The 201,930-nt window shown below is 44.9% G+C and overlaps 2 protein-coding genes and 1 long non-coding RNA gene across 9 annotated transcripts; 1 reads left to right on the forward strand and 2 right to left on the reverse strand.

Annotated features, from left to right (window-relative positions):
• Window positions 1–5,626: 5,626 nt before the first annotated feature.
• ccdc74 (coiled-coil domain containing 74) lies at window positions 5,627–63,619 on the reverse strand. Of its 3 annotated transcripts, none has more exons than XM_080208795.1 (9): window positions 63,585–63,619; window positions 54,358–55,152; window positions 21,459–21,497; window positions 16,309–16,383; window positions 10,835–10,976; window positions 9,883–10,090; window positions 8,820–8,920; window positions 8,198–8,254; window positions 5,627–5,943 (listed from the first exon to the last, which is right to left on the reverse strand). In XM_080208795.1, exons 2-9 carry the CDS (start codon window positions 54,692–54,694, stop codon window positions 5,808–5,810), a joined length of 1,095 nt encoding a protein of 364 aa, XP_080064921.1. In that variant the 5' UTR covers window positions 54,695–55,152; window positions 63,585–63,619; the 3' UTR covers window positions 5,627–5,807. The 3 variants fall into 3 exon arrangements, with proteins under 3 accessions (XP_080064921.1, XP_080064919.1, XP_080064920.1); XM_080208793.1 differs by having other exon boundaries at window positions 16,309–16,386; XM_080208794.1 differs by lacking the exon at window positions 63,585–63,619 and adding an exon at window positions 60,215–60,296 and having other exon boundaries at window positions 16,309–16,386.
• A 157-nt stretch (window positions 63,620–63,776) lies between these two features.
• Window positions 63,777–67,237, forward strand: LOC145356184 (uncharacterized). 2 transcript variants are annotated; one of them, XR_013889073.1, is made up of 3 exons: window positions 63,777–63,843; window positions 66,805–66,919; window positions 67,032–67,237. It is a non-coding gene; the product is annotated as an uncharacterized LOC145356184 (long non-coding RNA). The 2 variants fall into 2 exon arrangements; XR_013889072.1 differs by lacking the exon at window positions 63,777–63,843 and adding an exon at window positions 65,332–65,832.
• Window positions 67,238–75,539: 8,302 nt separating this feature from the next.
• Window positions 75,540–192,709, reverse strand: med15 (mediator complex subunit 15). 4 transcript variants are annotated; one of them, XM_080208597.1, is made up of 18 exons: window positions 192,576–192,709; window positions 188,796–188,883; window positions 186,310–186,361; window positions 178,625–178,645; window positions 158,937–159,074; window positions 150,524–150,693; window positions 148,942–149,157; window positions 144,605–144,934; window positions 135,655–135,762; window positions 116,949–117,064; window positions 103,861–103,988; window positions 98,021–98,155; window positions 86,813–86,876; window positions 85,743–85,809; window positions 84,535–84,695; window positions 79,393–79,559; window positions 78,512–78,610; window positions 75,540–76,057 (listed from the first exon to the last, which is right to left on the reverse strand). In XM_080208597.1, the coding sequence occupies exons 1-18, from the start codon at window positions 192,641–192,643 to the stop codon at window positions 75,921–75,923; spliced, it is 2,265 nt and encodes a 754-aa protein (XP_080064723.1). In that variant the 5' UTR covers window positions 192,644–192,709; the 3' UTR covers window positions 75,540–75,920. The 4 variants fall into 4 exon arrangements, with proteins under 4 accessions (XP_080064723.1, XP_080064720.1, XP_080064724.1 ...); XM_080208594.1 differs by having other exon boundaries at window positions 158,880–159,074; XM_080208598.1 differs by lacking the exon at window positions 135,655–135,762 and having other exon boundaries at window positions 158,880–159,074.
• Window positions 192,710–201,930: the final 9,221 nt, after the last annotated feature.

Raw genomic sequence — 201,930 nt, forward strand, 5'->3', positions numbered from 1 at the left:
GCTGGGGCTTGAAAATTGTAGCTATGAGGAGAGATTGGATAGGCAGGGGTTGTTTTCCTTAGAACAGAGGAAGCTGAGGGGTGACCTAATTAATGTACAAAACTAGGAGGGGCTTTCATAGTAAAGACCTGTTCTCCCCCCTCCCCCCCACAACACGGGTCAATTACCAGAAGACATTAAGGCGATTGGTAGAAGGATCAGAAGGGACATGAGAAAAAACCTCCTCACCGAGAGGGTGGTGGGTGTTTGGATTTCACTGCCTAAGTTGGTGGTTGCATTTGAAATGCTCAATTCATTTAGAAAGTACCTGGATCTGCATCTGAAATGCTGTAGCCTGGGAACCAGGTGCTGGAAAGTGGGATTAAAATGAACAGCTTGCTTCTTTTTTCTCTTGACTGGTGCAAATACAGTGGGCTGAATGGCCTCTTTCTGCACAGTAACTTTTCTATAAACTGTGATCCCCAGTAGCATGGAACGAGCAATTGGGCTCATGGTCTCTGAGGCAACAGCAGCAGCAATGGAGCAAGCTCAGATGGGATAGCCCTAGCTTCAGCACTGAACATCTCCATGTGGTACACAAATATTTTCTTGCTTTAGTCCTAATGAAGTGAGCTCTGAGGCCTGATGAATGCCCCCAACAGAGTAAGGAACAGCACAGGAAACAGGCCCTTTGGCCCTACACAGCCGTGCTGCCCAATTTAACACCAAGTGCCTTATTCAAGTCTTTCGCTGATTGTCGATTTTTGTCTATCTCTAGCGGACTCTGCTATAAAGGGGGTGGAAATTTAGGGAATTATATATGCGCCAGATGAAGGGAGATCCAATTCAGGGACAATTTATTGACACCGGTCAGCCTAAAAAGCACGTTTTTGGGGTGTGGGAGGAAACCGGAGCACCCGGAGAAAACCCACGCGAGCATGGGGAGAATGTGCAAACTCCCACAGACATTGAACCAAACCGGAGATCCGACCCAGGTCCCTGTAACCTCACAGCAAACAGTGATAGTCACTGAGCTGTCGTGTTGCCCATCAATTGGTCCAGATTATATGTACACTAACGACGTGAAGCACTAGGCAACTCTCGAAGAAACATCCAAGAGCAGCCCTCGCACGACCCACCGCGTGTATGCCCCTTGTTGGACAACAAGGTGGACCGAATCCCTTGTGGATGTAAAAAGGAGACATCAATAAACATAAATAGACATACAACAGGCTATACAGACAGTAATGGAAGATCCCCAATAGCTCCAACGTAAGTGACAAGGTGAGTTTTAAAATTTGTTGGACAACTGATAGGAATCTATTAATTCCCAGGAACATCCTGAAGCTCTTGGACCTTCAACTACAACATTCTTTTGTATCCCTCCATTTCCAGTTTGCTCATGTGACTATCCAGGTCAGTCTTAAACAACCTTAGTGTGTCTGCCTCCACCACCCTAGTTGGCGATGCATTGCAGGCCCCCACCACCCTCTATGTAAAAAAAGAAGTCCCTCTGATATCAAAGTTAAACCTCGCCTCCTCTCACCTTGAACCCGTGACCCCTCGTGATCATCGCCTCCAACCTGGGAAAAAGCTTCCCACTGTTCACCCTATCTATACCCTTCATAATCTTATACAGCTCTATTAGGTCTCCCCCCATTCTCCGGCTTTCCAGGGAGAACAACCCCAGTTTGCCCAATGTCTCCTCATAGCTAAGACCCTCCATACCAGGCAACATCCTGGTAAACCTCCGCTGCACTCTCTAAGGCCTCCACATCCTTCCGGTAGTGCGGCGACCAGAACTGGACGCAGTTCTCCAAATGTGGTCTAACCAACGTTCTATACAGCTGCAACATCAGCTCCGTCCTGTAAAGGCAAGCATACCATATGCCTTCGTCACCACCTTCTCCACCTGTGCTGCCACCTTCAAGGACTTGTGTACTTGCACACCTAGGCCCCTCTGTGTTTCTATACCCTTGATAGTCCTACCATTTATTGTATAACTCCCCCCTACATTAGTTCTTCCAAAATGGATCATCTCGCATTTGCCTGGATTAAATTCCATCTGCCATTTCTCCGCCTGAATACTGGTAGGTGTCAGATTATTTTTCTACAAGCGTTGCTCTTTTGAATATCACACAGTGATTTGTATACCAGTATCCCAGCTGTTCACAACATCTGCAAGTAATTAAACGCTGCAGCAGGCCAACTTGCCCTTCTCTCAAGCAGCTATTTGATCACTGAAAAACAGCAGCTACTTCACAATATGGATTAAACATGGGAAAGATGATATTTTGAGAGGGGAATCACAGCCTATTGGACAATTATTCATCATCTACTTGGTTTTTAACCAATTCTAAAATTGAAATTGAGTGCAAAACAGCCTAAATTGCAGTACTGGATGCTCCAGTGAATTTAAAGGGATTTGGCCAATCCCTGAAGTTACCTGGGAGTTCTGGAATATATTGCTGAATTATGGGTCAGAGCGCTTTCAATCTTTCGCAATTTCCTATGTTGCCATTTTAAATATCTCCTGTCTCATCTCGAATGGTCTGGGGTACCAGTGGAATTTGGACAACTCTCAGAATGTCCCACAATCTTCATCAATCAGTATAAACTGCACAAATGGTCAGAATTATCCTTCTTGTCATCTTCAGGGGAGACTGTCAGTCCCCTATCAGTGAGCAGAGGGAACTGAAATCCTGAATGCTAGCACTGCCCACACCAACTTTTCACCACAGCTTTCCTTACAGCATAAAGTCAGCTGCCTGATGTCAGGATGTATTTGTGGGGTGTGTATAGAAACTTCACATTGCAAACTGTGGCCCTTTCTGTCTACTGTACAACTGAGATTTCAGCAAAGGTGCAGAAATGTCCACATTCTGTACCCATCAACAACTCTCTCCACCCCTTCCTCGGCGGCACGGTAGCACAGTGATTAGCACTGCTACTTTACAGCTCTAGGGTCCTGGGTTCGATTCCTGGCTTGGGTCACTGTCTGTGTGGAGTTTGCACATTCTCCTCGTGTCTGCGTGGGTTTCCTCCGGGTGCTCCGGTTTCCTCCCACAGTCCAAAGATGTGCGGGTTAGGTTGATTGGCCATGCTAAGAAATTGCCCCTTAGTGTCCAGGGATTAGTGGGTATAATATGTAAGGATATGGGGTAGGGCCTGGGTGGGATTGTGTTTGGTGCAGACTCGATGGGCTGAAGGGCCTCTTTCTGCACTGTAGGATTCTATGGTTCCTCGTTCTAATTTTTATTCTGGGTTTGAATTAAAATGGGGTCATGGTGGGAAAACCTTTGGGAAGCATTGCTCCAATACCTTTGTAGTAAACATTAAATGTGAAGTTTCATTATAATTAGTTGATAACTTGGTGAAGCAACACCTAGAAGACCATAAGAATTAGGAACAGGAGTAGGCCATTCAGCCCCTCGAGCCTGCTCCTATATTCAGCAGGAGCATGGTTCATCTGACAGTCCTCATGCCCACTTTCCTGCTCTTTCCCTGTGATCTTTGATTCCCTTACTGATCAAAAATCTATCTCGGCCTTAAATATGCACAAGTATACAGCTGGAGTATAGTGTAAGTTTTGATCTTGTACAAGGAAAGACATAATTGTGCATGCTACCCAGGTTCATGAATCTGGTTCCTGATATAAGGCAACCTTATAGACTTGCCCATATTTTCTGGAGTTTAAAAGAATGAGAGGTGATCTCAATCAAACAAATAAGATTCTTAAGGAGCTTGATGGAGTAAATGCTGAGAAAATGTTTCCTTTGGTTGTGGAAATTAAAACAGAGTCACAGTCACAGAATAAGGGGTCAGCCGTTTAGAAGTTTCTTCACTTTAAAGGGTTGTGAATCTTTAGCAGAGAGCTGTGGCTGCTCAGTCGCTGAGTGTGTTCAAGGTAACAATTTATAGATTTTTGGATACTAGAGGAATTGAGGGAGGTGTAATTGAGGTAGATGATTAACCAAGTGAATAGAATAGTGGAGCAGGTTTGAAGGGAGGCCAGTCTTATCTCTCCCCCTCCTCCCACTTCTGAGATCCTTCTGTGCCTCTGTCCTGCAAATGAGCTCTGTAATCACCCCAACATACCCTTGATCAACTCTTTATAGAACATGTATCTGTAATCACTGCATCCTGATATAATAGGTTATATCCAACTGTAATCATCACCCAACATCATGGATACATAATGAAATGTGCCAGGCACTGCCTGAAATCTCACCTTCTCTATGATTCTGTAGAGTTTAGCTATTCAATCTGAGCACATCTGATCCATAATCAAATTCTACATCCCTTAATCCATTTGTTTAATAAATTTTATCAATTTCAGATTTTGAAATAGTAATTGATTATAGCTTCTCGAGTTCCAAACTTCTAGCATTTGTGTATGTCTTTTAATTTCACCTAAATCTCATTCTAATTCTTAAACTAAACTCGTAGACCCATCAAAGTACCTCCTATCAGTTCCCCTAAATACGTCCCCTATAGCTTCAGGCAATTCACCTTTAACCTCCTAAATTCCAGGCACTATAACCCTACATTGTGTAATCTTTCCTTGAATATTGCAGTCCAGCTATTCTGGAAAATTGACCTTGCGTTCCTTCCAAGTCTAATATATTTGTCCCAGGTTATATTGCTCACTGTATATTTCCCTCTGATCATCTATTATTTTACCTATTAACACAATGTGGATTATGTTGGTCACATCCCATTGAAGGCAGTGTGACCAAAAGCAAGAATCTGAGCAACTATTTCACACTTCTCCCTTTCAATCATTGTTCAGTTTGAGCAGGCGATGATAGTGTTCACAGCATTAGGCTGTTAACCAAATCTGGCTCATTGATTACTAACTATAATGTGCCACACCTTCCTTTGTTACACAAATGCTAGAAAATTTCCCATTAAAACTACCCTCCCTGACTACACAATTCTCTAATCTCTGCATTTATACAATCTACCACTTCACAGTTGTGCTGCAATTTTACTCCATTTCTACTTCTCAATTATAATAAAGTCTTCACTGTCTGCTTACTTTTTGTGTCCTCTCTGATTGAACTGATTTCATTCACAATTACTAAGGCTCCTGTTTTCCCTATTCTGCCTGTCCAGCTCTAGCACCTGCTAATGTAGTTCCCTGCAGCCATGTCTCCAAAATCACCCATTGAATGGAGTCCATTGTGTAATGGAGGGCCTTGTACCCGTTCAGCCACTGAACAGAGCCTGTGGTTCCCGGCCCCACCTCAGCCTCTTACTGCAGCTGAAGCAGCTGTTAACTGAGTGACAGTCATCCTTCACAGAGCAAGCAATGAAGAAAGAACGTTCTTCCCTTTAAAAGGGAATCTGGCTCGAGTAGTATGTAATCCAGAATGAACGCCCATCACCACTGGAATACAGCATGATCTAACAGCTCTCCCTCTGAGAGCCAACACTAGGTTCAACTGTCCAGCTCTATCCAGGCTGGTTTCAGATGGATTTGTGTTCACACAGGCCAAGGCTCTGAGCTGCCTGATAGGTCAGAGCCCTGATATTTTGGGGCCCTGAGCTGCCCGATAGCCCAGTGCTCCTCGATGGCTGCCACTATCTTGCACCTGCTAACAGGAGAGTAACTGCATACCACCAGAACCCCTTCTCGCCCATTCATATTCATGCAGAAGATGGTAAGTGGGGATAGTTTAAGGAATATTTTAATGCATAGTAAAGCAGGTTCCCCTGTAGAAAAATGCACAATCAGTCCATTCACACCAAAGTCCAGAGTGCATGTGCTTCAGATTATTAAGTGCAGATATAAATCTAGTGACCATAGTGCTTCTGTGAGAGTGCTACAGCAGAACTTTCCGATAGCGGTTCTTCTGCACAGCCTGCAGCCTCCTCTGTCGCTCTGTGGCTCGATTCCCCACTGTCTGCTTCAGCGCAGGGAGAATGACTCTGTCGGCTGTGGGCAGCATCGTTTCAGGCCTATGGAATGAGAGCACAAGTCTGAGGATAGGTTAAAAAAAACACTTGCACTCAGGACTAATCATAGCATCTGTGATCCCCCAGCAAACTAAATTTTGTTGTCTAAGTACAGGTGCTCAGGTAGGATTCACAACACAGAAATGGGTCACTGGCAACTTCCTACCTTGTCTTTCTGAGGGTAGTGAGTTGTCTGTGACTTCAGCAGGCAGGCTGCTTGGTACATGAGTACGATTAGCACCTATATTTCAGACACACCACACTTCAGGTTGTGGTTTATTATCCAAATGATTTGAGTTAACAAAGCAGATTAACTGGATATTTCACATCCGCTTCCTCCTCAAACCTAGATCAAGGTGATGGACGTATGCTTCCTCTCAGGCTCACAATCAGAGGCCAACAGCTAAAACAGTATCTGGGTGGATCTGAAAACTGGCGGAATAAGTAAAAAGAAAACAAGCGTGACAAAAGGGAAGTGATTGTTCAGAGCTCCTGGAGGTGAGAGAGGAAGAGTTCAGGACTGCAGAGTGTGTCAGGGATCAGAGTTAATGAAAGATAAAATATCCTTAGCACAAGGAAGGGAGATTGTTAAGTTTTTATGTACAAGTTTTCATAAGTCTAGATTATTTCAAAGAACAACACAGCACAGGAAAAGGCCCTTCGGCCCAACGAGCCCACGCTGCCATTTTAACGTTGTGAGTTCCCTCTTCTACCTATGACCTTTGTCCACGCCTATTGGACTCCACAATAAAGGAATTATAACCCGAATAAAGGAATTATATACGAATGGGCGAGAATTTCTGTTTAACCTGTATAATGAAGAGGATTGACAGGGCTTCTCAGTTCTGTGAGAGCACATCCTGGAACACGTGGGAACTCCAAGAAGCATCTTCAGCTGGAGAAGCGTAACCTCAGGATTTCAAAGCTTCAACAGCAGCAGGCATTACTGAAGTGACAGCTACTTTGAAAGGTGTGTAGCAGGAGAGGAAATAGGTGAGTGCCAGGCAGTCATGGAGGACAAAACAGGTAATGCCCTTAGTGCATCTCACTCTCCAATCAGTATTCAGTTCTAAATAGCACAATGTGATTGTTACCCTGGACAGTGCAGCCAGAACAAAGTCCACTGCACTACTGCTGGTTCAGCTATACGCCAGGAGGAAGACTGATAAAGCAACAGTGGATGGCCATAAAACAATAGATAAGGGTCATGGGTGGAGGGGTGGACTGGTGGTGTTAAAATGGCAGCGCTGGCTCGTTGGGCCAAAGGGCCTGTTTCCCAGGCTGTTTTGTTCTTTGTTCTTTGAAGAGGATTCGGTAGTCTGGGGAATAGGTGTTCCTGCAAATGTAATCTAAGGTGTTATGTTGCCTGCCTGGTGTCCAGGATCAAGGATATCACTGAGCACTGCACAGCACTCTGAGGGGGATGGTGAACAGCCAGCAGTCATGGTACATATCAGCACCAACAGCAGAGGAAGAAAGACCAGCTATACACATGTATGCAGCACAATTAAACCTCTTTACGTGGGCAGATAGAATTCCTGCAGTTAGTAATGTTTGCTCTGTGAGATGTGGACTGTGATGGCAGCATGAGTCCCCCATCCCAGGAAAGGGATTTCACCAACATGTGGACAGTTTTTCTTTTTAATTTGATTATTTTCCCCGTACCCTACTCCAGCTCCTGCCGCTGCCCAGCCCACGACGGGAACATGGGGAGCAGCCCATTGGATGCTCACAGTCCAACTCTCAGCTTGAAATCAGTTTGTGGAAATGATGTGACAGCACCACGGCAGCAGAATGATGACAAGCGGGCAGCTCTAAAAGCAATCGTGTGCTGAAATACTCTCAGGAGCAACAGAATAGACACCAAACACAAGCTGGGCATCAGGGGTGGGAGCTCTGTATGAGTTGCGAGAGCAGGATCACTGTACATGGGAGGCAAGGCTTCACATTCCAATACACAAGGGCAGACACCTATTCATTCCCCAGATTATCAAACTCCTTTCTTGTTGATGCATTCCAGATCAGTAACACAGCCTCCAGTCTATGTTTAATCAGGCTGCAGTCAAGGTATATGTCCTCTGTTACAGACTCTGCACTCAATTCCCTGTTTATGTTAAATCTGCCTTGTCTGAGTTGGTAATGACTTTGCTCAGTATTACATGTGAAATAGGAAATCTGTTCTCTATCTCCAGTGCTATTTTAGTGTTTTCACTGTTTGCCAGTAAACACGTGAAAGATGCAGGTTCAGTAAACTTACAGTTTTTTAGCTGGTTCTTTCAAAGGCACTTTAGGCAGTTGCACAACATCCCGTTCTCTGGGAGGAAAAACAAAGTTAAACATTGAGACAATCCCTCGCCTTGAACTGTTTCACTTTCTTCATTATTTTGATAATATTCCACCCTGAACAGCTCTTATTGGGGACAAATGATCTCAATTATTTTCTTTTTGCCCAACACATCACATTCCCATTGTGTGACCTCCCACTAGATGATTTCTGGAGAAAGGTCTCATTAGGCTGCAGGGAAATGTGTTCTGGAGACTTTCACAGAACTCTCATTGAAACTTAGACCCAACCTGATTATAAAAAGCTATTTAGGAATTGGTTACAGTCTGTATCCAATCACAAATTGGCAATGATTTGAGACTTTATGATAACTTTCCGAATAAGAAGTTACACGACAATATGAAAAACAGGCCTGTAGTAAAGACAATGTGAGGATTTGAAAATGACGTGGCGTAGTCCAGGAATAGTCCATAGTCCAGGAATCAATTCTCATTTGCTCTGTTTGATCCCAAGGGAGAATCCCTCTATTCCTATTCCAGTTACAAAACAGAATTGTACTTTCCACAAGTCTGTAATAAACATTGCTTCCACTCACTGGCTCAGATCAGCTAGGTAAGCCTTGGCGAGGAGGTAGGCATCTGGGGTCCATTTGTTGGAGTACAGCAGATCTTTCAAACTTGTCTTCAAGCGTAGGAGCTAAGAGAGAGCATTGAATGTGGATGATTATATAAACAGTGGGGTAATCAATACAGGAAGAGAGTCTGAGGCTAACACGTGTTTATTCATTCCCTGTCCCTGGGAGCCTGCTATACTCCTGCCTTTCAGTATAGATCATTTGTGAAGCAGCCAGAAGAGGATTAGGTTGGATGATGCTAATGTAACTAGTTCAGTGAGACTACCCTGCTGCATAAACTGAAATGTAACTTTATACAAATATAATAGTCATTGTTGTACAGAATTTGACAATCACTGAAAGGAGAGACATGCTGCTGAAGTTTTTCATCTCACACTCATCAGAGCAAACAAAAGAGTACCAAATGTCAAACAAATACAACTTATACTTTTTAAATTGTGATTGTTTGAAATTTGGTATTTTTGCATTTGTCCTAATGGATAAGAGAGGAAAAGCTTCAGCAACATGTCCCTCTTTTCAACAAATAATCAAAGTCCTGTTCGCCTAGTTGGTAAAACAAGCCTGTACTATGTTTCTATAGGGGCTAAAGGGATCAAGGGGGAAGGGGCAGGGGGTCAGGATATTGAATTTGATGATCAGTCATGATCAAAATGAATGGTGGAGAAGGATCGAATGGCCTACTCCTGCTTTTAGTTTCTGTGTTACTAGACAGTCCCAGACTCAATCCCCATCTAATGAGTTATCTGTAGATGCAGATACCTTCTGTGAAACAGCACAGTTTGTAATTACTGTTCATTTATCTGCTCCACTGGTTTACAGCCTGAGCCTCAGTGTAATAGTGAACAGCTGAAAATGAGGAAAATGTGGTACAATGTGATGTACTCCAGTTAGCTGCAGTTACTGAGGTAGAAGATAGAGGTGTACTGAGTCATAACAACACGAGGTCCTTTAACAGGACTGTACAGTAATGCTGAACCCAAGGAGAATATCAAGATTGAAAGCTCATAAATGGTGACATTCTTACCTCCTGAGACTGTAGGCTGCTGGTGTTGTGCAAATGTCGGACGATGATTGCACATTCCTGCAATGTCGGAGCCCGAGGTGACCCAGAAGGATCGATCTGGATCAAAAGTGGAGTGAGCGATGTAATGAACATCTGTGCTTGATCTAATTCTGGTTGAAGAGTCAGCACAGGTAATGCAGGTTGCTGGGAGCCTTCAGTCCCACTGCTCCTATAACAGATAAATCACTGTTGATGTAAAGAACAATTTTCCTTGGAGAAACACGACCATTTCAGATTTTACCGCCAGCTATTGGGAAATGTGAATTTCTAGGAGTTGGCAAGTGTTATTAGGACTAATCAGCATTGGGACACAAGTCCAAATCTCATCCAAACAGCCAGGTTTTTAATGAAGTGATAGAGTTCTTCTCCATCCTGTTCTTGGCTGCACAGCACAAAAATAACCTTAATCTAACATTCACTGGCAATCTTACTCGATCAGTTACAGGATGCCAAGTGTGGGAAATTGGGGCAAATGTTCCACATTGATGTAGTAGAGTGTGATTAATTGAAGCACAGTGAACATAGAAGAAGAAGCAGGAAGAGGCCATTCAGCCCTTTGAACTCAATAGCCTAACCCTGCTTTCTCCACGTAACCTTTGATCCCATTCACCCCAAGTGCTATATCCAGCCGCCTCTTGAATATTTTCAATGTTTTGGCATCAACTACTTCCTGTGGTTTAACTCAGCTGCGATTACAGCTGCAGCTGCACAAACCTCGGTAGTTATATCGTGGAGGCTTTGCGAATGTCTGGTTCTCAGTACGAAGTTTGATATGTAAAAGGCTGGGAATATTCCCTGAATGTTGCTCACTCTGAACTTAAATGTAACTAACTACAGGGGTTGACTGTGGGATTGGAGAGCCAGCCAGTTGCAGAGCAGGGAAACCTCTTACACTTCATGTGCGACACTGTACCTCCTGTTAGCTGTCTCTGTGGAGAGCTTCCTTCGAGCAGAGCTATGCTTCTGTGGTTCTTTCAGTGCTGTCCTCTGCTCCTTGACCCGGTCTTCCTGCTGGACAGCTCGACGCTGGTTACCTTTCTGAGGATGCTTTCTGCCTACAAAAAGAATACATTGAGATCAGTTACAGTCCAAACCAATTTGTTTATCATAAATTAATTGTAGCAAATGATCATCACACAACACTGAATAAAACACCATACAAAAATAGGACCGACAATTACAAGTAGCTTAATAGTTCAAGCTACAAAGCACTGGTTTCCTGTTCAAAGGACTTGACATGCTTTGCTGTAAGGATATGTTTACACTGCAGTCAGGGTCAGAGAATCAGCTAAGTGTCCTGTCACATTTTGCCAGTTCAACCATTTTCCCACAAAGTATTTAGGCGTGGAGCCAGAGGAAATAGGCAAAGTATTAAATGAATACTTTGCGTTAGTACTCAAGAGAAGAACTTGGTGGATGATGAGTCTGGGAAAGGATGTGTAGATAGTTTGAGTCATGTTGAGATCAAAAAGGAGGTATTAAGGTTCTTGAGAAACATTAAGGTAGACAAGTTCCCAGGGTCGGATGGGATATACCCCAGAATACAGAGGGAGGCAAGGGAGGAAATTGCTGGGGCCTTGAGAGAAATCTTTGTATCCTCACTGGCTACAGGGGAGGTCTCAGAGGATTGGAGAATAGCCAATGTTGTTCCTTTGTTTAAGAAGGGTAGCAAGAATAATCCAGGTAATTACAGATCGGTGAGCCTTACATCAGTGGTAGGGAAATTATTGGAGAGGATTCTTCGAGACAGGATTTATTCCACTTGGAAATAAGTGGACGTATTAGTGAGAGGCAACAAGGTTTTGTGAAGAGGAGATCATGTCTCACAAACTTGATCGAGTTTTTCAAGGAAGTGACGAAGATGATTGAGGATAGGGCAATGGATGTTGTCTACATGGACTTCAGTAATGCCTTTGACAAGGTCTCTTATGGCAGACTGGTGCAGAAGGTGAAGTCACATGGGATCAGAAGTGAGCTGACAAGGTGGATACAGAACTGGCTCGGTCAAAGAAGTCAGAGGGTAGCAGTGGAAGGGTGCATTTCTGAATGGAGAGCTGTGACAAGTGGCGTTCCTCAGGGATCAGTGCTGGGACCTTTGTTGTTTGTAATATATATAAATGATTTGGATGAAAATGTAACTGGATTGATTAGTAAGTTTGAACAAAAGAACAAAAACAGCCTGGGAAACAGGCCCTTCGGCCCAATGAGCCCACGCCGCCATTTTAACATTACCAGTCCCCCCTCCACCCATGACCCTTATCTATGCTTATGGCATTCCACATTGAGGGAAAACTAATTTAGGGACGATTTATTACCTCCAATCAGCCTAATAGCACATCTTTGGGGTGTGGGAGGAAACCGGAGCACCCGGAGAAAACCCACGCAAGCACGGGGAGAATGCGCAAACTCCCACAGACACCGGCCCAAATCCATGTATCTGCACAGCAAACAGTGATAGTCACTGAGCTGTCGTGTTGCCCAGCATCTGGTCCAGTTTAAGCGTACACTAACAACATGAAGCACTAGGCTATTCTCGAACATCCAAGAGCAGCCCTAGTACGACCCATCGCGTGTATGCCCCTCGTTGGACAACAAGGCGGACCGACTTAAAACCTGTGAATTAAAAGAGAAAAACATTAGTATCATTCCACATCCTTATACATTACCAGGGACGTGCTAATGTTTCCCAATGCTAATGAACCTTATTTAAAACAATCTCCTATATCCTCCCATCTCCAACCCACTCATGTGCCTAAGTATCTCTTAAACAACCCCAGCGTGCCTGCTCCACCACCTTACTTGGCAGAGCATTCCATACCCCCACTACCCTCTGCATGAAAAACCTTCCTCTAACATCCGAGTTATACCTCATCCCCCCCTCACCCTAAGCCTGTGGCCCCTCGTAATTATTGTATCCAACCTAGGAAAAAGCTTACCACTGTTCACTTTATCTATACTCTTCATAATGTTATACACCTCTATTAGATCTCCCCTCATTCTCTGCCTTTCTAAGGAGAACAGCCCCAATTTGCCCAATCTTTCCTCATAGCTCAGTCCTTCCATACCAGGCAACATCCTGGTAAACCTCCTCTGCACTCTCTCCAGAGTCTCCACGTCCTTCCGGTAGTAAGGCGAACAGAACTGGACGCAGTACTCCAAATGCGGGCAAACCAACGTTCTGTACAACTGCAACATTAGATGCCAGCTTTTATATTCTATACCCCTCCCTATAAAGCATACCATAAGCCTTCTTCGTCACCTTCTCCACCTGTACTGCCACCTTCAAGGACTTGTGCATCTGCACCCCCAGATCCCACTGCGTTTCTATACTCTTTATAGGCTTACCCTTTATTGTGTAACTCCCCTCTACATTATTCCAGCCAAAATGCATCACCTCGCATTTATCTGGACTAAATTCCATCTGCCATTTCTCTGCCCAGTATACCAGCCTATCTATATCCCGCTGTATTGCCTGACACTGCTTCTCACTATCAGCAAGTCCAGCCATCTTCGTATCATCTGCAAACTTGCTGATCACACCACTTACTCCCTCTTCCAAGTCATTTATGTAAATTACAAATAACAAAGGTCCCAGTACTGAGCCCTGCGGCACACCACTAGTGACAGACCTCCAGCTAGAAAAGGACCCTTCCACTACTACTCTCTGTCTCCTATTTCCAAGCCAGTTCTCAACCCATCTAGACACCTGTCTTTGTATCCCATGAGCCTTAACCTTTTCCACCAACCTACCATGAGGGACTTTGTCAAACGCCTTACTGAAATCCATGTAGACGACATTCATGGCTCGTCCTTCGTCGACCGTTTTTGTCAGCTCCTCAAAAAATTCTACCAGATTCGTAAGGCACGATCTCCCCTTTACAAATCCATGCTGCCCATCACTAATCAAATTGCCACACTCTAAATGCTTACACATTCTATCCCTAAGAATCCTTTACAACAACTTCCCTACCACTGACGTCAAACTCACCGGCCTATAATTACCCGGGTTATCCCTACTACCCTTTTTAAACAACGGTACCATGTTTGCTATCCTCCAGTCCTCTGGGACCTCACCTGTGTCCAAAGAAGAGACAAAGATTTGCGTCAGAGGCCCAGCAATTTCATCCCTCGTCTCCCTAAGCAGCCTAGGATAAATGCCATCAGGGAAGGGCCTGTTCCTGTGCTGTAATTTTCTTTGCTCTTTGTTCTTTGAACAAGTTACCTTTAAAAATTAGAGTATATTCCTAACTGATTTTAAAACTACATTGAATGCAAAGTGACTATCGATTAAAATACTAACAAGCTAGGTTTTGATTTTGTTCCCCCAAAGATTACAAATGATAAATAATTTAATAGCCTGACTCAGCTGTGAATAGACACCTCACATCCAAATGGTGGGCAGTTTGGGCACTCAGCAAGGAGATAACTGGAATAGGCCTTGCTTCCGGGTTGTGAAAGAACCACAAGATGAAAAGACAGACAAGTTTATTCAGTTAGATAAGTAAGGCAAATCTGGTCCAGGAGAGGTTGGGGGCATGATCAGAGACAGGAAAGCAGTGAAAGGTTGTATGTTTAAAGTCATGTTAAAAAATTCATTAATGTGGGGAATTGTAGCATGTTTGTTGTTTTGTATTATTACACAAATATGAACTGTCTGGAATTCAGTGAGTTTGAACAGGAGATTATCCGCATTATCACTCCCTGCAAAATAAAGCATCTTAATGATTTGTACTTGATCAGTCTTACCACACTTTTTCTCTATTTTTGAAAAGGTTAGAGTGACTGCAAAAAAGGCATGACTATTTCATTCAAATCTTCAAGAAGTACTTTTCTTACACCCTGGGTTACATAATCATATAATTAGATATTGGACTGTATAGGCACACCTCCAGGCAGACCACTTATGGGGGCCATCTGAGGGAATGATTAAAACTGGGTTTGAAACTTGCAATACCCATTTTCACAGTAGAATGTACAGCCAAGACCTTCAGCTTAAGTATATTTATTAGTGTCACAAGTAGCGTTACTAACACTGCAATGAAGTTACAGTAAAAATCCCCTAGTCACCACACTCTGGCACCTGTTTGGGTACACCGACGGAGAATTTAGCATGGTCAATTCACCTAACCCGCACTTCTTTTAGACTCTGGAAGGAAACCGGGGCACCCGGAGGAAACCTACATAGACTTGGGGAGAACATGCAGACTACGCACATATAGTGACCCCAGCCAGGAATTGAACTCAGGTCCCTGGCACAGTGCTAACCACAGTGCCACCATACTGCCCATATTTCAATGAACCATAAAAAATAATTAATTAAAACTTCATAGATAATATGTTTTAATAATAGATAGCATGTTTTAACAAAGCTTAAAACAAAAATGACAACCTGAACCTTCAGGTAACTTCAACAAAGGATTTTTATATTTCCGCAACCCTTTCTGATTTCCTGTGATTACAGATACTTTGGCATGCAGCAATGCCAAACAATATACTGTGTGAATGGCCAGCACTGAAGTTTGTTGCCAGTTTTTAATGTATTATAGGGGTATTATCAATCCTTGAATAGGTTTGTAGCCTTATTATTCACTCTACCTTTACACTGTTTTCAGTTGAAGACTTGCATTTATATAGCATCTTTCATGACCTCAGGGTGTCCCAAAGTACTATACAGCCAATGAAGTATTATTGAAGTGTACTCACTACAGGCATTACTTCCTTCAGTGTAATTAGACAATGACCATGTTATTGCAGATTTTTGAATTATCGCACCGGATTAGTTCATAACTATGCAAATTTCTGCTGAACATCTCAATAACACAGCTTCCCAGACCAATACCACCAATAATTTAGGGAGTCAGATGGTGACTATAACTTGGTGTTGAAGGGCAATATCAGAACTGATCCAGGGAAATTGTACATGATGGTGAGAAATTCAATTCACACACAAACAAACTAGGAAATAAGAAGCTAGAATGAAAATGGAATCTTTCACCAAAGTGTAAAACTCCACAATATATTGCTTTTATACTTTTCTGCTTAACTGCTAAATATTAAGGCAGTTGTAATGGACCCTCAAGGACACAGGACACATTAAAGAGCTACAATTGGTAACTGAATGATTCCACAACCTCATAACCACATCAGAGTAAAAAGACAGCACATGAGGTAGGTGCAGGACTAGACCGTACTACCAGCTGAGCCACTCCGCCATTTAGTAGGATTTTTTGCTGATCTTTGGCTTCAATGCTACTTTGTGCTCTGACTGTGGAATATGCTGTAGAGATGTAGCCTTTACTACACATTGAAACTGGCCAAACAGATCAAAGGATGAGAATTAATAACCTGTAAAACAAGATGAATGTGCTAATCTTATTGCATATTTACCTGTAGAATGATCTCTGCAACTCAACTGGGCAGTATCTGTGAATGAACCAGTTGGACTAACACACGATAAACTCCCTGCTGAAACACAAGACAAAGCAGGAACTCATCCAGTCTGTTAGGTTTGTGATGGATCTTTACTTAAAGCAATCCAAGAATAATTTGATTTCTCTGCTGTTTCTACATTTCCTTTAAAAGGTGCAATAGATTCTACATCAAAGCCTTTCTTTTCACAGTAACTTCACTGCAGTGTGAATGTAAGCCAGCTTCTGACTAATAAATGAACCAACCCCCTGGGGAATATCATATTCAGTATCTATCCCCTGGGGAATCTCACATCCAAAACCGACCCCCCTGGGGAATCTCACATCCAACACCGACCCCCCTGGGGAATCTCGTATCCAGCATCTAACCCACCTGGGGAATCTCGTATCCAGCACCTACCCCCCTGGGGAATCTCGTATCCAGCACCTACCCCCTGGGGAATCTCACATCCACCACCTACCACCCCTGGGGAATCTCACATCCAGCACCTACCCACCTTGGGGAATCTCGTATCCAGCACCTACCCCCCCTGGGAAATCTCATATCCAGCACCTACCCCCCTGGGGAATATCGTATCCAGCACCTACCCCCCCTGGGGAATCTCGTATCCAGCACCTACCCCCCGGGGAATCTCATATCCAGCACCTACCCCCTGGGGAATCTCATATCCAGCACCTACCCCCTGGGGAATATCGTATCCAGCACCTACCCCCTGGGGAATCTCATATCCAGCACCTACCCCCTGGGGAATCTCATATCCAGCACCTACCCCCCTGGGGAATATCGTATCCAGCACCTACCCCCTGGGGAATCTCGTATCCAGCACCTACCCCCCTGGGGAATATCGTATCCAGCACCTACCCCCTGGGAAATCTCACATCCAGCACCAACCCCCTGGGGAATATCATATACAGCACCTACCCCCCTGGGGAATATCATATCCAGCACCTAACCCCCTGGGGAATCTCGTATCCAGCACCTACCCCCTGGGGAATATCATATCCAGCACCTACCCCTTGGGGGATCTCATATCCAGCACCTACCCCCCTGGGGAATCTCATATCCAGCACCTACCCCCCTGGGGAATCTCATATCCAGCACTTACCCCCTGGGGAATCTCATATCCAGCACTTACTCCCTGGGGTGTATAATATGCTGCACTTTACCCCTTGAACAAAGAACAGCACAGGAACGGGCCCTCCAGCCCTTCAAAACTGCACCGATCATGTGTTCCTAACTAGAGCATCCATTTGTATCACTCTATTCCCAGTCTGTTCATGTGGCTATCTGGATAAGTCTAAAATGATCCTAGCGTGTCTGCCTCAACCACCTTGCTTGATAGTGCATTCCAGGCCCCCACCACCCTCTGTGTAAAATACGTCCCCCGCATATCTGTATTGCCCCCCTTACGGTGAACTTGTGACCCCTTGTGTTTGTCATTTCTGACCTGGGAAAAAGCTTCCAACTGTTCACCCTATCTATGCCCTTCATAATTTTATAAACTTCTATCAGGTCGCCCCTCAACCTCCGTCTTTCCAGGGAGAACAACCCTAATTTACTCAATCTCACCTCATAGCTAATACCCTCCATACCAGGCAACATCCTGGTAAACCTTTTTTGCACTCTCTCCAAAGCCTCCAATCCCTTCTGGTAGTGTGGTGACCAGAACTGGGCGCAGTATTCCAAATGTGGACTAACCGACATTCTCTGCTCTCCTGTTACCTTGTTTATCCCCCTCACTATTTGAATCTGGGTGTTACATTGGGTTTACTGTCCCATGCCACAGCATTGAATACATTTAGGTGTAGTCTCTGACACATTTCACCAGCCTAGAGTGTGACTATCAGGGTCAATGTCTTACCTACCTTGAACTCTGCTAATCATTTTAGAACCAATTTCGTTATCATTTACTCTGTCACAGAGGATAAATCAAGAAATAATGAAGCTTTGTAGGAAAAGCACAGAACTAATTGTGGGAGAGATTTTAATCTTCACTTCGAGCAGACAAATCAAATTGGGAAAAGTAGTCCTGTGGATGAGTTCACTGAGTGTATTCAATAAAGTTTATTAAAAACTATATATTCTGAAACCAAACAGAAAACAGGCTAATTTATACCTGATGATGTGGAATGAGACGGGATTAATTTATAATCAAATAGTAAAGCTTTCTCTAGGTAACTGTTATCATAGTATGATAAAATTTCACATTCAGTTTGAGGATGAGGAATTGGGTCTGATACTAGTGTAGTAAACATAAATAAAGGCATTTACAAGGGTATGATGACTGAGTTGGCTAAAGAGGAATGGGAAAATGGGTTAAAAAGTAAGACAATTAAGAGGAGCAATGGCAAACATTGAAGCAGATATTTCATAACATTGAAAAAGGTACATTCTATCGGGAAAGAAATACTTCATAAGAAGGATGAACTGCCCCTGACTAACTAATTTAAGGATGGCACTAAATTGAAAGAAAAGTTGTACAATGCTGCAAATATTAGTGGTAACCCAAAGGATTGGGAAAATTTGGAAAGAAGCAAAGACTGATTAAAATCAAAGTATGGAAAAATCAGAATATGAGAGAAAACGAGCAAAAAAAATAGAAAAACAGACAATAAAAGCTTGTACAAGTACACAAAAAAAAGAGTTGCAAAAGTAAGTAATGTTCCCATGCCGGGTGAGACTAGGAAACTAATAATGGGAAACAAGGAAATGGCAGAGACTTTGAACAAGTGTTTTGTAACTGTCTTCAAAGTAATAGAGATAAAAAAAATCTCAAGCATATTAGAAAATCAAGAGAAAAAAAGGTTGGAGGAACTCAAAGCAATCTCTATCACTGAAGAAAATGCAACAGGAAAGCTAATGAGACTAAAGGCTGACAAGTCCCCAGACCCAATGGCTGGTACCAAAAGTAGTGGATGCATTGGCTGTAATGTTCCAAAATTCCAAAGATTCTGGAAAGGTCCCATTGGACTGGAAAACTGCAAATGCAACACCTCATTTCAGGAAAAAAAGACAACAGGAAGCAGGAAACTATAGGCCAATTAATCTGACATCGGTCATTGGGAAAATACTAGAATCTATTACAGAGGGTGGTAATAGAACATTTAGAAACTCATAATAAAATCAGGCAGAGTCAACATGGTTTAGTGAAAGGAAAATTGTGTTTCAAGAATGTGTTGGAATTCTTCGTGGATATAACAAGCAGGGTAGATAAAGGGGAACCAGTAGATAGTGTACTTGAATTTGCATGTAATAATATGCCATGAAAGCAGTTGTTGACCAAGAGCCCATGGTGTTAAAGAGTGATCCATCAGCATGGATAGAAGCTTGGTTAGCTAACAGGTAACAGAAAGCCAGGATTGGTCCAAGTCAGCATGGGTTCACTAAAGGGCAATCGTACTTGACAAATCTTCTGCAATTTTTTGAGGATGTGTCCAGTGGAGTGGACACAGATGAACCAGTGGATGTTGTGCATCTGAACTTTCAAAAGGCTTTGGACAAGATAAGAACATAAGAAATAGGAGCAGGAGTAGGCCATCTAGCCCTTTGAGCCTGCCCCGCCATTCAATAAGATCATGGCTGATCTGAAGTGGATCAGTTCCACTTTCCCGCTTTCTCCCCATAACCCTTAATTCCCTTGTCTGTCAAAAACCTATCTACCCGTGACTTTAATATATTTAGCGAGGTAGCCTCCACCACTTCAACGGACAGAGAATTCCAGAGATTCACCACCCTTTGATTGAAGAAGTTCCTCCTCAACTCCGATCTAAACTGCGCCCCCCCCTTATCTTGAGGCTATCTTGAAGATCCCACTTGAGAGATTAGTGAGCAAAATTAAGTTCATGGTTTTGGGTACAATGTAATGATGTGGATAGAGAACTGGTTGGCAGACAGGAAGCAGAGAGGTGTCCTTTTCAGAATGGCAGGGAGTGATGTGTAGGGTACCGCAGGGTTCAGTGCTGGGACCCTAGCTGTTCACAATATACATTAATTATTTGGACAAAGGAATAGAATGCAGTATCTCCAAATCTGCAGATGACACCAAGCTGGGTGGCAGTGTGTGCTGTGAGGAGGATGCTAAGAGATTGCAGGGTGACTTGGGCAGGCTGGTTGAGTGGGCAAATACACGGCAAATGCAATATAATGTGGGTAAATGTGAGGTTATCCACTTTGGTGGCAAAAACAGGAAGGAAGATTATTATCAGAATGGTAGCAGTTCAGGAAAAGGGGAAGTGTAATATGACCTGACCTCCTTCTACACTGAGGGGATTCTATGAAAATAAGGGACCTTCCATTAAAAAACGAGATGAGCAGGAAGTTCTTCTCTGAAGGTCATCAGTCTTTGAAATTCTATTCTACAGACAGTAATTGATGCTGGATCATTAAATATATTCAAGGTTGATTTACACAGAGTTCTGCTTGACGAGGGAGTCGAGAGTTCTGGCAGACAGGCAGGAAAGTGGAGTTACAGCCACAATCATGGCAGCCATACTCTTATTGACTAGTGCAGTAGGCTTGAGGGACTGAATGGCCTGTGCCTGCTCCTAATTTCTTAAGATCTCATGATCTACTCTTACATCCACACCCATTGCTTACAGTACAATTAATGCTCTCTCTTCACCAATCATTTCCTAACAAGGATGTAAAATAGTTATTAAATATTCCTAACACTTTCAGTCTCTACAATCCTACTTTCTCTGTTATCCCAGAGCGGTCCTACCCTCTCTTATTCTCTTCAGGATTCCACCACTGAGTAATTTTCCCCTAAGCTGAAAAGGCCAAATTTCTCCAGTCCTTTCTTGTAAATCCCAATGTTGTTGATCAGCTCTATGGTTCTTCTCTTCATTCCCATCAGCGCTGAAATATCTCCCTCAGGTCTCAATAACCTGAACTGGATACACTTTTCTAGATGAGACCTGACTGAAGCCCATAGAGTTAAATTATGACTTCTTTACTTTTTGAAACTACTAGTTTAACCATATGGTTCAACACCCTATTTGCTTTGCTGTTAGGTATGTGTTAGGTATGTAAATGATTGTTCTGTTAAAAGTCCTGGAAAAGACACAATTAACTAAACGAGAAATAAAAAAATCGATGAACCACTTTACCTTGAGGGATCTGATTCATTATCATCTTAAAGTGGAGATCTGTTGAAAATAAAACCAACTTGTTAGATGGAGAAATAAACTATTTGAGAAGAGGAACACAGTTCATTACAAAAGGGTGAAGCCTTTCTAGAAAGTCACTGAGCATTCTACAATATACCTGAATCCCGGTTACAGCAATATCACTCAGATTTCAATAAAGACCTTGCATTGAAATAGCATTTTTCATAGTACAAGGATGTCTCAAAATGCTTCACAGCAAATCAAGTACTTTTGATTAGTAGTCAATGTTATCATGCAGGAAAACAGCAGTCAATTTTCACACAGCAAGATCCCAAAAACAGCAAATAATAAATGATTAGATAGTCTCTCAAATGATTGAGGGATAAATATTGGCCAAGACACCAGAAAAACTCCCCATGTTCTTCCTTGAAATAGTGCCACACAATCTTGAGATTGTTCCAAAACAGAGCATCTCACCAAGACAGTTTTCGTCTAGATTCCATTCTCAAATTTCTGGCATGAACCCAAATCCTGCCCTTCCTGCTGGCGGGATCAGCCGGCCCTGCCAATAGTGCACTTTCGCTGCAGGTTTCCCAGCGGCACGGGGTGGATTCAATGAGAAATCCCACTGACAGCAACAGGATCAGAAGGTCTCACCGCTGGTCAATAGTGGATCACCTCCCACCTCCAAGAAATATGCCACAAGGAGAGGCCAGAGAATCCCACCCAGAGTCTTATTACTTAAAAGGGAGAAAGCTACAAACTGAGCCAAGCACATTACAAGTGTGTGTGAAATTTCCATGTTGCATACACTTCATTTGAGAACCCTTCAAAGGTTCAATTCGATAACCCATCTTTCTGAACTTGGGTTGCACCTGGAAAGATAGCCTTGGGCTGCACCATCATCATAGATGCCATCTACCCTGGGTCACATGTTTCTGCCCTGGGTCTTCATGTGACTGAACAGATAATTCTCAACCCACAGATCTTTGGGCAGGTGGAGCAGGATATTCCAAGAAATTGGGCTCCAGAGTGCAGGATTTGCCTTTTTCTTTCCTTCTTTTTGTCTCATTGCTGAGATATTGTGACTCAAAGCATGGTACAGCTCAATGCTCAAGTTGTCGCCATTTTGAATGATTGGCAGCAAGCTCCTTCCAGTCACTAACGTTAATGCTGCTGCACTTCAAGAGCTACAGAGTGTCTTTGAAGTGTTTTCGTTATCCTCCCTTGGAACTTTGGCCATTTGGGAGTTGGGAAAACAAGACCTGGCAGGTAGAGGAGACGCTTTTTGGCAATCTACACCCAGTGTCCAGCCTATTAAAGTTGACATCGTAGGCATTTTGCCAGAATGTTTATGGAGTTGGCTTCAAAAAGGACACTACCTACCATCTGTCTGACACTTCCATTGAATCCGGAGGATGTGGTGAAGGCAGTACAGATGAAATTTCTCTACTGCTCGTGTTTGTTGTTGATCCACAGTCCAGATCTGACTGCAGTAAAGGAGTGTGGCAACAACATCTTTGTTAATTGCAGAGGTTTTTGTTATCAGACACTCACTGCTGTAGTTTGTAGAAGACTGAGCTACTGCAGGATCTCCTAGTCAGTGGTGGCCTTTCAGAAAAGGGTGGCTGTGAGGATATAGGAAATATGTCTCCTTCAATATATACGGGAGATGGAATGTTTGGCTGATGGGTCTGAGTTGGTGAGTTTTGCTTTGGAAACATTCAAAAACAGGCCAAGTTTTTGCATGCAGGATTGAAGAAACCAAGAGTGGCTTGTAAATCTTGTGCAGACACAAACTGTAGACCATGCATGTCCATGGTGGTCAGTTTAGTTTTGGCACGGAGGCGACTGAAGAGTTTTCCACCTGGACAATAATGAATACTAACTTCAGAGGTGAATAGCACTGTCAGATAGATTGTAAGTAGTATGGGGCCTAGCAAACAGCCCTGTCCGACCCAGGTCAGGATTCTGAAGAATGACGTTGAGCTGCACAAGACTAGGACAAAGCATTGATAGTTACAGGGGTGTTGCTGGATGTGGGAATAGTTTACAGGAATGATTAAGATCATTGAATCATACCACACAACACAGTAAGACTAAGAAATGATGGCACATTGGCACCAATAAGCTAAATTACTCTCGTGACAATGATACAAGTGTAATCATATCTTACCAAACTTAAGAAAATATTGCAAGACTAGATACCTGATCTGTGCTCAAGTAAATCATCAAACTGAAATATTGAGTGGGACTTTAAAGCCTCACGCATCCCGAAATCGTAAAATCCCACTCAGGGTCAAAGAACCTTTCTATGGTCCGCCCCTCGCCCACACCGATTCCCATGGCAATTGGGTAGAATTCTAACTGTTAACTCCGTCTCTCTCCACAGGTGTTGCCTGACATACTAAGTATTTCCAGAACTTTCTGCTTTTCTTACAGGTTTTGAGTATTTTGTTTTCTGTATTAAGGAAATGTGTGTTCACTGGCTATTGGAACAGCACACAAAGGGAAGGTAGATAAGCAAGTAGCTCACATCTCTATAACGCAAAACTGAAGAAGTATCTGGGAGAACAACATTATCAAGTGCAACTGCCAGGATTCTATAGATGGAGAAAGAACGACTACAACAATGATTTAACAATAATAATGTTGATAATGGCTTCAAAATGTCTATTCTGGCTGGGAGTTAAGCATGCTGTAATTTTTGGTCACTTGTAATTAAAACCAGATGCAGGTTGTTGAGTTGCTGTGAGCCATGGCCAAGGTGAATTGTGACTTGAAGATTTGTGTTGACCAAATATGGGAAGTTGTTTACTTTGATTAGACCTGATGGCACTAAAGTTTATGGATTTTAGAGGCTATCTGAACCAAGTATAATAGCATCATTTACAAGTAATTTCATCGGGTCAAGTATCGGTTTCCAGTTATACCATTGTCTAGACGCCAGATAATCTTCTGAAAGCGTGCGATAAAAGACACATAGGCAGCCTTTATCTTTAGTGACAACTCTAAAGATTAATCATCACAAGAATTGCGCCCTGCTTCAGAGAGACCATGGAGACTGATTCTACATCAGGAACAGACTTGACTACTTCATTCTAACCGGGTAATATTTGCTTTCAGTTAAAGAGCTAATGTTCAGTTAAGAGTTAAAGTTCAGTTAAAGTGTAATTAACGAGTTGAAGTGTTGAGTTAGTACTGAAAGCGTTAAATAAAGATTGTTAAGAGAATTTGAGTTGTCTCCTATTTTTATTTGACACATTACACAGGAATGCTTGGAGGGTGTTTGATTTAGTAACTGAATAATATTGGTGTCCAAGTAGACTTTCGATAACGAGCTGCTGCTACTCTGAAATCAAACCTTTTATTTGCCAGGTGATTAAAAATAATCCAGGCGTTTAATTTAGTGTGACGAAACAACTGCAGATTTAGTCAGGGAGAAGGGTGAACTCTATTGTCAGCCATGAAACAGGTCTAATTCCCAACTCTTGCAGTAGCTCCCGATGCAAACTGACTCAGAGAGACTGACTGGGAAATCAGCAGTAGCAGTAGCAGTACCCCATCAGTCACTTCTTGTGCTTCTGGGACTAAGCCTAGAGAAACGGGAGAACCCCAAAATTGGGAACAGATACCAAGAAAGTATCTGAATAAGAAATGGCCCAACTGGGCAGCACTCTGCAGCAAATTGTTACTGGTCTGGGATCCACAGGTCAGAGATGTTGTAATGAGAGAAACAGAGATCAAGGAAAATGTGTTTTGAAATTGAGTAAAGCTATTGCGATTGCTGGTTTGTTAGAAGAGTTGCAGAGTGAGAAATCAGAAAAAATGAAGTTAAAAGATGAGTTAAAAACATGAGAGTGGTTGAGAAGTTAAGAAAATGAGCAGTTACATGGAAAAGTGATAGAGCAGAAGCAAAGGAATCTGATAGATATATTATATATGGGTCAGTTTAAAATTCAACATGAGAAAGCATATCAAATTAGTGAAGAGAAGCAAAGCTCTGATCACTCCAAGCGATAAAATCTCAGCTGTCAATGCTGAGGTCTGTATTTGGGACAGATGAATCTGAGGAAGATGGTGATTTTGGAGTGGTTTGTAGGTTATATCTAGAAGAGAATGGTGTTAATGGAGAACCCCACCTCCCTAATCCCTTAATACCCTTAGAATTTGCTCCTGTTCTGATGAATCCTGTTAGTCGCAAGGAAGGCATGGAATTACCAGGAGATACTGTTGGTTGGGAAGGAATGAATACCTTAAAGGACCCCAACTCCGTATGTAGTCCCAAATGCAGACTTAACCACTCCTCCCCACTGACAGATTGTCTTGTATTATTAGAAAATGTAATGCCCACGAATCCCATTGAAACAGACCATAAGGGGCAAGGAGCAGAAACTCAAACCTGGCACTTTACCAGGAAAAATTTATAAATTAATTGACAAGATACAAAACCTTCTTACGGATTCATTTCTGTGCAGTAAGCATGGTGGGAAGCCCAGCTCAATTACAAATCAGAAAACACATGTTTGGAAAAAGCTAACTAACAGCCTAGGGAAGATTTTTGAATTGTTTCGTTCTGAGAGCACATTTAAAACACCAGGCTGATTTGAGGGAAGCTGATGCTGAGCTGATAATTTCAGTTGTTTTTGTGTTATAGTGTGTTTGTGTGGTCTGGTTGCTTGTTAAATGTACGTGGTTGCTGAACTAGATTGAGAAGAAGGATTGTTAAAGCCATTGCTTTGCTCTGGTGAGGGTAGTGATTATGGGTAATAAATACAGTGCTTTGAAATTAAAGTGTAAAGGGGCTGACAGAGTGTTAAACTAAAGTTTAAAATTTCTTGAGAATTTATCTTTTCTTTGAGTTTGATTACAGTTTTGAAGAAAGAAGAATGAAGATTGCTGTCTTAATCTATTTTTTATAATTTTCTTTGAATGTTTTACTTTCATTCCAGCTTAAGGCATTAAGACTGAATGAAAGTAAAATGCTGTGAAGTTGATTGCTTGGAAGTTTCCATGACTGAATGTGTGTTTCATGTGTGGATGTTCTTTGTTATGTTGCTTGCTTTAATGTTTTCCACAAATTGCGACAGGACAATATTGGTTTGATAGAGTTGAAAATCGGATGGGAGTTGTGAGTTGGATTAAAAGTGTAAACTGAAACAGAGGCTGGCTAGGGTGAACGTTGGTCCTTTAGAGGATGAGAAAGGGGAGCTAGTGGTAGGGGATGGGGATATGGCTAAGGTCTTGAATAACTTTTTTGTTTCTGTCTTCACGGAGGAGGACGTGAATAATTTGCCGGGTGTTAGCGATGGAAAGGTGGTAGGAATGGAGGGTCTTAATGACATTACTGTTACTAGAGAGGTGGTGCTCGACAGACTGGAGGGGCTGATTGTGGACAAGTCCCCAGGACCGGATGGAATGCATCCGAGGGTTCTGAAAGAAATGGCGGAGGTGATAGTGGATTTTCCAGACGTCGCTGGATTCCGGGGAAGTGCCGGAAGATTGGAAAACGGCTAATGTTACGCCGTTGTTTAAGAAGGGTGCCAGGCAAAAGGCGGGGAATTATAGGCCGGTTAGTTTAACGTCTGTGGTAGGTAAAATGTTAGAATCCGTCATTAAGCAGGAAATTGCGAGGCATCTTGAAGGGAATTGCTTGATAGGGCGGACGCAACACGGTTTCATTAAAGGGAAGTCGTGTCTGACAAATTTACTGGAGTTCTATGAGGATGTGTCTAGGGCAGTGGATAGAGGAGAGCCGGTGGATGTGGTCTTTCTGGATTTTCAGAAGGCGTTTGACAAGGTACCTCACAAGAGGTTATTGCAGAAGGTCAGGGGACATGGAGTTGGGGGTAGGGTGTTAGCGTGGATAGAGGATTGGTTGTCAAATAGGAGGCAGAGAGTGGGGGTCAATGGGTGCTATTCGGATTGGCGGTTGGTGACTAGTGGGGTGCCCCAGGGGTCGGTGCTGGGGCCTCAGCTATTTACCATTTACATAGATGATCTGGAGGAGGGAACCGAGTGCAGGGTGTCGAAATTTGCTGATGACACCAAGATTGGGGGAAAGGCAAATTGTGCGGAGGGTGTGGAGAGTCTGCAGAAGGATCTAGATAGGCTGGGCGAATGGGCCAGGAAATGGCAAATGGAATTTAATGTTGGCAAGTGTGAGGTGGTCCACTTTGGTAGGAAGAATGGTAGGAAGGACTATTACTTACGTGGCGAAAAACTGCAGCAGGCGACGGTGCAGAGGGACCTCGGGGTCCTTGTGCATGAGTCGCAAAAACCCAGCTTGCAGGTGCAGCAGGTGGTCAGGAAGGCGAATGGGATGCTGGCCTTCATAGCGAGGGGGATTGAATATAAAAGTAGGGAGGTCTTGCTGCAGCTGTATAGGGCATTGGTGAGGCCGCAGCTGGAGTACTGTGTGCAGTTTTGGGCGCCGCACCTGCGCAAGGATATTTTGGCCCTGGAGGGAGTGCAGAGGAGGTTTACTAGGCTGATACCGGAGTTGAGGGGATTGAGCTATGAGGAGAGGCTGAATAAACTAGGCTTGTACTCGTTAGAGTTTAGAAGAATGAGGGGAGATCTCATTGAGACGTATAAGATGATGAATGGGATGGATAGGATAGAGGTGGAGAGACTCTTCCCGCTCAAAAAAGACAGTAGGACTAGGGGGCACAGCCTCAAGATAAAGGGGAGGCGGTTTAGAACGGAGTTGAGGAGGAACTTCTTCACTCAAAGGGTGGTGAATCTCTGGAATTCTCTGCCTGTTGAAGTGGTGGAGGCTGCCTCGCTAAATATTTTTAAGAAGCGGGTTGATGGGTTCTTGATAAGAGAGGGGATTAAGGGTTATGGGGAGAGGGCGGGAAAGTGGAACTGAGCCACAACAGATCAGCCATGATCTTATTGAATGGCGGGGCAGGCTCGAAGGGCTAGATGGCCGACTCCTGCTCCTATTTCTTATGTTCTTATGTTCTTATGTTCTTAAATTTTTGAAATCCTTTAATGAGTATTTTTGACTTATTATTGTCACATATACGAATTTACAGTAAAAAGTTTTGTTTCTAGTGCGCTATACAGAGAAAGCATACTGTTCATAGGGAGTAAATGAGAGAGTGCAGAATTTAGTGTTACAGTCATAGCTAGGGTGAAGAGAAAGATCAACTTAATGTGAGGTAGGTCCATTCAAAAGTCTGACAGCAACAGGGAAGAAGCTGTTCTCAGAAGTGATCTCAGACTTCTGTATCTTTCTCCCGATGGAAGAGAATATATTGAGGATGCATGGGGTCCTTGATTATACTGGCTGCTTTTCCGAGGCAGCGGGAAGTATAGACAGAGGCTGGACTTTGTTCATGATCCTTTGTAGTTTCTTGCAGTCTTGGACAGAGCAAGAGCCATAACAAGCTCTGATACTATCAGAAAGTTGGTGCAACTGTAAAAGTCGATGAGGATCATAGCAGACATGCCAAATTTCCTTAGCCTCTTAAAAAAGAAATGTTGATGGGCATTCTTAACTATAGTGTCAGCATGGGGGGGACCAGGGCAGGTTGTTGGTGATCCAGACACCTAGAAACTTGAAGCTCTCAAGCATTTCCATTGTTGATGTAGACAGGTGTGTGTCCTCTACTATGCTTCCGAAAGTCGATGACTAGCTCCTTTGTTTTACTGATAGTGTAATCAATGGCCCCAATTGTTCTCAAGAGATACAGAATATATATTGATGGGAAGTTACTTTGAACACAATTTTGGAAAGTAAATTGAAATTTTAAAATCAAAGTACATAAATTGGGATTTGAAATAACCAAATTGAATTTTGAATAAAGTCAAATTGTGAAAGAAACGTTTGGCAGGAAATCATGTGCTTGCTTCCCTTTGTCTAGTTTGAAGGGGTGGTGATACCATTAGATTGGAATGTATTTCACCTCTCGTGTTTTAACTGGTGGAGGTTTCACCATTTTCTGTTTGATTCATTATTTACCTAATCTGGCAATTGAGAATCTGTATACACTGGAGATTATGCGCCACGACAAAAAACCGCACCGACCTCCTCAGAAGACAAACACGGGACACGGCGGACAGAGTACCCTTCGTCGTCCAGTACTTCCCCGGAGCGGAGAGGCTACAACATCTTCTCCACAGCCTTCAACATGTCATCAAGGAAAATGAACATCTCACCAAGGCCATCCCCACACCCCCATTTCTTGCCTTCAAACAACTGCACAACCTCAAGCAGACCATTATATGCAGCAAACTACCCAGCCTTCAGGAGAACGGTGACCACAACCCCACACAACCCTGCCATAGCAATCTCTGCAAGATGTGCCGGATCATTGATACGGATGCCATCATCTCACGTGAGAACACCATTTACCAGGTACATGGTACATACTCTTGTGGCTCGGCCAACATTGTCTACCTGATACGCTGCAGGAAAGGATGTCCCGAGGCTTGGTACATTGGGGAGACCATGCAGACACTATGACAACGGATGAATGAACACCGCTCGACAATCACCAGGCAGGAGTCTTCTCTTCTTGTCAGGGAATACTTCAGCAGTCATGGGCATTCGGCCTCTGATCTTCAGGTAAGCATTCTCCAAGGCAGCCTTCGCGACACACGACAACGCAGAATCACTGAGCAGAGACTGATAGCCAAGTTTCACACACGAGGATGGCCTCAGCCACGATCTTTGATTCATGTCACACTATCTGTAACCCCCCACAACTTGCCAGGGCTTGCAAAATCTCACTAACTGTCCTGGCTGGAAACAATACACATCTCTAACCTGTGCTTAACCCTCTCTCCATTCACATTGTCTGTATCTTTAAGACTTGATTACCTGTAAAGACTCGCATTTTATCTTGTAAATTGAGTTTGTGTCTATACATGCCCTGTTTGTGAACACAAACAGGGCGGAGCGGGGTTTGAAATGCGTATACTTTAATGCGAGGAGTATTCGCAATAAAGTGGATGAACTTGCAGCGTGGATCAGTACCTGGGACTTTGATGTTGTGGCCATTTCAGAGACATGGATAGAGCAGGGGCAGGAATGGATGTTGCAGGTCCCGGGGTACAAATGCTTTAGTCGGAGTAGAGAAGGAGGTAGAAGCGGGGGTGGGGTAGCATTATTGGTCAAGGATTGTATCACGGTGTCAGAGAGGAAGTTTGATGAGGACTTGTCTGTTGAGGTAGTATGGGCGGAGATTAGAAATAGGAGAGGAGAGGTCACCCTGTTGGGAGCCTTTTATAGACCTCCAAAAAGTTCTAGAGAGGTTGAGGAAAGGATTGCGGAGACGATCCTGGTTAGGAGTGAAAGTAATAGGGTAATTGTCATGGGAGACTTTAACTTTACTAATATTGATTGGAATTGCTATAGCTCTAGCTCGTTAGAGGGGTCAGTTTTTGTTCAAAGTGTGCAGGAAGGCTTTTTGACTCAGTATGTAGATAGGCCAACTAGAGGTGAGGCTATATTGGATTTGGTGCTGGGTAATGAGCCAGACCAGGTGCTAGACTTGGAAGTTGGTGTGCATTTCGGTGATAGTGACCACAATTCGGTTACGTTCACCTTAGTGATGGAAAGGGATAGGCGTGAACCTCGGGTCAGTAGTTTTAGCTGGGGGAAGGGTAATTATGAGGCTATTAGGAGAGAATTAGGAAGCATAGGTTGGACTAGGAGATTACAGGGACTGGGAACGTCCGAAATGTGGAGTTTTTTCAAGGAGCAGCTATTGTGGGTCTGTGATAGGTATGTCCCTGTCAGGCAAGGAGGATTTGGTAGGGCTAGGGAACCGTGGTGTACTAAAAAAGTTGATTCGTTGGTTAGGAAGAAAAAGGAGGCTTATGTTCGGATGAGGCTTGAGGGCTCAGGTAGTGCATTAGAAAGCTTTAGATTGGCTAGGAGGGAGTTGAAGAGGGAGTTAAGAAGGGCTAAAAGAGGACATGAGATGACTTTGGCTGATAGGATTAAGGAGAATCCTAAGGCGTTCTATAGGTATGTCAAGAACAGAAGGTTGGTTAGGGCAAGATTAGGGCCAGTTACAGACAGTAGAGGGAAGTTGTGTGTAGAACCGGGAGAGATTGGAGAGGCATTGAACCAATATTTCTCTTCGGTGTTCACGCAGGGGGACATGAATGTAGCTGAGGTGGACACTGGGGTGCAGGGGTGTAAAATAGAAAGTATTGCAGTTGATACCGGGGATGTGCTGGATATTCTAGAGGGCTTGAAAATAGATAAGTCCCCTGGTCCGGACGGGATTTACCCTAGGATTCTCTGGGAGGCTAGAGAGGTGATTGCAGAGCCTCTGGCTCTGATCTTCAGGTCATCGTTGGTCTCTGGTATAGTACCGGAAGATTGGAGGACGGCGAATGTTGTCCCATTGTTTAAGAAGGGGAACAGAGACTTCCCTGGGAATTATAGACCGGTGAGTCTTACTTCTGTTGTGGGCAAGGTTTTAGAAAGAATTATTAGGGATAGGATTTATAGTTATTTGGAGAGTAATGAATTGATTAGAGACAGTCAGCATGGTTTTGTAGCAGGTAGGTCGTGCCTTACTAACCTTATTGAGTTCTTTGAGAATGTGACCAAAGAGGTGGATAGGGGTAAGGCAGTTGACGTGGTATATATGGATTTTAGTAAGGCGTTTGATAAGGTTCACCATGGTAGGCTTCTGCAGAAAATGCAGATGTATGGGATTGGGGGTAATCTAGGTACTTGGATCAGGAATTGGCTAGCAGATAGGAGACAGAGGGTGGTGGTTGATGGTGAATATTCGTCATGGAGTTCGGTTACGAGTGGTGTGCCTCAGGGATCTGTTTTGGGGCCACTGCTGTTTGTAATTTTTATTAATGATCTGGATGAGGGTATAGTTGGGTGGATTAGTAAGTTTGCTGATGACACCAAAGTCGGAGGTGTGGTAGATTGTGAGGAAGGGTGTCATAGTTTGCAGGGAGACTTAGACAGGTTGCAGAGCTGGGCCGCGAGGTGGCGGATGGAGTTTAATGCAGAGAAGTGTGAGGTAATTCATTTCGGTAGGAGTAACAGATGTGTTGAGTATAGGGCTAATGGGAGGACTTTGAATAGTGTGGATGAGCAGAGGGATCTAGGTGTATGTGTACATAGATCCCTGAAAGTTGGGAATCAAGTAGATAAGGTTGTTAAGAAGGCATACGGTGTCTTGGCGTTTATTGGTAGGGGGACTGAATTTAGGAGTCGCAGCGTCATGTTGCAACTGTACACAACTCTGGTGCAGCCGCACTTGGAGTACTGTGTGCAGTTCTGGTCCCCACACTACAGGAAGGACGTGGAGGCTTTGGAGAGGGTGCAGAGGAGGTTTACCAGGATGTTGCCTGGTATGGAGGGGAGGTCCTATGAGGAGAGACTGAGGGATTTGGGGTTGTTTTCGCTGGAAAGAAGGAGGCTAAGAGGGGATCTTATTGAAACATATAAGATGATTAGAGGTTTAGATAGGGTGGATAGTGATAGCCTTTTTCCTCGGATGGAGAAAGCTAGCACGAGGGGGCATGGCTTTAAATTAAGGGGGGGTAGTTATAGGACGGATGTCAGGGGTAGGTTCTTTACCCAGAGGGTGGTGAGGGATTGGAATGCCCTGCCTGCTGCGGTTGTAAATGCGCCTAGTTTGGGGGCGTTTAAGAGATCTGTGGATAGGTTTATGGACGAAAAGGGATTGGTTTAGATTAGTGGGTCAGTGTTTTTTTTTAAAAAAACTGGTCGGCGCAACATCGTGGGCCGAAGGGCCTGTTCTGCGCTGTAGTGTTCTATGTTCTACAACTCCTACTCACCTGATGAAGGGACAGTGCTCTGAAAGCTAGTGATATCAAATAAAGCTGTTGGACTTTAACCTGGTGTTGTGAGAATTCTTACTGGATTTAAAAGGTCGCCAGAGGAGGGAGTTAATTAATGACTTGGAACTGCTTATAGTGCAGGAGTGTCCATGGTTAACACTCTTGATTTGGCAAATTTGGACATTAAACTTCGAATGTTAACCTGGCAGATGAAGCAAGTAATGGCTGAAGTAAATAACAATAATCAGGATGCAGCATCAGGATCTTTGTTTCTACAACATGCTAATGAATATATGTTGAGTATATTAGAAGGGCATACTAAAACAATCAAATTATTAAATACAAGGCAACTGATGATGGGAAACAACAGAAAGGAACTTTATGTCATGTTCACGGTAACTGGACTTTACAGCATCTTAGAGAGAATGTAGAACTTCTTCACTCAAAGGGTGGTGAATCTCTGGAATTCTCTGCCCGTTGAAGTGGTGGAGGCTGCCTCGCTAAATATTTTTAAGAAGCGGGTTGATGGGTTTTTGATAAGAGAAGGGATTAAGGGTTATGGGGAGAGGGCGGGAAAGTGGAACTGAGCCACGACAGATCAGCCATGATCTTATTGAATGGCGGGGCAGGCTCGAAGGGCTAGATGGCCTACTCCTGCTCCTATTTCTTATGTTCTTATGTTCTTATTAGAACAGGCTAATCAGGGGAAAGTTCCTTCTTGGATTCATAATATACAGTTAGATTACTTAAGTCATGAACAAAGACATCCTCATGTGTCCTGATGTTAGTTTTGACAATTAGCCAAGGTTTGGTTTGAGAATAATTGTGGTGGAATATTACATAAGGCTTTGGCATTCATGGTAGGGATTCCAATGGGTGCAGTGGCATGGAAGGTATCAAAGATTCAGAACATTGGTATCATTATGGATGGTATGTGAATAGGATATGATGATGTTCTACTATATGTTGTAGAGAGAGGGAGAAATTTTGTGGGTACTAGTTTAAGAAGGTGCTAACAATCAGAAAGGATAATTGTTTGTCCATATCCCATATATTCAAATAAACAACGTAGGTTTTGTAGGTTTAAAGTTGATAAATTGTACTATGGAAGTTAGGCGTCTAAATACAGACATCACTTACAGAGAAAAGAGTGAACACTGCATTACTTCCTCATTAGACCATTGTCAATTTTGATTTATAATATTACCCACACTATTTCTTGTGTTACTCTACATATAGCAGCGAGAGTAGGCTATATCGAATACATCAAAGGCAGCAATCACTATTAAATGTAACAGATAAACTACAAGACAAGACACTTTTTAGGTGAATATTTTGAACAATATAATACTATCAACCTACCACCTGAAAATTCGGAATATATTAAAACACATTTAGCGACTGCCTATCAAATTTTCATTCAAGTGAAACAAGCTGCTCAAACTATTGATCAGGATGTTATGAATTAAGGAACGAGGTTGGTGGACTGATTTCTGGTTCCAACACGTGCAGCCCTTTCTCTCTAGCAACAACTCTAGTGATTGACCATCGCAAGAAGAAATATGCCCTGAAGAACATCTTCAGAGAGATCATGAGGACAGATTCAATATCGGGAGCGGACTTCACACATTCTAACCAGGGTAGTGTTTGTTTTCAGTTAAGAATTAAAGTTCAGTAAAAGAGTTAGGGTTGCAACTGTTTTGAGTTTGAGTTGTACCTAAAGTGTTAAATAAAGGAAGATTGTTAAGAGAATTTGAGTCGACTTCTATCCTTATTTGTCACATTGAATTGGAATGCTTGGAAGGTGTTTAAATTAGTAGATAAATAATAGGTCTATGTGTCTACATGAATTAATGTATCTTTAATTAAGAAAGAAGTTGGTCAGTGGGATTAGCTGCTGTGGGGCATAAAGAGTCAGGAATGGGAAAAAACTATTTAAGGCGCATGCTCTGTTCTCTTAATGACTTAATGGATGGGCTTGTGTTGACAGCGACAAGGTTTCAGACTGAGATACAGTCAGGCAGGCTGATTAATCTAACCTCAGCTAGGCTAACAGAGGCCCTGGGCTAGGAAAGAAAGAAAATCAGCCTTTATTCTCACTCCCAATCACTACCCAACCCTTCTCCTGAAAACTGTACATGGATAGGGCGAGGTCAGTTCAGCTGCAGCTGTGATGATGCCACAATGGAACAAACAGAAAGTGTGAAAAATGTCCACTTTGGTAAGGGACCTTAAGCTGAGAGCTGTGACACTAACTCAGTGTGCAGGAGGAATTGGAGAAAAGTATTTTCTCAGGTACTGATCCAATGAGTGGAATTGGCATGCGAGAGTATCAGCGCTCTGAAGCCTTCCTTTACCTTGGTTCAATATGGGTTTAGCTTATTTTAAAAAAAAACTGACCACAATTTATTTGTTTTTGGCTTTGTATTATTGACAACGTGTACTTTGCAGGACAAACACATTTAACTGTAGGTTCTTTAGAAAACCAGCAAGCATCCATGATAAACTCCTGCTGACAAAGAGAAAATGAACCGTGGAAAGCTCCAGAAAACAGGCCTCTTGTTGGACAACTATGAGAGAAATATGGCTCTAGTTAGGTCAACCACCAAATAGATTCTGCTCACTTGCTCATTGTAGGCAGTGAATAATTAAAGTTCCTCAAACAAGCTTCTGGATTGAAAAGTTTATACATTAGGCTTGGACATTTGGACACCGAGGTGGCTGCACATTGGAGGAGGTCCCCACTACAGTGGGAATTTAACTAACTAATCCCATACACACTGCAATGGTAAGGTTCCCTCAATTTGCCCAGCTAGATCACTCTACATTCAGCACTTGTCCCCAAGTTCTTCCTCTACACTGAAGCTGGTTCTTCAACATTTCATTGACGACAAAACCTTTGAGGCTCTGTCTGACAACTGCCAGGAAGCACCAGCTGGAGGCTACGTACGGGAGTGATTGCTCATACCTTCAGAGTACAGAGCCTGCAAACTGTTGGGTGCAGACAGTTTCTACTTGAAGTGCTAGAACAATGGGCAGCTTTTACATGGTGAGGGTCCTGAGTAATAGTTCAGTCTGTCTGGTAAAATGTGCAGCCTCCCATAATACTATATACTTAGTGGATCTATTTGAGTACTGTGTAATTGCATGCATGATACAGATCTTTCCACTACCTCAGGGTGAAGCCACCATTCAGTGGAGAATGGTTTGTGAACCTACTGTACTCAGGAGGGTGGTGGCAATGCTCTCACACATCTTATGCTGTAATGTGCTGCACACAATACTGCTCAGGATTGGTATCTGCCATGTGAGGGCTCATTGTTCATTGACCAACGAGTGACTGTCATCTTGGGAGTGGACACTTTGATTTGGCTCAAAGATGACACACCTAACAATGGCAGGACTGGAACCTATCCAATTCTCCACTTGGTAATCAGACAGCTGAAATAGGCTGGAGCATTCCAGTCCTCAGGACAACTGATCATCCAGAATTGGGGAGAGCAAATGTAAATTAGGTGGCTGATTTGATGAAAACCTCCATTCAATATCAAGCTGAACTTCCAGTCACCTATCATTTAACATCTCCACTGTTCTCCAGTGCGAACCTCTTTGACCTTCACTTCCTGCTGCATTCCAATAAAGTTCAACGTAAGCTTGAGGAACACCACCTCATCTTTCGATTAGGCACTTTATACCCTTCCACACTTCCATTTTGGTTTTCCCCATGGATGACAACTGTTCATGTTTCTGCCTTTCACATATTTTCTGCTCACAGCTTTTGTTTCATTGCTTTTTCTTTTGATCTTGTACCTTCAACTCTTATCATTTAATCTCTCCAGCTCTCCAACATATCATAGAACTTACTTCCTGTTTCTTTCTACACTCTCTCCTTTACTTGTTTAAAACCTATTACATCTATTTTTTTCCCAGTTCTGATGAGATTACTGACCTGAAACATTAACTCCGTTTCTCTCTCCACAGATGCTGCCTGAACTGCTGAACATTTCATGCAGTTTGTGTTGTTATTTCAGATGGTGAAGTGAGTGTGACTGCCCTTGATACCAAGAGGCAGCATTTCATCCAGTGGCATCAAGGAGCCCTAGTAAAATGGCAGTCAATGGAAATCAGAGGGGAAACTCTCAGTTGGTTGGAGTCATATCTGGCACAAAGAAAGACCAATCATTTCAGCGCCAGGACATCACTGCAGGAATTCCTCAGGGTAGTATCCTAGGCCCAATTATCTTCAGCTTCTTCATCAACAATTTTCCTTCCATCAGAAAGTCAGAGAGGGGATATTCAGTATCATTTGCTAACTCTCGGATTCTGAAGCCATTCAAGTCCAAGTGCAACAAGACCTTCAGACTTGGACTGATAAGTGGCAAATATCATTTGTGCCACACAAGTGCCAGGCAACAACCATCTCCAACTAGACAGAATCTAATCACATCCCCTTAACATTCCATGACGTTACTAATCACTGAATCCCTCGCTGTCAGCATCCTGGTGATTACTGTTGACCATAAACTGAACTGGCCATATAAATACTGTGGCTACGAGAGCGGCTAGAATCCTATAGCATTCTTCTGAACTCCAGTGAATGTAACCCTAACCAACTCAATCCTCCTCATACATCAGTCCCATCAAGTTTCGCTGCACTCCCTTTACAGCAAGAACAATCTTCCTCAGATAAGGAGGCCAAAACTGCACACAACTCACCGAAGCTCCGCATAATTGCAGCAAGAAGTTCCTGCTCCTGTTCTTGTATCCTCTTACTATGAAGGCCAACAGCTAGTTGTCTTCTTTACTGCCTGCTGCACATGCATGCTTACCTTCAGTGACTGGTGCACAAAGATACCCAGTCTCATTGCACATTCCTTGCTCCTAAATTATAGCCATTCAGATAATAATCTGTCTTCCTGCTACCAAAGTGATAATCTCACATTTACCCACGTAATACTGCATCTGCTCACTCACTCAGCTTGTCCGAATCACACTGAAGTATCTCTGCATCCGCCTCAAGGCTCACTCTCCCACCCAGTTTTGTGGCATTTGCTAATTTGGAGATAATACATTTAATTCCCTCATCTAAAATATTGATACATATTCTGAATAGCTGAGGTCCTAGCACCGATTCCTGCAGTATCCCACTGGTTACTGCCTGCCCAATGGAAAAAGACTCATTGTTTCCTATCTGTTGTGGAAGGGAGTTCTGAGTTAGCCAGCAGAACCACAGGCAGATGTTTAGTTTTTAGTAATAACTGGGAAGGAAAGAGTTAAGATGATTTTCACCGAGCAAGATAATGTTAACAGTTTGCTCATATGTGGATGCGATAATTATTAAAAGTATTTACATTTTCATATTAAATAATGTATTTTAATATATCAAGTATATTTCTAACATATTTGTTCATCTCAGTCAAAATGCGAGCACTGCAGAGATGGTGGTAAAAGTTCAAGAGTTTAATAGCTAAATCCATTAGTCAGCAGAAGATACAATATAGTTTTGAGTCCCAGGACAGTTATTGAAACATTAAGTATTTAAAAATCATAAGGTGTCTATTGTCCAAGACATAGAAAGTGTCATTTCTTGGGCTCAGAAAGGACACTATCAGATAGTTTTGGCAGTATGCCTATGGGAATGGTATTTGGGTAGAGGCATCCTTAATTACGTAGCAACATGGGAATAAGTCTTGCCAGAGGGAAGAGATCCGGTTTTTGAAAGGACAAATGGAATATAATTATATCAAGCAGGTACTCTGTCATGTTTTGGGCTGACATATTAATATGAAATGAAATTGAATTTAAGCTAAGTGGAAGGTGTATGCTAGATAGCAATAGGTATAATTATAATGAATTTTGGCTCAGTGCCCAAGATCCTTGGAGAGGTCTTATAGCACTGACCCAGAGCTATTCAATCATCTGAAGGCCTCCCATGACCGTAGATGTTTTGTTTGTCTTATATGATTTTTCATGTTTTTAATTAAAGTTTGGTTACGTTTGAGCTGAGATTTTTTTCTTTGCGAGTTTAATTCTTAAGTTTTTAAGAGAATCAGGTCACCATTAAAGAATCCCCACTACATTACCAACTAGTTTTCTATCCATCTCAATGCACTACCCTCAATCGCATATGCTTTAATTTTATTATGTGGGATTTTGTTGAAAGCCTTCTGAAAGTCCAAATAAACTATATCCACTGGTCCCCCTCACTAACTCCATTAGTTACATCCTTGAAGAATTCCAGTAGTCAAGTATGATTCCCCCTTCATAAATTCATGCTGAGTCTGTCTGATTCTACCATTGCATTCCAAATGCTCTGCTATAAAATCTTTGATGGTGGACTCTAGAATTTTCCCCGCTACCAAGATCAGGCTTACTGGTTTATAATGCCCCATTTTCTTTCTACCTCCCTTTTTAACTAGTAGGGTTACATTAGCTGCCCTCTAATCTGTAGGAACTGTTCCAGAGTTTATGGATCCTCTTGGGGAGAGTGATCATTGTATGGTGGAGTTTCTGGTGCAAATGGAGGAGGAGAAAGTGGGTTCCCGGACACGTGTCCTTTGTTTGAACAGAGGGGAGTACGGTAGGATGAGAGAAGAATTGGCGAATGTGGACTGGGGGAGCGCATTGGAAGGTAGGTCTGCTGAGGAGCAGTGGAGGATCTTTAAGGAGATCTTTCTTGGTGCTCAGCGGAAATTTATTCCGATGGTCAAAAAGGACTGTAGGAGGAGAGGTAATAAGCCGTGGATAACGAAGGAGGTGAAGGAAAGTGTTAAATTAAAAGCGGAGGCGTTTAGAGTAGCTAAGAGTAGTGGGCGAGAAGAGGATTGGGAGAGGTTTAAATGTCAACAAAGATTGACAAAGAAGTTGATAAAGGAGGGTAGGAGAAACTATGAAGCTGGGCTAGCGCTTAATATAAAAAAGGATAGCAAGAGTTTTTATAAATATATAAAAAGGAAGAGGCTGGCTAGGGTGAACGTTGGTCCCTTAGAGGGTGAGAAGGGGGACTTAGTGGTAGGGGATGGGGATATGGCGGAGGTCTTGAATAACTTTTTTGTTTCGGTCTTCACGGAGGAGGACATGAATAATTTGCCGGATGTTAGAGATGGAAAGGTGGTAGGACTGGAGGGTCTCGATGACATTACTGTTACTAGAGAGGCGGTGCTCGACAGACTGGAGGGGCTGATTGTGGACAAGTCCCCAGGACCGGATGGAATGCATCCGAGGGTCCTGAAAGAAATGGCGGAGGTGATAGTGGACGCCTTGGTGGTTATTTTCCAGACGTCGCTGGATTCCGGGGAAGTGCCGAAGATTGGAAAACGGCTAATGTTACGCCATTGTTTAAGAAGGGTGCCAGGCAAAAAGCAGGGAATTGTAGGCCTGTTAGTTTAACGTCTGTTGTAGGTAAAATGTTAGAATCCGTCATCAAGAAGGAAATAGTGAGGCATCTTGAGGGGAACTGCTTGATAGAGCAGACGCAGCACGGTTTCATTAAAGGGAAGTCGTGTCTGACAAATTTACTGGAGTTCTACGAGGATGTGTCTAGGGCGGTGGATAGAGGAGAGCCAGTGGATGTGGTCTTTCTGGATTTTCAGAAGGCGTTTGACAAGGTACCTCACAAGAGGTTATTACAGAAGGTCAGGGGGCATGGAGTTGGGGGTAGGGTGTTAGCGTGGATAGAGGACTGGTTGTCAAACAGGAGGCAGAGAGTGGGGGTCAATGGGTGCTATTCGGATTGGTGGATGGTGACTAGTGGAGTGCCCCAGGGGTCGGTGCTGGGGCCTCAGCTATTTACCATTTATATAGATGATCTGGAGAAGGGAACCGAGTGTAGGGTGTCGAAATTTGCTGATGACACCAAAATTGGTGGAAAGGCAAGTTGTGGGAGGGTGGGGAGAGTCTACAGAAGGATCTAGATAGGCTGGGCGAATGGGCCAGGAAATGGCAAATGGAATTTAATGTTGGCAAGTGTGAGGTGGTCCACTTTGGTAGGAATAATGGTAGGAAGGATTATTACTTACGTGGAGAAAAACTGCAGCAGGCGACGGTGCAGAGGGACCTCGGGGTCCTTGTGCATGAGTCGCAAAAACCCAGCTTGCAGGTGCAGCAGGTGGTCAGGAAGGCGAATGGGATGCTGGCCTTCATCGCGAGGGGGTTGAATATAAAAGTAGGGAGGTCTTGCTGCGGCTGTATAGGGCATTGGTGAGGCCGCAGCTGGAGTACTGTGTGCAGTTTTGGGCGCCGTACTTACGCAAGGATATTTTGGCCTTGGAGGGAGTGCAGAGGTTTACTAGGCTGATGCCAGAGTTGAGGGGGTTGAGCTATGAGGAGAGGCTGAATAGATTAGGCTTGTACTCGTTAGAGTTTAGAAGAATGAGGGGAGATCTCATTGAGACGTATAAGATGATGAATGGGATGGATAGGATAGAGGTGGAGAGACTCTTCCCACTCAGAAAGGATAGTAGGACTAGGGGGCATAGCCTCAAGATAAAGGGGGGGCGGTTTAGAACAGAGTTGAGGAAGAACTTCTTCACTCAAACGGTGGTGAATCTCTGGAATTCTCTGCCCGTTGAAGTGGTGGAGGCTGCCTCGCTAAATATTTTTAAGACGCGGGTTGATGGGTTTTTGATGAGAGAGGGGATTAAGGGTTATGGGGAGAGGGCGGGAATGTGGAACTGAGCCACGACAGATCAGCCATGATCTTATTGAATGGCAGGGCAGGCTCGAAGGGCTAGTTGGCCCACTCCTGCTCCTATTTCTTATGTTCTTATGAATCTTGGAAGATGACCACCAATACATCGACTATTTCTTGGGCCACTTCCTTAAGTACTCTGAATTAGATTATTAGGCCCTGGGGATTTATTGGCCTTCAATCCTATTAGTTTCCCCAACATCATTCCTCTATTAATATTGGTGGCCTTCAGTTCCTCCCCGTCGCCAAACCCCATCATTTCTGATGCATTATTTGTGTCATCCTTTGTGAAGGCAGAACCAATGCATTTCCCCTATTTTAAATTATATTCCTCTGTTTCTGACTGAAAGGTCTACATTTGTTGTCACCAATCTTATTCTCTTTACACACCTGTAGAAACGTCTACAGTCAGTTTTTAATGTGCTCCACTAGCTTACTCTGTACTCTATTTTCTCCTTATTAATCAAATCCTTGATCCGCCTTTGCTGAATTCTAAACTGCTCCCAATCCTGGGGTCTGCTGTTTTTTTCTGGCCAATGTGTATGTCTCTTTCTTGGATCTAATACTATCTCTAATTTCCCTTGTAACCCATGGTTTAGCCGTCTTTCCAATTTTACTTTTGCATCAGATCAAAATAAAAAATTGTTGCAATTCACTCATGTGTTCCTTGAATATCTGCCATTGCCTATCCACTCTCATCCCTTTAAGTAACATTCCCCAATCCATCATAGCCAACTCACACCTCATACCATCACAGTTTCCTTTATTAAGATTCAGGACCTTAGACTCAGAATCAACATGTCACTCTCCATCTTTGATAAAGAATTCTATTATATTATGGTCACTCATTTCCAAGGGGTCTTGTACAATAAGACTGCCAGTTATTCCTTTCTCATTACACAATGCCCAGTCTAGGATGGCCTGTTCTCTGGCTGGTTCCTCAACATATTATCCAGAAATCCAGATCTCCATATACACTCCAGGAATTCCTTCTCTACAGTATTGTGACTACCTTGATTTGCCCAATCTATATGCAGATAATTACAAATACTTCTTTATCACAAGCTTCTCCAATTTCTTGTTTAATGCCATTCCCAACATCACCATGACAGTTTGGGGATCTATATCCAACCCTCACTAATGTTTCTCACCCCTTGGTATTTCTCAGCTTTATCCATACCCTTCCTAAATACAGAATACCCCTGGATGTTCAAATACCATCCCTAGTCATCCTGTAGCCATGTCTCCATAATCCCAACTACATCAAACCTGTTTATATATATTTGCACGATTAATTCATTCAATTTGTGAATGCTCCGCACATTAAGACACAAAGCCTGAAGGCTTGTCTTTTTGTTTCCTTGGACAGAGAGTACACAGGGTTCACACTGCACTTGAGGCCTTCTGAGACCAGCTGATTACAGTTAATAAGAACTCAGAGCTGGGATTGGTTAAGGAACAGGATGCCAAGAGTAAACGGGGAATTTTTCAGTCGGTAGGCCATGACCAGTGGAGTGCCACAAGGGTCAGTGTTGGGGCCTCAGTTATTTACAATTCATATTAATGACTTAGACAAACAGAGTGATGTATCCTAGATTACTGACGATGCAAAGCTGGATGGGAATGCAAGTTGTGAGGAAACACAAAGAGACTCTAAAGAGAGAGAGAGAGAGAGAGACAGGTGTAGAAACATTTAAGTTTGATAATTAGTTTGTAGTTTAGTTATGGGTATTAGTCAAATTATCAAAGTATGTTAACATACTGTAATTTTATGCTGAATTCTGGAACACCAGCTCATAACATGACTTGGTCTGTAATTAGTTTTTTAACTCTGTAGTGCTTTTAACAATCATCACTCAGGAATGTGTGATTTGAATGATTTTTTTCTTATATTTAACACACCAATCACTTCCAAGCATTGATTTCAATCAGACTTTGTGTAATTTCTGTAACTTTAAGTTTTGTAAAGCTATTCTGTATTTTAACTGACTTATGAAAAGCACTGACAGATATAACAAAAACACATTTTGGCAAAGCAATTCTCCACAAAAGCACTGATAAGCACCTGTTTCAATGAAGTTACCTATCAATCAATTAAGACGCTTGGACTGATGAATTGGTGTTCCCAGATGTCACGTTGTCTCATCTCAAATAAAGGGGACAACTAAATCATCCTAAGGAGACTTTAAACACTGATTATGGCCACGCACTTATATTTTATACACTGTATAACTTTTAAGAACTGCCTAATTAGGAATATTTTGTATTTTTACTTTGCAATCTTCTTTATTCAGTTTTAAGGTTATGAGCAATTTATCTCTACCCCTTTTTTTAAAAGTAAAGTAACTTTCCAAATACCAAAAGTGACAGAGAGAAAAACATCAGCCAGCAAATGGTCTCTAAAAAGAGTCACCGCTAGGGGTCTGATTTAACACCAATTAATTAAGGCTGAAACAATAAGGTCAAGGTATCATTCATGAGAGTGACAGCACAATTTCCCCCGATCCTAAAAAAATAGGCAAAGAAGATATATAAAATACATCCTTTTATCTTAGCAAGGAATAACAGAAACAAACTTTACTGAGGATGTTAATCCTACGAATAATTGACTTTGTAAGAAAAGTCAGAGGATACTGGGAAGTGACATCAGTTGATGAGCCATCACTCTTGGGAGCCAATCACAGATTGATCACATGCTCCTTGGGAGCCAATTAGGAAATAGCCATGCCTCATTTGGGCCGATCAGAATGCAGTAATATCATTGATCATGCTGTGATTTGGAAAGAGTTAATAAGCAGTAGCTTTCACTGACCAAAGCACACATCAAATTTGAAACTGAGGTTTGTAGAATCTGCTGTCTGTGGGTGAGCAGAAGTAACAAAGAGAACAGAGACTGAGTGCCTGCACCCAAGACTGAATCAGGAAGCAAGAACTGCAGTGTTTTTGGAAAGTCACTGCCCTGTTTTGATAAATATTAATTTACAGCTTATGAAAATTTCCTGAGTTACTTCACCAACTCCTGTTGGTGTCTCAAATGAACAAAACTGAATTTAAGTTCAAATAATACCTGGAATTTAACTTAGGTGAGTAGTCAACAAGGTGGCAGATGAAGTATAAATTAGGGATGTGTAAGGTTACTCATTTTGGTAGTGAAATTAGCAAAGCATTCTTACAAGTTTTGTGTTTTTTAAAAAACAAAATGTTGATTTTTTTTTTAGAGACACTTGGGTGTGCTCATAGAAGGAACACAAAGTTAGCATGCAATTGGAAAAACAAATGGCATGTTGGCTTTTACTGCAAGGTCAGTGGTGTACAAGAACACAAGTCTTTCTATAATCGTATAAGGTTTTGTTGAGATCACACCTGGAATACTCTGCAGCTTTGGTCTCCGGTAGCGAGGACACATACTTCCACTGGAAGTAAAAGGGCAAAGGTTTGGCTGTTCCTGTGATTTCAGAGTTATCCTATGCTGAGTAAACTGGGCCTGAAGTTTAGAAGAAATGAGTAGTGACCTAATTGAAGGGGACTGATGGGTAGATACTGAGATGTGTTTCTGCTGATTGGGGAATCTAGAACATGGGTGCACGCTCTCATGAGAAGGGGTCAATCATTTAGGGCCTAGTTGAGAAATTTCTTCAGTGTGCTGAAAATCTTTGGAATCCACTAGCCCAGTGGCTTGTGGGTGCTCCATTGAATGCATTTAAGGCTCAGAAAGACAGGTTTTTAGTTTCTCAGGAAGCTGAGGGATATAGGCAGTGAGGGGAAAGTGGGAGTTGAAGCAGAAAATCAACCCTGATCATACTGAATGGTGAAGTAGCCTTGAAGGGCTATAGGGCCTTGCCTATTTCTTTGTGTGTGGTAGAGGCAGCCTCAATCAAGGCTTTCAAGAGGGGAAAAATGTACAGGGTTAGGAAATCAGCGGGGGACTGTCACTAGGTGCATTGGTCTGTCACAGAGTCAGAACAGATGATGGGCTGAATAGTCTTCTGTGCTTAACCACTTCATGATTCTAAGAAGTTGGGAGTGTATTGGAATACTCTCCAATTGCCTGGATGAATACAACTTCCAAAACATCAGGCAGCTGGCAACAATCCAAGACTAGTTACATGGGTATGATGGGTATAGAGGGATATGGGCTAAATGTGGGCGTTTGTGATTAGAATATAGAACACTACAGCACAAACAGGCCCTTCGGCCCTCTAGTTGCGCCAATCACTTCTATACCTACTAAGCCATAGACCTATCTATAACCCCCAATCCCATTAGATCCCATATACTCATCCAGAAGTCTTTTAAAAGACCCCAGCAAGTTCGCCGCCTCCATCACCAACGATGGCAGCCGATTCCATTCACTCACCACCCTCTGAGTGAAAAACTTTCCCCTAACATCTCCTCTGTACTTGCTCCCCAGCACCTTAAATCTGTGTCCTCTCGTAGTGACCATTTCAGCTCTGGGAAATAGCCTCTGAGAATCCACCCTATCTATTCCTCTCAACATCTTATAAACCTCTATCAGGTCGCCTCTCAACCTTCGTCTCTCCAGGGAGAAGAGTCCCAACTCCCTCAACCTATCTTCATAAGGCATGCCTCCCAATCCAGGCAACATCCTTGTAAATCTCCTCTGCACCCTCTCAATAGCTTCCACATCCTTCCTATAGTGAAGCGACCAGAACTGCACACAGTACTCCAAGTGGGGTTCTAAAAAAAAATAAAGGCGGTATGGACAAGTTGGGCCAAAGTGCCTGTTTCCATGCTGTAAACCTCTATGACACTAAGCAGCCTGTTTGATTGGCACCCCATTCAACACCTTAAATATTCACCTTCTACCCCACCAGTGCTCAATGGCAGCAGTGCGTACTATTGATAAACATACTGCATCAACTCACCAAGTTTCTTTTAACAGTACATTCCTAACCTAAGCTCTACCAACTAGAAAAATAAGAGCAAGAAGTAAAGTGGTGGAAGGGGCCATTAACACTGCTATCAAACGCATTTACTCAACAATAACCTTTCTGATTTACTTATTATTGTCACATGTATTAGTATACAGACAAAGCATACCGTTCATAGAGAAGGAAAGGAGAGAGTGCAGAATGTAGTGTTACAGTCATAGCTAGGGTGTAGAGAAAGATCTACTTCATGTGAGGTGATTCTATTCAAAAGTCTGATGGCTGCAGGGAAGAAGCTGTTCTTGACTCGGATGGTATGTGACCTCAGACTTTTATACCTTTATCCCAATGGGAGGAGGTGGAAGAGAGAAAATGTCCAGGGTGCATGGGGTCCTGAATTATGCTTTCCTGAGGTAGCCTGAAGTGTAGACAGAGTCAGTGGATAGGAGACTGGTTTGAGTGATGGACTGGGCTTTGTTCATGACCCTTTGTAGTTTCTTGCAGTCTGAGCACTGCTCACTGACAGTCAGTGTAGGTTCCATCAGGGTCACTCAGCTCCTGACCTCATTACAGCTTTGGTTCAAACATAGAAAAAAGAACTGAATGCCAGAGGTCAAGGTGAGTGGCTGCCCTTGACATCAAGACAGCATCGGACCGAGTGTGGTATCAAGGAGACCTAGTAACTGGAGTCAATGGGAATCGGGGAAAACACTCTGCTAGATGGGGTCATACCTACTACAAAGGAAGATGATTGTGAGATCAATAATCTCAGTTCCAGGACATCACTACAGGTGTTCCTCAGGGGTGGCGACATCCTCGTGGTATTATCACAAGACTACCAATCCATAAACTCAGCTAATGTTTTGGGGACCCGTGTTCGAATCCTACTAGGTGGAATTTGAATTCAATTTTAAAAAAAAACCTGGAATCTACTGATGACCGTGAAACCATTGTTGATGGTTGGAAAAACCCATCTGGTTCACTAATGTCCTTTAGGGAAGGAAAACTGCCATCCTTACCTGATCTGGCCTATGTGTAACTCCAGAGCCACATATAAACTGAACTGGACGAGCCATATAAATACTGTGGCTATAAGAGCAGACCAGGGGCTATGTGTCCTGTGGCAAGTAACTCACCACCTGACTCCCCAGAGCCCATCTATGGTGTATAAGGCACAGGTCAGAAGAGTAATTAAATACTTTCCACTTGTCTGGATGAATGCAGCTCTAACAACACTCAAAAAAAGCTCAATCTCATCCAGGCCAAAGCAGCAGCTTGATTACTACCCTCACACAAACATTCAACCTCTCCACCATCGACATCATTACAGTCATATGTATCATTTGCAAGATGCCCTCACCAAGGTTCCCCAGGCAGCACCTTTCAAACCCATCACCACTACTATCTAGAAGGGTGAGAGCACCAGAAACCTGGGAACACCACCATCTGGAAGTTCCAAGCTACTCACCATCCTGACTTGGAAATATATTGCCATTCCTTCACTGTCACTGGATCAAATTCCTGAAACTTCCTTCCTAACAGCACTGTGGGTGTACCTGCACCACACAGGCTACAGTGGTTCAAGAAGGCAGGTCACCACTACTTTCTCAAAGGCAATTAGGGATGGAGCAATAAATGCTCGTCTAGCCAGCGACGCCCACATGCCGTCAATGAACTTTTAAAAAGAGTAGGTCCATGTGAATATCATCATGGGTTCTTCACCAAGTAACATACTATCCCAGATTGACAAATATCACCGTTCCTTCAGATGACTAGATTAAATTCTCGGAATTCCCTACCTAACAGCTTTGCGGGAACCCTCTCCTCAAATGGACACTGGCAGTTCAAGAGAATTAAAGCTAGCTCCCAATCACTGAAGAAAATAGATTGCAGATATTGGAGAATAACATCAAATTTATGGAGTATCTTCACCATTGTTATAACTATTGTTGTTTATGTTGAGGGGTAAAAATGTTGAATAAGGTGAATATTGGGTGGCCTACTCTTGATTTGGTTTAGTATGATTGTGTGTTTAAAAACCACACTTGAACCTTTGAACCAGTAGGGAGGCTTTTAGAAGCAAGAAGGACTTGACACTGGGGGGGAATACAGTGGCACAGTGGTTAGCACTGCTGCCTCACAGTGCCAGGGACCTGGGATGGCCCAGTGGTTAGCACTGCTGCCTCACAGTGCCAGGGACCTGGGGTGGCACAGTGGTTAGCACTGCTGCCTCACAGTGCCAGGGCCTGGGTTCGATTCCCAGCTTAGGTCACTGTGTGGCATTCTCCCCATGTCTGCATGGGTTTCCTCCAGCTGCTCTGGTTTTCTCCCACCTTCGGTTAGGTGCTGGTTAGGTGCATTGGCCATGCAAAATCCTCCCACAGTGTACCCAAACAGGTGCCAGAGTGTGGCACGAGGGGATTTTCATAGTAACTTTGCAGGGGTTAACTTGAGCCTATGACTACTTGTGACTAATAAATTTGACAAGGTGCCGCTGCATAAGATAAAGGTGTACGGTGTTACGGGTAATGTATTAGCATAGATAGAGGATTGCTTAACTAACAGAAAGCAAAGAGTGGGGGTAAATGGATGTTTTTCTGGTTGGCGATCAGTGACTAGTAGTGTGCCTCAGGGATCAGTGTTGGGACCGCAGTTGTTTACAATTTACATAGATGATTTGGAGTTGGGGACCAAGGGTAGTGTGTCAAAATTCGCAGATGACACTAAGATGAGTGGTAGAGCAAAGTGTGCAGAGGATGCTGAAAGTCTGCAAAGGGATATAGATAGTCTAAGTGAGTGGGCGAGGATCTAGCAGATGGAGTACAATGTTGGTAAATGTGAATTCATCCATTTTGGTAGGAATAACAGCAAAATGGACTATTGTTTAAATTATAAAAAATTACAGCATGCTGCTGTGCAGAGGGACCTGGGTGTCCTTGTGCAGGAATCACAAGGAGTTGGTTTGTGGGTGCAGCAGGTAATTAAGAAGGCAAATGGAATTTTGTCCTTCATTGCTCAAGGGATGGAGTTTAAAAACAGTGAGGTTATGTTGCAGCTGCATAAGGTGCTGGTGAGGCCACACCTGGAGTTACTGTGTACAGTTTTGGTCTCCTTACTTGAGAAAGGATATACTGGCACTGGAGGGGGTGCCAAGGAGATTCACTCGGTTGATTCTGGAGTTGAGAGGGTTGGCTTATGAGGAGAGACTGAGTAGACTGGGGCTATACTCATTGGGATTCAGAAGAATGAGGGGAGATCTTATAGAAACACTTAAGATTATGAAGGGAATAGATAAGATAGAAGCAGGGAAGTTGTTTCCATGGCGGGTGAAACTAGAACTAGGGGGCATGGCCTCAAAATAAGGGGGAGCAGATTTAGAACATAGAACATAGAACACTACAGCACAAACAGGCCCTTCGGCCCACGAGTTGCGCCGATCACATCAACACCTACCAACCTACAGACCTATCTATAACCCCCAATCTCATTAAACCCCATATACTCATCCAGAAGTCTTTTAAAAGACCCCAGCGAGTTCGCCTCCACCACCACTGACAGCAGCCGATTCCATTCACTCACCACCCTCTGAGTGAAAAACTTACCCCTAACATCACTTCTGTACTTGCCTCCCTGCACCTTAAATCTGTGTCCTCTCGTAGCAACCATTTCAACCCGGGGAAATAGCCTCTGAGAGTCCACCCTATCTATTCCTCTCAACATTTTAGGACTGAGTTGAGGAGGAACTTGTTCACACAAAGAGTTGCGAATCTGTGGAATTGCCTGCCCAGTGAAGCAGCCACCCCAGGTCCCTGGCACTGTGAGGCAGCAGTGCTAACCACTGTGCCACTGTATTCCCCCCCAGTGTCAAGTCCTTCTTGCTTCTAAAAGCCTCCCTACTGGTTCAAAGGTTCAAGTGTGGTTTTTAAACACAATCATACTAAACCAAATCAAGAGTAGGCCACCCAATATTCACCTTATTCAACATTTTTACCCCTCAACATAAACAACAATAGTTATAACAATGGTGAAGATACTCCATAAATTTGATGTTATTCTCCAATATCTGCAATCTATTTTCTTCAGTGATTGGGAGCTAGCTTTAATTCTCTTGAACTGCCAGTGTCCATTTGAGGAGAGGGTTCCCGCAAAGCTGTTAGGTAGGGAATTCCGAGAATTTAATCTAGTCATCTGAAGGAACGGTGATATTTGTCAATCTGGGATAGTATGTTACTTGGTGAAGAACCCATGATGATATTCACATGGACCTACTCTTTTTAAAAGTTCATTGACGGCATGTGGGCGTCGCTGGCTAGACGAGCATTTATTGCTCCATCCCTAATTGCCTTTGAGAAAGTAGTGGTGACCTGCCTTCTTGAACCACTGTAGCCTGTGTGGTGCAGGTACACCCACAGTGCTGTTAGGAAGGAAGTTTCAGGAATTTGATCCAGTGACAGTGAAGGAATGGCAATATATTTCCAAGTCAGGATGGTGAGTAGCTTGGAACTTCCAGATGGTGGTGTTCCCAGGTTTCTGGTGCTCTCACCCTTCTAGATAGTAGTGGTGATGGGTTTGAAAGGTGCTGCCTAGCTCATTGAATGTTTTTAAGGCAAGGATAGATAAATTTTTGAACACTAATGGAATTAAGGGTTATGGTGAGCCGGCAGGTAAGTGGAGCTGAGTCCACGAAAAGATCAGCAATGATCTTATTGAATGGCAGAGCAGGCTTGAGGGGCCAGCTGGCCTACTCCTGCTCCTAGTTCTTATGTAAACTTAACTTAAAATTGCAGGGCATAGTGCCATGTTCCAAAAGGAAAACTGGTGGATTTTCTATATGAGTGTAAAAGAAGTTGCCTGGAGGCTGCAGACATCCAGTCTGTTGTGTTTAATTAGATAATTCAGGTTATGTATGTTTACAGAAGAAAAGAGGGAATTCCAGAGATTTATTTGGATAAAACCACATAGTTCTATAAAGAGAAACCCAGCTACAGAATAAATAATGAGTGTATATGTGTGTCTAGTGGATTGTGGCATGTGACCGACCAGCAATGACACCTATACTTGGACCAGGAGGCCGTACTGGTAGGGATATACCATTGATCTGTGAAGCCAAACTCAGACAAAAACTGCCTCTCAGGAATGAGTATATTTTAAAAACCTATCAGAATGAAAGGTACAGTAACAATTCTTTTTAGTGTTTCAATTTAACCTTGGAGGCCTGTTGCTTAATTCCTCCATGACTTGCGTTCTTTAAATGATTATACTGTTTAGATCCAGATCCTAGTAAGTAACCAGCTTAGACAGTATTCTCATGTTTGAAATAACACCATACAGACAGCAGTATTTCCCCACTATCTGCTCAAGGGCAATAAATGCAACCTTTATCACTCATCCAATGTTAAACTGGCCAGTATTTACTGTCTTATTTCACATGTAAGAATGATTACTTGGGGGCGACGTAAATGGACAGTACTCTAGAGGGGAAAAGTTATGCTTGATGAATCTATTGAAATTCTTTAAGGATGTAACTAGTAAAGTTGACCAAGGAGAACCAGTGGATGTGGTTTACGTAGACTTTCAGAAAGCTTTTAACAAGGTCTCACAGGAATTATTGATTGTTTTTGATTGTAGATGTTAGATTCATCAGAGAGGTTCTGCTGCTCTATGTCAGAGTTGCGTAACCCTTTGAATTCCTGCTAGCCGCTGGTTTAAATAAAGTGATGCCTTTATACAGAGATACCTGCTTCACAGGTCTTGTATTGTCTAAACTTTGGGCAGTACTGGTCACCTCGGGTACCCCATAACACAGATGGTACAAAGTTGGGTAAGAGGGTGACCTGTGAGGAGGATGCAGAAATGCTTCAGCGTGATTTGGATAGGCTATGTATGTGGGCACGTGTGTGGCAGAGGCAGTATAATGTGGATAAATGTGAGGTTATCCACTTTGGTAGCAAAAATAGGAAGACAAATTATTACTTGAATGGGTTTAAATTGAGAGGGGTGAATACTCAAAAGAGATCTTTTGAGTCCTCGTGCATCAGTCATTGAAAGTAAGCATGCAGGTACAGCAGGTAGTAAAGAAGGCAGAATGTATGCTAGCCTTTATCGGGATAGGAATGTTTTGCTGCAATTGTATAGAGTGTTGGTGAGGCCAAATCTAGAGTATTGTGTGCAGTTATGAGGAAGGATGTCCTTACTAAAGGAGGAGTACAGGTTTACCAGGCTGATTCCTGGGATGGCAGGTGTGTCATATGAGGAGACACTAAATCAGTTAGCATTATATTCACTGGAGTTTAGAAGAGTGAGAGGGGATCCCATAGAAACTTGCAAAGTTCCAGATCAGAAACAATGATCCCAATGATGTGGGAGTCCAGAACTGGGGATTATAGTTTGAGGATAAGGGGTAAACATTTTTGAACTGAGGTAAGAAGAAATTTCTTCACCCAGAGGATGGTGAATGTGTGGAATTCAATACCATAGAATGTAGTTGAGGGCAAAACATTGTCTGATTTCAAGAAGAAATTAGAATTAGCTCTAAGGACTAAAGGGACCAAAGAGATGGGAGGGAAGGGAGGAACAGGATATTGAATTCCATGATCAAAACGAATGGTTGACTCCTGCTTCTAGTTTCTATGTTTAAGTTTGCCAAGAAGGATTTCCATCTAAGAGTCAGTTAAAAAGCTGAATCTGAACTACATCCAAATAATAGCAACTGTGGTTTAGTTGGCAGAACTTTACCTGAATTGGAAAGTGTTAGTTTAAATTCTATTCTTCAAAAACTTGAGTACATAATCCAGGCTGACACTTCTGTGCATTACTGAGTGCTGCACTGTCAGCCAATGAGACATTAAACTGAGGAATCCAAGGCCTCATCTACTTGGAAGAGCGAAGGCGTTATCTCCGGCATTCTAGCTTTGCCCTTCAACCTACATCACTCTAAAATGGAAACACTGCTATTTGTGGGATCTTACTGTGTTGCACATTGGCTGCTGACTTTCCAACTACACTTCAAAATAGGAAAGTATGTCTCTGGCTGTAAAATGCTCTGGGTACTATTGGGGTGGTTTAAAGAGCAAAGAGGAACAGGCCCTTCGGCCCTCCAAGCCTGCACCGACCATGTTGCCCCCTACCCTTCTGGGGACCATATCCCTCTATTCCCATCTCGTTCATGTACTTGTCAAGACACCCCTTAAAAGTCACCACCCTATCTGCTTCCACTACCGCCCCCGGCAACGAGTTCCAGGCACCCACCACTTTGTGTAAAATAAAATCTGCCTTGTACATCTCTTTTAAACCTTGCCCCTCACACCTTAAACCTATGCCCCCTACTAACTGACTCTTCCACCCTGGGAAAAAGCTTCTGACTATCCAGTCTGTCCATGCCTCTCATAATCTTGTAGACATGTCTCCTCCATGTCTCTGATAATCTTGCATTTCTTGTAAAAATGCCAATGTAAACAGGAACCCTTTTCCGAAACTTCAACTTCAGTTTATCTTGCTCCCTCCCTCCCACACCACACAGACAGACCTTGGTTCGCTCGCTTAAGCAGTTCAATTTCCTCGTGAAGTTTGCCCAGAGTTTCCGAGTGCTGCTCCTGGAGGAACTGAAGATTCTTTTCCAAGGTGATCACCCTCAAGTTAGGGTCCAGTTCTCGCTGCTCGTACAGGGGACTGAGCTGGTGGGGGGCTTCACTTTTGGATGTCTTGGCGCTAGGAGACAGAGGGAGGTGCTTGACATTATTGTCCTGGAAGAAGGAGCGAGGGTAGCGGCTTCTTTCGAGGGTCCCAACGCGGGACCACTGGGGCAGGTTTCGTAGAGGAGGTAGACTGGCGCTGGACATGTCCCCAGGGGAAAGTGCTTCCATAGAGTCAGAGCTGTGTGGCAGTGGTGCAGGCTTTACCAAGTTTCAAATAAAAATAAATCCCTCAGGTCATTAAACAATAATAGAACACACAGTTAGTTTCAGCTTGGATTTTATCCAAACTGCTCTGTTCAGTTTAAAGGCTGGGTGTTTAGTTCAATCTATACAGATTCCTGTACGTGATACACTCAGTGTCTTATTTTACCCTCCTAGTGAATGTCCACTGTCTTCCTCAGAGAAGGTGCAGCTTTGCAAAGTTTCCTGAATTCCCAATGACTCAGACCTGACTTCAGTGCAATGTCCTCCTCCTGTCTAATTCCACAACTGCATCTGGTCTCTCTGCTGTTGGCAGAAACACTCAGGACTGTTCTCAATGTTCCTGCTCCCGGTGTCATCGCTTTGCTGCATTTTCTGCTTCGATTTGTCGAGTCGCAACACTTGGGGTGTATCCAATCAGATCACTGCAGGAGAAGTAGAGATTAATGAATAATAAATGAATGGGCCATTTGCTGCTGATGTTCTTTCTAAAACTCCTATCCGAACTCACAGGGAGGCAAACACTGTGCCAAAGCGTTTGCTGAGCTTCTAACCCAGGGGCTGAAAGGTTATTGAACTGCCAGAGAAGCAATGGAAACAGCACCTTATTGCATGCAACACGAGATCCACTGACAAAACTTGTCCACACGCTGCGGGGAGGAGATATTAGGAGGGGAAAATCAAGGAGCAAGAGATGGATTTTAAAATCCTTAAAAAGGGGGAGATGATCTGGGAAGGAGGTACTCCAGATGTCAGGGCTGAAGGAAAGGTGGATTGCTACAGGGGAGGCATTGGACCAGTTTAAAAAAAACAGCTAGATGCTGTGGTAGACGCTTTAAATATATTACAGCCCCCCACCCCATATGGAAATCAAATAGTTATAACCCATTGAAGTTTATGAAAGGCCAGTATGTAGAGGATATTATATACCACACAGAGGAGATAGTAGAAAGAAGCAGATAGGTCGCAGGGCCATGAGCAGGAAGATGGGATTAGAAAGGACAGCTGGACGTCTTTGAGTCGAATGGCTCTTTTATTTACTCTATCATTTTCTATAGTTCTATGATGTATATGCTGAAAGGGTATGTCCATACTCTATATAAATGCGGTTGACTATTGGTAAGTGTAAATTAAGGGATTGGCAGTAGGGTCTTTGTGGTTGATAAATTGTGGGGTTCACAGCTCCACTGAGATCAGACTAAATATCTTGGAATACTGACGATGTGGGTCAGTGTGGTGGTTGGGGAGGGGGGTGTAGGGATGTGGGTCAGTGTGATAGTTGGGGTGGGGGTGGGGGCATGTGGGTCAGTGTGGTGGTTGTGGGGGGGGATGTGGGTCAGTGTGGTGGTTGTGGGGGGGGATGTGGGTCAGTGTGGTGGTTGTGGGGGGGATGTGGGTCAGTGTGGTGGTTGTGGGGGGGGATGTGGGTCAGTGTGGTGGTTGTGGGGGGGGATGTGGGTCAGTGTGATGGTTGTGGGGCTGGGGATGTGGGTCAGTGTGATGGTTGTGGGGATGTGGGTCAGTGTGGTGGTTGTGGGGATGGGGATGTGGGTCAGTGTGATGGTTGTGGGGATGTGGGTCAGTGTGGTGGTTGTGGGGATGGGGATGTGGGTCAGTGTGATGGTTGTGGGAGGGGATGTGGGTCAGTGTGATGGTTGTGGGGATGGGGATGTGGGTCAGTGTGATGGTTGTGGGAGGGGATGTGGGTCAGTGTGATGGTTGTGGGGGTGGGGATGTGGGTCAGTGTGATGGTTGTGGGGATGGGGATGTGGGTCAGTGTGGTGGTTGTGGGGATGGGGATGTGGGTCAGTGTGATGGTTGTGGGAGGGGATGTGGGTCAGTGTGGTGGTTGTGGGGGTGGGGATGTGGGTCAGTGTGGTGGTTGTGGGGATGGGGATGTGGGTCAGTGTGGTGGTTGTGGGGATGGGGATGTGGGTCAGTGTGGTGGTTGTGGGGATGGGGATGTGGGTCAGTGTGATGGTTGTGGGGATGGGGATGTGGGTCAGTGTGATGGTTGTGGGGATGGGGATGTGGGTCAGTGTGATGGTTGTGGGGATGGGGATGTGGGTCAGTGTGATGGTTGTGGGAATGGGGATGTGGGTCAGTGTGATGGTTGGGGTGGGGGGGATGTGGGTCAGTGTGATGGTTGGGGTGGGGGGGATGTGGGTCAGTGTGATGGTTGGGGTGGGGGGGATGTGGGTCAGTGTGATGGTTGTGGGAATGGGGATGTGGGTCAGTGTGATGGTTGTGGGAATGGGGATGTGGGTCAGTGTGATGGTTGAGGTGGGGGGGATGTGGGTCAGTGTGATGGTTGGGGTGGGGGGGATGTGGGTCAGTGTGACGGTTGGAGTGGGGGGGATGTGGGTCAGTGTGACGGTTGGGGTGGGGGGGATGTGGGTCAGTGTGACGGTTGGGGTGGGGGGGATGTGGGTCAGTGTGATGGTTGTGGGGATGGGGATGTGGGTCAGTGTGATGGTTGTGGGGATGGGGATGTGGGTCAGTGTGATGGTTGTGGGAATGGGGATGTGGGTCAGTGTGATGGTTGGGGTGGGGGGGATGTGGGTCAGTGTGATGGTTGGGGTGGGGGGGATGTGGGTCAGTGTGATGGTTGTGGGAATGGGGATGTGGGTCAGTGTGATGGTTGTGGGGATGGGGATGTGGGTCAGTGTGATGGTTGAGGTGGGGGGGATGTGGGTCAGTGTGATGGTTGGGGTGGGGGGGATGTGGGTCAGTGTGACGGTTGGGGTGGGGGGGATGTGGGTCAGTGTGACGGTTGGGGTGGGGGGGATGTGGGTCAGTGTGACGGTTGGGGTGGGGGGGATGTGGGTCAGTGTGACGGTTGGGGTGGGGGGGGATGTGGGTCAGTGTGACGGTTCGGGTGGGGGGGATGTGGGTCAGTGTGACGGTTGGGGTGGGGGGGATGTGGGTCAGTGTGACGGTTGGGGTGGGGGGGATGTGGGTCAGTGTGGTGGTTGGGGGGGCGCAGGTTGATGTGGGTCAGTGTGATGGTTGGGGTGGGGGGGGATGTGGGTCAGTGTGATGGTTGGGGTGGGGGGGATGTGGGTCAGTGTGATGGTTGGGGTGGGGGGGGATGTGGGTCAGTGTGATGGTTGGGGTGGGGGGGATGTGGGTCAGTGTGATGGTTGGGGTGGGGGGGATGTGGGTCAGTGTGGTGGTTGGGGTGGGGGGGATGTGGGTCAGTGTGATGGTTGGGGTGGGGGGGATGTGGGTCAGTGTGATGGTTGGGGTGGGGGGGATGTGGGTCAGTGTGATGGTTGGGGTGGGGGGGATGTGGGTCAGTGTGGTGGTTGGGGTGGGGGGGATGTGGGTCAGTGTGGTGGTTGGGGTGGGGGGGATGTGGGTCAGTGTGATGGTTGGGGTGGGGGGATGTGGGTCAGTGTGACGGGTTGAGGTGGGGGGGGATGTGGGTCAGTGTGACGGTTGGGGTGGGGGGGATGTGGGTCAGTGTGACGGTTGGGGTGGGGGGGATGTGGGTCAGTGTGACGGTTGGGGTGGGGGGGATGTGGGTCAGTGTGACGGTTGGGGTGGGGGGGATGTGGGTCAGTGTGACGGTTGGGGTGGGGGGGATGTGGGTCAGTGTGACGGTTGGGGTGGGGGGGATGTGGGTCAGTGTGACGGTTGGGGTGGGGGGGGATGTGGGTCAGTGTGACGGTTGGGGTGGGGGGGGATGTGGGTCAGTGTGACGGTTGGGGTGGGGGGGATGTGGGTCAGTGTGACGGTTGGGGTGGGGGGGATGTGGGTCAGTGTGATGGTTGGGGTGGGGGGGGATGTGGGTCAGTGTGATGGTTGGGGTGGGGGGGGATGTGGGTCAGTGTGGTGGTTGGGGGGGCGCAGGTTGATGTGGGTCAGTGTGGTGGTTGGGGGGGCGCAGGTTGATGTGGGTCAGTGTGGTGGTTTGGGGGGGGTGATGTGGGTCAGTGTGGTGGTTTGGGGGGGGGGGGTGATGTGGGTCAGTGTGGTGGTTTGGGGGGATGTGGGTCAGTGTGGTGGTTTGGGGGGGGGGGATGTGGGTCAGTGTGATGGTTGGGGTGGGGGGGGATGTGGGTCAGTGTGATGGTTGGGGTGGGGGGATGTGGGTCAGTGTGATGGTTGTGGGGGGGGATGTGGGTCAGTGTGATGGTTGGGGTGGGGGGGGGATGTGGGTCAGTGTGGTGGTTGGGGGGGCGCAGGTTGATGTGGGTCAGTGTGGTGGTTTGGGGGGGGGTGATGTGGGTCAGTGTGGTGGTTTGGGGGGATGTGGGTCAGTGTGATGGTTGGGAGGGGGGAGATGTGTTGTGGCTTCCTTGGGTAGTTGGTGAATGGTGCTGAAGGGGGTCAAAGACAGAGGGAGTGATGTTGACCATCACAGGGTCCAATGGAATCAGCAAACCGCTCCCCCTCCCCCCATTCCCCAAACCCCCTGCACCCCTTCCCCAGGACCAGTGGGAGGAGGTTTGGGCTGGCAGATTGGGGAGGGGGTGGGGTGCCAGTCTGAGGGTCATAGAACATAGAACACTACAGCACAAACAGGCCCTTCGGCCCACACGTTGCGCCAATCACATCCATACCTACCAAGCCATAGAACTATCTGTAACTTCCAGTGCCTTCAGATCCCACATACTCATCCAGTTAAAAGACCCCAGTGAGTTCGCCTCCACCACCACCGATGGCAGCCAATTCCATTCACTCACCACCCTCTGAGTGAAACACTTACCCCTAACATCTCCTCTGTACCTGCTCCCCAGCACCTTAAACCTGTGTCCTCTCGGAGCGACCATTTCAGCCCTGGGAAATAGCCTCCGAGAATCCACCCTATCTATTCCTCTCAACATTCTATAAATCTCTATCAGGTCGCCTCTCAACCTTCGTCTCTCCAGGGAGAAGAGACCTAGCTCCCTCAACCTATCTTCATAAGGCATGCTTTCCAATCCAGGCAACATCCTTGTAAATCTCCTCTGCACCCTCTCAATAGCTTCCACATCCTTCCTGTAGTGAGGCGACCAGAACTGCACACAGTACTCCAAGTGGGGTCTGACAAGGGTCTGATAAAGTTGCAGCATTACCTCCCGACTCCTAAACTCAATCCCTTGATTAATGAAGGCCAGTACACCTTCTTGACCACATCCTCCACCTGCGAGGCCGATTTGAGAGTCCTATGGACCCGGACCCCAAGATCCTTCTGCTCCTCAACACTGCTAAGACTCCTACCCTTGATATTGTACTCCTGTATCCTGGTGGTCCTGCCAAAATGGACCACTACACATTTATCTGCGTTGAAGTCCATCTGCCACTTCTCCGCCCAGTCTTGCATCCTATCTATGTCTCGCTGCAACTTCTGACATCCCTCCAGTCCACAACACCACCAACCTTCGTATCGTCGGTGAACTTCCCAACCCATCCCTCCACTTCCTCATCCAGGTAATTTATGAAAATGACAAACAGCAAGGGTCCTGCTACAGATCCCTGGGCACTCCACTGGTGACCAACCTCCATGCAGAAAAAGACCCATCCACAACCACTCTCTGCCTTCTGCAGGCAAGCCAGTTCTGGATCCACAAGGGTCCTGGTTGAGGAGGGCCCGACCCGGGGAGTTCCAGCATTGGGAGGGTCCCGGGTATTGGCTCTGAGTTTGGGGGGGGGGGGGGGTGTCGTTTGGGATCCCAGTGTGTGGGGTTGGGGTTGGGTTTTGGGGGGGTGGGGGCTATGGGGTTGGGTTTGGGCCCTGGTGCTGTGGGGATCCCGGGTCTGTGGGGTTGAGTTTGGGAGGGGGAGCTGTGGGGTTGAGTTTGGGGGGGGAGCTGTGGGGTTGAGTTTGGGGGGGGAGCTGTGGGGTTGAGTTTGGGGGGGGAGCTGTGGGGTTGAGTTTGGGGGGGGAGCTGTGGGGTTGAGTTTGGGGGGGAGCTGTGGGGTTGAGTTTGGGGGGGGAGCTGTGGGGTTGAGTTTGGGGGGGGAGCTGTGGGGTTGGGTTGGAGGGGGGGAGCTGTGGGGTTGGGGTTGGGTTTGGGCCCCGGGGCTGAGGGGTTGGGTTTGGGCCCCGGGGCTGAGGGGTTGGGTTTGGGGGGGGTGGTTCTGTGGGGTTGGGTTGGGTTGTTGGGGGGGGGGGGGGGAGGCTGGGGGGTTGGGGTTGGGCCCTGGGGCTGAGGGGCTGGGGGCTGGGTTTGTGGGGGGGGGGGGGTTCTGTGGGGTTGGGTGGGGTTGGGTTGTTGGGTTTGGGAGGGGGCTGGGGGGTTGGGTTTGGGCCCTGGGGCTGAGGGGGTCCCTGGTGTGGTGGGTTTGGGGGGCTCTGGGCCCCAGGGCTGTGGGGTTGGGTTGGGTTTGGGAGGGAGGTCTGTGGGGTTGGGGTTGGGCCGCGGGTCTGTGGGGATGGGTTTGGGGGGGGGGGGGGGGGACTGTGGGGATGGGTTTGGGGGGGGGGGGGACTGTGGGGATGGGTTTGGGGGGGGGGGACTGTGGGGATGGGTTTGGGGGGGGGGACTGTGGGGATGGGTTTGGGGGGAGGCTGTGGGGATGTGTTGGGTTTGGGGGGGAGGTCTGTGGGGTTGGGGTTGGGCCGCGGGTCTGTAGGGATGGGTTTGTGGGGGGGGGTCTGTGGGGATGTGTTGGGTTTGGGGGGGGGGGCTGTGGGGTTGGGTTTGGGGGGTGCTGTGGGGATGGGTTTGGGGGGGGGCTGTGGGGATGTGTTGGGTTTGGGGGGGGCTGTGGGGATGTGTTGGGTTTGGGGGGGGCTGTGGGGATGTGTTGGGTTTGGGGGGGGCTGTGGGGATGGGTTTGGGGGGGGCTGTGGGGATGGGTTTGGGGGGGGGGCTGTGGGGATGGGTTTGGGGGGGGGGCTGTGGGGATGGGTTTGGGGGGGGGGCTGTGGGGATGGGTTGGGGGGGGGGCTGTGGGGATGGGTTTGGGGGGGGGCTGTGGGGATGGGTTTGGGGGGGGGCTGTGGGGATGGGTTTGGGGGGGGGCTGTGGGGATGGGTTTGGGGGGGGGCTGTGGGGATGGGTTGGGTTTGGGGGGGGGCTGTGGGGATGTGTTTGGGTTTGGGGGGGGGCTGTGGGGATGTGTTGGGTTTGGGGGGGGCTGTGGGGATGTGTTTGGGGGGGGGGCTGTGGGGATGTGTTTGGGGGGGGGGCTGTGGGGATGTGTTTGGGGGGGGGGGATGTGTTGGGTTTGGGGGGGGGCTGTGGGAATGGGTTTGGGGGGGGGGCTGTGGGGATGGGTTTGGGGGGGGCTGTGGGGATGTGTTGGGTTTGGGGGGCTGTGGGGATGGTTTGGGTTTGGGGGGCTGTGGGGATGGGTTGGGTTTGGGGCGGGGCCTGTGGGAATGGGTTTGGGGGGGCCTGTGGGAATGGGTTGGGTTTGGGGGGGGGCTGTGGGGATGTGTTGGGTTTGGGGGGGGGGCTGTGGGGATGTGTTGGGTTTGGGGGGGGCTGTGGGGATGTGTTTGGGGGGGGGGCTGTGGGGATGTGTTTGGGGGGGGGGCTGTGGGGATGTGTTTGGGGGGGGGGCTGTGGGGATGTGTTTGGGGGGGGGGATGTGTTGGGTTTGGGGGGGGGCTGTGGGAATGGGTTTGGGGGGGGGGCTGTGGGGATGGGTTTGGGGGGGGCTGTGGGGATGTGTTGGGTTTGGGGGGGCTGTGGGGATGGGTTGGGTTTGGGGGGGCTGTGGGGATGGGTTGGGTTTGGGGCGGGGCCTGTGGGAATGGGTTTGGGGGGGCCTGTGGGAATGGGTTGGGTTTGGGGGGGGGCTGTGGGGATGTGTTGGGTTTGGGGGGGCTGTGGGGATGGGTTGGGTTTGGGGGGGGGCTGTGGGGATGGGTTTGGGGGGGGGCTGTGGGGATGTGTTGGGTTTGGGGGGGGGCTGTGGGGATGTGTTGGGTTTGGGGGGGGGCTGTGGGGATGTGTTTGGGGGGGGGGCTGTGGGGATGTGTTTGGGGGGGGGCTGTGGGGATGTGTTGGGTTTGGGGGGGGCTGTGGGGATGGGTTTGGGGGGGCTGTGGGGATGGGTTGGGTTTGGGGGGGCTGTGGGGATGGGTTGGGTTTGGGGGGCTGTGGGGATGGGTTGGGTTTGGGGGGGGGCTGTGGGAATGGGTTGGGGGGGGGCTGTGGGGATGTGTTGGGTTTGGGGGGGGCTGTGGGGATGTGTTGGGTTTGGGGGGGGCTGTGGGGATGTGTTGGGTTTGGGGGGGGCTGTGGGGATGTGTTGGGTTTGGGGGGGGCTGTGGGGATGGGTTTGGGGGGGGGCTGTGGGGATGGGTTTGGGGGGGGGCTGTGGGGATGGGTTTGGGGGGGGCGCTGTGGGGATGGGTTGGGTTTGGGGGGGAGGCTGTGGGGATGTGTTGGGTTTGGGGGGGGTTGTGGGGATGTGTTTGGGGGGGGGGCTGTGGGGATGTGTTTGGGGGGGGGGCTGTGGGGATGTGTTGGGTTTGGGGGGGGGGGCTGTGGGGATGTGTTTGGGGGGGGGCTGTGGGGATGGGTTGGGTTGGGGGGGGGGCTGTGGGGATGTGTTTGGGGGGGGGCTGTGGGGATGTGTTGGGTTTGGGGGGGGGCTGTGGGGATGGGTTTGGGGGGGGGCTGTGGGGATGTGTTGGGTTTGGGGGGGGGGCTGTGGGGATGTGTTTGGGGGGGGGGCTGTGGGGATGTGTTTGGGGGGGGGGCTGTGGGGATGGGTTGGGTTTGGGGGGGGGGCTGTGGGGATGGGTTGGGTTTGGGGGGGGCTGTGGGGATGGGTTTGGGGGGGGGCTGTGGGGATGGGTTTGGTTTGGGGGGGGGCTGTGGGGATGGGTTGGGTTTGGGGGGGGCTGTGGGGATGGGTTTTGTGTGGGGGGGTCCTGTTTGGGATCCCGGGCCCGGGCTGAGATACTCACCGAGCGGGCGCTGGAAGGCAGGCGGCCGGGCGGCGCTGGTCGACCTGTTTCCAAGGCGACGGCTGTTCCCTAGTAACCGACCCGCGTTACCCCGGGCAACAAGAACCTCCCACTTCCGGAGCAACAAACCGGCCGCGCGGGGGGAGGGTCCGGGATCGCGTGCCCACCCCCGGGGGGGGGAACAATCGGACATGGCGGCCCGGCCCCCAGTCACAGACCGCGGAGCGAGAGCGAGGGAGGGTCGGAGGTCATAGGGGAGGTCAATGTGAGGGGGGGACACTGGGGTGTTAGTGGGGGACACAGGTGGGAGGGAGGACACTGGGGTCTGAGGGGGGGGGTCATTAGGTTGGAGGGTCAGTGGGAGGGGGGGTCATTAGGTTGGAGGGTCAGTGGGAGGGGGGGTCATTAGGTTGGAGGGTCAGTGGGAGGGGGGGTCATTAGGTTGGAGGGTCAGTGGGAGGGGGGACACTGGGGTGTGAGGGGGACACTAGGTTGGGGGGGGCACTGGGGTGTTAGTGGGGGACACAGGTGGGAGGGAGGACACTGGGGTCTGGGGGGGGTCATTAGGTTGGAGGGTCAGTGGGAGGGGGGACACTGGGGTGTGAGGGGGACACTGGGGTGTGAGTGGGGGACACAGGTGGGAGGGAGGACACTGGGTTGAGGGGTCTGGGGGTCACTCAGAGGAAGTGGGGCATGTTCATACCAAGGATAGACTCAGCAGCAGATATCTGAGCCATTGCTCTATTCATCAGCTTTAGTGTCACTGGTTCTCCATTCAGCTGCGTACAGACTGTCCCACACACTACTGGTGGGAAAAAGAGAGATTGATGTTTGTCAGGCTGTCAATAGGAGGAAAAAGTAGGCATTTGAAGTTCTCCAGGAATACATCCAACCTGACCTTGACACCCTAAAACCAGCCTTTATGATTCAGGTTCTAAAGTTAGGGCAGGTTGAGAATCTAAAAAAGATTTAAAGGGGAAGGCAATGATTTTGAAGTCAATGCTTTGTATGGTGGGTTGGCACTGGAAGTCAGCAAGGATTGTTATTATAGGCGAGTAAGACTTTGTGTTGGACTGGCTGCATTTTGAAGGAGGCTATAGCTCAGATGCTGGCAACTATAGCAAAGAAACGGAGGTCCTACAGTCATATTTTTATGACTTAGGAAGGAAGTTAGAGTAGGATCTCAAAGGTTGGAATCTCTGGATTAATCCCAGTGCTGCCTGCTAGAAGATGGGGAGAATCAGTGTGTGACTTGAGGCAAAGTGTAGGAAGGAGGACCTCCAATTCTTGGGGCATTAAGACCCCATTTCTGAAACAGGAAGCACCTATTTCATAGCAATGGGTTGCACCACAATAGGACTGGGACCAATGCTCTCACACGGAGGTTCACTAGTGTGTTTGAACTAAATTGGCAGGATGATGGACACAGGCACTTGAAAGTAGAAAAGAGGAATCAGGCGCAAGAAGTAAGAGTGTTGTATAGTGGAAAAGGATAGTTCTGTTTAGATAGGAGTGAAAATGACAAATACAAAGGCAGGTTTAAGGTATTTATGTAAATTCAGCAAGCATGTTGAATAAGGTTGGTAGGATATAAGCATAAATATCCATGTGGGAATTTGATGTTATGGCAGTAACAAAAAAAGACTGAAAAATGATGTGAACTGGACTTGGTATTCAGAAAGACAGAGAAGGCAAAAAAAGGAGTTTGAGCGAATGTATTGATCAGGGAAGATATTGTAGTGTTGGAAAGAGAGAATGGCTTTGGGAAAGCAAAGACAAGTTGTTTGATTAGTGTTGGGAAGCATGTATTGTATGCTCAGGCTACTGGTGGTATTCTATTCTGATTAGAGAGCTAGAGGAGCAAATCTACAGGGGAATCACAGATGTGAAATAATTGGGAGATTTTAATTACCAAAATATCAATTATAATGGGGAGGAATTTCTGAATTTGCTGATTTGGTATGATCTCCGGCCCAATTAGGAAGAAGGCATTTGGATCTGGTGCTGGCTGGGCCGAGGTGGATCAATGGAACAAGCGTCTTTGGGGCAACAGTTAGCTAAGAGCAATCATATGGTTTGGATTAGCAATGGAAAACAAGGAATAAAATTGGAAGATGGCTAACCTCTATGGAATGAAGGAGATCGAGCCTGAGTAAAATGAAACCAAAGATTGACAGGAAAAACCGGATGATCTTTAAGAAGCAGATGTTTCAGATACAGACTGACTATTTTCCAACAGAGGTAAAAGGTAAGGGAATCACAGCTGGTGGTGGGTGTCTGGAACTCGTTGCTGGGGGAGGTAGTGGAAGCAGATACAATAGTGACTTTTAAGGGGTTGTCTTGACAAATACATGAATAGGATGGGAAATAGTCCCCAGCAAGATAGGGGGTTTTAGTTCAGACGAGCAGTATGGTCGGTGCAGACTTGGAGGGCCGAAGAGCCTGTTCTTGTGAACTAATCTTTTTTGTTCTTTGAATATGATGAAACAAAAAAAATAGGGTGTATGATTCACGTCAGCTGAATTCTAAGAACAAGGCCAAGTTAGAGAGGAAAATTAAATTGGCAAAGAGAGAGTATAGAACATAAAAAACCCAAGAATGTCCTACTGGCATGTTAGTAAGATGGTGGGTGGGGGCCTACTAGGGACAAAGAGGATGATGTATGTTTTAAGGTGCAGGGCAAGGCTAGAACTCTGCATGGGTATTTTGTATCAATGTTTATTATGGAGATAAATCTGGTAAAATATCAGTGGAAGTGGATGTCTAGAATGGTTAAGTCACCTTGTCCAGATGGCTTGCATTGCTGGTTGGGAACAGATGATGGAAGGGCTCCATTTGATTTGATTTATTATTGTCACATTTATTTATAGTAAAAAGTATTGTTTCTTGCATGCTATACAGATACAACATACCAATCATAGAGAAAGAAACAAGAGTGCAAAGTGTAGTGTTATAGTCATAGCTAGGGTGTAGAGGAAGATTAACTCAGTGCAAGGCAAGTCCATTCAAAAATCTGACAGCAGCAGGGAAGAAGCTGTACTTAAGTTGATTGGTTCGTGCACTCAGACTTTTGTATCTTTCTCCCGATGAAAGAGAGAATGTCTGGGGTGCGTGGGGTTCTTAATTATGCTGGTCGCTTTGCCAAGGCAGTGGGAAATGCAGACGGAGTCAATGGATGGGAGTTTGTGATGGATTGGATAATTCCCATTTTTCTTTCTAGGATACAAGTAAGATACCAGAGAATTGGAGAATGGCAAATATGACACCGTTTTTCCAGCAAGGCTGTGAAGACATTCCTACTAACCACAGACCAGTCAGTTTAAGATCAGAGCGGGGTAAGGTTTTAAAAATAAGTGTCATATCAAGAAGACATGAAGGATATTTTTTTCTATATATATAATCACCCTGGCTACTTTATTTATTTATATATATTTTTTTTGAACAAAGTCTTTACACTGACGGAAGCCATTACTGGTTACAACTCACAAAAGGAATGTTGAGCCTTCAGAAAACTACAGCAAGCAAAAGCGGTGTTAAAATGTCTCCTGTAGCTGCAAAAATCAAATTGAGAAAATGTATAAAGACTTCTTTACACTTGAGGCAAAGCCCAGGCCAACGGAGACGCTCCATCTGTGAAGTCAAAGGACCTTGAAATCTCTAATAAACTTATTAATGAATGAAATATTAGTCATTATTAGTCACAAGTATTTTACCAAAAATCTACATCCTTTGTCGAAACCAAAGGGGGGAAAAAAGTGAGGGGGGGAAAAAAGTGAGGTGGAAAATGCTACGGTGCAGAGGGACCTGGGGGTCCTTGTGCACGAGTCGCAAAAACCCAGTTTGCAGGTGCAGCAGATGATCAAGAAGGCAAATGGAATATTGGCCTTTATAGCGAGGGGGATAGAATATAAAAGTAGGGAGGTCTTGCTGCAACTGTACAGGGTACTGGTGAGGCCGCAGCTGGAGTACTGTGTGCAGTTTTGGTCATCGCACTTGCGCAAGGATATATTGGCCTTGGAGGGAGTGCAGAGGAGGTTCACTAGGCTGATACCGGAGATGAGGGGGTTGGATTATGAAGAGAGACTAAATAGACTAGGTCTGTACTCATTGGAGTTTAGAAGGATGAGGGGGGATCTTATGGAGACGTATAAGATAATGAAGGGGATGGATAGGGTAGAGGTGGAGAGATTCTTCCTGCTTAGAAAGGACAACAGGACTAGAGGGCACAACCTCAAGATAAGGGCGGGGAGTGGGGGGCAGTTTAGATCAGAGTTGAGGAGGAACTTCTTCACTCAAGGGGTGGTGAATCTCTGGAATTCTCTGCCCATTGTAGTGGTGGAGGCTACCTCGCTAAATATATTTAAGTCACGGGTAGATAGGTTTTTGTCAGACAAGGGAATTAAGGGTTATGGAGAGAAAGCAGGAAAGTGGAACTTATCCACTTCAGATCAGCCATGATCTTATTGAATGGCGGGGCAGGCTTGAAGGGCTAGATGGCTTACTCCTGCTCCTATTATGTTCTTGGGCAAAGAAGTGAGGGGGTTATGTCGCATGACCACCCCCCCTCCCCCAAACTAGAACCTGTAATATTGCTCTGTGAAGCGCAAGGAGGCAGTCAGTCATCTTCCATCAACCAATGGCAGAACCAGAGCTCTGTCCGGGTTTACACTGCCTGGCCCTCATCTCCACTGTTCCTCATGCCAGTACCAGTGGCCAAAACAAGACTAATTCATTTCCACATCTCTCCCATTGTGGAAGTCAGTGTCACTGAAAAAGTAGATTATTCCACATCAGCTTCAGCCTGCTAACTTCTGTGAAGGAATGCACTGTCCAACTTTTGATTCTGGACTCACGCGAAACAATAATTCTTGTTCTGTCAGTGATCTTTACTCTTTCCTTTGTGTGCAAAATAAACTAACCCTTGTGTTTGCTTGGCACTATTAATGGAAGATTGGATCACTCCAAATCTGAAGAGTAGGGAAAATATTAGAAATTAAAATCAAAAACATCTTTTTGCTTACAGATGCGTGGCATGGGGAGAAATCGGGGCTGTTTTAAATTAAATCCCCTCCTCTACATTACAAGAGTCAGGGGAAAAAAAATCAAGAATTTGAAGAAGTTTGAGCTATCAACACGGATTTGTGAAACATACATAAAGTAAAAGCAGGAGTAGGGATTTGGCCTTTTGAGCCTGCTCTGCCATTAATCATCATGACTGATCATCTATCCTGATCCCACCTTCCCCCATGTCCTTTTAGCCCCAAGAGCTGTTTCTAATTCCTTCTTGAAGTCAGACAACATTTTGGCCTTAATTACATTCTGTGCTTGTGAGTTTCACAGATTCATCACTCTTTGGGTGAAGAAATTTCTCCTCACCTCATTCCTAAAAGGTTTACCCCTTATCCTCAAACAATTAGTGCTGCACTCCCCTCACCATCGGAAACATTTTTCTGATTTACCTGGTCTAACCCTGTTAGAATTTTATGAGATCCTTTCTCACTCTTCGAACCTTCAATGAATACAATCCTAACTGTCTTAGGTCTCTCAGACCTGCCATACCAGAAATAAGCCTGTAAACCTTTGCTACACTCCTTCTATAGCAAGGACATCCTTCCTCAGATAAGGACCACAACTGCACAGACTACTCCAAGTGCAGCTTCACCAATGATCTGTATAATTGCAGTAAAACATCCCCCTATTCCCATACTTAAATCCTCTCGCTATAAAGGCCAACATACCATTTGCTTTCTTTATTGTCTATATTTACACCCATTCAAGTAATAATCCGCCTTCTGAACCTGACATTTATCCACATTACACTGCATCTGCCACACATACACCCACCCATTCACCCTGTCCAAATCACACTGAAGCATCTCTGCATCCTCCTCACAGCTCATCCTTCCACCCAACTTTGTATCATCTGCAAATTTAGTTCCCTCATCCAAATCATTTATATAGGTTTAAACTTGGGGTCTTAGCACAGTTTCCTTTGGTGTCACTAGTCACTGCCCGCCAATGAGAAAAAGACCCATTTATTCCAACACTTCCTGACTGTAAACCAGCTTTCTATCCATCTCAAGACACTACCTGCAACCCCATGCATTTTAACTTTACATAGTAGTCTGTTTTGAGAGACCTTGTCGAAAGTCTTCTGGAAGTCTAAATAAATCTCATCCACCAGTTCTCCCTACTCAACTCTCCTATTTACGTCCTCAAAGAATTCCAGTAGATTTGTCAAGCATGATTCCCTTTTGTAAATCTATGCTGACTTTGATTATAGTACTGCCTTCCAAATGCTGTGCTGTGAACTCCTCGATAATGGGCTCTAGCAACATCCCCAGTACTGACTTTAGGCTCACTGCTCAATAATTCCATTTGCTCTCTGATTCCCGTTTTCAATAGTGGGACATATATTTTGGGATACTAAGGGGCAATTTAGCATAGCCAATTCACCTAACCCAGAGTGTGGAAAGGAACCAGAGTACCCTGGAGGAAACCCAAACAGACACGGGGAGAAGGGACAAACTCCCAATGCTGGTAATTGAATCTGGATCAGTGGCACTGAAGCAGCAGTGCCGCCCCAGCTAAATTTTGGAACTATACAAAGTCTGGCTGCAAACAGCATTATGTGTGTAGAACCATCTTGAATATCTGGAGAGAAACTCCATCTCAACAGGGAGAGAACAAGAGAGGTTTCAACAAACAGTTGTAATAAATCAGGCTATCAAGAGCCACCACCTGTAGTGCAAATATGAGCCCTCATTCACTCCTAAGACCTATTCCGTTTGCTGAATCCATCTACAAACCGCCAACTCCAACTCTTCAACTGCAGAAGTCCTCTCAGCTGCTAAACCAAATCTCAAGTTCAAATGCCTTTGCTTCAATTCAAATAATGGACCTCTAACAATATTTTGCAAACATGAGACTTCAAATTAATACCCAAGTATTTTTTTTATTTTTTAATCAACTTTTAATCGTTGTATCTGTATTTTAGTTAATAACTTTAAATATTTTGTGTAATAAGCTAACCTTCACCTTGTTTATGCCAAAAGTGGTTATTTTTAAATTGAACCATTCATAAACTAAATGGGGGCTACAGTCACACAAATTCTTAGCTCAGGAGACACTTTAAGGAAATGTCTTTTCATAGAACTCCTACAAGTGCAGGAGGCCATTTGGCCCATCAAGCCTGCACTAACAACAATCCCACCCAGGCCCTATCCCCATAACCCTACGTATTTACCCTGCTAATCCCTGACATTAAGGGGCAATTTAGCAAATCCAATCCATCTGATATGCACATCTTTGGACTGTGGAACGAAGGAAACAGGAGCACCCGGAAGAAACCCATGCAGAGTGAGAATGTGTAAACACCACACAGTTACCTGAGGCCGGAATTGAACTTGTGTTCCTGGAGCTGAGAAGCAGCATTGCTAACCACCGTGCCACGCTTTCATATGGTCATGTGACATGTCCTATGCTCCCCAGTTTAACTTATATTCATTACATGTCAGTTTTTCATTTCTTTATCATCCCTTCCTCCAGTTTACTAATTTAAAGCCTTCACCAACTCTATTACCCATTCTACTAGGACACGGGTCCCAATCTGGTTCAGGTGGCGCCAGTCTGTTCAATGCAGCTCCTTCCTGGCCCAGCACTGTTCCTGTTTTCCATGAAAAGGACCCCTCTTTCTCACACCCGTGCCTTTGAAACACGTGTTAGCTCATTTGATCTTTTCCAATTTCCACATGCCTCAGACAATAATCCAGAGACTATTTTGCTCAAGGTGCTGCTTTTTTAGTTCTGAACTCCTGATGTTGCTACAGCTGGATCCAAAGTTTCCTCCACTTTGCAGGCTTGAGAACAAACCATGACAACTAGACTTATTCCCTCCGTTTTCAAATTACTTTCCAGCTGCTTTAAAATATCCAGGTAGGAGAGACACCCTTAGCACTCTCATTCTTAAGTACAGAGGAGGCCTTCTTTCCCCCTTAATTATAGAATCCTGCAACATTTCTATTCTGCTCTTCCCCATCTCTTGGGCAACCTTCTAGTCCTTGGTCTGCATTGTGATTATCCTCCCTATTGTAAGGACATTGTTGGACAGGACCAACGTCTGCGGAGTCTCCTTCACAACCTCCCCAGGAATCCCTGCAATTGTCCTTTTTCTGAACCTGTCCTTTCCTCTTGGATGTGACAGTGTTTTGGATTAAATTATCCACATCACTCCCCATTGAGATATTCTTGCGTGAGAAGTGCTTTGTAAGTGGAAGTTCTTCCCATGAGGAGTTCCAAGGCCTTCTCTCAAGTGCTCATTCTTCACTTGGCGTGACACAATGACTGTTCTATCTATACCAATCTGGAGTGCCTCAGTTAAACCCTGCTGTTTTCAACCAACGGGCAGGAGTGAAAATGCTGGCTGCTCGGATATTTAAGTTTATTTATTCATTAGTCACAAGTTCTCCTCCACCCTGAAAGCCTTGGATGAACCTGTATCTGAGGTCACCATAGCAGATGTCAGGGCAGCTTTTCTTGAACTTCAAACCAAGGAAAGCGACTGGCCCAGATGGGGTACCAGGACGAGCACTCAGATCCTGCGTGGATCAGCTGGTGGGGGTATTCACAGACATCTTCAACCTCTCTTTACAATAATCTGAGGTCCCTGTCAGCTTCAAGAAGTCGATCATCATCCAAGTACTTTAGAAAAACCAGGAAGTGTGCCTTAATGACTTTCGTCCGGTGTCTCTGACATCCATCATTATGAAGTGCTTTGAAAGGTTAGTCATGGCACGAATCAGTTCCAGCCTCCTGGACCGCCTGAATCCACTACAGTTCATCTACCACCGCAACAGGTCCACAGCAGATGCCAACTCCCTGGCCCTGCACTCAACTGTAGAACACCTAGCTAACAAAGACACCTATGTCAGACTCCTATTTATTGACATCATTATTCCTACAAAATTAATCTCCAAACTCCGTGGCCTGGGGCTCAGCTCCTCCCTCTGCAACTGGATCCTGAACTTGCTGACCCACAGACCACAATCAGTAAGGATAGGCAACAATCCACAATCCTCCACAATCACCCTCAACACCAGTGCCCCACAAGGCTGTGTTCTCAGCCCCCTACTATACTCCTTATGACACCTATGACTGTGCGGCCAAATTCCCCTCCAACTCAATTTTCAAGTTTGCTGACGACACCATTGTAGTGGGTTGGATCTCAAACAATGATGAGACAGAGTACAGGAATGAGATAGAGAATCTGGTGAACTGGTGCAGCAACAATTATCTCTCCCTCAATGTCAACAAAACAAAGATGGTCATCGGCTTCAGGAAGCGTATGGAGAACTTGCCCCTGTCTACATCAACGGTGATGACATAGGAGGGTCGAGACCTTCAAACTTATAGGTGTCCAGATCACCAACAATCTGTCCTGGTTCCCCCCATGCCGACACTATAGTTAAGAAAGCCCGCCAACATTTCTACTTTCTCAGAAGACTAAGGAGATAGGGTAAGTTTTTCACTCAGAGGGTGCTGGGTGAGTGGAATCGGCTGCCGTCGGTGGTGGTGGAGGCAAATTCGTTAGGGTCGTTTAAGAGACTTCTGGATGAGTACATGGGACTTAATAGGATTGAGGGTTATAGGTAAGCCTAGTAGGTAGCGATGTGATCAGCGCAACTTGGGGGCCGAAGGGCCTGTTTGTGCTGTAGTCTTTCTATGATTCTATGAAATTCGGCATGTCAGCTACGGCTCTCACCAACTTTTACAGATGCACCACAGAAAGCATTCTTTCCAGTTGTATCACAGCTTGGTATGGCCTCGTGCTCTGCCTAAGACCACAAGAAACTACAAAAGATCATGAATGTCACCCAATCCATCACGCAAACCAGCCTCCCATCCATTGACTCTTTCTATACTTCCTGCTGCCTCGGCAAAGCAACCAGCATAATTAAGGACCCGGACATTCTCTCTCCCACCTTCTTCCGTCAGGAAAAAGATACAAAAGTCTGAGGTCACATACAACCGACACAAGAACAGTTTCTTCCTGCTGCAATTAGACTTTTGAATGGATCTACCCTGCATTAAGTTGATCTTTTTTACATCCTAGCAATGTAACACTAATTCTGCACTCTGTTTCCTTCTCTATGAATGATACGCTTTGTCTGCATTGTGCCCAAGAAACAATACTTTTCACTGTATTCTAATACGTGACAATAATAAATCAAATCAAATCAAGTAGGCTTGCATTAACACTGCAATGAAGTTACTGTGAAAATCCCCTAGTCACCACACTCCAGCGGCTGTTTGGATACACTGAGGGAGAATTTAGCATGGCCACTGCACGTCTTTCGGACTGTGGGAGGAAACCACAGCACCCAGAAGCAACCCTTGCAGATACTGGGAGAATGTGCAGACTCTGCACAGTCACAGAATGAAATTTGGGTCTCTGGTGCTGTGAGGCCACAGTGCTAACCAGTGTGCCACAATGGGTTTACAACTCTGCTGTCAGTGTTCAGATCCATCAAATGAACTGACACAAGGAGAGATTCTTTTTCCTCTATAGGACATTAAAACACAAATCTCAGAGTACAAAGAACAAAGAACAAAGAACAACACAGCACGGGAAACAGGCCCTTCGGCCCAACGAGCCCGCGCCGCCGTCCTACTATCTCAGTGACCTATTCATGATTTTAGTCTACGTCTAACGTGCGAGGATCAGGGAGGTCCAATTTAGGGACAATTTTAGTACCCAATCAATCAGCCTAAAAGCACATCTTTGGGGGATGTGGGAGGAAACCGGAGCACCCGGAGGAAACCCACGCAACCACGGGGAGAACGTGCAAACTCCCACAGACACAGGCCCAAATCCATGTGTCCGCACAGCAACAGAGATAGTCTCTGAGCTGTCATGTTGCCCTCGAGATGGTCCAGTTTAAGCACACTAACGACATGAAGCAATAGGCAACTCCCGAAGCAACATCCAAGAGCAGCCCACTACAACCTGCCGCCTGCATGCCCCTTGCTGGACTTAAATGCCTGTGGAGACAAAAAAATTCATTATTAAACAGGCAAAGACTAACATTCCTGAGGCAAAATGTATTCCCAAGCCTACAATGTTCAGTAAGGCCTACTATATCCCCCTATATGTAGCCCGCTCATATGGCTGTCTAAGTGACTCTTAAACAACCCTAGCGTGCCTGCTTCCACCACCTTACTCGGCAGTGCATTCCACACCCCCACTACCCTTTGCGTGAAAAACTGCCCTCTAATATTTGTCTTATACCTAGCCCCCCTCACCCTAAGCCCGTGACCCCTCGTTCTATCCATTTCTAGTAGCGGAAAAAGCTTACCACCATTTACTCTATCTATCCCCTTCATAATCTTATAAACCTCTATTAGATCCCCCCTCAGCCGACGTCTCTCAAGGGAAAACAGCCCAAGTTCATCCAATCTTTCCTCGTAAGACAGCCCTTCCATACCAGGCAACATCCTGGTAAATCTCCTCTGCACTCTCTCCAGGATCTCTACATCCTTCCGGTAGTACGGCGACCAGAACTGGACACAGTACTCCAAGTGAGGCCTAACCAACGTTCTATACAACTCAAACACAGTACCTCAAACACTTCAGATAAATTACTATCGGACGCAGTGACTATAACACTACTGGCACTTTGAATTTGCAGATTCCCACAAAAACAATAAGGTGACAAGTGATTGAGTCAATTGTTTTTAGTGAAGTTTGTTCAGGGCATGGCCAGGGGAGACCAGAATTCTTCTTCAAATATCGTGTCAGTAGCAGTTTAACATCTCATCCAATAGCGTACTTCTGATGCGAGTGCCAGCCTCCATTATGGGTACAGCTTGAAGCTACAAGCCCTCACTCAGGGAGAGGGAGGTGAGCAGTCAAACCAGGCTGGCCCCTGCTACATACACTTCTATAGCATCAAGCTCTGTGTAAATAAAGGGGCGATTAACCGATCTTTGGAAAAAAATTTACTCCAGTGCCAATTTCACTGATACATTATTAAAAACACACATGCCCAGGTAACATACAGGATATTAAGAGTCATCCTCATTGGGCTATGAGCAAACACAGTATCTGAAATAGAAACAAGGACTGTAAATAAAGTACTGAATTCTTGATACATATCTTTATATCCAAAAAATGCAAGGGAAAGGTCCCATATTGTTTAAAGTGATCAGGAAGAGAGCTAACTGGTGCAAGTCCTTCTTGATTTTTCCACACATTTAGCTTCTCAGTGAATCCATTAGAAGGCTCCTTGGTAACGTATTGATTCCAGGTTGGAATGGATACACTCCTTCCTGAAAGGATTATGCTGCAGACAGACAGGCCTGCTTCACGCTCTGTGCCCACGTGTTCAGGAGCGCAGTGACTGAGTGCTTGTCTGGTAGTTGCAGAAGTCTAGACGTCATCGCACGGTGAACCATCTGCAGGAAGGGGTTGGCTTCTGCAAGTGAATGGAAAGAAAATGGGCCCAGTGTTAGTCTGGTGTCACAACACACACTGTAAAACGCTCAGCATTATCATCCACTAAAACATCAACCATCTGCTGACTCCAGCAATTAGAGGTTGCATTTTCTGTAAAAAACCCATTTGATCCTTAATGAGATAATGTCACTGCAGCTAAGTACAGGATGGCCATGAATCTCATGCTGTAAATAGGTAGAGTCCTGGATATCATTGTGTAGGGTTATGATCAGATAGCTTGCTTCCGATTACTCCAGTCTACTGAAATTTAAACTATGTTAATAACTTAACAATAACCTAATTACATCAATTTCCACTGGGCTAATGAAATACAATTAATTGTATTAATAAAATGGGGGCACTCCTGTAGTGTAGGCAAGGAGTGTCCATCTACATATCAGTTGATGGACCAATCTGCTTTTAGTGATGTTCACTGAGGAATAAATATTGATCAGAACAACATAACACCCCACCCACTCTTTTTCTAATTTTTAATTCTATCCATAAAGTCTCCATAGTTGGCATATCTCATTATATGCTGTCTTATAATTAGTGATTTTATCTTTAATCATTGTGAGATTATGGCCACAGCCTTTGCAACTTTCACTCTTACTTACCCTTCAATAAACCAAGCCCTGCTCTACCAAGGTTTTACATTCCTCCTCCTGATCCACTTTTATCCTGTCCATTACTGCCGCTGTCTCATCTTTTTACTGCTACAGTGCAGCAGCACCTTCTCGAGTGAATGTTGGAACACATACGAGAGACAAGCTAGACCGAGATAATGATATCAGCTACTTAGGATCATTGGTTAGGTGCACTGATTCGAACAAGGGCCAGATTGTGGCGACTAGCGGAATTTCACAGTAACTTCATTGCAGTGAACTTCATAACAGTAACTGCATAAACCGTGCTTGTGACTAATAAGTAAACTTGATGTAACAACTGCTAAAGTAAAGTTTTAAAGTAAAGTTTATTTATTAGTCACAAGTAGACTTACATTTACACTGCAATGAAGTCACTGTAAATCCCCTAGTCACCACAATCCGGCACCTGTTCAGGTACACTGAGGGAGAATTTATTTACCTAACTAGCACATCTTTGGACTGTGGAGGGGGGGGGACTGGAATAGGATGGGAACAGAGGGATATGGTCCCCGGAAGGGTAGAGGGTTTTAGTTAAGTCAGGCAGCATGATCAGTTCAGGCTTGAAGGGCCTTGTAATTTTCTGTGTTCTTTTGTTCACATGAAGGTAACCCATGCAGACATGGGGAGAATGTGCAAACTCCACGCAGACAGTGACCCAAGCCGGGAATACACCACCATTATGCCTATATGAGTACAGGAGCAGGGATGTCTTGCTGCAATTAGACAGGGCCTTGTGAGACCATACTTGGAATATTGCATACAGTTTTGGTCTCCTTATCTGAGGAAGGATGTTCTTGCTATGGAGGGAGTGCAGTGATGGTTTACGAGACTGATTCCTGGAATGGTGGGACTGACATATGAGGAGATATTGAGTTGATTAGGATTATATTCACTAAACTTCAGAAGAATGAGGGGGGATCTTGTAAAAACCTGTAAAACTCTAACAGGTCTACACAGGGTGGATGAAGGAAAGATGTTGCTGATGTTGGGGGAGTCCAGAACCAGCGATCAAAGTTTAAGGACATGGGGTAAACATTATAGGACTGAGATGAGATGAAATTAAATTCCTTCATCCAGAAAGTGCTAAGCCTGTAGAATTCACTACCACAGAAATGTTTTCAAGAAGGAGTTAGATATAGTTCTTGAGGCTAAAGGGATTACAGGAAACTGGCCAGGGGAGTCGGGGGGAATAGGCTATTGAGTTGGATGATCAGCCATGATCATAATGAATGGTGGAGCAGGCTCAAAGAGCTCAAAGACCCATTCCTGCTCATATTTTGTTTCTATGTTTCCCTCTAACTTAACTCGTTTTGGTTCCTAAGCAGCTCCAAACTTCATTTGACGATTCTTTTCCTCTTTATATATTCATAATGGACTTTATGTCAGTTGCTATTCTAATTCTTATTCCCATTTTTAGATCTCCACTGTATTGTATAAGTTCATCTTGGTTCTCTCCTGTTCTATTGGACATCACTATTACATGCTAAACATATACTCATTGTGTTCAATTGTAAACACGTAGTGATTCAAAAAGAGGAGCAATCAGACAGACTGAAACTATGGCATTGGGGTTTAGGAGATGCTTGCTTGTAATGTGTAAATCTGTAAATACATGCTGAAAAGAGTGAGTAAAGTTTGACATCAGTTCTAGCCTTCACCAACTGGCTTTCTGGAGTAAACACACCAGGAGTGCTGCCTGCAGGGAGATGTCATCTGTTTCTCTAGACAGTTACATACTGTAATACAACACACGCAGAAACAGATCAACCATCCCCTCCCTCTCTTACCATACTGCTGGGAGTCATCTGTCCATTGAGGACTCTGGTCTGGGTAATCAGCTGGAACGCTCAGCTGCAGTGGGGGGACGCTGGGGAGACTTTTATCATCTGACAGAAAAGAGTAGATCAATATTAGTTCAAGGAATCTGCAGTAAACTATTCTGAATTGAAGGATTCAAGTTGCAACATTGTCAGACCAACATATGAGTTAGGAGCAGGTCCCTTGAGCCTGTTCCACCATTCAGTAAGATTATGGCTGATCTGATTGTAACTCAACCCCACATTCCTGCCTGCCCCCTATAACTTTTCAGGCTTTAATTAATTAAAAATCTACCTAGGTCTGCCTTAAAAATATTTAAAAATATGTTTCCACTCCCCTTTGAGGAACAAAGTTCCAGGAATACTCGACTCACAGAGAAAGAAATTCTTCTGATCTCTGACTTAACTGAGCAACCCCTTATTTTTAAACAGTGACCCTTAGTTCTAGATTCTCCCACAAGAGGAAATAACCTCTCCACATCCACCCTGTCAATACCCCTCAGGATCTTAAAGACTTTGATCAAGTCGCCTCTTATTCTTCTCAACTCTAGAGTAATAAGCCAATCTTGCATCTCCCCCCTCCACTCTTTCCTCATAAAACCACCTGCCCATTTCTGGTTTTAGTCCAGTAAACTTTCTCTGATCTGTTTTTAATGCACTTACATCTTTCCTTAAATAAAGAGACCAATACTTTACACATCACATCGCACCCTCCCATCCACAAGAACATGCATTAAATCTAATCTCCCAAAAGGCAAAGCAGTTTAATAATTTCGTACAACATGAAATCGATTATATTCGAATAAAACTGCACACTGATCAGAACAGAGGCAGCATCTGTCTCTACTCACCTAATTTGCATATAAGATGAACTGTTCCATTATTACTGCAGTGGGAAGGGTCCAAATTCACCAGGAATTTAGGATTTAATCGTGCAACTTCTCCCTGTAAAACATTGGGAATAGTCTGCCTGTCATCCTCATCGTGCTTGCGTTTCCGCGGGGATATCAGAGGGGCTCTGTTGGGAAGAGATGATCAATGTTTAGTTGAGTTGGATGGTGAACCAAGTGCTGCTAAGTTTTGAGAACCTTAGCTTTATTGTCCTGTTTATTCCCCATTCTTGATCACATACTACCTCTCACTGAGTTGTCTCAGCGGTGTCCTCAAAACGCCTGATCATCATTTCAGACCAATCCTCTCATTTATTTGTGGCCTGTGGCAAACTTGCTGTTCTGCCCTCCTCTCTGAGCTTGTGGTACTGAATACAAACAGTATTATTCCCTCTCCAACAGCGGAAGGCGAGGGATGGCCGTAAGCCGGAAGGGCTATTCCAGATTCAGTTTCAGTCAGGTGCTCCGGTTTCCTCCCACAGTCCAAAAATGTGCGGGTTAGGTTGATTGGCCATGCTTAAATTGCCCCTCAGTATCCTGAGATGTATAGGTTAGAGGGATTAATGGGTAAATATGTAGAAATATGGGGGTAGGGCCTGGGTGGGATTGTGGTCGGTGTAGACTCGATGGGCCGAATGGCCTCTTTCTGTACGGTAGGGATCTTAAGTCTAAGTCAGGAACTCACCCATTCCTTCTATAAATCCCGCCTTAGTTACTGCTCCCTCTGGTAGTTTATTCCACGTTCCTAATGTCCATTTTGTTACCCCTCAACTTTAATGTTAAAAATAGTGATGCAACAAGTCCCAACAAGCTGCAGGTGACTGGATAATTCCCCCATTAATCATGCCCGGAACCACACTGCTGTGACTGGCAATGCACAGAATCTGCATTAGGTAATGATCCCCCTTTTACTGCATTTTGTGGACAATTACTCCTGCTTTACTCAGGATACTTTGGGGTAATTTTGGCCATGGGTTCATCATTCTAAATAAGAAGCACAAGTTCCAACCCCACCTCCAAATCATTGGCTGCTTTAATATTTACTCAGTCATTTTAAACAGCCCACCAGCCCCTGTATCCTGTCCCCAACAGTGAAACATTGTTAGCTCAACTGTCTCTGAAAATTTCCAGAGATTTCTATCAAGATCCTCTTCTCTGGACAGTCAAGGTCCCAGTGTGCACAATCTTTCTGTATAACTCACTGGCTTCTGTGCCTCGTCCACTGGCTTTCCTTGCTTAATATAGTGTTCCAGATAGTCTCACCAAAACCAGGTGTAACTTCATCAATTCTCTGTCATATCTCATTCCCCTAATGCTTCATCCTAATACTTCACTTGCTTTCCTGACTACACAGAAAGAATGAGTCCTCCACTTGAACCTCTGAATTTCTTTCCTGCTGTTACCTCCTGGTTGTTGATTTTATTGTCTAGATCACTAGGTCACATATCTGCCTAGTGACCGTGGTGAGTCAGATCTCTCCAGCTTACCCCGCGTTGATCATCATAGCACAGTGCTGTTACCTGCAAATTCACACAACATTCTGTACTAAAGGATAATAAAGGCTTCTTTGGAACTTCTCTAATGATTACTTCCTCCCTGATGCCTCATATGCACCATTATTCTTTCATGTCTACTATTCACTGACACACCAGTCCATATGGATTCACTGCAAGTATCTCATATGTCTGTTTTGTGGAAAGTAAGTACATTAAGAAGTCTTACAACACCAGGTTAAAGTCCAACAGGTTTATTCAGTAGCAAATGCCACTAGCTTTCAGAATGCTGCTCCTTCGTCAGGGCTCCAAAAGCTAGTGGCGTTTGCTACCAAATAAACCTGTTGGACTTTAACCTGGTGTTGTGAGATTCTTACTGTGCTTACCCCAGTCCAATGCCGGCATCTCCACATTGTGGGAAGTTACTCAGGCCTTTTTGATATCACGTATGCAACATCCATACATTAATCCTGATTTACATTGTACATAGTTTTATACACCAGAGCTAAAACAGCTTGTTGGTAACACTGTTGGAAAGTGCAAACAGGTCATACATACATCCATCCATACTGGTGAGGTATCTACTGAGGGATGTGAGGGAATGACTGATCAATGCAGCTGAGCTCTCTTGAATCACTGAAAGTGAGCCTATTTGTACGCTTGGAGGAAAAATGGCAGATAACTTGCTCTAAACTTCATCACCCAAGATCAGCATGTCATTTTTGTGTGTCATATGCTGCTAGACCAATAGATGGCCATGTTGCATCACTTCTGACTCTCAATTCTGACTGGAATATAGAAGGTAATACAATCTTGCCCACTGACAAACATCACACTGTACCAACATGTGAAACCAAACGTGCACTAGTTATAATCCTTACACAAATCTCTTCATGTTTCTAAAACTACAACAACCTGTTTATGAAGATCTGCTCTGTGAAATCTTAATAATTCAATCGAAACCATGTATTAGCTTCAATTAGTAAGAAGGGTCACAACACCATGTTTAGGTCCAACCAGTTTATTTGATAGTAATCCCACAAGCTTTCAGAAACAGTGTTCCTTCGTCAAATGTATGGAAATAAACTGGTTGGACTTAAACCTGGTGTTGTGAGACTTCTTACTGCGTTTACCCCAGTCCAACGCCGGCATCTCTACATCTTAGCTTTAATTACTCATAATACTTACCCATAACACACAGATATCACAGATTTCTGTATTGTTGTTACTTTTCCTCTTATGGATTTAGGGATTTGGGGTTGTTTTTGCTAGAAAGAAGGCGGCTAAGAGGGGATCTTATTGAAACATATAAGATGATTAGAGGTTTAGATAGGGCGGATAGTGATAGCCTTTTTCCTCGGATGGAGAAAGCTAGCACGAGGGGGCATGGCTTTAAATTAAGGGGGGGTAGTTATAGGACGGATGTCAGGGGTAGGTTCTTTACCCAGAGGGTGGTGAGGGATTGGAATGCCCTGCCTGCTGCAGTTGTAAATGCGCCTAGTTTGGGGGCGTTTAAGAGATCCGTGGATAGGTTTATGGATGAAAAGGGATTGGTTTAGGTTAGAGGGTCATTGTTTTTTAACTGGTCGGTGCAACATCGTGGGCCGAAGGGCCTGTTCTGCGCTGTAATGTTCTATGTTCTATTCTATATGTTCTATGCTGTGCACTTCTGACCAACCCTCATCTCATCAACTTCTCAAAGAACTACACTGGAGTGGTCAGAAAGGACAAGTCCCTTCAGGGTCTCATACTGTCCCCCTCTAACCATCTCATCATTCCAAAACACTCTCCCTCGTCAAAATCTACAACTCCTCCCCCCCTCCCCCTCCCCCCCGTTCAATAAGACTCATAGGTGCACATGACTTGCCCCTTGCGTGTTTCTAATCAGTAGCCTCGTATATAATTACGAACCAGTGAGACACTGGGCCGGAGGGGGGGTGCAGGCAGGCAGGCAGTGTGGCACGGAGGGGGCAGTGAGGTGTTGGGCAGCAGGGAGAAGGGGGCAGTGGGGTGCTGAGTGGGGGATTGGGAGGGGGGCAGTAAGATGCTGGATGGGGGAGCGGGGGGAGGTTGTGTAAAAGATCTTAGCTCTTGGCCTTGTCTTATCATCAATTACTGCCACTAGCACCAGCGCTTGAGAGGAGATCCATCAAAACCCTGACTTTTAGCATCCTTCATTTCGCTAATGCACCTTTCCTCCTGACACTGAAGGCTTCTAGTATTCCTTATCCTCTTTTCTGAATTTGGGCATCTCATGTTCCTCCATCGGCAGGTATTCATTTACGAATTCTATCGCCTGCCCTCACACATCACTTCCTGATTTCTACTGGACAATGGCCTCACAAGCACTTGCCCATATCTCTTGCTCCTGCTGTTAATACTTGGTTATATTTTATTTTTATGCTGTATTTCTTTCAGACGGCCCCCCACCCTTGGCTCACCACTTCCTGACACTCCTGATTTGTGCCAGTGCATTTCAAAATGTTTCTCCCCTTTCTCTGTTGGGTTGACTGTTTGACACAGAATGTACAGTAGACAATCAGCCAAACTGGTCTAGGTCAGTGTTTATGCTCCACAAAAGCCTCCTCCCACACTACTCCATCACACTTCAACAATATGATTCTATTCTTTTCTCCTTCATGTGTTGATCATCGAGCTTTCTCTGCGAGTTATCTCAACTCTACATTGCTGTTCCTGAGTAAAGAATTCTCTTCTGAATTTCTGAATAGAATTATTAGTAAGTGGCATTAGCTTTGCACATGCCACAAGTGGAAACATTTTTTCCATGTCTAACCATCCTTTCACTATAAAGGATCGTAAACAAAGCCCAGTCCATCACCAAACCAGCCTCCCATCCGCTGACTCCATCTACACTCCCCGCTGCCTCGGAAAAGTAGCCAGCATACTCAAGGACCCCACGCACCCCGGACATTCTCTCTTCCACCTTCCTCCGTCGGGAAAAAGATACAAAAGTCTGAGGACACGTATCAACCGACTCAAGAACAGCTTCTTCCCTGCTGCCAGAGTGTTGAATGGACCTACCTCATTAAGTTGATCGTTCTCTACACCCTAGCTATGACTGTAACACTACATTCTGCACTCTCTCTTTTCCTTCTCTATGAATGGTATGCTTTGTCTGTATGGTGCTCAAGAAACAATACTTTTCACTGTATACTAAGACATGACAATAATAAATCAAATCAAACCAAACCAAACAATCTTAAAGATCTTTGCTAGGTTCCCTTACCTTGTGTTTCTACATGATCAGCCCTCACTTTGAAGATGACAAAATGTACAGAAATTCAATTTTGTTTGTGCCTTTAATGGGGCACATTATCTCAAGGAGCTTCACAAAGACTGAGCAGCTGCAGGTGAGATCACTGAAGGCTTCATCACCGGGTGGACTTGTACGGGGGAGGGGTTGCACACACTGTACCAGCACTGGGATTGAAAAAGTGAGACTAGGACAATATAAAAACAAGCTCTTCCTAAATTAACCCCAAGACATTAATTGGAAGACAGCTCATCATTGAAGCACATGTTGAAATGGTGCCAAAGCAAAGACTGGAAACCGGACTCTGGGCAGAAGGGATGAGATTATGGTACGTACGTGATCGGTGGTCCGTGGATGGCAGTCATGGCAGGCCCAAAGGTTCGCTGTAGGGAATGGTTGAAGACTGGGGAGCGGATGTTAGCCAGGACAGCATCGAGGAGGGGCTGGCACAGGTATTGCTGCTTTGTGATGGACATCGGTGGAGGTGGAGGAGTGGGCTAGGGGCAGATCAGAAACTTTATTAATTACCATTTGAGTACTGACAGAGACAGAAAGGAATGAGTAAACTCAGCACTCAAAACAGAACTTTATGTCTGAAGGAGAGATAGGTCCCAATTTTAACAGAGTCAGTAGTGTTTAATGTGAAAATTCAGTAAAGATTCAAATTGCCATGCACACACTGGTGAACAAACTTGCTTTTAAAGTGAGATGTTATGCTAGGATATTCCACAAACATTACTGCTCCCAAGTCCTAAATTCCTACAATAAGCATACTGGGAACTCCTGAACCAGTTGCCCAAGAAATGGGACTGGCCAGAACTATAAACTAGCCCAGAAGTTTCAGAGGGACTCTTAATAATTTTACATCACTTCTTTCCCAAAAGGTACATGTAGCACAGATTTGATTTCTGTGCAACCGTTAATGTCTATTGATAATTCAGTAAATTGTGACAATATTTAGCTAGTTAAAACTTTGGAGGGGTTAGAGTAGGACAAAGTGAGAGGATGTCTCCAGTGCTGTATTTATACCTGACCAATACCAACAATCCTCTTAATTCAAACTTCACCTCCATTCACCCAATCAGGTGATGCAGCACTGAACCATAAAGACTCAACTCCTGGTCTCTGCTGGGCGAGCTGGAACAGGAAAAGTGTTTCAACCTTTCAACCTTCAAGAGTGGTTAGGAAAAAGGAGTTAAATACTCTAACTACATTTCTCTCCTAATTGCTGTCCAATGATTGCTGGTAGAATCTACGAACGGTGGAACAGGCTCGAGGGGCTGAATGACCTCTTCCTGTGAAGGTAGAACATAATAATCAGGCAGGGACATCCACCACAGTCAGGGTTACCAGGTCCCAGTGACTAGATCAACACATAATAAAAAGGTACTTGACAAGGTACAAGAGCATCTGCCTTGGAATGCTCTTCCATTTCAAGAGCATGAAATCTGCACTCCATTTAAATCATAGAGTCTGCAGAAGGGGAGAAGACTGGTTCAAAAAAATGTACTGAAGCTCTCTGATTCCTACATCGAATAACTCACCACAGCCATGTCATTTTTCAGCTTTTCCAAAGCTATTTCACATTTTTGGAGAGTTGCCAAAGAACATCTGTTAAAATAAACCACACGAGTCCTTTAACATCAGCAAGAGAAGAATCAATTCTTTAATATAGAAACAAAAAAAATTCAGTGCACTACATTCATGTTCGGCTTCAAAGAAATTATCCAGTTGAATGCCACCTTTCAGCAATTGCTCTGGAGCCCTGCAGGTTACAACATCTCAAGATCACGTCCAAGTATTTTTAAATGAGATGAGGACTTCTGTTTCTATCACCCTTCCAGGCACTGACTTGCAAATCCTACTAACTAGGTAAAAGATTTAGTCCTCAACTCCCATCTAATCCTTCCACTAAATAATATATCCCTAGTTATTGACCTCTCTGTTAATAGGGCCTTCCTATTCACTCTATCCATGCCTCTCAATTTTATACACCTCAGCATTCTCTGTTCCAAAGGTAACATCTCTAGCCTGTCCATTAGCTAAAATTCTCTATTCCAAGCACAATGCTTCTAAATCTCCTCTGTATCCTGTCCAGTGCAGTGTTGTCGAATACATTAGTCACTCACCGCATATCCAATCTTGAAGAATTTATTTTAATAAACTGAAGCACACTGTCAGGGACAGAATTTTTCAGTGAACAGATTGCCAGCACTCAGAGTGTATACAACAGTTCAATTGCAAGATTGTTCTGAAGCTGTTCACCTGGCTCTGGCAAAGAGTTTATCGATCTTGATTGCTGATGGATTAAAATTTCAACCTATTTTCAAAAGATTGTACATTTGTTTTATTCACCTTGCAGAGATCACGTGGCGAATATGATGACTGATCGCTAGAAGTTCAGCAAGCATTGAAATCATATTGGACAACACTGATCTAACTGAAAGATAGGAACAGGCTGGAAGGACGGGATGCGCCTGCTCATGTCTTTTTAAATTGATAAGATTGTAGCCTTGCCTGTAATTAGCTACCATGACCCAAGGAACAGAGAGATATTGGAGGCAGTCCCATTATAAAACATAATCTTTGTATATCAGTAGAATACATGTCATACCGCTTATTTGGATCAGTGAGGATGTCTAGGAGACTCTTCATCTTACTTAGATCTTTCTTTCTGTCTGTAATAGAGAGTAGTTAGTCTGTAAGATCATTTTACTCCATAATCATATTGCAATGGCACAAGCATTTACACAAATGGCAACTGTGTAACATGAAGTTAGAAGCTTAATTCAATCGTTGAATACATTGCGAGACTGAACAGACTTGCTTGCAGTAATGCAGTGATGGGTCAGTGACAATTCTTCCCAAGACCAGTTGTCTTACAGACTTGGTAAGCTCCACGTTCCATTACCAAGTCAAAGCAAGTCAGATACTCTCAGCCAGGGTAGTAGCTGAGTACAAATAGGTTCTTAATCCCACCACCACTCCTCCATGTCAGCAACCTAGTCTGTAGCTTTGCTATTCCCTTCTCACGGTAAAAAAACCACTAAACTTCCTTGTTTGTTGGTCTTTACTGCCACTCACTATCCACACTCCCCTGTGAAACACACAGGGCTTATTCTATGTTAAAAAGGCACTTTGTGATTGTAAATAATTATTGTTACTCTGTGACATTGAGTGAGCAGAGTGACAGGAAAAACTCGAAGGAGGCAGCAGACAGGCATCTCTCCCAATCCTCAGAGTAGTTCAGGTATGCCTTGCTTGAGGTACTGCACTGACAGCAAAGTGGAGAAGGGAATGGACAGTGACACTCTGCTGTCAACTTGCAGGAAGACGACAATCCACTTGTGCACAGGATGAACCAGAGTCAGCCTCAGTGCAGCTGTTTCGGTTTTTTTCAAATGAGATTTGGGTGTTGCTGACTGGCCAGCATTTATTGCCTATCCTTAGTTGGCCAAGGCCAGTTGGGAGCCAACCACATTACTGTGGATCTGGAGTCACATGTAGGCCAGACCGGGTAAGGACTACAGATTTCCTTCCCTAAAGAACCTGGTGTGTTCTGGGAGAAGTCAGCCCAGTAACATCTACCAAGAAGTGGGAAGTGAAAGAACACCTCCAGAGATAAACAGGAGTTAGAGCATCTGGTAGAAGTAGCTGAGGAACTTCACTGGTGCATTCTGGGAGAAGTCAGCTCAGCAATATTTACCAAGAAGTGGGAAGTGGAAGATCTGGTATCAAGGAGTGGTAAGCCCAAAATACTACATCAGTATTTCCCTCCCTCCCTGCTCCTCTAACCAAAAAAAGGCCAAACAAAAACAAAGAAAGGTAAAAGTGAAGGTAAGATTTTTATAAATTTTCTTAAATAATTTAACTGGTGCTAGAAATATCAGTCAGTGGGGTAAAGTGCTGCACTTGTGAGATGTGGGAGAACTGTGATGCCTCCAGCGTCTCCGGACAACTACATCTGCAGGAAGTGCACCCAATTGCAGCTCCCTACAGAATGCATGGATAGGTTGGAGCAGCAGTTGGATGCACTTAGGACCATGAAGGTGGCAGAAAGCGTCATAGACAGGAGCTTTAGAGACGTGGTCAAACCCAAGGTGCAGGCAGATAAATAGGTGACTGATAGAAGGGGCAGGTAGTTAGTGCAGGAATCCTTTGTGGTCGTCCCTCTCTCTAACAAGTATACCGTTTTGGACACTGTTGGGGGCCTATCAGGGGATAACAGCAGCCAGAGCAGTGGCACCACAGGCTGGCTCTGTTGTTAAGTGGAGAGGAATCTAAAGCACCAGATCAATAGTTATAGGTGACTCTATAGTTAGGGGTGCAGATGGGTGTTTCTGTGGACATGAAAGAGACTCCAGGATGGTATGTTGTCTCCCCGGTGCCAGGATCCAGGATGTCTCTGATCAGGCAGAAAGCACTCTTTAGGGAGAGAGTGAGCAGCCAGAGGTCATAGTACATATTGGTACTAATGACATAGGTAGGAAGAGTGATGAGATGCTGCAATAACAGTTTATGAGTTAGATAGAAAGTTATAAAGCAGGACCTCTAGGGTTGTAATCTCAGGATTATTCCCTCTGCCTTGTGAAGCTAGAAATAGAAAGATAATGCAGTTCAACACATGGCTAAACAGCTGGATCAGGAGGGAGGGTTTCAGATATCTGGACCATTGCGATCTCTTCCGGTGCAGGTGGGACTTGTACAAGGAGGACAGGTTGCATCTAAATTGGGAGGGCATAAATATTCTGGCCAGGAGGTTTGCTAGTGTCACATGGGAAGATTTAAACTAGTTTGGCAGAGAGTGGGAACCAAAGCAAAGGTGAATTAACTGAAGGGGAACCAGAGAGTAGGGCTAGTAAGACTCAGAACGAGAGGCGGAGTGTGATTGCTAATCAAAGAGACTCTGGTGGACTGAAGTGTATCTGTTTCAATGCGTGAAATGTAACAGGTAAGGCAGATGAACTTAAGCAAGCTTGGATTATTATTTGGAACTATGGTGTTGTTACTATTACAGAGACTTGATTAAGGGAAGGCCAGGATTGACAGCTTAATGTTCCAGGATACAGATGTTTCAAGTGGGACAGAGGGAATGTGAACGGGGTGGAGGAGTTGCAATATTTACCAAGAAGTGGGAAGTGAAAGATCTGGTGTCAAGGAGTGGTAAGCCCAAAATACTACATCAGTATTTCCCTCCCTCCCTGCTCCTCTAACCAAAAAAAAGGCCAAACAAAAACAAAGAAAGGTAAAAGTGAAGGTAAGATTTTTATAAATTTTCTTGAATAATTTAACTGGTGCTAGAAATATCAGTCAGTGGGGTTAAGGAAAATATCACAGCTGTACTGCGAAAGGACATCTCGGAGGGTTCATACAGAGAGGCAATATGGGTAGAGCTCAGGAACAGGAAGGGTGTAGTCACAATATTGGGAGTTTATTATAGGCCGCCCAACAGCCAGTGGGAGGTGGAGGAACAGATATGTAGGCAGATTTTGGCAAGGTGTAAAAGTAACAGGGTTGTTGTGGTGGGAGATTTTAACTGTCCCTATATTGACTGGGACTCACATAGTGCTAGGGGTGTGGATGGGGCAATGTTTGTAAGGAGTATCCAGGAGGGCTTCTTGAAACAATATGTAGATAGTCCAACTAGGAAAGGGGCCATACTGGACCTGGTATTGGGGAATGAGCCTGGCCAGGTGGTCGATGTTTCAGTAGGGGAGCAAGTTCGGGAACAGTGACCACTATTCTGTAAGCTTTAAGGTACTGATGGATAAAGATAAGTGTAGTTCTCAAGTGAAGGTGCTAAATTGGGAGAAGGCTAATTAAATATTAGGCAAGAACTGAACAATGTAGATTGGGGACAGATGTTTGAGGGCAAATCAATATCTGGCATGTGGGAGGCTTTTAGGTCGATAGGGATTCAGGACCAGCACATTCCTGTAAGGATGAAAGATAAGTATGGCAAGTTTTGGGAACCTTGGATAACGAGAGGTATTGTGAACCTAGTCAAAGAGAAAAAGGAAGCATTTGTCAAGGCTAGGAGGCTGGGAACACACGAAGCAAGTGTGGAATACAAGGAAAGTAGAAAGAAATTTAAGCAAGGAGTAAGGAGGGGTAAAAGGGAATCATGAAAAGTCACTGGCCAGCAGGATTAAAGAAAATCCCAAGGCCTTTTATACATATATAAAGAGCAAGAGGGTAGCGAGGTTGGGCCCACTCAAGGACAGGGGAGGAAATCTATGCGTGGAGCCAGAGGAAATGGGCAAGGTATTAAATGAGTACTTTGTGTCAGTATTTAATTCACCAAAGAGAAGGATTTGGTGGATGATGAATCTGGGAAAGGGTCTGTAGGTAGTTTGAGAAATGTTGAGATCAAAAAGGTGGTAGTAGTGGAGTTCTTGAGAAACATTAAGGTAGACAAGTCCCCAGGACCTGATGGGATATAGCCCAGAATACTGAGAAAAGAAAGAGGGGAAATTGCTGGGTCCTTGAGAGAAATCTTTGTATCCTCACTGGCCACAGGGGAGATCCCAAAGGATTGGAGAATAGCCAGTGTCATTCCTTGGTTTAAGAGCAAGAGTAATCCAGGTAATTACAGGCCAGTGAGCTTACATCAGTGGTAGGGAAATTATTGGAGAGGATTCTTCGAGACAGGATTTACTCCCAGTTGGAAATAAGTGGACGTATTAATGAGAGACAACATGGTTTTGTGAAGGGGAGCAGTGTTTCACTAACTTGATTAAGTTTTTCAAGGAAGAGATGAAGATGATGAATGAGGGTAGAGCAGTGGATGTTGTCTACATGGACTTCAGTAACCCTTTGACAAGGTCCCTCCTGGTAGACTGGTGTAGAAGGTGAAGTTGCATGGGATTAGAGGTGAGCTGCCAAGGTGCATACAGAACTGGCTCGATCATAGAAGACAGAGGGTAGCAGTGGAAGGGTGTGTTTCTGAATGGAGGGCTGTGACAAGTGGTGTTCCTCAGGGATCAGTGCTGGGACCACTGCTGTTTGTAATATATAGAAATGATTTGGAGGAAAATGTAACTGGTTTGATTAGTAGATTTGCGGACACACAAAGGTTTGTGGATTTGTGGATTGCAATAGGACCATCAGAGGATACAGCAAGGTATAGATCTGTTGGAGACTTGGGCAGAGAGATGGCAGATAAGTTTAATCTGGACAAATGTGAGATAATGCATTTTGGAAGGTCTAATACAGATAAGAAATATACAATAAGACTTTTGATAGGCAGAGGGATCTGGGTGTACAGGTACAAAGATCACTGAAACTGGCAATGCAGGTGGAGAAGGTAGTCAAGAAGGTATACGGCATGCTTACTTTCTTCAGCTGTGACAGTGAGTTTACAAATTGGCAAGTCATGTTCCAGCTTTACAGAACCTTAATTAGGCTGCACTTGGAATATAGTGTTCAATTCTGATTTCCACACTACCAGGAGGATGTGAAGGCTTTGGAGAGGGTACAGAAAATATTTACCAGGATGTTGACTGGTATGGAGGGCATTAGTTGTAACGAGAGGTTGGAAAAACTTGGTTTGTTCTCACTGGAACAATGGAGGTTGCGGGGAACTTGACAGAAGTCTACAAGATTATGAGGGGCATGACAGAGTGGATAGTCAGAACCTTTTTCCCAGGGTGGAAGAGTCAATTACTAGAGGAGATAGGTTTAAAGTGTGAGGGGCAAGTTTAAAGGAGATACATGAGGCAAGTTTTTTTGTACAGAGGGTGGTGGGTGCTTGGAACTCAGTGCTGGGGGAAGTAGTGGAAGAGCGTCTTGACAAAAACATGAATAGGATGGGAATGGAGGGATATGGTCTCCGAGAGGGTAGGTGGTTTTAGTTCAGTCAGATAGTATGGTTAGTGCAGGCTTGGAGGGCTGAAAGGCCTCTGGCTGTGCTGTAATTTTTTTTGTTGTTTGAGTATTAGTGAACCAGATGGGTTCTTCCAACAATCGACAATGGTTTCATGGTCATCAGTAGATTCTTAATTCAGATTCTTTTTTACTGAATTCAAATTCCGCCCTCTGCCATAGTGGGATTTGAACCTGGGTCCCAAGAACATTAGCTGAGTTTGTGGATTAATAACCTAGTGATAATACCACTTGGCCATCGCCTCCCCTTAACCTCTCCTCTTGTATAAGGGAATGGAAATATTGAAGATGGCTCCCTGTTTGAGGTGAGGGCATGGGAATGACTCCAGCCCTACACCAATGTGGTTAGAACATAGAAACCCTACAGTGCAGAAAGAGGCCCTTCGGCCCATCAAGTCTGGACCGACCACAATCCTACCCAGGCCCTACCCCTACACATTTACCCGCTAATCCCTCTAACCTACGCATCTCAGGACACCAAGGGGCAATTTTAGCATGGCCAATCAACCTAACCCGCACATCTTTGGACTGTGGGAGGAAACCCACGCAGACACGAGGAGAATGTGCAAACTCCACACAGACAGTAACCGAGCCAGGAATCGAACCCAGGTCCCTGGAGCTGGGAAGCAGCAGTGCTAACCACTGTGCCACCCATAAACTGTGAACTGCTCTCAGAAGTTGCCTAGCAAGCAATTTAATAATAGTTACCAGCAGGTCAAGAAAGCAGCCCTCTTCAGGCAACTAAGTATAGGCAGTAAGTTCTGGCTCTGCCACTGATGCTCATAACTAGAAAATAAATTTTAAATAAACTGCCCAATCTCCTCTAAACATGGGCTCCACAAGAGGAGGCAGTGACTGGACTAGTAATTCAGAGACCCAGGATAAGATCTGGGTTCAAATCCCACCACAATCAGATGGTGAAGTTTGAATTAAATAAAAAATCTAGAAGGGGACCATTGTTGATTGTAATAAAAACCTATCAGGTTCATTAATGTCCTTTCAGGAAGGAAATCTGCCATCCTTGTCTGACCTGGCCTACATGTGACTCCAAATCCACAGCAATGTGATTGACTCTCAAATGCCCTTTGAAATGTGGGCAGTTAGGGAGGGACAACAAGTGCTGGTCCAGCCAGCAGTGCCCACATCCCTTACATGAATTAAAATATAGGTGTGTTTGACAGCAGTATCCTAGATGGTCGTGGAGGTGGTGTTGCTCCTTGTCTTTACTGATTGTGGTCCGTGAGTTAGGAAGTTCAGGATCCATTCACGGAGGGAGGTGCCAGAGCCCAAGCCATGGAGTTTGGAGATGAGTTTCGTGGGAATAATAGCGTTAAAGGCTGAGCTGTAGTCAATAAGTAGGAGTCTGACATAGGTGTCCTTGTTATCTAGGTGTTGAGTGCAGGGCCAGGGAAATGGTGTCTGCTGTGGACCCGTTGCAGCAATAGGCACACTGTAGTGGATCATATTCCATACCATGGAATATGCTGAAATGAATGAGATTCTGACTCCTATTATGGCACGACTAGGAATGAGATTACACTGAGAGCTACATTCTGTCAAAGGAAACGGAGGTTCCACATGAGGCTATAGGAGATTACATTCTCGAATTAAACTCTCTCACTACTGTGGTCACGGCACTAACTCAGAGCTCAAATTTAGAGACACTTTCGTAGGAGGCTGAAAGAACAATAAAATTCTGACTCTGCTTTTAAAAGCTGCCATGGAAGGAGACCTGTGATGAAGCCAGGGCCATGGAAATGGCAGAAAACTATAGTAGCATGCAAGGGCGTTCTTTTCCTGAATTGGCAGGAAGACTTAAGAGTGTACAAAATGGTCTTTGAATAAGGAGCACCAAATGATGAAATTAGCCATCAGTATGATGTTAAATATTGTATGTCAGCAGATAATGCAAATGCTGTCAACTTTCAAGATTTCCCATAAATACTGATTCACTTTTAGCCACTGAGTTGCCTGTTAATTACTTTATATACATAGATGACATGCCCAATGTCTGCCAGAATTAATAAAGAAACTCACAAAGATGTAGTGCTTAGTAAAGAGCTCAATCGTGTCATGAATGGTTGGCCTAAAGAGTGTGATGATGAGAAATTGAGGATTTTAATTGAGTGTCAATCAGGGCTTTCTCATTTAGGGTTTAAGAGCCATTATTCTGCCCAAGATTAGAGAGAGTCTGTATGAAAGGAATAGCAAGAAGCTATTTCTGAGATATTGAAGTGTTGGTGAAATTTGTGTCTCAGAATGAGAAACAATGTTCTTTTCATTCCATGCATAAACACAAGAAACCATGGGAACAAGTACATACTGATTCCTTAGAAGTCGAAGGGATACAGTACTCTGTTTTAGTTCGATACCTACAGCAAGTAGATAAATGCTGAGTCTATGATCAAAACCACATGTGCCAAAACTATTGAAAGTTTGAGAAGTTGGTTTGTAATTTATGGGGTGCCAGAGAGGTTGGTGTCAGGGTTCACAGTTTACATCAGAATAGTTTGTAATATTTTTCATTAAGAATGGAATCAGAGTTTAATATCAATATATCACCCAGCATCGAATGGTGCAGTGAAAAGATTGCAAAGAGGTCTTTGCAGACGTATTTCCTAGGCAGTAATTTTCATGTTTCCCCTCTTCACAGGCTAGTGAATGTTCTGTTCTCTTACAGAATCAGCTCACACTCTACAATAGGTTGCTCACTGTACAACTTTAATGTTTAAACGTGTTCCTATGACAAAGTTGAGCTTATTAAACCTGATCACCATAGAAAAGTCAGAGAAAAGCTTGGCAAGATTAGTTATGATAGTTCACTAGGCATGAAACTAAAAGAATTCAATATGGTCAGAAGACCACCAAGGTGATAAGGAGAAGTATGTGATTGGAATTCTTGTAAAAAGGTTAGGTACATTCAAATATTTAGCGAAGACTGGAGAAAAACTCGAGTGGGCCATTTGTTTGAAAGACTAAACCAGCTCTGATGAAGGTCATCCAGACATGAAACGTCAGCACTATTCCCTCTCCACAGATGCTATCAGTCCTGCTGGGATTTCCCAGCATTTTCTATTTCAGATTCCAGCATCCGCAGTAATTTGCTTTCAGTATGATAAACCTCCTTTAGTTCAACTTTCTCCTACAGTCTGAAGCGGAAGTCAGAAAGCAAAGTGGAAGTCATAAAGAGTCAAGCTAATGGAAATGGAAGAAGATACCCAGACAGGAAGAGAAAGAAGCCAGATAGGTTAATCTGAAGTGTGCAGGAAGGATGGAGGAGGAAGTTAAGGATATTAAGTGCTAAGAATTACACTGAAAATCAATTTAAGATTGTTAGTCTGGCTGGCAGTGTGGCGCATGCTGGAAGCAGACACAAGGAATATTTCCACAGATGGCACCTTTCCCTAAAGGTAAGCTAGGTAAGCTTAGGGATAATCATTTCCTGGTTCATTCCCCAGAGCAATGCCTTAGCCAGAGTCAATCTGCCCGATTTGAATTTGAACAAAACTGTTCCATGCTGCATTCCCCGTGATAACACCCTCAACATCGGAGTCCACTTGCCAATCAGTGCATTCTACTCACGCAGCATAAACTGTTGTTCCCCCTTAAGGGTGGAAAATTATTGTGAGCTATCCTGATGAGTTCAAGATGAAATGCTTTGATAGGATGTCTCTTTTTTTCAGAAATACTCAAGGAGGAAATTCTTTTCATTCCTTCTTGTCAAATTATCCTTTGTTGGTAGTGAGGAATTTTAGCATTGCTAAAAAAAGAGACATTTTCATCTTGCATTCAAGACAATCAGAAGGACATCAATGTCAGGGAAACAACAATTTTATTCTGTATGAAAAGAGAATGCAGATTGGTTGGCAAATGGACTCTGATTGGTGGAGATCTTACCACGGAAAATGCACTAGTTGATGACTAACAGTTAACTGCTAAACACTGTTTGAAATTGAAATCAAAATCAGACTCTGATTGCCAACCAATCAGCACTCTCTTGTGCAGAATGAATTTGTTTTCCCTTGTATCCTTGCAATTATCCTGATGAGTACATGACAAAACCCTTCAACAAAATGTCTCTTTTTTCAGCAATACTGATTAATTAATCTAATTAAATATATATTGGTCAAGGCATTGCCCTGAGGAATTGACCAGTGAATTCTGTCATTTATTTTGTTTAGTTGAAACAGGCGCAATGTGTATACATGTTTTATGCGGTATATTGTGCAACACATGAAGGGGCCTAAAGCTGCCACCTTTGGCCCTGAAAAGTGCCAAGTCTACCTCAGATTACCTTAGAGGTGTAAAGTATCTCAGACATTTTAGAAACAGACAAAGCTACCTATTTCACACAGCTTCCATGCATTAACACCACTAACAGGGTTCTACCATCAAGCTAAAAAGACTTATGCCTATTAAAGAAATGAGTAATGTAGTATATGAATTTCAGCATCAGTGATGCTAGATATGTAGAAGTTTCAGAGACCAGTGGATCATATCCTATCATGTCCCTTCTGTTGTTCACAACAGGCAAGGTATAACAGCTTGGTATGGCACCTGCTCGGCCCTAGAAACTACAGAAGATCGTGAACGTAGCCCAATACATCACGCAAAGCAGCCTCCCATCCAATAACTCTATCTACACTTCCTGCTACCTCGGAAAATCAGCCAGGATAATTAAGGACCTCCCACACCCCAGACATACCCTCTTCCAACTTCTTCCGTCGGGAAAAAGATACAAAAGTCTGAGGACACGTACTGACTCAAGAACAATTTCTTCCCTGCTGCCATCAGACTTTTGAATGGACCTACCTCGCATTAAGTTGATCTTTCTCTACACCCTAGCTATGACTGTAACACTACATTCTGCACCATCTCCTTTCCTTCTCTATGTGTGCTTTGTCTGTATAGTGTGCAAAAATACTTTTCACCGTACACTAACACATGACAATAATAAATCAAGTCAAATCAAAATCAGAGTCAAGCTGTCTGATTTAAATTTCAAACAAGGCTAAACAGTTAACGGTCAATCACCATCAACTGGTGCATTCTCCAAGACACCACTTCCACCAATCAGAGTCCATTTGCTAGCCAATCAGCACTCTCTTCTCATACAGAATAAATTTGTTTTCCCTTGCACTGTGTTCTTGCAATTGTCCTGATGAGTATATGACAAAATGCTTCAACAAAATATCTCTTTTTTCAGGCATACTTCTAATCAAATGATACTTTAAAAAAAGTTTCCTGAATGCCAGTACGTACGTATTGGCATTCGGAAAACATTTCCATATAAATTACTCTGGGAATTTTGGTCAAATATATCTTTTAGTTGCAATTAAAATAAAAACAAAATACCACCCAATCCTTTAATTAATCTGTTTATGGGATGTGGGGGTCGCTGGTTCGGCTGTCCCTAATTACCCTTGAACTGGGGACATTTAAGAGTCAATCATATTGCTGTAGTCACTTGTAGGCCAGGCCAGGTAAGGATGACCGATTTCCTTCCTTAAAGGAAATTAGTGAACCTGATGAGTTTTTATGACAATCAACAATGATTTCATGGTCATCATTAGAGATTTAATTCCAGATTTTTATTCAATTCAGATGTCAGCATCTGCTGAGGTGGATTTGAACCCAGGTCCCCAGCATTTACCTTGGATCTCTGGATGATTAACGATACCACTGCACCATCACCTATCCTGACCTGTTAGGTATTGTTGATTTATGGAAGGTTTAGTCATGTATTCTGGGAAATTATGTGCATTTTAAATTTTAATGTATGTACTGTTTTTTTAAAATGGGGAGTGAGTGCAGTGTATTGTAATCACTGAATATTTTGTCACATTGCCATCTCCGCAGGGAAGAGTCCACATGAGTCTTCTTTCTGTGCAATACACAAAAAAAAACATGAGGTCCACTTTCAGGTATTAGAACTCACCTTCATTTTTGTCTATTTTGTTGATCATCCGCCTCAAAGGGTCGATGTACTTTGACAGCTGCTTCAGTTTGTCTAGGTATTGCTGTTCCTCAGTTTGCGTCCGACCAGCTGGGCTTGGGACGGAGCCTGGGTTCACTGCAACACCAAAGAAAGATAATCAATTTATGATTAGGCCTTTATGAATCAGTATAGGAAGCCACAACAACATTTATCCCCAGTCACAGCATCACAGGTGCCGGCTCCGGCACAGAGACGGCGCCGGCTCCGGCACAGAGACAGCGTGCACTGACACCGGCTCTGGCACAGAGACAGCGTGCACTGACACCGGCTCTGGCACAGAGACAACGCGCACTGACGCCGGCTCTGGCACAGAGACAGCGCGCACTGACGCCAGCTCTGGCACAGAGACAGCGCGCACTGACGCCAGCTCTGGCACAGAGACAGCGTGCACTGACACCGGCTCTGGCACAGAGACAACGCGCACTGACGCCGGCTCTGGCACAGAGACAGCGCGCACTGACGCCAGCTCTGGCACAGAGACAGCGCGCACTGACACCGGCTCTGGCACAGAGACAGCGCGCACTGACGCCGGCTCTGGCACAGAGACAACGCGCACTGACGCCGGCTCTGGCACAGAGACAGCGCGCACTGACGCCGGCTCCGGCACAGAGACAGCGTGCACTGACGCCGGCTCTGGTACAGACTCAGTGTGCACTGGTGGCAGCTACAACAGTTTTACAGAAAATGAAACTGGAACACATACTCCAACAAGTAAGAATACCATCTGCCTGAGAGCCTATCCTTATTCCCAACAAGCTATGCTGCATTATAATTTCTCCCATATTTGTACTGTTCTTTTCAGCAAATATACTGAGAAAGGAATTCTTTTAATCTGAAAAGGGTAAACTTTTAGCATTCTGGAAACCTAAGATGATCAGCAACATTACATGAAGCAGAGGCTGGTATCAAACGAGTTGAAACCGGTAAGGTCAGTTCACCAAAGTAAAAGTCATATTTAACGTCAGCCTCAGTTCAGCTCATAAAAGCCTCACCTGTATCAAAGGGTGCAAGTCCCAGTTCAGGACTGGAATACGTATTCTCAATGCCATACGAGGATACCACTATGGACTGAATAAGCCAATCAACTAAAGCCCTACTTGCTTTTTAAGATGGATAAAAAAAATCTGCAGTGCCATTTCAGAGAACCTCTCCCTGTATTAGACAGCTGTTTTCTCCAACCAAAAATGATTATCTGGCTATTTGTTCCTTTGGGCTTTGTTGGACATACCTGTGCACAAATTAACTGTTATGCTTCCATACTTTCCAGCACTGACTACACCACAATAAATATTTATTGACAGGCAAGTGAATTCACACTGGGATACAGTTCCTGAAGGTGCTGACTCTCACTGGGATACAGTTCCTGAAGGTGCTGACTCTCGCTGGGATACAGTTCCTGAAGGTGCTGACTCTCACTGGGATACAGTTCCTGAAGGTGCTGACTCTCGCTGGGATACAGTTCCTGAAGGTGCTGACTCTCACTGGGATACAGTTCCTGAAGGTGCTGACTCTCACTGGGATACAGTTCCTGAAGGTGCTGACTCTCACTGGGATACAGTTCCTGAAGGTGCTGACTCTCACTGGGACACAGTTCCTGAAGGTGCTGACTCTCACTGGGATACAGTTCCTGAAGGTGCTGACTCTCACTGGGATACAGTTCCTGAAGGTGCTGACTCTCACTGGAATACAGTTCCTGAAGGTGCTGTCTCTCACTGGGATACAGTTCCTGAAGGTGCTGACTCTCACTGGGATACAGTTCCTGAAGGTGCTGACTCTCACTGGGATACAGTTCCTGAAGGTGCTGACTCTCACTGCAATACAGTTCCTGAAGGTGCTGACTCTCACTGGGATACAGTTCCTGAAGGTGCTGACTCTCACTGCAATACAGTTCCTGAAGGTGCTGACTCTCACTGGGATACAGTTCCTGAAGGTGCTGACTCTCACTAGGATACAGTTCCTGAAGGTGCTGACTCTCACTGGGATACAGTTCCTGAAGGTGCTGACTCTCACTGGGATACAGTTCCTGAAGGCGCTGACTCTCACTGGGATACAGTTCCTGAAGGTGCTGACTCTCACTGGAATACAGTTCCTGAAGGTGCTGTCTCTCACTGGGATACAGTTCCTGAAGGTGCTGACTCTCACTGGGATACAGTTCCTGAAGGTGCTGACTCTCACTGGGATACAGTTCCTGAAGGTGCTGACTCTCACTGGGATACAGTTCCTGAAGGTGCTGACTCTCACTGGGACACTGTTCCTGAAGGTGCTGACTCTCACTGGGATCCAGTTCCTGAAGGTGCTGTCTCTCACTGAGATACAGTTCCAGAGGAAGGTGCTGACTCTCACTGGGATACAGTTCCTGAAGGTGCTGACTCTCACTGGGATACAGTTCCTGAAGGTGCTGACTCTCACTAGGATACAGTTCCTGAAGGTGCTGACTCTCACTGGGGAACAGTTCCTGAAGGTGCTGACTCTCACTGGGATACAGTTCCTGAAGGTGCTGACTCTCACTGGGACACTGTTCCTGAAGGTGCTGACTCTCACTGGGATCCAGTTCCTGAAGGTGCTGTCTCTCACTGAGATACAGTTCCAGAGGAAGGTGCTGACTCTCACTGGGATACAGTTCCTGAAGGTGCTGACTCTCACTGGGATACAGTTCCTGAAGGTGCTGACTCTTACTAGGATACAGTTCCTGAAGGTGCTGACTCTCACTGAAGGACAGTTCCTGAAGGTGCTGACTCTCACTAGGATACAGTTCCTGAAGGTGCTGACTCTCACTGCAATACAGTTCCTGAAGGTGCTGACTCTCACTGGAGGACAGTTCCTGAAGGTGCTGACTCTCACTGAAGGACAGTTCCTGAAGGTGCTGACTCTCACTGAAGGACAGTTCCTGAAGGTGCTGACTCTCACTGGAGGACAGTTCCTGAAGGTGCTGACTCTCACTGGGGAACAGGTCATGGACACACACATTACTTGTGTCAAGGATGTGTTGAACCTCAGCTACACAAATAATAATAGCCCTATATGTAATTCAGCTCTATTTTCCCTTTCACCCTCCTGATCTGAGGAAAAGTGCTGTAGCCAATACCTAGCTTTTTAATGAGGTTCATTTCACAGCCAAATCGATGTACCTCAAATTAATGTTTGTACTAGCTTATCCAGATAATGATCACCATTCATGACTCAGAGGGCTTGTTGGTGAGTGCTCAGGGCTGTGGTGATGCTGCAGTGCATCAAGTTCCTGGGTTAGATTCTCTCAGCTTGACAGCAGTCAAGCTGCAACAGCTTTGCAGTGATTAGTTCTCAGCCTGTGGAGATTCCTTTACAGTTCACAAGGCTAACCCATATTAGTTAATTCCGTCATTAATACAACTCTGAAAGTGAACTCTACATTCAAGGTTTTAAAACTGGATCCAAGGGGACACAGCGGAATAAGCAGAATTTGGGGCTTAATCAATGTTGCACAATATTAGTGTGCAATGCAGCTGTGAATAAAATAACTTCACAAGCCTCTGCTAGATATTGACATTTTTATATCACAGAGCTCTCTGCTAATGCCTGTCTAATCAGGAAACACAATCTATTGGCTTCACTAGATAATGATTGTGGATACATCAGTGAGAGTCATATCAGGGTTGATAATTCTCACTGAGTACATAGAGCACATTGCTAGTTGTCACTTAGGGTAAATTTAATACAACAATTTACAAAAGGGTCCACATGAGGCAGCAAGAGTAGAAACAAGATAAAGATCCAGCCATTGCAGCCCCAAGACAAAACCATATCCTGAGGAGAACAGGTAGGTGGCTAAGCAAGATTTAATTTCACAACACTTTCAGAACGGCTTCTACATCCAGGCCAACATTCTGCCATTCATAAACACAGTAAGAAACAGACCAGCTGTTTAACGGAGCTTGCTGTGTATCAACTAGCTTCTGCGTTTCCCTGCAATGCTCTACCAAAGGGTCATTGGCTAGCTGTGAAACACTTCAGGACTCCCCATGGTCATTCAAATGCACATCCTTTTGTTTCATCCTTCCCTGTTTTTGGAACATTGGAACAGAGAGGCTATTTAGCCCATCACCCTGTTTCAATTAGGTCATGCTTGATCTCTGTCTCATCTCTGGCAGCTTTCATTTTTTCTGATAAAAGTTCACAGATCTGAAACCGTAGCTATGTTTCACTCCATACAGACAGTGCCAGGCTGGCTCAGTATTTCCAGTTTTGTTTTATTTACTTCTGCCTTGGTTGTATGTCTCTTCTCTTCCTCACCCAATAAATAGCCATCAATCTCAGCAGTGAAATTTTCAATTGAATGAGTCACACCAGCTTGTGGAAATATCCCAAAGAAACTCATAAGGGAAGGGGTTTGGGGAAGCTGGAGGGAGGGGTGTGGCTGGAAGGGGGGCTGGGGGAGAGGTGGAAAGAGGTGGGGAGAGGTGGAAAGAGGTGGGGAGAGGTGGAAAGAGGTGGGGAGAGGTGGAAAGAGGTGGGGAGAGGTGGAAAGAGGTGGGGAGAGGTGGAAAGAGGTGGGGAGAGGTGGGGAGAGGTGGAAAGAGGTGGGGAGAGGTGGAAAGAGGTGGGGAGAGGTGGAAAGAGGTGGGGAGAGGTGGAAAGAGGTGGGGAGAGGTGGAAAGAGGTGGGGAGAGGTGGAAAGAGGTGGGGAGAGGTGGAAAGAGGTGGGGAGAGGTGGAAAGAGGTGGGGAGAGGTGGAAAGAGGTGGGGAGAGGTGGAAAGAGGTGGGGAGAGGTGGAAAGAGGTGGGGAGAGGTGGAAAGAGGTGGGGAGAGGTGGAAAGAGGTGGGGAGAGGTGGAAAGAGGTCGGGAGAGGTGGAAAGAGGTCGGGAGAGGTGGAAAGAGGTCGGGAGAGGTGGAAAGAGGTCGGGAGAGGTGGAAAGAGGTCGGGAGAGGTGGAAAGAGGTCGGGAGAGGTGGAAAGAGGTCGGGAGAGGTGGAAAGAGGTCGGGAGAGGTGGAAAGAGGTCGGGAGAGGTGGAAAGAGGTCGGGAGAGGTGGAAAGAGGTCGGGAGAGGTGGAAAGAGGTCGGGAGAGGTGGAAAGAGGTGGAAAGAGGTGGAAAGAGGTGGAAAGAGGTGGGGAGGGGAGGGGATGTAGTGGTCACAGCTCCTGATAACCTTCGGAAGTTCAGCATCAGGCCAATAGGCTCCGTCAGTGACCCCTATGGATAAATACATCACTCTGTGCAGCACACAACATGGACTTTAACCTGGTGTTGTGAGACTTCTTACAGCATACAACATACATAAAGAGTCAGGACTGATCCTGGGTGCTAAGTTGGTTGATGTCAGTCTGGACATTAGTGAACTGGGAACAGCACCCTTGGACTGACAAGGGAAGGAGAGGAATCCCCAGTCGTTGTCTTGCTGCTGTGACATAAAATACATGTTGGCCTGTTCTGATGCGATGCTGACTGCTGAGGAAAGAGCAGGGCCACCCGTTCAGAGTGGCCTGGCATCAACACAGCCGATGGTGGGCTGTGTCGACCTTCGCTACTCAATGTTTCAGTGGCACAAAAGCATTAGAAGTGACACATGGTTGATGCCCATTATCTCCACTGTTTCAAAGCAGTGGGAAAAATACAACAGAAGGCAAAGTTTGGAGGTGTGTGTCGCCAACACCTGAGCCCTGTCATTCAACATCAAACCCAGTCCAAGAGGTATCAATCTTCCCATTGTTAACGGGTAGAGGGCTCAAGACAGTTAGAACATTACCGAGTACTATTACTTATCTCTTCACCACTTGACTGGAGACATGCAAACACCATACCTGGAGTGTTGAGGGGGCCTGGAGAAGGGACGCTGAAATTCTGGGGTGTCCGTGCTGCAGCCGGGCTCTGTGTTGTCTGTGCTGATGGACTTGGCAGGAAGGCACTTGGCGATGGAGCTGGACCAGAACTGTAATAGATCAATCAGATTGTGATTTGGTTTTTGATAGTCAGTGGATGCACCCTAGACTATCTCACCCGTCGGCAGATCTTATACTTGGTGAAGAATTTCAAGGGAAATAAGTAAGAATGGTCAATCTGTGTTTCGTAACAATGAACCAACACAACAACCGTCTCTGCAGCATTATACATCTTAAACTTTCTGACAAGTAGTTAAAATGAGCTGGACCACCTGCTGCTGCATTCAGGATAATCCCTCACAGTGGGTGAGGAGCAGTCAAGCAAGAGAGTTTAAAGAGGTGGATTGAGGCAGTCTGATTCTAAACCCACTATATAAAGCTGTCCAGTAATAGGTACTCTCAGCCTGCCTGACATGGTGAACACGGAATAATTACAAATAATAACAGACCAAGTTAGAAACATAGAAAAACTGCAGCACAAAAGAGGACCTTCGGCCCACAAGTTGAGCCAAACATGTCCCTACCTACTAGGCTTACCTGTAACCCTCTAAGTTCCATGTACTTATCCAAAAGTCTCTTAAAAGATCCTATCGAATCCGCCTCCACCATCACTGCCGGCAGCCGATTCCACGCACCTCTGAGTGAAAAACTTACCCTGACATCTCCCCTGTACTTACTCCCCAACACCCTAAACCTGTGTCCTCTTGCCCTATTGTGTGCTTGACAGCAACTCCTGTCCTACCTCGGAAAATATGGTAGGAGACACTCAATGGACTGAATGGTCTTCTGTGTCATAATCCCTTTCTGATTTTGGCACTTTTCACATGCCAAGGAGTGAATTATGCTAAGCAGGGTGGAATCAGGACAATCTCCCTTTCAGTTACGTGTATTTCCATGTTAATGAGTGAATTACACCTGCTCTCATGAAATATCAGACACATTCTGGCTACAAGGCCCCAGGCTTCCTCACAAGAAAAATCCTAATGGGATAATGGAATACAGTGTTAAGAACCTCTTTTCATATAGGAGGAAGCTGATTCCAGAGGACAGCCTTATGAGACTAAGGCTTAAGCTGCCAGAACACAAAACCCGTATAAACTCTGGTGTTGTGTTCATAAAGAGAAGGATTGATCCACAGATCTTTACAATTACCATATTACATAGGACCAAATCTGAACATCTCAACTGCCAAAAAATTGCAAGAAAGGAGGAACAGTGGCAAACACCTGTCAGTCTCTATTTGAATAGGGCCTAACCTTTACCTGGTAGCACCTATAAAGAGGTTATCTTCAATCTAAGGCCTCAGGGGTGTCTAAACAGTTAGAATGGTGAGGGATTCATCAGTGTGACCTCAGTGAGAGAGTCTCAATTCATCACCAATTGCTCAATAACAAATCACCACATTGGACCTCACATCAGTGAGCTTCCGCTTTTAAACACTGACCCTTTCTGTTCCTGAGTGTCTGCAACCATCAGAAGAGGATAGAGTAGTGTTTTTCAATGAACATCAGAGAATGAAAGCCATAAAAGCTGTCCAATTGCTGTCAAACCACACAGTCTGTAATCATGCTCTTCAGGAAAGGGAGCTTGCTCTATGTCAGCCCCAGAATGATTCCAGCTTCACACTATGCCCCTAAGACAACCAAGGATGGTCCATCAATTCTGAAATCAATGTCATCGACATGCCGAGCACGAATGAAAAATAAATCAATCATTTTGAGAGAGATTCTCATGATTAGGTTTTTAAAAGCCTGGAGAAATAGAACATTTGTTCTTCGCCTTTCAGTGCTGCTGTGTGTGTGTGTGTGTGTGTGTGTGTGTGTGTGTGTGTGTGTGTGTGTGTGTGTCTGGGACATAGTATAGGAGGTGAGAGAAGTTTGGATTTGAGAGCCACAGTGCACTTCCTAGGTAAGAGTTCTATTCAGAACTTGACTTTACCTCATGCTCAAAGCAGCAATGCAGTGCATCAGCTCTGGAGGCAGGCTAAACCCAAAAAAAACACTAACACATGACAGCTGATCCAATTACAGCTGATATTTATATGAAAAACTAAATGAAACAATGTTTTCCAAGCTTTCATCCATTTTGCTTTGAATAATTCATCCACGTGGAGTACTAAAGGGTTTCAGTTTCACTAAAATTTGAAATTATAGGACAGTGTCGTTTTATGACATTCCAGACTTTCTCCTTTTCTACACTGTCTTTCAGTACTGTTGATCTGTCTTGCTTAATACTTAGCTGCCTTGCACATTCTCTCCCATTTCCTTTGGAGGGAGGAAGGAATAATGGAAGAGAGGGAAAAAGGAAAGACAAAGACAATGCAAGAGAGAGAGCTGAAGAAAGAGATAAAAATAGGCATCTGTTCAACGTCAGTGAGAACAAGCAAACAAAGTGGCAGGAAAAACAAAACAGGTTCTGTTGTGGTGCAGAGAGAGGCCAAGAAGTGGCTGGACAGTTGTTATGTGATACAGAGCAACGCCAACAACATGAATTCAATTCCTATACCGACTAAGATTATTCATGAAGGTGCCACCCTCTCGGCCTCGCCCTTTGCTGAGGTATGGCGATCCTCAGTTTAAATCATCCCAGTCAGCTCTCCACCTCAAAGAGGACAGCAGCCTACGGCCATCTGGGACTATGGCGACATTACCTTTATATAAAGGACTGATGGAAAGCATTATACCACAATGGATAGGACACCAGCTCATGGCCTCACTCTTTTGTCTGTTGTTTCTGTGGCCTGAAGAAGTGTCTGAGGAGAGTGGGTAACATTCAGGATGGGTTAGGTGCTATGAAGAAGGGCTTGAGTGGAGCCACAGCAATAAGATGCCTTTCCATAGATGGGGCATACAAATTTAAAGCTACACAAAATCTCACAGGGTAGAGGCAGAGAGGTCCCAGAAGAACAATCTTTAATCAGCGAAGCTATCGCAAATTAGTGCTGGATTTGATATAAGATTGTGAAGCATTACTGATGGGAATATTTTGTTACTCAAAAAACGTACCTAGAGCATGCCACTGGACAAGGAAATACTAAGATAAGAGACATGTTTAAACTGGGTTAAATGGATTAAAGAGGACAAAATAGACAGTGAAACACATTATTACAGCTGGAAATCAGTTAATTCCTAGTGTATTATTGGATGCAAGTTTTGAATGCCAACCCCAATCTCAGGAAACACAAATAACCTGCTCATCAATGCTCAGTGTGGGTCCTGCCAGGGTCACTCAGCTTCTGACTGTATTACAGCATTGACCCAAACATGGGCAAGAGAGCTGAATTCCAGAGATGAGATGGGAGTGACTGCACTTGACATCACATCAAGGCAGCATTTGACTGAGTGAGGCATGCAGGAGCTCTAGTAAAACAGGAATAAGGGGTAAAAATCTCCATTAGTTGGAATCATACATAGCTCGCTGGAAGATGATTGTTGTTGTTGGTGGTCAATCATCTCAATCCCAGGACATCGCTAAGGTATTCCTCAGGTTAAGTGTCCTAGGCCCAACTATCTTCAGGTGCTGCATCAATCACCTTCCATAACCATACAGGGGGTGAAGTGGGGATGTTTGCTGATGATTGCAAAATGTTCAACATTATATCTCTGCATCGGTACCTCTGATACTGAAGTAGCCAGTGTCCATGTGCAATAACACCTGGATAACATTCAGACTTTGCCTGGTCAAGTGGCAAGTAACATTCGTGCTGTACAAGTACCAGCCAATGACAATCTCCAACAAGCGGGAATCTAACCATCTTCCTTAGACATTCAATGGCATTACCTTCACTGAATCCTTCACTATCAACATCCTAGTAGTTACCATTAATCAGAAACTAACTGGACATCCATATAAATAATATGCCTACGAGAGCATATTAGAGGCTGGGAATTCTGTGGAGTGTAACTCAACTCCTCACCCCTCAGTCTGTGCACCACCTACAAGGCACAGGGAGAAATATGATAAAATACTCTCCACTTGCCTGGAGAATGCAGCTCAACCAGTGCCCAAAAGCCTGACACCATCCAGTATAATCCAACCTACTTGATCAGCTGTCTACCTACCACCTTAAACATTCACTCCCTTTACCAATGGCACACAGTGACAGGACTATGTGCTGTCACTAAGTTATGCACAGCAACTCATCAAGGCTCCTTTGACAGCACCTTCCAAACCCATGATCTCCGTCACTTTGGAGAACAAGTGCATAACAACACTATCTCCTGCAAGTTCCTCTCCAAGCCACTCAAGGAATGGTTCAAAAAGGCAGCTTTCCACCACCTTCCAAAGAGCATGAGGGTTGGGCAATAAGTACTAGTCTTGCCAGCAATGTGTACATTCTATAATGAATTTTATAAACCTGAATACAAAAAGAAACCCAATTCACGTGCAATCGGACAAAACTATCACTGTAAAACTGAACTTTAAGTAAGTCATATCGATGACAAATAATCTCTATAATTATACATAATGTAGCAAAATGATTTCTACAGTAACAAAGCATTCTTTTTTGCAATATGCCTTTTGAACAGGTTCTTTTGTGATTGAAGCAGATGCCAAATGGAGCTTTTATCTGTAATTATGTGACACGTTTGCCCTATTGTCCAAAGCAATTCAGTGACAAATATTACTTGTAGGAAATTGAAAATGATTCTGTTCCAAGGAATCAAGCATTTCGAGATCAGCTATGGTGCAAATAAGATGCATTCCCTCCCAATGTGTTGCATCTGGCACAGGGATGTTAAGATATGAAATAACAAAGTTTAAGAGATATCTTGACAATTACATGAATAAGCAGGAAATAGAAGGATATGGACCCCATAGAGGTGAAAGGACTTTGGTTTAGAAAGGCATCATGTGTCAGCACAGGCTTGGTGTGCCAAAGGGCCCGTTCACGTGCTGTATTGTTCCTAGTTTCTTTGTATTCCAAACTTAGTTCCTCCCACTTTCCCCTTTCCTTGGAACTTTGTTCATGCTGTCTCAGTTCTATACGTGCTCTTCCTTTCTTGGCTATGGCCCTGATGTTGGTATTCTCCAACATCACAGTGGCTCCTTTTAACTCATGAGGTATCCTTTGTCTTGTAAATTCTGAGCTATGACCACCAATACAGCCTGACCTCTATCTCTCGACGGCTGAATTTGATTTTTTAATTCGTTCTGGAAATTATGTGTGCGGAACTTTTCTATTCTTGGACAGTCCAATTTGTACGGCCCAGTAGATTTTAACTTCACCTATCCTTTTTAATAACAATGCCTCTCCATTCCACAACCTACCCAACCCACTGTACAATCAATTATACGGATCACATTTTCTCTGTGCTCACTCTCTTCAACCCCTCCACAATGCAATGTCTGAACAATACACCTTTGTCGCTTCCTCACCCTTTAACATGTAATGACAATATTTTTATGTATTATTGGACTTTGGGCAAGAGTGCAAAATGGGCAATAACCTGCAATTGGAAATTAAACTGGGGAAGAGAGTTGTATAACCAATTGTCTACCCAATAACGCTTATTACACAATATTTCTCAAAGACAGAATGCACACCCCTCCCTTCCATTTCTAACCAACAATGATCAAATTTAGGTAGTTTCACCCTTATCCCTCTTAATCTACTAAGATTATTCCCTTTATCAACTCCTCCGACTTTAAACACTACTCCCACAGGTCAACTATTAAATCGGTTTCCAAAAGGCTCTTCTTAAACCTTCCCCTCCCAACCATTTACTGGAGGTGGTGGCCTAACAGCATTGTCACTGGACAGATAATCCAGAGTCCACCCCACCCCTCCGCCACACACACACACACACCCCACCAACATTCCCCCCCCCCCCGCCCCACACACGCACACCCCACCAACACCCCCCCGCCCCACACACACACACGCCCCACCCCGCCCCACACACACGCACCCCCCGCCCCACACACACACACGCACCCCCCCACCCCACACACACACGCACGCCCCCCCCGCCCCACACACACACACACGCACCCCCCCGCCCCACACACACACACGCACCACCCCGCCCCACACACACGCACCCCCCGCCCCACACACACACACGCACCCCCCCGCCCCACACACACACACGCACCCCCCCGCCCCACACACACACACGCACCCCCCCGCCCCACACACACACACACACACACACACGCCCCACCCCGCCCCACACACACGCACCACCCCGCCCCACACACACACACACGCACCCCCCCGCCCCACACACACACACGCACCCCCCCGCCCCACACACACACACACGCACCCCCCCGCCCCACACACACACACACGCACCCCCCCGCCCCACACACACATGCACGCCCCCCCCGCCCCACACACACACACGCACCACCCCGCCCCACACACACACACACACACGCACCCCCCCGCCCCACACACACACACACGCACCCCCCCGCCCCACACACACACACGCACCCCCCGCCCCACACACACACACGCACCCCCCCACCCCACACACACACGCACGCCCCCCCCGCCCCACACACACACACACGCACCCCCCCGCCCCACACACACACACGCCCCACCCCGCCCCACACACACGCACCCCCCGCCCCACACACACACACGCACCCCCCCACCCCACACACACACGCACGCCCCCCCCGCCCCACACACACACACACGCACCCCCCCGCCCCACACACACACACGCCCCACCCCGCCCCACACACACGCACCCCCCGCCCCACACACACACACGCACCCCCCCGCCCCACACACACACACACACGCCCCACCCCGCCCCACACACACGCACCACCCCGCCCCACACACACACACACGCACCCCCCCGCCCCACACACACACACGCACCCCCCCGCCCCACACACACACACGCACCCCCCCGCCCCACACACACACACACGCACCACCCCGCCCCACACACACGCACCACCCCGCCCCACACACACACACACGCACCCCCTCGCCCCACACACACACACGCACCCCCCCGCCCCACACACACACACACGCACCCCCCCGCCCCACACACACACACACGCACCCCCCCGCCCCACACACACACGCACGCCCCCCCCGCCCCACACACACACACGCACCACCCCGCCCCACACACACACACACACGCACCCCCCCGCCCCACACACACACACACCCCCCCGCCCCACACACACACACGCACCCCCCGCCCCACACACACACACGCACCCCCCCACCCCACACACACACGCACGCCCCCCCCGCCCCACACACACACACACGCACCCCCCCGCCCCACACACACACACGCCCCACCCCGCCCCACACACACGCACCCCCCGCCCCACACACACACACGCACCCCCCCACCCCACACACACACGCATGCCCCCCCCGCCCCACACACACACACACGCACCCCCCCGCCCCACACACACACACGCCCCACCCCGCCCCACACACACGCACCCCCCGCCCCACACACACACACGCACCCCCCCGCCCCACACACACACACACACGCCCCACCCCGCCCCACACACACGCACCACCCCGCCCCACACACACACACGCGCACCCCCCCGCCCCACACACACACACGCACCCCCCCGCCCCACACACACACACGCACCCCCCCGCCCCACACACACACACACACACACACACACGCCCCACCCCGCCCCACACACACGCACCACCCCGCCCCACACACACACACACGCACCCCCCCGCCCCACACACACACACGCACCCCCCCGCCCCACACACACACACGCACCCCCCCGCCCCACACACACACACACGCACCCCCCCGCCCCACACACACACACACACGCACCCCCCGCCCCACACACACACACACGCACCCCCCCGCCCCCCACACACACACGCACCCCCCCGCCCCACCCCGCCCCACACACACGCACCCCCCCGCCCCACACACACACACACGCACCCCCCACCCCACACACACACGCACGCCCCCCCCGCCCCCCACACACACACGCACCCCCCCGCCCCACACACACACACGCACCCCCCACCCCACACACACATGCACGCCCCCCCCGCCCCACACACACACACGCACCCCCCGCCTCACACACACACACGCACCCCCCCGCCCCACACACACACATGCACCCGCCCCACACGCACACATCCCCACCCCACACACACACACACAACCCCCCCACCTCACCCCACACACACACACAACCCCCCCCACCTCACCCCACACACACGCCCCCCCCACCTCACCCCACTCACACGCCCCCCCCACCTCACCCCACTCACACGCCCCCCCCACCTCACCCCACTCACACGCCCCCCCCACCTCACCCCACTCACACGCCCCCCCCCCACCTCACCCCACTCACACACCCCACCGCCCCCCCCCACCACACACAACAATGTGGTTGGCTCTTAAATGCCCTAAGAACTGGCCACTCAGTTCAAGGGCAATTAGAGAAGATCAACCACTGATACCCACATTGAATGAATTTGAAAATAAATTCTAACTCTCTGTCCAAAAACCTGAACAGTATTCCCACTTTCTGGGGATCGTTTTATTATCACTCCTATTATACCAAATCAATACCATGATGGTGCTCTCAGAACCTCTTGCTGCTCCCAATTTCTATATGCTCTTCATGTTGAAAACAAGATTCTTTGAGGTATCTTATTCCATCTCGTTCTTTGTTATGACACAAAACTGCTTGCTTCACTGAAGTCTCCATTGTCTTCAGACTATTAAAACAACACTTCAATGTCACCAAATCACCAACCTCTGGCTTTTCACTTTGCTTTCTTGATAAACAATGTGGATAGTTCCCACCACATCACCTGGAATCCCAAGTGTTCTGGACTGATTCAAGTACATCATGTTTTGAAAAAAGATCAGTCACTTTATCCTCAGATTCAAGAGTCCAATCTTGGATTCAAGGACGAAAAGGTATTTTATATAAATAATATTAGCTGCATTGTTTAAGCCCTATATTGATTACATTCATCGGAGATCAATGCTGTAGTGTTTAATTAGGATGGTCCTATCCTTTGAACAGTTAAAATGTACAGCTGGGTTACAGCCTGTTGTAAGCACAAGTTCTTATGAACACCTCTGCATGATATTGGCAAGACAGTCTGAATCGCTAATAAGAATGAGGTCAGATACAGTTTACTACACTAATAATAGCTGGTCCACAGAATTGAAGCTGGGTTGGGATTATTAAATCACTGCAGTGAGTGCTGAGGTCCCTTGGCGAATACACCTGTACTTATGGTTGCATGAATGGATTACACATTAGGACTTGAATGACAGTACTAATTTCACCACGTGTGTGCTACAGCTGCAAAGAACAGGACAAAAGAAGATGGCTAAATGCACACCAATCCAAAGCACATAATTCCAAAGTAATTTATATCACTTAGAATTCCTCATCTACCCACCATCGTCACTGACAGTTCAATTACACACATATTAGATATTTAACCCTAGTTGTGCAGATCTTAATTGGGATTTGGTGATTTTGTAAAATGCTTTAGTATCTCAAGTTTATCAAGTGTTGATGCATTCACACTATTGTTTAGCGTACAGGACCTCCAACTCACTAATGCCACAATCCTTCAGAAGGAGTGAAAGAACCATGTAGATAACTTTGTGTATTAATCTTACCATCACTCTGTGATCTCTTCTACTACTAATTCCACACTAACCAGTTCTGATCAAAGATTTATCTACCTTAACTCTTTTTCTCTCTCTACAGATGCTGCTCAACCTGCTGAGTATTTCCAGCCCTTTCTGTTTTTGTTTCAGAATTTCAGCATCTGTAACATTCTGCTTTTATATACATTTTCTTATATTTTCTCCTTGGCCTGGAGTATGTGCTGGTTCAAATCCATGAATACCAGTCCCAGGTCATCTCATATAATTTTGAGAAAATAGAGCTGAGGCAGAAGATCATTCATGATGGTACATTGATTGACGGAGCAGGTTCAAAGGGCCACATGGTCTACTCCTGCTCCTCCATCTAATGTTCTTATGTCGATCCAGCAGTGATTATGCTACAACAGGATAATACCTTTCCTGCTTGTCCCTAAATTATTTGTTAGCAAATGCCTTCTGGAAATCCATATAAATATCCAGTGACGTTTTCTGTCCAACTTCATCAACTTCCTCAAAAAATTCAATCAGATCTGTCAGCATCTTATCCTTTACAGATCTATGTTAGATCTCTCTGATTAGCTGAATGTTCAAGGTGTGCAGTCACCCTATCAAACACCAGACACTTCACACCCTGTCCAATAGGCTGAACAAGCCTGTTTGCATTGTCTGCATTCTACTCAACCCCAAGCTGATTTTCCACATCAGCAATACTATCCACTTCAGACTTGTACTATCACCCAATATACACACACACACAAACATACATTATCATGGTAAAAGATGTTAAACTGACTGAAGCCATAGTTGACTATGTCTCCAACAAAATAAACTTTCTGGCATTCCAAGAAACTGCTTTCTCTGAGGAAACTCTAAGGACTGGGTGAGCTGCAGAAGACCAACTTCCAAGGGAATTATATAAAAGCCATTTACATTGCCTAAGTCGGGCACGGCTAATGGAGACTGCCAGTCTGCTAGGACAAAGGACCCTGAAACCTCTTGACAGTAATGGTTGAAACCTTAACACTCTCAAGAATCGAGATGAAGAAATATACGTCCTTAGTCAAATCCAGTGGAGAAGTGGGTGTCATGTCACATGACCTCCCTTCCCCCAACTAGGAGGACCAATTACAGTGAGAGGCTGTACTGCTAATCAGGCTGCCCTCTTCCATCTACCAAGCAGCAGTTCGAAACCACAGCTCTGTCCAAGTTTTAATGTTTTAACGCATGGCTCCCATCTCTGTCGTTTCTACTGGAATTTCTGTACCAGTGCCTACAAGACTAATTCACTTCTGCTTGCCCATCTCATCACTGGAAAAGTGGACTTCAGCCTGGTGACCTCTGTAAAGGAATACACCTTAGGACATTTCATTCTGGACTCACATGAAACGATTATTCTTATTTTCACTGTGGTCTTTGCCTTGTAGTTCTTTCTTTCCTTGATATCTCTCTTTTATTAAATGAATGCAAAGGTTGGGGGGGGGGGGGGACATTATGAACCCTCTTCACACATTTTGAGTGTGAACAAATTTAACTAACCCTCTTAGTTTATCCTATCCTGAGTGTGCTGTGCGTTCAAAAATAGAAAATTGAATCATATCAAAGCGGAGGGATTGGGAAATCAGGATTGACTTAGTTAAACCTTCTCCTGTATTTAACCCCCATGTTTGCTGTAGCCTCCACCTGCTGTTGAAACCCTTATTCTTGTCCTTGGGCATCTCCAGACTACTATTCGCTTGAGAGACTTTCTATCTTTAACCCTCAGTTCATCCAAAACTCTGGTGCTTGTACTCCTCACCAATCGCCCCTGCCTTTACTGATCCTGGATCCGTCTTCCAATCCCTCAAACATAAAAGTTCTCATTCCCATATTTGCTTCACTTCACTGCTTTCACCTCACCACTAAGGTCAGTGTCTTCAAACCTCTAAGCCCAATGCTTTCAAAACTCCTACTGTAACCTCTAATCCCTCATTTAAAAACATTATTTAGAAGCCTTGGAACATTTTTCTATATTCAAGTTTTGTTAATTCTTTCATGGAATGTGGATGTCACTGGTTTGGCCAGAATTTATTACTAATTCCCTTAAGAAGGCAGTGGAGCCTTCTTGAACCGTTGAAGTCCATCTGGTGTAGGTACACATACAGCACTGTTAGGAAAGGACTTCTGTGATTTTGGCCCAGAGACAGTGGGATGGTGTGTGGAGGGGAGCTTGCATATGGCAGTGTTCCTATACGTCTGCTGCCTTTGTCCTGCTAAGTGCTAGAAGTCACAGGTTTGGAAGGTGCTGTTGACGAAAAACTTGGTGAGTTGGTGCAATGCATCTTGTAGATGTTACATACTGCTGCCACTATGCATCAGTGGTGGAATGAGTATATGTTGAAGGTGGCAAATGGAGTGCCAATCAAGTAGGCGGCCTTGTCCTGGATAGTGTCAAGATTCTTGAGTGCTGTTGAAGCTGCACTCATCCAGGCAAGTAGAGGGAGAATATTCTGTCACAATCCTGACTTGTGCCATGTGGGTGGTGCTATATAAATGCAAACTGAACAAGCATTAAAAGAGGCTCAAATACAAGATTTCAATCTTGTACATTCACTCTGAAGGCATCCTGAGAACACATCCATCCAGTACTATACATACTACTTGGGGACATTGTTAAATGATGGGGCAAGTCCAGTGAAACATCATTAGACTAATGGAGTAAAACTAATGGAACATACTTTAACATTGACACTAATAAACAATGCAAAATATTAAGAGCAATAATTGCTCTACTGCAGACTGATATTCACACTATGATCAAAGAGACATGAACAGTAATAAAAATGTTAATTTTGGCAACAGATTATTTTAAACAAGTATAATTTTTACTTCTGTTCAAGGCTGGAAACCAGTAATATATTAAAAAAATACAAAGATAGACAAAACAGAACTGTGCTACAATTTTAGAAGTACAGCACCCAGGAAGAACCTTGCATCCTTCCTCTACTGACAGCAGACACTGATTTCCAAACAACAGGACTTAGTTTAAAGAAACTATTTCATCTTTAAAGTAAAACCGCAAACTACAGTCGTGGCTACACAAGCAACCCCCAGCCCATCAAACTGAGCTGGAGGGCAAATTCAGTGAACCAGCAACGCTCCACAAACAGCCTTAGCCTCCCCACATCAATGTCACAAAGTTAACAAATGACAAAACTTCTACTGAAAAGGTGACCACTCAGAGATGGTGCTGAACAGCAAATGGAGTCTCATTTCTATACAACTCTTTCTGATCTAAAACTCAAGTCACATCCAGCCCGCCTCTTTTCAAGTGTGGCTCAGAATTCCTATTCCTAGAAAATGTGGCATTGAAAGAGTCAAAACTGGACTTACCTCACAGAGCTCTGCTGGGATGAAGGAGGTTGGGGGGACGGCTGCGGCTGTGGTGGTGGAAGCATTGTCTGCACTTGCTGGACTGGAGAAGGTATCATGGCAATCGCATTGTTAACCTGTAGTTAGGCAGACGACAGCAGACAATGAATACCCACACACAATATCTCAGAACATTCCTCCTGCATCCTTCTTCATACTCGGAAGCAGAGGCTGCAGATTACCTTCCATAAGAGAGTGCAGTCTACAAAGACCTAGCCTACATCATCACAAAACCTCGTCACTACTGTTGATAGGTTGCTAAGATAAAACTACTGTGCTCCGCTAACCCATTTATAATGAGTTCAAATTCACTGGTTCAATCCTGATACCTGCCAACTAAGTTAGAGCTGAGATTCAGTTCAATTATGTTGATTAAAAAATAAATTGTAAATCATAGAAATTATTTTCAGTTCCTTCCCTCCCCAACAGGATATATATTTTTATCTGACTACATTTCAGAAGTACTTTTTCGGCTGCTAAGTGCTTTGGAACATCCCTAGGATGCATTCGGTGCACGACAAATGCAGTTCTTGATCTGCTGTAATCAAAATTAAGCAATTCACTTCAAAGCTGCTAGACAATATATTCAGTTGCATTGTGAAGTCTTCGCCAAATATTGTGGGTTGCTGAACAACTGGATCTTTCCCAGCTGAACAACCAGCTACTAATAAGCAAATTACTCCAAAAAACTTTACAATGGAACAAAAAAAAATTTACATTTGTGGCTACGAACTGGCATAATCAGAGGGATAGAATCAAAGCACAGACACACCTGGGATCAATCTCTGCTCTGAGGTAGGCAGCACTAAAGGGCTACTAACAATTAGCTTCAATGTCTCTGGGAGGTAGTTAGGGTTTTTAACCAGTCGTTTCTGCTGCATTATACACATGTGAGCATCAGAGGAAGGCAATGTGAGTTTGCACATAATGTCCCCATGGTTATGTAGAATCATGTGGTGCCATGAATTTCACTTTGAGCTGTAATGAGCTTGTGCTGCCTTAACTGATGTCAGCTCACCCCCTACTTCAAGCATTTAATCAGTGAAGCTGGCCACCGTTACACAGATATAATGTCTCCTAGAGGATGCTGAAAGAGGGGTGGTGGTGAGGGGGGCTGTTGCGGGTGGCTGTAGAAGCAAAAGAAACGGACAGTGGCGTGCTCCTGGAATCTAAACCGACAGCCCTTTTATATTTTGCAGCCGCATTAAAAATTTGGTCTCAGGTATCAAAAGGGATTACTGAAGTTTGCTGATTATACCGGAAAAACAAGAAAATTAAGAGGGTGCCGGGGGAATGAAGTGAAGTGGACAGGTAGGTGGCAGATTGTGTAGCAAAACATGTCCACATTTTGGATAATGAGAGAGGGGAAGCGATCTACGAACGGTAAAGAGTGCAGAATCAGAGAGATCAAGAGTTAAGATATATAGATCATTCAAAGGCACCAGAAGTAAAAAAGACCATTACAACACAAATGAAATCCTGGATTTTACACTATTAATAGAAGAGACGCCTTAGGCCACAACTGAAGTATTGCTGTGGGAGGTACAAATATGCAAGAAATATCAGCAACAGGAAGAAACAAGGGAAGACAGACCTTGGAGTTATATGAGAGTATGTATGTGTGCTCTTCCCAAAGCCTGGTCCTTGGCTTATTGTCTGTTGATGTTTCGTTCTGAGCTGTTTCCTTGGCAGTTTTGCTCAGTGGTGGTTTGCCATTGCCTTCCACTCTCAGAAGCAGAGTGAGGAGGTCACATTAGGGGGGTATATGTGCACAAATTGTTGAAGGGTACAGGGCAGGTTGGGAGAAAGGTTAAAGGTTCATACAGGATCCTGGGTTTTAAAGAGTACAAAGAGGCAAAAAAGCCGCATAAAGCATTGATTTAGCCTCAACTGAAATGTTATGCCATATTCTGGGCACCACGCTTTAGGAAAGATATGAAGGCATTAGAGAAGGTGCAGAAAAGATTCACAAGAATGACTGTAGTGAGGAGGAACTTTGGTTACATGGATAGGCTGCAGAAGTTGTGACTGTTTTTCTTAGCGATGAGAAGTTTGAGAAGAAAGGCATTCAAAAACATCAAGAGTCTGGCTGGGGGAAACAGAAACTGTTCCGATGGGCACAAGTGTCAAGAACCAGAGGAGAGGGATTTAAGAACCAACAGCAATATGAGGAAAGACCTTTTTATTTAGCAAGTGGTTAGGATACGGAATGTAATGCCTGAGAGTTTAATGGAGGAAGATAATGGATGGGCTTTCAAAGCAGAATTGGAAAACACATGAAGAGCAAACAAAATTGCGGAATTATGAGGAGAGCCGATTTGCCCTTGCAGAGAGCCAGCACTGACATGGGAGGCCAAATGGTCTCCTTCTGTGCTGTAACTATTTTATGATATTAATCCTGGACTAAGAACCATGACTATGGTATAGAAAGATAAAAATGGAATTCTCACTGAAAGGTTCAATTACCTGGAGTTCTAAAAATGAAAATCTGTCAAGATAATTTGAGTTAGAAAACCTTTAAAAAAGCTACCATCATGTCAAGTACCATCAATGTGGAACATGATGCTGCACAATAGGTTTTGTTATATCTGTGTATGTGCATGCACTTGTGCACATTTTCTCTTGAAGTGTTGTAACTACTTGTTTGTGCTACACATCTAACAGCACTATGATGTATTCTACAAAGAACAATATATGTTCTTCAAATGCGTAATCTAATGTCTATATTAAAATGTTTGAAGACTTAGTTCTCTCACTAGCCTAGCACACAACAGTCTAGTACTGAGCTACTCATAGTAAATAGTCTCACAACACCAGGTTAAAGTCCAACAGGTTTATTTGATAGCACTGTTGGACTTTAACCTGGTGTTGTGAGACTACTTACTGTGCCTACCCCAGTCCAACGCTGGCATCTCCACATCATGAGCTACCCAGACATAAAGGTCCCACTCTTAGTTCCTGGTTGGTGCTGTGTTAGCTGTTTGGAGCACCGAATACTCAAGAATTGGTTTCAGTGTCCTGAGCCAGGGAAAGAGAAAAATAATCCAACTGAAGACTAAAACTATGGGCTGTACTAAACCTTTATAAAAGATAGCTAACAACATGGTTCAAACTAAACCTATATAAAGAATACCTGAAACCATGGGTTATACCAAAAAAGGATACGTGAAAATATCTCATAAAGATACGGGAAAGAACTGGCAGGCTGGGTATCATTGAAAAAAGGAGGGTGACTTATTAAAGGCCTTTGGAAGGTTTTGACTGGGTACATAGAGAAAATGTTTCCTTTTATGGAAAAGAGCATAACTCATCAATATAAGACAGTGACCAAGAAACCTAATAGGGAATTCAGGAAAAACTTCTTTATCCAAAGTCTTGAGAATTTGGAATTCTCCACCACAGCGAGTGTTTGAAGCAAATAGTAAAAATTCACAAAGGGGAAACTTTTTTAAAGTTTCAAAGTTAATTTATTAGTGTCACAAGTAGGCTTACATTAACATTACTGTGAAAATTTAAAGTTACTGTGAAAATCTCCTAGTTGCCACACTCTGATGTCAGTTTGCGTACACTGAAGGAGAATTGAGCATGGCCACACATTTTAATATAGACATGCTGGTTAGCATCTAACCAGCGCGTCTTTCAGATTGTGGGAGGAAACCGGAGCAGCCGGAGGAAACCTATGCAGACATGGGGTGAACATGCAGACTCCACACAGACAGTGACTCAAGCTGGGAATCGAACCCGGGTCCCTGATGCTGTGAGGCAGCAGTGCTAACCACTGTGCCATCGTACCACCCAATGCCAGACGCGCGTATGAGGGAGAAGGGAATAAAAGGTCATGCTGATAGATTTAGCTAAGAAAAGATGTGAGGAGACTCAAATGAAGCATAAACACTGACATGGACTGGTTGGGCCAAATGGCCTGTTTCTCTGCTGTATATCCTATGTAATACAATGGAAAAACCCATCCCACTTCAGCTTACACTGAATGTGCAGGAATTTCCTTCAATTAAATAGCAGGAAGACTGAAGCCATTCTTTTCAGTGCCCTAATATGGGTAAATAGAGAGAATGGTTCCTCTTATGGAGAAGAGCATAACAAGAGGCCATCAATATGAGACAGTCACAAAGAAACCTAATAGGGAATTCAGGAAAAACTTCTTTATCCAAAAAGTCGTGAGAATTTGGACTTTTCTACCACTGCGAGTGTTTGAAGATTCGTTGAGGGGACTGCTACCCAGTCTATCCCCTCCCCAGGCGGCTGTCTGAGATTAAGCCAATCTGTTCACAACCTTGGTGTCACAACTAATCCCAAAGTGAGCATCCAACCTCATACTCCAGCTCTAATATTGCCTAGTTCTACCTCCATTACACCATTTGATTTGGCTCCTGTGCCAGCATACCTGCTGTTGAAACTCTCATTCATGCAATTGTTACCTCTAGAATCAGCTATTCCAACACATTTTAGTAAACTTAAGGTTGTCCAAAATTCTGCTGCCTGTGTCTTACTTCAGAAGTCCAGAGATCACCTGTGTCCCCTGACCTATACTGATTCCCATTCAAGCAACAACTTGATCGCTAACAGGAGGAGAAGGATGCAGTAATATCTACATCCTTAGTGGTGGATTCAGCAGCTGTCAATGCAAAAGTCAAGGCTGGAGAATTTGCAGCATCTTCAGCCACAAGTGCCGAGTGATTCATCTACCTCAACCTCCTCCTCAGGTCTCCAGCATCATAAATGCCAGTCATCAGCCTTTCGATTCACTCCACATGACATCAAGGCTCTGAGCCCTAACAATATTCGAGCAATAGCACTGAAGGCTTGTGCTCTAAAGCTAGCCGTGCCTTGGTCAAGTTAGCTATAACACTGGCATCCAGAAAACTGCCCAGGGAGGTCCCGTCTACAAGAAGCAGGACATATCCCATCAGTCTATTTCAATCATTGGCAAAGTGATGGAAAGTGTCGCCAACAGCACTACTATTCAGCATTTACTAGCAATAACCTGCTCAGTGACACTCAGTTTGGTTTCCACCAGGGCAGATCAGCTCCTGACCTCACCAAAGCCTTGGTCCAAACATGGTCAAAATATGAACTCCAAAGGTGAGGTGAAAGTGACTGCCCTTAATATAAAGGCAGCATTTGACCGAGTGTGGCATCAAGGAGCCCTAGCAAAACTGAAGTCTATGGGAAAACTCTCTGGTGTTTGGAGTCATACCTAACACAAAGCAATCTTCTCAGCCTAGGACAACAGAGTAGGAGCTCCTCAGCATAGTGTCCCAGGCCCAACCATCTTCAGATGCTCCATCAATGACTTTCCTTCCATCTTAAGGTCAGGAGTGGGGATGTTCCTCGATGATTTCACAATGTTCAGTAACTCCTCAGACACTTAAGCAGTCTATGCCCAAATACAGCAAAACCCAGACAGGTTTGGGCTGACAAGTGACAAGTAACATTTGCACGGGAGGTAGGAGTGTAGTGGTATTGTCACTGGACTAGTAATCCAGAGACCCAGGCAAGGCCTGAGGACCTGGATTCATATCCCATCTGGTTCACTCATATCCTTTAAATCTGCCATCCTTACCCAATCTGGCCAATACGCTACTCCACCTCCGGGAAACAGAAGCTCTGGACCTGTGAGGAATACTCAGCACCGGGAGGAGATAAAGGCGAGCATAGTGACGATGCCTTCACTCATCTCCGGGAAGCAGACAGCTCCGGACTCGTGAGGAATATTCAGCATCGGGAAAGGATAAAGGACAGCGCAGGGACAAGGCCTACACTCATCTCCGGAAAGCAGGCAGCTCTGGACCTGTGAGGAACAGTTTCTCTTCAAACAACGTACTGTGTTTGAAAGAAAATTGAAGAGTGGCACCACAGGAAAGTGACAAGCTGACTGGTTAGTAAGTAACTGACTGTGTTTAAATGCCTGAAGCTAAAAGCTTCTTGACCATATCCTCCACCTGCGAGGCCAATTTAAGAGTCCTATGGACCCAGACCAAGGTCCTTCTGTTCCTCTACACTGCTAAGAGTTCTACCCTTGATATTGTACTCCTTCATCTCATTGGACCTGCCAAAATGGACCACTACACATTTATCCGCATTGAAGTCCATCTGCCACTTCTCCGCCCAGTCTTGCATCCTATCTACGTCACACTGCAACTTCTGACATCCCTCCAGACCATCCACAACACCACCAACCTTCGTATCGTCGGCGAACTTACTAACCCATCCCTCCACTTCCTCATCCAGGTCATTTATGAAAATTACAAACAGCAAGGGTCCTAGAACAGATCCCTGGGGCACTCCACTGGTGACCGACCTCCATGCAGAGAAAGACCCATCTACAACCACTCTCTGCCTTCTGCAGGCAAGCCAGTTCTGGATCCACAAGGCAACAGCCCCTTGGATCCCATGCCCTCACTTTCTCAAGAAGTCTTGCATGGGGGACCTTATTGAATGCCTTGCTGAAGTCCATATAAACCACATCCACCGCTCTTCCTTCGTCAACGTGTTTAATCGCATTTTCAAAGAACTCAACCAAGCTCGTAAGGCACGACCTGCCTTTGACAAAGCCTTGCTGACTACTCTTGATCATACTAAACTTCTCTAAATGTTCATAAATCCTGTCCCTCAGGATCCTCTCCATCAGCTTACCAACCAATGAAGTCAGACTCACCGGTCAATAATTTCCTGGGCTATCCTTGTTCCCTTTCTTGAAAATAGGAACCACATCCGCAATTCTCCAATCCTCCGGAACCTCTCCCGTCTCCATCAACGACGCAATGATAATCGACAGAGGCTCTGCAATCACTTCCCTCGCCTCCCACAGCAACCTGGGGTACATCCCATCCAGTCCCGGCGACTTATCTATCTTGATGCAATTCAAAAGTACCAACACATCCTCTTTCTTAACATCCATATACTCAATCTTTTCAGTCCATCGCAAACCTGCAGTACAACCTCCCAGATCATTTTCCACTGTGAACACCGGGGTAAAGTGTTCATTAAGCACCTCTGCCATCTCTACCGGTTCCACACAGACTTTTCCCCCTTCACCTTTTATAGGTCCTATTCCTTCACTTCTCATCCTTTTACTCTTCACATATTTGTAGAACGCCTTAATCTTGCCCACCAAGGCCTTCTCATGACCTCTTCTGGCTCTCCTAATTTCCTTTTTAAGCTCCCTCCTACAACCCATAAACTCCTTTAGAACCTTAACATCGCCTAGCTGTCTGAACCTTCTGTACGTCTTTCTTTTCTTCCTGACTAGGTTCATTACATGACTCAAGAGATGGTGCAAGAGGAAGAGTTTTAGATTCATGGATCACTGAAACCGGTTCTGGGGAAGGTGTGGCATGTATAAATGGGATGGTCACATTGGGGCTGACATCCTTGCAGGTAGGTTTGTTTGCACTTTTAGGAGAAGTTTAAATTACTCTGGCAGGGGCGGGATACAGAATATTGGTGAAACAGAGATACATCATATTATAGTAAAGGAAGCAAGTCAGAGTGAGCTCAGCTTGTTGAGTGTCAAAAGAGTACAGCAAGGCTGAATGGTCTTCCCTTTATTGCTAGGAAGTAAGCATGCAGATGTATTAGGCAGTAAAGAAGGCAAACGGTATATTAGCCTTCATTGAGAGAGATTTTGAATAGAAGTGCAGGGATGTGTTGTTGCAATTATGCAGGGCCTTGGTGAGGCCACACCAAGAATAATGCATACAGTTTTGGTCTCCTTTTCTGAGGAAGGATGTTCTTGCTCTCAAGGTTTACCAGGCTGATTCTAGGGATAGCAGGACTAATGTATGAGGAGAGCTTGACTAGGTTAGGGTTGTTTTCGCTGGAGTTCAGACGAATGAGGAGGGATCTCATAGAGACTTACAAAGTTCTAACAGGACTAGAAAGGGTAAATGCAGGAGGATATTCCTGATGGTGGGGGAGTCCAGAACGAGGGTCACAGTCTGAGGATCTCCATTCAGGACAGAGAAGACATTTCTTCACCCATAGAGTGGTGAGCCTGTGGAATTCATTATCACAGGAAGTAGTTGATGCCAAAACATTGAATGTATTCAAGAGGCAGCTGGATACAGCTCTGGGCCAAATGGGATCAAAGGTGATGGAAAGAAAGCAGGATTAGGCTATTGAATTGGACGATCAGTTATGGTCTTAATGAATGGCAGAGCACGCTTGAAAGGCCAAATAGCCCCCTCCTGCTCTGATCTTCCAAGTTTCTATGTAATTGGTAAGACTGATGAATTAAGAGCATGGATTGACCCATGGAAGTGTGATATTGTTGCCATCACAGAAACATGGCTGAAGGAAGGGCAAGACTGACAACTCAACCTTCTGGGGTATAGGATCTTTAGGTGAGACAGAAGAAAGTGTTGAAAGGGAGGTGGGAAGCACTATTAATTAAGGGGTCAATTACTGCAATAAGGAGAGATGATACCTTGGATATCAAACAAGGTTTTGTGGGTAGAACTTAGGAATGTTGAGGGGGCAGACACCGGGAGTGTGTTATAGGCCCCCAAAGACCAGAAAATAGAGGAGCAGATATGTAGACAGTTCACTGAGATGTGTAAGAGTAATAATCAGGTAATTATGCTGGGGGATTTCAACTTTCCCAATATAAATTGGGATAGTCATAGTGTTTAGGGTTTAAGAGGGAGCAGGATTCTTGAAATGTATCCAGGGGAGTTTTTGTACCAATATGTGAAAGGCCCAACAAGGGATGGAGCAGTGCTGGATCCAGTTCTGGGGAACGAAGCTGAACACGGTGGCACAGTAGTTAGCACTGCTGTCTCACAGAACCAGGGACCCGGGTTTAATTCCCAGCTTGGGTCACTGTGTGAAGTTTGCATGTCCTCCCTGTGTCTGTGAGAGTTCCCACCAGATGCTCCGATTTCCTCCCACAGTCCAAAGATGTGCAGATTAGGTGGATTGGCCATGCTAAATTGCCTCTTAGTTCAGGGGGACTAGATAGGGTAAATGCATGGGGTTATGGGGATAGGGCCTGGATGGGATTGTGGTCAATGCAGACTCAATGGGCCGAATGGCTTCCTTCTGCACTGTAGGAGTCAATGATTCTAAGTGTTCAACGTGGTAGAAGGAGAGCATTTTCATGATAGTGACTACAACATAGTACAGTTCAAATTTGTTACGGACAAGGAGAAAGATAGCTTTCGATTGGGGGAAGGCAGGTTTTATTAAAATAAAGCAGGATCTGGCCAAAGTTGATTAAGAACAGCTCCTTGTGGGAAAGTCTACAACAGAGCAGTGGAGGCGGCATTCTAGAACAGAGAACACAGAACACTACAGGGCAGAAAGAGGCCCTCCGGCCCATCGAATCTGCACTGACCACAATCCCACCCAGGCCCTATCCCCATATCCCTACACATTTACCCTCTAATCCCTCTAACCTACACATCCCAGGGCAATAAGGGGCATTTTTTTTTAGCATGGCCAATCAACCTAACCCGCACATCTCTGGACCATGGGAGGAAACTGGAGTACCCAGAGGAAACCCACGCAGGCACGAGGAGAATGTGCAAACTCCACACAGTGACCTGAGCTGGGAATCGAACCCAGGTCCCTGGAGCTGTGAAGCAGCAGTGCTAACCACTGTGCTACCGTGCCGTCCCAAAAGGAAAGGAACTGGGGAGAGTACAGGTTCAAAATATACCATTTAAGGAGGCAATGTAAATGTAAAAATGTTCAAGGAACCCCGAATGTCTAAGATAATTCAGGGCTGGATGAAGAGGAGGAGAAAGGCTTTTAGCAAGTCAAAAGGGTGCAACTGAGCTGCTCCCTTTGGAATGTAGGTAGTACAAGAGGGAATTTAAGAAAGCAACTAGAAGAGCAAAAAGAGGCATGAGAAAGAACTCATGACCAGGATTAGGGAGAATCCCAAGGTATTTTATAAATACATTAAAGGGAAGAGGCTAATCAGGGAAAGAGTAGGACCCAAATGGAACCCAGAGGGACAATGTGTGTGAAGCCTTGAGATATTGGAAGGGTGTTAAATGAATACTTCTCTTCAGTCTTCACTCTGGAAACGGAGAATGTAGGTATGGAATTCAGTAAAAGGGACTGTTGAGGAACTTGCACAGTTTGACATAGAAAATGGGGAGGTATTGGAGGCTCTGATGGGGTTAAAAATGGACAAATCCCCAGGCCCAGATGAATTGCATCCCAGACTGCTGTGGGGATGATGCAGGAAACTGCATGGGCTCTTACACAAACTTTTAATTCCTCTCTGGCCATGGGGGAAGTGCCAGAGGACTGCAGGGCAGCTAATGTAGTTCCACTTTCAAGAAGAGTGGTAGAGATGAACCAGAAAAATACTGACCTCTATGTCTCACATCAGTACTAGGGAAACTATTGGAGAAAATTCTGAAGGAGAGGATTAATCTCCATTTGAAAGGCATGGATTAATTAGGGATAGTCAGCATGGTTTTCTCAGAGGGAGGTCATGCCTCGTAAATTTAAAATTTTTTGAAAACATGATTGAGTGTGTGGATGAGGGAAGTGCAGTTGACGTAGTTTACATGGACTTTAGCAAAGCCTTTGACAAGGTTTCACATGAGAGACTGAGAGAAGATTGAAGGACATGGAATTCAAGAAAACTTGGTGAGGTGGATCAGAAACTGGCTTAGCGACAGGACACAAAGGCTGTTTGAGTGACTGGAGGCCAGTGTCCAATGTGAACCACAAGATTCAGTGCTGGGACCTTATTGCATGCTCTATACATAAATGATACAAATGAAAATGTGGAGGGAATGTTAAGCAACTTTGCAGATAACACAACATTGGTAAGATGATTAATAGTGAAGAAGGTGGTTGTAGGTTACAGGAAGATATAGGAGGGTTGGGCAGATGGACAGAGCAGTGACAGATAGTATTTAACCCTGATAAGTGTGAGGTGATTTATTTTGGAAGAAGAAACAAGATAAGGGAGTATTTAATGAATGGCAAGGCACTGGGTAGCTCAGATAGATCTTGGGGTACTTATTCACAGATCCCTGAAGGTAGGCAGAGCAGGTGAACACAGTAGTTAAGAAGGCATATGGGACATTTTGCTTTTATCAGTTGTGGTATACAGCACAAGATTAAGGACGTAATGTTGAAGTTGTACAGATCGTTGGTTAGGCACAGCTGGAGTACTGTCTGCAGTTCTGGTCACCTCATAATAGGAAGGATATGGTTGCATTAGGGGGGAGATACAGAGGAGGTCACCAGCATGTTGCCTGGGATGGAGCATTTGAGCTATAAGGAGAGCCTGGATAGGCTTGGATAGTTTTCTTTAGAGCAGAGAAGACGAAGGGGGGAACATGATTGAGCTGTATAAGGTTATGAGGGCTATGGATGGGGTGAGTAGGGAGGAGGTGTTCCCATTGGTTGAGGGGTTAATCACAAGTAGACACAGTTTCAGGGTAAGGGGCAGGAGATACAGAGGAGATTTGAGAAAAAATCTTTGCACTCAGAAGGTGATGAGAATCTGGAATGCACTACCTGGAAAAAATATTTGGATGAGTACTTGAAACATCATTATATGCAAGGATACGGGACAAGTACAGGAAAATGGAATTAGCACATTTTTAGTGATAGTTATTGTCGGTGCAGACTCGACAGGCTGAAGGGCCATTTCTGTGACGCATGCCTCTACGTCAATGTGGTTGAGTCTCAAATGCCCTCTGAAATGGGGGGCATTTAGGGATGGGCAATAAACGCCGGCCCAACCAGGAACATCCACATCCTGTAAATGAATAGAGAAAGATTCACAACACACAAGTGCCTGACAATTACAATCAAGAGAGAATCTGACTATCTCCCCTTTAAAGTCAATGGCACTTTTCATCACTGAATCTCCACTATCAACATTCTGGGGCTTACCATTGACCAGAAACTGAACTGGACTAGCCACCTGTCATTCAGATGAGACCTGGCCTTCAGAATGCCCTGCTCAGCCTCATCGAACATTTGTATATTTACACAAACTTCTGCTGATCGCAGTAAATAAACTTTCATCCCTTCCTACATAGAAGCAATATACAACCCTCACAGTAGCCATTACTCTAATCACAGTAAGCATTACAGCATCTCTGTGAATATTACTGTTTACTTTCTAAAGCTAAGGTACTTGATTATAAGACATTTTTGCAGTTCCTCATACAACTTGCAAATTTTTGGTTTCAAGAAACTGCAGTAATCCAAAGTGCTCTTCAGAATTCCCATCTGAATCTTGAACTCCCAACTAGAATAAATTTCAGTAAAATGACTGCTTGGGACTATCTATTTAAAATGTAGAAAAATAAAAGTTCATAGAAATTTAATATGACTAAAAATCCTTCAAAAAATTAATTTTATTATTCTAGTACTCAAAATACTGATTGCACAAAGCTATAATCTGACCACATCGAGTCTAAATTGTAGTTCATTAAACACTAACTGTGAGAAAGATATAGAAATTTGGGAGCAGGAAAGATGGAAATATTACATTTAAAAACAGCTCTTTTAAAGAAATAATGTGGCTTATTAAATCTGTAGCACAAAATAATTCCACTACCTCAATGCGAGACTGTTCTGTCACTGTTAGCGGATGAATTTGGTTTCTTGCTCACAATTAGCAGCTTTCCTCACTGCAGTAAGTTCTGAATTGCCTTTGTTCACTTTCTAATCTAACAGCTTCAAAAGCAACCCATCTCTTGTACTTAATGTCTGTCAGTCTTGCATTTATTTACTCCTTGAGAGTATTTGTCCCATTTATTCACCAGCATTTCCCTTCAGCCGTCCAACTCATTCTTCATCTTTTCATTGCCTCCCGCGTGTCAGCGTGGTTCAGTTCCAACTTCCAAATCCTCCTCTGCAGGACACGAGCTCTTAATCTGTCTGATGTCCTGGTACCACACTGAGGGAATGCTGCACTGGCAGAGGCACCCAGCTAAAACATTTACCCATTGATGGATGATAAACGACTGCATGCCACAGTTTGAACAGCAGCATGGAAAGCTTCCAAGCCAACATTCCTAAACTAACATCATGAAAAGCAGGTTAGCTGACAAGCCATCTCACTGCTTTTGGTGTATGCCAAAAGGCTTACACTTACACCCTGACAGTGGGTTTACTGAGTGTTTAACAATGGCTTGAAAAACACAAGGAAGAATTTGGTCTTTAGCTTCAAATTTCACTGTTGCACAATGGAGCAACCCCAATAGGAGATCAGATTCAATAATTGCATAATATGTGCTATTTTATCTGTGGCAGTATTGGCTTTGATCTGTAATGATTAGGAAGTGTCTCAGGACAGTAGGGCTAACCTACTGTCCTGAGACACCAGTGACATAAGGCGACACAACTTATGGCAGGAGCAGGGTTGGATAAGAGTATCCCCTCAAACCTCTTATTCAATTATATCATGCCTGATCTGTACTTCAATTCTATTTCCCCATCTTTTCTCCATATTCCTTGACACCCTTACCCAACACTTCTATTGTCAGTCTCGATAGCTCCTAATGTCCCCAAACATCCATTGCCTCAGAGGTGAGAATTACAGATTTTCACCACTCAACATGTACAAGAAGTTCCTCCTGATGCTACTACTGAACTACCTAGCTCCAATTCGAGGATTATGTTTTGTTGTTCTTGAATCTCTCAATAGTTATTCAGTCTCTATCCTACTGAATCCTTCTACTATTTAAAAGGTAAATCATAATCTGAATTAAAGGAAACACAAGGCATGTTTATACAGCTTATTCATAGAATCCCTACAGTGCAGAGGGAGGCCATTCGGCCCATCGAGTCTGCACTCACCCAGACCCTATCTCCGTAATCCTACATATTTACCCCACTAATCCCCTGACACTAGGGTCAATTTAACATGGCCAATCAACCTAACCCACATATCTTTGGACTTTGTTTTCATCATATTTTTATTCTACCATGGGATAGGAGCATTGCTGGCAAGGCTAGAATTTGTTGTTGGTTCCCAATTGCCTTTGAGGTGGTAGCGGGCTGCCTCTGTGGATCTGTGCCAGGGAGGGAGTTCTAGGTTTGAGATCTAGTGACAGTAAAGGAACAGTGATTATAGTTCCAAGTCAGGATGGTGAGTGTTTGGAGGGGAATTTGCAGGTGTTTGTTGCCCTTTACCCTGAACCCTAGTGCATCAACACTGTACACCTTCCACGGTCAATATCTCCCTTTTGAGGTACAGTGTCAAAAACTGAAAAGTGCTTCTAGATGTAGAATGTTCAAGGCTCTCTAAGAATGAAGCATCACACGCATCCCATTTATATTTCAACCCTCGTGCAACCGGGTCTGGATATGACTTTACCAGACCAAAATTATTGCAAAAGATTGATTCTTCAACAAGGATTTTCACAATTATAAGGTTCAAAGATCATCATTTTCATCAATCTAACAATTCAAATAAAGCTAGTGACAAGAAACAGGTCTTATACAAAAGCTTCAGTTTTAGTTATGTGTGGATCCTACATCTGTAACAATACTGCAGATCACTGTAATACCCCAATTGCAAACTCAATCAATGGACTTCTATTGGTGGAATTGCACAAATAAGCAGTTCTGCAGAGATATACCTTGTTTCATTGTTTCTAGAGTAATTTAAGGCAAGTCCACTCAAAATGAAGTTCAGAATACCCTAAATTTCATCCTCCCCTCCCTTCTGCACACATCTAAACATTGGTGGAACATGACTAAGAACAACTGCACAAAATCATTGCTGATGGTGATATGTCCTGTTGTGGGCACATGAACAGGTAAACTGCTTCCTTGTTGATTAAATGGGGCAAACCCCAAAGTTCCAAATTGTTCCCTTGTGGCTCTCTTGTGTGTAACCCTGAGTCTAAGTATGATTCACTCTGCTGATTAACTTGTTTCTTTTATCAAAGGAAGCCTCAAGGCAAGGCAATTAGGCCTGGGCTCATGCTTTTGGTGGCTTACTCATTCAGTTGACTAACCAGCAGATTCAGATTCCCCCACACCACAGGAGGTTGTTGTGACTGAGGGAGCAGTTTCTTGATCACTGATTACGTTAGCTGGCTGCTGACTGCAGTATGTGCTAAGCAGCAGGTTGAAGCAGCAAGTCTACCCTCTGGGTTGCTGACTTCAGACTTTGCAAACTTTTTAATGAAGGATTCTGGCAGAGCTTCCAGCCCTCCATTCTGGGCTAGGGTCTTCCAAAATAAGTAAAACGCAATGTTGCTTTTCATCCTGTAACACCAAACCCTGACAAAGATTGAAAATCAACCCAAAAACTTAATTGTAAATACAGATGGAACCTCCACTGTGCACCCTAATAATGATCTGATAAGAATCTGACTAGACTTTGTCTCATTATACACCTTCCAACTCCAGCTGCAATCTAACATGAAACAATCACATTGGGCGTCATTGTTTTGGATGGCACGGTGGTGAGCACTGCTGCCTCACAGCGCCAAGGACCTGGGCTCAATTCCTGGCTTTGGTCACTGTCTCTGTGGAGTTTGCACGTTCTCTCTGTGTCAGCATAGGTTTCCTCCAGGTGCTCCGGTTTCCTCCCACAATCTGAAACATGCGCGAGTTAGGTAGATTGGCCCTTAGTGTTGGGGGATGGGAGGGATTAGCAGGATATAAATATGTGGGGTTACAGGGATAGGGTGGGATTGTTATGGGCCAAATGGCTTTCTTCAGTACTGCAGGGATTCTATAATCTAAAATCTCAAAACCTCAGGAAGATTACATTCACAATGTTATTTAAATTGTACTATTTGCATTCTCAAATGTCAGCCTTATGAGGTAAGACCAACAGAGATTTACCCCACTGGGCTGAGATAAGGACTTTCTTCATTATTGAACATGTTGTAAGCAGAAGCTAAAACTGGGATAAGCCACCATGATTAAGATGCTGGACAGTCTGTGTGTTCAATAACCTGGTCAAACATTACCATTGCCCAACAGACTGAAAGCCATATTATTCAAAATGAACTGTTCCTATAATTATTCTCTAAACTGAGAGGTAGAACAGAAGTCATTTAGGGAATGTGTGTCAGGAGTATTACACAAGAAATAGAAGCAAGTGTAGACTACACAGCCTGTTGAGCCTGCTCCGCCATTTAATACCATCATGGCTGATCTTGGGTTTCCACTCCATTTTCCTACCCTCCTCTCCATAACCTTTAATTTTCAATACTTTTCACTGTACATTAATACATGTGACAATGATAAATCAAATCAAATACTCCGAGACACCAAAAATCTGTCGATCCCAACCTCAAATGTATTCAATAATGGAGTATGCACAACCCTCTGGAGTAGAATTGCGAAGGTTCACAGCCCTTGGAATGAAGAAATTTCTCCTCATCTCATCCTAAACAATCCCCCCTTTACCCTGAGACTGTGTCTCCAGGTTTTGGATTCCCCAACTAGCAGAAACAATCTGAGCACCCAGCCTACCAAGCCCCTTCAGAGTTTTGTAGGAATTGCACTCCCTTGCAACGGGATGCATTAAATGCAGAATGCATGTAGTAAAACATCTACCTTTCACGATTGTGTAACAACTGTATGCCTCTTTGCAGATGTTTCAACGGTCAAACCTATGTCCACAGGTTTCTGATACCTAGTGAAACCTATACTAGCTGGCAAGCTTCCCATTTCAATAACATCTACAACAAATACAGCTCCATTGATAAACTAATATCAGACATCCTATAACAAAGTTCCAATTAAGTACTCATGCCTGATTTGAAGATTGCTAATATATACGTATGTACACCATATGCCGTGGATGCAGCCTTTTAAGAGATTACAGGAATGAACACAGTCCTTAGACCACAAAGTTCCAGGAACACACAAAAGAATTCTCCCACATTCTGTTAAACCAAACAAGAAATTGACTCAACAAAGCCCCAGGTAAGCAGCAGGGGTGTAAACAGTGCACAATTCAGTTGACTGACAAGCTACACATTTACAGAGGCATCATGAAAATCAAGCGGAGTTTATGCAGCTTTGCTTACAATATCAGGAAAAAAGGCTTTTTAAAATCCATTCACAAGCTGAAAGCACAAACATGATTAAAATAATATGCAAAACAAAAACATGACTTTGTAAGGACAGTTCTTTAAGTTGACTCCCTGAGGCAGCCTGTGACAATTTTGACCAATCTTCAAACTCAGGTGCCATTTTTTCTTGGTGTTATTTTGAATTGATTTGGTTTCAATAACCAAGACATATTATTAGAGTGAAGATAATCAGAGGCAACGTTTTCACATCAAGACAGATTGGATTTCAAAACCCTAAAGTCAATCTCACACAGAAATTCAATGGACCAAGAGCACCGATCCCACACTGTGACAAGGCTGTGTTAGGAAGCTGCTTGTGGCGATCCTTCAATTGTTTAAGACGCCATTTTGTTATTTAATGTGATAAAACGTTTGCCTTCGCCTCTGCAAATTTAAAATTAAAACTGGTCTTTTGATTAGGTTAGTAAAGTGGTAGCAATAGTGTTATAAATGGACACATTGTGCTGCACATTTACTGGACACGGGATGTTTGTGGAATGATACTTGGCCCAACAAACCCCCTCAAGGCCCTTTAACTATCCAACTTTCTGTCCTCCTCTCTGAATTACACGTTCCCTTGCGGGACTCTCAGCAGATGTTTCCCAGGTGACCACTCTGCCTTTACTACAACTGTCTTTGCCAAGTGCTTGAACCTATTCAACCATGAGGGAATACTCTGGATAATTCTGGGGCATAGTAAGAAGGAGCAGAAACCCTGGCCCATTTCTCCATCTTTCATCCAAACCCACAGCAGTGGCCCTATCCCCATGCTGTCATTACAAAAGATGGAACCTGAGGTTTTCTAGTATGTAGATCTCAGCACAACAGAGGCCTTGCCACCAATCACCTGGAAAGCTGGCAGCTTGGCTTTTTACTGCGACACCTGTTCACAGGATTGAACCACATATCCTCATTGGGCATCCTCATATGCCATGCAAGTGCCAGCATGGGAACTGCAGACATGGAAACCATCTTTAATCATTCTCAAACTTTATAGTTTCATCAAGATTAAGAAAGAAAATCTGCCTTTGTTCCCTTTCGAAGCTGAAAAGAAATGTGCTCAGCTTTATTTCAGACCTCTCAACGTGTCCATTCCTCAAGTCCAATCTCTAATGGTGAACGTCACCAAACTATTCAACAATGACACCAAACTGTCTTCACAGACTGTGCACTTCACCTCACCCTCTACATACTCCAAGTAGGGGTCATCAATGGTGATCAAGAACAGGATTTTTGGCAACTTTCCCCTCCCTCCCCCTCCTCCCTACCCCAGTGGCACTGAGGCTAATTCTAAAGGCCCAGCTGCAGCTCCAGAGAAGACCAGTCGCAACAGACCAGGGATCATAAAAGACCACCCCACTCCCACCCATTTACCCAGTAGGATGTCAAAAGTATATTTACTATAAACTGGATAGAGACTGGCTGAAGTTTGCTTGCTACCGTGAGCTTACCAGGGACAGCAGCACCTATTCTGAGAATTCAAGTAGGGGGACAACCAAATGGATTTCTGTGCAGTTCAATGACTCTTTGATTTTATAAAATCCAAACGTGGAGCACTACAAGCAAATACTACACACTAGTCAACCTAGAGAGCTGCCCATTGTACAGTTAAATACCTGTGCTATCTGCTGTCCTCCCAGAGGAACGGAGCTTTGAGGCGTGGACGATGCAACAGAGGCAGATGGGAACCGTGGTCGCACAGCACGGGTCATAGAAGGCATCATCTTTGAGGACAGAGGGACAACAGACAAGTAATCGCAAAACAAGAATGCAGTGCTGCAAGAATGAAAGGAAGCACACACGTCCCTACGTGGAATCACAACCTCCTGAATTGGGCAACTCAAAGCCACCTTCTATCGCCCATTACAGACAAGGGAAAACAGTCATTCTGAACAGTCCCATAATCTAAAGGGCAAATTAAACAGGTTTAACTTTCCGTTTTTACTGGAATCAATTTATTTTTATTTAATATTGAAAAAGCTAATTCAATTCAGTTCTTTTTTTATTGGAAAGTGAGGAGGATTCAGTTTAAACCAGGGATTACAGATTGTATTGGATTCCTGTCCATTCATTAAACTTCTCTAACAGTATTGTCCAATAGCACAGATGTGGGAACAGTGACACTGATTTAACCAAATGCACTAATTTTGGTAGAAAACACCTTACACAAACTCTCATGATACATGTAAGCATAATTCACACTTCACTGAACAAACACCTACTCCCATTCATTAGCCATACAAAATAAAGCACTCCACAATCAAAAAACCCACGCACTCTGCTTTTCAATCATCTCAATTGATCAACAAACACACAAGATTAATGTTCACATGGTTACATCCTGGGAATGAGTATTGAGATCACTTGCCCAATGATTTTTTGCCTACTACTATTGATTTACTGATCAGGCATGCAATTAGCCACATCTGGATTCCCAATGAGCCACACGTGCTGAGCGGAAAACATATTGGACAACACTGACCCACAGCATACTGATAACTTGTGTGCTGCCTATTTGCTTTGCCCTTTTCCCAGAGGCACTGAAGATATCTGGAGTAGAAGGCCACCAGCACTACTCGGCCTCCGATACCTCAGCCAGATGGGCAATACTGTGCCTATTTCTTGTTGGCTTGATTCTGGAGTTGACTGGATGCCACGAGTTTTACCTGGGATCTGCCGCTTACTGACTGAAAACTGCCCCATCTCTCTTTAGTGCTCAGGTCGTTCTGTCTCCTGTAGAAAATTAAACGAACTGACAAAGTAAGCTTCAAAGTCAGCTGTTCTGCCACAAGCCAGATATCAGATCAGCAGAATAGGGGACAACATTTCCCTATCATAGAAACACAGGATCCCACAGTGCAGAAGGAAGCCATTAGTCCAGCAAGTCTGCACCAACTCTTATCCAAGGCCCACCTCCCCATCCTATCCCCATAACCCCGTGCATTTACCAGACTAAAGGACAATTTAGCATGACCAATCCACCTAACCATATCTTGCAGTTTCTTTTCTTTCTATTTGTGTGTCACTTTGCGAACATTTATGTCATAACATTTTGAAAGTGGATACAATCAAGATAACAGCCAATTAAATATGCTATAATGATTTTTCTTCCCATCGCAAACCGTTAAAGATTTTTTATGGGACGTGTGTACTTCCAAAAAAATAAAGTTTAAATTCAGCAATACTTAAACAAAAGAGGCAGCTTGAGCAGAGACTGAAGGACAGAAGATCCAATGATTCCATTAGTTCACAGAAACATAGAGGCAGCCAGCAAAGGGCAATGGGAGGCGATTTAAACAGGAAGCATCACAACATGCACTGACTGACAAGACAATACCTTGAAGAAACCAAGCAGATGAAGTTACCCTGCAAACCCACCAGCTGGTCAGTCTTGGCACACCAACAATATATCACACATTTCAGCAACAAAGCATATTCCACTGGCCTGACCTGCACCTACTCATTAGTGTTACTGGGCGCTACCTGTTTGTGTACCTAACCAAGTCTCGGTGGCTTTCCTCAAGCCTGTCATGTATGTTAGGCGTGACATCTACTGCTGACAGTGAATTGGTCTTGGCTTTTGTCCCATATTTTGCTGCTTTCTCTCCTTTCCAGCCGGATACTTTCTCACTGCATCCATTCACATTATGCAAAACCAGCGTTAAGGAGATTTTCAGATGCAGTTGCCATGGCAGCTCCTCACTCATCCTAGTACACAACCTAAAAACAAATTATAACACTGACAAAAACTCCCCACAAGAATGCAATTTCCAGGAGTTAAAACAATGGACTTTGCCATGGGTTGTTTCTTTGTCTGAAATCTCACTGATAAAGGAAATTATCAGTATATTTTACAAGGCTCATGCCGTCAGTAGTATTCAGTGCTGGTCCTTCACATCACATAGTTCCTATTGTCCTGTAACCATCTCCAATCCACTGGATCTTACCCATGCGTTTGCCCGAGCATGGCCATTCTTGGGCTGAGAGCAGATGTGAAACAATGGGGTAACCACTTGCCATGCCCTCGAATGACCTTCAGTATCCATCACAAAGAGGATGAATTGCCGCAAACACCTCCCTGTTTACTGCCTACATCAGCCATTCATACGAAACAGATGAAATTAAAGGCAAAGTTCCTCAGCTCCAGTGTCTGTGACAGTCAGCAATAGTCCTGCATCTAAACAAGGGAGGGGGGGAGAAAGACCATTTAGCATCAGGGTAGAGGTGTATCTCAGACCAACCATTCACTTGCAGTTCCAAGCTCAGCTCCCTGGAGGGTTCATACCCAGGACTGATGACATTTTTGGCTGTCACTGGTGAGTGAGAGTTCCACGAGATGGGGAGAGAAAGATCAAAAGAGTGAACAAGAGACACACATGTGGAAAGAAATGATTAGATGTGTGTGAGGCACAGAAAGAGTGGAATGTGTACTTACAGAAATGGCAAAAAAACTGAGAGAAGCAGACAGATCAGCTGGAAGACATGAGAGAGAAAGGGCATGACAGGCTTAAAGAGAGCATAGGAGACATACAAAAGAGAGAAACAGAAAGAAGCAAAAAACCGAGGGAAAGCAAACAGGGTAATGAATGAAAATCAAAATGTGCAACAGGTAAACAGAGAGAGGCAGAAGGAAATAATTTAATACAAAAATAGAGGGGCAAGACAGATATTACACGGCAGAAAGACCACTAGAGTCTTTACAGGTTGACAGAATTGTCATTTTAACTGGTATCAACAGTGATATTAACAATATGACAGGAGATCTGCCTTTAAAGGATGCTGGAGCAAACATTTGCTGCAGAATCTTTGTTTTTAACCCTTCCAGCACTGAACTCTTGGATACTACATATCAGGAAACCTAAGTACATGAAAATTGACATCAATCAGTGAAAGGAAAGGACTGGGCCTGAGTTGGAGAACTGGATGAAATGCACTGAAACTAAATGAAACATGTAAAACTTCAAAGAATCAGAGCCTTATTTACAGCCCCGTTCAAGACCACACCCCAACATACTTCACACAAACATCACTCCAGGGAAATATATAATACTAATACATTTACTAAAAGAGGAAGAATAGATGCAAGATCACTAGCATTTCCCACTTCTTGTAATAGCAACGTCTCCAAAGAATTGGTGTATCGGTGAGATGTTAAAAGGCCACATAACTGTCAAGTCCCGTCATGGTGTCGTACTCTCTTGACAACATATCAGCTCTTAATTTTGAGCCCAATAATCCAAATCTTGTAAGGGCTCAGAACAGAAGTCCTGACGAATAATTCAAAGAACAAAGATATAGGGCACCTGGCACCTTCGAGTGGAAATGAGGAATGAACATGAAGACTCTCCGAACTGCTCAGCTAGTTCAGACAGAGTGACTGATGCAGAACACAACTTAAGCAGTGTTGTCCCAACATATAATTATCTCCTCTGCTCCCAGGTTACGGAACATGAAAACTGCCCAAAGCTTTTATTCAGCACAGTTCTACACTCGCTGATCCAGCCAGTGGAGGCTTCCAATGAGTTACCCTCATAACCTGACAATTCAATTCAAAGGCTCTTCCAGGAGATTGAAGAACTTTGTTAAGACTGAGACCTTTTCAGCTTTGGCTGTTGGTCACAGGTCACATCAGAATTTCACACACACTGCTGTTGCCAAAAGCTGCATCATCAGCATAAATCTGGATTCTTAATACTGCTCAGTTCTAATTCCTCCAAACTGAATCTCATGCAGGCAATAGGTAGATGGAGCTCAACGTGGCAACAGTGTGAGGACATCCAAACCATCCACCACAAGAAGCAATTGCTGTTGGAGGTTATTTGCAAATTTCAATACTCAAAGAATGTTTTTGTGAGGAAAGGGCAATAGAGTTATGGAAGCAGGTGGTAGATGGAGTTGAGAGATGGATAGCCATTATGCAGTTGAGGGGTTAAATGGCCTCTCTCATTCCCATAAATAGCAAAAGTTTTATAGATCACCTCCTTCTAGATATGAAAAAAAATTCACACTTCAGTGGATTTAGTCAAGGCAAATATTAACACTTGCTATTGTCAGTCTGCAGTGGAAATTTGCAGAAGTAGAAACATTGCCTCCATTGCAGTGTGGCACAATGCCTGTGTAAGTCAGCTAGCAAGCACTGGCAATCACAGGTGCTTGGCCTGTTTGTGATCCTGATGGGTACATGAGTGGATGAGATAAAACTCTGAGAACCAGGTCTTCCTTCAACATCGCAGAATCAACCAATGAGATAGTCATTATGTCCCCTTCCGCCCTGATCGCAGAACTGAAATGTTGAAACCCACCCTGCCATGCAGATCAACAGCCCAGCCTAAAATACTGTGCTTCAAATTGAAGAGGAGTTCAACTGTCTGCATTGAAATATGGCCATAGGGACTATCTCAGTGCTTTCAGGGTAGCTTGGACTGCCTGAAATGGAGAATTGATTCCAACTGAAGATCATCAACCTTTGGTGCAAGGTAGGGGCTCATGTAGTGAATGCAGATTCTCTGCAAATGTTCACCAGCATTGGGACAATTTCCTGTCAGTGGCTGTCACTGCAACTTTTAACAGGTAAGAGGAGTGTTGTGAGACATGGCTCACAGTCACTGTGGTCTCCTGGATCTTGTTTTCAGCACATCTAGTGATCAATGTAGAATTTCCTAGATTTATGTGCCCATGAATTAGCTTTTTTTCCCCCCCAAATCAGGTTTTTGCCTCTCCCAGGAGATTACTTGCCAGCTCATGGCCAGGAGAACCATTGGGAATTAAGATGTTAAATTGTTGCACCCCAATCTGGCTGTATGTTCTATATAACAGGATGTTGCATTTACTGAGAATAGTCACCTGTTGGATACTGGATAACAATTCCACTGGCTTCAGTCAGCACCATGCCTGCCATAATCCCTCACTGAGGGTTGGATACAAATGTCGCACTCTGGTTCTTTACCCATGTTGGAGGTGAGGTGAGGTAGGTCCACACTTTGATTGTGCTGCTGAAACATCGCAAAATGCCAGCCAATCTGCTCAGAACTCGAGCCTCTAGGGGTGCAGGAAAGACTGCACAACTTTTGTTCCTTGACTGCAATCCTCTGTTACAGGCATCAGCCACTGGGCTGCTGCAGGACGAGATGATCACACCCACAGCCCACTCAGTACAATGAGATTCAGGATGGTTTTAAATGCTCTTTGATCCACATTGACTTCTGAGTGTACGGAATGCAAGGGGCCATCGTAGAACATTCAGCTACAAATGGTTACTTGTGTATGCCTGGCACTCAAATGCTAACAGAACCCGGATTGGGAAGGAAAACTGCACCCATTATCCAGGCTTCAATGGCCAGCAACATAGTAGAACGATGGATAACATGAGCACAATCTTCAGTTGTTTCGCTCTTTAAAAAAAAATTGACTGCAAGTAAAGCTCCATACCCAGTTACGACTCCAGCTTGGGACTAATTGTGACCGATTTCCTTGGCTTGGGATTTTCTGTGCTGAAATTCATCCAAAGAATGTACCAGACAGCTGTGTAAAGAGAACAATTTCCACACATACATTGTGCCTTTTTCACCGAAACAAAATAGGTGACCATCATTCCCTGATTCATTCCCCAGGGTAATGTCTTGACCAATCAGAATCAACCAGCCTGTTGGGATTTAAACAAAGCTTGGCAATTAACTGTCAGTTATCAGTAAACTGCTGCATTCTGCGTGGCAACGCCTCTACCAGAGTCCACTTGCCAACCAATCAATACTCTCTTCCCATGCAGTATAAATTTTTTTTTACAATTTGGTATTCGTGCAAATTGTTCTGATGAAGATGAAGAGTGTCAACAACATGTGTCTGCTTTCAGCAGTACTTAACTTCTCAATCCAGAGATGTCTGGTGCAATTTATCAGAATAGGCTTCCATAAGTGTTGCTGGAGAAGATTCTAGCCAGCCATCTTAGTTGTGCTTCACGTTAGAAGCCATGTTTACTAAGTGGTTAAGAGCTCCCTTAAATGCTCCTATGAAAGGGAAAGGTTTGAACTTTGAGCCCCCGAGACATCGTTTTGCCTGGGACCTCTCTTTTGAGGGCCGAGGTTCACAAAGAACAAGAACTCCCCCCCCAGTTCCTCACCCACCTCAACGAAAGCAACACTACCAGTAGCTTGCCAAAAATATCCACCTGCCTTGGGACCCTACGCAGAGGCATCGAAATTCATCCCAGCTTTAGAAGGTGCACTGGCTGCAGTTTTATGAGATGGACCTGCCTGAACCCGAAAGAACATTGTTCCCTGAATGAATCACAAGTGTCTCCTTCTGGCTGCAGGCATTTAAGTCCAGCAAGGGGCATGCATGCGGCAGGTTGTAGTGGGCTGCTCTTGGACGTTGCTTCGGGAGTTGCCTATTGCTTCATGTCGTTAGTGTGCTTAAACTGGACCATCTCGAGGGTAACATGACAGCTCAGAGACTATCTCTGTTGCTGTGCGGACACATGGATTTGGGCCTGTGTCTGTGGGAGTTTGCACGTTCTCCCCGTGGTTGCATGGGTTTCCTCCGGGTGCTCCGGTTTCCTCCCACATCCCCAAAGATGTGCTTTTAGGCTGATTGATTGGGTACTAAATTGTCCCTAAATTGGACCTCCCTGATCCTCGCACATTAGGCGTAGACTAAAATCACGAATAGGACACTGAGACAGTGGGACGGCGGCGCGGGCTCGTTGGGCCGAAGGGCCTGTTTCCCGTGCTGTGTTGTTCTTTGTCTACAGTGGAATTGAATTGGGGTCAAAACTGTTTCTAGAGCCAATAATTTTGGTTAGAGTATTTGTTTTAAATTTGTTCACAGGATGTGAGCATCATTGGCAAGGCCAGCATTTACTGCCCATCCCTAATTGCCCTGGAAAAGGTGGTAGTGAGCTGCCTTCTTAAAATGCGGCAGTCCACGTGTTGTAGGAGCACCTACAGTACTGAAATGTTGCAGACATGTGCATTAGTGGAAGCCGCCCTAGTCATCTGATATCGGTTGATGACTGACCGGTGGGCAAACTTGAAGGTTGGGGTGACTTATCACAAATGCCATCTGCATCAAAGATCACAGACTCGTCCTTTCTCATCAGAGGCTGTGCAGAATCCAGGGGTAACAATGTCAATCTGAAGCCAGGCCAGGCAGAACTGCTTCTTTGCAAACTGCACAGTCTCAGGCAGTGTCATGAGAATCACAAGAGATTAAAAGCAGCAGCTCTGGTTGGTAAAGTTTACAGTTTCAAACTGCGACATTGGATGCCAAACCTGAGCAAGATCACAGTTGCCCAAGAACTGAGTGCAGTTCTGGGATTCACACTATAGGGAAGATACTGAGGCCGTAGCTAGGTTACTACGCAGATGTTAATGAAGAAAGGATGTTACCTGGATTGGGCGGCATGCCTTATGAGGGTAGGTTGAGAGAGCTCGGTCTTTTCTCTTTAGAAAGACGACGGATGAGAGGTGACCTGATAGAGGGGTATAGGATGTTGAGAGGTATTGATAGAGTAGATTCTCAGACGCTTTTTCCTAGGGCTGAAATGGCTGCCACAAGAGGACACAGGTTTAGGGTGCTGGGGAGTAGGTACAGAGGAGATGTCAGGGGTAAGTTTTTCACTCAAAGGGCGGTGGGTGCGTGGAATCGGCTGCCAGCGGTGGATTCGATAGGGTCTTTTAAGACTTTTGGATAAGTACATGGGATGTGAGTTAGTGACCGAATCAGAAATCATGTCAGAAGTTAAGATTAGATCAGAGAACCAGCAAAGGGAAGAGGAGTAAGGGTTATGGGGTTAAGCAGCACGTCAGATGAAAGATAAACATTTACAGATTGGTTGGGTTGAACTGTCTCTGTTTCTACATTGTCAAGGAGTATCACACCGAGGTACAGAATCACCCACAATCATGGCCAACTCTTGCCCCCATTTTATTTCTGTAACCTGTGTAATTCTACATATGCAGTCCAGGATGCCTGGCAGTATGCACACATCTACTGAATGCTCAGAGGGCTAACCATCCACTGCAAAGGTGCAAATCGAACAGTGAAAGTTGTACTTTCCTCACTTCCTTGTGTAAGCGATGCTGCAGTTAGTTATTATCAAGATCCCTACTGTTGAAATGAAATCAGCAATGGACTCTGAAATCTATCCCTGAGCCCACCTCTAGATTTCGCAAGATTCTGAAAACTTCTACCAAAACCAATTAGAAAATGAACTCAAAGTCATGTTTCTGCACAAAACTGATTTGATCAGGCCACGAAATGAGTGATGTCTACACATTATCTCTCAATCTACGCATTATCTCTCAATCATTCCAGATATAATTAAAGCTGGATACTTGCAACAGTTAAATTCTGTAGCTGCAAAGAATACTTGCAGCTGGGGGAGAAAAAGAATTGGTTTTAGGGTTAATTTATTATCATATTATTGAGAAGCAGCTTCCTTTATAAATGCGTGCAATTAACCTTTGCAACAACCCTGCAGAGGGAAAAGGAGTCCACTAGAAATCCTACAACATGCTGATCAACTCATGCAGTGATAGCCGGCCGGCACTCACTTATCACTTTTCTTACCTGCCCTCCTGCTCCGATTTGTACTTGAGCCTGAGCCTGGGCCTGGGCCTGAGCCTGAGCCTGCGCCTGAGCTTGGGCCTGAGCTTGGGCCTGGGCCTGAGCCTGAGCTTGAGCTTGAGCTTGAGCTTGAGCCTGGGCTTGGGCCTGTGCTTGTGCTTGTGCTTGGGCCTGGGCCTGGGCCTGGGCCTGAGCCTGTGCTTGAGCCTGGGCCTGTGCTTGAGCCTGGGCTTGAGCCTGAGCTTGAGCCTGAGCCTGAGCCTGGGCCTGCGCTTGAGCTTGGGCCTGGGCCTGAGCCTGAGCCGCCTGGCCCTGAGGGAACTGTGAACGGACCTGAAAGAAAAGAAGCATAGAGGTTAATCAATTCTATTTGTATCTATTGATGTGCTTCAGTGATGTAATAATGTGGTTCACATTGATCAGGTGATCAATGCAGTATCAATGCTCAATCAAGTATCAATGGATAGGCTATCCATGAGGAGAAAATTTAACACGCAAATATTGGTAGCCAGAGCACACTGATTTAAGAGAAAAGCCATCAAAGCCATAGGTGAGATGAAAATGATTATTTTCATACAGCAATGGAACACCCAGCTTGAACGAGTGATGGAAGTAACTTCAGGAATAACTTTCAAAAGGAAATTGGATAAATCTTTTCAGGGAAACTCGCAGGGATATTGTGAAAGGGCACTAGCATGGGACTAATCAAACACATCTTTTAAAAAGCCAGTGGACCGTAGGGTCTACCGTATGGTTTGCTTTTGTGGTCTACAATTCTGCGACAAGCCCTCCAACCAAGTCAAATTATGTGTGTTGAATTTACCAACTGAAGATAAATGGGTAAGGCCCAGAAGTTTAAATGAAGACTGAAACATACTCGTTCTGTTGGCTTGGCAGGAGTTTGAAGCAAGACCACAACATACATTATGTGACTGTACTACCAATGGTGTGCAACAAGCTCAAAGTGAGGGCGCCAGAAATATAAGGTTGAGAATAAATTGCTGTTTTCAGAAATAAAGGCAGAACATTACTTTCAGCATCTACTGGCCCCTGACACACTGCTAGAAATTTTCACAAGTGCATAAGTTGGGTTTTACCAATAGGACACAAGATTGCTGGTTTGAATCAAGTTACCTCTCCTACATTGCAGGCAGGGATAGTGCCCTAAGCCAGGGGTTCACTATAAGCCGGCTCCACTCCACACTATGGCTAAATGGAAAGGCATGATGTGGAGATGCCGGCGTTGGACTTGGGCAAACACAGTAAGAAATCTCACAACACCAGGTTAAAATCCAACAAGTTTATTGATAGTAAACCCACAAGCTTTTGGAACGCTGTTCCTTCGTCAGGAACCACTCACCTGACTAAGGACCAGCGTTCCTTAGCGCAAGGATATTTTGGCCTTGGAGGGAGTGCAGAGGAGGTTTACTAGGCTGATACCGGAGTTGAGGGGGTTGAGCTATGAGGAGAGGCTGAATAAACTAGGCTTGTACTCGTTAGAGTTTAGAAGAATGAGGGGAGATCTCATTGAGACGTATAAGATGATGAATGGGATGGATAGGATAGAGGTGGAGAGACTCTTCCCGCTCAAAAAAGACAGTAGGACTAGGGGGCACAGCCTCAAGATAAAGGGGGGGCGGTTTAGAACAGAGTTGAGGAGGAACTTCTTCACTCAAAGGGTGGTGAATATCTGGAATTCTCTACCCGTTGAAGTGGTGGAGGCTGCCTCGCTAAATATTTTTAAGACGCGGGTTGATGGGTTTTTGATAAGCGAGGGGATTAAGGGTTATGGGGAGAGGGCGGGAAAGTGGAACTGAGCCACGACAGATCAGCCATGATCTTATTGAATGGCGGGGCAGGCTCGAAGGGCCAGATGGCCTACTCCTGCTCCTATTTCTTATGTTCCGAAAGCTTGTGGGTTTCCTGTCAATAAACTTGTTGGACTTTAACCTGGTGTTGTGAGATTTCTTACTAAATGGAAAGGCCACAGTGTTTTGTTTAAAACCTCGTTTATCGGCAAGTGTGGCACATGCCAGGCCCCAGATGGATGAAAAGGCCTTGAAAACTATCCACAGCTGACCTGCAAATAATCACTCAGCTACTTACCAATTACTTAAATTGCAACTAATTGGGTGGGGGGAAGGATGTACTGATGGGAAAAATTGACATTATTTTCCTATCCTCCTTAGGGCTAGGAAGGTTATGGGAAGATTTAACGAAGATTAAAATCGTGAAGGGTTTTGATACAGCAAATAAGGATAAACTGCTTTCACTGGTTGGAGTGGTGGTAAGAGGGCACACATTTAAGAAAATAGGCAAAAAAAAAAGTCCAGAGGGGAGGAGAAATATTTTTCCACAGCAAATTGTTGTGATGTCTACTGCATTGCCTGGAAGGATGGTGGTATGAGATTCAACAAAACCTCTAAAAAGGAATTCTTGTTTGAAAATAAATATTTCCAGGGCCATGGGAAAAGAGTCAGGGAATGATTAATTAGGTAGCTCTTCAAAATACGCAGGTACAATGGGCTCATGTAGCATCCAAAATTCTGTGATTTCTCACATCATAATTGGCAACACTCACAACAGTTTGGAAACATAGAGGCATGTGAACAGGAAAAAGCCATTTAGTTCTCGAGACTGTTCCACCTTTCAACGAGATTGTGGCTGATCTGTGACCTAGCTCCAGTTATCTGCCTTTGCCTCTTATCTATTAATTTCTTAGGCTAACAAAAATCAATCAATTTCAGGGTTAAAATCGATCTGGTATTTACAGAAGAGTTCCAAACTTCTGCCATTCTTTAGTTGTAAACGTGTTTCCTAAACTTCACTCCAAGAAGGTCTGCCTCTCACCGCCCAGCCTCTCCAGCAATGGAAATAATTTCTCCCCATCTGGTCCCCTTAATATCTTCAAAACATTTATCAAGTGATCCCTTAAATCTTTTAAATTCCAGAAAATATACCTCTAGTTGATGCCATTGCTCCTTGTAAATTAGCCCTTGGAGGTTCAGACATTATTCAAATAAATCGTCTCTGGGTTCATTCCAATGCATCCATTCTAAAATCTTTTCACCACTTGTAAAATATCCAATTTTATCCCTGTTTAGGTCCAAAGTGAATGACCTTACTTTTATCTACATTGAAATCCATTTGCCACAGTTTTGCCCACTCACTGAATCAAGCAATACTTTTATATATTTTTATGCTTCCAGACACACACCTCTCAATGCTGCCTATCTTTGTGACAGCAGCAATTTTGGATATATGGTTTCCAATCCCATCCGCTAAGTCATTTGTAAACGTTACATCTCTCTCAGTCTCCATAACTAGGACAAGAGACTCCAATCTGTATCAATGACTTGGATGAAGGACTGAAAGTACGGTAGCTAAATTTGCTGATGACATCAAAATAAGACAGTGAATGAAGTTGTCAAGGGAAGGTAAAAGGTCTGCAAGAAGATATACAGGGTAAATGAGTGGGCAAATATTGGCAGATGGAATATAATGTGGAAAGATGTGAACTTGTTTATTTTGGCAGAAAGAATAGAAAAGCAGCAAACAATTTAAATTTTGAAACATGCAAATGTCAGTGGTATAGCGGGATCTGGGTGTACATGAATCACAAAGTTAGTATGCAGGTACAGCAAGTAATTAGGAAGGTAAATGGAATGTTGATGTTTATTGCAAGGGGAATGAAATATAAAAATACGGAAGTTTTACTGCAGCTGTACAGGGCCTTGGTGAGACCACATCTACAATGCTGTGTGGAGCTTGGTCTCCTTATGTAACAAAACAAATAACTGCATTGTAAACAATTCAGAGAAGGTTCACTTAACTCATTCCTGGGAGGAAGGACTTATCTTATGAAGAATAGTTGGACAGATTATATCCACTTGCAGTTTGAAAAACAAGATGTGAACTTATTGAGACATACAAGGTCTTGAGGGAACTTGATAGAGTGGATACCTGGAGGATGTTTTCACTTGTGGGTGAGACCAGAAACAGGGGAAAGAGTTTTAAAATTACAGGTCTTACTTTTAAGAGAGATGATTGTTTTCTCCCAGGTCTGTGAAACTCTCTTGCTCAGAAAGCAGCGGAGGCTGGGTGAATATATTCAAGGCAAGTTGGAAAGATTTTTGATAAGCATGGGAGTTAGGGCTAGGAGATGGGGCTATTGGAGTTGAGACTACAATCAGATCAGGATCTTATCAAATGGTGGAACAGGCTCAATAGGCTAAGTGGCTTACTTCTGCTTCAATGTTCCTAGTTGATGTGATCCTCTACCCAATGCCAAAGGAGGAGTTCACAACACAGCAGTTGGTTAGCAATGAGAGGCTGCGTACCTGGTGCAGGGGTTGAAGCTTGATCGGTGGCTGCTGCTGTGTTAAGGGTGAAGACATGGAAACTGGGCCCGACATCTGGCCCGGAACCTGAGCCACCATGGGCTGTGACTGGGACTGAGGCGCCAGCTGTGACTGCGGCTGAGACTGCAGCTGCTGAAGTTGCTGCAGTTGGATCTGTTGCTGCTGCTGCTGCTGGATCTGCTGCTGGATCATCCTCTGCAACAGTTAGAAGAAAAACATCTTTATATTACACTTGCTCAGAAAATCCAAACAGGTGCATTGTTACACTAGTGACAGATTTACATCCAGCAATGCTGCACTCAAGTGTTACGCAGTGACAGGCCCAGCTACACTGTACCCCAGTTTTATACAGTGACACGTGTGCCCAACAATAAAGTTAAAAGTTTATTTATTAATCACAAGTAGGGCTTACATTAACACTGCAATGAAGTTAGTGCGAAATTCCCCTAGTCACCATACTCTGGCACCTGTTCGGGTCAATGCACCTTTCGGACTGAGAGAGGAAACCGGAGCACCCAGAGGAAGCCCACGCAGATTTCCATTAAATGCCACATAATATGCTGGAAATACTCAGCTGGACATGCTGTATCCATGGTAAGATAAACGGAGTTAACTTTTCATATCGGTGGAAAAAGTCAGAGATGTGTAAAGGAAAACGGAGGTTGAAGGACCAGGGTAAGGGTCAGAGAGAGATTTTAAGTTTATTTATTAGCGTCACAAATAGGCTTACATTAACACTGTAACGAAGTTACTGTGAAAATCCCCCAGTCACCACACTCCGGTGCCTGTTTGAGTACACTGAGGGAGAATTTAACATGGCCAATGCACCTAATCAGCATGTCTTTTGGACTGTGGGAGGCCGGAGCACCCAGAGGAAAACCACACAGACACGGGGAGAACACGCAGGCTCTACATAGACAGTGACTCACCGGGAATTGAACCTGGGTCCCTGGTACTGTGAGGTAGCAGTGCTAACCACTGTACCACCATAGAGGTAAAAGAGACGGTTTGAGATAGGGTAGAAAGTGACTGATGGATTGATGGTGCAAGGCAAATAGAGATGGGAATGGAACAAGTCATACAGCCTGTTGACACCCACACAACCTTTTTTAAATTCATTCATGGGATGTAGGTGTCGATGGCTGGACCAGCACTTACTGCCCATCCCCAATTGCCCTTGAACTGGGTGTATTTCAGCGGGCATTTTAAAAGTAAATTACATTGTTGCATGTTTGGAGTCACATGTAGACCAGACCAGGTAAGAATGGCCGATTTCCTTCCTTAAAAGGTGAACGAGATGGGTTTATACAATAATCGACAACGGTTTTGTGGTCATTAGGCTTTTTTTTAAACTTTGATTTTAACTGAATTCAAATTTCACCATCTACCGTGGTGGGATTCAAACCCCAGTTCCCAGGACATTACCACTTTGCCATCACTTCCCACAGCACTCTCACAGGTACATAGCGTCCATTCAAGTTAGGGACCTTGTCTCAGTAAATTCAGAACAGGAGGGTAAAATATTGTTTCTGTACAGCTGTGCTGCAGTGTAGTCCTTTACCTGCTGTTGCTGCTGATGTAGTTTCATTATATGCTGTGCCTGGAACTGTTGTTGCTGCTGCTGCTGTTGTTGCTGCTGCTGCTGTTGCTGCTGTACTACTTGCTGGGCTTGGAATTGTTGCTGCTGTTGCTGCTGTTGTTGCTGGGCAATCTGCTGCATTTGTAACTGGGCTGGAGGATTGGATTAATAAAAGAATACCATTAACTTCGAACCCTGTCGCTCAAACTGTGAGCTTGGCCCAGGACCCAACTGGTTCCTTCAAGAGGCAAAGTGCATCTCACACAATTCACAAGAGGTCACGTGGCAGGAATCTAACAAGGCCAAATTCACCGAGTTTGCAGAAGTTCCACATACAGGGAAGCTTGTACTGAATTGGTGCAGACTTGGTCATTCACATAACATACAGATCCCTGTGCTCATCACACTGGATAAACCATAATGAGCTACTTGCTGGACACTGCACCAAGTCTAGTAAATGCCACATGACTAGAGATACACTTGTGTTACCTTTCCTCTGATATCCACATTAAAAAGATTTTATGGTAAAACAAACTAACATTCACAAATGAGTTTGAATTTAAAAACGAAAGCTGAATTGTCATAAGAACCCAAGCATGGAGATGGTAACGTGTTACCCCTACCTGGGTATACGCAACTCCAGTCCTAAAGTGTGATTGACTCAAATACTTAGCAAACCACTCAGAGATAAAATCATTTGAGGCTAAGCCAAGGGAACTCCAATGATTAATCAATGTTCCCAGCACCAACTAAAAATCAACTTCCTGGCCCTCAACCTTTATCAGCACTATTTCTAAACATTAATCATAGAATCATAGAACCCTACAGTGCAGAAAGAGGCCCATCGAGTCTGCACCCAACACAATCCCACCCAGGTCCTACTCCCATTTCTCTACATATTATACCCAATAATCCTTCTAATTTACGCATCCCTGGACACTATGGGGCAATTTCTTAGCATGGCCAATCAACCTAACCCACATATCTTTGGACTGTGGGAGGAAACCAGAGTACCCGGAGGAAACTCACGCAGACACGAGGAGAATGTGCAAATTAATGTCCTCTGCAATATCCCAGCAAATCAATGATAGAGAGAGCCTGAAACTAGGGACCAAAATTAGTCTCAGGAGACGGGGTCAGCTGTTTAGGACTGTGATACAGAAACTTCCTTTGATCAGGTTATGAATCTTTGGAATTCTCTGCCACAAAGGACTGCAGCTGCATAGTCAAAACTGCTGTCTCACAGTGCCAGGGGCAAAGATTCGATTTCCGGCTTGGGTTACTGTCTATGTGGAGTTTGCACATTCTCCCCATGTTTGCATGGGTTTCCTCTGGATGCTCCAGTTTCCTCCCACAGTCCAAAGATGTGCTGGTTAGGTGGATTGCTAAGTTCTCCCTCAGTGTACCTGAACAGGCGCTGGAGTATGGCGACTAGGGGATTTTCAGATTAACTTCACTGCAGTGTGACTACAAGCCTACTGGTGACTAATAAATAAACTTTACTTTTAGCTTCCTAAAATAAAAGGCAACTAAGGGATATAGGATAAAAACAAATTACTGTGGATGCTCAAATCTGAAACAAAACAGAGAATGTTGGAAAATCTCAGCCGGTCTGACAGTATCTGTGGAGAGAATAGAGCCAACGTTTCGAGTCTAGGTGATGCTACGTCAGAGCTGGGGACATGGGAATCGGTTGGGTGAGTGGAGTTGAGGTCCATAGCCATACTGAATGGTGGTACAGCAAGTTTGAACTGTTGTGTGGCATACTTCTGTTTCTTAGGTTCCTGTATTATGTTGAAGGAAGGCCTCTGTATAATTAAAAAGTGATGGCTAATCAGCTTCCATACACTTACAAACAAGATTTGAAGATGTTGCACACTGATATTGACTGACCACTGGGAGACAGTCACTGATGGCTGTGACCTCCAGAAACTAACTATTTGGAGGGACATTGGTAGATGCAAGTAGAAGCTAAAAGCTCAACTGACTAACAGGAGGACCCAGAGAAGAGAGGCCAGTATAAATTGTCAGCCCACTGTCTTCCTGTGCAGCAAGTGTAGCAGAGGTGCCAGGCTAGTGAGGCTCCTATGTGACAGAGCTGATCACCATGGCACAAAACAACATCTTATGAGAAGAGAGAGGGTCTATCCAAATGTCACTCAAACCACAGAGGTTAAATTATATTGAGCAGATAAGTGGCAGATGGAATTTAACCCTGCGAGATACAATTTGGCAAGAAAATATTCAACGAATGGCATTACACTAAGAAGTTTTGTGAAACAAAGAGAATTTGGCGTGTTTATTCACAGATCTCTAAAGACGGAAGTGCATGTTAGTAGGATGGTGAGAAAGGCATGTGGGACGCTTGTCTTTATCAGTCGAGGTATAGATTACAATAGCAGTGAAATCTTGCTGGAGTTGTATAGAACTTTGGTGAGGCTACAGCTAGAGTACCGTGTGCAGTTCTGGTCGCCACATTATCAAAAGATGTGATTTGCACTGGATGGGGTGCAGAGGAGATTCATCAGGATACGGCCTGAGATGGAACATTTAAGTTGTGGAGAGGTTGGAGAAGCTTGGGTTGTTTTCGTTGGAGCAGAGAAGACTGAGGAGCGACCCGATCAAGGTGTACAAGATTATGGGAGACATGGACAAAGTAGTTAAGGAGCAGCTGTTCCCCTTAGTTGAAGGATCAGTCACGAGCGGACATAGGTTCAAGGTGAGGAGCAAGAGGTTTAGGGGGATGTGAGGAAAAACTTTTTTACCCAGAAGGTGGTAACAGTCTGGAATATGCTGCCTGGGAGGGTGGTGGAGGCGGGTTGTCTCACATCCTTTAAAAAGTATTTAGATGAGCACTTGGCATGTCATAACATTCAGGGCTATGGACCCAGTGCTGGCAGATGTGATTAGGTGGGAGCTCACGTGTTTCTAATGTGTCAGTGTGGACTCGATGGGCCTCTTCCATGCTGTATGATTCTAGTCTATGTTTCCACACCATAGTGATAATGGAGAACTGGCTCAAAGGGGGACATGGACAGAATGTATTTAGTTAGCTGAGATACATTGGACATACCATTACACAAATGAAAGCGTTTTCTGGGCCATCGGCTAGTGGAAATAATATAGAGGATCAAGTGTGCAAGGAAATTACAGAGAAGTGCAAAAACTAGAATAATTATATCCTGAAGCAGACTGGATTGTAATAGTGTAAATGGGCCATCTATAAAGAAATGATCCAGGTATAGTTACAGAATCCCATAAGGGGGAAAGTTGGGGTAACCAAATCCAGATCTCGCTGGAGTGAGGATCTGGAATGACTCTCTGGAAGGTGTGACTGAGACACATTCAATTGTCACTTCCAAAAGGAAACTGAATAAGAACTGGGAATTGACATTACCCCTGAAGAGAAAATATTTGCAGAGAAATGGGAGAAAAGGGGACAGGGGAGTGGAAGTAGCTCAGTTACCCTGGGAAAGAGCCAGCACAAACCCGTTGGCTAAATGGTCTTCTTCTGTGCCAGAACCATTCTCGTAGAATCATAGAATCCCTACAGTACAGAAAGGGGCCATTTGCCCATCGAGTCTGCACCGACCACAAACCCACCTAGGCCCCACCCCCATATCCACCCACTAATCCCTCTAATCTATGCATCTCAGGACACTAAGGGCAATTTGTTTTTAGCATGGCCAATCAACCTAACCTGCACATCTTTGGACCATGTGCCTTACTAACCTTATTGAGTTTTTTGAGAAAGTGACCAAAGAGGTGGATGGGGGTAAGGCAGTTGACGTGGTATATATGGATTTTAGTAAGGCGTTTGATAAGGTTCACCATAAGGGATTGGTTTAGGTTAGAAGGTCATTGTTTTTTAACTGGTCGGCGTAACATCGTGGGCTGAAGGGCCTGTTCTGTGCTGTAATGTTCTATGTTCTATGGGAGGAAACCGGAGCACCCGGAGGAAAACCACACAGACACGAGGAGAATGTGCAAACTCCACACAGACAGTGACCCAAGCTGGGAATCGAACCCAGGTCCCTGGAGCTGTGAAACAGCAGTGCTAACCACTGTACTACCATGCCGCCCACAGTCCATCCCACAGTCTTCCTCCTCCAGCCAGTTAAAATTTGTGAGGGACATACAATTGGTCAACCGAGCTAAATGTGGAGAAATATTAACCATAAAATAAGCAGTCAAAGGGAGCTTCATAACTCCTAACTGAGTGGAGAGCCTGAGATCTTGAGGTGTCAAGACATAGATCATTAAAATGTGCAAACACATGTAGGTAACGTGGGTTTACATTTGTGACATCAAGTGCAACAGTAAAGAGTTCAAATACTAGTTGGGCTGCAGTTACAGCTAATTTATTGTCACAAATAAGGCTTATATTAATACAGCAATGAAGTTAATGTGAAATTCCCCTAATCGCCACAGTCCAGCGGGTCAGTGCACCCACCCAGCATGTCTTTCAGAATGTGGGAGGAATCCAGAGCACCTGGAGGAAACCCACACAGACATGGGGAACGTGCAAACTCTACATAGACAGTAATCAAAGCTAAGTCCCTAACACTGTGAAGTGCAAACCACTGTGCTACCATGCCTCTCCACAGTTGGAGTATCGTTTGCAGTTCTGGACACATTGTAGGAATGATATGAGAGAAATAGGCAAGCAAGTATCTACCAAGTGGGAGAGAAGCCAATAATGCCAAGGAGTCTCCATTTTAAGATGGAGATGAGAAATTTCTTCTCTCAGAGGCTGTGTTTGGAATTTTCTTCCCCAGCGAGCAGTGGAGTCTAGGTTACTGAACACATTCAAGGCTGAACTGTTCGATAAGAGAGTCAAGAGAAGCAGGCAAGTGCATTTAAGGCCACAATCAGATCAGCCATGATTCTACCGAGTGGCACAGCAGCCTTGATGGGTTAAATGGTCTACCCCTGCTCTTAATTTGAGGTTAAAAAAAGAAATATGCAAAAAAGCTATTGAAATGTGTAAAATTACCGGCAGTTTGAGGGGGTTTTTGGAGGTAATGTAATTCAGTGGTGCACAAAAGTTTTCAAAAGGTATTTGCCAAAGTGCTAAAATAGCCACACTGAAGACACGGACTTAAAAGAACAGTATGGAGATGAAATTGGTTAAGAGACAGAAACTTTGAGTGAATGTTATTTAGACTGGAGAGTAATATTCAGTACAGGGGGAGGTTAGGACCACTGCTACTTACAATAAATGTTAATGGCTTGGACTTGGCTATATGGTGCATAATTTCAAATTTTGCAGATTATCTGAAACTCAAATGTAGTAAACAATGAAAAGGATGGTAAAAGGATGATTTCAAGACGTAGACTGATAATATGGGCAGATACATGAATTTTAATGCAGAGAGGTCTGAGGTGATGCATTTTGGTAGGGTAGGAAGAATAAGGCATTATAGATTATGTAATTTTAAAATTGATGACGCACACATAGAGAGACCAAGGGCTATTTGAACATGATAGGACAAGTTAAGAAGGCTGTTTTAAAAAAGTCATTTGGAATACTAGTCCCTATTAATAGAGGAACTGGTGTAAAACCAAGGAAGTTAGGCTAAATTGCTATAAAATCCCACACTGGCTTCAGCTGGACTGCTGTCTGCTAATCGAGGCATCATACTTTAGGAAGGATGACATGGTTTTGAAGAGACTCATTAGCGAGGTACCAGGAATGAGGAATTCAAGTGGGCAAACAAGATAAGGCTGGGTTTTGCACTTTACAAAACAGAAGTTTGCAAAGAGATTTGACAGAGATATTCAAAGTCATGAAAGTTTTAATTACCTCATCAAAACCACATTCCAGTGCAGAAAGGTCAGTAACCAGAGGACACAGACTTATGGTAACTGCTGAAAATCATCATGAGCAATTTGGAAAGACAATTATTGAGGCATACAAGATGATCAAAGGATTGGATAGGGTGGACAGTGAGAGCCTTTTACCTCGGATGGTGATGGCTAACACGAGGGGACATAGCTTTAAATTAAGGGGTGGTAATTATAGGATGGATGTCAGAGGTAGGTTCTTCACTCAGAGGATAGTAAGGGCGTGGAATGCCCTGCCTACAGCAGTTGTGGACTTTAAGGGCGTTCAAATGGTCAGTGAATAGGCATATGGATAACATTGGAATAGTTTAGGTTAGAGGGTCATTAGATTGGTTCCACTGGTCGGCGCAACATTGAGGGCCAAAGGGCCTGTGCTGCGCTGTAATGTTCTATTATGCAGCAAGTTAATATCTGGAATACACTGCCTGAAAGGGCGACGGAAGCAGATTCAATAGTAACTTTCAAAAGTGGATTAGGTAAACGGCTGAAAACATGCAGAACTGGGCAAAAAGGAGAAGGGTGGGAATAATTGGATGGCTTGTTCAAAGAGACAGCACAAGCACCATGAGTTGAATACCCCCTTTCTGTAAAGACAAAATGTTGGTTTTCCTGGGTGGTGAACTGAATGTGCACAGCATGATCCCACCCACCTGGCCCTGGAGGGACAATTGACCATTTTTCTCTCTCAGTATTTTCTTAACAGCACAAAACACAAAAATCAGCCTACAATAGATCCTGGATGTTCTGCAGCACCAAAACAATAATCTGAAAAAAAATACACAACCTGGATTGGTCAGATATATTAACAGAATATTTGGCCTGCTGAGGTCTGACGACTCTAGGCTGATCCCTGTCTAAGGGCTGGGCACTAAATGCAAGTCTTTCTATGCTGAGTCAAGAACCCATAAGTGAAAGTGCGGTGAGTGGGGAGGGAGACAGGAAGGAGTATTTGGAACTTTTGAGCACTGGCGCAGGAGGCCAACATGCCCTGTCTATCTGCAATGGCATGGGGATATATTTGAGACTGCTAAAGCACTTGGCTTCTGCAAAAGCAATCAAAAGCTTCAATTTTTGTGTCCAGATTACCAACAACCTGTCCTGGTCCCCCCCATGCCGACACTGTAGTTAAGAAAGCCCACCTCTACTTTCTCAAAAGACTAAGGAAATTTGACATGTCCACTACAACCCTCACCAACTTTTACAGATGCACCGTAGAAAGCATTCTTTCTGGTTGTATCACAGCTTGGTATGGCTCTGCTCTGCCCAAGACCACAAGACACTGCAAAAGGTCGCGAATGTAGCCCAATCCATCACGCAAACCAGCCTCCCATCCATTGACTCTATCTACACTATCTACAGCCTCCCATCCATTGACTCTATCTACACTTCCCGCTGCCTTGGCAAAGCAGCCGGCATAATTAAGGATCCCACGCACCCCAGACATTCTCTCTTCCACCTTCTTCCATCGGGAAAAAGATACAAAGGTCTGAGGTCACGTACCAACCAACTCAAGAACAGCTTCTTCCTGGCTGCTGCCAGACTTTTGAAAGAACCTACCTTGCATTAAGCTGATCTTTCTCTACACCCTAGCTATGACTGTAACACTACATTCTGCACTTGTTTCCTTCTCTATATACAGTATGCTTTGTCGTATAGGATATATGAAACAATACTTTTCATTGTATACTAATACATGTGACAATAATAAAACAATCAAATTCAAATCAGTAAAGCCAGGCTGCGTTCTCAGAGTGTGTGAAGAACATGGGACCTGGTATCCTGACAGAGACATTATAGCCTCATTTGCATATTTGAACATTATTATGTGGAATAGCCACAACATGGGGAAATGTGGTTGAGGACCGAGTCTGACTTTTTCAGAAGTAGAGGTTTAAGCTGCAATTGGTGACATTTTCATTTACGTGCTCCTCTAAATATCTTTTAACACATTAAAGCAAAAAATTACCTTGATGTCAGTGGATTAATTAATGCATTAAAATGCTGTAGAGAAGAATTATGTGGATACACTAACATATTTGTTACAAGTACTGTAGTGTAATTGATCTCAAAGATTTGCTGATCCATTTTGAACTTCACCAAATGTAAAACACCTAACAGGCTCAACCAGGGAGCTGCTATGGTCTTGTAGTAGAGATACCAGCCATGTTGTGCATTAAAACTGAACAGTCTGGTTATCTCCTCCCCAACACAGCGGTACACCTATAAGCCTTCTTCCCTCCAGTGAGAGTGCAGACAGTCGAGTTACTGCTCCTGACCAACATCAGACATCTCTCAACTCTCATTGGCCCCAGAAACAAGACACAGCTACTGAACAAGTGGATGACAAACCAGAGCATCAGGCAACAGGGGACTCAAACTGAGGAGTATAGTTTAGCGAGGAAAGTGCTACAAAAAAAGACATTGAGACAGTGACTGCCGTAAAACAGGTGCAGCCTACTTCAGGACTTTGCAACTTCCAGATCCTACTCACACTGCTGCTGCGTGCTTGGCGGGAAGCCAGGCATGTGAGGCACCATTCCAGACGTACCCGGCTGAGGCTGTCCAGGATGTGACATTGATTGATTCAACTGTCCCAGACCTGCCACTCCGGGGGGACGAGTGGCCATCATCCCACTCGAGCTCCCCGTAGGGCCACCTTGCAAGTTCTGCAAAGCGTTCATTGGATCTAGGAGGGAGGGAAACAAAAAAATAAAACTTCCGTTAAATTCTTTAAAGAGAAGCAGATGCCCAAATAATGATCAGATAAATCAAAGAATCACAAGGCAGGGCATGGAAAGAAACAATTCGGCCCAGTGTGCCTGTGCCAATTCTTTGAAAGAGCCATCCTATTGGTTCCACTCCCTACTCTGTACCCATAATCTTTTTTCATCAAGTATTTATCCAATTCCTATTTGAAAGTGACTAATGAGTCTGCTTCCAGCAATGTTTCTGATCATAACTTTCTTATCAATAGAATACAAGCCAGTTGAAATAAAAACTAAGTCACAGAGCTTTTCTTTACTGAGTTAATCGACCTCGTTCAGTCTCATCAATCTCCTCCAATCCCAGTGTTCCTGATGTCCCCTATTTATATGTGTTCAAAGTGCTTAATTTAATAATATCCTTTGCAGTGTATCTTAATATATGATTAACAGACTATCAACATATTCCCTCACTTTATACAATCAACTTAATAACACACAAATAATTTTCAAAACAAATGAAAAGAAAAAATAATTTTCCAAATTTCATATAACCTATCATATTAGAAGACATCCCTCTTCTAGAACTTCCAACAATTTCTTCAAGCAACCATTCTTTTCGTAAAACAGTCTGATAAATGGTAATTTGCATTGACCTATTTATCTTAAAGCTTTCTTTTCTCTCTAACATTGCTTTTATGCCAGCAAAATCAATCCTTAACCATTTTTCAGCCTCAAAGCCATAGAAAATGTTATCCATTCTCATTTTATTTAGGGGGAGGTGTTGGCCCAGTGGTATTATCATTAGACTATTAATCCAAAAACTCAGCTAATGTTTTGGGACCCAAATTTGAATGCCACCAGGGCAGACGGTGAAATTTGAATTCAATAAAAAAAATCTGGAATTAACAATCTACTATGACCATGTCGATTGTCGGAAAAACCCATCTGGTTCACTAATGTCCTTTAGAGGAGGAAATCTGCCATTCTTCCCTGGTCTGGCCTACATGTGACTCCAGATTCACAGCAATGTAGTTGACTCTCAACTGCCCTCCAAGGCCAACAAGAGATGGGCAATAAATGCTGGCCATGTCCCAAAATGAATTTAAAAAAATCCACATAACCTTTAATGGGCAAACTTTTCTCAGAATTCCCCTGGCATATGATTTCCCTCAGAACATTTCATTAGTAAAATCCAATATCTTTTGGATCACCCAGGGCTGGAATCTTGAGTATTTTTCTGAATTTAATTTCTTTAATGCTTTATTTGCTTATAGAACTTCCTCAGCTGTAGCATGTTACATCATCGTGCTCAGTTCCAGTACTTCCAACCTAGCATCAGGTCTACTCTGAATGCACACCCAGTTCAGCTATCGAATCAGACTCCTTGAATCGGTCTATTTCTTCCTTGGATGCAGGGATCTTTTTGAGAACCTGGCCCAATTTATCAGGAAGCTATTGATGTTTTCTAATTTACATTGTTGATTCAAAGCCTGAATTATTCTACTTAATATCTGAGCCTGTATGTTCACTCAGAGGGTGGTGAGTGAGTGGAATCAGCTACCGTTGGTGGTGATGGAGGCAAACTCGTTGGGGTCTTTTAAGAGATTTCTGGATGAGTACATGGGATTTAATGGGATTGAGGGTTATAGATAGACCTGGTAGGTAGGGATATGATTGGCACAACTTGTGGGCTGAAGGGTCTGTTTGTGCTGTAGTGTTCTATGTTCTAAAGGGCCCCAAAGCCTGATCTCTAACTCCTTTATTTCATCTAATCCATTACTCAAGTTCTGCAAAAGCTCCCACAGAAAATAATCAATGTACATCATAAAGATGTCTGCGAGTTTCTGTCTGCGATGCCAAAATGTTGAAGGCTCTGCCTTTAGCTAAATACAACCCATTTTCAATGGGACAGGCCTAACTGAGAAATATCACAGCCTTGATAAATCATTGAACCCACAAACATACTGCAGTTTACCTTCTGTATCTCCGTCTTCGTCCCTCTGAAATTTCTCACTTCTCAAAACTGCAGCTTTTATATTAATTTTCATTCCCAGAAATATGTTGCTAAATGAAAATCTTCAAGCTCACTTTTCCCATAGAAGGGGAGTCCACTCTGACATCTTGATCACTAAGGCTATGTTCAAAACCTCAACCTGCTAGTCTAACTTCAGTCTTGTTCATACCATCAGGAAGCACCTTTTCTGTGCATATCCACCAGTGTGATAAGGCTGGCTGTCTCCTGTGTAGTATTTCAATGTTGACATCAAATTCTTTTCAACTTTCTAATTCTTTTTGTTTGACATCCTTTATCAGCTTATCTTCTAATTTATTGGTAGTCACTAACACTTCCCGATCATAATTCTAGTGGCTTTCCTAACCTGTTCTCTGGTCTTTTTCTTGTAAACTGGGGCGAAGAAAGCACTTGCTGATTACCATGTACTGACTGACCGACCGACCGACCCGACCCACCCCCCACCCCCCCCACCCCCCCTGCGCGCAGCTGATGAATCAGTACTCCTCCCTTTTGAACTCCACTTGAAGGAAGCACTGAGACTGGCAAGTGCACAGACTGTACTCTGACTGGGGGACGTCAATCAATGTCCATCACTGACAGCATCTTGGTAGCATCACTACTGACAGAGCTGGTCAAGGCATAAAGTACATAACTGCTAGATTGGTTCTGCAATAGGTGGTGAGGGAACCAAAAAATAGGATAAAACATCCTTGACCACATCCTCACCAATTTACGTTGCATAAGCATCTGTGCATGAAAATAAGTTGAAGAGAGACTGCGTAGTCCTTGTGGAGACAAACTCTCGTCTTTACACTGAGGACACTTCAATTGTGCTATGTGGCAATAGCAAATGCTAAAATCGGATAGATTCAGAACAGATCAAAACTGGGCATCCATGATGGGCTGTGGACCATCAGCAGCAACCACAATCTATCACCTCACAACCTGACACATCCAGAACTCTGACCAAAGAATCAGTTCCGATTCATTGAGGAGTGCACGAGGAGCAGCACCCAAAATGAGGTGTCAATCCGATGAAACTACAACATTAGATTACTCGCACACCAAGCATTGGAAACAGCATGCAAGAGACAAGGCAAAATGATCCACGATAAGCAGATCGGATTTAATCTCTGCAGTCCTGCCACATCCACTCATGAATGGTGGTGAACAATTAAACAATGAACTAGGGAAGAAGGTTTCACAAATATCCCCATCCTCAATAATGGTGGAGCTCAGCACACCAGGGCAAAAGATAAGACTGAAGCCGAATGGATTATCCACCTTGGCCTTCTCCAGAGAACTTTAGCACCACAGATGCCAATTTTCAGCCAACTGGATTAACTACATATGATATCAAGAAATGGTTGGAGGCACTGGATACTGAAAAAGCTATGTGCCCTGACATTATTCTGATAACAGTACAGAAAACTAGCACTCCAGAACTTGCCACACCCCTAGCCAAGTTGTCCCAGTACAGCTAGAACACTGGCATCTACCTGGCAATGTAGAAGATTATCCAGGTATGTGCTGTACACAAGTAACAGGACAAATCCAACCTGGCCAATTACTACCCCATCGGGCTACTCTCATTAAAGGGGTCATCAACAGTGCTATCAAGCAGCATTTGCTTCGCAATAACCTGCTCACTGACACTCAGCTTGGGTTCTGCCAGGGTCAGTCAGCTCCTGACCTCATTACAACCTTATTCAAACATGGGCAGAGGAAGTGAACTCCAGTGGTGAGGTGAGAATGACTACCCTTGGCATCTTTCTGCATGCAGGGCATTCAAATGAGCAGAAAAACTGAGACCTTCTCCCGAATAGGGACAGTAGCCACCCCCACCCCCATGGTATGGACTGCCCACACCATGGCAAATATAGCCTGGTTGGCCAGCTAAGATTTGGTGAAGTATCTCATCAATTACTGCATGATTTCTTTCACAAACCTCATTTCTAAAGGAACTTGCTGCTATTGTGTTAATCATTATGATGTTCATATTTTCACATGGACACAAATCCATCATTGGCAAACTCACTTTGTACTGTCAGTCAGGAATTCAGCCAGTGCTTCCAGTCCATATCCTATTGGTAGGGGGTTTATTGGTAGGGGGATTGAATTTAGGAGTCGCAGCGTTATGTTGCAACTGTACACAACTCTGGTGCGGCCGCACTTGGAGTACTGTGTGCAGTTCTGGTCCCCACATTACAGGAAGGATGTGGAGGCTTTGGAGAGGGTGCAGAGGAGGTTTACCAGGATGTTGCCTGGTATGGAGGGGAGGTCCTATGAGGAGAGGCTGAGGGATTTGGGGTTGTTTTTGCTGGAAAGAAGGCGGCTAAGAGGGGATCTTATTGAAACATATAAGATGATTAGAGGTTTAGATAGGGTGGATAGTGATAGCCTTTTTCCTCGGATGGAGAAAGCTAGCACGAGGGGGCATGGCTTTAAATTAAGGGGGGGTAGTTATAGGATGGATGTCAGAGGTAGGTTCTTTACCCAGAGGGTGGTGAGGGATTGGAAAGCCCTGCCTGCTGCAGTTGTAAATGCGCCTAGTTTGGGGGCGTTTAAGAGATCCGTGGATAGGTTTATGGACGAAAAGGGATTGGTTTAGGTTAGTGGGTCATTGTTTTGTAACTGGTCGGCGCAACATCGTGGGCCGAAGGGCCTGTTCTGCGCTGTAATGTTCTATGTTCTATGTTATCCATTTTCCCATTATGTCTTCACTATATATTACTGTTAACAGACTGAATGTTGTTGTCATCTCTATTAAGTGTAAGATAAAAAAATGTTTTTGTCCCTATCCCATTCATTCAAGTTCACTGCTACAATTTTTAAAAAGTCTCTTGCTAATGACAGACTCACCAAGGGCACTGATAGATGTCCTCCTTTTTTTTATATATTCGTCACATTTCTCACTAATCTCTGATATAATTTTAATCCATCATCCATTACCCCTGCATTTTTTAGTAGAATTTTAAGGATGGACAAACTTCCATTGTAGTTAGCAAACAAGGTCTTTTATCCTTTAAACTAATACCTCATGATGTCCTCAACACTTCTTTAACACCACAATTAGAAATGTTAGGTCTTCTGAAGGGAACACAATTGTATACCAATTGTGTAAAACGTAAATGTAAAGATTTCCCAAAAACAATTGTCACATTGTGTCCCTTATCTAAAGTTATTTCAGCCTTTTTCACAACCAGCTTACTTAACAGTGTAAGGGTATTACTCCTACGCAGAATCATCATTCTCTTTGGTGAACGTAACGTGCTATCGTTCCCAGACCTGAAGTATAACTTTAATATTCTTTAACCTTACTTTAGTCTTTACCATTTAGTGAATCCAAGTAGGATCCCATATCGTGGATATAAACCCACAGTGTAATGCAGCATAACTGAACGAGTCCACCACTAGAAAACCCATTGCACGGCTAAAACTTCTGATGATCGATATAATTCTTTCTGATTGATCAGTATCATCATCTTCCCCTCTTTCAAACGTTAATTTCATGTGTCAACTCATAAACCCTACTACTCCATTTCAGATAATTCATCATCTAATGATTTTTGAGTCACATGTGAAGCGTCTGTTCCTTGGTTATTCCTGGTACTTATTCTGCTACCTGTCATCTATTAGAGTTACCAAAAGCGTCCTATCCTCATTTCTTTAGCTTTGTGGTTCTTTTTTCATTTTGATGCTTGCTATCTTTTAATGCTCCAGCAGCTACCCCCCCCCCCCGCATCTTTTATGCTATTGTTTCATGTTTTATTGGTGTCAGAAAGTGGCTGGAAATTCATATTTCTCAAAACGGTTTTTTTAAAAGCTTAATATATCTGTTCCAAAAGCGCATTTCCTTCTGGAAATCTAATCAAGTCAGGACCAGGAGCCTATCCAAGTTTGATATTTTAGTACAATCCAACAATTTGAAAACAAGCACTGAATTAAGGATCTCCAAACAGAATTTCTGCTATCTATTAAATAACCTGTTAAATTGTACGATATAGTCTTCTACAGAATAATCATCCATCCTTCTAAATGTATCAAAATCTGACCACGTCACATATGTATTTAACAGATGATCTTTCTTATAAATTTTGTTCATAAATTTGAAGTGTATCCAATCTTTCTTCAGTGTCCAAATGATGAACCTCCAGCTCTGAAAATACTTGGCACCGGATCCTGCTTCTGTTGCGTAGGCTTGGGTTGTTTTCATTGGAGCAGAGAGGATCGAGGAGCTACCAGGCCGAGGTGTACAAGATTATGAGGGACATGGACAGAGTGGTTAGTTGAAGAGTCAGTCACAAGGGGACATATTTCAAGGTGAGGGAAGTTTAGGGGGAATATGAAGAAAATCTTTTTTACTCAGAGGGTGGTGATGGCCTGGAATGCGCTGCCTTGGAGAGTGGTGGAGGCAGGTTGCCTCATGTTCTTTAAAAAGTACATGGATGAGCAGTTGGTGCATCATAACTTTCAAAGCTATGGGTCAAGTGCTGGTAAATGGAATTAGGTGGGAGGCCAGGTGTTTCTCACCTATGTGCAGCACAGACTCACTGGGCTGAAGGGCCACTTTTTCACTGCAAGATTCTGAGATTACCACAGAATGGGAGACAACTCTGCATCATGCACCCAACCTTTGACGGGGTCCAAACCTTTACATCCTCAACTGGACAGTTCTGGGTGGGCAAAGTGCTGGGCAGGAATAGAGTATTATCTGGGGATGGAGGGTGGTGAGGAAAGCTAATAAATGCTAGCTGCACACTGTCACACAAATCATAAATACCAGCCACAGTGACCCTGGAGATGCCTCCCTGATTCCACTGTCTAATCAGTCATGTCCAAAATCCCTATGTGGAACTTTCACAACCAGTAACCAAAGATGAAAAAGGTCACAGAGCGGGCTGTAAAGGATGAGTGCACAGGTTGGGAGCCTGTTACCAACAGCTTGATAATGTGTCTTTGGCATTCTGGAGCCCATAGACACATTTTGGATGATATTCATTTCCACATTTTGTTCCTGGATGATATCAATTTCCACACTGAAGCTAACAGGAATCAGGAATATTAAAATGGAGATAAATCGGCACTGCAGGAGGACTTTAGGACATTTGTTTAAAGAAAATGGCTGTTCAGGCGCTTGACGTCAGCCAGTGGTGAGCAGGATGTATAAAGAGCAGGCCACTCTACAGCGGGCAACGGAGTGAGGGAGCAGAGTGAAGGCTGAAGGGCTTTGACTCAAAACAGGCTTCGACGAAAAGAGAGAAAAAACCTATTTTCGGAAAGTTTATTCACGTTTTTCCCCAGAGCAAAAAAAACAAGGAAAAAATGCCAGGCAAGATGTTGGAATGCTCCTCTTGCAGGATGTGGGAAATCAGGGAGACCTCCGGTATCCCTGACGACAACATCTGCTAAAGATGCATCCAGCTGCAGCTGCAGCAAAGCGTGTTAGGGAACTGGAGAAGGAGCTTGATTTCCTCCGTCTAATTTGGGAGAATGAGAAGTATATAGACAGTAGCTTTAGGGAGGTAGTTACACCTAAGCAGCAGAGCACTGGAAATTGGGTTACTGTAAGGAGAGGAAATGGAAATGTGAAAGGACAGGCAGAGCAGGATTCCGCTGTGGACATTCCCCTCCACAACAGGTATACTGAATTGGATACTGTTGAGGGGGATGCTTTACCTGGGACAAGTTGCGACAGCTGGAACTCTGATACTGAGTCTGGTTCTGCAGCACAAAAGGGTGGGAGGAAGAAGAGGAGCGGTAGTGATGGGGGACTCAATGGTCAGAGGTACGGACAGGAGGTTCTGTGGTCGGGACAGAGACTCCCGCATGGTTTGTTGCCTCCCGGGTGCCAAAGTCAGGGATGTCTCTGATCGCGTGCACAGTGTTCTAAAGTGGGAAGGTGATCAGCCAGATGTGGTGGTACACATCGGTACCAATGGCGTAGGTAGGAAGAGTGAGGAGGTCCTAAAGAGAGAGGATAGAGAGCTTGGAAGGAAGTTAAAAGCAAGACCCCGAGAGTAGTAATCTCAGGATTGCTACCTGTACTACGTGCCAGTGAGGGTAAGAGTAGAATGCATGGGCAGATGAACACGTGGCTGAGGAACTGGTGTAGGGGGCAGGGTTTCCGATTCTTGGATCATTGGGACCTCTTCTGGGGCGGATGGGACCTATACAAGAGGGAGGGGTTACACCTAAACTACAAGGGGACCAATATACTTGGAGGGAGGTTTGCTAGTGTTATTGGGGAGCGTATAAACTAGATTTGCAGGGAGTAAAAAGACAGGTTAGTTCAAGCAAAATCACAAATGGAAGGGTTGAGTGTGGTGGAAAAAATCTTTTGAGGTGTGTCTACTTCAATGCCAGAAGTATTGTGGGGAAGGCAGATGAGCTGAAGGCGTGGATTGACATGTGGAAATATGACATTATAGCTATTAGTGAAACTTGACTACAGGAGGGGCAGGACTGGCAGCTCAAAGAAACACATAGTTGTGATAGTAGGGGATTTTAATTTTCCACATATAGATTGGGACTCGCACACTGTTAAAGGTTTAGACAGGGTAGAGTTTGTAAAATGCGTTCAGGAGAATTTTCTAATCAGTATGTAGAGGTGCCACCTAGAGAGGATGCGATATTGGATCTCCTATTGGGAAATGAGTTAGGGCAGGTGAGGGATGTGAGTGTGAGGGAACATTTTGCATCCAGTGATCATAATGCCATTACTTTCAACCTGATCATGGATAAGGATAGGTCTGGTCCTCGGGTTGAAGTTCTGAACTGGAAAAAAGCCAAATTTTGATGAAATGAGAAGGAATCTGGGAAGTGTGGATTGGCACAGGTTGTTCTCTGGTAAGGATGTAAATGGAAAGTGGGAGGTTTGTAAAGGAGAAATTTTGAGAGTGCAGAGTTTGTATGTTCCTGTCAGGATTAAAGGCAAAGTAAATAGGGATAAGGAACCTTGGTTCTCGAGGGAGATTGTAACACTGATTAAGAGGAAGAGAGAGTTGTATGAAATGTACAGGCAGCAAGGAACAAATCAGATGCTCGAGGAGTATTAAAAGTGCAAGAAACTATTTAAGAGAGAAATCAGGAGGGCTAAAAGAAGCCATGAAGTTGTTTTGGCAGACAGAGTGAAGGAAAATCCAAAGAGCTTCTATAGGTCTGTTCGGAGCAAAAGGATAATGAGGGATAAAATTGGTCCCCTTGAAGACCAGAGTGGTAGACTGTGTATGGAACCAAAAAAGATGGGGGATACTAAATGGTTTTTTGCATCCGTATTTACTGAGAAAACGGGCGTGGAGTCTATGGAAACAGGGCAAACAGGTAGGGGGGTCTTGGAACCTTTAAAGATTAAAGGGGAGGAGGTGCCGGCTGTCTTGAGGCAAATCAGAGTGGATAAATCCCCAGGACCGGACAGGGTACTCCCACGCACCTTGAGGGAGGCTAGTGTTGAACTTGCAGAGGCCCTGGCAGATATATTTAAAATGTCAGTATTCACGGAGGAGGTGCCGGATGATTGGAGGGTGGCTCATGTTGTTCCGCTGTTTAAAAAAGGTTCCAAAAGAAATCCGGGAAATTATAGGCCAGTACGTTTGATGTCAGTGATGGGCAAGTTATTGGAAGGTGTGATCAGGGATAGGACTTACAAATACTTGGATAGACAGGGATTTATTAGGGAGAGTCAACATGGCTTTGTGCGTGGTGGGTCACGTTTGACCAATCTATTAGAGTTTTTCGAGGAGATTACCAGGAAAGTGGATGAAGGGAAGGCGGTGGAAGGGAATCTACCTGGATTTCAGCAAGGCCTTTGACAAGGTCCCTCATGGGAGGTTAGTAGGAAGGTTCAGTTGCTAGGTATACATGGGAAGGTAGTAAATTGGGTTAGACACTGGCTTAATGGAAGAATGATGTAGAGATGCCGGCGTTGGTTTGGGGTAAACTCAGTAAGAAGTCTGACAGCACCAGGTTTAAGCCCAACCAGTTTACTTGATAGTAATCCCACAAGTTTTTGGAAACGGTGTTCCTTTGTCAGGTGTGTGGAACGTTCAATCGAAGAAGTCAGAGAGTGGTTGTGAAGGATTGCTTCTCTGAGTGGAGGTCTGTGACTAGTGGTGTGCCACAGAGATCAGTGCTGGGTCCATTGTTGTTTGTCATCTATATCAATGATCTGGATGATAATGTGGTAAACTGGATCAGCAAATTTGCTGAAGATACAAAGATTGGAGGTGTAGTGGACAGTGAGGAAAGTTTTCAAACTTTGCAGAGGGATTTAGACCAACTAGAAAAATGACAATTGGAATTTAACGCAGACAAGTGAGAGGTATTGCACTTTGGAAGGACAAACCAAAGTAGAACACACAGGGTAAATAGTAGGACTCTGATGAGTGCAGTTGAACAGAGGGATCTGAGAATACAGGTACAGAATTCCCTAAAAGTGACGTCACAGGTGGATAGGGTCATAAAGAGTGCTTTTGGTACAGTGGCCTTTATAAATCAGGGTATCGAGTATAAAAGTTGGAGTGTTATGGTAAGGTTGTATAAAGCACTGGTGAGGCCGAATTTAGAGTATTGTGTACAGTTTTGGTCACCTAGTTACAGGAAGGATGTAAATAAGGTTGAAAGAGTGCAGAGAAGGTTCACAAGGATGTTGCTGGGACTTGAGAAGCTGAGTTAGAGACAGAGATTGAATAGGTTAGGACTTTATTCCCTGGAACGTAGAAGAATGAGGGGAGATTTGATAGAGGTGTATAAGATTTTGATGGGTATAGATAGAGTGAATGCAAGCAGGCTTTTTCCACTGAGGCTAGGGGAGAAAAAAACTAGAGGACATGGGTTAAGGATGAATGGGGCAAAGTTTACAGGGAATATTAGGGGGCTTCTTCACACAGACGTTCAGTTTGGGTTTCACCAGGTCTTAGTCCAGACACGGACAAAAGAGCTAAATGCAGAAGACAGTGACTGCACTGATTATCAAGGTAGCATTTCACCAAGTATTGTATCAAAGAATTTGAATAAAATTGAAGCCAACAGGAAAATTCTCCACTGGTTAGAGTCATACCTAACACAATTGATGGACCCATGCACCAGGACATCGCTGCAGGATTCCACCATGGAGTGTCCTAAGGTCAACCATCTTCAGCTGCTTCATCACAGACTTCAACTGCAGCATAAAGTCAGAAGTGGGGATGTTCACTGATGATTGCAGTGTTCAGTATCATTGGCAATTCCTCAGATATTGATGTAGACTGTGTCCACATGCAGCAACACCTGACCAACATTCAGGCTTGGATTGTTCGGTATCAAATGCCAGACAATGATCATCTCCAACAAAACAGTCTAAACGCTTTGACATTCAATGGCTCTACCATCATTGAATTCCAAATCACCAACATCCTGAGGGTTAACATTGATCAGGGACTTAACTGGATGAGCCATGTAAATACTATGGCCACATAAGTTGATCAGAAGTATTCTGTGTTGATTGACTCACCTCCTGACTCCCAAAGCCTACCCACCACCTATAAGCACAAGTCAGGAGTTTGATGGAATACTCTCCTCTTGCCTGGATGGGAGTGCAACTTCAACAACACTCAAGAAGCTTGACACCATCCAGGACATAGCAACCCACTTGATTGCTACCCCATCCACCACCTTACAAATGCAATATCACTTGCACATAGTGACAGAAGTGTACCTGTCTACCCTCACCAAGGTGCTTCAACAGTTCCTTCCAAACTTGCAACCCCTGTCACAGGAGAACAAGGGCAGAAGCTGCATGGGAATACCACCATCAGCAAGATCTCTGCCAAGTCCAAAAGACCACTTTGTTGCCTGGTCAAAATTTGCTAACTTTCTCTCTAACAACACTGTGGGAATATCTACTTAGACTGGGGTGACTGGTGAAGGTAGCTCACCACCCTCCTTCTCAAGGGCCTTGCCATGAAGCTCACATTTCTTAAATGGATAAAGAAAAACTGAATGGTCTAAGAAGATCCAGTTGGAGTTATGTTTATTACAATTAACATTTTGAAGCAAGCACACAGAAAAGAGGAGCAGGGCTTTTCCACAACCCATGTTTTCAGACTATTCACAGCAGTGCGACATTGAGCTGGAGATACAGTCACGTTGCTGCAACACCTAATAGTCTGCTGCAAAGAAATATGTCAGGGGTTTGACACACAATTGCATCTGCTTTTCAATCCTCATCTGGAGGAGTCTGTGTTTACTCAACAGCAGTAAGAGTGTGTACAAAGCATGTTCCCAGCCCAATAAGAACTCTCTTTCCTTTACCTTGGAATATAATATGAAACAGATGGATACTTAACGACAGTCCCAAATATCTTGCACTGCAACTGATACAACTTGAAATCTCACAAAGAAAGAATTACGGACGCACTAAATCCATTCACATGCTGCAGGTCACTGCCAAGTGCCAAAGGGTGAAAGGGAATGGCTTTTGTGGAATGGGGGGCTCTTCACGCAGACTAGTATATTAGTGAGCTGTAAACAGCCCCCTTCAAAAAGCCCAGCACTTAAACATTATCAGCTGTGTCCAGGACACAGCTCCATAGGGCATTAATCCTTCCCCCAATCTGTCTGCAACCTCCAAGGTAGTCTGGCCTCACAGCTGTCACCTTCTCAAAAACAAATATATATTTGTTACCAAATATTAACTATATTAAAGAAGCTTTTTTCCAATTTACAGCAATCAATTTGGCAACTCTAAAAATATGCATAGACTGTCAATGTAGTAAATCCAGAATGAGGATATCCCTCTCTCTGAAGGGAAAAGGAAAACAATAAACTATAAAACCCAAAGAACAGAAAATGAACAGAAATCATGCCCAGAAATAGTAAAAAAAAAGATTTAGCCAGTCCTAAGGTATTTGATTCAAACGATTTAGCGGCCGTTTTGAAAGTAAGGATACCTGCAATAAACAATACCTGATGCAATGGTCTTAGGTTGCTGGAATTTACAGATTTCACTGCATTACTTAGTGTGGTACACTCATCCCCCAGTCACCTCTGTAACTAATGTTCAGCTGCACCCACACTGACTTTGCTCGCTGCAGAGTTTATCCTGTACAGAGTACAGTGACATAACTCACTCAACCCAATCTGATTGAAACCAGCAGCACCTCAGGGTCAGACACTGGTTCACGCAGAATCCAGAGTTTTGATACATACTCCAAGGAACTCTAAGTATTAAATCCTGATTCAATATGAATTATGGAATGCACTGCTTTACCCCCAGTGAAGGAGGATTGAATAAATCTAAATTCCTCAGCCCCTCACAGATGAGAGCTGGGAATGGCCCCTTCCAGAGGCTGGTCAGTTTTCATCAGCAACAATTTTGAAAGCAAGTCGTTTTGTATCTGTGTGCAGGTAATGATTAGCACAAGTGATTACATCTGGCCAGTTATCCTACTTAACTGGGATTTCAAGAACACAAGAAATAGGATGGAGATTTACAGTTTTTGGGGAATGAAAAAGGAAAGAATGTTCCATAGGAAGGAGAATTATCTGTTCTGATTTTCTGTTCTGTACTGACAGCAATGACTTTTGCAAACTCCTTGTACAGGATTTCGGATGGTGAGGATTTCACAAGTGATTACTGGGGTTGGATTCTGCTGCTTTTGTTTCTGCTTTCAATTACATCCAGGACTACATTTTGTTCATTCTCAGTTAATCAATGATTTGATGTATTTATTGTCTATTTTTGTTGTTAAAGCACAGTGGTTACACTGGGCGGCACGGTAGCACAGTGGTTAGCGCTGCTGCTTCATGCTCCAGGGACCTGGGTTCGATTCCCGGCTCGGGTCACTGTCTGTGTGGAGTTTGCAAATTCTCCTTGTGTCTGCGTGGGTTTCCTCCCACAGTCCAAAGATGTGTGGGTTAGGTTGATTGGCCATGCTAAGAAATTGCCCCCTAGTGTCCAGGGATGTGTAGGTTAGAGGGATTAGTGGGTAAAATATGTAGGAATATGGGGGTAGGGCCTGGGTAGGATTGTGTTCGGTGCAGACTCGATGGGCCGAAGGGCCTCTTTCTGCACTGCAGGGCTCTATGATTCTATGGTTAGCACTGCTGCCTCACAGTGCCAGGGACCCGGGTTCAATTCCCAGCTTGGGTCATTGCCTGTGTGGAGTGTGCACATTTTCCCTGTCTGCGTGGGTTTCTTCCAGGTGCTCCAGTTTCCTCCCACAGTCTGAAAGATGTGCTGGTTAGGTGCACTGGCTATGCTAAATTCTCCCTCAGTGGACCCGAACAGGTGCCAGAGTGTGGCAACTAGAGGATTTTCACAGTAACTTTATTGCAGTGTTAATGTAAGCCTCCTTGTGATAAATAAATAAGCGCTTAGGAGCCGGAGTCAGCTCAGGATCGTTGAGCTTGTTTTGTTATTTGGTAAGGCCATTGATGATCATCTACATCAACAGCACTTTCTTACCCATAGCCAATAGTACCCAAAGGTGCATCCATCTCTGCCTGGAATATATCCATTCACAACCCTTTGAATGAAGGCCACACTCCTCGCAACACTCCAAAGGGGTGACCAGTTACCTGAGACTATGGCCTGTAGTTTTAGACTCTCCATCAAGGGGGAAAACAGCTTCTCAGTACTGTTTGGATTGGACAATGGAACCTGAGTCTATTCCTGCTCCTAAACATTTATTTGTCACAAGTAGGCTTAAATAAACACTGCAATGAAGTTACTGTTAAAATCCCCTCGTCGCCACACTCCGGCGCCTGTTCAGGGTCATATTGAGGGAGAATTTAACATGGCCAGCCTCTCAGTATCTATCCTGCCACGGTTTTTCAGGAATTTTGATAGGTTTTAATGAGATCACCCCTCATTCTTCTAAACTACAGAGAATATAGATCCATCTTACTCAATCACTATTCATCTCATCCTAGGAATCAAAGAACAAAGGACAACACATCATGGGAAACAGGCCCTTCAGCCCTACAAGCCCATGCTGCCCATTTTAACATTTAGTGAGTGCCTCATTCCCATCCTCCTTCTACCTACGACTTTTGTCTACGCCTCTTGGACTCCACAATAAAGGGGAGCAAATTTAGAGAATTATATGTGTGCCAGATTAAGGGAGGTCTAATTTAGGGACAATTTGGTGAATGTCTGCTAAAACACTTCCAAGGCAAGTATATTCCTCCTTCTTGCACTAAAACAGCACACAATACTCCAGGTGTGGTCTCATCAAAGCTCTGAACAGTTGCAACAAGACCTTCTTATTCTTATACTCAGGGGATAAGAAGCAAGCTGGCTTCAGAACAGAAGACAGAGTAGACAAGAGCAAGCAAAAAGATAAGAAACAATTTACCAAAATTTGGACTTGAAAATCAGAAGTTGTTTCAAAATCTGTGAAAGATCAGAGCCAGAGACAACACCAAGAAAAACCTCAGCATGGATGTGTAATTAGCAAATACATTTCAATATTAATCAACATGAGGTGGTGTATTTTGGGTAGCCACAACCTACTTGGAGTTTAAATGGGGCAGAGAAGCAAGTCTGAGGGGTACAGATTCACAAATCACAATACTGTGAGATAAGGTAATGAAGCTATTAAATAAATCAACCCAAGCACCAGGGTTCATTTCCAGAGTGACAGAATTAACAAGAGAGCTTAATTTGAACTTGTATAGAACTTGGTTTGACCACATTGGTTAGGCACTGTACAAAGTCCATATTATAGGAAGGATGTAGAAGTACTGGGGAAAAAAAACGCAAGGAAGATTTTACAGGCATGATACCAGAACTGAGAAGTTATATTTATCAAGAATAGCTGGAAGCGTAAGGAGTGATCTAATAGAGATCTTTAAAATCATGAAGAGGCTTGGTAAGGTAAAGGTAAAGACATTGCCACTTGTGGGAGAGATCAAGTCTATCTATACTCTATCAATTGACTTTGATGAAGGGACTAAATGTAATGTATTCAAGTTTGCTGGCAAAATAAAATTCAGTGAGGAAGTAGGCTGCGAGAAGGACGGTGTCTGAAAATGGATTTAGACAGGTTAATGTTTGGGCAGGAAGACAGAACAGCTGTAGAAGATGGCAGATAATGTTGAACATGTGAACTTCCACTTTCCCAGGAAGAAGCAGAATATTTTAAAAATGAGAGGAGTTTGTACAGTGGTAAGAATGTGGAACTTAAAACTATAAGGAATAGAATAAATAGCACAGGCACATTTAAGGGGACAGTAGCTAAGCACATGGTGGGAGAAAGGAATATAAAAATTATGAGTCGAGCTTCTGAAGAGTGATTGGAGAAGGTTCGTGTTGAGCATATTGAGTCATATTGAATGCACTGTTCCTATGTTCGAAGTTCTATGATATGCCAAACCCCTTGCAATAAAAGCTAACACAACATTTCCTTTCCTAATTGCTTGCTATATCTTCATCTAAACTTGCTGTAATGTGTGCATAATGATAGCCAAGGTCCCCAGCATACCAACAATTAGAGTCATAGCCACACAGTATAGAAGAGGCCCTTCAGCCCATCAAGTCTGCACCAACATAACTATACTAATCCCACTTTCCAGCACTTGCCCTTAGCCCTGAATGTCAAGTCATCCATGTACTCTTTAGAGGTTGTGAGGTTTTCCACCTCTACTACCCTCCCAGGAAGCACATTCCAGACTCCCACCAGCCTCTGGGTGAAAGCATTTTTCCTCAAATAATCTCAAAACCTTAAAAATTATGCCCTCTCTTTAGTGACCCTATAAAGAAGGGGAACAGCTGCTTCGTATTCACCCTGTCCAAATCCCTCATTATCTTATACACCTCAATCAGTTCCCCCCTCAGCCTTCTCTGCTCTAAAGAAAACAATCCAAGCCAGGCAACATCCTGGTGAACCTCCTCCGTACCCTCCCTAGTGGCTATCGCATCCTTCCTATAGTAAGACGACCAAAACCGTACACACTACTCCAGCTGTAGACTAACCAACATTCTGTACAGACTCCTCGCCATTTATAAAATCTTGCTTCTTCCTGTCAAAGTGGAAGTTCACATTTTCAAACATTATGTTCCACCTGCCACCTTCCTGCCCAAACCTGTCTAAATCCATTTTCAGACAGCCTACTTCCTCACTGAATTTTATTTTGCCAGCAAACTTCAATACATTACATTTCGTCCCTTCATCTAAGTTAACTGATAAAGAATATTAATAGATTGAATTAATTACATTTAGTCCCCTCAGCTAAGTCAATTGAGAAAGATTATAGATAGCTGGGGACCAATCACTGATCCTCATGTTTTCCCAACTAGTTATAGCCTGCCAACTTGAAAATTGACCTATCCTATTTCAAGTCTATGTTTTCTGTCCATGAAACAACCCCCATGTGCTGATAGTATATTAGCCCCCCAATCTCATGAGCCCAGATGTGGTGTTATCATTTCATGTGTGATACGTTATTGAATACTTTTGAAAACCAAAATATACCACCCTTTTAGCTAAATCTTCAACTGTGATTTCCCTTTTGTAAAATCATGTTTAATCTGCCTAATCATCCAAAATGCCCTGTTACCTGACCCCTAATAACACATTAGATTCTAGCATTTCCGGGAAAACCCGAGTTCAGGTTCACTGGTATATTGTCCCCATTTTCTTTTTCCCTCCATTCCTAATTAACAGGGTTGTATTTTCGACCTTCTAATCAAGGACTGGTCCGGAATCTAGGGACCTCCACAAGATCGAAAACAAGGAATCCATGATATTTACAGCTACCTCGTGTAGAGCTCTTGGATGTCAGCCATCAGTTCCAGGGGATTGGTTCACTGTTTCATAGAATCCCTACAGTGCAGGAGGCGGCCATTTGGCCCATTAAGTCTGCACTGACCATTGGGTTATGGGGATAGGACCAATCTATTTACCCTGACACTGAGGGGTAATTTAGCATAGCCAATCAACCTAACCCGCACTACTTTGGAGTCACATTTCTTTATCAATATCAATGACTTGAAGTTTCTCATTCCCATTAGACTCTTGCTTGTCCTCAATTCCAATTTGTGGTTTTCCATCACAGAAACCATGCTGAGCAGATACGGAAGCCAGTGATGAGAAGGTGTCCTATCTTGCTGCGATTGCTTCAGAGGGGGAATTTTTATATGGATGCTATGAATGAATGTGCACACGCTGAGTTTCAGCCTCTATAAAGGGAACACCAACATCTCACAAGCTCCAGAGGAAACAGATTTGTCCAGTCAGGAATAGCAACCCCACCCCAAAAAGAAGAAACATTATACATTTTTGATCTTGTTTTTTCCTGCAGCCCCTTCTTATGGTTGCCAACATTTGGAACCGTAGCCAATCAGCACTTATCATGCCTGAAGCATCAAGAGGCTATCTTATTCTCACAAAACAAATTACATACACATTTTCCAGCAAAAGTCTGGCTAGATAGGAGTGGAAGCAGGAACATGGGCAGAATTTTGACCCACCATCTCCCAAACCCAAGGATATTATGGTCAATTGCTGTTATCCTGATGCAAGCCCCAACCAAAGAGAGTTAACTCAGCATGGACCTAGGGCTGAAGCGGAAACCTTCTGCTCTGTGTGGCTGAGCACCAGTTCACTTCTACCCAACGAGTTATCAGAGCAACTTAACATGGATCGCTTATGCTGTCTCGCTTCACTTTCAAGGAGATGCACTGGAACAGTTAAGATTGCAAACGTTCCCAAAGCATCCTTCCAAATGGGCAAACACCTAGACCTCCTCAGCATGGTCACAGCAGTGGTTTGGTTCACAACAGTCACTACAGGAGTCTTGTTTATTTCAGAGTCACTGAATTCAATCGGAGCAATTTGAATGAACAATAGCGTAGGAAAGACATCAACTGAGCCCAAGGGAACCAGAATCATGCAAAGAAAAGGTGGGACATAGCAGATCAGGAAGAGGTACTATGGCTGGTATTATGTGGGTCTGAACTGAGTATCAGCAGGGCATTTACCCCAGGAGAGATCACAACAGAGCCGGAACATCTCCTCACTCAATGGGCACATGAAGACATTTTGAGACTGGAATCGGCTGAATTTTCCCTTGCAAACCCAGCAGCAGTGACATCAATTCAAACACCAACACTGGAGTCCTACTTCAGATCAATTAACACAGCAGAGACTGGTACAGTCACAGGGGACCTCCTCCTCTTCACAGCTCAGCAACATGTTGACATTACCATGACTCAGAGTTAGAAGGAACAGAGATATTTTAATGTCCCTCACTACAAGCTACCGTCCATTTTCATCAAACTAAACAGCTGCATAAAAAACCTCAATGCATCTTTAGCTATTACCTGCTTGTCACATAACAATTCATCTGGCAAGTGCCAGGATTTCTACTGAAGTATCACTGTTGTGGGGTCACAAGTGATTACCAACTTCAACAATCCCATAGGACATCAAATTATTAGTGAATTATTGTAAACCAATGAATGTTAAAACCAGTTTCATTGGTTGTCATAACTTTATTTTTTCTCATGGAAGTTTAGAATTAAGTACTACTTACCACCAGCTCGACTCTTCTTATCTGCAAAAACACAAAACAGCAGGCGAATTAAAAAGCATTTTCAACACAGCAACAGTGCAAGTGTACTTCCGTACCACATCCACTTGAGTCTTAAACAGCAGCAGCGTCTCAACCCATACAATTCGGAAATCTGTCCTCCCAAACCTAAGCTGGGTCACAGACAGCTGTGTAACTTGTGCAAAACCAGCGGTATTGGTTGGTATAGGTCGATCACTGGGGGAAGTGACAGTAATTTGTGGATGACTGTGTGCTAGTACATGAACTTCAGAAACTCAAAAGATCAGCACCCATGATGGGTGTACAGTTTAAAGCTACAGTCAATGAGAGGAGACAGGTTTACAATGCATATATGCAATTGTACAAAGTGGAGTGAATCAAATTGGTGTAAGGTTACCATCTGTGATGTCTGGAATCTCAAGTGGAGGCAGAGATGGACCATCCACTTGCCATTTCAAACTGAAAATGGGTTGCAAGCACTTCAGCCTTGTCTTCTGAACTGACATGTTAGACTACCCCAAGATTTAGGATGGGCATTTTTGTGGCGCCTCCTCCTCCAGTAGGTTGTTTAATTATCCAGTAACATTCACTACCTTCGTGAACCCTGCAGTCCATGAGATGAAGATATATCTACAGTGCTGTTAGGGAGGAAGTTCCAGGATTTTTGCCCAGTGACAATGAAGGAACGGTGACATATTTTCCAAGTCAGAACTGAGAGTGGCTTGGAGGGGAATTTTCAGGATGGTGGGTTCCCATGTGTCTGCTGCTCTTCCCATGGTGAGTGGTAGACAACATGGGTTTGAAGATGCTCACAGAATCCCTACAGTGCAAGAGAATCCTTTAGCCCATCGAGTCTCTACCAGTTCATGGTATTCCCCATGCCCTCTCCCTCTGCCCTATCCCTGTAATCCCATGCATTTACCACAGCTGATCCATCTAATCCACACATCTTCGGACACTAAGCAATAATTTAACATGACTAATCCAGCTAAATAGCACATCTGTGTTGCTGTCCAAGGAGGCTTTGTGAGTTCCTGCAATGCATCTTGTACATGGTACAAACTGCTGCTACTGTGCCTCAGTGGTGGAGGGATTAAATGTTTGTGGATGGGACGCCAGTCAAGTGGGCTTCTTTGTCCTGGATTGTGTTGAGCTTTAAGTGCTGTTGGAGCTGCACTCATCCAGGCAAGTGGGTATTATTCCATCACTCTCCTAACTGTCTTACAGATGGCGGACAGGCATTGGGGAGTCAGGTGGTGAGTTACTTGTCACAAGGGTTCCCAGCCTCTGAGCTGCTCTTGTAGCCACAGTATTTATATGGCTAATCCAGTTCAGTTTCTGTTCACTGGTAACCCTCAGGGTACTGGTAGTGAGGGACTCTGTGATGGCAATACCACTGAATGTTGAGAAAAATGGTTAGATTCTCTCCTGTTGAAGATGTTCATTGGCTAGCACTTGTGAGGCACAAACATAAACCTGAGAAGTTGACTTAGAATCCCTACACTACAGAAAGAAGCCATTCAGCCCATAAGTCTGCACCGACCACAATCCTACCCAGGCCCTATCCCCATATCCCTACATATTTACCCGCTCACTTACACATCTCAGGACACTAAGGGCAATTTTAGCATGGCACATCTTTGGACTGTGGGAGGAAACTGGAGCACATGGAGGAAATCCAGGCAGACACGAGGAGAACGTACAAACTCCACACAGAGTTACTGTGCAAAAAGAGGTCATACAGCTTATCACGTCTGCTCTGGCCAAAAAAAAGAGAAAAACTGAGCTGCTCATTTTAATTCCATTTTCTAGCACCTGGTTATAGCAGGTTCCAGCATTTCAATCATAGAGACAGGAACTTTTTAAATGAGTTGTGTGTTTCAGCCTCAACCACCAACTCGGGCAGTGAATCACAGACACCCTCTGGGTAAATAAGTTTTTTCTCATGTCCCCTCTGATCCTTCTACCAATCACCTTAAATCTATGACTCCTGGTAAGTGACCCCTCAGCGAGGGGTCTTTCCTTTCTAGCCCCTCCTAGTTTTGTACATTAATTAGGTCACCCCTCAGCTTCCTCTGTTCTAAGGAAAACAACCCTTGCCTATCCAATCTCTCCTCATAGCTACAATTTTCAAGCCCCAGCCACATTTTTGTAATTATCCTCTGTACTCTCTCCAGTGCAATTATGTTCTTCCTGTAATATGGTGACCAGAACTGTACACAAAATTCCAGCTGTGGCCTAACCAGTGTTTGAACAGTTCCAGCATTACATCCCTGCTTTTATATTCAACACCTCACCCAATAAAGGGAAGCATTCCATATTCTTTCTTTATCACCTTGTCCACCTGAACTTCCACCTTCTAGGACTTGTGGACATGCACTCCAAGGTCTCTCACTTCCTCAGTCCCTGTCAATATGTTCCTGTTTAGTGAGTGCAGCCTTGCTTTGTTTACCTTCCTCACACTTTTCTGGATTCCATTTGTCACTTTTCCACTCACTCAACCAAACTATTGATGATTTTGGAGTTGACAGCTATCCTCTTCACTATCAGGTACACGGCCAATTTCTGTATCATCTGCAAATTTCCCAATCATGCCTCCACAATTACGTCTCACTCATTAATATATACAACCAGCAGCAAGGGCCCCGAGGCTGAGCCCTGAGAAACACCACTGCAAACTGTCTGCCATTTCCAAAACCATCCATCGACCATTACCTTTATTTCCTGTCACTGAGCCAGTTTTGAATCTAACCTGCCCCCTTCCCCTGTATCCAGATCTGACGTTTCTGACCAGTCTGCCATGTGGGACCTTGTCAAATGCCTTACTGAAATCCATGCACCACCCTCATCAATCCTCATTACTTTCTCAAAAAACGCCGTCAAGTTATTAAGATATGATCTTTCCCTAACAAATCCATGCTGACTCTCTCTGATCAATCCGTCCCTTTCTAAGTGACAGTTTATCTTGTCTCTCAGAATTGTTTTCAATAATTTGCCCACCACTGAAGTCAGACTGACCAGCCTATTGTTTTCTGGCCAATCCCTCTTACCCTTTTTAAATAATGGTACAAGGTTCATAAATCTCCAATCCTTTGGAACCTTGTTTGTATTTGGTGAGGATTGAAAAATGATCCTCAGAGCATCTGCCACTTCCTCCCTGGCTTCCTTCAACAGTCTGGGATGTCTCTGTCCTTTTCAATAATGATGCTAAATATTATGGTCACTATCTCTGATCCCCCACTGCTACTCCATCCACTTGTCCAGCTTCAATTCCAAAGCCTGAATCTAGAATTGTGTCTCGCCCGCCATCCTCATTGGGCTTGTTACATGCTGGCTAAAACAGTTCTCTTGAATAAGTTCAGGAATTTTGCACCCTTTATGCCCCTCACATCGTTTGTATCCCAAATGATATTAGGTTAACTGAAGCTCCCAACAATTACTGTCCTTTTTTTGCATTCAGAAATCATCTACAATATTTGCTCTTCTAACCTGCTTTCACTATTTCACTATAGTACAGCCCCAGCAGTGAGGCTGCCCCTTTTTATTTGAGCTCAACTCAAATGCCCTCATTTGAGGCTTCATTTAGCATCATCCCTCCTCACAGCTGTAATTGATTCTTTAACTAATAATGCTACACCCTCAAATTTTATCCCCCTCACTATCCAGGTATGTTGGCCTGACAATTTTACCCCTCCTTAAGTCGAGTTTCCATTACAGCAATGACATCATGATGCTACCTGTCACTCATCAGCCCAAACTTGGATATTGTCCAAGTCTTGCTGCATATGGACACAGACCGCTTCAGTATCTGTGGAGTCATGAATAGTACTGAACATTGTAAAACCATCCACAAACATCCCAACTCTGACCTTATGATGGATGCAAAGTCATTGAAGAAGCAGCTGAAGATGGTTGGGCCAAGGACACTAATTTGAGGAACTCCTGCAGTGATTCCTGGAACCGAGATGATTGACCTCCAACAACCACAACCATCTTCCTTTGTGCTCGGTAAGAGAGAGGATGGTAGGTGATAACCAGTTGGAGGTTTGTTTGCCCATGTTTGACCTAGTACCATAAGACTTCTTGGGATCTATAGACAATGACTCCCAGGGGATTTCCACTGTGACTTTACACCAGTGTAAAATTGTCCATTTTGGCAGGCAGAATGAAAAAAGCTTATTATCTAGATGGTGAAGGATTGCAAAGCTCTGAGGTACAGAGGGATCTGGATATCCTAGTGCATGAATCACAAATGGCTAGTATACAGCAAGTAATTAGGAAAACTAATAGAAAGTTATCATTTGAGAGCGGAATTGATTACTAAATTAAGGAGATTATGTTTCAGTTGTACAGTGCATTGGTGAGACCACATCTGGAACATTGTGTACAGTATTCGGGTCACATTTAAGAAAAGATGTAAATGCATTAGTTCAGAGAATGTTTACTAGATTAATACCAGGAATTGGCAGGTTGTCTTAAGAAAGAAAGGTGGAGTGTTAAGTTTGTATCCACTAGTGTTCAGAAGAGTAAGAAGTGACTTGATTGAAACCTTTAAGATCCTGAGCATTAGTGACAGGGTGGATATGGAAAAGATGTTTCCTCTTGTTGGAGAATCTGGAACAGGGGTCACTGTTTAAAAATAAAAGGTTGCTTACTTAAGACAGATGAAAAGAGTTTATTTTCTCAGAGGGTCTTGATTGTCTGGAACTCTCTTCCTCAAAAGGCAGTGGAAGCAAAGTCTTTGAATGTTTTAAAGACAGAACTACATAGACTCTTGATGAATAAGGGGGTGAAAGGTTATCGGGGAAAGGCAGGAAACTGGGGTTGAAGTTACAATCAGATCGGCCATGATCTTACTGAATGACAGAGTAGGCTCAAAGGGCTGAGTGGCCTACACCTGTTTCTAATCTAGGTGTTCATACTGTACTGCGATCTCTGGTGGATCTAAATGTCAGTAGTTGGACAAGGCATACCCAGGGGTGGTGATGATGACAGTCTGAGACATAGGCTGTAGGGTATGACTGTGAGTATGGCCGTGTCAGACTGCTCCTGGACTAGTCTGTGGAACAAATTCCCGATTTTGACATAATCCCCAAAATATTAATGAGAAGGACTTTGCAGTGTGTTTTTGTTGTATCTACTGTTTAGATTAATGCTGGTGGTCTGCCCATTTATTCATACTGGACTGTACTGAGAAGTTTGATATGTTATTGCCTTTTAGGCTAGTTCTGAGGGCAAATAAAAGCCAGCCATATTGCTGTGGGCTTGCACTGGCCAACACAGGCAAATTTCATTCCCTAAAGGATATTAGTGAATCTGACAGTTTCAGTATCACCTATATTCAAACTAGCTTTTTATTGTAGATTGACTCAATTAATTGTATCTAAGATTCCCCAATAGTCACGGTGGATGTGAATATATCTCTGAAATAAGAGTCCAAGCCTGCAGGAGTCTAGGAGTATTCTTACCATACTAACATCCCAGCAGGAAGCTATGCTGGAAGTAGTTCTGGGAATGAAGTAGACTAAGTCTTAGTGGAGAAACAGTTGGCTAAGGATAAATGTAATATAACAGTGTAAGATAGTTATGGAAAGGTGCACAGAAAAATCAAAGATGAAAACACATTAATGGCCTAAATCTGATGAGCCACAGCAATTTTGAATGGATTGGGCAGGTGGAGCAAACTGGGCAGGGGGTAGTCCAGCTGGGTTGGGGGGCAACAGGGGTTGTGGAAGTGTCAGGGCTTGGGGTATTGGACAAAGTTTTAATCTGACAACATTTCAAAAGCTCTTAATGATAAAGTGCTTTGGAAGATGCTGAGGTCATTGTTATAACCATTCCTGGGCAACTGGCCAACTAAGTAAACACCTCAGCACCTCCCTCTACAACTAGATCCTGAGCTTCCTAATTCACAGACTACAATCAGTAAGGATAGGCAACAGCAGCTCCTCCACGATCATCCTCAACACTGATGCTCCACAAGGTCATGTTCTCAGCCCCCTACTATACTCCTTATACATCTGTAACTATGCAGCCAAATTCCCCTCCAATTCGATTTTCAAGTTTGCTGACAATCCCATTGTAGTGGGTCAGGCCTCAAACAATGATGAGATAGAGGACAGGAATGAAACAGAGAATCTGGTGAACTGGTGCGGCGACAATAATCCCTCCCTCAATGTCAACAAAATGAAAAAGATTGTCATCAACTTCAGGAAGCACAAAGGAGAACGTGCACCTCTCTACATCAACGGGGATAAGTAGAAAGGGTCAGAAGTTTCAGGTTTTTAGGTGTCCAGATCACCAACAACCTGTCCTGATTCCGCCCCCCCCCCCATACTGACACTGTCGTTAAGAAAGCCCATCAACGCCTCTACTTTCTCAGAAGACTAAGGACATTTGACATGTCAGCTACGGCTCTCATCAACTTTTACAGATGCACTGTGGAAAGCATTCTTGCTGGTTGTATCACAGCTTGGTATGGCTCCTGCTCTGTCCAAGGCCACAAGGAACGACAAAAGGTCATGAATATAGCCCAATCCATCACGCAAACCAGCCTCCCATTCATTGACTCTGTCTACACTTCCCACCGACTCAGCAAAGCAGCCAGCATAATAAGGACCCCACGCACCCGGACATTCTCTCTTCCACCTTCTTCCGTCAAGAAAAAGATACAAAAGTCTGAGGTCACGTACCAACCGACTCAAGAACAGCTTCTTCCCTGCTGCTGTCAGGCTTTTGAATGGGCTTACCTCGCATTAAGTTGATCTTTGTCTACATCCTATCTATGACTGTAACAATATGTTCTGCACTCCTTCATTTCCTTCTCTATGAACAATATGCTTTGTCTGTATAGCGCGCAAGAAGCAATACTTTTCACTGTATGTTAATACATGTGACAATAATAAATCAAATCAACACAGTGTCCAATGTCTTTGATTCAAGCTCAGAGTTGCAGGCATTCGTGGAGGGTCCCAAGGAGCAGGGGAATTGCACACTGGAAGTTTGAGCTTCGAATCATCGAATCCTTCCAGTGCAAAAAGGGACATTTGGCCTATCGAGTCTGCACCAACTCTCTGACAAGAGTCTTTTACCCAGGCTTTGTCCCCCGCCCTCTCCCTATAACCCCATTCGTTTCCCATGGCCAATCCACCTAACCTATTAGCTTAGTTTATTTATTAGTATCACAAACAGGCTTTCATTAACATTGCAATAAAATTACCTGCACATCTTTGAAGTGTAGGAGGAAACCAGAGCACCCAGAGGAAACCCACACAGGCACGGAGAGAGTGTACAAACTTCACACAGACAGTTACCCGAGGCCGGAATTGAACCCTGGTGCCTGGAGCTGTGAGGAAGAAGCGCTAGCCACCATGCCACCCGGCAATTCCTGGGCAGTGCCCACGTACATTTCAACTCAAGACATTCTGTCGATTGGTGGACTGGATAATTTGGCCCCATATTGTCAAATCCCCAATCCTCTTCAGCTACTTCTTCAATGACCTTCCCTCCATTGTAAGGTCAGAAGGGTGCTGATGATTGCAATGTTCAGCACAGTTCATGACTCCTTAGTTAAGGCATGTTTGATTTCCAGAAAAATTAAAACTAACTACAACACGATGTACTATATTAACATTTTCTGAAAAACAATGATAATTATGAACACTTACGAATATCTCGAAAGTGCAGAATAAGTCTTGCCACCAGACTGAGATACTCTTCCTGTTGGAATACAGAACAGAACGATAGAAACTTAGCAAAATTAATGTTTACGGGATTAATGAGACAATAAAAGCATAGATATAAAATTGGCTAAGAATAAAAAAGGGACAGTAGCCTAGTGGTTTTGTCACTGAGCTGGTAATCCAGAGACCCAGAGTAATGTTCTGGAGACCCTGGTTCGAATCTCAACACAGCAGATCGTGAAATTGAATTCAATAAACCCACCTGGCTCACTGCCATTCTTACCTGATCTGGCTTACATGTGACTCTAGATGCAAGGATGTGGTTGACTCAAAAATGCCTTAATTCAAGGGCAGTTAGGGATGGGCAACAAATGCTGGCCCAATCAGCAACCTCCACATCCCAAATATAAAGGGCTGCAGAGTTCTAGGGACTTTACACTTTACTGTATTGGGATAGAGTGAAGGTGAGTCACTCTGCAGTGCATGCTGTATTGCACTTACTCCTTACTGTGTTGGGATACAGTGAAGGTGAGTCACTCTGCAGTGCACACTGTAAAAGATCTGGGAGTAGAAACCTAACCTGCACATCTCTGGACTCCCAGACAAAATCTACACATATGTAGAAAACATACAAACACCACACAATCAACCAAGGCCAGAATTGAACCTGGGTCCCTGGCACTGTGAGGCAGTCGTGCTGACCACTGTGCCCTCTACCCTTGGAGTGTTTGATGGGGATAGTGTAGAGGGAGCTTTACTCTGTATCTAACCCCATGCTGTCCCTGTCCTGGGAGTGTTTGATGGGGATAGTGTAGAGGGAGCTTTACTCTGTATCTAACCCCATGCTGTCCCTGTCCTGGGAGTGTTTGATGGGGACAGTGTAGAGGGAGCTTTACTCTATATCTAACCCTGTGCTGTCCCTGTCCTGGGAGTGTTTGATGGGGGACAGTGTAGAGGGAGCTTTACTCTGTATCTAACCCCGTGCTGTACCTGTCCTGGGAGTGTTTGATGGGGACAGTGTAGAGGGAGCTTTACTCTGTATCTAACCCCATGCTGTACCTGTCCTGAGAATGTTTGATGAGGATAGTGTTGAGGGAGCTTTACTCTATATCTAACCCTGTACTGCACCTGTCCTGGGAGCGTTGATGGGGTAAGAAGTCTCACAACACTAGGTTAAAGTCCAACCAATTTATTTGATTGTAAACTCACAAGCTTTCGGAGTTTGCCCCTTTGTCAGGTGAATGGAGAGTTCTGGCCTCAGACAGAGCATATAACAGCACACACAGTTTACAGATTACTGATTAGAATGCAAGTCTTTACAGCTAACCTGCTATTCAAGTTTTAAAGATGCAGACAATGTTTGTGGAGACAGCATTAGGTTAAAGAGATGTGTATTGTCTCCAGACAGGACAGTATGTGAGGTTTTGCAAACCCAGGCAAGTCGTGGGGGTTACAGATAGTGCGACATGAACCCAAGATCCCTGTTGATCTCTCCATTCACCTGACGAAGGGGCAAACCCCGAAAGGTTGTGAGTTTATGATCAAATAAATTGGTTGGACTCTAACCTGGTGTTGTGAGACTTCTTACTGTGTTTACCCCAGTCCAGCATTGGCATCTCCACATCAGCGTTGAAGTGGACAGTGTAGAGGGAGCTTTACTCTGTATCTAACCCTGTGCTGTACCTGTCCTGGGAGTGTTTGATGGGGACAGTGTAGAGGGAGCTTTATTCTGTATCTAACCCCGTGCTGTACATGTCCTGGGAGTGTTTGGTGGGGACAGTGTAGAGGGAGCTTTACTCTGTATCTAACCCAGTGCTGTATCTGTCCTGGGAGTGTTTGGTGCGGACAGTGTAGAGGGAGCTTTACTCTGTATCTGACCCCGTGCTGTACCTGTCCTGGGAGTGTTTGATGGGGGACAGTATAGAGGGAGCTTTACTCTGTATCCAACCCCGTGCTGTACCTGTCCCGGGAGTGTTTGATGGGGACAGTGTAGAGGGAGCTTTACTCTGTATCTAACCCCGTGCTGTACCTGTCCTGGGAGTGTTTGGTGCGGACAGTGTAGTGGGAGCCTTACTCTCTGTATCTAAGCCTGTGCTGTACCTATCCTGGGAGCGTTTGGTGTGGACAGTGTGGAGGGAGTATTACTCTGTACCAATATGCTGCATGTTTTTCATCCTGACAAAAATAGTTAACTTAGAAAGTTCAATCCTTCAGTGAGCACAAAAACAGAAAAACGATTACGAGTAGAGCCTATCTAAAAATGGAAAGGGATGGAGTGAGAGGAATAAAGAAGCGAAGGGAGGAAAGGACAAAGGGTACAGAGACAGAGGGAATGGACATGTGCAGACAGTGAGGGGTGGGCAGGAATAAGAAGCTATCTTGGACGATCGGCAGCTCAATCATTCTCACCACGTCCCAAAATGCACGATATTTCCAACCGAGCTCGGCACATTCTGGGACACCTCACTTACCCTGGTCTTTGCTTTCAGGAAAACATGGTTTTCCATATCTTTACTGGATTTGGTGATTGGAGTTCCAGCTGACCGCATTGCATCGTCTCTGTAAAGAAAAGCAGCCATTAGATGCACAGGGCTTGTCACAGCTCAGTGAGAAATCCCAGAGCTTGCTTTCCATGCACCATCTCCAGACGTGGGGTCTTCCAAGTGTTCTCCAATCTCTCATACTCAACTCTGCCTGGATTCATAGAAGGCAAAAACCACGCAATAACAAACATCCTCAGGCTGGTATTTATTAAAAAGAACTCCCAAAGTCCTGTGTCTTTCCATCAAAAAATAATTTATAAGTTAATAAAAGGCTCAACTTGCAGTCTGACTAAACAGTTCTTTAGTCAATTATTCCAGTAATTCTTTGTTCAATTAATTCAGTGATGGCTCACTATTGCCTTCCCGAGGGTAATTACGGATGGGCAACAAACCCTTTTTAGTGGCACCTGCATCTCATGAAAGAACAAAAATACTGGGCACGGTTCAGACTATTACCCTTACAGTGCAATGTGCAATCTGCAGGCCAGTTACTGTACTGATCATCTCTGCAGGTTATTCTCCCAGGAGATGGACCGTGTACCTGTGCAACACAGGTGCCAATCTGCACTCTCTGGCAGCTATCTTTTTAATACTGTGTGTACACAGGCAAGAGTTGAGCAGACATTCATGTAGAATTTGCTCATCTCAGGTCAGGTACTAAGCAAACAGATCTTATCACCAACAGCAAAGGAACAGTGCTCACGGGTAACCTCGCAGCTGATAGCTGCTCAAAGACTTGAGCAGAGACCTGCTCTAATCCCAGAATCAGATTCAGTGTGAGGCTCTGTGAGCAAAGAAAGAAAGAGCAAGGGGGCTCTTAAACCAATCCCCACAGCAACAAAGAAGTATAAGATAAGAAGTATAAATAAAACTTAAATCATGCATAGAAAACGAAAGTTGGAAAAGGCAGTTTGGACTAAAAGAGAGAGATATATAGCACAGCAAAAGCAAAATGTTTTGTTTTAAATGTCGAATATGGATTAACGTCTGAAAGAATGAGGCTCCACACTCTTAAAAATAATTTTTCAGAGTTGGGGGTTGATTGGTAGTGTTAAAAATTTACTTACACCTGAAGGTACAAACCCTCACATTTTCTGGTATCTTTAGTGGGAGACTAGTGGGTAACTATTGCAATTTCATGTTATTGCAGTGACTCAGTGTCAGGTCGATCAGTCACCCTGTAGAGTAATTGGACTATCTAAGACAGCAACCTCTGTATTTCAGTTTTTAAGGATATATGTGGCTGTCAGAACGTGCTGGCAATTTTACTCCAGGATATGTGCTGCCCCCCCACCCCATCTCTGTTATTAACCACTCAAACATCCAGTCAGCGTGTGCAGAGCAAGCAATGGGGGGGACACGGGGAAGTGAAGGTAGAGAGGATGAGCCATGGGGGCTGTCACACCTGGGGGTGGGGGTGTGTTGAGGCAGTTAGCACGGGGGTGAGTGTTGGGGTACTTCTGGGAGAAAGGGGTATTGGCATATTTATGCGGAGGGAGTATTTAAATGGAATGGGGGGAATCACCCACTTGGGGGGTGGGGGGAATCACCCACTTGGGGGGTGGGGGAAATCACCCACTTGGGGGGTGGGGGAAATCACCCACTTGGGGGGTGGGGGAAATCACCCACTTGGGGGGTGGGGGAAATCACCCACTTGGGGGGTGGGGGAAATCACCCACTTGGGGGGTGGGGGAAATCACCCACTTGGGGGGTGGGGGAAATCACCCACTTGGGGGGTGGGGGAAATCACCCACTTGGGGGGGGGGGGAAATCACCCACTTGGGGGGGGGGGAAATCACCCACTTGGGGGGGGGGAATCACCCACTTGGGGGGGGGGGAATCACCCACTTGGGGGGGGGGGGAATCACCCACTTGGGGGGGGAGGAAATCACCCACTTGGGGGGGGAGGAAATCACCCACTTGGGGGGGGAGGAAATCACCCACTTGGGGGGGGGGGAAATCACCCACTTGGGGGGGGGAATCACCCACGGGGGGAGGAATCACCCACGGGGGGGGGGGGGAAATCACCCACGGGGGGGGGGGGAATCACCCACTTGGGGGGGGGGAATCACCCACTTGGGGGGGGGGGGAATCACCCACTTGGGGGGGGGGGGAATCACCCACTTGGGGGGGGGGGGAATCACCCACTTGGGGGGGGAGGAAATCACCCACTTGGGGGGGGAGGAAATCACCCACTTGGGGGGGGAGGAAATCACCCACTTGGGGGGGGAGGAAATCACCCACTTGGGGGGGGGGAAATCACCCACTTGGGGGGGGGAATCACCCACGGGGGGAGGAATCACCCACGGGGGGGGGGGAAATCACCCACGGGGGGGGGGGAATCACCCACGGGGGGGGGGGGGGAATCACCCACGGGGGGGGGGGGGAATCACCCACGGGGGGGGGGAAATCACCCACTTGGGGGGTGGGGGAAATCACCCACTTGGGGGGTGGGGGAAATCACCCACTTGGGGGGTGGGGGAAATCACCCACTTGGGGGGTGGGGGAAATCACCCACTTGGGGGGGGAGGAAATCACCCACTTGGGGGGGGAGGAAATCACCCACTTGGGGGGGGGGGAAATCACCCACTTGGGGGGGGGAATCACCCACGGGGGGAGGAATCACCCACGGGGGGGGGGGGAAATCACCCACGGGGGGGGGGGGAATCACCCACTTGGGGGGGGGGAATCACCCACTTGGGGGGGGGGGGAATCACCCACTTGGGGGGGGGGGGAATCACCCACTTGGGGGGGGAGGAAATCACCCACTTGGGGGGGGAGGAAATCACCCACTTGGGGGGGGAGGAAATCACCCACTTGGGGGGGGAGGAAATCACCCACTTGGGGGGGGGGGAAATCACCCACTTGGGGGGGGAATCACCCACGGGGGGAGGAATCACCCACGGGGGGGGGGGGAAAATCACCCACGGGGGGGGGGGAATCACCCACGGGGGGGGGGGGGGAATCACCCACGGGGGGGGGGGGGAATCACCCACGGGGGGGGGGAAATCACCCACTTGGGGGGTGGGGGAAATCACCCACTTGGGGGGTGGGGGAAATCACCCACTTGGGGGGTGGGGGAAATCACCCACTTGGGGGGTGGGGGAAATCACCCACTTGGGGGGTGGGGGAAATCACCCACTTGGGGGGTGGGGGAAATCACCCACTTGGGGGGTGGGGGAAATCACCCACGGGGGGGGGGGGGAATCACCCACGGGGGGGGGGGAAATCACCCACGGGGGGGGGGGGAAATCACCCACGGGGGGGGGGGGAATCACCCACGGGGGGGGGGGAAATCACCCACGGGGGGGGGGGAAATCACCCACGGGGGGGGGGGGAAATCACCCACGGGGGGGGGGGAAATCACCCACGGGGGGGGGGGGAAATCACCCACGGGGGGGGGGGGATCACCCACGGGGGGGGGGGGGATCACTCACGGAGGGGGGGGGTATATGGAGGGGGGTATTCGGGGGGAGGGGGGTATTCACGGGGGGGGGGTATTCAGGGCCCTGGCTCCTCTCAGTTCCGGGCCCTTTCATTCCTGAAGCGGCCATTGCGGACTCCCCCGCCCCCGCAGGAAGCTGCGAGCCGGCAGCGAGGTTGAGGAAAGCCCGCGGTCTCCCCCCTGGTGCCTGGGCCCAGCTTCCATCCCCGGCTCCCGCCATGTCCCCGAGTCCCGATCCCGGCTCTCCCGCTCCCCAAACTCACATCTGCGCCACCACCTTCTGTCGAAACGCGACGCTCCGCCAGTCGCTGTCGTTCACATTCACATCCATGGTGCGGCCGGCCGGACTGACTCACCGAACAACGCACAGCCTGACGGCCAGGGGCAGGACCGGGAGGAGCCGGCAAGCGGGAGGAGTCCTCCCACCGCAGGGGGCGCCGAGTCCTCCCACCGCAGGAGGCGCCGAGTCCTCCCACCGCAGGGGGCGCCGAGTCCTCCCACCGCAGGAGGCGCCGAGTCCTCCCAACGCAGGGGGCGCCGAGTCCTCCCACCGCAGGGGGCGCCGAGTCCTCCCACCGCAGGGGGCGCCGAGTCCTCCCAACGCAGGGGGCGCTGAGTCCTCCCACCGCAGGGGGCGCCGAGTCCTCCCAACGCAGGGGGCGCCGAGTCCTCCCACCGCAGGAGGGCACGTTCTCCTCTCAGCGATGGGGGCACTAAGTCCTCCCAGCGCAGGGGCGCCAAGTCCTCCCACCGCAGGGAGCGCCGATTCGTCTCAGCGCAGGCGGCATTGAGTTCTCCCACCGCTTGGGGCGCTAAGTCCTCCCACTGCAAGGGACGCCGAGTCCTCCCAGCGCAGGGGCGCCGACTCCTCTCAGCGATGGGGGCATTGAGTCCTCCCACCGCAGGGGGCGCCGAATCCTCCCACCGCAGGGGCCGCCGGGTCCTCCCGCCGCAGGGGGGCGCCGACTCCTTTCAGCGACGGGGGCGCCGAGTCCTCCTCCCAGCACAGGGGGCGCTGATTCCGCTGTGTCAGGCCCTGAGAGGTGACATTGTGCCAAACTCCAGGGAGTGAGGACCAGTACCTCCACATAGAATAATCTGTGACCAATCTGTTCAATCAGAGTGACCCTTGATGTTTAAATTCTATCTGATATGACATTGCTCCAGTGAACATTAGAATTGCTAGATCTGAAGGCCTGTCAGACATGTATTATTGCTGGCAAGTGAAGGAAACTTGCCTCCAAGTGAATTTGTGACAAATGCACATATGTTTGGGGCACTTAGTGCCAAGTGTATGTTCAGGACCCACTGCCCTGCTTACTGTTGCCTCTTATGTTCAGAGAATACTATTCCAAGGGAGGATAAATTGAGGAAGAGGGGTTTGGCCACCTTTTAGAGTATTGTGTACAGTTCTTGACACCTAAGTCAAGGTGATCTTTAGGAAACACTATGAACTTTCAAGCGGTTATTGGATAGGCACCAGAATGATAGGGAGTGGGATAGCTTGATCTTGGGTTTGGACATAGCTCGGCACAACATCGAGGGCCGGAGAGCCTGTACTGTTCTATGTTCTATGACCCTTTTTACACCTCCCACCCACAGGTCATGACCCTGGGGTCCTTGTGCACGAGTCGCAAAAACCCAGCCTGCAGGTGCAGCAGGTGGTCAGGAAGGCGAATGGGATGCTGGCCTTCATAGCGAGGGGGATTGAATATAAAAGTAGGGAGGTCTTGCTGCAGCTGTATAGGGCACTGGTGAGGCCGCAGCTGGAGTACTGTGTGCAGTTTTGGTCGCCGTACTTACGCAAGGATATTTTGGCCTTGGAGGGAGTGCAGAGGAGGTTTACTAGGCTGATGCCAGAGTTGAGGGGGTTGAGCTATGAGGAGAGGATGAATAAACTAGGCTTGTACTCGTTAGAGTTTAAAAGAATGAGGGGAGATCTCATTGAGACGTATACGATGATGAATGGGATGGATAGGATAGAGGTGGAGAGACTCTTCCCGCTCAGAAAGGACAGTAGGACTAGGGGGCACAGCCTCAAGATAAAGGGGGGGCGGTTTAGAACAGAGTTGAGGAAGAACTTCTTCACTCAAAGGGTGGTGAATCTCTGGAATTCTCTGCCCATTGAAGTGGTGGAGGCTACCTCACTAAATATTTTTAAGACGCGGGTTGATGGGTTTTTGATAAGAGAGGGGATTAAGGGTTATGGGGAGAGGGCGGGAATGTGGAACTGAGCCACGACAGATCAGCCATGATCTTATTGAATGGCGGGGTAGGCTCGAAGGGCCAGATGGCCGACTCCTGCTCCTATTTCTTATGTTCTTATGTTCTTATGAAAAGGCTGCTTTAGATTGTTTCTCTATGTGCTATGTATTAACATAAATCACTTCATTAACATAGACGTAGGTGGAAACATAGAAGTAGGAGCATGGCTGACTATCTAACTCCTGCCCCTCGCTGCCCCCCTCCTGCCCCCAATCTTTTGATACCTTCACCCCAACAGCTACATCTATCTCCTTGAAAACAGCAATAGGGAGACAGAAGAGAACTTTGAGGACAGCACAGAAGTTAAAGAGAGCACAGTAAGTAGCAAAGGCAGCGTCAGTAATCCTGGTACCAGACAGATCAGGCAAAAAGCAGGAGAGAGCAAGGGAATAAACTGTATTTATTTCAATGCAAGAGGCCTGACGGGCAAGGCAGATGAACCCAGGGCATGGATGGGTACGTGGGACTGGGATATTACAGCAAATACTGAAATATGGCTAAGGGAGGGACAGGACTGGCAGCTCAATATTCCAGGGTGCAAATGCTATAGGAAAGATAGAACAGGATGTGAGAGAGGAGGGGGAGTTGCTCTTTTGATTAGGGAAAATATCATGGCAGTACTGAAAGGGGATATATCCGAGGGTTCGGCCACTGAGTCTATATGGGTGGAACTGAGAAATAAGAAGGGGGAAATCACTTTGATAGGATTGTACTATAGGCCTGAAATAGTCAGTGGGAAATTGAGGAGCAAATATGTAAGGAGGTTACAGATAGCTCCAAGAAAAATAGGGTGGTAATAGTGGGAGATTTTAACTTTCCCAACATTGACTGCGTCAACCATAGTATTAGAGGGTTGGGGATGGAGAGAAATTTGTTGAGTGTATTCAGGAAGAATTTTTCATTCAGTATGTGGATGGTCTGACTAGAGAGGGGCAAAACTTGACTTCTTGGGAAATAAGGAAGGCCAGGTGACAGAAGTGTTAGTGAGGGATTACTTTAGGACCAGTGACCATAATTCTATTGATTTTAAGACAGCTATGGAGAATGATTGGACTGGCCCAAGAGTTAAAATTCTAAATTGGGGCAAGGCCAATTTTGATGGTATTGGGCAGGAACTTTCAAAAGTTCATTGGGTGAGTCTGTGGGAAAACAAAGGGACATCTGGTAAGTGGCACTCTTTCAGAAGTGTGCTAACCAGGGTTTAGGGTAAACACATTCCTCTTAGAGTGAAGGGCAAGGCTGGCAAAAGTCAGGAACCCTGGATGACTCGGGATATTGAGGCCCTGGTCAAGAGGAAGAAAGAGACACATGACATCATAGGCAGCTGGGATCACGTGAATCCCTTGAAGATTATAGGGAGTAGAGTTAAGAGAGAAATCAGGAAGGCAAAAAGGGACACGAGGTTGTTTTGGCAGATAAGGCAAAGGAGAATCCAAAGAGCTCCTATAAATACATAAAGGGCAAAAGAGTAACTAGGGAGAGAGTAGGGCCTCTTAAGGATCAGCAAGGTCATCTATGTGTGGATCTACAAGAGATAAAATCATTGGGCAGCATGGTAACACACCACACAGCCCCAGGACCCTGGGTTTGATTCCTGGCTTGGGTCACTGTCTGTGTGGAGTTTGCACATTCTCCCTGTGTCTGCGTGGGTTTCCTCCAGGTACTCCGGCTTCCTCCCACAGTCCAAAGATGTGCGGGTTAGGTTGATTGGCCATGCTAAAATTGCCCCTTAGTGTCCTGAGATGTGTAGGTTAGAGGGATTGGTGGGTAAATATGTAGGGGTAGGGCCTGGGTGGTGCAGACTCGATGGGCCCAATAGCCTCTTTCTGTAGGGTTCTATGATTCTAGATGGATTTGATCCTAAATGAATATTTCTCATCAGTATTTACTGTTGAGAAAAGCATGGATGTTAGGGAACTTGGGGAAATAAATAGTGATGTCTTGAGGTGGGTACATATTATAGAGAAGGAGGTGGTGGGAGTTTTAAAGCGCATCAAGACAGATAAATCCCCAGGACCTGATGAAGTGTATCCAGGACATTGTGGGACGCTAGGGAGGAAATTGCAGGTCCGCTGGCCGAAATATTTCAATCATTGATGGGTGACGGGTAAGGTGCCTGAAGATTGGAAAGTGGCAAATGTTGTGCCTTTGTTTAAAAAGGGCTGCAGGGAAAAGCCTGGGAACTACAGGCCAGTGAGCCTCACATCTGTGATGGGTAAATTGTTGGAAGGTATTCTGAGAGACAGGATCTACAGACATTTAGAGATGCAAGGACTGATTAGGGACAGTCAGCATGGCTTTGTGAGTGGAAAATCATGTCCCACAAATTTAACTGAGTTTTTTGAAAGAGTAACCAAGAAGGTAGATGAGGGCAGTGCAGTTGATGTTGCTACATGGACTTTAGCAAGGCCTTTGACAAGGTACCACATGGTAGGTTGTTCAATAAAATTAAATCTCATGGGATCCAGGGTAGAGGTATCTAAATGGATACCAAATTGGCTTTAAAGGTAGTTATAGTGGGTTATTTTTCAAACTGGAGGCCTGTGACCAGCACTGTGTCAGGGATCAGTGCTGAGTCCGTTGTTATTTGTCATTTATATTAATGATTTGAATGAGAATATAGGAGGCGTGGTTAGTAAGTTTGTAAATGACACCAAGATTGGTGGCATAGTGGACAGTGAAGAAAGTTATCTCCAATTGCAACAGGATCTTGATCAATTGGGCCAGTGGGCTGACGAATGGCAGATGGAGTTTAATTTAGACAAATGCGAGGTGATGCACTTTGGTCAATTGAACCAGGGCAGGACTTACTCAGTTAATGGTAGGGAGTTGGGGAGAGTTACAGAACAAAGAGATCTAGGGATACATGTTCATAGTGCCTTGAAAGTGAAGTCACAGATGGACAGAGTGGTGAAGAAGGTATTCAGCATGCTTGGTTTCATCGGTCAGAACATTGAATACAGGAGTTGGGACGTCTTGTTAAAGTTGTACAAGACATTGGTAAGGCCACACTTGGAATACTGTGTGCAATTCTGGTCACCCTATTATAGAAAGGATATTATTAAACTAGAAAGAGTGCAGAAAAGATTTATTAGGATGCTACTGGGACTTGATTGATTGAGTTATAAGGAGAGGCTGGATAGACTGGGACTTTTTCTCTGGAGCGTAGGAGGCTGAGGGGTGATCTTATGGAGGTCTATAAAATAATGAGGGGCACAGATCAGCTAGATAGTCAATATCTTTTCCCAAAGGTAGGGGAGTCTAAAACCAGAGGGCATAGGTTTAAGGTGAGAGGGGAGAGATACAAAAGTGTCCAGGGGGCAATTTTCTCACACAGAGGGTGTTGAGTGTCTGGAACAAGCTGCCAGAGGTAGTAGTCGAGGTGGGTACAATTTTATCTTTTAAAAAGCATTTAGATAGTTACATGGGTACGATGGGTATAGGGGGATATGGACCAAATGCAGGCAATTGGGACTAGCTTAGGGGTTTGAAAAAAAAGCAGCGTAGACAAGTTGGGCCGAAGGGCCTGTTTCCATACTGTAAATCTCTATGACTCCATACAATGTTTTGGCCTCAACTACTTCCTATGGTTTCAAATTTCACAAGCTGGCCACTCTCTGACTGAAGAAATTTCTCTTATTCTCAGTCCACAAGGTTTACCCTTTATCCTTACACTATGACCCTTGGTTCTGGACTCCCCCATCATTGGAGCATCCTGCATCTACCCTGTCTAGTCCCATTAGAATTGTATAGATTTCTATGAAATCCCCCCTCAGTCTTCTGAACCCCAGCAAATGTAATTCTAATCGACACAATCTCTCCCCATATGTTAGCCCTGCCATCCCAGGAATCAGTCTGATAAACCTTTTCTGCACTCTCTCTACAGCAAAAAAAATTCTTCCTCAGATAAGGAGGTGATAACTGCACACAATATTCCAAATATGGCCTCACCAAAAGTCCTGTATAGAAAATTACAGCTCAGAAACAGGCCTTTTGGCCCTTCTTGTCTGTGCCAAACCATTTTTTGCCTAGTCCCACTGACCTGCACTTGAAACATGTCCCTCCACACCCCTCTCATCCATGAACCTGTCCAAGTTTTTCTTAAATGTTAAAAATGACCCCGCATTTATCTGGCAGCTCATTCCACACTCCCTGCGTGAAGAATCCCCCCCTAATATTCCCTTTAAACTTTTCTCCTTTCACCCTTAACCCACGTCCTCTGGTTTTTTTCTCCCCTGTATAATTGCAGTAAGACATCCCTGCTCCTGTACTCAAATCCTCTCGCTATATAGACCAACATACCATTTGTTTTCATTACCTCCTGCTGCACCTGCATGCTTACCTTCGATAAATGGTGTACAAAGACACCCAGGTCTCACTGCACATTCCCCTCTCAGCTTACAGACATTTAGATAATAATCCAAAGTGGATAATCTCTCATTTATCCAAATTATATTGCTTCTGCCAGGCATTTGCCCACACATGCAGCTTGTCCAACTCACACTGAAGTACCTCTGCATCCTCCTCACAGCTCACCCTCCAACCCAGCTTTGATCATCTGCAAATTTGGAGATATTACATTTAGTTCCTTTATCTGAATCATTAATGTATATTGTGAATAGCTGAGGTGCTGGCACTGATCCTTGCGGTACTCTACTAGTCGTTGCCTACCATTTATTCCTACTCTTTGCTTCCTGTCTACCAACCAGTTTCCTGTCCATCTTAATACACTACCTCCAGTCCCATGAGCTCTAATTTCACATGTCAATCTCTGACGTGGGACTTTTGTCGAAAGCCTTCGGAAAATCCAAACAAATCTCATCCACTGGCTCCTCCTCATCAACTCTATTGCTTACATCCTCGAAGAGCTTGTCAAGATTTGTCAAGCACGATTTCCCTTTTGTAAATCTATGCCAATTCTGTCTGATTCTGCCACTGTATTCCAAAAAAATGCTCTAAATTTCATTTGCTCTCGTTGGCCCATTCCAACAACTTGTCTATGTAGTGTTAAAGTTCTAAACTATCCTCCTCACAGTTTACAATACCTCCAAGTTTTGTACACAGATATTGAAATTGTGCCCTGTACACAATGGTCTCCAGGTCATTAATACACATCAGGAAGAGGAGGGGGCTACTGTGACCTTTGAACTGAACTATTCTGCTCATTTTTGGCCGGCTTCCCATTCTCCACCTACGATTAACCAGCGTTTCTCGAAAACTCTGCTCACTTCCTCTTTTTCATATTCATTCATGGGAAGTGGATGGGGCTGGTAAGGTCAATATTCATTGCCCTTGCCTAATTGCCCTTGAGAATGTGATGGTGAGCTGTTCTTGAACTGCTGCAGTCCATGTGCTGTTAGGAAAATAGTTTTGGGATTGTGACCCCAGCGACAATGAAGAAACTCAATAAAATGATTTCAGGAAAAAAATTGGAATTAAAAATCTAATAATAATCATGAAACCATTGTCAATTGTTGTAAAAGCCTATCCGGTTCACTAATGTCCTTTAGGGTAGGAAATCTGCCGCCCTTAGCTGGTCTGACCTACATGTGACTCCAGAGCCTCAGAAATGTGGTTGACTCTTAAATGCCCTCAGAAATGGCCAAGTGGGAATCAGTCAAAAAAAAAGAACAAAATCAGCCCGGAAACAGGCCCTTTGGCCCAACAAGCCCACGCTGCCATCTCAACACCACCTCTCTACCCATGACCCCTATCTAATGTTTTTATGGCCATTTGGATTGAGGGAAAACTGATTTAGGGACAATTTATTCCTGCCAATCAGCCTAACAGCACATCTTTGGGGTATGGGACGAAACTGAATAAACTAGGCTTGTGCTGAATAAACTAGGCTTGTACTCGTTAGAGTTTAGAAGAATGAGGGGAGATCTCATTGAGACGTATAAGATGATGAATGGGATGGATAGGATAGAGGTGGAGAGACTCTTCCCGCTCAGAAAGGACAGTAGGACTAGGGGGCACAGCCTCAAGATAAAGGGGGGGCGGTTTAGAACGGAGTTGAAGAAGAACTTCTTCACTCAAAGGGTGGTGAACCTATGGAATTCTCTGCCTGTTGAGATGGTGGAGGCTGCCTCGCTAAATATTTTTAAGACGCAGGTTGATGGGTTTTTGATAAGAGAGGGGATTAAGGGTTATGGGGAGAGGGTGGGAATGTGGAACTGAGCCACGACAGATCAGCCATGATCTTATTGAATGGCGGGGCAGGCTCGAAGGGCCAGATGGCCTACTCCTCCTCCTATTTCTTATGTTCTTATGTTCTTATGTAAACCGGAGCACCCAGAGAAAACCCACGCAAGCACGGGGAGAATGCGCAAACTCCCACAGACACCGGCCCAAATCCATGTGTCTGCACAGCAATCAGCGATAGTCACTGAGCTGTCGTCTTGCCCAGTATCTGGTCCAGTTTAGGCACACACTAACGACATGAAGCACTAGGCCAATCTCGAACAACCAAGAGCAGCCCCAGTACGACCCATCGCGTGTATGCCCCTCGTTGGACACGAGGTGGACCGACTTAAAACCTGTATCAAACATCTCAAAAGAAGTGCAACCGACATCCTCCTCGGCAACAGAAACAGCAATGGCAAACCCAGCCCTGTCAACCCTGCAAAGTCCTACTTATTAATATCCTGAAGGCTTGTGCCAAAGTTTGGAGACTCACGGACTAGCCAAGCAACAGCCTGACACAGTCATACTCACATCTCAGACACCACCATCACCATTCCTGGGTATGACCTGTCCCACCAGCAAGAGAGACCCAGCGGAGATGGCAGCAGCACAGTGGTGTACAGACAGGAGAGAGTTGCACCGGGAGTCCTCAACATCAACTCTGGATCCCATGAAGTCTCATGGCACAGGTCAAACATGGGCAAGGAAACCTCCTACTGGTTACCATGTACCACCTCCCCCCCCTCCCCTCAGCTGATGAATCAATATTCCCCCGTGTTGAACAACACGAAACACCGAAAGGGCACAAAATGTACTCTGGGTGGGCGGCTTCAATGCCTATCACCAAGTATCGGTCTCATCACCACAGACCTAAAGGACAGAGCTGCTAGACTGGGACTGTAGCAGGTGGTGAGAGAAGAACACACCTTACCTCATCCTCGCCGGCCACAGATGCTTCTGTTCATGATGGCATCAGTAGGAGTGACCACCATCTTTGTGAAGGCTAAATATCATCTTCAAATTGGGGAAACCCTTCATCATGTTGTGTGGCACTATCATTGTGCTAAGTGGGACAGACTTCAAACAGATTTAGTACCTCAAGACTAGGCATCCATGACGCATTGTCAGCCATCAACTGCAGAATTGTACTCCAGCACAATCTGCAAC

This window comes from Carcharhinus amblyrhynchos, chromosome 20 (assembly GCF_965287045.1).
Source record: "Carcharhinus amblyrhynchos chromosome 20, sCarAmb.v2.hapA, whole genome shotgun sequence".
Lineage (NCBI taxonomy): Eukaryota > Metazoa > Chordata > Chondrichthyes > Carcharhiniformes > Carcharhinidae > Carcharhinus > Carcharhinus amblyrhynchos.

What these genes read in the sequence shown, in the direction of transcription:
- ccdc74 (XM_080208793.1), bottom strand. Translation starts at nt 54,694, where the DNA reads ATGGAAGCACTTTCCCCTGGGGACATGTCCAGCGCCAGTCTACCTCCT. An exon ending in AATGAATCAGATCCCTCAAG is followed by an intron (nt 16,387 to 21,458) that starts GTAAAGTGGTTC and finishes CTTGTGTTTCAG; the next exon opens with CAGGGAGTTTATCGTGTGTT. An exon ending in GCAGCCTACAGTCTCAGGAG is followed by an intron (nt 8,921 to 9,882) that starts GTAAGAATGTCA and finishes GCTCTCTCTTAG; the next exon opens with CTCCTACGCTTGAAGACAAG.
- med15 (XM_080208594.1), bottom strand. Translation starts at nt 192,643, where the DNA reads ATGGATGTGAATGTGAACGACAGCGACTGGCGGAGCGTCGCGTTTCGA. An exon ending in AGGCCCCCTCAACACTCCAG is followed by an intron (nt 98,156 to 103,860) that starts GTATGGTGTTTG and finishes TTGGTGTTGCAG; the next exon opens with TGAACCCAGGCTCCGTCCCA. An exon ending in CAAAATAGACAAAAATGAAG is followed by an intron (nt 86,877 to 98,020) that starts GTGAGTTCTAAT and finishes TCTCTATTACAG; the next exon opens with ACAGAAAGAAAGATCTAAGT.